Raw genomic sequence first — 225,886 nt, 5'->3', positions numbered from 1 at the left:
CCTATGTTTGCTCCCCCAATTAATGAATAACAAAATAGTTCGTTTTATATTCACTAACTAGATAATTCATTTAAAAAGGTAATAGATACCCGATACCTTCTTTCCCTCCTCCACCAAAACTTGCCAGAAAGCTCAGATTGAAGAAGCGAGTCAAAGTGTTCCATTAGATGAATATTCCTATCCTCCAGAGTCTGGCTTCTGGGTTTAGGTCCGGGATTGATTATTCTCCTGCAACTTTATAAAGTTATAGGAAGAAAAATGACAACTTGGGACATAATTCCTCTACTTCTACGGGGTTTACCTCTAAATTCTCCTTAAAATGACCAGGATCCCTCAACCCACCTAGGATTTACAATATTTCTAAAGATTTTGTCATAATTTAAACCTCCTTGTGTAATGGCCTTTGACAATTATCAGTGGCCTTTGGCTTGGTAAATACTCTTATGTTGAAAGACTAACCTAACCCACTATGACTACCCTTTAGGAATCTGTGCAGAATTCATTTGGATCTGCCAACTCATCATTCAGGATTGGGTTTAAAGAATAGTGCTAAATTGATTAAGAAAACTGATTTAAGGGTGCCTGTGTGGCTCAATCGGTTGGGAGTCCGACTTCGGCTCAGGTCCTGATCTTGTGTTCCATGAGTTTGAGCCCCGCGTTGGGCTCTGCTGACAGCTCAGAGCCTGGAGCCTCCTTCAGATTCTGTGTCTCCTTCTCTCTCTAACCCCTCCCCTGCTCGCACCCTGTCTCTCTCTCTCTCTCTCTCACACACACAAAACATAAACATTAAAAAAAAATTTTTTTAAATAAAAAAAAAAGGGGCGCGTGGGTGGCTCAGTCAGTTGAGCATCCTACTTTGGCTCAGATCATGATCTCACAGTCAGTGAGTTCCAGCCCCACATCCGGCTCTGTGCTGACAGCTCAGAGCCTGGAGCCTGCTTCGGATTCTGTGTCTCCCTCTCTCTCTGGTCCTCCCCCACTAACGCTCTTTCTCTGTGTCTCAAAGATGAATAAATGTTTAAAAAAAAAAAAAAAAAAAAATTTAAGAAAACTGATTTAAATTCTAAAGCACATTTTCTATGTGTTGCTTAATATTTATAGAAATGTACTATCAAAATTCAAGATGATATGTGATGAACTGTTTGGAAGACTGAGACATGCACATTTTATCAGATTGATTATAAATTTCAGTTTTCATACACATAGGACCTAAAAGTTGAAGGCCAAGTTTATAGAAAAAAAATGATTAATGTAAAATAATAGAAAATCAAAATGTATTTGACTTACCTTTGCAATATATGCGAATAAACACTAACTTGTACACACAAACTTGTCTGTCTCTGAGCTTAACTTTAGATCTCATTTGATGTGTTTTATTTGACACACACTAAGTTACTGCTTCCTGTAGGAAAATGTTCTAGAAATGTGTCCAGCAAAGAGTTGGAAATTCAAGTCAAACTCTCAGAAGAGTGGTCAGTTCTGGGGGTTGTGTTTTTAGAAGTCATCTTGTGAAAGTCATCTTTGAAGGAAACTCTGCAAGCAAATAAGATCTCCGAGGAAGAACATACATGGTAAAATAAAAATAATAATAATAAAATAATAAATAAATAAAAAGTGGACCAAGAATTAAATCTTAAGGAACACCTACATTTAGGCTCTGGTAAAAGAGTTAGAGAAAAAATGCAATCAAAGTTTGGATGACAGACACTCTGTAGAGAAAGGGCTTTGATTTTCCTTTAATTAAAACTAAAGGATAAACATGAGGAAATCTCAGTAAAAATGGTAGTTAAGACAAGAAATAGGAAAATATGTACTTTTGGAAGTTTTTATTTTTCCATGGTGTGTCAAACAAGGCTATATAGATCAAATAATATAATGGACATAAAAGCACATTTGTTTGTTTGTTTGTTTTAAATGTTTATTTATTTTTGAGAGAGAGAAAGAGAGAGGATCTAAAGTGGGCTCCAAGCTGATAGCAGCAAGCCCAATGAGGGGCTCAAACTGACAAACCATGAAGATCACGTGAGCTGAAGTCAGACGCTCAACCAACTGACCCACCCAGACACCCCAAAAACATGTTTAAAGGAATAAATCACTATGAATTCAAGGTTATTGCTTTGACTTCTACTACCAGATGCCATTTAGTAAATCAGTTTGTTTCCCCTGTTAAGAAAAATCTCATGTAGCTATTTCAAAAGCTATTTTTGATAACATTGGAATTTTTCTGCTGTAATACAATAAAGCAAAGTATAAAAATTTTTTTATTCTCCCACTAAAAGAAGAAAGAAATCTAATTAAGGAAACAATAAATTCTTCCAAGGTCTGGATTGAGACCTTAAAAGTATTGCGATTAGATGCTAAATACCTAAGAGATAAATCATATTGTTTTCCTTAAAATATTGGGCAAATAATACACCGCTTATAATTATGGGAAAATGCATTTTATATCACTCCTTGACGAACAGCAACATTGTTTTTCTCAAGCAGTAGCGTTCTGACCAAATTTTCAGTTTTATCTCTCTTAACAGTAGAAGAGGTCTTGATAGCTTTACTCTATGGCAAAAGTGAAAAACAACGAGGGAGAATTATGTGTGAAATCTGGTCCATTAAGCAAACAATAGAGATTTAACCACCTCTGAGCTCTGCTTCCCAGGTGTAAAAGCAGGTGCTAAAACACCAACTGTCACCCCTGGAAATCTATCCATTCTTTAAGGTGTTTTCTCCCTTATTGTTTACCTGGAAAAACTGAGGCTAAGCCTTTAAAGAAAAAGTAGTTCCCAAGAAAAACCATGAGAGGTATTACTTTGTGTTTTTATTAAGAAAAATAGAACAAACTCAGTGAATGAAACAAAAAGACCGTTGGGTCTGGCGGGGGAGGGTGGCTAATGCCTGTTTTAAGATCTGTATGTTTTATTGACAAATATATAACGTACATTTGAATTTATGAGTGTAATAATATACTCAATTAAAAAAAGGATTTGGGGGTACCTGGGTGGCTCAGTCGGTTAAGCGTCGACTTCAGCGCAGGTCCTGATCTCGCAGTTTGTGAGTTCGTAAGCATATTTGGATCAAGAGACTGCGGGGCCAACACTTTCTTCTTTTACAGAGTCTAAGAGGCATGGTCAGAATTTATCAAGACATTAAATAGGAGTGAGGGCATAGCCAAAGAAACATTTTCCAGCACCAATTAGCAGGTTTTATGATTCACTGAGTTGGCCCATCTACTGTTCACCTAATTCCCAGCTAAAATGAAATGCTGTTGGCATGGCGTGTCAGGAGGCCGATTGACACTTTCAAGTACATGTCATATAAATAAAGATTTTTTTAATTGCTTTCCACTTGGAATGACTACAGAGGACTCTTACCCTGCATCACTCAAACTAAAAAGAGAAGAGTTAATTACTTGAAAGGCAAGAGAAAACAAGGAGAGGTAAATTTTGAACCCAAAGAAATTTATATAAGATAGTCTCTGGTGCTTTAAAATTTTTCTGCTTATTGTTACATTAGCCGTAGGTAAGTGGCTGGTGTTAAGTGTTCAAGATTAAGGGATGGAAAGATGCTTATTTGATTTCACCTCCTAAAAATAGAAAACCCAGTACTAGCAGTAGAAAGAAAATGATCTTTAGGTTTCAGAGCCCCGAGGTACCACTTAACACTCCAAACAGTGGTTTTTTTACCTTAATTCTGGCTGCAAAAACCCATGATCCATGAGAAATAAGGGCTGAATATGTCTGGTGTCCATGAGAGGAGGAGAAGCAGCAACCAAGTAAATAGAAAAATGCATCTTGCCAGGGATTTCATGCTCTAAGTGGCTTTCACGGACCTCTCTAGAAGTAGCAGAGCTAGGACTAGAGCCCAAGTCTCCTGACCCCAAGTTCAGAATTCTGTCTTAGTTGCTTTCAAACTGCTCTATTGTATCTGGCTTCTTCACACTTGAATGTGCTCCTTTTTTTCCACCTCCACCCCCACCCCGTGCCTTTCTTTGACTGACTCCTACTTATCTCTGAGGTCTTACCTTAGACATCACTTCCTCCAAAGAGCCTTTCCTGACCTCCCCCAACTCCTCCATTCCTGAACCCCCTGGGTTGTGTGCTGTGTCCCACACTACCATTAGGTGTTTCCCCCATCCATTTGTTGTAATTAGTTGTCGAATTGTTTTCCCCCACCAGCCCAGAAAGCTGATCTTCGTGTTCACTATGGAATTCCCAGTACAGAGTATTAACAGCTGTTCTAGTCAGAAAATATGATTAGGATTCCATGTCCCAAGAGACACTTAACAATAAATTTGACTTCATTAAAAGTGAGGCTTAAATTCACTTTACAAACATGTTTGCTTATAAGACAGTTACAACGTTTTCTTCAGAGTAGTCTCTTCTACATGAATTGAAAGTAACTTTATTCATCAGTTCCTCAAAAATGTTGTGGAATATGTACCATAAAAGACTTAATCACAAAATGAGTCTTTACTTCTAAACAACCATTTCCTGAATTTGTATATTTACCTACATTTATTTCTGTTCTTTGACTTTAAATAAGTCAATTCCTAGTATTCTCTGAAATTATGTGCATACACACGTATTTCAATGCCTTTTGTTTACTGTGGAATCCTTTACAAAGTTTTCTGAGTATTGCCTTTTTGGCTTTGCTAATTTCTAATTTACCCCTAGTCTGTGGTACTTTTTAGCATAGCTTTATTAAAAAAAAAAAAAAGCTAGTAAATGATGAATCATGAGAATCTACCCCCAAAAAAAGAGTACACTATATATACTGTATGTTAACCAACTTAACAATAAATTATATTAAATAAATAAATAAAACTAATAGAGAGTCCATGATTTGGCCTAATGATCCCCTTCTGTAATATTTTCAGACTTTATATCCCAACGCTTCATCTACCTCAAGACTCCCCAACAAGTTCATCACAATTGTACTCTTAATCTTGAGTCCTCATATTGCTTATTTCCAGGTATCTATTATTATGTCACATATTCTTCTGCACAACTTAGAAGTCTGCCCTCTGAGGTAGAAGGGGGGGACAGCAGTGATACAGCAACTTTCTCTGTCACCATCTATGAGAGACACATTGGTTGATCTAACCCGACATCCTTTACCAACCTGATTCTCCTGTGTCCACTTTGGCTATAGACTGAAAAATTCAAATACTCACTCTTCCAGTCTAGTTCAGGTAAGAACAAGGGAGAGCTGTGAGTGGCTCTTAAAAAAAAAGGTTTTACTTCTCTATTAAAACAGAAGAAAACAAAACCATGGTTGGCCTATCCTCTTCCCTTTGTTCCTGCCTTAAACATGGACACGATTCCTGGAGCTGCGGCAACCATTCTAAACTATGAGGCAAAGAACACGAAGATAAAGGGCAAGCACCATAAGAATAGCAGAGCCAGAGGATGGAGAACTTGAATGAACTTCCCAAGCAGCTGAACCGAGTCTTGCAACTATTTATCTCCAGGCTCCTGTGTTATGTAGGCAACTAGACCTTTTTTTGAATTAAGCCCCTGTTGGGTTCTTAGACCACTACAGCAGGAAGCATTCTTTACTGAGGTACAATCCCTCCCCTCAATGGATTGTGTATATCTTACTGAAAACCAGGCAGCTCTCAACCTTCAAACCCCTGGGTAAGAGGTTGCAAAGAGTAGAGGAGAGAGTCCGAGAGAAGGGGAGAGAGCCAAAGAGCAAAGCAGAAGAGTTGGTAGGCTGTGCCTGTAACAGTAGCAGATCAAGAACTATCTCCCTTTCGTACTCGGATGGAGGGAAACGCATTCCAAGGGATCACTTGTAATTCAGCTCTAAGTTTTCTTGTCTTCTCATTCAACATGCTCTCTCTTGGCAATGTTACCTACTTGCCAGATTTAGCCACAGGAATTGTCCCTGCCCTGTGATGCTAGCATGACTTAGGCACCATTGGTAAGATCATCCTACTGTAAATACCTTATAGCAGGTCTCCAGATGAAAAAGAGAATCACACTTTTTGGCTGCTTTTGAGGTGTTGAGGGGTCCAAAGCTTAGTACCCCATCTATAGCTCTTGAGTAGAGAATCTATTCAATAAATAAGAAAAGGGATAAGAAAGATGTCCAAAATAACTCCTTTCTCACTGAGAAAGTCTGGGCCAGAGGACCTATCATAGTGTGAGAGCTGAATTAGCTTGTTACTGAACCCCAAATTTAATAGACCAAGCTGTCAGCTTAGGACCAGACTATATAATGTGTCTCCCTCCACTCTCCAGGGGGCCAGTCTTTCTCTTCCTCTTTATAAGATGGCCAAGAATAATCAAGAACAAACGGGCTGAGCAGGCAGCAAAATGCCAAGAGGAAAACAGAGAAGGGCTGAGCTGCAAAGATCCTGATCTTTTCCAAATCCCCCATTCATTTGATCTCTGCAGAGAATTGAAGCAAGAGACCAGAAGCGTCTAGGAAAAACAAGACAAAACAAAAACATCTATCTGTTTAAAAACAAGAGTAGAAGAGACATTTCCTCCTAACAGTACCATTTGCAAGTGCTGAAAATTGTCCCTTTAAATGTTATGTTTCAAATTCATACGTGTGTGTGTGTGTGTGTGTGTGTGTGTGTGTGTGTGTGTGTTTCCTGAGAAGTTTGGAAACTATTCAAATGAGTTAACCCTAAACTTAAGAATCATAACTAGATGACAGAATCTTAATGGTGTGATAAGATAGAGGACAAAATACTGCCATAACATTTCTCTAAAGGGAAGCAAGTTTTGATATTCCCCTGGGGTGTATATTGCCCAGGTGGGGAGTGGGGTGAGAATGCAAGGAAAGAAACATCATTTTACTCAGGTCTAGTTTTTGCCTAATCTTGCTTTATCATAGAACAGATGAGATAAGAGAATAATCTCTGAACATACTTTGAAATGTAAGCCATTTGTGACCAGCTTGAGAATGTGAATTTTCTTTGCCAGAGAAATATTACTTAGAATATATGCTATTTAACCATTCAAGATGCACATGAATGGGGGTGTGGGGACTAGGGGGCTGTTGCAGATAGAACTTTCTGCGTGTCCCTTCCTGAGACAATAAGATTATAGGATATAGAGAGATAATTAACTTTTTTAATGTTTATTTATTTTTTAAATCTTTTTTAACTTTTATTTATTTTTGAGAGACAGAGCATGAGTGGGGGAGGGGCAGAGAGAGAGGGAGACACAGAATCTGAAGCAGGCTCCAGGCTCTGAGCTGTAAGCACAGAGCCTGACAAGGGGCTCAAACCCACGAACCATGAGATCATGACCAGAGCCAAAGTAGGAAGCTTAACTGGCTGAGCCACCTAGGCGTCCCATTGTTTATCTGTTTTTGAGAGAGAGAGAGAGAGAGAGAGAGAGAGAGAGAGAAACAGCACAAGTGGGGAAGGGGCAGAGAGAGAGGGGGAAACAGAATCTGAAGCAGGTTCTAGGCTCTGAGCTGTCAGCACAGAGCCCAACATGGGGCTCAAACTCACGGACCCCGAGATCATGACCTGAGTCAAGGTCGGATGCTTCACTGACTCAGCCACCTAGGTGCCTGGAGATACTACTTTTACCCGCTGGTACTTTGGTGTTAGTCTTGCCTGCATAACCAGAGGCAGACCATGTCATATGTCATTTCCACCCCCAATGCCCCGACCATTGACTTTTCTTTCTTGCACTAACATTAGACTATTATCACTGGATTCCTCAGCACAGCAGCCTGTCCTTAACTCATTTCCAAATGTTTCCTTTCACTATCATTTCAACCAGACCCTTCCCCATCCCCCATGCTTAGGTTCTCATGCTCCCTTCTCACTGCATCTTAATCAGATAAGATCCTTCAACGATTACATTTCAAATGTTTCACCAGGTTGATCCTACCCTATTTCTTCTTAATAGAAAGATATTATTAAATACTTCAGCACTTATCCCCAAGTTTTCTTCGAGGTGTGTAAATGCCCTGCTTTCTGTGCATTATACTATTTATTTATTCTTTCAAGACAGTCTTAAAATCTTTCCTGTCCATGAGCACAGAGCTTCCAAAAACAGCTTTCTCATATTTTACTCTGTAATGTGGGCAGCCTAGAATCTCTAGGCATTTGGAGAAAGCCCTTAACATAGAAAAACAGGAGCGGAGGGGTGCCTGGGTGGCTCAGTTGGTTAGGCGTCCAACTTGGGCTCAGGTCATGATCTCACAGTTGGTGAGTTCGAGTGTTGGGCTCTGTGCTGACAGCTCAGAGCCTGGAGCCTGCTTCCGATTCTGTGTCTCCCTCTCTCTCTGCCCCTCCCCCGTTCATGCTCTGTCTCTCTCTCTCTCTCTCTGTCTCAAAAATAAATAAACGTTTAAAAATAAATAAATAAATAAATTAAAAAAAGTAACTTTAGTAGAAACAGAGCAATGAAATGAATTGAATAAGCTTTTTTTTAAGTTTGTTTATTTATTTTGAGAGAGAGAGGGCACGGGCACACAAGTGAGTGGGGAAGGGGCGGGGGAGAGAATCCCAAGTAGGCTCCATGCTGTCAATAGAGAATGTGGCATGGGGCTTGATCTTGAACCATGAGATCACAACCTGACCTGAAATCAAGAGTCAGTCGTCTGACTGAGCGACCCAGGCACCCCCCTCCTGTTTTTCTTTTTAAAAATCTAATTTTTAAAAATCTAACGGGGCGCCTGGGTGGCGCCGTCGGTTAAGCGTCCGACTTCAGCCAGGTCACGATCTCGCGGTCCGTGAGTTCGAGCCCCGCGTCAGGCTCTGGGCTGATGGCTCAGAGCCTGGAGCCTGTTTCCGATTCTGTGTCTCCCTCTCTCTCTGCCCCTCCCCTGTTCATGCTGTCTCTCTCTGTCCCAAAAATAAATAAAAAAAAATAATAATAAAAAAAATAAATAAATAAAAATCTAACCCTTTTTAAAAATCTAATTAATATACTCAGAGATTGACACACTCAGATGTTTCAGGATGAACAAGATGATATTAAGAAGAAACAATCAAAGAACCAGAATGAGCTCTTGTAAATGTGACTATGATTGCAAAATGTTTTTAAAAATCCATACAAGTATTGAAAAATTAAGTTAAGAAAATCATCCAGAATAATATTGAAAAAAAAACAAACTAGGAGGCCCAACATTTGACCAATAAAAGTTTCATAAATAAAGATAGAAATAGCAAAGAGGACTAAATAATCAAAAATTATATATTTAAGGGGCACCTGGGTGGCTCAGTTGGTTAGGCATCTGACTTTGGCTCAGGTCATGATCTCACAGTCAGTGAGTTCAAGCCCCGCGTTGGGCTCTGCTGAGAGCTCGGAGCCTGGAGCCTGCTTTGGATTCTGTGTCTCCCTCTCTCTCAGCACCTCCCCTGCTTGTGCTCTGTCTCTCTCTGCTCTCAAAAATGAATAAATGTAAAAAAAAATTTTTTTTTAAGTATATATTTAAGAAACTTTCTAGGGCATGAATCTCCATACTGATAGGCCGCAGCACAATGGAGAAAAACACAAACTCACCTCTAGATAGAGCCTCATGAGAGTTTAGAACATCATAGATAAAAGACAGGTCCTAAAGCTCCCAGAGAGAAGACAATCCACATACAGAGCACTGGCAATAAGAATAGCACTGAACTTCTCTGGAGCACCTGGGTGGCTCAGTCAGTTAAGGATCCAACTTCGGCTCAGGTCATGATCCTGTGGTTTGTGGGTTCAGGCCCCAAGTTGGGCTCTGTGCTGACAGCTCAAACCCTGGAGAACTGCTTTGGATTCTGTGTCTTCCTCTCTCTCTACCCCTCCCCCGCTCACACTCTGTCTCTTTCAAAAGTAAACAGTAAGGGGCGCCTTGGTGGCTCAGTCGGCTAAGCAGCCAACTTCGGCTCAGGTCATGATCTCTCGATTCGTGAGTTCGAGCCCTGCGTTGGGCTCTGTGCTGACAGCTCAGAGCCTGGAGCCTGTTTCAGATTCTGTGTCTCCCTCTCTCTGACCCTCCCCTGTTCATGCTATGTCTCTCACTGTCTCAACAATAAATAAAAGGTTAAAAAAAATTTTTTTTAAAAAGTAAACATTAAAAAAAAAAAGAATACCACTGAACTCAACAACACTAAAAGTTACAAGGAAAAACATGCCTTTAAATTTTTAAATTTTTTTTTCAACGTTTTTTATTGATTTTTGGGACAGAGAGAGACAGAGCATGAACGGGGGAGGGGCAGAGAGAGAGGGGGAGACACAGAATCGGAAACAGGCTCCAGGCTCCGAGCCATCAGCCCAGAGCCTGACGCGGGGCTCGAACTCACGGACCGCGAGATCGTGACCTGGCTGAAGTCGGACACAACCGACTGCACCACCCAGGCGCCCCTAATTTTTTTTTTCAACGTTTTTTACTTATTTTTGGGACAGAGAGAGACAGAGCATGAACGGGGGAGGGGCAGAGAGAGAGGGAGACACAGAATCAGAAACAGGCTCCAGGCTCTGAGCCATCAGCCCAGAGCCTAACGCGGAGCTCGAACTCACGGACCGCGAGATCGTGACCTGGCTGAAGTCGGACGCTTAACCGACTGCGCCACCCAGGCGCCCCTAAATTTTTAAAAAATTATTTTAAAAATAGATTTCTAAGGGCACCTGGGTGGCTCAGTCGGTTGAGCATCCGACTTCAGCTCAGGTCATGATCTCACAGTCTGTGGGTTCGAGCCCCGTGTCGGGCTCTGTGCTGACAGCTTGGAGCCTGGAGCCTGCTTTGGATTCTGTGTCTCCCTCTCTCCCTGCCCCTTCCTTGTTTGTGGTCTGTCTCTCTCTGTCTCTCAAAAATAAATAAACGTTAAAAATTAAAAAAATAAATAAATAAAATAAAATAAAAAATAAAAATAGATTTCTATACCTAGTCAAAAACCATTTTTCAGAACTGCAAGATAGGTCTCAAAACACAAATTTCCCAAGGGGTCTTTCCCAGGAAGCCACTGAAGGATGTGCTCTACAGAAACAAGGAAGAACAGCAAGATTGAGAAATATGGAGGACCCAGGGAAGGATTTCGGTAACACAGGAGAGAGGCCAAAGAAAGCCCACGATGATGGGGAAAGGAACTCCTAAGAACTGTGCCACCCAGAGAGCAATATTCCAGGTTGGCAGGAGAGGACAGGTTATATAGGAGGCACATCTCTAGGGGGGAGAAGAAGAGGATTGATTATCTATGCTGATGCCTATGCAGAAAATTATATTAAAAACCCGCTGGAGACCGTGGGGAAAAAACAGTGACAATTACACAGAACACTGAGAGAATTTTGTGCGAGATAAGCAATAACTTCAGGGGCAAAAAGAGAAAGGAAATAGAATCATGGTCATAATACTGTGATATTATGTAATACATAGTAACTTTTTTTGTTGATTTAACCAAAACTGGGGAGGTCAACCTACCCCAGAGGAAGGAGCTAACAAAAGAGAAAATTGTTGCCTCCGAAGAATGGGACTGAGGAATAGAGGTGGGGATGAAACTTCATGTTTTCTTTTTATTCTTCTCAGTATTTAATTGTTAGAACCACGTGCATGTATGATTTTGGTAAGAATATAGCCATTTTTTTTAAAGAATATAACCATTTAAAAAATAATGACGTAGCTTCTTTTCGGTACTTCACTTACAACTCCATTGATATTAAGGATAATTACTATTTTTTGTCCTGGATAATGTACCATTTTCCCCTCCACTTTGTAAATAAGGAAACTAAAGCAGTAAAAGGATAAATTATGCATCAGAGTTTATCTAACTGGTAAATCATAAATTAAAGCGTAGGCTCTTTTAGTTACACATTGTGATAAACTACAGCTTCACTTCTGTTAACATTTAATTTTAGGTTTTGCACATGGTGATTAATGATTCCCAGTAAGGGCTTTGTATAGGTGTAGGTCAGTGTTGTCTGTTATATTGTCACTCCTTAAGTTGATATGTTCAGCGTGTAGCTTACTTATCTTTGTTGGGTTCCTAGTGTATAATTTTGAATAACTCTTCATCTTGTTTCTTCGTTAGCTGATCAGTTTGAGAGATTATTCGCAGCTCTAACTCTGAGCTCAAAGAAATTTTTAGCACAGAATGATGGTCCTGAACTGTTCACACTTCACAGTATTGGTTCTCAAGTCTGATTGCTTGGTGTAGGGGGGAGGTAAGTACGAGTTGAAGAACGTGAGGTGTGTCTAGAAAATCAGAGTTCCTGGGGCACCAGGGTGGCTCAGTCAGTTAAGCAACCGGTGACGGACTCTTGATTTCAGGTCAGGTCATGATCCCATGGTTTTGTGAGTTCAAGCCCCACATCAGGCTCTGTGCTGACGGCGTGGATCCTGCCTGGGATTCTCTCTTCCCTCTCTCTCTGCCCCTCCCCCACTCATGCTGTGTCTCTCTCAAAATAAATAAATAAACATTTAAAAAAAATTTTTTTTAATGTTAAAGAAATGTTTTGTTTTGTTTTTAATGTTTATTTATTTTTGAGAAAAAGAGAGCGTGAGGGGGAGAGGGACAGAGAAAGAGGGAGACACAGGATCGGAAGCACGCTCCAGGCTCTGAGCTGTCAGCACAAAACCCAACACGGGGCTCAAACTCACGAACCATGAGATCATGACCTGAGCTGAAGTAGGACGTTCAACCGACTGAGCCACCCAGGCACCCCTTAAAGAAATGTTTTAAAAATTTGTTGGGAAATATTTTTCTTTAAAAGACATATAAACACAAATGTTTACAAACTTTTCTAAACATGTAACTTGTCTATAGTAATTATATATGAAGAAGATACTGCTGAGAATCTAGTTAACTGTAAAAAGAAGAGGGGCACCTGGGTGGCTCAGTTGGTTAAGCATCTGACTCTTGGTTTCAACTCAGGTCATGATCCCACAGTTTCATGAGTTCAAGCCCCACATTGGGCTCTGCACTGATATCACAGAGGCTGCTTGGGATTCTCTCTTTCTCTCTCTGTCCCTCCCCTGCTCACGTAGTCTCTGTCTCTCTCAAAATAAATAAATAAACTTAAAAAAATAACAATAAAAAGAAGATAGAATTATATATTGATTTTTTTTTTTAGCATCTAAACTTAGGTCAGAAGGAAATTATTTTCCAGCGGTATATTTGTTGTGGTTTACACTAAGATAATATTTGCATATCTGTGATGGATTTGCTATAAGCCACTACAACTTGTAGGATACTGTAAATAACTAAATAACTGGTCCTGCCTAATAAATAGCAGTGGAGGATGCATAAGGAAGACCATCCCAAACTAAAGTACATTTTAGAGCGAAGTGGAGAATGAATGGACACGTGAAAATATGATAAGAGAAATTTGTTCCTATTTTAGCAAATACCTGCTGCAAAATTTTCAAAGCCTATTATTATGCAAATCATGATCTATTAAAAGGAAAAAGAATTAAGCAATTAGTGAAACCACAGGAAGGAAAAATGATAAACTTTACAATTTTTTAAAGTTTATTCATTTTTTTTTGAGAGAAAGAGAGAGAGAAGAGAGAGAGAGAGAGACAGAATGAGTAGAGGAGGGGCAGAGAGAGGGAGCGAGAATTCCATGCAGGCTCCATCCTATCAGCACAGAGCCCGATGTGGGGCTCTAACTCATATACAGAGAGATCATGACCTGAGCCAAGATCAAGAGTCAGATGCTTAACTCACTGAACTACCTAATCTTTAGCCTCCCTAATCTTTACAGATTAGATGCCCTTAATCTTTACAGTTTTTAAAATAAATAGAAAAATGGTATGGTTGCCATATAGATTAGAGCCAGTTTTATTTAATATTGCATCCATTTTGGAGAAAAAACAAAATAGATTAAAACATTTTTTTAAAGTTTATTTATTTTTGAGAGAAAGAGTGAGAGAAAACAGAGCATAAGTGGGGAGGAGGGGGAGGCACAGAGAGAGAGGGAGACACAGAATCGGAAGCAGGCTCCAGGCTCTGAGCTGTGAGCACAAAGCCCAATACAGAGCTTGAATCCACAAACTGTGAGATAGATCATGACCTGAGCCAAAGCCCAATGCTTAACTGATTGAGCCACCCAGGGGCCCTAAAAATAGATATTTAAAGTCAGAACTCCATGAGAAGCACTGTAGAGATTCCTCAAATGCATAATTTCTTAAAAATCCAAGTATATAGTTTCCTGGCTGCCTTTTACTATAAAACAATCTCAAACTTCCAGAAAAATTTTAAGAACATTTTCTTCCTCACTATTTGAAAGTAAATTGCTAACATAATGTTCTTTAACCTTAAATACTTTAATGTGTAATTATTACAAACATGGACATTGGCCTTTATAACAGCCACAATGAAACCATCGAATCGAGAAATTAGCATTACTATACAACCCTGACCCTCATTCAGACCTCATTCGAGTTCTACCGGTTGTTCAACAATGTCTTCTATAGCAGAAGGATCTAGTCCTGATCATAAAACCCATTTGGTTGTTGTGTCTTTTTAGCTTCCTTCAATTGTGTAGCAATTTTCCAGTCTTCCATTGACTTTCATGACCTTGAAGTTTTTGAAGATTCCGGGTTGGTTATTTTGTAGCATGTCCTTCAATTTGGGCTCACCTACTGTTTCTTCATGATTAAATTTAGGTAATGTGCATCTTTGGCAGGAACATCACAGAAGTAACACTGTGTTCTCATTACATCCTATCGGCTGACCCAGGATTTCTTTTTGTCCCATTACTGGTGATGTTAACTTTGATCACTTGACTAAGGTGGCCCCTTCTCTGTAAAGTTACATTTTTTAACCTTTGTAATTTATACACATTTATTTATTTTTTTTTAAATTTTTTTTTCAACGTTTTTTATTTATTTTTGGGACAGAGAGAGACAGAGCATGAACGGGGGAGGGGCAGAGAGAGAGGGAGACACAGAATCAGAAACAGGCTCCAGGCTCCGAGCCATCAGCCCAGAGCCTGACGCGGGGCTCGAACTCACGGACCGCGAGATCGTGACCTGGCTGAAGTCGGACGCTTAACTGACTGCGCCACCCAGGCGCCCCTACACATTTAAATATATAAACTAAACATTTTCAAAATTTTTTTTCAACGTTTTTTATTTATTTTTGGGACAGAGAGAGACAGAGCATGAACGGGGGAGGGGCAGAGAGAGAGGGAGACACAGAATGGGAAACAGGCTCCAGGCTCCGAGCTGTCAGCACAGAGCCCGACGCGGGGCTCGAACTCACAGACCGCGAGATCATGACCTGGCCGAAGTCGGCCGCTTAACCGACTGCGCCACCCAGGCACCCCTAAACTAAACATTTTCAAATGATAAGAAAACACACTTGACTATGTTACAAATCAACTTTTAACTCATTGGAGGCCATTTCAAGTTGGTGGCTTAACTCATCTTTGCATAGAGCTTAGGATGTTGCTTACTATCTCCCTCAGGCTCTTACTATATCATTTCGAATGACTTTTCATATTGTTTTTTCTTTAGCTGATCTGAGTTTTCTGAGCTGACCTGACATTACTCTCACTATAGCTCTGAGCTTAAAGAATTTTTAACACTGAATGATAGCTCTGAAATGTTCACAGGATTTATCTGCCTGGTCATAAAGCATCTGCATTTGTTATCTATTGTGGGATAACTAATTACCACACATTTAGCATCTGAAAACAACACACTGTTTATTATCACATGGTTCCCATGGATCAAGGGTCTGGGTACAGACCCTGGGTCCTCCGCTCTTGGGAGGATTCAAGGTGTTGACTGGGGCCGGGGTCTCAATTTGAGGCTTAGGTTTTTGTCCAAACTCACATGGTTGTCAGCAGTATTCATTCCTTGTAGCTATAGAACTCATGCTGGCCTATTTCTTCAAGACTGACGGAAGAATCTCTGGCTTCCGCTTCTGATCTCTAGACCCTCTTCTAAAGGGTTCACTTGGTTAAGTCAAGCCCGTCTATTAAAATCTCCCTCTCGATTAACTCAAAGGAAACGAATTAGCAACTTACATTACATCCACAAAATCCCTTCACCTTTGCCATCTGGATCAGATACTTGAACTTCTTGCATTGTTTCACTGGCCATTGAGTTTGTCACTCAGGCTTGACTCAGCCTTTTCTTTTTTTCAGTTTTAATTTAGAATTTCACATGTCTGAACACATAAAACCGTACAAGTAAAAACACTGTTACAACATGTGTGCATCATTGTGAAATATCGACAAGGCATGGATACGTCTGTTTTGTGTGTGCTTACCACAGAAAAGAGGCTGTACAATAGCAAATAAATGCATAACACACTGAGTTGTGATACTTTCATATTAAATAATGTTAACACTTATTGTAAACTTTGGGTGCTTCTTGCCTGTCTTTGTGGGTAAGGAATGAATTCAGTGGTTAGATATTGTTAGTAATTCCACTTAGAGGCAAACGTTTATTAACATCCTTTCCAGCTTCTGGATTAGTTTAACTGAACAGTATACTCAGTTTCCAATGGGCACTGATTTAAAAAAAAAAAAAAAGTGCCATTTGCAATTGCCTAGCTGTATGATTCTGGAATTTCTGAAAACTCTATAATCCAAACAAGATAAAGAAATAGGTGCTGCAGTTGATATATGACCAACAATGATCCACAAACCTACATGGCAAACCTGTGGTTATTATTCTCTACTTACATTGCACTTATTGATAAGCATTAAAAATGTAATCTTATAAAATAAAGACAGGGTCATAAGTTTCTACTTTTATCTATGGCAGGAGCGATGATTGAGGTGGGGGTTTTGGGTGAGATTTCACTTAATTAAAGAGTCTAAAAGAAAGCCACAAAAGAGTTTGAACAAAATAGTAATGGGAAAGCTGGATCTACAGCTAGTTAATGAATTTAGGAAATTCAGAGCTTAATCAAGTAATCATTTAATTCAGTGACTCCTTTAATAGGACTTATGGAGTCCTATATAATTTGACCATTTGTTTATCCACCCATGGTAGCAGAACTGCTGATGTCACCTCCTCCAGCAAGACCCCATCACGCTGTCTTACAGAGATGTACAATAGCTCATGGTCTCCTACCACCAATATCTGACTGTATATGCATTTTATCAGACAAGGCCAGTTCTTTCAACTGTCCTCTCTAGTTTTAGTTAACTGTAGGCTGTGTAAAGTCCACGGCACAATTCTCCAAACACAGTAGATTCCTTGGTATATGCCTCCTAAGTGACTAAGATTTCCTCTCCTGGAATAGGGCTACGAAATGACCTAAATCTAAATGTCCTAAAGTGTTAGGTTTCTCAAGGTGTTTTTCCCCCTAATCTTACTGAAGGGTAATTGAGGTGTAGCAAAGCACACACATTTAGACAGTACAATTTGATCCATCTTAACGTACGCACATACCACGAGCAAGATAATGAACATTTCCATTGGCCTGAAAGGTTTCCTTTGCACCTTAGTAATCCCTCCCTGCCTTTACATCCCTCTACAGAGAACCACTGATCTGCTTTCTGTCAATATAGGTTAACATTTTCTAAAATTTTCCATATGCATTATCATTGAATTGCTCTTTTTCTGCCTGGCTTCTTTTACTCAACTGTTCATTTTAAGACTCATCCGTGGAATGCTGAACATCAATTATCCATTCCTTTTTACTGATGAATAGTTTTCCAGTGTATGGATGTATCACAGTTTATCTATTCATGACAGATGAACATTTGGGTTGTTTCCAATTTTCAACTCTTTCCAATGAACCGGATAAGAACTTTCATATACAAGTCTTTATGTGAGCATATGTTTTCATTTTCCTAAGGCAGATAGCTAACGATGGAATGACATATGGCAGTGTTATGTTTAACTCTTTAAGAAACTGCCACGTGCATCATTTTACATTCTCATGGACGATGTACGAGAGTTTCACTTGCTCTGCATCCTGATCTACCCTTGGACATAGACAGTTTTGAGAACCTGAGCTTTTCCAATGGGTGTGTAGTGGTTTTGTTACATTTTCCCAAATGACTAATGATGTTAAGCATCTTTTATGTAAAGTGTTTGTTCAAATCTTTTGCCCATTTTCTTGCTAGGTTGTCCTATGTATTTAAAAAATTTTTTTTTAATTAAAAAATTTTTAAACTGAGTTAAATTTAATTTTAATTTTAAATTTGATTTTTAAATTTTAAATTGTATTTCTTTATTTTTGAGAGAGAGACAGAGAGAGTGAGCAGGGGAGGAGCAGAGAGAGAGGGAGAGAGAATCTCAAGCGGGTTCCGCACTGTCAGCATGGAGCCCGTTGTGGGGCTGGAACTCACAAATTGTGAGAACATGACCTGAGCTGAAACCAAGAGTTGGACACTTAACCGACTAAGCCATTCAGGTGCCCCTGTATTTTTAATGACTATGTCTGGAAAAGACTTGGCCTTCAAATAACCCATTTCCAAATGTTGAACATTTTGGCTCCGGAAATGATAAGTCAACCATTTTGATATCCATCAATTTTGAGGCAACTGCTACTTTCCTCTCTTTATAACAAGAATCTGTTCTGTGCTGTTTGATCTGGTCATCTAATACATTAGATGTCTTGTACCTCCATATTTATATCTTTCATACCGTGTCGTTGACATTATTTTTGGAGACATGAGCACTAGAATTGGTACAGAAGCGATTGAAAGCCTCCTTACAGTCAATGGGAGAAGGGTTTTTCTATCTTGTTTTATGATTATCCTTCCAGGGAAAGCATGTCAACTTAAATTGAAAACGTTTCTCTAACTGTATCAATGAGCTATTACTGATAGAAATCAAAGGGCAGCCTTATAGCTACCCTTAGACTTAGCATTATCTATTCAAAACAAGAGAAGTTGATTAAGCAACAAATTAAGCTCTCTTTGCTCACTACTATCCTCAGGGTAGCTATTTTGGACTCTATAGATAGTGACTGATACCACTTTACTCTAAATATTTAATAGCTCTCTCCAAGCTAAGTTGTGTGCATAACTGGACTTTGAAATCAATATTGCCTGATAAAACAAAATATGGATAAAAGAATGGAGTCACACCCAAAATAATAGCGGTTATCTATATTTCCAACTATTGTAGGTGTTAAACATTTGCTCTTAATATTTTAGTAATGAAAAGAACCTCTGCTCTACTCCCCCAGAGGCAATGTATTTACTTTTTGTCTCGCTTTTTCTTTATTCATCCTCTCTTTGCTCTTTCCCAAGGCCAGAAGAGGTGTTTAATTAGTGAGGAGGAGTGCCTGACAGTCGTAAGGCCAGGTGGGGTTAACCTGCTGTGGTTCAACCTTTAAAATCCCTCCTGGATCGCCTCCCCTGAGGCGTTGCTGGCTCACTGCATATCCAGGTTCTAATCTGTCAACTGGCAGGTTAGTTGGGCCTCCTGCATGCCCCGACAGGCCTTCTGTGTCTCAAACTAACTTCTTACCCTGCTACTGGGTGGAAAAGTCAGGTTGGCTGTTCACATGGGGCTATTTATCTTCAATTCACTGTGGGTATAGCGATGCAAGGGATAGAGGGGAGACCTTAGGAGAAAGCTTATTCCTTCAAACCTATTTCACCACTAATAAAGTTGTGAATGAAAACATCTATCTCCTTGGTTCTATTTCTGAGTTAGTAGATTTGGAGGGGATTTGAGCTATGGGCTGTGAGTTTAAAAAGAAAGTGGGGGAGCCCGGGTGGCGCAGTTGGTTAAGTGGCTGACTTCAGCTCAGGTCATGATCTCACGGTCCGTGAGTTTGAGCCCCGCTTCGGTCTCTGTGCTGACAGCTCAGAGCCTGGAGCCTGCTTTGGATTCTGTGTCTCTCTCTCTCTCTCTCTCTGTTTCTCCCCTGCTTGTACTCTATCTCTCTGTCTCTCAAAAATAAATAAATGTTTAAAAAATTAAAAAAAAAAAAAAAAGCTTGAATTGACTTATGTAAACGTGTGGCTCTATTCTGTTCCCTTCAAGGAAGCGTTGCCCAGTTCAGAGAACACATACATAATGTGGCTCATGGTGAGCTCTATTTTTTGCCCCACCCTATCTGTCTACACATACCTTCAAGACAAGGCTCTCTTCTCTGGGGCTAATAGGAAAGTATTGAGATACTTTGTAAAAAGGGCTGGGTTAACACAAGCATTTGTTAAGACCTGCAAAAAAAAAAAAAAAAAAAAGGAAATTATAAGTAAAAGAAACATAAGCACAAGAAAAAGCAACAATAAATTTTAAGGTAGAAAGAAAGGGCTGATTCGAAAGCATTAAATAGAGTTACATCTGAGAACCTGATGTTAATGTGAGAACCTACCTTAGCAGTTTTTCCCCGAACAGTGGATAAACGTGACTCAGGGCAAGGTGACCTACTGGATCAGGTATTTCGTGCCAGCAAATCTGGTTTGTTGCTAAAGCAGATACAGTTCTACTTTATTGAGTTCAGCACATATGTAATATTTTCATGGCATGCATTTTCTCCTCACACTGTATATCCCTTGCAATGAGGATTGTAGCAATAGTTTGCCCTGGTCGAAAATCAAAGGCTTTCAAATACTCTTGTTTCTTGAAATTTGCCTCAGATATAGAAAAACAGATCAGTAGTAACCTAAAACTGACTTTATCCTTCTCAGTTTAAACTAGTGAGCCAACTAGCGGCACAGACTCAGATGAGGCCATCTGAGAACTCAATAATTTTCTTTTTTTTTTTTTTTAATTTTTTTTTTAACATTTATTTATTTTTGAGACAGAGAGAGACAGAGCATGAACGGGGTAGGGTCAGAGAAAGAGGGAGACACAGAATCCGAAACAAGCTCCAGGCTCTGAGGGTCAGCACAGAGCCCGACGCGGGGCTCGAACCCGCAAAGCACGAGATCGTAACCTGAGCCGAAGTCGGACACTCAACCGACTGAGCCACCCAGGCGCCCCAATAATTTTCATTTTTATTATAAATTTGTTATCCATAAAAATACATATAAAATCCTGGATCTAGCCATTAAAATTTCAGTGAGGACAGTGGAATAACTCTGGTGCATGAGATGACAGAAGCCCAATTCTGACAAAAGTTTGGGAGGCCTTCTCAGCTAAGACAATTGTCCTGAACTTTGGACACTGCAGTCTTTTCTCTGATTTGACACCTAGTAATACTTGCTTATTCACTTGAATATGAAGTTGAATTAAATAGGGTACAGAGTGGAGACTTGAATCAGAACAGTCCAAAGATCTTAAATATATAAACTTTGATCCTTGCCACCTTTATCTTTCTTAAATTCTACCAGTGAGATTCTGTTCAAATGGAAGAAGAATAGATCCAGCTCAATGTTCGAGAGGGTATTCTTCCAAAATTCAACACTGTAAACGATCTGTTGCCTATTTCATCCGAAAACTATGTCATTATCCTTTTCAATAATTCCAAGTCTAAATTTTTAGATCAATTTGAATTAAACTTCAGGCAGGACCATTCCACTTTTAACCTGTTGTTCTATGTTAGCATTTTTGTAATGCAATCATTTGGAAATGATCATTGACAGCTTATGTTGTCCTTTTATGGACCCCGAAGCCAGGGCTAATCTGCTTAAGCGTAACATAGATCCTAGTTGTTGATGCTTTTACAAAACCTGCACCTCAGTGGGCAAGAATCATTTCCAGACAGATATTTCAAATAATGTCAAGTAACATTCTAAGTCATCTATAATCCTTGTGCATTTATTTTTGAACGGTTTTGCTCTTCGTAAACTTCTATATTTCCATATACTCTGCAGAATTGGTGCTTTAAAAGTATTTGGCTCTTGGGATTGTGCTTTTCACAACATCAAAGCATACACTTGAGCAACCTGAGATGTACACCCTGTCTAAGAAGAGTTTGCTAAGATTAAAAAAGCAGTGGTTTAGGAACCAGGAAACCTGGTTCTGTTAAACGGCTCAATGCCTGTGAGCAAGTTTTTTATCTTTCTGGTTTTTAGTTTCCTTATCTGTAAAATGACCCAGTTGAATTGGATAATTTCTATGATCGCTCTGAATGGTTGAACTATAGAGTTTTAAAATATTTGGGTATTTCTTTTTTTTTTTTTAATTTTGTTTTTTAACGTTTATTTATTTTTGAGACAGAGAGAGACACAGCATGAACGGGGGAGGGGCAGAGAGAGAGGGAGACACAGAATCGGAAGCAAGCTCCAGGCTCTGAGCCATCAGCCCAGAGCCCGACGTGGGGCTCGAACTCACGGACCGCGAGATCGTGACCTGGCTGAAGTCGGACGCTTAACCGACTGCGCCACCCAGGCACCCCATTTGGGTATTTCTTATAGATCCCTTCCATTTTATCCTCAAAGGAATCCCTAAAGTAGACAAGGCAGGTCTTTAGAGGTTATATAGAGAAGTGTGTATGATTTTAGACGTGGTAACCAGGGTTGTGGAAGTTTGGTGATTGGTAGAGATTACCTATATGACAAATAGCAGGACTGGAATATGAACTCAAGGTCTTTTGATCCTCTCAAATTTCTGTGTAGGCCACAAAAAGACATAAGAGAGAGCATAACTGGTTGGAATCACTAATTATTGATTGAGACTAATTATTGATTGGTTAGAGATTGAGAAATTAGAGGTGTGCTCTGGGTGGGTAAGTTTGAGGCAGCAGTATGGAGCAAGGTTATCATTCAGTTATGGCCACTCCTTGCCAGAAATATAGAGATAAAGTACAGGGGGCAATTGGGGAACAAAGCCATGAGCAAAGACAAGGAATTGGGAACCCCTCACTGCTCAGCTAAGTAAAATGGGAAAAGTCTTAGAAAGTATTTGAAAAACAAAAGCATGTGAAAAACATAAAATGTGTACTGTGTTGGAAACAATTAAAATTTGGGAAGGATATGAACTCAATGGTTAGATTGCAATAAAAAAAGATTTATGAATATAAAATTATATGCCCTAATGAGTGAAAGGGTTTAGGGAATACATACTGGAATATTAATGGGGTAAAGGGCATGATGTATGGTTTACCCATCTTCAAAACAAATTTTTTTCTCCCAGAGCTACCAAACTAGCTGATCTTTAAAAAAGATTTCCATTCTGGGGGTGCCTGGGTGCTCAGTCTGTTAAGTGTCTGACTCTTGATTTCGGCTCACAGTCATATAATCCCTGAGTCGGCTCTGTGCTGGGCATCGAGCCTGCTTAAGATTCTCTCTCCCTCCCCAGCTTGTGCTCGCATGCATGCTCTACCTCTCTGTATTTAAAAAAAAAAAAAAAAAGGAATTATTTTAAATATGAATTAATGGGTTTCAATTATTTGGGGGAAGCTGTATTATATCAGAGGTTCACAAACCAGTACCCATGGGCCAAATCCAGCCTATAGATGGTTTTTGTAGGAACCAGAACAAAGAATGGTTTTTACATTTTAAGATGGTTGGGGAGAAAAAAGAATATTTTATGACTCACAAAAATATTTTTTTAATTTTTTTTAATGTTTATTTCTGAGACAGAGAGAGACAGAGGACGAGTGGGGGAGGGGCAGAAAGAGAGGGGACACAGAATCTGAAGCAGGCTCCAGGCTCCCAGCGGCCAGCGCAGAGCCCGATGCGGGGCTCGAACTCACGGACCATGAGGTCGTGACCTGAGCCGAAGTTGGATGCTCAACCAACTGAGCCACCCAGGCACCCCAATGACTCACAAAAATATTATGAAATTCAAATTTCGGAGTCCACAGATCAAGTTTGGAATATAGGTACGCCCATTTGTTATATATTGTCTGTGTCTTTGCTTACACAGGCAGAGCTGAATGGTTGTGATAGACACCAGAGAACTTAAGCCTAAAAAGTTTAGATATTTACTATCTGGTCCTTACAGGAAAAGCTTGCCAACTCCTGTGTTATATAAAAAACTGGTGTAGATTATACATTTCAGGAAAACTCAGTGACTTCTGTGCAAATATTCATTTGAAAAGGAAAGTGACATTTTAGGACAGCAGGATTAATTGGGGCAAGCCCTTTAATTCAATCAGGGGGCAACAATAGGCTGCATTGACTCATTCCTGCATTATAGGTGTAATTTTTGAAGTTGGTTGTGATTGGAGAGTTAAGTTTTGCCCCTTCCTATAAATCTTTCCTTTTCCCATTACACACACCCAAAGGAACTTCTACTGTCAACTCTGTGAGTCCCCCAAGGGATATTGGCACTGTACAAAGGGCTCTCCCAGAACCCTTTTCTGGGGTGGGAATTCCAGACACTTCCGTAGTACCGTGGAGACTTGAGAGGGTGGCAAATCCTTAGGTAGTGCTCCTTAGATCCCACCTTTTCTGTATAAAGTCGGCTTTAGCTCCACCTCTCCTTCGATTCTCCAGACAGCCAATTTCTGCACAAAGCAGAACAGAAACGTTCTGCTTTCTATTGGTATCTGACACAATTATTCCTGGCTGGGGGGAACATCCTACCCAGTTCCATAAGGATATGGGAGATCAGCAGAGCTTATAGACTGAAAGTATTTGCCGTATTCCTGGTACTTGGCCCCATTCTTGAAGGTGATATGCTAAGCTCTTGTGTGTCTCAAGGTTTCTGTGAAAATCAAAGACTTAATAAATAAGAAAGTGCTTTGTAAGGACAATGAAATAATACAAGTGAAAGCATTCCTGAGCTGTGGCAGCCAATATGACTATAATAGTTACTACAGTTATACTAGACATAATTATCATTCACCTAAAAGCAAGCCAAGGTTAGGTTGAAAAAAAAAATCATCAAACCAGTAGTCTTTTTTTTACATTACAAGCACATTACAGATAGTTTAGCTGCCTTAATCCTGATAGATACAACATCCCTTGCTGTTTTCTCTTCCCAGTGGCTCCTGAAGCATATTCATTTGTTAGGGCTGTCGCAACAAAGTATCACCAACCCAGTGGCTTAAACAACAGAAGTTTATTGCCTCATAGTTCTTGAGGCCAGAAGCCCCAAATCAAAGTGTTACCAGGGTTAGTTTTTTCTGTGGGGGAAGACTGTGTTCAGGCCTCTCTCCTTGGCTTGACAGATGGCCATCTTCCCCCCGTGTCTCTTCACTCTGTGGGTGTCTGTGTCTAAATTCCCTCTTCTTGTAAGGACATCAGTCATATTGGATTAGGATTCACCCTAGCAACCTCATTTTCACTTGACTGTCTCTGTAAAAACCCCATCTCCTATCAAGGTCACATTCTGAGGTACTAAACGTTAGCACTTCAACCTACGAATTTGGGGACTACACAATTCAACCCATAACATGAAGGATGGTTTATTTTGTGAATTTAGGTACAGAATCCTTTCCTTGAAGACCTAATTCTTTGATGACCCATTGATTTGAGTGAAAGATGTTCTCGTTTACTTTCTCAATTTCAAGGCATGTCTCATTTTTACTGCTGAATCCGTCTAACCGAAATGGCAAAGAGTAGATAAGCTTGCCCTCCACAACATTTGCAAAGGACGGTAGTGAATTCAAAGACCTACATGTGGAGTTCAGGGATACCCAACTTGGTGTTCGGTCTTTCGAGATACAGATCTTTCCCCGAGAATTTAGGAACAATATTTGAGAATGAAATCTACAACCTTCTGCAGAGCATAGAGACTAAGAGACGATTGGCTGTGGCTGGAGTCAGTCTGCCGGCTTAGGTAGAAGACGGTGTGAGCAGAAGTCTCATGGTTGGGTGCTCACCTGTGTCAAAGGGAAAATCAAGAAGACTATTTTTATAAGGAACATATATGTGATAGGATACTAACAAATACAGGATTTCAATGTGTTCTGTTAGAGAGCAAACTGGTTAAGAAACCGAAGGCATTGAAGATGACTCTTTTTTTTTTCTTTAAATTAAAAAAAAATTTTTTTTTCTAATGTTTATTTATTTTTGAGAGAGACAGAACAGAATGAGAGTGGGTTGGGGCAGAGAGAGAGAGAGGGAGACACAGAATAGGAAGCCGGCTCCAGGCTCTGAGCTGTCAGCACAGTCTGACACGGGGCCTGAACTCACAAGCTGTGAGATCATGACCTGAGCCGAAGCCGGATGCTCAACTCACTGAGCCACCAGGTGCCCCCATTAAATTTTTTTTTTAATGTTTATTTATTTTTGAAGGAGAGAGACAGGGCGTGAGTGGGGGAGGGGCAGAGAGAGTGAGACACAGAATGCAGATCAGGCTACAGGCTCTGAGCTGTCAGCACAGAGCCCGACCCAGGGCTCGAATCTATGAGCCGTGAGATCATGACCTGAGCCAAAGTCAGACACTTAACAGAGCAAGCCACCCAGGCTCCCCAAGAAGACTCTTTTTGTGGCTAGAGTATCTATAAATCTGAAAATTAGCCTATTTATTTTTAAACATTAAACTAACTTTATTTTCAGTTTTAATAAAAGCGTTCCAGCTAAAATGTTAATTGTAGCAGCTGGCCTTTTCCATTGTTCCCTGAATGCACCCCCAACGTTTAAAATATAGTCTTCATTTACATTTGTCTTGTGCTAACATGTGCCGCTACGCATCTTAATGCAGGCAATTACTGAAAATGTCTTTGATGCAGTAAGACAGGTTCTACCTAATTCTCCTCTTCTGACTCTGCAGGGTTCAATGAAAATCTGGAAGTCAAAAAAAAAAAAAAAAAAAAGAAGAAGAAGAAGAGGAAGAAGAATCCCCAAAACCTTTTTATGAAACCTTCCCCAAATTTGTATTCAAGTAGTGACCAATTTAATCATTAGCTATAGGCCTCCCCTGCCACCAACAATTGCTAAATGATAGCAAAAGCTGTGCAGGAAATTATCAGTGAGGCACATACAAGAAACTCTGAATTAATCCTCAGGAAAGGCTGTAAAATGACTGTTGTCAGCCTCATGCCAGGGACAGTGTGAGGGAGCAAAGGCCAAAATCCGCAGAGTAACCTTTTGCAGTAGCCTGCTTTGCAGCCCATGCCTTTGTTTATTTTTGGATGCCTTTCCACTGTGCAAGAGATGGAAGTGTACCTGCTGAGCTTAAATCAACAATAAGAAACGGTGACAGTCACTGGGCTCCAGCCGAACTGAATTACTGGTACAAGGATTATAATGAGAAGGAAAGAATCTAGCATTTCCTGAACACTCACTGAGTGACTAGGTCAGTGCTTCACCAACTTTAATGTGCACGTAAATCATCCAAGACATCCTCTTAACAAGCATAGTCAGATTCAGCAGGTCTGGGGCAGCGCCTGACATTCTGCATTTTTAACAAGTTCTTAGTGACTGCTAGCTGCTAATCCCCAGATCAATGACGCTGGAGCCTGAGCAAGAGCCTAGATCCTTCATATTTAATACTTTCAATAAACTTAAGAGATAGACATTGAAGGAGAAGTTAAAAAAATTCATAAATGAGGAAACCTGAAATTTGACTGACAGCAAAGTTCTACTGTTAACCAGTACTCGGATAACACCCCACAGGAGCACCGGATGCTTTATTTTATGTTTCAAAATTTGTGTCTCAAATATACCTCATCGTCTGTGACATTTGTCAAAAACTCAGATCCTCAGGCCCACTGCAATCTATTAAATTAGGAGTTCTAGAAAACATGCTTAGGAAAAGGTATTTTAATTGGCATCTGGATTATTCTTGTGATCAGGAAAGTTTGGGAAACAACGATCATTCTGGTCACACTGTAGTTTTGAAAACTCAGATAAGGAGCACTGTTGTTCTTTGTTTATTATATCCTGGGAGAGAACATTGTCAGATCAGGCAAAGAAGGACTCAGAAAGCCCTGTACTGCATTTTGATTTCACGGGTGCAGCCCATGCCTTTGTTGGGAATGAAACTTGTTGGTTTTTGTGATGTAAGGGATAGGTTTAAACCTGTATCTTGTAACACAGTACTAAACTATAGTATCTAATTATGTCCGTTTAAATGTAAGGTGAAAGAAACAAGAGGCACAAAGTTTTCCTTTCCTCTTTATCAAGTAAATGATCTTTGTCTACCAATCCAGTTAAAGGGCATCTATATTCTAGAAGAAAAGCCAACTGAATATTTCCCATTTCCAAAGTCCACAATTAAATTTTTTAGTTGGAACTCTCAGTGAGATCAGAGTGAGGTTGGTTATTTATTTTCGCTTTGAAAGAAGGGTAACTTTGTGTCGAGATTACCCTTGATAAATTTTTCACTATAGCTCTGAATGGTAAATAAACGGCCAAAGAAATAGACTTTTGAAAGTAAACATTGAGTTACTTCTTTTAGATCACTGACCTCTTTTCTGGCTCTTAAAAAACACATTATACCGCAATACTATACTTTATTAAAAGGCACTCTAGGATCTTGATATATGTACTTATGAAATAAATAATTTGTTAGTTTTATACACTCTGTTCCTCACAGAACCTAATAACTTAATAACTAGAAGACCTTGGATTTTCTCATATATTTCTACATATTGAAGAATACATAAGGCCATTTTCAAATATGACATTTCGTCTTAAAATTCACAGAATCTTTCAAATATGTCAAAGGGCTTGTATTATTGAAATCTCACTATGACACAACTTCACTAAGAGTAGAATTTATTGCAGGCTAGGTCAACCCATATAAAAGTTAGACATTTAGAGGTAGCTCAATCTGCGTTCAAAGCCTACAGTGTGCCAGTTACTTAACTTTTCTGAACCTCCATTTCCTCGTCTGTAAAATAGAGACATTTCCTTCTTGAGTTGTGTATTAGACTAGAGAGAGACAAATGGTCAAGCATGTGCTGGGTGACTACTGAATAGTAATTATAAAACAGTATTATTGCTGAACTGCAAAAAGGACTTCCTTTTAATGATTATCATGCACAAAATGATCTCCAAGAGTGAACTCCCCCAGCACTTGATTAGCAAAATTCCTAGATATTTACTTCCTCCACTGAGTCATAATGAAGCCAAATGATATCTACATTTTACTTATTCAAATTCAACCACGTGCACTTGACAAGAAAGAAAAAAAAATGGAAAGAGGAAAAAAATGTCCCCCAATTTTAAATTATCTAGGTAATTTAGTTCAATAGCCCACTCAGTGAGCCAATACTCTGGCATAAATAAAAAATGATATAGATCTTTCTCTCAGTTGGTCTTGCTTCCAATGGGTCTCTCAAAGGATGGACATTTTGTGGTGCAAAGCATAATTCTGGTATCCTGAAAGGTATGCTTCTGTACAAACTGTTCCTAAAGCAGAGGCCAACAACTGTACGTTGCCTGCTGCTCAACTACAAGAACAATGTTCTGTTTCAAAGCTGGAGGGAAAACAAGCTTTATCAGAATTATTGAGAAATAGTAGGTTTGTCTGAAGTAACGACTTCCTGAGGAATTTTCCCATGCAATTAAAAAAAAAATCCTCTTATTTTGAAATCATTTTAGACTTACAGAAGTTGCAAAAAAGTTACAAAACTAATTCAGAAAGTTGTTGCCTCCCCTTAATTTCTCTAATGTTTAATTTTTTTTAAATATTTATTTTTGAGAGAGAGAGACAGAGCATGAGCGGGGCAGGGGCAGAGAGAGAGGGAGATACAGAATCCTAAGCAGGCTCCAGGCTCTGAGCTGTCAGCACAGAGCCCGATGCAGGGGTTGAACTCACGAACTGTGGGATCATGACCTGAGCTGAAGTCAGACACTTAACTGACTGAGCAACCTAGGCGACCCAGTTTCTCTATTGTTAACAATATAATAACCATAATAAAATGATCAAAAGCAGGAGACATTGGTACAAAACTGTTAACTAAACTACATAGCTTATTCAAACTTTGCCTGTTTTTCCCCCCCACTGCCCTTTTTCTGTCCCAGGAAATGATCCAGAATCTGAACTTTCATTTATTTGTTATGTTTTCATAGTCTCTTCCAGTCTGTCATATTTCCTCATCTTTCTTAGTCTTTCATTTTGATCTGTGCCTCCATGAAGGTAAAGAAATGCGAAGTGAAGTATTTTTATAAATGTCTTAAGTAGGAACTGATTTCTTAGGTAATGATGTATAAATCCAAAACCAGGATATTTCCTACAGTGGATTATTTATTAATTTGTCACTATACAAGTGAATGTAGCAGATGCCATTAAAGGAACAAGTGCTTTTGTCCTTGGGTAGTTACTACCTTCTAGTAGGAGTCATTTTAGATGCTGACAGAAGAATGTGTTGGTAGTATACCGTTTGTCTCTCTTCAGATGAATTGCATATTCAGCAATTCTGACTTCAGCGTCTCATTACCACTGATTTCTTAACAATCTTTCTGGCTTTTATTCAAAGAAAAATAAGCTAAAACTTATATGACAAGTTAGAATCATCTCGTGTTGGAAACTCTTTTTATGGAGTGATGATTTTAACAGCAGTAATTATCTGTCGGGTGCCAGTATGTTCAAAAATATCCTTCAATTATAAAAATTAAATGGGCATTAACTGAATAGATAGCATCTTTTAAGTAATTTTAAACTATGGTAATAGAAATGGAAAATAATAGTTGAAACTTAGGAGGTTTAAATTTCTGTAGATGTAATTCAGAAGACAGTATTTATCAATTTATACACATTAACTAATAAAAAGGCAAAATGCTCATTGCACTTTTGAATATCAGCAGCAACATATAAGCTTTTCCCTCCAACTTTACTGACATATAACTGCAAATAAAAATTATGTTTAAGGTATGCAACATGATGATTTAATATAAGTACACATTGTGAAATGGTTACCACTATCAAGTTAATTAACACATCCATTGCCTCACAGAGTTACCTGTGTGTGTGTGTGTGTGTGTGTGTGTGTGTGTTGGGTCTAGAAGACTGTCTTTTTCATTTTTGTGTTCTTTTATTTGTAAAGATTTGAAAAAATATTAAGGTTTATTTAGATTCTGGTTTGTGATTCTCTATTTTTTAAAATAACCTTTTTATTTTGGTATAAATGTTTATTTTTTTTTATTTTTTTTTAAATTTTTTTTTAACGTTTATTTATTTTTGAGACAGAGAGAGACACAGCATGAACGAGGGAGGGGTAGAGAGAGAGGCAAACACAGAATCGGAAGCAGGCTCCAGGCTCTGAGCCATCAGCCCAGAGCCCGACGCGGGGCTTGAACTCACGGACGGCGAGATCGTGACCTGAGCTGAAGTCGGACGCTTAACCGACTGAGCCACCCAGGCGCCCCTATAAATGTCTGGTTAAAGAAAAGTTGCAAAAATAATAGAGAGAGCTCTCACCCCTCATCAGTTTCCCCAGCCATTCGCATCTTACATTACCATGGTACTTTGGTCAAAACTAAGAAAACAACATTGATGTATTTACACAAACTTGAGATTTTATTTGGGTTTTGCCAGTTTTCCCATAAATGTCCTCTTTCTGTTCTGGAATCTAAGCCAGGATGCCACGTTGCATTTAGTTGTCAGGTCTCCTTAGTCTCTTTTAACCCATGACAGTTCCTTTTACCTTGTCGTTCTTGACCTTGATACCTTTTATGAATACTAACCAACTGTTTTAAGTCCCTCCATTTGAGTTTGTCTGAGGTTTTCTTATGATTACATTGAGGTTCTTCTGGGCAACAATTCCACAGAAGTGATGCTGCACATCCTATCAGGGGTGTATGATACCTACATGATCATTTGGTTGAGGCAGTGACTGCCAGGTTTCTCCACTGTAAATTTACTATTCCCCCCTTTCCATCCTCTGTTCTTTGGAAGGAAGTCACTGTCTGTCCTCCAGCAAGAAGAAGAGATTAAGCTCCACCTCCTGGAGGGGGCTTATCTGCATATATTATTTGGAGTCTTCTATAAGAAAGATTTATCTATACAGGACTTTAAAAAATCTAACATTATTAAGTTAGCCAATTGATATCAAAATAATGCCATTCATTTACAGCATGAATATTTTTTGGTATTTACCAATAAAGCACAAGGCATACTAGGTCCCTGCCCTAATACAATTTACATTCTAGTAGGAGACAGAGATTAAAAACAAGTAAAGGGCAAATAAACAGTTCCATATTTGGGTGTTATAAATGATACTCAGCATGTTGTGAGAGAATGTGATTCTGGGGGAGGCCATCTGAGAGAGTGCGGTTTGGAAAAGTCAGTTAGAGGTGTCGCTATTTGAACTGAGAACTGGAAAAACAGAACAAGCCAGTTATGTGAAAACATTTTCAAATGATAGGGTGGTCTGGAGGCTGGAGATTGTCCTGTGGTTAATTTAATGTGTTAATTTGACTGGGCCATAGGGTGCCCATGTATTTGGTTAAACTTTATTCTGGTTATGTCCATGAGAATGTTTCTCGATGAGATCAACATTTAAATTGATAGAATGAGTGAAGTAGATTGCCTTCCCCAGTGAGGATAGCCTCATCCAAACTGTTGAAGGCCTGAATAGTGCCAAAAGGCTAAGTGAGGAAGAATTTGCTTTCTCTGCCTGAATGTCACAGAGCTGGGACACTGGTCTGCTGCCTTCAAAGTTGGACTCAAACTGGAATTTACACCATTGGCTCTCCTGGTTCTCCGGCCTTTAGGCTCAGACTGGAACAATATCACCAGCTCTCCTGGATCTCCAGCTTGCTGACTGCAGACCAACATATATCCCCAGAATAGAAAGGGGTTTGGTGTGGCCCAAGCGTAAGGAAAAATGATAAACTGCTATGAGAAGAAGTAGAGAAGAAAAGGTCAAGTGTGCCCCAGTGGAGCCTTGAGAAACATGGCAAGAAAGGGGTTTGAATTTTACTCTAAAGGTTGTGGGAAGCCTTTGAAAGGTTCTTAGCAGGAAAATGAAATTATAGATCATCACTGTAGGGCCCACAGTTGGTAAAAGGCAGACGTTAGGCTAAGCCAGGGATAACTGCACGTGGCCTGGACGCGGAGTGCGTTGATGCGTAAGCAGAGGAGTGGAGGGATTTGAGAGCACCTCTGGAAGTAGAACTGACAGTCCTCATTATCATGATGTGCTTTCACGGGGTGTTTTATTAATTTAACAGGATAAAGATAACATTATTACTTAACTTTGGGGCTAGATTTGTCCTAGGGAAGGGTGGGACTCCTTCGACTCCTGACACAAAGATGTATGTACAAGGATGTTTACTGCAGCAAAAAATCAGAAATAAGTGTCCATCAAAACGGAATTGTAAAACAACGCAGCCACTAAAAAGAATACAGTATATTTTTATGCATGGAAAATAAATGATGTTCAAGAGATACTAATTGAAAAGACACGGTGCAGGAAGTCTGTACAATATGAGCCCACTCATAGAACTTAAAAATGATTATCACTATGTCTATCCTATCCTTAGCATTATAAGAAAAGATCTGATCCAATATATCTATATATTGTTAATAGTGGTTAACTCTGTTGACAATGGTTATATCAAAGTGCAGTGGGGATTATGGAGGATTTTCATTTTATACCTTATGTTTTTTGTTTTACTAGAATATTTTAAACAATGGATGAGAATAAAAATGATTTTTTTTTAAATCAGAGGCACAAGCAGTACTTTCAGGATTAATAGGTACTTTAATGAAGTCTTTGAATCAACTTTAAAAATAAGTCCTAGGGGCGCCTGGGTGGCTCAGTCAGTTGAGCGCCGACTTCCGCTCAGGTAACGATCTCGCGGTCCGTGAGTTCAAGCCCCGCATCGGGCCCCTGTGCTGACAGCTCAGAGCCCGGAGCCTGTTTCGGATTCTGTGTCTCCCTCTCTCTGACCCTCCCCCAATCATGCTCTGTCTCTCTCTGTCTCAAAAATAAATAAACGTTAAAAAAAAAAATTTAATAAAAATAAGTCCTATACATATAAATGTCATTTTCCTTTTTGAGTTTATATTAAATTCAAACCAAAAACATGAAGATTATTGATTAAACTAAAATTATTAACATTTCCAAGATGATGCTGAGACCATATTTATTCATTTCCCTCAAATTAACATCAAAAACAAGTAAATGTATGAAGGTTTTTCTAGGTTATTTATTCCGGCAATGCATCTCACAACAGTTTTTGTGGTTTGGTAGAGAAATAGATGCAGAAATATATTTGTAAAATTAAAAAAAAAAACATTTTTAACTTGTGATTTATGAAAAGACTATTAAAGCATGGTTATCTCGGAGCATCCAAATTATGGATTGTTATGGGTTATTTCCATTTTCTTCTTATCTCCTTTCTATATTTTCCAAATTCTCCATAATCATGAATTACTTTTGCAATCAGAAAAAGGGTTTCTTTTTAAAAAATGATTACATTAAAGGAGGTGTCTATCGATTTAATATAGTAAACCTGATCTATTTCAGTGTGCTTGCATTTTCTATATGACATCCAGTAATTCTCTTTCCCTCAGTGGCTGAAGTTTGCAGACGTTATTTATAAACGAGGACCAAATGACTTGTATTATGATCACATTGGTCCCCTTCTCTCTCCAGAATGACAAAGCAAGGTCCACTGAGCACAACCTGGCAAGCAATGTTTTAAATGCCATTACTAAAACAACTACACAGGCTTTTCATCAGACTTCTACAGAACCACAAAGAAAGGTCAAAGCAAAGAGAAGCTGTTAGAAAAACGCCAGCCTCATATACCTTCTCATAGCCACAATCACATGGTATGAAGCAAATATTTTTAGGTTACAGAGAGAAAAATTGAAACTGCAGCTTTGGTGTGCAATGCGATGTACAGAATGAGAGAGAGAGAGAGAGAGGAAGGTTTTTTCATGACAATTAAAGTTTTCATGCAAAGGGTTTGGGATCCTGGGATGAAAGTTCAGTAAATACTGGAGGACATGCACATTGTACAACAGCGTGTCATAATTATAGTTTGCTTTCAACCATCTGAAGCCTTTATGTGTTTTCTGGTTTTAGCTTCTAAGCCTTATAAATTATTTCTGACTCATCAGCCTTTCACCCTAGGGGCAACTCACAAGCTCCATAAAAATGTAGATATTTTTCTTTTTTTTTTTAATTTTTTTTTTTTTCAACATTTTTTATTTATTTTTGGGACAGAGAGAGACAGAGCATGAACGGGGAGGGGCAGAGAGAGAGGGAGACACAGAATCAGAAACAGGCTCCAGGCTCCGAGCCATCAGCCCAGAGCTTGACGCGGGGCTCGAACTCACAGACCGCGAGATCGTGACCTGGCTGAAGTCGGACGCTTAACCGACTGCGCCACCCAGGCGCCCCTGTAGATATTTTTCTTAAATCTCTTTTCTAGCAAATGCATTTGTTTTTAGCCTCAGAACGTAAATTCCCACAGTGAAAAGCAACTAAATAATACTTGTCTCCCTCTCTTATATCCCCCTTTTTCTAGAAACGTCCATTTATAATTAAAAGCACATATCTGAAGATCAATTCTTCATTATGACTGGAAACCTGAAGCTGAGGAGAGAGCTGGGAACAGGATAGTGTAAACGCTACTAGCGGGGCCAGAGCGCCCAACCTCGGCCCAACTGACACCTTGGGCTGGCTAGTTCTTTATTGTGAAGGGGTGCCCTGTACATCGTAGGATGTTCAACAATATCCTTGGCCTCTACACACTAGACAGATGTCAGTAGTGCAGAACTCCAATTCTGCAAACATGACCACCACAATATCTCCAAGATATTGCCAAATATCCCAAGCAGACAAAATCAATCCCAATTGAGAAACACTGCACTAGGCTAAAAACCTTACAAAACCAAATTCTCTGTGCTTTTGCCAATTCAAATTGTTCTTTTGACCCTACAGTCAATTTCTACATACCTAACTCCCTACCAACATAAAATACAGACACTCACAAACACCTTCACCCTCTTTGTGTCAAAGCCCTTGAACATTGTCTAGAGTTTTGCCTTGAGCTGTATGTGGCCAATTTGGCTAGGAGGAGAGAAACAGGCAGTGGTAACTTTCCCACCCTTCACTGACATGGGCGTTCATGCTTGTCACTTTTAATGTACATAAGTTCATGGTGTCTTGACTTCTGAAGCTTGAAAATGTCCCCAGTTGTGTTTTTTTTTAAATCTGCTAGTCACACTCTATAACCCCAGGCTCCCCATGAATATTATTTCAACCACAGTTTTATTTAATTAAATATGTTTATTCTGCCTTGAAGTTCTCTCACTTTGCACTTAAATATGCAATTGTGATCTAGGCTCAATATGTTTATTTCCTGAAATAATCCTCAATTAGAACCAGCTAATTAAAATAGAGGAAGGGATTTACAGAATAAAAGAAGCACTTCCCAATTCATTCCTCAACAAAGCAACACATATTAGCTCATATAAATTGTATTTTTATGCCTCTTAATACATTTGAGGGATGTTTATTCTCCCTACTTCAAGTTATCTGATGTTTGAAGCACCAGGGAAGACAGAGGGAGTGACTTCCTCCATGGAAGAAACGTTATTAACAAATCCTTCTCTATGGAAAACTCTGACAGGTGGATTTACCATTACTAGATTCATAATCTTGAGTAAGCACCTTAGTCTCTGCTGGCCTGTTTCATTTTTGGTAAAATGAGAATGACGATGCCTACCCTCTAGGGCATGTTGAATGAGATCATCTGTTTGAAGCTCTTAGTCCTATGCCTGACATAGAGATGTTTTATTAATGTCATTTCTATGCCACTTCTCTTCTTTGTTCCTAGCACCAGCTAAATAATTTGTGAGGTACAATGCACAATAAAAATGAGTGCTCCCTTGCTCAATTATTATTAAGAATTTCAAGATGACAACAGCAGAACACTAAACCAAGCGCAGGGCCCTTCTAAGCATGGGGCTATCTCTGTATTACTGTAGAAGTTGTACACTCAAAAAGCCAGCCCTGGGGCACCTGGGTGGCTCAGTTGGTTAAACCAACTTCGACTCAGGCGATGATCTCAAGGTCTGTGAGTTGGAGCCCTGCGTAGGCTCTGTGCTGACAGCTCAGAGCTGGATTCTGTGTCTCCCTCTCTCTCGGCCCCTCCCCAACTAATGCTCTGTCTCTCTCAAAAATGAATAAACATTAAAAAAATTAAAAAGTTGGGGCGCCTGGGTGGCTCAGTTGGTTAAGCGGCTGACTTCGGCTCAGGTCGTGATCTCACGGTCCGTGAGTTCGAGCCCCGCGTCGGGCTCTGTGCTGACCGCTCAGAGCCTGGAGCCTGTTTCGGATTCTGTGTCTCCCTCTCTCTGACCTTCCCCCATTCATGCTCTGTCTCTCTCTGTCTCAAAATGAATAAACATTAAAAAAAAAATTTTTTTTTAAATTAAAAAGTAAATAAATTTTAAAAAGTTAAAAAAAAAGCACCAGCCCTGCTTGCTCCCTGAGGGTTTTTGAGGTTCCATTTATCTATTCTACTAAATTAAAAGCCCCTCTTCAGTTTGACAATTGACAGGGAAATAAATGTAACTAACCAGATAGGGCTTGATTGTGTGTGTTTTTCAATGCTGGCTCACTTTTGCTTAAGCTGTTGAGTGTTACTGAGCCTAGAGCTGTTAAAAAGGAGTTATTTTAATCTGCCATTGCATTTCAGGGGTTTGTATCATTCTCAATATGGGGGAATTAAAAAAAAAATACCTTTGTTGTCTGTAAGTAATTGGACCCCTGATGATAGCCCAAGAGGCACTTAAGGGCCGAAGAGGCACTTAATTGAAAAGCTCTTTATCTACAGTTATAAAACGGTATTCACAAAGAAAGCAGCATAGCTCTAAATATTTTAGATCCTACACTGGAGAGTTTTAGAGAACTGGTCCAGATGTCTAAGGGTAAAATACCCAGAGAGGAAGACTTGGTCTTCAAACCACTGAACCCCAGTTCTGCCCGTTATTCTTTCTTTAAGGATGCATCAGCATGTCCTTTAAAAGGTTTGCAAGGTTCACACATCCTTGACAAGTGTCAAGGTTCACTTGTAAGAGCTAAATTCTCTTTAAGAAAAAGGCAAAATGTGTTTGTAAATATATGTATAAATATGTACGTACACACATAAAAATTTCCAAATTTCCTCTTATGGAAAACACACACACACACACGCAGAGGCACACAAGCGTCTTAACAGAAAGCAAAGACGACTATCATTTATTGAGCACCCTCTGTGTGTCAGGTGTTTTACATACATTGGAATACTAAACTATATGTTTTCATTCACTTATTTAATCTCTAGACACTCAAGGCAACGGTCCCCCCCAACAGTGGAGAAACCGAAGCTCAGAGGAGTTACGCAACCTGCCCAAAGTCAGAAAATTAGCAAGTTTGGAGGCTCTGGTTTGGAAATTTTATCTGATTCCAAAACTTCATATATCACGATCCTATACCCTTTAGATGATTAAGAATTCAGGAATCCAATTTGTCAGTGTCTTTGAATCAAACAACGAACAAAATGCAACAATATTTAACATACTTGCTAATCATGTCAGTTCACACGGCCCCCTTGGTCTTACCATAATTCCCACCCTTTCTCTTACCCCCCATCACCACGAATCGTTCAGTGTCTTAAGTGTTACCAGTTTTGCTTGTAACAGTTATCGAGAGAACAGGCTGGCCCCAGTTAAGATTAAAAAAGTTAAAATTTGTGGCGTGGGACTAACTCCGAAGACCTCAAGAAAAAAAAAAAAAAGAGCTGTTTGTGACGGTAATCCCTCACTTCCGGCCTCAACCGGGCGAGAAGCAACCTCAGCACGTGGGACCAAACGATTCCCAGGCCGCGCGTTCCTCCGGGCAACTGGCTGGTCCGCTCGGGCCGCGCAGGCGCCAAGGCCGAAGCGACTAGGGGCGGTCGGCCCCTGGTTTCCCTGGAGACGGGGCGGAAGCGGCCGGAAACTGCGCTGTCGTTGGCCGCGGCAGGATGGAGAAGCTGGGGGTGGAGCCGGAGGAGGAAGCCGGCCGCGACGAGGAAGAGGACGCGGCTAAGGCCATGGACCGGGCGGAGGCGGGGGAGGCAGGCTGCTCGCGCGAAGGGCCGGTGCCTGAGGAGCCCGGCGGCGTCCCTTGGTGTAAATGAGAAGGGCGGGGCGGGCGGAGGCCAGGGGAGGCGGCGGCGGCCGTTGGGGCGCGACAGTCCCTGCCTCGCTCTGTTCCTTTCGTTTTCACGGCTTGGTAGAGAGAGCTGCCCTTCGTTACCTGCTGTTTACAGCTAAGGACGGGGTCGGCGAATCAGTTTGTTATTCCAGGGTGCATTTGTGATCCCTCAAATAGCCGAAGAGGCTCCGGGGCTGAGTAAGGTTGCAGAAGTAGAGAACCTTGTCGCCCACTTGGCGGAGGTTGGGGCTGTAGCTTGGCTCGGCACCGAAAACGAGGCACATCTGCAGTGGCCATCTCTTCGAGGACCCACTTTCGGCCTCTGGAAATATAAGGGCTCTACCTTGTACTGCCCAACCCCAGGGCCTGAGGCCAAGGCTCTTCCTTGCCCCCTTCTGCGTCCCCGTTTGACTTTTAATTTTTGGAATTAATTTTAGACTCACAGAAGTTGCAGAAGCGGCTTTCCCTACTGTTAATATCTTATGTCACTTATGTTGCTATCTAATGTACATGTGTCAAAACTGAGAAGTGAACCCTGGCATAATACTGTTAAGTACAAACGCTCTACAGGGTTTGCCAGTTTTTTCCACTTAGTTTTCTGTTCCAGTATCCAGATCAGAATACCACATTGCACTTAGCCTGCATCGTTTTTAATTGGTTAAGAGCCGCAATCTCCTCTCTTATCCCCCTCCGCACTCCATGACCTGAGCTACTTCTTCAAATTCAAGAAATATTTACTCATTCTTTTAATTTAGCGAGTATTTATTGGTAGTCTGTTATATGCCATGCCCTGTCCTAGATACTGGGGATTCAGCATTGAACTAGATAATCCTGCCCTCATATGGGTGCCAGATAAAGTCTACTGGAACCCATAGGTCTGGATTCTGCCCTTTTGTATTTAACGATTCTTTTTTTTTTTTTTTTTTTTTTTTAAGAACATGCCACTTAGGATAATTTTTAAGTTGGTTGAAATCAGCATTAATTAAATCCCTTGCGGTTTAATCTAAACTTTATTATAAATTTCCAGGTGATAGGATTACCTCTTTCATCTTCCATTATCGATTTTTCCCCCTCAAAAGTTATTTCTAGCCTGAGAAAAATACAGTGCACAAAGAAATACTAAGTACACAGGACTGAAGACCCTGCTATAGATGGAGTTTCTCTCGTGTCGGTAATTTTTAGATGCTTTGACACATAAATCTAGGAAGAAACTTAAAATCATTCTTCCTTCTTCCTTCTCAGTTACCATGTCTTAAGGGACTGCCAATTGCTCAGAGATGATAAGCAGCCTGAATATATTTTTCTGTTTCTTTGCATATTGTGCATTGGTTCATGGTCAAGTGGTGCCAGAAGGAGGTTCTTCATCCAGGGTCATAGTGCATGTGGATCTGGATTGCTTTTATGCACAAGTAGAAATGATATCAAATCCGGAACTGAAGGGTAAACCTTTAGGTAATTCTGGACATTGATAATATTTTCATTTTGTATAAGAGTATTAACTATGTTGATTATATTCTGATTTATTAACCATATTAAAGATTTTGGAAGCAGTTCTTAAGGTACTTCATAGGCAGTAAACTTGGCTTCTCTAGTAGGTGTAAAATTTATAAGCCTCATTTAATAAATGATGAAAATGATGAATTTTACACAAGTAGTGTATGTAGCCAACTGAACACATAAACAGAAAGACCATAAGCTATTAGTCTTTTTCTCAATGGTTAAAATTAAAAAATGTCTTATTACATTCTAATGACATTTTCACCTATCCAACCACCTTTTGATTTTGACTCTTGAACTGTGTAACATGACAAAATAGTTGGATTTTGAACAGAACCCTAAATACTTGAGGCATATAGAGTGTAAATTTTTCCTAAAAATGCAGGTATCTTTTTAAATAAAAGGCAAAGAGGGATTTTATGTGGAGGGTTTACTTGTGTATGTTGGCTTGTTTTAGCATTTCTATTACATGTATGTCTTAAATTGGAAAAGTCATTTAAATTTCCTAAAATTTCTTTTATGCATGTAGTAAGAATTTATCTTTTAGTATAAGCGTAAAGAACAATTCTGGTTCACCAGCTGCTAACCTCTTGTGCCTAGGTTGTGTTTGATAAATCCCAATTCAACCTAGCCTACTTGGTTTACTAAAGAAGAACAAAGGGATGACTAGTTTTTGGTGTGCCAATATCAGTCTAGGATTTTTAATCCTGAGGGATTAATCATTCATTCTTAGGGTGTCAAGGAATTAGGATTAGGGGCTGTAAAATTTTCTGCTAAAGTCATTTCTAATTAGTAGCAGTGTAACATAAGATGCTATGTAGGTAATGCTTAATAAAAAAGTATAGTATAATTAAGACACAGGGATGAATGATTATCTGGAAGTGAGAAATGTGATGCTGAAAGTTTCTGGGAGAAAGGGAAAGTAGTCTTTCAGTTATACTCAACAAATATGTGACTATTTAACTTGGGCTGGTAACATATAGTAGTAGTGAGTCCATATAATTTAATTCTGTATTAGGAGACTACTTTTTAAGTTAAGGAACTTACCAGTCTGATTTTTATATAGCTCACTGATGAATCTTAAATCACTACTTTTGACCCAGAGCTTCTATTGTGGAGTATATAATCGGATATGTCACAAATCTTTATATGAAATAACGTTTCTTTGCCTTGTTTATAATATCAAAGTTTTAGAAACAAATGTCTTACGTTGGTGGAGTGGACATAATCTTTTTTTTCTTCTACATGTTTGTGTTTTAATGAACACTACTTTTACAGTGGTAAACAAATGGTCAACTTGTGTAAAGAGAAAAGTAATTTCAGCAATCTTAAGCCACCACTAGTAAATGAGAATTTGTGTAGTCTGTAGATGGTCATAATTTAGTCATTTTTGATAAGGAGGGGTCCCATTAATGATGCCTCACTGCCTTATCTTTTCTGCAAATTACTCTGGGGAACAGTTTAGTAATTGCAACATTTATTGGGAGGAGATCATTCATGCTTGTTGTAGGTTGGCACTTATAATAGAACATTGCTTTATAGTCATCGGAAAGTTTTTCTAGCAGAAACCAGTGATTAATTGTACTCAGTTATTTTCATCTGCTTTATTTTTTGGTGAAACATAGCCTACTGGGGCGCCTGGGTGGCGCAGTCGGTTAAGCGTCCGACTTCAGCCAGGTCACGATCTCGCGGTCCGTGAGTTCGAGCCCCGCGTCAGGCTCTGGGCTGATGGCTCGGAGCCTGGAGCCTGTTTCCGATTCTGTGTCTCCCTCTCTCTCTGCCCCTCCCCCGTTCATGCTCTGTCTCTCTCTGTCCCAAAAATAAATAAAAAAAACGTTTAAAAAAAAAAAAAAAAAAAAAAAAACATAGCCTAGACCTATATAAAGAGTTAATTCAGTATAAATTAATCTGGTTTCATATTGTCTGAAAAAAAATCCCTAGGAGGATTTTGTTTCTATCTTTTTGCTGAAGACTCCAGACAATATACTGATTTACTTTTAGTTTTTAAATGTTTATTTATTTCGAGAGAGAGAGAAGAGAACAGGGTAGGTGCAGAGAGAGGGGGAGAGAGAATCCCAAGCAGGCTCTGTGCTTTTAGCACAGAGTCCAATGCGGGGCTTGATGTCACGATTCTTGAGATTATAACCTGAGCTGAAATCAAGAGTCAGATTGAGCCACCCAGGTGCCCTGAGAATATACTGATTTATGATAATTTTTGTTAATTTTATTTATAGAACCTTGGTGAATGGAGGCTATACTTAAAAAAAAATTTTTTTTTTTTAACGTTTATTTATTTTTGAGAGGTGCTGAGGTGTCAGCACAGAGCCGACGCGGGGCTCGAACTCACGGATCATGAGATCATGACCTGAGCTGACGTCGGACACTTAACCGACTGAGCCACCCAGGCGCCCCAAGGCTATACTTTTTAACTGAATAGCACTTTTTCGTTTTAATCAGAATAGATTGCGTTACAATTTAAAATTATGGAATTAGTAAATAATATATCAAGATTTTCTTTAATCCTGTTCAGTTTTCTCATAAAATATTTACTTTTTATAGGGGTTCAACAGAAATATTTGGTGGTTACCTGCAACTATGAAGCTAGGAAACTTGGAATTAAGAAACTTATGACTGTCAGAGATGCAAAAGAAAAATGTCCACAGCTGGTATTAGTTAATGGAGAAGATTTGACACGTTACAGAGAGATGTCATATAAGGTTACAGGTACAGATTATGGGCAGTACACTTTCAGCATTAATTTGTATATGGGATGCCCATTCACTACATGAATCTTTTAATACATAAAATGCCATAAATCACTTTCCTTTTTGCTAATAACTTTTATTTTGGCTCTTGCCTGCTTTAAAAAATATAGACGAGGATGACTTTTTATGTTATGAGTAATCTTGACAGAAAATGTATAGTTGTAAGAAATTTGAAGTCTGTCGTGATTGGTATTTATAAAAATGCAAGAGGGGCGCCTGGGTGGCGCAGTCGGTTAAGCGTCCGACTTCAGCCAGGTCACGATCTCGCGGTCCGTGAGTTCGAGCCCCGCGTCAGGCTCTGGGCTGATGGCTCGGAGCCTGGAGCCTGTTTCCGATTCTGTGTCTCCCTCTCTCTCTGCCCCTCCCCCGTTCATGCTCTGTCTCTCTCTGTCCCAAAAATAAATTAAAAACGTTGAAAAAAAAAATTTTTTTTAAAAAAATGCAAGAAAAAATGTAAAGCAAAATTTGGAAATGAGAAAATGGAAAGATATACCAAAGAAAATAAATTTTTTTTTTAAGTTTTAATTAAATTATTTATTTTGAGAGAGAGAGAGAGAGAGCACGCGAGCAAGTGCACAAGCAAGGGAGGGGTAGAGAGAGACGGAATCCCAAGCAGGCTCTGTACCGTCAGTGCAGAGCCTGATGCGAGGCTTGAACTCACGATCAGTGAGATCATGACCTGAGCCAAGATTAAGAGTCAGATATTTAATCGACTGAGCCACCCAGGTGCCCCTCAAATATTTTTCATTTTAAATTTAAAACCAAGTTTAAATGAATTATGCATATGCTGTACTCTAATGTGCTAATAGTTGGGAGAGGCTTCTGAATGTTTGATTATAACATAATTAAACACTGATTTGTTAAGAACTATTAGCAAAAATAATGGGTATCTTACTAATTTTTTCTTGGAATATATATATATGTATTTAAAAGTGTATAAGAACCAGCTGTTTATCTTTTCTGCTGTTGTTTTTGCTTGTTCTTAATTGTAGCAGTTTTCAGATGAATGTGTTAAGTATAATATCCAAAAGCCCTTACAAATATACAAGGAAAACATACTTCAGAAAAATGGACAAAAGATATGAATAGGCAATTGACAAAAAGAACAAACCCAATGTCCACAATTATGTGAAAAAAGAATACTCAAATTCATTAGTGGCTCAGGAAATTTGAATTAGTAAGATTATTTTATGTCCATCATACTTGCAAAAAATAAAGAATGTGAGAAAAAGTAGAAACAAAGTAGTACAGCTTTTAAAGAAGAAATACAGAAATGTTTTTTTCAAATTAAAGATACTATGTTTTTTAACCCTGTGATATTACTTCTGGCAATTTATCCAATAGAAATAAAATCATGAGAACATATGTACAAAATATGGTAGCATGGTTTGTAATTGGTAAAAATATGGAACAAAAACAAATGCTCGTCAGGATGAGAATGGCAATAGAAACTAAGACTTCTCTGTGATGGAATATTATATAGTCATTAAAAAGCATGCATTGGTGGTATACTGTTTGATTCCGAGAGATATTCCTTGTTGAGTAAAAGGTATGTGTGTCTATATATAAACAGGAAACGAGGGAAACAAGAGGATATATACTAGGTTTTTAACTTAGTTAACTTCTGGAGAGGAAGTGGCAGTGGTGAAATGGGAGAAAGGGGGAAGAAAGGATAGCTAAGCAGAAAAGACAAGACTGTACTCCGAAAATGTCACTTGTACATCTACGCAAAATTGTGTGTATATGAATATTAAGATAATTTTTAGTGTACACAGAAGAGGTTATGCATTCAGTTGTGCCTCTTCATGTAACTCTTCCTCTTTTCAATACCTGTGCAGTACTACATTGTATTTTGTTCCGTACTTACTTAACCTGTCCTTTAGGGATATGAAGACAGTATGTCCCACTTTATTCTTATTGTTCTGTTATTAATAGCACCTCCTTTCATTCAAAAAATTTCTTATTTTGGAAGATAAAGTACATGGTTTCCTGATAGTGATAGATTATTAGGCTGTTAACTAACTTTCTGCTCTTCCTAATATGTGCTTCAGGAGACATTTTCATATAGAAATTCTGTCATACTTTTATGGAGATACCCATAGCGTAAGTTCTTAGAGGTAAATTTCTAGATCAAAGGTAAGTTGTACTTAAAATTTGGAACACTGCTGAATGTTGCACTTGAGGTTTTCCTAGCACATTGCTAGTATATATGGATGTTACATATTCTCAAACTGTAAAGATTTTGCCTGATAGGTGAAAAAAATAGTCATTGTTTTGATTTGAATTTTTCTGTAAGTTTGAACATCTTTTCATATTTTGGTCATTTATACATATATTTTCTGTGAATAACCTATAGGCCTGATTTTCATTTGGATTGCTCTTTTTCTTCTAATTGGCCTATATCATTTTTTGGAAGTTAAAGAAATTAGCTCTTTGATACCCATGTATTATAAATATATTTCCAATTTGCATTTTACCTTTTAAAATTTATTTATGGTGTCAGACTTATCGGTCTTTCCCTTATTACTTTTATGCCACTGTATTTTTCATCTTTTTCATAATTAAAATGTCATACTGGAAATTTAGTTGGTAAGTCTGACTTTTTATACGGATTCTTTTTTTTTTTTTTAATTTTTTTTTTAACGTTTATTTATTTTTGAGACAGAGAGAGACAGAGCATGAACAGGGGAGGGGCAGAGAGAGAGGGAGACACAGAATCAGAAGCAGGCTCCAGGCTCTGAGCCGTCAGCCCAGAGCCCGACGCGGGGCTCGAACTCACGGACCGTGAGATCGTGACCTGAGCTGAAGTCGGACGCTTAACCGACTGAGCCACCCAGGCGCCCCATACTGATTCTTAATTTATCAAGTATCTTGAGAGAATTAGACATGCACTAACATTGGGGCACCTGGCTGGCTCGGTCAGTGGAGCATGCGACCCTTGGTCTCAGATTTGTGAGTTAAAGCCCCATGTTGGGTGTAGAGATTACTTACAAATAAGATCTTTTAAAAAAATGCATAATATAATAACAAATATTCTGGGGGCACCTGGGTGGCTCAGTTGGTTGCGCGTCCAACTCTTGATTTCAGCTCAGGTCACGATCTCATGATTCATGAGATCCATCCGCACCTCAGCTCTGTGCTGTCAGCATGGAGCCTACTTGGGATTCTGTCTCTCCTTCTCTCTGTCCCTTCCTTGTGTGTGCGCTCTCTGTCTCAAGATAAATAAACTTAAAAAAAAAAAAACTCTTAAGCATGATTTGTGCATTAATAAAATTAACTTTGTTAATTTTTCTCATAGTATTTTTTGAGTTGAAGTAGGAACATAGCTTAATAGTCCTATGCTGAATTTATCCCTGACCTACTTATAACGTATCTTATTGTTTCATATTTTTCTAAAATATGTATACGTTTTTGTCTAGATAGTTTTTTCTCTAATTACAAACTCCTGTCTTTGGCCTTACATGTTTAGTAAATGCATCTTATTTATGCAGTTGCCAGCAAAAAACTATTAACTTCAGAAATGGGATAAGTGATTTATCCCTGTGACCTAATAATAGAACCCATATAATCAATCAATTCAGTGATTCACCAGCTTTGTGCATGATCCTGTGTTTAATTTGCTTTTCTGCTTAGTATTTAAAACCTTGTCCTTTAGTTTTCTTATGTAGTATATATACTTTCGAAAAAATTGCAGAAATTGATGTATGAAATGCAAAAGAATCCTTTTATGTGATCAAAAACATTGTCAGTCTCAGGACAGATAAATAGTTTTCTCTAGGTAGAGTGGAAGTGATTTTTGGTGGTCACTGGGTCACATTATATTTATTAATTGTTTTCTCATGATATTATCAAGTCGGCATCAATAAAATAGAGGTATTTTTAGTATTTATGTAAAAAAGCGATCTGTCTGGAATGACATAGTACTTTTATTTCTGAGCTTTCATATTATAGGACTTTGAGAACCTATGCATTTAAATTTTTTTTTTAATGTGTATTTATTTTTGAGAGAGAGAGAGAGCGAGCAGGGGAGTGGCAGAGAGAGAGGGAGACACAGAATCTGAAGCAGGCTGCAGGCTCTAAGCTGTCAGCACAGAGCCCACCGAGGGGCTCAAACTCATGAACTGTGAGATCATGACCTGAGCTGAATTTAGATGCTTAACTGATTGAGCCACCCGGGTGTCCTGCTTATGCATTTTTAAATAAGAAGAGGCTGGTAATTTGTATTCTGCCATTCTACTAGTATCAGTAGAGATTCAGAGAGAAGTGAAAATTCTTCTCAGTGATTACAGAGTTATTAGTTTTAATCCTATAAAGAATTAATTGTCCTTTTGAATTTATTTCACATCTTGGTTCACTTCAGTTTAGCAAGCATTTGACTTAAGGACAGGGTATTTGCTAGGTGGTGGACATTCAAATACATGTAAGTCATGGTGCATATCTACCCTTGAGGAAAAAGCTGGGGGATGACTGGTCAAAATCTTACATTGTAGTATATTTTGAAAATTAAGTGACTTTTCTTTTTGATTCAGTAATAATTGGAAGTTTTAAATTTTGTCTTTTTAAAACTCTTGTGGAAAATATAGTGGAATATATTATTACTTGTTTCTGCTTTTCTAGGCTGACTGTAATTTACTCTTTTGACCCACTGTTTCAAGATCATAATGAACGATAAGCATTAATATTTAATGTACTACAGGTATAGAAATTTTAGGTATAGGAGATTGAGCTAAATCTAGTGCTGTGAGCATCTGCCCAGGGAATGTCATTTTGGACTTACTTTGTTGGAAAATATTGCCTTTACTCAAAATGTGGTACAGAAAAAAACTCCCAGTTAACTGAGGACTTTTTAAAAGATATTGTGGAAGGGTGAAATCTGTAACATACCTGATGTATTTTTAAGCATAAAATAGTTACATCTATTTTAGTTATGGCCTTAGTTAACATCTGTGCACCACTATTATTTCAATTTAGAGTTGTTGGAAGAATTTAGTCCAGTTGTTGAGAGACTGGGATTTGATGAAAACTTTGTGGATCTAACAGAGATGGTTGAGAAGAGACGACAGCAGCTTCAAAGTGATCAACTTTCAGCGCTGACTGTGTGCGGTCATGTATATAATGACCAATGTAAGTCAATTCTTTCTTTAGTGACTAAAAGTGCCTACATTTCTTAGTGTTCACTGAATTCACTGAGCTTAATGAATGGACTTTATCTTTCTGAAAATTTTATGTCTTTTGTTGGAGGTATAACCAAATTTCAGTGGTCTGTCTAAAATGATTAAAATTAGGTGTTCCATGTTAAGAAGGCAGAAAATGAGATTTTGGTGATCTGTAGCTCAGTGGTCCATGCACTTTTCATTTCTCTGACACAGTTTGTGTGTTACTGTTTTTAAGAGCCATACCTTTTTCAGTTATAATAACTGCCTTGATAGTATATTTTTTATTCTCCTAAAACTGTCTTTAAGCAAATTTTGAGGTAAACTAAATTTGTCTTTTTGCTTGTTCCTTCTATTCCCCCAGGCATCAAGACACTCATGTTGCTCTTTGACTTCCTGATTTAACCCCCATGGAAGCTTGTCCAGGCCTACCTGCCATCTTTTGCAAGCTCATATTCAGTCCGTTCGATAATCTTTGCCAGCTGTTAGCAAGAAAGCAGAATGGTCCATCTCCTTCACATATTAAAGTGTGAATGACTGATGGTGTTTCCAGAGATATTTACATTTGAAAATAAGCTTCAGTAAGCCCCAATGAATATTGTAACTCTGCTGGTGACTTCTGTATCATGCCACATGGAAGACACACTACTCTGCATTTGTAGATTTGCCCTGACCTTCTTGCCCCTATATCTCAGCATGTGTGTCCTCTTAGTCTAGTTCCCTGCCTCTCTGATAGTAAAGAAAAGGAGGTAGAGCTATAGTTCTCTTCTAGAAGAGAACACGAAGCTTTTCATGTGTCTTTTGTACCTGTGCTCTGTTGTCACTTATAAGGACTGAATAGAATAATTTTTAAAGTAAATTCAGTATTTGTTAGTACATATTACAGAGAGCTAGGCTTTGTATCCTAAAAAGAAAATGTAATTCTTCATGAATGCTTCCTTTCAAGATTTTGTTAAAAAATTTTTTCTAACCTACAGAAAAGTTGACAGAATAGTACTGTGAGAACACGTATTATACCATTCCTTATAGGTACACTCAGTGCTGTTTTGCTACCTTTACTTTATCTTGCTCCCCCTTTATTGATTGATGGTTGATTGATGAGCCATTTAAAAGTAAATTGCAGGTGTCGTGACACTTCATCTGTAAATACTGCTGAGAATAAGGACTGTCTCATATAATTCTAATACCATTTTCACCCCCAAGAAAATTTGTTTCTGTATAATTTCCCTACACTTTTCATAAAAGATCTCTCAAACTATGTACAGATTCAGAATTGTTTTCAGTAGCACATCTAGTTACTGTGTGTAATGTTTTGATTTAGGTCTTTAAAGCTGTAATCTTAGCTCTCTTATTAATGTAATACTTTTACTTTTATGCTTGCTTACAGTTAAAAATGAGTAAAAGTTTTACTAATATCAGTAGGAATTTTTTTTAATGTTTATTCATTTTTGAGAGAGAGAGTGCGAGCAGGGGAGGGGCAGAGAGAGAGAGGGAGACACAGAATCGGAAGCAGGCTCCAGGCTCTGAGCTGTCAGCACAGAGCCCGACACAGGGCTCGAACTCACAGACCGTGAGATCATGACCTGAGCTGAAGTCGATCGCTTAACTGACCGAGCCACCCAGGCACCCCTTAATGATTAACAGATTAAGAAACTTGATCTCTCATAGAAAATTCCTACTGATGGGGTGCCTTGGTGGCTCAGTCGGTTAAGCGTCTGACTTGGTTCAGGTCATGATCTCATGAGTTCAAGCCCTGCATCAGGCTCTCCGCTGTCAGCACAGAGCCCATTCATTTCCTCTGTCTCCCTCTCTCTCTGCCCTTTCTGCACTTTCTCTCTCTGTGTCTCAAAAATAAACAATTAAAAAAACATTTGTTAATCGTTAAGCACTTCCAAGATGCATTCACTATCGCAGTCACTTGGAATTCACTTCTGGTAGTTATTTACTTTACAGAATTCCTATGAAGAACAAAACAGATGAGTTAAATGGCCGGCAGTATGGTGGTGTTGTGGGGGAGGAGATTGGATGTAGGTTAAGCCCTGTGCCTTTTTAAAACTCATTTCTAAAGAAGAAAATTAAGATTTTTTTGTAGTGACTTGTAATGACATTGGCTGTTTTTATAGATGTAAACCTGCATGACATCTTGCACGTCAGACTCCTTGTTGGATCTCAGATTGCAGCAGAGATGCGGGAAGCCATGTATAATCAACTGGGTCTCACTGGCTGTGCTGGAGTGGCTTCTAATAAATTATTGGCAAAATTAGTTTCTGGTGTTTTTAAACCAAATCAACAAACAGTCTTACTACCTGAAAATTCTCAAGTTCTCATTCAGAGCTTGAACCATGTAAAGGAAATGCCTGGTAAGACGTATATATTTGAAAAGTATACATTAATTGCATTTCTTTAATTTTCAAAATTGTAGATACATGTAATTAATTCTTAGAGCCTGTATCCTTGGCTCTTGGAGGAAACCCAAAACCCTAATGTTCTCTGGAGGGAATCTGGATTAGGAAATCTAGGAAAGTGCTTTTCTAGTTTCACCTACTTTTATTTTAGTATAGTTTGAATATGATCATGAAAGTTATAACCTGGAAACGTGGTCCTTTATTTCCAGTCCCTGCTTCATATTCTTATACTGTACACTACATTTGGAGAGGGGCATTGGTCTTTTACTAACTCTGCTTTGGGATTATATAGAAAATATTAGGGCTACAAGGGACCTTGCAAAGCATTTAGGCCAAGTTCTTGTTTTAAAAAACTTTTTTTTTTTTTTTAACATTTATTTATTGTTGAGAGACAGCGACAGACAGAACATGAGCAGGGGAGGGGCAGAGAGAGAGGGAGACACAGAATCCGAGGCAGGATCCAGGCTCCAAGCCGTCAGCACAGAGCCTGACGCAGGGCTCGAACCCACTAACCGTGAGATCGTGACCTGAGCCGAAGTCGGACGCTCAACTGACTGAGCCACCCAGGCGCCCCTACCAAGTTCTTATTTTAAAGATGAAGAAACTAATTTTCTTGAGGCGGTTAGTGACGTATTCAGGGCATGGGGCAAATTTCTGTCTTTGAAGATCAAATACTTATGTTTTTATAGACCATTAATAAGGGATGTGTTAAACTTCATTTCTATGGCATTGCTGGGGAATAAGATGTTATAATAGAATTCTGTGGAAATGAATTTTTAGGACAACTGAACCTTCAGATGTCATAACTTCATATTTTTAATCCATGTATGTGTGATTACAAACATTTTTGTTCATATAGCTTGCAGTTTTCTGAGTCTGCAACAGTTAACTATGTCAGGTTGTAATAAATTAAGGACTATACTGATACAGTCATAAATAATGTTATTACTTGGCTTTATTTTTTGAGTTCTTGGATTTGTTTCTTTTTTTACAGACTTTCTGTTCCTTATTGCCAAATTGCCAGCCCTCTTTTATTTCAGCTGTGAACATATCTGTTACTCCACTTAAAATTTTTTTTTTAACGTTTTTATTTATTTTTGAGACAGAGAGAGACAGAGCATGAATGGGGGAGGGGCAGAGAGAGAGGGAGACACAGAATCGGAAGCAGGCTGCAGGCTCCGAGCCATCAGCCCAGAGCCCGACGCGGGGCTCGAACTCACAGACCGCGAGATCGTGACCTGAGCTGAAGTCGGACGCTTAACCGACTGCGCCACCCAGGCGCCCTCCTGTTACTCCACTTTAATAATTTCCCCTCCATACCAGTTGGCTTTGATTTACTTCTTTTACTGTGCAGGGAAATCAGAAGACTGTAGAATTAATTTTTTCTTTTTTTTAATTGAGAGAGGGGTGCTTGGATGGCTAAGTCGGTTAAGCATCTGAATTTCAGCTCAGGTCATGATCTCACAGTTTGTGGGATAGACCCTACTTTGGACTTCCAGCGGACAGCTCTCTCCCTCTCTCCTGTCTCTGCCCTTCCCCCACTTACACTCTCTCTGGCATGCTGTCCTTCCCCCCCCACCCCCAATAAATAAATAAATATTTTAAAAAAGAGAAATAAAGGGGCATTAAATTACCTGAGCATCTCAGGTAAGGTGATAAACTATGACTGAGTGTTAGTGCAACAACTTTTGCTAGGAGTTTTGCCAATGAGTAGATTTTTTTATTTATTTGCTTTATGGCTCTTGTATTTGGGCAAGTAAATATTGGCAGATACGACTTGTGGATAAATGTGTGATATATGCAGGAGTCAGATTAGCTAGTAAGCACATGCTAATTAATTTTATTTAGTGACAGTCTTTCTTTGCATAAATAATAACCATGACTCTTGAATACTTCCAAAATGTTATATAACAGGTGGTAAATACTTCATTTTATCAAGACAGCATTTCTTGGTTATCTCCATATTCATTATGTTGTACTAGGGTTGTTAGGTTTTGGAAGTGGTTCATTTAAGAGACCCTGAATAAAAGAAGGACAGCCTAGTTTTCAATAAAATTTAATCCTAGCACAATATTCATTATGGTATTGAAAGATGTGTTTGATGGTATTGAAAAATGTGTATTATATATACTTGAATTAGCTTTATTTTAAGGAGAAAAGCTACTATAACACTGTATTTCTTTTTTGCCTAGGTATTGGCTATAAAACTACCAAACGTCTTGAAGCTCTGGGTATCAGAAGTGTGCATGATCTCCAAACCTTTTCATCCAAAATACTAGAAAAGGAATTAGGAATTTCAGTTGCACAGCGTATTCAGAAGCTCAGTTTTGGAGAGGATAACTCTCCTGTGACACCCTCAGGACCACCTCAGGTATGTGATAATGATATTTATTGTAATTGTTGGCACATTATTTGAGATAAAGATTTCTGGTTTTAGTACTATGTTCTTACTATTCTAATTTGCTTACTAGGTTGAGTACATGATCACTTTCCTATGAGAAGGCTAATTTATTAGATTAGTAAATATTTTTAAATTGAATCTAAGAATTAGTATTTCAGCCTCAAGTTAGCTACCTTGATTAAATGCCACTTAATTTTTAACAGACTTTATTGTATACATTAGCTAAAATATTTCAATTTTTAAGAAATCTTGTTTTCTGAGTAGTCTAATGATTTAAGAAATATAGAGACAGGTATAATCACCCAGTTAACATTGATTGATTTTTTTTCCTATGTGACAGGCACTTTACTAAGTGCTTTACATACCTTAGCCCATTTAATCTTTACCCCAAAGCTTTGAGGTAGGTAGTACTATTATTTGTTCATACCTTTTCCCTCTCTCTCATTCTTTTTTTTATTTTTTTATTTTTTTTTAACGTTTATTTATTTTTGAGACAGAGAGAGACAGAGCATGAACGGGGGAGGGTCAGAGAGAGGGAGACACAGAATCTGAAACAAGCTCCAGGCTCTGAGCTGTCAGCACAGAGCTCGACGCAGGGCTCAAACTCACGGACCACGAGATCATGACCTGAGCTGAAGTCGGCCGCTTAACTGACTGAGCCACCCAGGCGCCCCATCTCATTCTTTTTTTAAGATGAGGATACTGGGGGCGCCTGGGTAGCTCAGTCAGTTAGGTGTTCAACTTCGGCCCAGGTCGTGATCTCACGGTTAGCGAGTTCGAGCCCTGAGTCGGACTCTGTGCTGGCAGCTCAGAGCCTGGAGCCTGCTTTGGATTTGTGTCTCCTTCCTTCTCTGCCCTTTCCCCGCTTGCACTGTCTCTCTCTGAAAAATAATTACTCAGTAAATTATTACTAAATAATTACAATTATCTCTCAAAAATAAACATTACAAAAAAATTGATAAGGATAATGTACTTTAGAAAGGTTAAGTAACATGTCCAAGGTTAAACTCAAATTCAAGTGGTAGGAGATTAAGAGCTTTACTGTAATCATAATCATAGAATAAAGGTTGGAGTTGGTACTAGAGCTTTTTGTGGTTGTTTATCATGAGAGAGAGGGAGAGAGAGCATGTATGCGTGCGCACACACACGTACACACGCATGAGCAGGGGAGGGGAGATGGAGAATTCCGAGCAGGCTCTGTGCTGTCAGTGCAGAGCCCAAATCGGCTCAAATTCATGAACCGTGAGATCATGACATGCGTCGAAATCAAGAGTCGGACGCTTAACCAAGTGAGCCTCCCAGGCGCCCCAGGTAGTAGAGCTTTATAATTTTCTTGACTTCCAGTGAGCTTTCTAGTGGAGTACAGTAGCTTGCAGATAAAAAGAGCTCATACAGAAGCGAACTAAATGGCTCAAACTGAGCACCAGAGGTAAATTAGTAAAGAATGTACTGAATATTTGGCATCCATGCTCATAACTGGACTTGCTTATTTGGGTTTATAATAATCCCTATTTGTGCTTCTTTGGTAGTCCTTTAGTGAAGAGGATTCATTTAAAAAATGTTCATCGGAAGTTGAAGCTAAAAATAAGATTGAAGAACTACTTGCCAGTCTTTTGAACAGGTGATTTTCCATTTTGCCATATCATCCTATATATTCTGTGTAAAGTATATAGAAAGTATACTTGATGTTCTTAGAATTTATAGAGTAACTAGAGACCGAACAGTATAAAGAGTGATCATTTATCATTGAATTTCTCTACATTATAAACTGTTGCAAATATAGGGACATATACTCTCAACTAAATTTAATCCGTTTACATTAGTTTTAATTTTAGTAACATTGTGATTATCCTTTGGATCTTAAGCTGCTCATGGTTATCTAAGAGGGTTTTATGGATATCTAGAATCTCTACACCTACAAATTTGTGATGATTGAGGTTAGGAAATTATTCAGACGAACAGTGATGGAGAGAGTAGAAGAACGCTTCTATCTCCTTTGCCTGAGACTGTGTGAAAGAAAATGGAGTCAGACAAAGGAATAGCTAAGGGGGGCTGTGCGTGAGCAGGGAGAGTGAGGGCGGTGTGTGTGGGGCACTGGTCTGGAAGGACATGAAAGTGTCAGCTGGGGGATTAGGAGTGTACGAATAGCATAGCATAAATGGAACAAGATGTTTAGTTTCTGATGCTCCTTTCCTATCATATATCTATTTCTCAGTATTCCATACAAGAGTATGATCTCTTTGCCTCCCATTTCTTTGATTTCTCAAAGTAAGGTGTTAGGGGTCTAGCACTTTTGGGTATCTGTGCTTCTGTAATGACTGTAACTATGACTAGAGAGAAAGGTTTTAGATGACTGTAAGTGTCAGTAAACTGATGAGGGAAGATTTCCTACAGCTTTGCTGTCACCTGCTGTGTGGTTCTCATGTCTTGAGCAGAGCCAGAGCGCATGGTTTGCTGCCTGGGCTGTGGCTGGCTGAATGACCCAGCTCCGGTGATATAACTCAGGCTGGGCCTGTGAGTATGCTGCTGAAACTGGGTCATCCACTTTGCTCCAGCTAAACGGAGGACTGCTGTGAAATGCCGGGCCATTGGCAAGAGTTCTACAGGTAGAGAAGCCACAGAAATTTTACAGCCCAGAAGAATCAGCCCAGAAATGAGACTAGATGCTTTAAACCTGTAATTACCACCTATGGGTGGCTCAGCCGATTAAATGTCTTACTTTTGATTTTGACTCTGGTTATGATCTTACCGTTGTGAGATTGAGCCCTGCATTGGGTTCAGTGTGGAGTGCAAAGCCTGCTTGGGATTCTCTCTCTCTCTCCCTGCCCCGCCCCCCCATGTTTTCTCCCTGTCTCTTTCAAAATAACATAAACCTAAAAAAAAAATCACTGTGAATTACTGAGAAACTGTGAACCGTTTCTCCTTATCTCTGCTTGCCACTCCCTCTACACCATGGCCCCTTATTTCAGTGACTGAGATATAATACCATCTATGTGACGAGCAAAAAAATAATTGTGTTTGTGTGAATGTGTTTTTTTTCTAGAAGAGTATATGATAACTAATGGTATAGCTATGTAAGAGGTGTAAAATCATAGAATTTTTTTATAACTTTTTTTAATGTTTATTTTTGAGAGAGAGAGAGAGAGAGCAAGCTCGAGCACATGCAAGTGGGGAAGGGGCAGAGAGTGAGGGAGACACAGAATCCAAAGCACGCTCCAGGCGCCGAGCTGTCAGCACACATCCCGACTTGGGACTTGAACTCACTAACCGTGGGATCATGACCTGAGCCAAAGTCAGATACTCAACCAACTCAACCACCCAGATGCCTCTAAAATCACATAATTTTTAACCCATCCTCTGGGCACTAGTTTAAGCTTGCTTAGAATATGACCTTTTCTTAATATGTCTTAATTAGTTATAGGAACCGAGTCAGACTCTTTGAATAATGACTTAGTAGAAGACACTTAACTGGAAGGTATTTAAACTAGTAATGTGTTTACAGGAACCATTTAAGATATCTTATTATTTTAGTAAGGCAACAATCAAGTCTTGCGAAAGAAAAATAAGAGAAAGAATTATTTTTTACAAAAATCCAAATTTTCTAGTTCAGAATTCAATTTGAGTATGTTTAACAATGTACAATATTTGTATTTTGTGTTTGTGATTTTTAATACATTACCATACATATAAAAAGGAAAATATTATTTTTTAATGACATTTATTCTAGTAATTAGATTTTCTGTTTAAGTGAATTTTGTATCTCATTAAAACTTTTCAACACTAAAACCAAGACCATTTGAATGAAACACTTTTTAAGATGCATGTACGTGTACTTATTTTCTTAAATGTGGCATATAATTGGTCTTTCAAGTTATTACTCTAATTTGCCATATAATGGTGGTATTACTGTCTCCTTGGATCTTTTCAGGGAGTGCTTTTTGACAAAATTATCTCATTAAAATTTTTTTCTTTTTGTAATCCTTTTTTCCTGTGTAAAAAATCTGTCATTTTTCATGTATTTGCCTCTGTCAGTGAATGATTCTCTTAGTTTCTTAAATTTCCTGCTGATTTTAATATATTGCTTTTGGTTATGTTTGGATTTGAATTATAAAAATGGCTTGTTATAATTATGTAATTGTATCTTATTTCTGTTCTTTTCTGATTGCCCTCAATTCTGAGTGAGGCCTGAGAGCCTTAACATTTAAGATTTCAGAGCTTTGGTGCATAGACTTGGTGACTATTCAGACACTTGTATTGCTTCCTGCCTAGTTATCAACTATGTTTATAATTGTTACGGTGATACCCTTAGGTTAAAAAAAAAAAAAAAACTTTAAGTAATACTTTTCTGATTCCTTGTTTCCACTTTCTCTTTACTTTTAGAGTATGCCAAGATGGAAGGAAGCCACATACAATAAGATTAATAATCCGTCGGTATTCACCTGAGAATCACTGTAGCCGTGAGAGTCGTCAGTGCCCTATTCCATCGCATGTAATTCAGAAGTTAGGGACAGGTTTGGGATATTTTTCTAATAATTTAATTGGCAGATTGAACTCTTAAAAAAACAAAAACAAAAACTTTGAATTAGCAATATGGCCCAAAGATGGAGAGTCTTCACAGGGAGTTAATAGCTTCACAGGAAGCTATTAAATACCTTCATTATATCAGGAATTTTCACAGAACGACTTTGTTGTTTGTTGTTTTTTAATAGATAATAAAAATAAAGCTGCAGTTAACAGTGTTCCCCAAGTACAGAGAAAACAAAACTATGATAATGTGTTACATGATTCAAGATAACTTCTTTATGGGCATTTAGGTCGTTTCCATTTTTTGGCTATTATGAAAAATGATGCTATGAACATTTGCATGCAATTCATTGGGCAGATATATGTTTTTGTTTATCTTGGGTAGATTACAGAGAGTGGAACTGCTGGGTTGTATGTTAAGTTGAACTTTTAGGAAACTGCCAAACAGTTTTCTGAAGTGAGTATAAACATTTGTATTCTTACCAAGAATGCATGAAGGTTCTAGGCTTTCATATTCTCTTCACACTTAGTATTGTCAGTTTCTTTTATTTTTTTCTTTCTGTTTAATTTCTTTAATGTTTCCAATACTAATATTTTTTCCAAAAAGTAGAGGAAACATCTCCAGGTATTTATCTAGCATTTATAATTTTCATACAGAAATGGTATATGGCATAGTGCCATAGTTTTAACATTAAAAAATAATTATTTTAAATTATAGTAAATTATAAAAGTATTCACATGCATAATCATTATAAGAATTCAGAGTTTTACAAACTAAAATAAGAGAAAAAAGTAATTTTTTCAATTTAAATCAAAAGTCTAATTTTTTAGGACGTTTACTTCATCATTCATTTATTTATACTAGTTGCTTTGGTATACTTTTAGGTTGGATAAGATATATCTTCTCTTTGTTATAGGGTATCTATTCCATTATTTTAGGTACACTTTCTTGAGCAGAATGTATGTATAATGATATAATGATTATGTATATATAATGATATACAAATTATAGCTTTTTGCGTGTTAATATAAGTTGGTGTATTTTACTATAGTCATTCTTGTGGCCTTGTAGTAGTATTTCATTGTGTTTTGGGTTTTTTTTTTTTTTTCTTTTATGGATAATGCTTTTGGTGGTCTATGTAAAAATTCTTTGCCTCACCCAAAAGTCACAGATATTTCCTCCTGTGTTTTCTTTTAGAAATGTATAGTTTTGGGGTGCCTAGGTGGCTCAGTCTATTAAGCATCCGACTCTTGATTTTGGGTCAGGTCATGAACTCATGGTTTGTGAGATTGAGCCCGCCTCAGGCTCTGTGCTGACAGTGCAGAACCTGCTTGGTTTTCTCTCTTCCTTTCTCTCTGCCTGCTCGTGCATGCTCTCTCTCTCAGAATAAGTAAACATTTAAAAACATTAAAAAAGAAAAAAGAAATGTATAGTTTTAGGGGCACCTGGGTGGCTCAGTCGGTTGAGTGTCTAACTCTTGATTTCAGCTCAGGTCATGATCTCACAGTTGTGAAACTGAGCCCTGCGTCAGGCTCAGCATGAAATTCAGAGCCTGCTTGGGATTCTCTCTCACTCCCTCTTTCTTTGCCACTCCCCTGCTTGTGCTCTCTCTCAAAATAAATAAATAAACTTTAAAAAAAAAGAAAAAAGGGCACCTGGGTGGCTCAGTCAGTTAAACGTCTGACTCTTGGTTTTGGCACAGGTCATGATCTCACAGTTTGTGAGTTTGAGCTCCACGTTGGGTTCTGTGGTGACAGCTGGGAGCCTGCTTGGAATTCTCTCTGCCCCTCCCTCCTTCCCTCTCTCTCTCTCTCTCTGTCTTTCTCAAATGAACATTTCAAAAAATTAAAAAAAAATTTATAGTTTTAAGCTTTACACTTAGATCCACTTTGAGTAAATATTTATGTATGGTGTAAGAATCTTAGTTCATTCTTTTGTATATGGATATCCAGTTGTTCCAACAGAATTTGTTAAATAGACTCCTCTTGGGGCGCCTGGGTGGCGCAGTCGGTTAAGCGTCCGACTTCAGCCAGGTCACGATCTCGCGGTCCGTGAGTTCGAGCCCCGCGTGAGGCTCTGGGCTGATGGCTCGGAGCCTGGAGCCTGTTTCCGATTCTGTGTCTCCCTCTCTCTGCCCCTCCCCCGTTCATGCTCTGTCTCTCTCTGTCCCAAAAATAAATAAAAAACGTTGAAAAAAAAAAAAATAGACTCCTCTTTCTCTCTTGAATTGTCATGGCACCTTTGTTAAAAACTAACTGACAACAGAAGTGTTTCTTTCTTTATATGCTTAGTCCATTGATTTATGTGGTTATCCTTCTTTTTTTCTCAACGTTTTTTTTTTTTTTTTTTTTTTTTTTTTTTTATTTATTTTTGGGACAGAGAGAGACAGAGCATGAACGGGGGAGGTGCAGAGAGAGAGAGGGAGACACAGAATCGGAAACAGGCTCCAGGCTCCGAGCCATCAGCCCAGAGCCTGACGCGGGGCTCGAACTCATGGACCGCGAGATCGTGACCTGGCTGAAGTCGGACGCTTAACCGACTGCGCCACCCAGGCGCCCCAATATATGGTTATCCTTCTACCAGTGCTACCCTGATACTTTGTTGTAAGTTTTGAAATTAAGTAGTGTAAGTTCTCCAGCTTTGTTCTTTTTTGAAATTCTTTTGGCTATACATGATCCTGAGCTTTTGTTTGTGGGAAGATTTTAAAATAGGAATTTGATTTGCGTATTTGTTTTAAATTTATTCAAATTTTGTATTTATTTTGAGTCAGTTTTAGTAATTTTTAATCTTATAGGAATGTATCCATTTCATCCAAGTTGTCTAATTTGTTGGCATGAAGTTGTCAGTATTCTTTTATTATCCTTCTAATTTTTGTAGGATCTATAGTGATGTCTCCTCTTTCATTCCTGATTTTGGTAATTCATGTATTCTCTTTTTTTCTTTATAATTCTAGCAAAGGTTTATCTGAGTGAGGCCTTATTCAGGTTTTATTTGTCTTTTCTAAGATTCAACTTTTGGTATCATTGATTTCTGTGTTGTTTTTCTACTTTCTATTTCATGTATTTTTGCCCTGTCTTTGTTATTGCCTTCTTTTTTCTTGCTTTAAGTTTAATTTGCCTTTTCCCCTCTGGTTTCTTAAGATGGAAGCTTACATTATTTATTTTATACAGCTTTATTTTCTAATAATTCAAGTTTAAAATTATACATTTCCTTTTAGTAGTGCTTTAGCTTCATTCCATAATTTTTGTTGTATTTCCTTTTCATTAAGGTCAAAATTACTTCTAATATCCTTGTGATTTCTTCTTTGACCCCAATCTTGTTTAGAAATTTGTTTAATTTCCAAGTATTTGATGGTTTCCCAAATTTCATTCTGTTGTTGATTTCTACTTTAATTTCATATTGATCAGAGAACATATTTTGAGTATTTTCAGTCTGTTCAGATTTATTGAGTCTAATTTTATTGCCTAGCATATGGTCTGTCCTGGAAAATGCACCATTTATGTTTGAAATGAAGATTTGAGCAACACTATCAAACCATTCTCCGTAACTAAAATGTATGGAAGACTCTACCAACGCAGCATTTTTGAATGACAATTTGTCCGGATATATAATTCTTGACAGTTTTTCCTTCCATACTGTGAATATACTATTCTCTTGTCTTCTGGTTTCCATTATTTATGGTGAGAAAAGAGTTTTCTATTAATAGTGTTATCAGTCTCCTTCCAATCAAGAGAGAAAAACCACACAAAAATTTGCATAGAGAATGTTCACAAAATTATTAAACTATGATGGGGAGTGACTCTAAAGGTATAAAGAGAACTCTTCTTTTGTTTGTTTTGTAATGTTTATTTATTGTAAGAAGGAGAGAGAGAGAGTGCACACATCGGGGAGGGGCAGAGAGAGAGGGAGGGAGAGAATCCCAAGCAGGCTCTGCACTGTCCTTTAAGAGGTACCCAAGGACTGAGGAAAAGTACTCAGGGAAGGACAAACTTGGAAAGGAGAGTCCCCCTACCCCTCAAGGAGAAGGTGTGGTTGCAGAACATTGGATGGCAGAGAAATCCTTTGAATTCCCTGGCCCAGAGCTGGTCCATAGTTACTGGGTGAGGAGAAAACCATCCTCTGATCTGTGGATAGCTGGTGGGCACACAGAAGGAGTTGGGATGGTGGGAGCTTGCTTACTGATGAGGCAGTGCATGAGTTGGAGTATGCAGTGTTCATGTTGGGAGGGCTTCTGTTACCAACCTTTTAGGATGCAGGCAAGCTGAGGCTAGTGGCTACTTGTGCTGAAGAAATCTGTATTCTGCTAGGGCAAAGGTGGAAGGGATGGTGCCTGCATAGGAAGAGCTGGAGGAAGCACCCACCTAAGTCAAGGCAGTTAGGTGAGTGTGCAGAATGAGTTGGGGCACTTCCTGGTAGGTATGGTGTTTGAGTTTGAGTTGGTAGTGCCATGGTACATAGTCACTAAGCTCAGACTTGGGCTCGAGGTTGCTTAGGGACTGGGCATTCCACATGTGTGTGATATGGCAAGCACTGTTAGATGTGCCCACATGTACTACCAACAAACCATGTAATGAATGGAAGCAAGAAAAATTAAATGGCAATACATCCAGGAAGAGAAGCTGCCTTTCTCCTTTAGTGGTCTTCTGGTGTTCTTTAATGACAAAACTTAGTATCATATTCAATGTAGAAAATTTTAAAGAGTCTAAGCATTATCAGAGCAGGTACTGAAGGGTGAATTTGGAGCTGAGCTGTACTGCACTATAACAACAATTGTATTGTTATTCTCCTTCATGTGATGGGTCATTTGTCTCTTTGTTTTTCAGCAGTTTGACCATGATGTGTCTAAAAGTATGGAATCTTTGTGTTTTTCTTACTTGGGATTTATTGAGCTTCTTGATTCTGTAGATTAATTTTTTAATGAAATTTGCAGAATTTTAGGCTCTTATTTCTTCAAAAACTCTTTCTTGCCCTTTTTCCCCTCTCATCTCCTCTGTGATTCTCATTGTGAATATGTTGATATGCTTGATAGTGTCCTACAGATATGTGCAATTCTGTTCATTTTTTCTTCAGTCTTTTTTCTCTCCTTTTTCAGATTGGATTTCTTTTTTTTTTTTTTTTAAGATTTTTATTTTTTGCAGTAATTTCTATACCCAATGTGGGGCTCAAACTTGCAGCCAGGCACCCCAAGATTGGATAATTTCTATTGAGTTGCCTTCAAGTTCTCTTGATTCAGCTATCCAAACCACTGTTGCCCATCTAGTGATTCTATTTGTTTTGATTACTGTAATTTTAACTCTAGATTTGCTATTCGCTTTATTTGTGTGTTTGATTCTGTTTCCTTATGAGATTCTCCTTTCTTGGCAGTCTATCATATTTTACTTTAATTCCTTAAAATGGATTTCTTTAATTCTTTGAACATGTCCATGGTAGCAGCTTTGAAGTCTGCTAAATCCAACTCAAAGTCAATTTCTATCGACTGCTTTTTCCTCCTGACTAGATCACACTCCTGTTTCTTTATGTATTGTAATATTTTGTTTGAAAAATGGACATTTCAGATAATGGGTTTTAGCAACTCTAGATTTGGATTTTTTTTTCCTGTGGGCTCCCCGCCCCCCCGCCGCCTTTTTCTTTTCTAACTTGTCTGAACTTAAGCCACAGAATCTACCTCCCCTGTGATTTGTAGCCTCTGATTTCTCTGCTTAGCTTTCTTTTTCTTTTTTTATTTAAATTAAAAAAATTTATTTTGGCTTCTAGGCTACCCCTGTGTCTACATAGTTTAGTAGTTAGCCAATGACTGGTCAAAGCTTTTGCCTGAATGCTAGAGCCTGAAAGGCTTCTACCTTCTGTCAGTAGATAAATGCATGGGTTGGAGAGCACTTTACAAAATTAAGCCATTTTCAGGGTGCCGGGGTTGCTCAGTTGTTTGAACATCTGACTTGATTTCAGCGTAGGTCGTGATCCCAGGGTCATAGGATGGAGCTCTGCGCTGAGCATGGAACCTGTTTGGGATTCTCTCTCTCTCTTTCTCTCTCTCTCTCTCTCTCCCCTCCCTCCCTCCCTCTCCTGCTGCCCCTCTCCCCAGCTTATGCCCTCTCTCTTTCTCTCTCTAAAATTAAAAGAAAAAAGAAAAAAAAAGTGAGGCCATTTTCAGCTCTGCCTTAGGGGCTTTTATTTTCTGTAGCCCACTTGCATCTTCCGTGTATGTTGGTTGCTATTCTGTTCAGTCCCGTGTGGAGAGCTTGGGCCTTCTCTGGCCTCCCCTTCATGTGCATGCAGTCTCCCAGTCGGCTGGGTTGGGAGGAGAGCTTATCCAGTCCCTCTATGGCTCTCTCATTTCCAGATCTCCTGGGTAAATTTTTGGCTGGTCCACTGATGTTTTTGCTCATTCCAGTCACAACTACAACCTCAGGCTAGAGTGCTATGCAGTTTCCCCATTTGTTTCCTACCAGGTTTATTCACTTCACTGGGCTTCTGCCTCTGCCTCAAATCAAGTCTGTCCTTTCTGGCAACAGAGCTGCTGGCTTTCACAGCCAGCCTCACCTGGCAGGATTGCTGCGTGAAGATACGAATAATCCCAGCCAGTAAGGTTGCTGTCTCGTACTTTCTTATCTAAGTTCTCAGTTCATTTGCCTTTCATTCATTTCCAGACCCTCAAAATGGCTGTTTTGGGCAGTTTTGTTCAGTTTTGTTTTTCCAGTTTTTTTAATTAGAGAGAAAAAAAGCATGGTGGGGGCGGGTGGAGAGAGAGAGAGAGACAGAGAGAGAGAGAGAGAGAGAGAGAGAGAGAGAGAGAATATCCAAAGCAGGCTCTGCATTGTCAACCTAGAGCCCGATGCTGGGCTTGAATTCACGAACCTTGAGATCATGACCAGATCCGAAGTTGGACACTCAAGTGACTCAGCCACCCAGCCACCCAATTTTGTTAAGTTTTATTACGATTTTATGGGGAGATTTTCTTACCTCATGACACTTCCATAACCAGAAGTCCTGTATTTCAAATCTTTTGAAAACTTTAACTCATTTGGCATTTTGTCTTAGTGTTTAGGTTGGCTCAGTTTAGTATATAATATCAAGGTGTTTTCAATGATATCTTTTTAAAATTTCAACTTTTTAATCGAAGCAGTATACATTAGATTAAGCTTTTAATATTGATTATGATACAGTGTGCTTAGATACTGTCTTGTCAAACATTTTATTTAGGAAATTATGATGTGATGACTCCAATGGTTGATATACTTATGAAACTTTTTCGAAATATGGTGAATGTGAAGATGCCATTTCATCTGACCCTTTTAAGTGTGTGCCTCTGCAACCTTAAAGCATTAACTACTGCTAAGAAAGGGACTATTGATTATTATTTAACACCATCATTATCGACAACTTCCCGCTCTGGCAAGCGCAGTTTTGTGAGTACACTGTTTGATTTGTGTGGTTAAGTTACAAATCTAAGTTTGTGTTCCATGGATACAATTTAGAAATTCCTGCAGATAATATTGTTCAAATGACTTACTCGTATATTGTACCCATTACATAAGCATCACTGGATAAAAGAGAAAACCACTATGGAGGTTCCTTGTTTTGGGAGTGTTAACTTCCAAAAGTTTGGAGCAACCTTTCTCCAAAAACTGCACTACAGATAGCCATACGGAACTAATAGCAACAGTCTGTCATCATGGAAGACTTAACAGAAAATCACAAGATTCTACTGATGAGAAAATTACCTTTCCTTTTGACGTTGATCTTGAAATTTTCTATGAACTACCAGAAGAGGTACAAAAAGAGGAATATGATGATTAGCTAATATGTGAAAATATTCCAGATACTGACAATAAAAAAAAATTATACATAAGCTACCAGTGTCCCCCTAATGTTTTGCTAAAGTATTTACATTTTCTTAGTTTTAAAATTATATTAAATTTTGATAGCAAGATTGATATAATACAACTACTGATTCTACAGTTGTAGAAATTAAGAGTGTGGCAGTAGAGAAGCAGAGGCCAGTCATATTTTCAGGTGACTAAAAACAAAAGCCTATATATACGGCCATTTAGCACACCTCTAGTTACTAAATATGGGATGTTTTAGAAAATAATCATATTTTACTAAATTGTTCTTGCTTGTAGTTAACTGTTAATTTAAAATGATTTTATTATTTTCTTTGTTTTAATGTTTAATTAGTATAATTTCAGTAATATTTTCATTTACATTTAAGTTTAAAATGAGAACAGAATACTGTTACAGAAATAATGAATTAGTACCCTCTTCAAATTACATTTTTCCTGTGGCCCTTTTATTCCCTTTATTAACTGAAATTTAAGGAGGTATTTATTTTTTGCTTCTTTAAAAAAATTTGTTTTTAATGTTTATTTTTCAGAGACAGAGTGTGAGTGGGGGAGGGGCAGAGAGAGAGAGAAAGCACAGAACCTGAAGAGGCTCCAGGCTCTGAGCTGTTGGCACAGGGCCTGACGTGGGGCTCGAACTCACAAGCCGTGAGATCGTGACCTGAGCTGAAGTTGGATGCTTAACCGACTGAGCCACCCAGGCACCCCTGTTTTTTACTTCTTAATCTGTAGAATCAGAATTGTAAGACTTTAATTTATAGTGGTATTAGGTAAATATAAGTGGAATACAGTAAATATAGTGTGCCAGATCTCTTCCTTTACTTTTTTGAAGTTATGGTTGTATTGATGTTTCCTGAGTTATATTTGACTGTGGATACATTTTCATGGTGCTCAAAACTGGAGGGAAAATTTAAGTGAAAAACTTTACATAGAAAAATTATACAAATTAGGGGCACCTGGGTGACTCATTGGTTATCCAACTTTGGCTCAGGTCATGATCTTGCCATTCGTGGGTTCTAGCCCTGCATTGGGCTCTGTGTTGACAGCTCAGAACCTGAAACCTGCTTTGGATTCTGTGTGTCCTTCTCTCTGCCCCTCCCCTGCTTGCACCGTCTCTCTCTCTCAAAAATAAATATTAAAAAAAAAAAACTTAAAAATTTAAAGACAAATTATGCAAATTAGAGCTGAAGATGTTTTTTGAATTTTTATGTAAATGTAAACAGTGTTAACATTTTAATACTGACATTGGATTTTTATCATAGAAAATTTTTTTTTCTTTCTGTTAAACGTTACACTTCAGAATAGGGATTGTATGAAAACCAGTCCTTGATTCATTGTTTGTTTGTTTGTTTGTTTGTTTGTTTGTTTCTTTCTTTCTTTCTTTCTTTCTTTCATTTATTTATGAATGATACCCTTAGGTGAATCATTTATTTTCTAGGCCATCATTCCTTTATCCACAGAATTGGAAATGTGAAAACACGATTGTTAAGATCCTTTCCAAGTTTCCAAACACATACCTATCTTCTGGCTCAATGCTATCTAGGAAGGAAACCTCTCCCTAGAATAGTGAATAAAAATGCACACAATAGTGTGACTAATTATGGTGGATTTATCATCTCTAGTTGTTTGGAACTGGCCAAAAGAATTGAAATTATTGAGTAGGATAGAAACATGTTGGTCAGATCATGGCTATAGTCATGCTTCAGCAGTATGAATATTTAAAAGATACCAGATATCTTAAACTACTGTGTTATCCTTGTGTTCTAGAAAATGAAAGACACTCATGTGGAAGATTTTTCCAAAGACAAAGAAACAAGTTGGGATTTTCTACCATCTGGAAGAATTGAAAGTACAAGAACTGGGGAAGCTCCCGTAGATACTACACATTTTTCTAAAGAAAAAGACACTGATGAATTCCCACTCTGGTCACTTTCTGAAGGTATTGACCAAGAAGTCTTTAAGGAACTTCCAGTAGATATTCAAGAAGAAATCCTTTCTGGAAAATCTGGAGAAAAACTTGAAGGCAAAGAAAGTTTGAGTTGTCCATTACATGCTTCTAGAGGAGTATTATCTTTCTTTTCTACAAAACAAATGAAAGATAGTCCCTTAAATCCTAAAGATCATTTATCCAGCAGCAAACAGATGTCTTCTTCCTGTGAACCAGGAACATCAGGTTTAAGTAGCAGTAGTTGCTCTTCTCCGTCTAGCCAAAAGGATTATTCACATTATTTGGACAGTAGATTAAAAGATGAACAAATGAGTCAAGGACCTAAAGAATCTCAAGGATTTCATTTTTCACATACAAACCCCGCTGTATCTATTTTCCATTCATTTCCAAATTTGCAGAGTGAGCAACTTTTCTCCACAAACCGCACTACAGATAGCCATAAGGAACCACTAGCAACAGTCTCTCATCATGAAGGACTTCCAGAAAATAGAGAGCAAGATTCTACTGATGAGAAAATTACCTTTCCTTCTGACATTGATCCTGAAGTTTTCTATGAACTACCAGAAGAGGTACAAAAAGAGCTGTTGGCACACTGGAAGAGAACAGGATCAGATTTCCACGTTGTACATAAATAAGCATGTTCAGAAAAAAGGTCTAGAAAGCAAAGGAAAGGCCATTGTTCTCAGATCTAGCAGTTTATTAAGCTCCTCTAAATTAAACACTAATAGATATTCAATAATGTAGAAATCTAAATAAGATGTTCCAGATAAAAGCAAGTGTAGTAATGGGAAGTAAATTCTGGCACAAAACATAAAAATATTTATAACAGAAATAATGTAAAATGACCTTCTTATTTCTAAAGCTATTTTATATTGCTTTTCAATAAAAAGAGTATCATGGTTAGTACATTTCCCGTAAATTAAGGGGTGGGGTGGGAGATATATGTACCTATATGTAAAAAATAGGCTAGTTAAATCATTGCTATAATATAGCAAAGAACATTTTTTTTCTGTGAAATAATGAAATGGCTCAAGAAATTTAGCCCATTAGGAAACTTCCAAATAAGAAATTCTGCTGCTATCTATTAAAAATTCAGTTATCTTTGGCTGAAGTACCATGTACTGTTTAATAAGTTGATTTTTAAAAAAAAATACCAAAGCAATGTATGTTCAGTTAATGCTTCTGTGTACGCTAGAACCTACTATATTGCCTAGCACATAGAGGGCACTCAAGAAATAATGAATGGTGTGGCAGGGGCCAGGTGGGAAGTTGGGCAGGGGAGTGTACATGTTGCAGAGAACTAGAAGGAACTCTCCATCCATTAAGGGGAGGGTGGTACATTAAGGGGAGGGTGGACCCCAAAAAGGCAGTATGATAGGTTTTTTAGAATGCTAAGTAATGGAAGAATTCATTTCCTTCTGGCTAGTCTTTCAAAAAAAAAAATTTTTTTTTTAGTGTTTATTTTTGAGACAGAGAGAGACAGCATGAGCAGGGGAGGGGCAGAGAGAGGAGACAGAATCTGAGGCAGGCCCCAGTCTCTGAGCTGTCAGCACAGAGCCCAATGTGGGGCTTGAGCTCAAGAACCGCAAGATCATGACCTGAGCAAAGTCGGACGCTTAACCAACCGACTGAGCCACCCACGCGCCCCTACTTCTGGCTAGTCTTCAGAGTTTTAAAGTAATGATTAGATGTTTTTGCATCTTCTTTTTGGAGATGAGACTATGGATGTCACACCTACAGCAGATATATGCAGGCACTAAATTGATAGGTGTCAGTTTTTCCCATTCATTGCTTTCTCCTTTTGTCTGCAAGATTAAAAATTGGGTATATAAGATTGTGGACATCCTGTAATTTGCAAGACATAAGGAAGTTTCTAGAACACACCAAAGTATACCTCAGCACTGATTTAGAAGAGGCCTGTTCTCAAGTTTATAACCTTTGCAGATATAATCTAAAGACAAAAATAAAGTACACAAATGTGAATAAAGAGTAGTGTAAAGGTGCTTTCTTCTAGGTAAGACATTTTATGTTAGTTTTAGATTCCTTGAAATTTGAGAATTTCCTTACTAAGGATTTTTAACAGGGAGTTTAGGGTTATCAAAAACAACTTGGAGCAAAAACATCAAAAGGTACTCATAAGCAAATATTTAGTACTCTGCATCAAAGACTCTGGAATTTTCTACATGTAGTATACAGGTAAGGTTGTTACATTGATAAAAAGAATATATATTTTTTTAGATAATCCATTTTTTAAAAGTTTCTAATAATCCTTGTATTAGTTCAGCCAGAAATTATTAGACAGCTAGAAAGGTTTAAAAGAAAAAAAGGCTAAGAAGAGTAAAACACTCTTGGCCAGTTTAAAAAGAACGTAAAGTAATAGTTAAAAGTACACCTTCTGAAGAGAGAGAACGCAGGGGGTAAATCACAGCGTTGCTACATATTCTGTGACCTTTAGTTAGTCTTTCAGCATCTTTGTGCCTCCATGTTCTGAGTTTTTAGGTTATCTTTTATTTCCATCTCCTTTTAATCTTTTAGCTATTCTATATTCTTTTCTTAAACTGGCCAAAACTGTTTTACGCCCCTTTGGTGTTCTCCAGATTTACTCTAATGTTTGGAGATGTGAATTTCCTTTATTAATCTCAGTATGTGCTGGCTTCCTGTGTCTTTGACATCAGTTCTATAAAATTTTTGGCCACTGACTGATTGGACAAATGATGGCCTCTCTTACTCCACCCTTCATGTTTGTTAAAATTTCATCTTGTTTATTTGTGCTGCATTTTGGTTCATTTCCTCAACTTTGTCTCTTGTTCTTTAATTTGTTTTTCAGCATTGTCTGATCTACTGTTTAAAACACTAATGATGGGGGTGCCTGGATGGCTCAATTGGTTAAGCATCTGACTCTTGATTTCAGCTCAGGTCATGATCTCACGGTTCATTCCGCACTGGCAGTGTGGAGTCTGCTTGGGATTCTTTCTCTCTCCCTCTCTCTCTGCCCCTGCCCCACTCGCTCTTGCTTTCTCTCTAAAATAAATAAATAAACTTAAAAAAAAAAACAACCACTAATGATGGCTTTAATTTTAGTAATTATATTTTTCATTTGATTCTTTTTCTCATCTTCCTATTTATTCATTATGGTCTCATATCAGTCCATTTCTAATTTTTAAAAACAAAAATACTTTATATTTTTAATCATTTCAGTATTTTAAGTCTTTTTAAGTCTAAGTTTTTGGATATTGTCATGTACCATTTTGGCCTGTTTCCTTGTGTGCGTGGCTGAGCTTAGTCTGTGGGAAGACAAAGGACCTAGATTGTGCTTGATTCCCTTCAGATTTGATTTGCATTTGCTTCCAGTGAGTCAGTATCAACCCCTTTGGCACCACAGTAGCCCCTTCAAGGTCCTTCCTGAATGTGGTTGTCTTAGTTTGTCTTATTTTCATCTCCCTGGCCTTGCTACTGTCCCAAGGTTTTGTCTTCAGAGGTGGATGGCAGGCTGCTGTCAGCATTTGCTGTCAGGGTAAACCCCACCTTTCAAATTTGCTTTTTGCCTGATGCTTCCTGATCCTTTCCTGCTTTTGTTTCAGCTCATTGTTTTCCTCCCTGTGATTGTAGGGGATTGAGGCCGGGACATTCTCCTTACATAGTTCAATGAACAATGAGTTAAAAGGTGTGTTTTCTCCAGAATCTAGCGTTTTGTATTGGGAGAACTGAAAGTATCTGTCCCACCAATAGTGCCAAAGTGCAAATCTATTTGGATTTATTTTTTCCATATTGTTTTGTGCTTTCTGTTTTTCTCTTTTCTGTGCTATGCTTTTTTCCCCATTCTTTCATCTTTTTGGATTGCTTGAATTTTTTATTATGTATTTTCCCTTGACTGATTTGAAATGTGAACATTCTAAGTACTCTTGATTACTCTTAAGAATTTAACATGCTTAACATCCCCAAATGGTAAATACATGTACCCTCTTTCCAAAAATCACAAAGTTGTTAAAATATGTTAATTCTGGTCAGATTCCTTTAGTATTTTATAGAGTTAATGTTTCGGTTTGCACACATGATTATCTTTTTTTTTTTTTTCCTGACCTTTTTTTCTTGCATATCAGAAATTCATTCCTGGGGCGCCTGGGTGGCTCAGTTCGTTGGGAGTCTGACTTTGGCTCACGTCATGATGTCACAGTTGATGGTTCAAGCCCCGCCTCGGGCTCTGTGCTGATAGCTCAGAGCCTGGAGCCTGCTTCAAGTTCTTTATCTCCCTCTCTCTCTGCCCTACCTCTGCTCGTGCTGTCTCTCTCTCTCTCAAAAATAAATAAAAATGTCAAAAAAAAAAAAATTCCTTCGAAGTAGAATTCACTTTATAAAATTATGTCTTTAGAACTGTGGATTTCAAGTTGACTTCTTTGGGCTGTTTTAAGATGTTCACTTTTATCTTTGGAAGTCTGTAGTTGTTATTATATGTCTAGCTATAGATTTCTTTTTATCATGTTTAGGATTTAGGTGCTTTCTGAATCTCAATTTATATCTTCATCAAATCTAGATTAATTTCAATATTTAAAAATATTGTGAAATCTACATACAGAAAAGTACAGAAGTAAGTTAGTGGGTAATTTTTTTTTTTAATGTTTATTTTTGAGAGAGAGACAGAGCACGAGTGAGGGAGGGGCCGAGAAAAAGGGAGACACAGAATCCGAAGCAGGCTCCAGGCACCGAGCTGTCAGCACAGAGTCCAATGTGGGGTTCGAACTCATGAACCGCAAGATCATGACCTGAGCTGAAGTTGGACAACCAACCGACTGAGCCATCCAGGTGTCCCAGTTAGTGGGTAATTATAAGCAACAACTATGTAACTAGGTCGAGAAATAAAACGTATCAAGTGATCAGAAGTCCAGAGATTTTTTTGTTTGTTTTTGGTTATGTAACTGAAATGAAGCAGTTTGCCGTAGGGGGTTCATCAAATTGAACACAACCCAAGGAAATGTTGAGAGCAAAGAACTTTTTATTGCTTGTTATAAGTGAGAAGACAGAGATAGCTCACAACTGTCTCACCATGCTGTTAGTACAGGAAGCTTTTATTCAGTGTAAGGGGTGGGAGCAAGGGAGATTGCACAGCCACTTTTGGTTCACTTGTGGATGCATATCATGTCAGGGGGCTAGTGCATACATCATATGTTCAAAAAATAGCAGAAAACTCTGCCCATAGAAGGAGATCGTAGCATTGTAATGAGCTGAATGTAATTTCAGGACAACTCAGGAGGGCTTTTGTGCTGCTCCTCAGCTCCAATCCAGCTCAAACTAGCTCAGATGAGGAGCTATCAGGTGAGACACACCTAGCAAGGGGCTATCAGGCAAAACACCTAGTCAAGCTTCTCCTTGGCTGGAACCTTTGGTTCTGCAAAACAAAACCCAGTAATCCAGGCTTTTGTCCCTTCCCACCTGCCTTCTGCTGATGGCTTTCAGCCTCCTTAGAGTGACTTTCAGTTGCATCCTAGCTAACAGTTGTTTTCTTTTTAAATTTTGATATAATTGACATATTCCAGATGTACAGTATAATTTTTCGATATTTCTATTACAAAATGATCACCACAGTAAGTCTAGCATCTGTCACCTGTTCATATATATATATATTTTTTGCCTTGTAATGAGAAATTTTAAGATCTAAGGAAGTCCAGAGTTTTTCTTGGGGTTTCATCATGTAGGGAGGGTTTGGTAAATCATTGACTCTGTGGTTAAACTCCATCTCCAGTTCCCCAGGCTTCTACCTTCCCTGGATGTCAGGATGGTGCAAAGTCTCACCATTCTAATCATGTGGTTGGTATTTCTGTTGTGGGCTACTGCCATCCTAAGTCTTCCTGTTGGCATAAACTGTCTAGGGCCCCCCATGAGCCACCTCATTAGCATGCACCATGATGAATAAGAGACACATTGTTTGGGATATTCTAAGATGTTTAGGAGCTCCATGCTGAGAACCCTGGACAACGAGCAGATAAATTCTACTGCAGACTATTTTGAAATAAGTTTTGAGATGTTTTATTGCTCCAAATGTGTCCTATCTTAGTAAATGTTCTGTGTGTACTTGAAAGGAATATGTATTTTGCTGCTGGATGGAATGTTGTATAAGTGTCAATAGTGTTCAAGTCTTCTGGATCCTTACTGATTTTTTTTTTTTTTTTTTTTGTATAGAGAGAAGAGTATTCAAATCTCCAACTATAAGTATAGATGTATCTTTTTCTCCTTGCTGTAGTATATCAATTTTTGCTTCATGTTATTTGAAGACACATTCAGGGATATTAAGTTCTGATGAATTGGGCCCTTTATTATTCTGAAATGACCTTATCTCTGATAAATTCTTTGCTCTGAAAACCAGTTTCCTGATAAGAGCCACTATGGTTTTTAAAAAAATTGTTAGACTAGTGTCTTTTCTTATCCTTTTAACCTATTTGTATGTTTATGTAAAAAAATGAGGTTTGGGGGGTTACACAACAGATAGTTGGGTCTTTTTCATTCAGTCTGATATCTTTGCCTTTTAATTGAGGTTTTTGACTTTATATTAACATGACGACTGATGCAATTTTGTGTAAATCTGCCAGTCTGCTATTTATTTTCTACTTTTCCCCATGTGTTCTTTGTTCCCTTTTCTTTCTCTTCAGACTTACTGGGATTGAGTATTTTTTTTTTTATCATTCTGTCTTTTATCTTCCTTATTGGCATATTAACTATATAACTCTTTGCTCTCTTAGTGGTTGCTTTAGGGTTGATACTATATATGTCTAACTACTACTTTATGTTTGGGGGCCTTACACCAATATACTTCTGTTTGTCCCCAACTGGCCCTTGTGCTATTGTTACTATACACTTGACTTCTCCATAACTTGTAACTCCATAACATATTTTATTGTTTTTATTTTTGCTTTATACAGTCAAGGGGAAAAAGGCTATTAAATATACCCACATTTCTGGTACTCTGCGTTTATTTGTGTAGATCTGTATTTCCATCTGGTATCTCTTATTTCTGCCTGATAGACTTTAACATATTTTTGTAGTACAAGTCTGCTGGGTATGGATTCTTTCAGCATTCTTATGGCTTATGTCAAGTTGTTTTTATGTTACCTTTATATTTTTGAAGATAGTTTTGCTAAGTATAGAATTCTAATTTGACAGGCTTTTTTCTCCTCTTCTTTAAAGATGTTTTGTTCATGCCTTTTGATTTGGTATTATTTCCAAAATGAAGTCTGCTATTTTCATTGGTTCTTCTCTAAATAATATGTGGTTTTTTGTGGGGAGGAGGAGTAAGGGTCTGGTTGACTTTAAAGTTTTCTCTTTATAACTGGTTTTAAGAAATTTTATTATGATTTTCTTTGGTACAGTTTTATTCATGTTTGTTGTGTTTGGTATTTGTCAAGCTTCTGGAATCTGTTAACTTGTAGTGTTTTATCAAATTTGGAAAAATTTCAGCCAGTGTTCCTTCAAATATTTTTATGTCTCCCACTTCTTCTTTGGGGACTTGAATAAGACATTTTCAGGGTGCTTCAAGTTGTCCCATAACTCAATGGTATTCAGTTCATTTTTTTTCAGCCTTTTTTTTCTGTCTCTCTGTTAACTCTTGAATAATTTTTATTGCTCTGTCTTCAAGTTCATGAATTATTTCTTCCATAATAATTAATCTGCTGTTATTTCTATTCAATCCAATTTTCATGTCAGATATTTTACTTCTTTGGATATCTGGTTTGGGTTGTTTAAAAAAATTTTTTTTTTAATGTTTACTCATTTTTGAGACGCAGAGACAGAGTGTGAGTGGGGGAGGGGGAGGGAGAGAGGGAGACACAAAATCTGAAGGAGGCTCCAGGCTGTGAGCTGTCAGCACAGAGCCGGAAACAGGACTCAGACTCACAGAGTGTGAGATCATAACCTGAGCTGAAGTTAGATGCTTAACTGACTGCCACTCAGGTGCCCTGATTTTGGTTTTTTTTTTTTATATATCTTCCATGTCTCTACTTAATGTACTCAATTTCTAAAATTTGTGTAGATATTTAAGCAACAAGGTTTACTATAGTAAATTAGGGGGCGCCTGGGTGGCTCAGTTGGTTAAGTGGCCGACTTCGGCTCAGGTCATGATCTCACGGTCCATGAGTTCAAGCCCCGCGTCGGGCTCTGTGCTGACAGCTCAGAGCCTGGAGCCCGTTTCAGATTCTGTGTCTCCCTCTCTCTCTGACCCTCCCCTGCTCATGCTCTGTCTCTCTCTGTCTCAAAAATAAATAAACGTTAAAAAAAAATTTTTTTTTTAAAATATAGTAAATTAGATGCCTGTAGAACCATTGAGTTGCTGAAGTAGTGGGTTCTGGGGTTGGCCTCCAGAATCACATCTGAGAACTAGGCAGAGCCAGTCTGCCAGATGAGTTGTCATTTGAAGCCATTGATGGAACTATGAATTCAAGGAGCTGGAATTAATGTGCTGTCACCACTGCCAGGGCTTGACATCTAGAAGGCTGGAGAATAGTTACCTGCAAGTGTGTCCCAGTAACCAGGGACAGGAAATCCAGAAGATACTGCTGCCTCTGTCATTGATGTACCCACCGTTTGGCACAGAAGAATCTAGCAGGTGGGTCCTTGCTGGCCAGCAGAAACAAACAAACAAACAAACCAAACAAATAGGAAAAATGGCCTCTGCCTCACTCAACTCCCAGAAGACTTCATCCAGTGGGTGTAACCTAACACATATCCAGAAGGCAGGTGTAATCAACCCTGGGGATGCATGATTTATTTTTTATTTTTTTTTAGCTTTACATCCTCTTTAGTTAGAAGCAAGGTAGAATGGAGGTGAGCAAGCCAATACACAGAATCTGTCTAATGTGTGTGTGTGTGTGTGTGTGTGTGTGTGTAATTGAATTTTTAAATTAAAAAAAATTTTTTTAAATATTTATTTATTTTAGACAGAGCATGAGTGGGGGAGGGGCAGAGAGAGAGGGAGACACAGAATCCGAAGCAGGCTCCAGGCTCTGAGCTGTCAGCACAGAGCCCGATGCAGGACTTGAACTCACAGACCGCAAGATCATGACCTGAGCCGAAGTTGGACACTCAACCAACTGAGCCAGCCAGGTGCCCCTATAATTAAATTTTTAAAAAGTGGGTTACAACAGTTTGTCTCACAGTGACAGTTTTTTTTTTATATCGTATTACAGACTTGTGATAAAATTCAGCCTGCGGTTGATTTATCTGAACTAGATTTATGTGGATGCAGATCTATGAGGTAGAAAAACTTGAGAAGTCGATAGAATACTTAATCTTCAGATTTAGCTGGATTATAGTATTCTAGTTCAGTGTCATCAACTTTTTTGATGTATCAACCTAGCAATGAAAAGAATGAGTAGTCATACATTCCCAGTATCCATATATTTAACTAGGGATGCACCAAAGTTTAGCTTTAGCCTTGGTTTTCAGCCAAGTTCAGTTATTTGGTTTTGGGGCTGTTAAATAATCAACTACTTTAACATCATTTGTGGCTTTAGGGAAATTGTGCATGAAACCACTACATGATTATATAGGTTGCCATCATATCTAATCATTGTTAATGATTCTAGTAATAAAAATAAGGCATCAGATTTATTGTTAGCATTCGAATATTCGATTTCAAGTATAAGTAGGCTTTCCAGATATAACCAAATAAAATCTCATGAGCTTCCTCCTGTAATTCCATCAAAGTATAAATTTGTAATTGTTATTGCAAAGTAAATTGTTGCAGTAATTGATGAATATGAAAACTATTGTATGTAGAAAACAGTTATTTTCAAATTATTGAATAGGGAAGGCGATTGATAGGAGGTGTGTGTGTGTGTGTGTGTGTGTGTGTGTGTACGTGTGTACCATATTTGTTAGCCAGAAAACATGAAATCTTGCCATTTGTGAGAACATGGACAGACCTACAGAGTATTATGCCAAGTGAAATAAGTCAGGCAAAGAAAGACTGATACCGTATGATTTCATTTATATATGGAATCTAAGAAACAAAACAAATAAACAGACTCCGAGAAAACAGAACAAACTGGCAGTTGCCAGAGGGGAGGAAGTTGGGGAGTGTGTGAAATAAATGAAGGAGATAAACTTCCAGTTATAAAATAAGTCACAGAGAGGAAAAGTCCAGCATAGGAAATATAGTCAATATTATTACAATAATGTTGGGGACAGATGGTGACTGCTTTTATTGTGAGCACTGAGTAATATGTAGAACAATCAAATCATTATATTCTACATCTGAAACTAATATAATGTGTGTCAACTGTACTTCAATAATACTTTAAAAAATTGAATTAATATGGATATTGAGAGTGCAATCACTAACTTTATAATGAACATCCCCTCTTTTTGAGTCAACAAAAAATGTGTGATTGTTTCGTGGCATTAATTTGGTAACAACTGCTACACAACTTGGTGCTGAAGGTGGGAGCTGTACAACAAAATTGTAAATGATATGCTCTTGGCTCTTGGAGAGTAGCAAGTTGAGCAAACCGTTAGCTGAGGCTCGAATAATAGAAAACTACATTAAGCTGTTATGAAACATTAGATAAAACGGCTGTTTGTGCTATCTTAGAAAACAGGAAATAGGGGCACCTGGATGGCTCAGTCGGTTAAGCTTCTGACTCTTGGTTTTGGCTCAGGTCATGATCTCAGAGTTTCATGAATTAGAGCCCTTGTGGGGCTCTGCGCTGGCAGCGAGGAGCCTGCTTGGGATTCTCCCTCTCTCCCTCTCTCTGCCTCTACCCTGCTTGCTCTGTGTCCGTCTCTCTCAAAATAAATAAACTTAAAAAAAAGAAAAAAGAAAAAAAATAAACCTGATGAACTTTGGCTTTGGGCAAGGAGGTCTCCAGGCAAAATGTGGAAAGTGCCACCTGGTGGCTTATGGCTGCATAGTCTAAAGTACTACTACATGAAAGAGGTGAACTTTAAAAAGAAAGAAGGAAAGGAGAAAGGAAGAAAAAAAGGGGAGAGAAAGAATAGAGAAAGGAAGGAAGGGAGAGAAAGAGAAGACAAAGAAAAAAGACAAAAGGAGCTGGTTAGGTTGCAAGCAGAATTATATAATATATAAAGCCAGAGTTACTAAATTGGAAAATAAAACTGTTGTCTTATCTCCAGCCAGCTCAGCTAGCAAAGTCTTAAAGTAAGACATGAGCACACATCAAACATCAAATCAAGATTGTGACTATCAGATATATTTTTTATTCATATATATTTTTTTAAATTTTTTTATAATGTTTGTTTTTAGTAATTTATTGTCAGGTAAGCTAACACACAATGTATACAGTGTAGTCTTGGCTTCGGAAGTAGATTCCCATGATTTATCACAACACCCAGTGTTCATCCCAACAAGTACCCTCCTCAATGCCCATCTCCATTCAGATGTTTTGATAATACAGTTCTGAGTTGAGTTTAAGGTGTTACTAAGTAGATCTCAAGTGGAAAATAGCTTAAGGGTGTGGTCCCACAGAAACCTGATCCAAAAAAGTAGCAGTGAGAAAATCTAAAGTGTATATTGATACCAGTTATAGATGTGGCTTTGGGATGTGTAAGGGACCCTAACCAGACAAGAAATCTCAAAAGTTTTAAAGTGTTACTAGCGGGGCGCCTGGGTGGCTCAGTCGGTTGAGCGTCCCAACTGCGGCTCAGGTCATGATCTCACAGTTTGTGAGTTCAAGCCCGCGTCAGGCTCTGTGCTGACAGCTCAGAGCCTGGAGCCTGCTTCAGATTCTGTGTCTCATTCTCTCTCTGCCCCTCTGCCACTCATGCTCAGTCTCTCTCTGTCTCTCAAAAATAAATGTTAAAAAAATTAAAAAATAAAATAAAGTGTTACTAGCAAAAACACCAAATGCTTGGCCTAAATGATGATCATGCTATAAAAACATCACGTGGCCTTTGACTTTCTTTGGCATGAAGCAGCTTGAGAAAGTTACTCAGCAGCTAACAAGGATCACGTCTTCAGAAAGAATAAAGGAGACTGATGGGAAAAGAAGCACGTAGGGTAACCAAAGGCTGTGGGGAACAATGAGTCAGGGAGCAGCTCCCAGAGAGCAGTTAGAGATTGGGCTCCAGTCAGGGAACATTTCCGCACTGCCAGAACAGTAGGCCCAGTAGGGTATCGAAATGGTTAGGAACCAGAGACTTTATGCTTCCCTTTCTTCCCCCTTTCCAATGGGGGGAGATTTATTTATTTATTTTTTTATTGTGGTTATTTATTTATTTATTTATTTATTGTGGTTTTTCTGTTCCTTTTGAATTATGTGTGTGTGTATGTGTGTGTTGAGGCAGGGGGCAGGTTACTTATCTTTTTACTTCATAGATCTCTGGATCAAGAAGAGGTGCATCTGGATCTGACATGTATCATGAAATCCTAGACTTGAGGGCTGATGCTGTGATTGTATGAGACTCTGGGGGTCCTGGAATGAGTGAGTGTATTTTGCATGTGGAAGGAATGTGAATATCACCACTGTGGACTGTCAAAAATCAGTTGCATTAATGGTCATATTTCCATTACCTTTTGACTTTACCATTTGACTCCTTTACCATTTGACTCTACAGTTGGAATAAAAGGCAGGTTCTAGGGGCATCTGAGTGGCTCAGTTGGTTGAGCGTCCAACTTCAGCTCAGGTCATGATCTCACAGTTAGTTCGAGTCCCGCATTGGACTTTGAGCTGACAGTGCAGAGCCTGCTTCAGATTTTGTCTCCCTCTCCCTCTGCCCCTCCCCGTGCAAAATAAACAAACATTTGGGGCGCCTGGGTGGCGCAGTCGGTTGAGCGTCCGACTTCAGCCAGGTCGCGATCTCACGGTCCGTGAGTTCGAGCCCCGTGTCAGGCTCTGGGCTGATGGCTCAGAGCCTGGAGCCTGTTTCCGATTCTGTGTCTCCCTCTCTCTCTGTCCCTCCCCCGTTCATGCTCTGACTCTCTCTGTCCCAAAAATAAATAAACGTTGAAAAAAAAATTAAAAAAAATAAACAAACATTTTTTAAAAGGCAGGTTCTATTTCTTTGCTTATTGATTACAAGTTTGGCCATGTGACATACTTTGCTAATGGGATGTTAGACTTGAACAAACACGTTGTTTCCATTTTCTTGGTTTGCCTTCATCATAAGAACATACCTGGTCTAGGCTGCTGGAGAATGAGACAAAGCACGCTCGGTGTCTCCAATTGTCCATCCTTTCTCAGATGACCCACAGCCAATTGCTGGTCATGTCAGGGAGCCCAGCTGATCCCAGTCTAAATTACCCATAGAGTTAACAGATAAAGTCAGTTGTTATATGCCCCTGAGGTTTTTTGATTATTATATATCCTTATTGTGGCAATTGGTAGTCATACAATAATTTATTATAATATACTGGATGAATCATCTTTATCACAAAGTATATGAAGAAAGTATCAGTGAAAAAAGTGGTAGTGAAAACTCATTTTCTTCTGACTCATTAAATCCTCAACAACCTTGGGGCGCCTGGGTGGCGCAGTCGGTTGAGCGTCCGACTTCAGCCAGGTCACGATCTCGCGGTCCGTGAGTTCGAGCCCCGCGTCAGGCTCTGGGCTGATGGCTCAGAGCCTGGAGCCTGTTTCCGCTTCTGTGTCTCCCTCTCTCTCTGCCCCTCCCCCGTTCATGCTCTGTCTCTCTCTGTCCCAAAAATAAATAAAAAACGTTGAAAAAAAAAAAAAATTTTAAATCCTCAACAACCTTTAAATGGAGGATAAAAAAACAATTTATTAAAATGATTATAGTAGATTGCCTCTCAAACCTGTACATTTTATTGTATCAAATATGTATAGTGTCTGCAGGTAGTCTAGTAACAATACTTTACCCTGCATTCTGTCAAACTCTAAAGCATTGACTTCTAAATTCTTTAAGCAAAATTGTAATAAATATTTTTGGATAAACTGCAGACTTATCCTATTATCATTTTATGATGATGATAATAGGACCTGGCTTTGATTTGGCCAAAAACTTATTATTTATTATTGAATAATTGACATATAATATTGTGTTAGCTTCAGCTGTAGAACAGTGATATATTTATATACATTATGAAACAGTCACCACAATAAGTCTAGTTATCATCTGTCACCATACAGTTGTTACAATATCATTGACTACATTCCTTATACGGCAATTACATCTTCATGTCTTATTTATTTTATAATTGGGAGATTGTACCTGTTAATCCCCTTATTTTGTCCCCCCCCCCACTCTGGCAGCCATCAATTTGTTCCCTGAATCTATGTGTCTGTTTCTGTGTTGTTTGTTAATTCATTTGTTTTGTTTTTTAGATTCTACACATAAGTGAAATCACGTGGCATTTGTCTTTCTCTGACTTCTTTCACTTAGCACAATAGCCCCTAGGTTCATCCATGTTGCTGCAAAAGCAGGATTTCCTGTTTTGTTTAGTTTTTTCTTTCTTTCTTTCTTTTTTTTTTTTTGGTTGAGTAATATTCCACTAAGTAATCCTCCATTGTGTGTGTATATATATGCCACATCTTCTTTATCCATTTGTCTATTGATGGACATTTAGGAGGCTTCCATACCTTGGCTATTATAAAAAAAATGCTGCAATTGAACATAGGGCTGCTCATGTCTTTTCAAATTAGTGGTTTCATTTTCTTTGGAAAAATATTTAGAAGTGGAATTGCTGGACTGAATGATAGTTTTAATTTTTTGAGGAAGATCCATACTATTTTCCATAGCGGCTGCACCAATTGGCATAAGGGTTCCCTTTTCTTCACATCCTCACCAACACTTGTTAGTGCAGAATTGTTAAGTTGCTTTTATTTTTGGATGATGATATTATCTTCAAACTTTTATATGGAATTTTTGTTATTATAGATGGTACCTTCCATAATTCCTAGCTATTTAAAGGTAACTGAGATGGTAAAACACCATAATCTATAGGGATAATGACAGGACAAGGAGAAGGAATCAAAGATATAGTACTTATTTCTTTGGTATTATTTACATTTTACCTTAAATAGGATACAAGGTCATTAAATATATTATTTTCCTGTTTGTAAAGTGGGGAAAATAGTAAATTTTTTGCTTCCTGGTTTCAAAATCATCTTTCTTAGAATATATGTACTGTATTAAAATGTGTTATTTTGAGATTTGTGTGTTTATGGCATTGGTGTATGGCTAAAAGGCTCACAGTCCTGTGAAAGTACAATCTAAATTGGAAAACAGTGAAAGTGGCATTAGGTACTCACAAAATAAGGCACAATCTGAATCATAGTATAATTGCATCTTTAATTATGTGTTTTGAAAATTTTATTAGACAAGGAAAAATACTCAGAACCCAGAGTTTTAGGGAGACCAACATCCAAGGATTTGGGGACAGAGGTCAGAGACTCCCTTTAGTTAAGCTGCTCTTCAAACTCTCAGTGGGTTTCTACATACTTCTAGCATCTTTCCCACTATGCCCTCTTGTCCCCCACCCCACCAGGTTTCTGTGCATCCTCTTAATGCACAAAGGAAGCTAGAAGGTGATTATTAGAGGAGTTAGTTACTTTACAATGAAAAATCTAATCATTCTTCATGAGAATGGTACTTCTGCATCTTCTTACACTTGAATTTTGACATAATTTTATGTGAAACATCAGAAGCTGTTCAAGCCACACTCCAAAAAGGTGTGTACCCCTTTATAGGTTTGAGATTTGGTATATAATATGTATAAACAAAAGCAGACTTTTTTGTGGGGCTAAATATCTCCTTAACAATAACTTCCATACAACCAGATTAGAAAATCGTGACTAGAGGAATTGCTTATAAAGAGTATTAAACAAGCATTTATAATGTAAATGCCTCAATTATATACTGGTAAATAATAAGATAATAGGTTATTAAAAATCAGGATTTTAAAAACAAATGCTATTGACTATGAGATAGCTTTATAGTTTATGGGGTGCCTGGGTGGCCCAGTCTGTTGAGTGTCTGACTCTTGATTTTGGCTCAGGTTGTGATCCCAGGGTGGTGGGATCAAGCCCTGCGTTGGACTCTGTGCTCAGTGTTTCTCTCTCTCTTTCTCTCCCTATGCCCCTCCCTTTCCCCTGCTTGTGCTCTCTCTCATATATATATATACGTATATATATATATATACGTATATATATATATATGTTTGTTCATATATATATGATATATATACATACATCTTATATATATATTATATATATATCTTATATATCATATATATAATTTTATGACTCATTCAATTTTAGGGACTTGGATTGGTTTTTAATTTTTTTTCTTTTGAGTTTTGAGATAATTGTGCATTTAGATGTAATTAATAAAAAATAATGCAGAGAGATGCCATATTTCCTTCACCCAGTTTCCCCCAAAGTTAATACCTTGCATAACTATAACATAATATCACAATCAGGAAATCTACATTGGTACAATCCACTGATTTTATTCAAATATCATCAGTTTTACATGCACTAATTTATGTGTGTGTGTGTTTAATTCTGTGCAATTTTGTCATATGTAAATAGATTCATATGACCACCATCATGTCAACACACAGAACAAGTTTATCACAAGGATTCCTCCTGCTACCCTTTCAGAGCTACAGCCACCTCCCTGCTTGTCCCCGCCTTCTTGATCCCAAAATTCTAGTTCTGTTTTCCATATCCATCATTTTGTCAGTTCAAGAATGTTATACAAATGGAATAATATACCATTTAACCTTTTGAGGTTGGCTTTTTTCACTCAGCGGTATTCCCTTGAGACCACCTCAATTGTATCAACAGATCTTTCCTTTGTATGGCTTAGGAGTATTCCACATATGGATCGCTATAGTTTGTTCACCCATTAAAGGATTTGTGAGTTGTTGCCTGTTTGGGGCTATTTATAACCAAACTGTTGTGAATATTTGTGTACAGGTTTTTTTTTTTTTTTTTTTTTTTTATGAACATTTGCATTTCTCTGGGATAAAGGGTACGTTTCCTGGGTTGCATAGTAAGCACGTTCCATTTTGTAAGACACTGCCATACTCTTTTCTGGAGTGGCTGTACCATTTTACACCCACAGAGTATGAGTGGTCCAGTGTCTCCACATCCTAACAGTTGATATAATCACTAATTTTTTCTAAAATTTTGGCCATTCTGACAAGCATGTACTGATAACTCAGTGTGGTTATTTGCATTTACCTAATGGCCAGTGATGTTGAATAACTTTTTGTGGACTTACTTGCCATTTACATATACTCTTTACTGAAATGTCTTTTGTCCATTTTGTAATTGGATTTTTTAATACTGTTGATTTTGGAAAGCTCTTTACATATTCTAGATACAAGTCCTTGACAGAAATGTGTTGCAAGGCTGTTGCTTGTCTTTTAATTTTCTTCACAAGTTCCTTCCCAGAACACAAATTGTTAATTTTGATTGAAGTCATTGGCTACCGTAACAAATTACCACAAATTTGGTGGTTTTAGAAAATTTTTTATTCTCTTATAGTCTGGAGACCAGAAACCCAAAATCAAAGTGTCAGCAGGGCCACACTCCCTCTGAAGGCTCTGGGGGAGAATTGTCCTCACTTCTTCCAGCTTCTGGTGGCTCTAGGTATTCATTGGCTTGTGGCTGCAAAACTCTTCTCTGTGCATCTCTTGTAAGGACACTTATGATTAGATGAGGGCTCACCTAAATAATCCAGGAGGATCTCATTTTGAGGTCTTTAATTACATCTGCAAAGATCCTTTTTCCAAATAAGGTCTCATTCAAGGTTCCAGGGATTTGACAAGAACATATCTTTTGGGGGCCACATTACAAAGGGGAAACCATTGAAATACATTGGGTTTGCATGGAGGTGCAGCATCCTGCTGGGTCTTGGTGACACTGGGGATGAGGGAAGGGCAGTGAAGTGAATAGTAACCCAACCTTCTTTGCATTAGCTGGCTAAGTCTTGTTGCTGCCAAGTTGATGTGGGATGGAATGCTCACTTTGCCACAGGACCCCACTGACATTACCCCAGGAAGGATATCAAAGGTGGTTCCAGGCTGGAGGCTTCTGCAGTGCCCTGACTGGAATATATGGAAGGCAATAAGGAGACCCCAACAATGACTATGCCATCCCTCAAGTCCTAGGTTTCTAGGTAGTTTGCCTTCTTTTCACCTATGCTTGAATCTCCCTATGCTTATGTGCAGTCTATTAGTTTTAAAGGGAAGGATTTGGGAGGAATGGATTGTTACATCTTGGCCAGAAACAGAAATTGATTCATGCATTCATTCAATTTTACATTTTAGATACCAGTCTTTATACATTCTATTGGAATTCTTTTCAATTTTTATGTACATGTCTCCAATAATTATCAATTTAAGCAGTAAGTGAAGAAAAAACAGAAAATTTTAACTGGTTATTTATTTTTGAGAGAGAGCGTGCAAGTGGGGGAGGGGCACAGAGAGAGAGACAGAATCCAAAGCAGGCTCCAGGCTCTGAGCTGTCAGCACAGAGCCCAATGTGGGGCTCGAACCCACAGACCACAAGATCATGAGCAGAAGTCGGACGGTTAACTGAGCCACCCAGGCGCCCCAAGAAAAAACAATTTAAAATATATTTTAATTTTTAATTAATGCTGACCTCTGACTGTGTATGCTTTCTTACTGATTCTTTTGCAGGGCATTTTCCAGGGGGAACAAAACAAAAGATAAAAGTACATTAAAGGACACTTGTTATTCACATCATTCTTATATGAGATTAAAAACTATATTGAATGCTGTTCTCTTGTACGACTGACTTCTTATTTTCACAAGGTGCCTTCAGTAATTTGTACAAGGATACCGTCTAGCAAAGTTTAACAGTATTTATGCACATTGACTTGGAGGTGAGTGGCAATGACTGCCACGCATGCTCTTCTGTGGCCTCATTTCTTTTTTAGGAAAGATGAGTGGCCGTTAGGATGAGATCCGTGTCCTGATGGAATTCTGTGTGCCTTTATTCCGTCCTTTGCATTGAGGATGAAGCTTATTAAGTTGGAAGGCATGGTTGCTTCAATTATTGATGGGGACAATTTTCCTTTCATTTCTGTCTGGACAAACATCACTAGTTTGGAATGTGCTGGGTTCCTATAAACAAAGGAAGCAGTAAAAATATAAAGATTTTTGGATTTACCTACTGAATTTATAATTTCATAGAAAGCAGGATCCTTATTCACCATCGATTCCCTTCGTGGTGCTTATGATAGGACAGTTACTGAAGGCGGGGAGGGAGGAAGGAAGGGCACAAAAAGGGGCAGAGTGATTTGCACTCATAAACATTTTACATAAAAATATTAAGTAGACTATATGTTACAGTCTTCAGTCAGCTTTTCCTTTTTGTCATTTTGTTAACTTTTTTAAATTACGAAATTAATATGTGCTTACAAAAATTTAAACAAAACAGAATTTTCATAATTATTCTCCTTATTGTTTCCCAGAGATAATTACTGTACTTTTGATTGGATCTTTTCAGACTATTGCCTATGTATATATAAAGATAGCTTACATATATGCATATACGTTTGCCTACCCCACATATACACACATACACATTATTGTTTTTACAAAAATGAGATGCATTTTTCTGCAACTAGTTTTATTTTCCTCTTAGTAGGACATCATGCACTTCTTTCTGTGTTGAGACATACCAGTCGGCCTAGATATTTTTCATGACTGCATACAGTATTTCATTCTCTATGTAACCAGACCTTTCTGGACTATCATTTGGGTTGTTTCTCACTTTTTGCTGCTATACAAATAAAGCAGCAATAAAACATCTTTGTAATGGATCCATTTGGATTTCTACAAATACATAGAGTTTCTAGGTCAAAGGTTTTGTGAATTTAACATTTGGAAATATTCTTTCCAAGTGACATTAGGAAGACTGTAGTACTTCATATTCTAACCCAGTGACCTTCAAACTGGAGTATGTGAGGACTTTCCAAAGGGTGTGAGAGGATAATAACATTTAAGGGAATAAATTTTCAGGTCTCTAACCTCCACATGTACCTTTTCCCTAAGCTCATCTGAGACCATCTTTGATGGAGATGTAGGCTTCTCCTTTCCCACCAGCATGTTCATATCATCCTCTGTTGCTTTACAGAACACAAGTATACCCGTCACCTTCCCTGAATAGTACTGAGTGATACTACAGTGCTTTGTTCTGGCATGTAAAAATCTCTGAGAGGGAAGCTGGGTGGCTCAGTTAGCTAAGCATCTGACTCTTGATCTCAGCTCAGGTCTTGATCTCAGGGTCATGAGTTCATGGCCCATGTTGGGTTCCACACTGGGTGTGGAGTCTACTTAAAAAAAAAAAAAAAAAATCTCTGAGATCCCAACGGAAAAATCTGATTAATTGGAAGTGAGTTGAGTAATAAATCATGTTGTCAATTCTTTGCTTTCAATAAGATTTATGGATCTAAATTATTTGTCATTAAAAATAGTTTTTGATTAAAAAATGTTTTTGATTATAGGTCTCTATGTAATTTATGGTACATAACACAAGAGAATTTCAAAGGCATTTAATGACAGTCCTGGAATTATACTCTTTTCATTTTAAACCGCTTATTCAAAAAAAATTTCTCAGTACTTACAAAGTTGGGAGTAGACGATAGTAAGTGCTATCTCATTTTATTAGTATCGCCAATACACAGATAAAAGAGTGTAACAGTTAGAAGCATGGACTCTGGAGCCAGTCTGGATTGGTTTAAAGCTGAGCTTTGCTAGTATCTATGTTTAGCCATGAGAGAATTACTTAATCTCTCGAGGCTTCCATTTTCTTTTCCACAAAATGGAGATAGTAATACTACCTACTTCATAAGGTTATTGGGAAGACCAAATGAGCCAATTTAGGTAGACTGTTTATGGAGTGCCTGGCACAGAGCAAATGCTACCTAAGTTTTGCTAATAATCAAGGCATGTTTTCAGTAACAGTTGGCTTTTATATTTAATAGCTATGCAACATTTGGTAATATATTTTTATTTTGCTCTTTTAGTAACAATTTAATACAACATATATTTTGTAACATTCATTTATTTTTATTTTTTAATGTTTATTTTTTTGGGGGGGAGGGGCAGAGAGAGACGGAGACACAGAATCCAAAGCAGGCTCCAGGCTCTGAGCTGTCAGTACAGAACCCGATGTGGGGTTCGAACTCATGAACCGTGAGATCATGACCTGAGCTGAAATTGCATGCTTAACTGACTAAGCCACTCAGGTGCCCCAAAATATATTCTATTAGGATCAAATTATATGAGGGAAAAAAATAAGAATGTGGGAATCAAGGAGAAAATGAACGATGTAAATTTCTGAGTGTTGAAGTTTGTATGTATTTTGAAATTGATAGTGATGGTAGGTTTCAACTTATTATGGTATTTAGAGTCTATTGGATGTGCTTACCAGAGTGATATAACACTTTTTTAAAAAGTATCAATACTTAAAGTGCCGTAAATTGCATCCTTTAAATTTAATCCTATGCAAAATTTCAGTATCAACTTACAAATGTGCAAGGTGGAGTACAGTTTTACAAAATTCTTTTGGGGGGTATGAAGACCACTGCTCCCACAAACTGTGTGAGTGTCCATTTTCTCATACTCTTCTCTATGCAGTTTAGACTATTTTCACAAAAGTGTCTCTGGTGGCAGGATTGAGAATATTCACGAGCCGTGGGTAAGGTCTTAAATTTCTATTTGAGTTTCCAATATTTACTAGAAAAGTGCCTTTACTACTGATAATCTTTTTTTAAGTTTATTTATTTTGAGAGAGAGAGAGAGAGAGAGAGAACGAGAGAACGAGAGAGGGAGAGGGAGAATCCCAAGCAGGCTCTACGCTGTCAGCACAGAGCCCAACGTGGGGCTTGATCTCACCAACCGTGAGATCATGACCTGAGCCGAAATCAAAGAGTCAGACTTTTAACCAACTGAGCCACCCAGGTGCCCCCTGATAATAAGTTTTGTAAGTTTACTACATGACTAGTTTACAAATGTTGGTTGTCCAAAATGTTGTGCTGCGTGGCACAGAAGAATCATTTTCTATTAGTACCTTTCTCTGAGAATATGAATGAAACCATCTTTTCTCTAACAGGATGCTAGGCAGGGCTCTTGCCTGAAATGGGACATCTAGATCACCCTCTGTTCCATGTTTTTGACAGTGGAAAGTTAACAAGATGCAAGACGGGGCCTCAGGCTGTGATGCACACATTAGAGTGTGTAGCTTCCTGACTAGAATCCCCGCCAGTGGCTGATTTACCCAGTTGATTCGGAGCACTACCCCTTCCCTTGTGTTGCTTTCTCCTGCTGTGGAGAATGCAGTCTTGACCATAGCTTCAAAAATGACAGGTGGGTAGAAAGACCATGTATCACCGTCATATCATCTGCACCAAATGATCCTGTCCATTAATGTACATAATTGTGAAATTCTTTTGGTTCTCTAATTCAGTAGAGAACACGTTAAGGAATACAGCCTAAAATGTAATTTTATTTTTACTTTCTTCACATAAGTTTTTTTCCCCCTCCTATTAAGAGGTTTATATCTGGCCAATAAAAAATTTTACAAGTTTTTATGTGCTGATATATTTTACTTATATAAAATCATTTAGCAAAAATCAAACTTAAGGAATTTGTGAAATGAGCTACCTTGAATTAATGTACATACATTTACAAAATATGTGTATTTTATGTCACCATTTACCCCTAGGCTGGTCACCTGTGGGCAGTGACTCATCTCTGATTTCTCCAGCTCTTTCCAAATTTACCTACTGTACATCTCATTCTGCAGGTATCTGTAGGTGGTCCACTGGAAAGAATTCATTTAGGATGAAGCATTCATTACTGATAATAGTGAATATATTATAATTCTTGGGAAGTGTAATTTACAAAAATTGCTTAATAACTCACAGAAGTGACTCTAATGGGGAAATCTGAAGCATCAGGTGAAAGTTAACTGGGGGTGAAGGGATGGGGGGCAGGCAATGCATGTGTATGTGTGACTCATCCCAGAGACCTCACATCATACTTTGTAGGGAATTATCCATTCTCATGATGAAAACACTTATAAAAATTGTCATTTAAATTACACTTAGGGGCAATTTTCCCCCCCTAACAGAATATACTGGTTGCTGGCATATACTTGTACCAATGAGTTAGGAATTTAGTTAAGAATTGAACTAAAAGCCGTTAAAATAAAATAAATGCAAGTAACACTTACTCTTTCAGAGGAGAACATATATAGCCACAAGCATGGTTATAACCACGTATGTAATTTGACGATGGTGGGTATGCTGGAAAATCCACACTGTTAGCTAAGTGATTTAAAAAAAAAAGAAAGAAAGAAAATGAACCCTATTCCACAAAGATGAAAAATTCTATTTGAAGTAGTGTATTTAAAAAAATGTGTAGGGGCGCCTGGGTGGCGCAGTCGGTTAAGCGTCCGACTTCAGCCAGGTCACGATCTCGCGGTCCGTGAGTTCGAGCCCCGCGTCAGGCTCTGGGCGATGGCTCGGAGCCTGGAGCCTGTTTCCGATTCTGTGTCTCCCTCTCTCTCTGCCCCTCCCCCGTTCATGCTCTGTCTCTGTCTGTCCCAAAAATAAATAAAAAACATTAAAAAAAATAAAAATAAAAAATAAAAAAATGTGTGATATAGCATTTAATTTAATTTAGTTATTGTCAGCATTGATATTAGTTTTATACCTATGTATGTATGTTTGTACATATGTATGTGCACACAGGTCAAAACTGAGAAAATGCCTGTATGAGCACTATTGTCCTCTCAAATGATCTCATTCTAGTATCTCTAAAGATGTTGTTACCTTTTACATACAAGAAAATGTGTTAAAAGTATCATTTAATTAGCTCCTGAGATTTGAAGCAAAAAAAATCACAAAGAAAAGACTATTCTATGAAGATATCAGGTTTATAAATTTTACTAACCATTTTTTATTATTTTTTTTTAGGGTTAGATCCTTTTTTTACATATTAAAAAAATTTTTTTATGTTTAATTTTGAGACTGAGAGAAACAGAGCATGAGTGGAAGAGGGGCAGAGAGGGAGACACCGAATCAGAAGCAGGCTCCAGGATCTGAGCTGTCAGCACAGAGCCCAACGTGGGGCTCAAACTCACAGACCGTGAGATCATGACCTGAGCTGAGGTCAGATGCTTAACCGACTGAGCCACCCAGGCGCCCCTATATATTTTTAAAGTTTTTATTTGAATTCCAGTTAGATAACATACAGTGGAATATTAGTTTCAGGTGTATAATATAGTGATTCAATATTTACATATAAATTGTTAATCATTTTTTAAATAAAATATTTGATGTAGTTATTTGGTCTGTCAGTAAAGATGGTTTAAATGCTCTTTTCTGCCAATTCCCTGTAGCTAAGTCAGAGGATAATTAAAAATCAGTAGAATTTGTTTTAAGAACTGTGTGGCATAGCCATACTGTATGTGAATGTAGAAGAGAGGTGATTTGATTCTAAGTTTATGATAATTATATATACCCTTTCTGAAAATATTTTTACATTGTATTTATTTATTTGTGTGTGTGTGTGTGTGTGTGTGTGTGTGTGAGAGAGAGAGAGAGAGAGAGAGAGAGAGAGAGAGAGAGAGAGAGAGAGAGCGCACTTGTGTGCTCATGCACGCGGTGGAGGGGCAGAAGGAGAGACTCCCAAGCAGGCTCCTGTGCTGACAGCGTGGGGCTCAACCTCCCAACGATGAGATCCTCCTCTGAGCCGAAATCAAGAGTCAGAGGCTTAACCAACTGAGCTACCCAGCTGCCCTAAAAGTATTTTTAAAAACATATTTGTTTTTTTCTTGGCAATCCTTCTCTTGTCAGAGATGGTGACTTCTCTTTTAGGATTTTAACACAGGCAATCAATTCTGTGGTAAATGCAATGTAAATTACTTAACGGACAAATGAGGCTGAATGCATTTTCCCTGTTCACGGGCGAGTTCATCATCTCAACAGATCCTATTGTGCTGGCTAACGGTACTGCTGGAAGTGATATTAACAGTGTTTTTCTGTTTAAAATACGGAGATTATCCTGGTCTTTCTTTAAAACTTTTTTGGTTGTATGTCACAAACAAGTATGGATCTTTTATGAGGCATATAGTTAACCCAGAGTTTGGAAAGTCAGAAGACTTGAGTTTTAGTTCTGGTTCAGCTGCTTCTTAGCTAATGTAGCTTAATTTCTGTGAACTTTAGTTTCCTCATTGGTGAAATAATGCACACAAAATATTTAGCTCAAAGCAAGCTGCATAGTAAGTTAAATAACAACAAAAGGAACGTTAAGAAGAAAACTCAGTATTCATCAAAAATTCATTTTAAGAAAATTGCTTAAAGCAAATTTAGTATTGATCACTGAATGACGGATTACTACTACTATTTGTTGATGTTAACTTCTTCCATACTTCTTTTTTACCTTCCCTCTGACCACTAAAAATGAGATTGAAATGGTCTCCTTCAAATACAGAAAATAACAGATCTATAATTCAGACATATAGTATTTTGTGCTGTAGATGGTGAATAAACTTTTATGCACTCTCATTTTAAAAGGAGACAACCCAATGACGACTGTATGGAACTACAAGGGACAGCCACATACAAGTGATGAATATCAGGCCTTATTGCTATGCTGCAACAGAGCTGTGTTTGAGCGGGCAGAACTATGTAGTAGTCTAGTATCTGAAATTTAGAGTACTACAGACATAGAATAACTGAAACTTTGTTGGAATATAATAATTACAACACTTAATTGTCCCTACTCCCAAGTAGTTTACAATAGAGAAGATTATTCAGATAGGAATGGTGAGATTAAATTGAATTCTGGAGAAAAACAGGGCTTTAGGCTACTGTCCTACCAAAATCCCTTCACCAGGAGTTACTGTATTTATCTGAGTCCAAGTATGAACTGGTATGTGTTAAGTGAATAAAGCAAGTTACGAAAAGACTACACATTTGCATTTTACAGAGTGACACATTTTTGGGAAGGCTAAGGATATACAAGAAATATAAGCACATTTATGTAAAGACTCATCTAATGAAAATTTCTTCAGGAATTTTATCAGTTACTGGATATGCCCAATCTACATAATTCATATATAACATAGCATATCCAAAGATTAACTTTGTGTCTTACTAGTTTTAAAATGTATGCTGTGAAGTTTCAGCCTGCAAGTTATCTGTCTATACTCCGTGCTGCATGGTATAAATTGCAAAAAGGCCAAGAGATGCCATAATTATTGACTGATATAAATGGCACCTCCAGAGTTGGGTAAAACTCAGGCTTGTCTATATTATACATACATTTATTGGTCTCACCAAATAAAGAGAATAACAAATTAATTGAAAGCAGTTTCTCCCAAACTGTGAGTTAAAGGAAAACAAAATTTATTAATGACTCATAGTAATTCCAAAATCTGGGCAAAATGCTTCAACTTACAACTGATAATATCCATATTCCCTTCGCAGTGCTTGAAGTATACTAAGTCGATAAAGTCTCGGGGGGAAATTGAGCCCATGGCAAAACTTTGTGTAATGGTATGACATATGAATGTGTCCTGGAACAAATCAAACCGTAAAGATTGCAACAGTTACTTCATATCTATCCTTTGTATCTCTCCCCAGAGAATTTCACTGCATAACATTAGCTACTATTTGGAAAAAGAAGGGGGCTTTGAAGTTAGAAGAACATCATCAAATCACGCATTTTCAGTGTTAGAGGAACATTAGATCTATAACCATACGCACAGGGCAACCAAAGCAAAAATAAACAAGTGGGACCACATCAAACAAAAAAGCTCTGCACAGCAATGGAAACCATAAATAAAATGAAAAGGCAATGTACAGAAATGAGAGAAAGTAATCTGGAAATCAAATATCTGGTGAGGAATTAATGTAAGTGCAGAAAATTCAGAAAGGAATTTCGTTACTATCTACTCTTTAAATTTTTAGACAAAGGAACCGAAGCCTAACAGATTAAATCACATGCAAAACTAGAGATAAGTACAGAACTAGAACCCATGTTCCTTATTCCCAGTGTATTTCTACCAGTCCACACTGGTTAGGTAATATATTCTGACAAATATATTGGTTTAGCACCCTGTGGTATAAGGCCTTAAAATTAAGGACCAGTATAATGTGCCGCCTTGACGTTTGCTGAAGTTGGGAGAGTCTTAAATGGCCTAACTGCAAGGTATTCTCCCCATTCTGTTCCTACAGGTAAGGCCCCTTTGCCAGGCAATGCCCCTCATCACAGGATCAGCCACAGTTCCTATTTGTCCCTGAGTGGTGGGTTTCAGTTCCCTGCTGGACAGCAGAATTGATCCAACCAATCACAGCCTCCTGTAGGAGTCAGGGGTCACCTCAACCTCTTGACACCACAATGCTGGTCTTGCACAACCTCTGGTTATTTACTCTGCTCCTGGGTGCAACTCCCATGTCACCCTGCATGGCGGTGTGTCCTTGGGAGTTTAGCTAAGCTACTCCATGGTATTGCTGCTTCAGTAAACTTTTTGTTTGGCCACTGAGCCTGTGGGGGCCTTAAACTGACACTAGCCACCGCCCCCCCGCCCCCCCCCCCCCCCAAGCGCATGCCTTGGTCACCACAGTCACAAGGAAACGTCAGTTCCTGATGTAACTTCCCCAACACCCCTTCCGATCAATGGTCTCCCCTGCCTCCCACAACCTTCCCCTCGTGAGCTCCTTGGACACCTCTGGGACTTGTGTTTTACAAAATGACCTGCTCTTTTTGGTTTGAATTGGCCAATCTGGCCTTAGCCCAGGAATCCCAAAGCACTCTACTCACAGACGCTCAGGTGCCTCAGGGCCTGCCTCTCTCTGCCTGCGGCCTGCCTTGACCTCCCCATGTGGCTCCTGGAGGCGTTCCGTGTACCTTTTCCAGGACTCGTGAGTAAGAAACTTCTCTATTTCAATTTCTCTTGTGGTCTTTTGTTGAACTGTGGCTCACCATCTGGCACCCTGTGCTCCACTTAACAAATGCCAATTTGACTAAGTTGTAACAGTCCTCCTCTCCTGGACTGTGACTAATGATTGATAAACTGGTGTTGATCTCATTTGTCTAGTGTCAGATGTCAGGTCTTTGATCACCCTCATAAACCCTAGAGTAGGAATCCCTCTCTCACCAATGCAGGTGAATGAGTCAATTAAAACATCCCTGGAGATGCATACTATAAACATTCATAGGAAGGTAAAAGAATTCTTGGTGCAGTGTAATGGTATTCAGAGATTCTGTAATATACTGGAAAGGACATAGAATTGGAATCAGGAGATCAAGTGTTAAGTCATGGTTCTGCCTGGTATGCGACCTTGGGCAAGTCACATAATTTCTCTGGATCAGTTAAGTTTTTTTTGATGCCAAATCTAGTTATTACAGTTGATTTGCAGCAACAGCAGGAACGTATGAAGCATAAAAGGAACTGTGCGATTAGTGTCACGCAGTCATGAAAGAGACAGTCCAAATGTGTGAATCTTCATTTGTGGTGGACTATGCTTCTCAAACTGTATGTTTAAATCCCAAGAGAGTAATAGATAGGTGTTTTTTGTGGATAGGATCTTCAGGTGCTCTCTATAAAATGAAACATTTACTTTCCTGGGCTTTTCTACAACCTCCCCCAACTCCCAGGTTTTAAAATCAATTTAATAAAAGGAGGTAAAGTTAACCTAAGTTCTGAGAAGATGATAAGGTGATGGCAGATAAGTAGGATATTTGTTTTGACGTGTGGAATATGGTTTGGAGACTCAAAGAACCAAAGACCCAGTGACCTGAAGTTTTACACGTGTAATTGTTTATGACAATCATGAAAGTTCACTTTATGACTCGATTTTTAAAAACAGCTTATTGGGGTGTAATGTACATACCATAAAGTATAGCTGTCTTAATAAATAAGAGGTCTACAGTGTGCTGCTTTTCTTGTCTCTTACATTTGGTCTTTCCTCCCACCTCTGTGACTTAAACTTTCTACTCTAATTACCTGTACTTTTTTCTCTTTGTTTTTATTCCTCCTGTTCATCTGTTTGAGACAATGTATGTGAAAGTTCCTAAAACCACAACTATATAAGTAGATATATAGGTTTATATAACCACAATATATAGATGTTATTCCATACTATAACCTTACTCTTAAAAAAACAGTTACAGTATGTGTCTGCACTGTTCCTGCTGTCTAATGCATTATGATTAAGATAAATCTACTGACTTCCCATCAAGAAGGCATGCTTCATCTTTTTTTCTACCTAATGGAGGAGGTGAATACATAAAGTTCAATCCCCTCAAGACCAAAGGCACACGTCTGCGAGAAAGCTGGATAGATTCAGAAAGTGCTAAGCCTTTACAAGAGAATAAAGCTAATTAGAATTAAACATTTGACTAATAAAGAAGGAAGTTTTAAGGCTTTTATAAAGATTTCAATTCAATTGAGTCTATAAAATATGAAGTGTCTATAATCACACAGGTTTAATATATTCAAATCACTAATAAAACTAAAAATATATTGATACAGTAGAAGTCTGATATCAAATAGCAAATTACCGAATCAATCTTGTGTACCATATTGTACACTTTCAATGATTTATCCCATGTAACTCTGTTTTCAGGTTTGTAGAGGAACTCAGATAGCTTAGTTGTTGATTCTGGAATTATTCCTTCAACACGATATCTATAGTTAACAAAATAGAGAAAATTCAAAATTTTACTGGTTTACGCTTAGCTCAAAATATAATGTACCATAGTAGGCTAATTTAGCAAATAGCAGTAAAGAACACTTGTAGGTAATATCAGCAATTCAAAACACTAGTATTCAATTGGAAGTAGCCAGGTTTATTGAAATAAGCATTGCAGTAATTAATATAAATTATTTCAAGATGCATTTTTCTACATATCTTGTTTATAATGTTGTATAGTTGTCTTATTAGAGGGGCTACTTTTTTTTAGGATTTTTCTAAAATATTTCTCATAAATATTTACCTGCCATATTTATCATAAGCCAAATGCAATTGATGAGAAGTTTGTGTGTTTATACGTACAGTATCTTTTAGCCCCAATTCTTTTTTTTTCTTTTAAAAATTTTTTTTTTTTTTTAATTTTTTTTTTCAACGTTTTTAATTTATTTTTGGGACAGAGAGAGACAAAGCATGAACGGGGGAGGGGCAGAGAGAGAGGGAGACACAGAATCGGAAACAGGCTCCAGGCTCCGAGCCATCAGCCCAGAGCCTGACGCGGGGCTCGAACTCACGGACCGCGAGATCGTGACCTGGCTGAAGTCGGAGGCTTAACCGACTGCGCCACCCAGGCGCCCCTTTAAAATTTTTTAATGTTTATTTATTTTTGAGACAGAGAGACAGAACACAAGCTGGGAGGGGCAGAGAGATAGAGGGGAGACCCAGAGTCTGAAGCAGGCTCCAGGCTCTGAGCTGTCAGCACAAAGCCTGATGAGGGGCTTGAACTCATGAACAGCAAGATCATGACCTGAGCCAAAGTCAGCTGCTTAACAGATTGAGCCACCCAGGCCCCCAGGCCCAATTCTTAATTTATGGATGTAATGTGGTCTAAAGCAGTGGTCAGCAAATTCTCTGGGAGAGGGCCAGACGGTAAATAATTCAGGCTTTGCAGGCCACATGATCTATGTTGCAACTATTCAACTTAGCTAGGGTAGCAGTAAAGCAGCCATGGACAATATATAATGAATAGGCATGTCTGTGATACAACTGAACTTTATTTATAGACACTGACTTTTGAATTTCATTTATTTTTTGCATGTCAGGATTTGGGCAAGTAACTAACCTTTGTGCTTATCCATCAGTGAAATTAGATTTGGCTATCCATCAATGAAATTAAGACAATGTGAGAAAAATGGATTAAAAGTCAGTATTTAGGAGAAGGTTGTTGAATTAAAATGAAGTCTGAACAATATTGGCTCTACTCTTCTCCCAGTTAATCATTCTTTCCAACCTGAGGGGATAGGTTTAAGTAAAATCAAAATTTTAAACCTCTAAAAAGTTATAATTTCTGGGGGGAGTGAGATAAAAACCAAACAGTATTGTTACACTAAATAGTCATATTTATGAATGATTCTTCCTCTGAAACTTTGTTTTTATGATTTGGGAAACAAATAAGGAATTCATTAGACTATTTCTTTGTATGTTAATTTCTCTTTAAAAGCTCAGTTAGTCCTTAATTTTCTCTATAAGATATCCTCAAATTTCCTTACTATGTAATGTTTCCTTCCTTCAGATCTACAAAGTTTTAAAGAGCTTATTATGAAGCTCTGTATAAGACAATGAGAAAACAACCTGAATAATTATCAGGTCCTGTGAAAAAGAAGTCAGATATGATAACAGTTAAAATTTAAGTACAAAATTATTAAGGGATATGTATATACTACCACTGATTGTTTTTTTACATAATGAGTTATCTCTCTCTCTAGTTATATTGTAAACTTGGAGTATGAAGAGTTTTTAACCTTTTGATATTTCTAACTAACATATACATATCTTCCTTGACTTTTGATGAGGTTACACTAAGATAAATAAGATTTGGTGGGGTTTACAATAAGCTCTCTCCATTGTGAGTTGAGAATATCTTAAGCCGAAAATGCACAATAATACACCTAATCTACATCACAGCTTAGGCCTCGCCTCCTGTAATTGTGCTCAGAACACTACTTTAGCCTACAGTTGGGCAAGATCACCTAACACAAAGCCTATTTCATTAGATAGAGCTGACTATCTCATGTAATTTAGGGAAGGATATCTAATATACCTATAAGTTTATCAACATTTAAGGATTTGTGACTTTTCATATCTACTGTTTAGAATAGGGATTGGCAAGCTATGGCCTATAGGTCAAGTCTAGTGTACTTCCTGCTTTTGTAATTAGTTTTGTTGAAACACAGCCATACTTACTCACCATGGGTTGTCTATGTCTACTTATGTATAATGCTTTCATGCTATAATGGCATAAAAATGTATTGTCTATTTATGTGTTGTTCTTCCATGCTATAATGGCAGAGCTAAGTAGGTGCAACAGAGACCATAGTTGCTGCAAAGCATAAAGTATTTACTTATTCTCTGTACCTCCACTGAAAAAGTATGCCAACCCCTGGTTTAGACTATCTACTCAATGGTTAATATGTTTATTTCCCAGTCATTTGTCAAGGTGAGAAAAGTATAAGCTACAGGTATTATATGACTACAAGGCAGAAATGATTTATTTTGCTTTTTGGAAGATTATAAAACACAGTTAAAGCTCTGTATTGGGCAAAGGGTAGGCTACTAGTTAAAAATGACCTTATCTTAATTCACTAATTAGAGTTATTGGCTTTAAAAAGATATGTAAATATCAAGCCTCTTTGAAAACAAAACATTAATGTGTCTTGGCATTAATCAAATCAATCAAACATTGATTGCATCCCCAAACATTAATGCATCAATCAAAACATTGATGCATTAATGCATCAGCATCTACTGTGTTCATGGCTCTTTCAGAGATAACAATTTTGTCATAGTTGGATCTAAACTATATTTTTATATCTATTGATCATTAAGATGAACAGTTCGTTAGATATTTTACTATGATCTACACTAAAGCTTTGTGCTCATTATACATGAAGTGACCTCAGGTTAAATTAAAAATATTTTAACCGTGGTGCCTGGGTGGCTCAGTTGGTTGAGTGTCCCACTCTTGCTTTTGGCTTGGATCATGATCCCAGGGTTTTGGTATCTAGTCCCTCCTGCACCGGGCTACACACTGAGCTTGGAGACCGCTTGGGATTCTCTCTCTGTCCTCCTGCCTCTCTCCCTTGCTCATGCTCTCTCTCTAAAAATTAAAGAAAAATATATTTTAACTATTTTCTCTTGTCTTTTACAGTTTTTAACCAGCTTTAGCTGCTATATGGAATAACTGATCAGTATATGTGAAGTTACACGTTATTTACAGACCATACATTTCATGAAGATTTCAGGCAGCAATGAAAACCTTTTGGTATGTGTGGATTTATATCAACATACTAATTTTAATGTCTCTAAATACTTTATGGCCTTTTATGATTTTTGTGAATGAGCACTGCCAGAAGAGTAACTAGGAGGTTGAGGAGGAAAAAAATAATATAAAGTGTTTATTTTGGCATACTAGAAACTGTAAACTTGGGGAAGCATCTGTAAGATGATAAGACACTCACGGGCTTTTAGTGATCATATTTTTCACATATCCTATGTGATATTAGAGTTGGGGGTGGGACTTCCAGAGTAGCTGTGTGAGAATTTTAGTAAATCCTCCTCCACAGTGACAACAACTGTTTCACAATAACAAACTGATGAAAATTACCTTAAAAAACAGCTATTGAAATTCTCTAGAAAATGACCAAAGGTCTTTCAGGAAATGGAGAAACATTTATTCAAGAATATGTACTAAATCTAGATAGGAAAAGTAAGAGTCTGTAGCATCTGAGCCACGATCTGCTTCTAGCCAACCCCTTTTCACACCTGGAAGACAAGGAGGGGCTCCCTCTCCCCACTAGCTCCCAGTCTAGGGCTATGGTTTTATCCTAGAGGGGTGGGTCACTGACATCACTCAGCTCATGTTGTTAAACTCTATTCCCAGTAGGCACTGATGAGAAGACTGAGGCTTCTTTACCCCACCCAGAATTTACTGATAGGAAGAGGGCTCTGTCCAGGGCACAACAGGCGTAAATATTGAGGCCTATTTCCCCTTCCTGCTACATTAAGAGGGCAAACTGAAGTCATAGCAGCATCTCTCCCCAGTGTCACCCTCACATCCCCCTTCTGCTCATGGATGGAGGCGTCACTCAGCTCCAATAGTAGTGCATAGGCTCTGCTCAGGGGCAAAAGCAAGACAAAATGAGCTGGCAGTATCTCAGCTATGCCTGAGAAGATGGATTTCATTTGGAACAAAATGTGGAGAAAATTTTGAAAAAACAAATACAGATCTTGTTAGTGAACAATTAGAGGAATTACATGGAACTAGTGCAAAAGCACAAAAGACCAGCCAGAAGTAGGGAGAGATAACAGCTAGATGAACAACAGAAGATCACACTATCCCTGGCAGGGGGGCTGTGGTGTGGAAGGTTGTGTACATGAAGTAGACTGTCCCTGATGAGAGCAAGTGGAGTGGATGTATTACGTTGCCCCTACTCAGATATAAGAATGGATGTACAAGGATACCCTGACTCAGAACAGTCAGAGTAGGTACATAGGCTGCCCGTATTCAGAGCAATCAGAGTGTATGTACTAGGCAGCTCCCACCTAGAAAAGAGGGGATGTACTAGGCTGCCCGAACTCAGAGAAATCAGAATGCATGTACTAGGCTCTCCCACCGGAACTAAGCAGATTGGATGTCTTAGGCTGCCCAGACTCAGAGCAATCAGAGTTTATGTATAAGGCTGCCCCTTCTCCAGAGCAGTAAGAAGGTCTACAGGCCTTCCCCTATTCAGAGCAATCAGGAGGATATACTGGGCTGTCTCTAGTCAAAGCAATCAGTCAAAGAAGTCAAAGCCTCTAATCAAAACAAAGCGTGTTATACCAGGTTGCCCCTACTCTGAGCAATCAGATTAGATACACTAGGTCGCAGCTATGCAGAACAAGCAGAGTGTATATACTAGGATGGTCCTACTCAAGCATTTTGATTGGGTGTACCAGGCTGCCACTACTATGGGGTAATCAGAGTGGATGTAAAAGACTGCCCACTCAGAATAATTATACTGGATGTACCAGGCTGCTCCTATTCAGAAACGATCAGAATGGATGTCCTAGGCTGCCCCTCACGGGAGCATTCAATGCAAGGTATGGGTTGGTGACTTACAAGCATTTTCCAAGCTGCATACAGATTAATCAACAAAGAATTGAAGGCTTACTGCCTTTAGAGACTTAAGTGTAACCTCTGACACATAATGTGTCCCGACTACTTTAAAATAAAATCATACTCTTTGCTGCTGTTCTGGAGGAATGTCTGTATGCCCTCGAGTGCTCCCTCTGAGGAGTGACTGGTTGCAGAACTTCCAAGTTACTTGTCTCTGGCTAAGTGCAGGAAAAAATCATAAAACTGCTGAATTGTGAAAACAGCCTGTAAACCACACACAGTTCCAACTGTAAAGGGTAAAAATCTTGCTAGTTTGGGGGTCTTAAGCACAACTTGTGATCAATAAATGGCTTCTGTTGATCCCTCCTATAGGCTAAAGGATAAAAACAAGGGAAAAAAATCAGAGCAGGGATTATCAGAGGCTGCAGAATAGACTTCCAGAATTAGTCTACACAAACCACCCAACTAATAAATATAACAACAAGCCCTGGGTGGGTGGGTGGAATCTGTATCCAGAGTTGCCACAGTACATGAATATTCAGTTAATTAAATAATTAAATATTAAATATTAAATAATTAAATATTCAGTTTTCAATAAAAAAACTATGAGGCATTCATGCAAAGAAACATGAGTGTGATGTATGCAAGGAAAAACCACAGGCTAGAAAATACTTGTAGGATCTAAGAGGAGTAAATTAAAACATTGAAAAAAATTATTAGCCTACTGCCTGACATATAGTAAAAGATTAATAAATGTTAGCTGCTGCTAACATTTTGGGGAATGTGTAGTGTTGAATTGTGTGCTGGTAATCTGTATTACATCCCTTGAGGGTGGAAAGAAAGAAATTCCCACCAAAGAATTGGCACCCTTCTCTTGCATATACCCAAGTGCTCCAAGCTAACCACAAAAGGAACTTTTTGGGTAGGAAATTATGAAATCAAGGTGTAAGTGCTAAGAAGATATCTTTGGTTTATATTTTTGTACTGCAGTTACAAGGGAAATTTAAATACTTTCTATTTGGCAACCAATATAATAGAACTAAAGTCCATAAGTTCAGTCAATACACATTTGTCGAGTGTCTAAGTGATAGACACTCTTCGGGTGCTAGGGATACTGTGACAAACAAAAGTGATTTCTTTATAATCTCGTTCCTATTCAGGTTCCTATTTCCATCAAGTTTACAGTATTTTTTTGTTTGTTTGTTTTTTTACTGTTTATTTATTTTGAGAGAAAGAGAGTGCGTGAGAGAGCATGTGAGCAGGGGAGGGGCAGAGAAAGAGGGAGAGAGAGAATCCCAAGCAGGCTCCATGTTGACAGTGCAGATCCTGACATGGGGTTCAATCCCACGAACTGTGAGATCATGACCTGAGCCAAAACCAAGAGCCGGACACTTAACCGATTGAGCCACGCAGGTGTCCCAAGTTTATATTCTAATAAGACATATACTAAATGAGAGAACAAAGGAAGAAGATAAATTTCACATAGTGATAGATGCAAATGAAGAAGGTGGCAGAGTGGTGTAGTAAACAGCAAGTGGGTGTGGCCAGGAAGGTCACTCTAAAGAGCAAGGAGGCTGAGATCTTGAGGACAAAAATGACATTAGCCTTGGAAAGATTTGGGGGAAGAACATGCCAGGCAAGTGAAGAGCAACTACAAAGGCTCTAAGGCCGGTTTAAGTTCATTGCATTCATGCAACGGTAGTAGGAGAGCAAGGGTGAAATGGTAGGAGAGGTCAGAGAGGTAGGCTAGGGTTAGATAGTGCCTTGCAGAGCTTGATAAAGGGTTTGGATTTTATTTTAGATGCAATGGGAAGGCTTTAGAAGATTTTAGGTAGGGGAGTGACATAATCTGAATTATTTCAAGCATCTACTTTGGCCATTGTGTGAAGAACAGGATACAGTTGAGTAAGAATAGATCCATGGAGTCCATTAGGAGTTACTGAGCTAATCCAGATAGAGATGGTAATGGCCTACACTGGGATGACAGCAGGGAAATAATGAAAAATAAATCACTTCTCTGTACATATCTAGTCAATTAGAGCTTCTATTAGAATCCAAATCTGAGATGAGAGATCTGTTATCCAGGCCAATATTTTACAAGCATGTCCTTGGTCAAAAACATGTGGAAATGTTAAACAGGTTTCTTTACACTAGGATTTCTCTGATCTTAAGAGTGTATTTCCAAGAAGAGAATATAGTCTGGAGTGTTTAGAAAAACTTATTTGATAATGCAACCCCTTTACCCCTAAAGGGCATTTTGAGGGATTACATTTCTCCCAAATACTAGTTTGGCAAATAGCATTAGACCATCCTATCTAGCCGAAAGTGTGCAATGTTCACACTCTGTTGCCCATTCTAAATTCATATTCATGTTTCTCACTTTGGTTATTTCCAACTCTGTAACTAAAATGTGGAGCTCTCTTTGATGTACTGGAAAAGTTGTAAGCTTCCCTAGATTTTCCCCTTGAGTTGACTGCAATTCTCACTTTCTTCTCAATCCAGGCCAGGGGAGGTCAATTTTTGACCGAGGCAGACCAACCTGACCAACATGTTCAGACAAGTTTCCTTTGTAGTAACCTAAATATCTGCCATAGCTGACACAGAATAATAGAGGTATTTTGAAAAAAAAACAAAAACAAAAACAAAAACAAAAAAACTGGTCCAGTCATACTCTCCTTCTGTACATAAACATGGCAAATTTAGAAGAATCTGTGGGTTGACCTTGAGAAAACAAGTATGCAAAACGGTTGCATTACCTTTTATCAAACTTAATTTATTTTTATTTCTTTATTTATTTTGAGAGAGAGAGAGAGAGTGAGTGAGGGGGAGAGAGGCAGAGAGAGAGGGAGAGAGAGAATCTTAAGCAGGCTCCGTGCCACCAGTGCGGAGCCCCATGCGGGGCTCGAACTCACGAACTGTGAGATGATGACCTGAGCCGAACTCAAGAGTCAGATGCTTAACTGACTGAGCCATCCAGGTGCCCCCATAACCCTCATTTTAAAGCTGTGTTTGATATTTACTGGACTCTAGCGCAACTATAAAAAAGAATTAAAAGACGGTTTTCCAAAACCCGTGTGTGATAGTCTCTAACATGGCCCCCACTCGTCTCCACTTCCTGGTACTCACACACTTGTGGACTCCCCTTCCCCTGAGTCAGGCTGGATCTAGCGATTCACTTCTGATAAACTGAATATTCCAAAAGTGATGAGAGGTCACTTCCAAGATTAGGCTGCAGAAAGGCTTTGGCTCCTGACTTACTTGCTCCTTCTCTTGCTTTCTCCTAGATTCCTCACTGTGAGGAAAGCAAACGTCATGTTGTGAATAGCCCTGTGGAGCAGTCCCTATGTCAAGGAACTGAGGAAGGCTTCCAGCCTAGAGCCAGAAAGGAACTGAGGCCCTCAGTCCAACAAGCCCAGGAAGATCCAAATTCTGCCAACAACCATGGAAGTGAGCTTGGAAGTAGAGCAGCCGCCAGATAAGACCAAAGCCCCAGGTGACAGCTTGATTGCAGCTTTCTAAGAATCCTTGAGGCAGAGGCACCAGGCTGAGCTACACCTGGAATCCTGACCATGGGATAATAGTGTTAAGACACTAAGAAATGGGGTATGATATTTTTGTGCATCAATAACTAGTACACAGTGCGTATAAATTTCACTTAAAATGTGAGTGAAAAAAGTCCCAATTTTTGTTTGGTTTTGCATGAAAGAGTAAAATGCCTCTGATCAAAAATCTCCATAAAGCTTTAAAACAGCCCATTTGGAGCTACTCCTTGAATGGCTCTAGGTGTGGTAGAGTACCTTGCACACAGATATCCAAGGAGTATTGTTGAATGAATAAATAACTCCCAAGGTTTCTTTGATGCATAGGTTGCTGTCTATACTTGTCCAGTATGTAAGACGCCAACAAGCTATAATATTTTTCTAAGAGTTTATTCCTCTAGTGTCACTGGCATTGACCTCACCTACTTCCCTCCTCGGTCTGTTTTTGAAAGCGCCTCTATTAGAATCATTACTTATTTTTTTTTGTATTAAAAAAATGTTTTTTTAATGTGTACTTATTTTTGACAGAGAGAGAGAGAGAGAGAGAGAGAGAGAGAGAGACAGAGCAGGAGCGGGGGAGGGGTAAAGAGAGAGGGAGACACAGAATCTGAAGCAGGCTCCAGGCTCCGAGCTGTCAGCACAGAGCCTGACGTGGGACTTGAACTCACAGACCGCGAGATCATGACCTGAGCCGAAGTCGGACGCTCAACCGACTGAGCCACCCAGGCGTCCCTAGAATCATTACTCATTTAGACAATGAAAGTAGGGATTATCTTCCTGATAATTATTAAAATGAGTAGGACAAGGCATACCAGTTTTGTCTTATAGTAAAAAAATTGGATTGAGACAAAAGGTAAGCAAATTTTAGTCAGATAAAAAAAGAGCAAGAAATACAAAATGAAGAAAAAGTGGACTCAAAAAAAAAAAAAGGAAAGGAATAAAATTTGATTTCGATAACATATGATGTGTTTGCATTAATGTGATATCATGAACAATGAATGAACAACTTTTAAGAATAAGGTTAAAAATGTCAGCCCACTACCCTCAGTGTAGTTATATCTGAAATAACAGGATCCTCAAAAATATCCTTAAAAGCAGCTTTCAGAAAACATTACATGTATCAGCAAGAGAAATGACTTGGGGAAAAAAACTTTATTTTATAGTGGCTTATTTAACGGAAAGGTGAAACGTTTGAAAGGCTGCAAAACACTACTGTTATCAAGGAAACACCAATCTGTTTTTATAGTAATTATTTCTTGATGTAGAAATTTCCTGTCTTGGTGAATTGTTCGCTTGGAAAGACTTTTTTTCCTGGTTGTCTTCAAGTTTGAAAATGATTAGGTGGTACATAATTGCTCTAATTTATTAATACCAAATTTAAACTAGTGACTTAATAATTTCTATTTCCTGATTACTATCAAGCAATGTTATAGCCAGTGAAGCAGCACTGAATTCTAGATATATCAATGCCATTGAATTCATAACGTCTATAAATAGGAAACTGTACTCACAGATTTCCATGGAATCTTTTAGAAGCCTTGCTGGAAACAGTTATCTTTTTCTCAAAGGGGAATAAAAATCCAGAAATAAATTAGCTGTCAGATACAGAAAAAAAAATGAAAAATAAAAACCAACAAACAAAAAGTAAAAATATATTTTTTTGGTTTGTAAAAGAAAAACATTTTAAAAAGTCTATATAATGAATTTCTTCTCATTAAAAAATAAACCCTTGAACCATATTTAACTTGTTTCCTTACTGAAGTCTTAACCACTTTCCAGCCTGAGGTATCTTGATTGTATCCTAAAATTTCTTGAGCAGTTTCTTGGGCGAGCGTCTTATAGTCCATCTACCTGCAAAGTTGTAAAAACAGATGACTGGTAAGAATATAATCATACAAAACAATTTTAAAATGCTGTATTACATTTTAATACTATTTCTACAGTGCCTGTCACATAGTAATGAAGAATCATTACTTGTTTTTTAATTAAGTTTTTATTTAATAATTGCTAAATGCATGCACGTATGAATTCCTTCTTCCTTATTCATAGTTTTTCAAATAGAAAGTGTGGTATACTATGAAGAGCAGGCTTTGGACTGAAAGAGAACTTGGTCAAATTCTGTCTCTGCCACTAATTGTGAACCACATTATTTAATATTTCCGTTTTCCCATTTTCTGGGATAATAACTAAATGTTGAATTAATGTGAGGATTGAGATAATGCACTTAACTGTCCTACTCCATGCCTGGTACATAATAAGCATTCAATAAATCATTAGTATTTCCAAAGGCTTAATCATGCTTCCTTACTCCTGTATAGCTGCATCATCTGATGATCAAGTGTTCTTGGAAATTAGTCTTTTTATTATTTATTCATGTATTTATTTAAAAAATTCTTTTTAATGTTTGTTTATTTTTGAGAGAGAGAGAGAGAGAGAGAGAGACAGAGCACAAGCAGGTAGGGGCAGAGAGACAGGGAAACACAGAATCTGAAGCAGGCTCCAGGCTCTGAGCTGTCAGCACAGAGCCCGACACAGGGCTCAAACCCATGAATCATTAAGATCATGATCTGAGCCAAAGTCAGAGGCTCAAAAGACTGAGCCACCCAGGTGCTCCGGGAATTAGTCTTTTTAAAGTGAGGGCAGTGGCATTAAATGATCTGACCCTTGGTTTCCTCTCCAAAGGCAACTCCTACCTGCTTCTCTCCCACTCAGCTTCAATCATACTGACTTGGCTGTTCCTCAGATACAACCAAGCATCTTCCTACCTCAGGGTCTTTGTACTTACTGTTCCCTCTGCTTGTAACATTCTTCCCAAATATGAATGACAGATTCCTCTTCGTTGGTGTCTTGTTTAAATTTCACCTCTTCAGACAGGATCGAGTTCAAACCAGTTCAATATAAACATATTTACTAAATCCTTTACTAGGGATTAGGTACTGTGGTAGGTGTGGCAAAAACAGGTGAGATACTGTTTCTGTTCTGAATGGGTTCAGGAAACTGGAGTCTCATTGGTCCTTTGGCCCATCATCTAGTTTTCAGTTACGGGAAGCTGGTTGGTATGGTGGGAAGAAACACACAGCTGGATTCAAATCCTAACTTTGCCTCTCACCACAAGCTACATTATTTTGAATACATTGCTTAACCCTTAATTTCAATGTTTACATCTATAGATTGGGGATAGTAATACTTATCTCATGGAGTCATTATAAGGATTAAGTGAGTTAATATATGCCAACGTGACTGAAACAGTGTGGGGCTCCTTCTTGATGATCAGAAATACTAGTTTCTTTTCTTGAAATGACACATTTAAATCTACCTTTTAAAAAACTCTCCAAAGAGCTGCCTCAATAAGCCTTCTGAAAGTTTAATGATCAGAACCATGTCTGAATTAGCTCTCACCTAAAGGTCTAGGTTGGATTATAAATCCACCTTCTCTTATTTTGTTCTCCAGCAAGGCATAACACCTAGTTGACATCTATATTTGAACAGCTTTAGTAAACCATTACAACTCCTTTTTCCTAGTAGACTTTCAGTTTCTTTACCTTTCCTAATAGATCTAGTCCAGAGTTTTAATAATTATTGGGACTCTTCTCCAAATCCTTGTGGAGATCTCCATATTTCTTAACCTGTGAAGGAACAAAGAAGAATTATTTTGATCCATGAATTAGGTCAATATATTTGATCATTTCCTTAATATTTTCTCAGTGTTCTTTATTTTCACTTTATACCCTCATTAGGACACATTTGCTATATATGCCCATGATGAAAGAAAAAAGTAGTAAGAGAAGCGTTAATAATACTGTTTATGAAAGGAAACTTTAAGAAATTATTTTAAAGAAGGACTGGTTAAAAAGACATTCTGGTGGAATGTAAATAAAGATGTCTAACTTTTTAAGCTCATGCCATTAACAGTCCTTGGCTGGTCCCTGATCTGTGCTTGCCCCAGCATATATAACACAGTTCTTTATTTCCTATCGCAACATACTTGATACTGACTGATTTAAAGAAGCACAGATTATTGGAACATAGCACTAGGGTGTAAACTCCTGCAGGGACTTTGACTTACTCATTTTCAAATCACTAGCACTTCCTGCCACAATAAACGTGTTTAATTGAACCACTCAATTGCATTTTATAGCTCGTGGACCTTTTCGTTTGCCAGGAAAAAAGGAAAGGTTACGTTTAGTGGGCTAGAGAGGGTGCAAAGAAGAAAACAAACAGCAGGACTACAGGGCCATTACCTTGTGATGTAACATCAGATGGACTGGAACATATTCCGGTGGAGTAATGGTCAAGGATATCTTCACCCACAGGGTCAGTGGAAAATAAACATAAACCAATATTGAGATGACATCTTTTTTTGGATACACCACTTGGTTGAAACTGGATTCTTCGCACCTCATATCCTGTCCCAGCCTCGTAGACAGAATCACGTATGTTGTTAGTGGTCTTTACATCTGTTTGTATATAATCTCCCTTTTTCTGGGCTGCCTGACTGGGTCCCCAATCCCTGCTGGGTCACTGACATTCTTCCCTGGGAATCAAGGTCCCCAGGGAATTTGTTAAATCCCATCCCTGACCAAACTCCCTCCTCCAATCTCGCATCTGCTCTATTGCGAGGGGCTGGCTGCAAGCCCAGAAGGACCGGGCTCAGGGATGGGATGCGGAAGGCACCGAGGAGGGAGGGAAGGAAGTGGTCCTGGGAGCTGCCCCTCCACCACCGGCGGAGATGGTGTCTCATCCTGGGAGGGGGTGCTCTGAAGGCGGGGACGCCGAGATCAAACCGGCAGCCGCCAGCGCCCCCGAGTCTCCTTCCCCACCTCGTCCCCTCACACACTCTCGGGGAGCCAGCCGAGGGAAGTTCAGCTTATCATCTGCGCAGAGTAGCCGCAAAGAGTGGTGACCGAGGAGGGGCGGGCGTGCGGGGCAGCGGGACGAAGCTCTCCGGAGTCAACCAACCACGCCCTCCGCTCCCCACCCCCCAACCCCATAAAGACGAGGACGAAGAAACTACACTTCCCGGCTGCGAGTGCGACCTTACACCCTGCCGCGCCCCCTTTCCCCTGCGGCCTCCGCCCCTCACCCAGCTGCCCCGGGCGCCGAGCGCCACGCATGCGCACCGCAAGCCAGCGCCATGTTGGATCAGTTTGAAAGCGAGCGCGGGCGTCGCGTTCCGCTGTGACGGCGGAGCTGGCTTCGAGCAAGCGGAGCCTGAGGCGGGGCGGTGTCCGGGTCGGGGATGCTGTATCGCGTCTCCCGTCCGGTAACAGGCGCAGGCTTTCGGTGGAGAGTTGTGGAAGTGTGCGGTTTTTTTTTTTTAATCTCTTGGAGACTTCGTCGGTGAGTTCGGCCCGAAAAGGGGCTGTAGTTTCGAGGGGCGCCCCATCCTTTGACGGCCCGTGGGAGAAACCAGAGAAGGAGTGGCGTGGAGGGAAGAGGAGGACGTCTCCTGAGGGCGGGCGCGAGTGGACATTCCCCGTGGGAAGAGAACGTCTTTAGCGGGAGGCTCCCGAGCGGGGGGAGAGTCGCGGAACGGGACGGAGGGGCCCTGACGTGGGCTTCGGGAGACTCGAGGCGTCTATTGAAGAGGGCGGGGCGGAAGGGGGATTAGGCCTTAGGGGCTGTCTCCTCGGAAAAACTCCGTCCGCGCCCGGTGGGGCTCACGGCTGCTGCCTAATAAATGACTTCTGGGTGGAAGTAGCTAACTGAAGTGTTTGTGACCGCCGGGGGTGCTGGAATCCTGCAGGGTGGGTGACTCCTAGGTAAAGGGCGGAAGGATTGAAGCCAGTGCGTCGAGAGGGGAAAAGATGCTCTCCCGCAGGGATGCCAGCGATCTTCGCTTTCCGGGTCCATTAATTCTTGTCGTTTAGCTGTAGAATAAACAAAATTCGGTGTCAAAACATAAACCACAGAGCTGTTTTTTTTTATTTTTTTTAATTAAAAAAAATTTTTTTTTCAACGTTTTTTATTTATTTTTGGGACAGAGAGAGACAGAGCATGAACGGGGGAGGGGCAGAGAGAGAGAGGGAGACACAGAATCGGAAACAGGCTCCAGGCTCTGAGCCATCAGCTCAGAGCCTGACGCGGGGCTCGAACTCACGGACCGCGAGATCGTGACCTGGCTGAAGTCGGACGCTTAACCGACTGCGCCACCCAGGCGCCCCCAGAGCTGTTGTTTCTAGGAGTTCTTCATTGCGCGCGAGCTGTTCCTATTGGTTATTTAACAGTGAACATTCTGTTCTTGAATCAAAGGTAGTTGAAACTTGTTGCCATTCGTGTAACATTTCATTCTTCGGAATGATGGATTTCCTTTTGGAGATAGGAACGGAAGTGTTTACGGAAGAAATGGTAAGATAATGGGATTTGCTTCCAAATAATCCTGTGGTGGAAGTGCGGAGAAGTGGGGGGATAGAAAGTTGGGGTGTGTGGGTGATTGTTTGAAGCAGGGTAATGGGTGCACGGGGGTTTATTAAAGTGTTAATTCTGGGGGCGCCTGGGTGGCTCAGTCGGTTGAGCGTCCGACTCCGGCTCAGGTCATGATCTCGCGGTCCGTGAGTTTGAGCCCCGCGTCGGGCTCTGTGCTGACAGCTCAGAGCCTGGAGCCTGTTTCAGATTCTGTGTTTCCCTCTCTCTCTCTCTGACCATCCCCCATTCATGCTCTGTCTCTCTCTGTCTCAAAAATAAATAAATGTTAAAAAAAATAAAATAAAATAAAATAAAAAAATAAATAAACGTTAAAGTGTTAATTCTACTTTTGTATACTTTGGGGAGCTCTCCCCAATGAGAATTCAATTGTGGCTTTTCTTTCTGCCCTCCTATGAACTAAAATAAATGTTGTTACCCACTTACTGAGAACTGTAATCCAACAGCTTTACCTTTTAGGGGTTCGTTTGTGTTTCTGTTTTTTATTTCAAGTTTTTATTTAAATTCTAATTGTTTAACATATGGTAAGTTGGTTTCAGGTGTAGAATTTAGTGTTTCATCACTAACATATACCCCCAGTGATCGTCACAGCAAGTACCCTCCTTAATTTTTTTTTTTTTTAATGTTTATTTTTGAGAGAGAGAGAGGGACAGACAGACAGATACAGATCACAAGCAGGGGAGGGCACAGAGAGGCAGAGACAGAATCTGAAGCAGGCTCCAGGGTCTGAGCTGTCAGCACAGAGCCCGACCCGGGGCTCGAACTCTCGAGCTGTGAGATCATGACCTGAGCTGAAGTCGGAGGCTTAACCAACTGAGCTACCCACACCCCACAAATACCCTCCTTAAGGGTATATCACCCATTTAGCCCATTCCCTTCCCACCTCCCTCCATCAAACCTGTTTGTTCTCTGTACTTAAGAGTCTCTTTTGGTTTGGTTTCCTCTCTCCTTTTTTGGTCCCTTCTCCTGTGTTCCAGTGTCATATGAGTGAAAGTGTATGGAGTTTGTCTTTCTCGGACTTATTTCGTTGGAATAAGGGAGAAAATGTTGGGTCAAGCCATATTTACTTGAGAAAATTTAAACATCATTAGTGAAAGCGGTAAAGAAAGAGCACAGCTGACTTAGTCTAGCCATTCTTTGGAGGCAAACCAACATCACAGTATTCAGGGAAATCAAAGAGGCTAATTAACCGTTATCTTATGTTCTGTGGCTGCAAAGGCAGATGCATGCTCTAAAGCTGAGGCAGGATGCTGTTTTACTCTTCTTTAAATGGAAAACTTTCAATATTTTAAAGTCAAATTTGGTAGTTATTAAGATTACATTAAAAGTTGTTCTAACTTAAACATTCCCAAAATTATAGCCCAAAGTTGAACATATTAACTTCATAACATTATAGCATGTGTTAAGTCCTAGACATTAATCTTTCCTTTTTAGTACAGAAAAAAATCCATTTCCACTGATTTAATTTTTAAGAGTATCATATCGTACTGAAGTAACACCTGTTTGTTACTTTTTAGTTTTTCAAATGATCCTATTTGAAATAGATCCTATTATTACTAGTCTAAGATGAATATGTTGTCAATTTCCAAATTATCTAAGTCTCTTTTAAAAGAGAGGTAGGTTGAATCTGTGTAACATAAGAAGTGAAAATGGTAAGTGTATTGCCAAAAATGAAGGTGAGAAAATGATTAACAATAACGATATTATCTTAGGAAAAGAGCATGTTGCTAGCTCAATAAACTTGTGGTTTATTTCTTTATAATAAATACTATTAATTACTTTATTCTCAGTTTTTTCCCCCCCCAGGAAAGGTCTGGCTAAAGTTACATATTGGCATTTACAACATTAAAAGTGGATATTCTGTTCTTGCTTCTTGTTTCTAATACCTCATTTGATGCCTTTAAAAAGTTATTGAGCACCTACTATCTGCAGTGTATAATAGTAGGCTTATGAATTGAAAAATAGTCTGTATAGGGGAGTGTTAGGTATTGTGATGTCATAGAATCTATTCCCATAAGAAAAGACTGCTCATCAGTAGTTTTTAGGACTTTGAAATAGTGAGTACTCTTCTCTTGGTACTCTTCTCAGATAATTATGTGTACACAATTCCAGGCACATAGTAGGTACTCAAAAAATGTTTTCTAAATCAATGATGAAGGAATTCACAATAATTATAATAATAGAAAATCAATGTGTATTGCCTAAAAATTATAGAAATGGATTTTATTCTTTAAAGAAGATTATAAAAAGTTTACAAATTTAGTAATTTCTCTCTATATGGCTATTATTCTCTTTAATGGAACCTTAACCTGTTGTTTTTGTATTACAGTTTTTAAGAGAAATGAATAGAAATAACCCATTTTGAGGAAGCCATGGCAAAATCAATTACAAAACACAGAGTTTGTTCTCGGGAATCTTCAGTATCTTCTCTGCTAGCAAGCTGCAGCCTGAGTGGTAGCAATTCCTCTAACTCTGATGGCTCTTTTCAATATAAGGATAAACTGTATAGTTCTGCCTCTCAGGCTCTACAGGCCTATATTGATGATTTTGATTTAAGCCAGATGTATCCTGGTGCAAACACTGGAAAGATTTACAACAATAGGTGTTCTGCTCATATGCCAGAATTCTCCAACTATATTTGTAAACCAAACAATGGTATGCTTTTATTTTGTGTGTGTGTGTGTTTTCCCCCCACTGATTTAAAGCATTTGAAAGATGTGTTGTAGCCTTGAAAAACTAGACACTTTTTTTTTTTTCCTTTGGGGTAAAAATGACTTATGTAATATGGAGGTCTGGATATTTTTCTTAAATGATTCTGTAATTCTCTGGTTCTCAAGAATTTTCAGCTAAGATCTTCTTGTGACCTTGGAGGGGAAGCTGATGAATGTGACTGATAATAGCAGGTGGTTGATCCTAAACCCTTAAGCCATTTTATTTTAGCATAATGGAAAGAGCATTGACATGGTGGTTCTAAGTTTCATTAACTAGCTTGATGACTTCAGATAAATCTCAGTCTTTCTGAATTTATACTTGATCAATCCCAGTTGACGTGATAAGACTGTCTTCTTGATCTGTATTCTATGGGACAATAATATAAGATGTTAAGAGTTTTTCCTTGATGCAGTTCCCATGAAGACAACTTTGGAAAATGCATCTATTGATAACCCAGTTAACACTTTACTGAAGATTTATGGAATAGCCCTAGTATGGAAAAAATTTTCATTCAACTCTTAGAAGTATGTGAGCAATATATATTCCAGAAGACTGTTAGGACAGCTATTCTTTTTGTGTTAATGCTGTTGCAGGCTTAATTGGCAGAAAGCAAATTATTTTTCCACATAGTTTAATAGCATATTTTTCTTCTATGTTGCAGCCAGTGTCGAGTGACCAATAATAATATGAGTGTATTAGTGCACTGGATAGGTCTAGATGAAAAAAGGTTAAACGGTAAATAAAGAACAAGGGAAAATTTAGAGGTTGGAGAAAAAAGTGTACAACTTAGTTAAATTGAAGAGATGTGAGAAAACACATTGTATTTCATCAACCTATACTATTTATACTTTTAATCAAACTTTAGTGAAGATAAAGGGAAGCAGCAAAAATGACTCTTAAATTCTTAATTCTCATTTACTGTTAAATATTATGAAGTATTGTTGTATGTGATTTAGGGAAATAAACAGAACTATGCTTTGTTTTTCAGCTTTTGAAAATGTTGATCACAAAAAAAGCTCCTTGTCCTTATCCTGTAGAAGAAAGACTGTTAATGACATAGACTCCATTAGCCTAACAACTGATGATCTATTAAAACTTCCAGCAGATGGATCATTTTCTTTTGCTTATGTTGGATCAAATCATCGAATTAGCAAGAAAAAGAAGAAATGCATTGGAAGACTGAGTTCATCAGATACTGAGAAGAATAAACATTTTCAAGAACCCTTCACTCCCATGTGCAAGGATAACTTAGTTACTCCCGTTGTATACACAAACATAAATGGAAAGCAATGTGGTAGGCTGAAAAACCCAAAACTTGTGAGTAAGACTAATAAATGCGTTTCTGAACCATCTTTACCTTTTTCCAAGAAATTGTCTTTCGAGGACAGTTCAGAACACAGTCTTGAAAAGAATTACCCAAGATGGCTCACTAGCCAGAAATCGGACCTTAATGTTTCAGGGATAACTAGTATACCTGATTTCACCTACCCAGTGTGGCTCCACCATCAAGACTTGCTACCTGATACAAATAGTCAAAGGATATATAAAATATTTAAAGAAGATCAGTGTTCCCCTAAACATAGTTACCAGGCACAAAGAACTTCTCGACTTCTGAATAAATTAGATTGTTTTGAATATTCTTTTGAACCCTCAAACATTTCAGAGTCCTTGAATGATGATAAAGGATTGATTAATGAATGTAAATGTGATTCTCAACATAGCCAGTGTCAATGTGAGAATCCAGTTCTCCCAGGACAAACCAAAAAGCCATTCAGTGGTAATTGTTTTGTTTTATTTTTAAGAACCAAAGAAAGTGCTATAAATTTGACCTAATGTCTAGGAGCTTTTATGTTACATTCTTGATGTAATGAACAGATGATAAATCTTGAACACATGATGGTCTTCATTTATGTATCATTTTGTGCCTAGAAAATGTCTCTTCTCCCCTTTTTTCCTTTGAAATGTCATTAAAAAATTTGTTACAGATGTGTGTATATTCTAAATTATCTGAATTCTTGTTTGTCGCCTTTGAGATTTTATTGTGCTCTGCATTTACTTTTTTTCTTGAATTAATTTAATCTTTTAAATTAGGTGACAAAATTGAATTGCTTATCCTGAAGGCCAAGAGAAATCTAGAGCATTGTGCTGAAGAGTTACCGAAGTCTAAGAAAAAGGATGATAGTCCTTGTTCATTAGATAAACTTGAAGCAGAAAGATCATGGGAAAATATCCCTGTTACTTTGTACGTAAGTTACAATGGAAAAAGTTTTTAGTTCTCCAAGTGAAAAATGTGTGAACAGTTAATTTATTTTATTTATTTATTTAAAAAAATTTTTTCAATGTTTATTTATTTTTGAGAGAGACAGCCAGAACAGGGGACGTGCACAGAGAGAGAGGGAGACACAGAATCTGAACCAGGCTCCAGGCTCTGAGTTGTCAGCACAGAGCCGGATGTGGGGCTTGAACTCACGAGCTGTGAAATCATGACCTGAGCTGAAGTCAGATGCTTAACTGACTGAGCCACCCAGGCGCCCCAGTTAGTTTATTTTTTACATAACTCTGTGATAATTGGCAATTATAGTGACATGTTAATTCTATAGAATGTTGCCTTTGTGTTGTTTCTTTGAACTGCATTTTTCAGTTGTTACCACAAGATGGTGTAATGTTGCATAACCTTAGGCACATTATACAACTTTTGTCTTTATGTGTTTTTTTTTTTGTTACACTGTAAAATACTGATTTTACTGGTGAAAAATCACAACCAAAAGCAACCTATTTTGCAGATGGAGGAGTGCTATGAAATTCTTGTTTTCTTTTTACTTTTAAGTTTTTTCTCCCTCTATATTCTTTCCATATATGGAGTTATGCAGTTATCCATTTTTTTCGTTTACATTTTATTTTCTCTTAGTCGTTATTTTCCTTAAACAGTGGTGGTGTTTTGGTATGGTCTATTGTAATACATTTTTGTAGTTTCTAATATTGTTTTTATTTGTGTGCTTAAGCTTGTTACAACATGGTTTCTCAGAATAATTTAAACTGTCTACATCGATGCCTATGAATGTGGTGTGGAGTAAGAATTGAGCTTAGGTAGGAAAGCTTTTTTCCTTAGTGATATTATTGTCTGAACTCATAAGAAATGCATTCTTGGTAACCCTATATCCTGCCTTACGCTCTGATAATTTATTATCTTCTGTTGTCTAAACTTTCATTCTGTCATACTCTGTTATAGACAGAGTCTGTTAATTGCTGGATCCATTTTTTGATCACTTCTCAGTTGAACATCTTATTTTTTTTTTTAATATGGACAATTACTATAATTCTGGTTTGGAATTGTAGCTCTGTTACTTTTTTTGTCTTTGCTGACACCTTATACAAGTTAAACTGCTTTGTACAAGACCTTATATAAATTCTCTACTTGGGGTTGTTGTGAGGATTCATTTGATTAGAGAATATAAGGTACTTAGGACAATTTCTGACTTATGATGAGCTGTCTTGTAAATTGTTAATAGTAGTGATAATTATCCAGAATATTTTTTTTTCCTCATTTAGCTTTATTTCTCAATTGTTGCTTCAATAGTATCTTTATTTTTTGAAACTTGGGTTAATAATTAGCTCACTTAATTCTTAAACTTTTTTTCTAATTTCTTATTTTCTTGTCAGTTGGTCTTGGTAATTGTAAAGTACCATAGTATGAATACTTTACTTTCAATTGCAACCAACAAGAATGGGTGAGCAAATAGTATCAGAGGTGTTTAAGAATAAACTTTTTGAATGCTTTTAGTGTATTATGTAATTAGATATCGTTGGTTTGGCCCAGTACCTTGCATATAGAAGTTGACTTCTGGAAGATTGAATTCATATTGTGATGGGTATGTTTGTACATAAAATGAATGATGGATTGTCAGAAGGAATAGACCTGACCTTAGTATGGTGTTGACAAATTATTGTTAATCTACCATCAAAACAAAAATTGACTAGGAAGTAGTCAAGGTAGTATACTGAAAGGTAGAACACAACCACAATAAGATAACTGCTTTTTTTTTTGTATTTGTTTAACATTTTTATAATGGAAAATTTCCAAGAAATACAAAAGTAGAAGAATAGTATAATGAATTCTTATGTATCCCACACCCATCTTCAGTAATCTGGTAAATGCTTTTTGGTGGTGGTACATGGATGTGCAAACTCCTTTGGTAAAGAATGTGAGAAATGACTACATGGGAGTAAGAAAAACCTCATAGTAAGTTACAAATCAAAGGAGTCAATAATGAAGTGCTGCTAATTATTAAGAAAAAATTAGAATTGTGACATTTATATGTTAGGGAAAGATTCTTAGATATCTGATTACTTGAGTTAGAAACACATTTTATGTTGATATATAAATGAGAAAGAATGACTTTGTTCTCTGTGACTAATAGAATTTGTTTTGGGAGAATTCTGACTTTTGCTGGGGTTGCCCTACTGTCCCTTGAAACATCAAGAAAGAAACTAATATTTATTGTGCCAGGTACATAGAGTTAATTTATGCAATACTTCTGTGAGATAAGTGGGACTACTAATGTAAAACTGAAGTTCAGGTAAATAAATTACATAAAGTCACATAGTGAGTGGGATTGAGGTTTGAACTCAGGAGTTTTAATTTCACAATTGATCTTTTTCCTACTATAATATGTCCTCTTTATTAATGCCAGTTCTGGAGGGCAGGACCTGTTGCTTTGACGTGGAAGAGCATGTAACTATCATCCCAGTAGAAACTCATATATTTGTGGGGGTTTTTATTATCATTGGGTAACTAACTGTTTATTTGGAAAAATGTACTGCTTATTTCACACAAATGAGCTTTTGGAGTGTAGCCATAGTTCAAGGCTTATTTGTTTGAGGACTAATGTTTTCACTTGATAATTTTTTCTTAAAGTTTTAAAGGAGAGGGGCACCTGGGTGGCTCAGTCGGCTAAGCCTCCGACTTCAGCTCAGGTCACAATCTCACAGTTCAGGAGTTGGAGCCCCTTGTTGGGCTCTGTCCTGGCAGCTCATACCCTGGAGCCTGCTTCGGATTCTGTGTCTCCCTCTCTCTCTGCTCCTCCCCTGCTCACACTTGTTGGTGCGCACGTGCTCTCTCTCCCTCTTTCTCTCTCTCAAAAATAAATAAGCTTAAAAAATATATATTAAAAAAAAAAAGCTCTAAAGGAGAAACAAGGAGATAGGGAGGGTGAGATTCTAATATCAGTTTAGAGAGATAGGGAATCACCAAGCAAAATCAATATGAATTGTATTCGCAATGGTTGTTTCTTGGTGATTATTTGTATTTAAATGATAACCATTCAGTTATAGACTAATTAAAAAAAAAATTTTTTTTTTAACGTTTATTTATTTTTGAGACAGAGAGAGACAGAGCATGAGTGGGGGAGGGTCAGAGAGAGGGAGACACAGAATCTGAAACAGGCTCCAGGCTCTGAGCTGTCAGCACAGTGCCCGACGTGGGGCTCGAACTCACGGACCGCGAGATCATGACCTGAGCCTAAGTCGGACGCTTAACCGACTGAGCCACCCAGGCGCCCCTAGACTAATTTTTATAAATTGGGAACTTAATTACTTTCTTGTATCCTTAAATCCTATTTAGCAAATCTCCTGTTCCTGTTAACTCTGATGATAATCCTCAACAAACTTCAAGGGCAAAGTGTACTAAAGGGTTTCTCGAAGATTTTTTAAATGATAATCAGGTGGGTGAAATTAAATTTTTTTAACTTCTTAAAAGAGGATTTTTTTAACTTATTAAAAGGATTTATGACTACTATACAGATTTTAATTTCTGGGTTGTTAAAAAACAAAACAAAAAGATTCAAATCCCCTCTTCCTCAACATAAATGCATAAAAGCATTACTCCTAGAATTATTCATAATTTTATTTTAGTATTTTAAAGTAGAGGGACCTGGGATTGAACGCTACAGAGAGCTTAAATTATGTTTTTGTTTGTTTGGTTTTGGTTTTTTTTGGACAATGTGTAAAGCATACCATTATAAAGTAAGTTATATTTTCCCATAGGATGGTTGATTATTGAGAGTTGTGTTTCTAACTAAGAAAAAATTATAGACCTCTTTAATTAAAGAAAACTTTTTTAATGTTTATTTTTGAGAAAGAGAGGGAGGAGGGAGGGAGAGAGGAGCAGAGAGGGAGACACAATTTGAAGCAGGCTCCAGGCTCTGAGCTGTCAGCACAGAGCCTGACGTGGGGTTTGAGCCCACAAACTATGAAATCATGGCCTGAGCTAAAGTCAGATGCTTTACTGACTAAGCCACCCAGGGGCCACATAAATCTCTATAATTTAAAATAGGAAAATTATTACCCAGTTTTGCAAAATCAACATATGTGCATCTTGCATGTAACCCCACAATAAAAAATAATGTGTATGTATGCACATAAGGAATTATATATAATTTGACATAGAAATACAGCCATGGCTGTTAAATATTGAAACCATACTTTTGGGATCTTAAAATCTGGAAGATTTGGGAGGTTGAACACTCAAAAATTAACTGAAAAATTTAATGAACTGAGTTCCTTCAATGAAATTTACTAGAGAAAGTAGAGACTTTCATAATATGTTTGATCTTAGAACTTTGTGTAAGATACTATAGCAGATGTTGGGTAAGTGAAGCTTAATTATTAAATATTTATTTGATAAATATTTGAGGGCCAAGCACTTCTTTAGGAACTGTCTCCCTAGTAGTGAATAAGAGGGAGGAAATCCTTGTGTCTTGGATTTTTTATTCCACTTGGAGAGACAAACTAAACAAATATATAGTATGTGACACATAAGGGAGTACTGTAAGTATTATAAAGAAACATTAGTTGGGATAGGAAAATACAGGTACAATTTTAGATAGGGTAGTCAGGAATGATCTCTCTGTTGAGGTGATACTTGAGCAAAAATCTAAAATGAGTGAATAAGCCAGACATTCCTGAGGAAATAACTTTACATGTAAAAGTAATAGTAATTGCAGAAACCCCAAGGCAGAATTGTATTTGGCATGTTTAGGAAATATCAGACTCTAGTAGTGTAGCTCAGTCAGAATGAACAAGAGAAGGATGGTAAGATGGAGAGAGAACCAGGAACCAGATCATGTAGCGTCTTACAAGTGATGAAGATTTTTATGTTTTATTTAGGTGAGATGAGAAGTCACTGGAGTGTTTTGAGTGGAAGCGTGAAATGATCAGATCTACATTCTAAAATATAAAATGGCAGCTATATGGAGCATAGACTTAAAAGGAGCTGGTGAAGGAGCAGGGAACCTAGTTAGGAGACTTTTTCAGTCTTTTGGGATAGGATTGGCTTAGGGTGGGTACATTGGACGTAGTCAGAAATGGGTAGACTTGGCATATATTTTGAAGATAGACCTAGTAGGATGGAGATAGAATTCAAACAATGAATTTCAGATGTTTGAGCCAAGCAGCTAAAAGATTGGGTGATGCCATTTACTTAGGTAAAGAGCACTAGTAGAAGAACAAATTTGTAGAAGTTCTTTTAAGTTTGAGATGAATGAATGTTAAATACTAATCAGTGGTCCCTTTTCCCCTGCCAGTACACACACAATCTCACTACCAGGGTGTTTTTGTTTTGTTTTTAATAATTTTAGATGCACCCAAAATTCCTGTCACCATTCTTTCAGCTTCCCTAATGCTATCATCTCACATACTGTAGAATAATGATCACAGACAGGGAATTAACTTAGGTATAATTTTGTTATCTAAACTATAGACCTTACTCTAATTTCACTAGTTTCTCTACCAGTGTCCTATTCCAGGATTCAACATTGCATTTAATTGCTATGATTCCTTTTAAAATAGTCTTAAAAAAATTTTTTTTTAATGTTTATTTTTGAGAGAGAGCACGAGCAGGGGAGGGGCAGAGAGAAAGACACACACAGAATCTGAAGCAGGCTCCAGGCTCTGAGCTGTCAGCACAGAGCCTGATGTGGGGCTTGAACTCACAAACCATGAGATCATGACCTGAACCAAAGTCAGATGTCTAACTGAGCCATCCAGGTGCCCCCAATTGTCAGTTTTCATTAATCTACATCAGTCTGTGGTAGTTCCTCAGTCTTCCCTTGTCTGTCATGATCTTGACACTTTTGAAGAGTACTGGTTGGTTATTTTGTTGATAGCTCCTCAGTTAGGGTTTGTCTGACGTTTTCTCATGATCAGAATGAGGTTATGCATTTTGGCAAGAATGCAATAGGAATCATTCTATGCCCTTCTCAGTGCATCATATCAGAGGGTTCATGTTATATTGATATCATTGATTTGTGTCTGATATGTGTCTTAGTTGGGCTACTTTAATAAATATGCCATAGACATGGTGGCTTAAACAACACACATTTATTTCTGTTGGCTGAGCAGTCCAAGATCAAGGTGTCTGGTGAGGTCCTGCTTCCCAGGATGCCATCTTCTCCACATAATTTCCCATGGCAGAGAACAGGGAGGAAGCAAGCCCTCTTGTGTCTCTTGGATCAGGGCACTGATCCCATTCATGAAGGCTCCACCCTTATGACCTAATTACTTCACTAAAGTCCTTTCTCCAAATACCATCACATTGGGATTAGACTTCAACATAAGAATTTTAGGGGAACACAAACATTCAGTCCATAGCAATATGTTAATAATATATTAATATACACAATTATGTTAATACTTGTGATGTTAACCTTGAACACTTGGTGTCTACTGGCTGTCTCTTTAGTAAAATTACAGTTTCCCCTTGTAATTAATAAACGTTGGAGATATTTTGAGACTGTGCACACATGCACATCTATATTTCTATATTTGTATATGTGTCATAGTTTATATGTATGTATAAAATCGTGAGTTTATACTTATACCTTTGACTCCAGTTCAGTCCTGCATGGCTTGTTTTAGCCTTTCTTGTTACTTATTTGTAACTTCTTTCTCCACTGGTAAGAATCCTATTATTATCCATAGTCTCTTAACTATTTGTTCATTCTTAGCATACATATAGTTTGACAATTGCTAATCCATATCCCTGTAAGGAACAAATTTACTAACTAGATCACATTATTTATGTATAGTTCTTTTTATCTTTAGCCTTACAATATCCAAATTACTGTTTTCCAAAGTTACCTTGGTTAATTATTTTCTTCCCAACCCTTCAGTGTGTTCATGTTGTTCAATTGTAATACTGTTAGGTTGTTAATTTTTATTGTACTTACTGGGTTTAAACCACATTCTATTTGGTTTAAATTGTTTTTTGAATATGTGAAACATTACTATAGTTCTGAGTGAGCTATACAAAAAAGATATACTCCAAGACATTCACTCAAGTTTTAATGACGAGTCTCAGGACAAATTCTATCAGACATACCAACATTTATTAAATATTCATTAGTGAATTGCACAAATAGTTTATATAATCTATTTCACAGTTTTCTTTTTGGAACTCTCATCACTAGTTTGCATGAAAAATCCACTCCAGGCTTTTGTAACCCTTATGGTTGGCATCAGGCAACTAGAAAAAAAAAATTTTTTTAATGTTTATTTTTTTAAGGCAGTGGCTGAATGCATGTAACTTAGAGATAATGCTTCAGGTCTGTCTACAAGAGTCAGGAGGATAAGGCTAATTGAATCCTTAATCCTTGTTTATTTTTCTTTATTTTTTATCACTTTTTAAAATATTTGTTTATTTTTGAGAGAGAGCGCATGAGCAGGTGTGAACATGAATGAGGGAGGGGCCAAGGAGGGGGAACAGAGGATCTGAAGCAGGCTCCAGGCTCTACACTGATAGCAGAGAGCCTGATGCGGGGGGCTCTCAAACTTATGAACTGTGAGATCTTGACCTGAGCCAAAGATGGAAGCTTAACCAACTGAGCCACCCAGGCATCCCTATTTTTCTTTATTTTTTAAATTTTGGTGAAATATGTGTAACATAACATTTACTATTTTAACCATTTTTAAGTGTACAGTTCTATGCAGTAAGTGCCTTCACATTGTTGTGCAGCCATCACCACTGTCCATGTGTAGAACTTCTTCATCTTCCCCAACTGAAACTATACTCATTAAATACTAAATCCCCGTTCCTCTTTTGCCCCGCCTCTGGCTAGCACCATTCTGCTTTCTGTTTCTATGAATTTGACTACTCTAGGAACCTTACATGTTTTATTAGTCGGCTGTGGTAACAAAATACTTTAGGCTGGGTGGCTTAAACAGTAGAAATTTATTTCTCACAGTTCTGCAGTTTGGGGAATCTAAGATCAAGGTTCTAGCTGGATCTAAGATCAAAGTGCTAGCTGATTCTGTTCATGGTGAAGGCTCTCTTCCTTGCTTGTAGGCAGCTGCTATCTCACAGTGTCCTTCCATGGCCTTTCCTTGAGCTGTCAGGTGTCTTTTATTAGAAGGACACTAATCCTGTGGTATGTGGGCCGTACCCATATGACCTCATTTAACCTTAATTACTTCCTTATGGCCCTATCTCCAAATATAGCTGCATTTGAGGTTAGGGCTTCAACATGAATTTTTGTTGGGAGGGGTACAGTTCAGTCCATGGCATCATGTAAGAACCATACAGTATCTGTCTTTTGGTGACTGGCTTATTTCCCTTAACCTAATGTCTTCAAGGTTCGTCCATGTTGTATCATATGTCAAAATTTCCTTCCTTTCTTAGACTGAATAATACTTCATTGTATGCACCATGTTTTGTTTACCCATTCATCTGTGATGGATACTTGGGTTGTTTCTACTTTTTGGCTATTGTGAATAATGCTGCTATAAATATGGGTGTATAAATAATCTGTTTTGAGTCTGTACTTTTATTTCTTCTACCTATATAGGCAGAAGGGGATCATAGGGTAATTCTGTGTTTAATTTTTTGAAGAATTGCCATACTGTTTTCCACAGCAGCTGCATCATTTTACATTTCTATATCCCATTTCTTATACTCTATTCATGTAATTGTGGAGAGCGTGCTTAACTTTGAACCTCTTCACTAATGAGATTCTATTTCTAATATTCTTGTGCTTGTCAACAACTTCCTCTAGACTTGAAGTTTAAATAGTATGTCAGTTATATTGTCTATACTGAAATATATTATTATGTGGCCATTATGTGGTAGCTACCAGAACACAGCAACTCATTTGAAAGATATAAAAATAATAGGTTGGTAAGAAGACTTGAAAAAAAGTTTTAAAAAATATCCCTTATGGATTCTCTTAAAAGAATCCTGATCATGTTATTTAGTGCTGTTGCCTTCTTTGGATGCAGGTAAGATCAGTTGATAATTGAGGTTTGAGTGTTTTTTTACATAGCAAGGAATGTGTGACCAATGAGTAAGTGAAAAACTAGCATTCTCTGTGTGAAAACATTTAAAAGTGTTTAGAGAATGCTGTATTTGAAATTCTGGTTCTTGTTCAGCTAATAACTAGCTTTATTTACATACCCGAGAAAGAGCATGTTGGCCTACCTGAGCTCTGAGGACCTTCCATTTCTAAAAATCTGTGATTTTAAATGTATAAATGAAAGCATTGCAAATGTAAACATGTACTGTTCATTTGAAAAGAGCAGGGACTAGAAAGGATGTGTCAAACTTCATGGTTGTCTCTAAATAACTTGCAATTGGGTAAGGGGAGGTGTTGAGTTACAATAATGACTTTTCAAAACACATTATTGATTTGAATTTTTGCATTTTATATTGTGGGGAAATACAAAATAAAACTTTTTCCTCCATGAATTTGCTTGGTTAATCATTCATCTGTTTTATGTCAGAGCTGTACCCTTTCTGGAGGGAAACATCATGGTCCTGTTGAAGCCCTGAAACAAATGTTATTTAATCTTCAAGCAGTACAAGAAAGTTTTAATCAGAATAAAACTGTAGATCTGAAAGAAGAAATTAAGCAAGTAAGCACAAACTTGATTTATGAATTGAGATCTGTGAATGTGAATTAAGATCTGTGGAGATATACGATACCTTCCCAGATCTTTTTCAGTTTGACCTCTAGTTTTATGTCAATAAACATGCCACATAACTCATGTTCTAGAGTTGTAATACTGTTATTTTTTGTAAAAATTAACTCAAATTTAATACTGTTACATTTCTGTAGCTGTGTACCCCTGAATAGATTATCCTCTTTTGTTCATGGTTATAAATACAGCATCTTGTTTAGATATGACAGTGTTACAATTATAGTTATGGAAGGATTGTAGGAATTGTTTTTTAATGCACTGCAACATTATTGGTATAACCCAGCTTTTTGTATTTATATTTGAGGAGGCCTGGAAATCCTTTTCAACTTTGGACTTCTCTACATAACCTATGTCTGCTGAAATTTTATTGTTACCATGTGTTTGACTTTTCTTATAGTTAATGTAAAATTTTATTTCAAAACCATTGTGTTTTTATGTATTGCCTAGGAATTTTGAAATCTCTTGGTTCTTTGGACTGCTATTCTCTAGGGGTAGAGTTTTCTTCACAATAGTACAGTATTTATATTCTCACAAGTCTGATTGTAAATTCTAATTCTGCCACTTAACTAGCAAGTGCAGTATTTGTACAAATCTCTTAACCTCTTTAGTTTTAGTTTCTTCTTCTGTAAAATGTGGTTGTTGAAAAGGTAAATTGAGACAGACTATGTGAAGTACTTATATAGTGCTTGGCTCCTGATAAAAACTTAATAGCTGGTAAATACTTAATAAATATTTTTATTGTCATTGCTTTGTTATTCTTATTCAGTGGAGCTTTATGAAATTCAGTTTAAATTACAAATGAATGGATCAGCTCTTGGAAACTGTCAAGCCTGAATTGTATTTTAATTTTTCTATACATTTTAATGATTATTACAGTAACGTATAGCGTGTAATCTATCCCTTTTTCCCCTCCTGTTAGACATCATTGAGACATAACTTTGTTCATTATAGTCTTAATTTGAAGCCAAGGTTTTATTTTTATTGGACATATAATTTAGAAGCATACTTGAAAGATGAATAAGTAGTTTTATTTTTAGAATAAAGAAAATATTTAATGCTTTACTGAAAATTATTTGCTAGAATTATTTCCTTGGAAATGTAGACTGTTTTTTAATGTTCTCATTTTTCACATACTAAGTAGCACTTAAGTTTATAGTTATATAATATTTTCAATATTTTGTTATATTTGGTGTTTTTAATAGGTTTCAGAAGACAATTTCTCTCAATTACAGTTGAAGGAAAGTATGGTTCCTATTACTAGATCACTTCAAAAGTAAGTATTCTCTACTAATTTCTTAAGATGTTATGGATACAAATCCATTTTAGTCATCTCTTTGAAATCAGAAGATTCCAGGAGAAATTAAGTAGTTCTAAGAATAGATAGACTTGATATTTTTAAAAATGCTAATTTTTAATTTATATTCAAGTTAACATATGTATTACAATGATGATCTCAGGAGTAGAATCCAGTGATTTATCCCCTATATATAACACACAGTGCTCATCCTAACAATTGTCTTCCCTAATGCCCATCACCCATTTAGCCCATCCCCCCTTCCACAGCCTCTCCAGCGGCTCTCAGTTCTCTATATTTGTCTCTTATGTTTTGTCCCCCTCCTTGTTTTTATATTATTTTTGCTTCCCTTCACTTATGTTCATCTGTTTTGTATCTTAAATTCCACATATGAGTGAAGTCACATGATATTTGTCTTTCTCTGACTAATTTTGCTTCGCATAATACACTCTAGTTCCATCCATGTTGTTGCAGATGGCAAGATTTCATTCTTTTTCATTGGTGGGTAATACTTCATTGTATATATATACTACATCTTTATCCATTCATCTGTCGATGGACAATTTGGGCTTTTTCCATACTTTGGTTATTGTCGGTAGTGCTACTATAAACATTGGGGTGCATGTGCCCCTTTGAAACAGCACACCTGTATCCTTTGGATAAATAGCCAGTAGTGCAATTGCTGGGTCGTCAGGTAGTTCTCTATTTTAAATTTTTTGAGGAACCTCCATACTGTTTTCCAGAGTGGCTGCACCAGTTTGCATTCTCACCAGCAGTGCAAAAGGGTTCCTATTTCTCTGCATCCTCGCCAACATCTGTCGTTGCCTGAGTTGTCAATTTTTAGCTATTCTGATGGGTGTGATATGGTATCTCATTGTGGTTTTAATTAGTATTTCCCTGATGATGAGTGATGTTGAGCATTTTTCCATGTCTATTCATGTCTTTTGCTCATTTCTTCACTGGATTATTTGTTTTTTGGGTGTTTGATACGTTCTTTATAGATTTTGGATACTAACCCTTTATCTGATATGTCATTTGCATATATCTTCTCCCATTCTGTCAGTTGCCTTTTAGTTTTGCTGATTGTTTCCTTTGCTGTGCAGAAGCTTTTTATCTTGATGAGGTCCCAGTAGTACATTTTTGCTTTTGTTTCCCTTGCCTCCTGAGACATGTTGAGTTAGAAGTTACTGCATCCAAGGTCAAAGAGGTTTTTGTCTGCATTCTCGAGGATTTTGATGGCTTCCTGTCTTATGTTTGGGTCTTCCATCCATTTTGAGTTTAGTTTTGTGTATGATGTAAGTAAGTGGTTCAGGTTCAGTCTTTTGAATGTTGCTGTACAGTTTTCCCAACAGCATTTGCTGAAGAGACTGTCTTTATTCCATCGGATATTCTTTCCTGCTTTGTCAAAGATTAGTTGGCCGTACGTTTGTGGGTCCATTTCTGGGTTCTCTATTCTGTTCCATCGATCTAAGTTCTGTTTTTGGTCAGTACCATACTGTCTTGATGATTACAGCTTTGTAGTACATCTTGAAGTCCAGAATTGTGATGCCTCCAGCTTTGGTTTTCTTTTTCAAGATTGCTTTTTCTATTTGGGGTCTTTTCTGGTTCCAGACAAATTTTAGGATTGTTCTAGCTCTGTGAAGAATGCCGGTGTTATTTTGATAGGGATTGCATTGAATATGTAGATTGCTTTGGGTAGTATCAGTATTTTAACAATATTTGTTCTCCCAATCCATGAGTATGGAATATTTTTCCTTTTACTATGTGTCTTCTTCAATTTCTCTCATAAGCTTTCTATAGTTTTCAGTGTATAGATTTTTCATCTCTTTGGTTAGGTTTATTCCTAGGTATTTTATGGTTTTTGGTGCAATTATATATAAATGGGATTGAGTCCTTGATTTCTCTTTCTGCTGCTTCATTATTGGTGTATAGAAATCCAACTGATTTCTGTGCATTGATTTTATATCCTCTGATTTTGCTGAGTTCATGCATCGGTTCTAGCAGTGTTTTGGTGGAATCTTTTGGGTTTTCTGTACAGAGTATCATGTCGTCTGCAAAGAGTGAAAATTTGACTTCCTCCTTGCCGATTTGGATGCCTTTTATTTCTTTGTGTTGTCTTGATTGCTGAGGCAAGGACTTCCAATACTATGATGAATAACAGTGGCGAGAGTGGACATCCCTGTCGTGTTCCTGACCTTAGGGGGAAAGCTCTCAGTTTTTCTCCATTGAGGATGATATTAGCGATGAGTCTTTTGAATATGGCTTTTATGATCTTGAGGTATGATCTTTCTATCCCTACTTTCTTGAGGATTTTTATCAAGAAAGGATGCTGAATTTTGTCAAATGCTCTCTCTGCATCTATTGAGAGGATCATGTGGTTCTTGTCCTTCCTTTTATTAATGTGATGTATCACATTGATTGATTTGCAGATATTGAACCAGTTCTTCATCCCAGCTATAAATCCCACTTGGTCATGATGAATAATTCTTTTAATGTATTGTTGGATCCAGTTGGCTCATATCTTGTTGAGAATTTTTGCATCCTGTACTTGGTATTTTTAAGCTTCATGGAACATATTGTTTAATCCTCAACTTTTCTCTTAAACTTGTGCTATTTCCTTTAATGTATTCTTAAGACCTAATGAGATAACCTTAGATGCCTAAATATAATGGATATGAGTGGCTTAGAGAGATTCTCTTTTCATTTGTGTAACAGCAACAATTTGACCTAGTATTGTTATGGATATCATGGAAGAACAACTTGTTTATGAAATGTGTTTTTATGTATTCCCTCTAGAATACATATAATAATGATAAATCTGTCATTATTTGACATCTCTCTACAGAAACCTAAAGTGGGCATAATGTCCTGGATATAAAGATAGATCTAAATGCCTTGAGTGGGTTAATCCGTCTGTTTTCTTAGTTACGTTATCTTAAGCAAAAAATGTGGAGATGAATGCAAATCTTTCCTATAGTCATGGTATTTGCAGAGGGCATGGTATTTATTTATTTTTATTCTTTTTTTCTTTCATAATTGAGTTTTTATTTGTTGTTCCGAGGATCAGTACAGACAATTCAATTTGTACATAATTCTTAACGTACGTACCGAAAACCTAAAAAAACCATGTAGCTGTGATTCTTCTCTCCGAAAGTTATTCCAGTGACCTTCCAGCTTAAAATTTGGAGGCAAATTTCCCTTAACAGTATATCAAGTACCAGTATCTTCAAATGTTGATATGCTGTTACATATCACATTAATTCACAATTTAATGTCATATACGCTACATACTCAAATTTTCAATCTTGCACAGCACATTAACAAAGTTACTAGGAAACTGGACTACCACGAGGAATGGTATTTATTTATGGGTTTGGTTGTGTGAATGTTAAGTGCCCTCAGAAGATGGAATACTGAGCTTTAGGAAATGCTAAGATTGAAAGTTTTTACTTTAGTAACTCCATTTCACTTGGCTAGAAGTGGGGCTAAACAAATCTTGTCTACCTTTTGTCCTTCAGAATGTGTTTAGAATTCTGTTATCTAAGGAAGTGGTGGAAAAGTGAAACACTAGACATGTGAACTTTTGACTCTAATTGCCGTGATATTTATGTGTATGTACGTGCATGCACACACACTTTTTTTTTTTAACTTCCATAGTTTAAAAATATATGCATGTATGATTTTTTCCCTGTGACTTTATAATTTATAATTTTCTGGGTAGAAATAATGCCTTACTTTACAGTTTGCCATAGTATTTTGGTATAGTATTCCTATCTGGTAGGAGTCCGTAAATAATGATAATAACATTTTTTTGAACACTTAACCAAGTGTCAGTGTTCGTAGTGCTTTTGAGTAATTCATGTGATCTTTACAACCCTATGAGGTTGTATTATTATTTTCATAATTCAGATCAGGTAATAAAATTCAAGTAATTAACTTGCCCATGGTTATATAACTAGTAAGAGGTAGCACTGGGTTTCAAATCAGATGGTCTGATTCTACAGCCTATGTTGTTAACACTCCTTTTATTAATGATAGCGGTACATTATCCATTTGGACTGGTGCAGGGCCTCAATTGATTATCTAGTATAAAGACCTCATTCTGCCTTAAAATTTAAAATAAGATGACTTCAAGCTTTCCATGTTTCTTAAAAGTATTTATATTGAACTTGTGTCATAGACTTAAATATGTTTTCTAAGTACATAGCCTGGAAGATGTTTTTGTTGGTGAAAATGAACACTGGGCCATAAGTAATTAAATGAACACAAAAATTGGTACTGATTATAGGGGCACTTTTACCATTAGCTGAAAGTTTTTTTTGGTAGTAGTAACTTTTTTTTCTGGCTTAGACAATCAATAATCTTGACTAGATATAAAATGCCGTTTTCAGAGTAAGATTCATGTTTGCAGATGGCTGTTAGCTGTTGATTCTGTTAGATTAGCTGGGGCAATCTTGATTTGGCTTTTACTTTATTTACATTTCAAAATTATTATCAGTAAAGTACTGATATGAAGTAAGTTTAAACTTTTAAAAGTATGTTAGTACATGTTTTCTTTATTTTTAGTGTGTAGATTATTTTAAGGACAATTTGAAATTCAGATTTTTCTGGTTAGGTTTATGGCCATCTTTTCATATTTTAAAATAAATAGACTCAGCTTTTTCAAAAGTTGCAGATTATACCTTGGATGCTTTAATGACCTTTCCTAGGATGAAAATCCTATTATGTCTCTCTCTATCCCTCAAATAAAAGTTCTTGTTTTTAACAGTTTGACTGCTAACCAGTTTTAAAATGTCTTTCATTAGGCTCAGGAAACACTAAGCTCTTAGTATGGGTTCTGTTTACTCTGTTGGACACTCAGTTTTCTTATGTTCTTTCATTAGAAATAATTGCTCTCTAGGAAGATTCATTGGACCAGAAGTATAAAAGACTGAGTAGCCTAAGATGTTGTTTTTTTCCAGAGGGATTTTGCTTTGAATAGGAATCTAAATTGTAATTGTTTTGTATCTTTATAATTCTTAGCTTTGTCTTATGCATTTACATATTAGGAACTTGATAAAAACGTATTAACTGAAACCTCGAAGAGAGAAATTTGCCATCTTTAAGCAAATGAAAAAATTGTAGTTTTTGAACACGGGCCTTTTCTAAAACTTTTAGGTCATGTAAGCCACCAGCTACTCTGTCTAGGCTGGTTGTGAAGAATGAGCGATAATTGTATTGCTCATACACTATAAAGGTGAGCAGTAGGAGACGATTGCAAAATCATCAGTCATCCAAAAATAATTTGTACTGGCTTTGGAGTATATTGCTTTATATATAATTTGGAAATGAATGTGTAAGATTTTATGGTTTTCAGCAAGTTAAAGGCCTTGCTGTAAAGATTTAATGATAGCTAGAAAGTTGTCCTGTTTCTCACTTCTCTTTTCCCCGCTGTTTTCTGGTCTTCATTCTATACCAGAGATAGATAGAATTAACCTCTCAGATTTGTAAAACATGATCCTAGAGCAAAAATTTTTCTTTATACTAATGTTCTCTGCTAAGATCTAGGGAGTGGTAGGCATTTTGTTTAGTTGTTGCTGGATGCGAGCCTGAATATAAGCCAGTAAACATAATACTTAAGAACAGCCAGTATAGCAGTACTAATAGAAAACCAGAGGAAAGGTATCAATGAGTAAATTAAAATACAGTTTGATTGCTTTCATATAATCAGTCTGTTATTAAGTTTCTATGGGCTCATTGATTGATACATTCTCATAATAAGACATGCATCTTTTAAATTTCAGTTTTTAAGGTGAATGACTATTCAGTGTTGTAACATAACTCTTAAATTTATATTTTTCCCATTAGCTTGCTTTTTCACTTTTTTAAAGAAGAAACTCGAGTAATTTCCTTATATAATTTTACCCCATGCTTCTCCCTACACATACCTTTGAAATAACAAATCACTTTTGGTGGCCTCTTCTCTAAGTAGATTGATTGATTGATTGTCTTGTTCTAAGCAGGGCAGATAGAGGTTAAATGAAAGGAAATGAAAGCTGTTGTGTGTAGCTGAGGTAGGGGGACTGAAGAGTTCACATTACTGCTTAGCTTTTTCATTCATTCCCATCATACCACACCCCTCCCTTCCCTTCCCATCCTTCTTTTTTCTCCCTAATACTGTTTTTTAAAGACATAAAATAGGACGAGGAAGGAAACCAGTTATATTGCATTATAGTTATGAAAATATTAAAATAATTTCTAATTGCTAATTTCTAAAATAAATTTCTAATTTCTAAATTTCACATGCTTCTTACTGCATTTAAATAAGACATTTAAAATACAGGTAAGTTAAAATTCATTTAGTAAAATGGCCTTTTGCGTAACTTAAATAAAAGCATTAAACCATGATGTGGTCTTTTACTTAACGTTCACATGTTGATCAGCAAACAGAGAAAGGGAATATTGGAAAGCACCAGTGGGTTACCACTGAGACTTCACTGTTTGCTGGATGAACAACAAGGCTCAAAGTTGTCTAATAGTTGGCCAGTTATGTCATATGAACTTTTGGATTGTAGACAGAAGGACTGAGATTACATGTGTAGTACATGTGTTTGGTAATTAATGTAATTTTGTAGCTATTATATAACTATTGTAATTTTGAAGTCATGGTGACTATAAAAGAAATTTTGAGGTACCTGCAATGACTATAATGTAATAGAAAAGATCTCTGATTTTTCTGGCATATGAGGTCACAGATTTGGGTCTGTTGTTTGCATTCATAATGGAAGGAAGTGCTAATTTACAGGTAGCATTTAGTGAAAATAAAGATGAGAATATTTTCCCGCATTAAATTTTGTAGATTCCATAAATGCAAGGGATCTGTGGCCCTCAGAGTTGTAAATAGATAAGATTCTAGCCACTTGTCCCTCCCTCCCTCCATCCCTTCCTCTCTTTCTATTCTTCTCCCTCCCTTCCTTCTTCCCTTCCTATTTTACTTTTAGCAATCACCGCACCCAGTGTGGGGCTTGAACTCACAATCCCGAGATCAGGAGTCATAGGTTCCACTGACAGAGTCAGCCAGGTGCCCCTCTTTCTTTTGAATCATAGGTTGTTAAGTAATAAGCCTGAAAAAAAGGTAGATCTAAGTCCAAAGTATATTCACAGATTATCTTCTGTCTCATAAATGTGTGTCTCTAGGAAGAAAATAATTCTTTAGGTAAAGAGATTTTACTATAGGATGTAGAAATGTTAGAGTCTAGTTAATTTTACCTCTGATTGCTTAGTAACTTTGGGTGAGTTATTGTCGTTTAGTTGATAAAGATATAAATCTCAAAAATTAACTGAAGTTGCCAAAACGGTGGTAAAATCCAGATTCCTAATGTTTTTGAGTAAAAGTGTCCAAGAAGTAGAGTACAGGGAAAAAGATATAATGTAGTAGTAAGTAACAGTACTGGTTTCTTCCATCCCCTTGTCCTGGGTAAAGTGAAAGATGTATTTTATGTAATACATACTTACCGAACCCCGAACCTGTGCTAGAGACTGTAGAACAGGCCATTGTAGTCACCACCTTTCAGGTCACCTTCGAAATAGTAATTTCTGTTAGTAAACAGGTTAGTGCACATCATAATTGCTACATTACTTGCTTTTCTTGGTCCCTTATTAATAAGAGGTCTGAAATATTGTTGATTAACTGATGTTTTCTGAGTGGTCCTTGAGGTTCTGAATGAGTAATAGGGAGGACAAACTGGAAGAATATTTTTAGAGGAAAGTTAAGGGCTTCTTTTTTCTTAGTTTGTTTGAGGGATGATTACATTTTGTCCAGAGACCTGACCTAGAATTTTAGCTTTGTTTTAGAGAAAACAGATTGTTGATATAATACCACGTAATTGTCATTTGTTTCCCCCCATGCTCAATAAAAATGAGTTTTCCTCAACTGTGACTGATATTTCAGTGCTATTTTTAAAATTTTAGCTATCTTAAATGTACATCTTAATGAATATACTTTCTTTCTTAAATAATATACACTGTATTCCAAAAGAAAGGGTGTAATTTCACAGTTATTGTGAAAATTACATGAAGAATGTATCTTGTTAAGTGTGATACAAATAAACCTATTATTAAAGTTCTTGGCAAACTTTCAAAAAAAAACCCCTTGAATGTCAAAAAATATATATTTTTAAAGTAAGTGTTTATAGAATTTAAATGAATTATTTTAGCCTTCAGTTACTCAGATCTCAAGGTTTTATAAAGAAAAATTCCAAATGTTTGATACTTATTTACAAATCATTTCTCATACTAATTTTGAAGTTAATAAACAATGTAATCACCATTTGTTGCTGTCTGCATTGTCTGCTCAGTCTTTAATATTGGTTTATAATGTGTTTTGTACTTTTCAATGAAGGGCTTTGCACCATTTATCTCGCCTGAGAGACCTGGTTGATGATACCAGTGGGAAACAGTCACCGAAAACATGAAGAGGAAAATAAAACATTCCAACCAATAAATAGTCACCACAGAACAAAAATGTATATTTTTCCTATTCCTTAAACTGACAAAGAAATTATAACTCATACATTATTCTGTGATTGGTTCAAATATTATATGTTTTTTTTAAAAACCAAGCTTGAAAATGTGCATAGATTTTGTGACCTATTCTCATTTTATGCCAAAATGCTAGAATGTGAACTTGAAGGACCCACACTGTGTCCTACAGTCTGATTTTGGTTTTCAGGCCAGCATATGTCCTATATTCAAAGGTGGGTGATTTCCGTTCTTGAAGCTTACATGGATTTAATCTTCTTGAACATCCTCATCATTTTATCATCTGTTTCTGGATTATTAACAAACTCTTCTTGGTTTCTATCCAAAATCTCTTAAGTAGACTTTTTGATACAATTAACATCTACTTTTAAGTAGCTTAAAGGAATATCAAAGTTGTTATGGTGTATCTTATCCATATAGAGTATGTTACTTTTAATTTTCCTAAGTATTTAAGATATGTTGTATTTGCAGATAACATTAATTTAATAACGGGGTGACGCACTGCTAAAGGAACGTTGTTTTATATTGTGAAATCCAAGAGAAAACCTCATTTAATTGATATTTTGATTTTGATTCTGTGTAAGATAATCTTGGTCTTGATAGCTTACAAAGCATTTCAGGGGTGTATATTTGAGAATTTAATATTTTGATACTGATTATTTCCCAGACTTTAGTTTTGGGGTTAGCTCAAACTAATAAAAGCTATGAGATCAGTGACCAATCACTTCATGCAATTTGATAAATAAAATGAATATGGAAAATCCAAAAGCAACTCTGTATTATGAAGCTATTTTGTAAGAACTGAACTTTCTTTAAAACAATCTGTAGTCTAAAGTCTGTCTCTAGCTGGAACTGAACTGAGCTCTGTAATTTTGCATTTTCTACCAAGTAAACTTCTAATAAGCAAGAAAGCATCTTTACCAACAACACTAGGAATTAAGTCATAAAGCATATTTTAAAAGCCTGATGAAATGAAAGAATATCTGTGTGTTTATACAAATAGTACATTTTAACATGTCCAAATTGTAGCATCTTTGTTAGGTAGTTTTACTGTCAGATAGGAATTTCTAAGTACATTGTGTTGAAGAATTTTTTCCCCCCAATTTAAATATAGACCTTTGCTGTAGAACTTACACATCAAAGACTATAGAGGGAACGTTGTCATTTTTTTTTTTTTTTTTTGACCAAGGAGTCACCACCATGAAGTTGTTTTTTTCCAGTTTGAGAGTCACTTGTCATTAAGTTTGTTTTGTTTAGTCTGTGGAGGTATTTCTGACATCAACATTCTATTTTCTGATTATGATCTTCTGCTTTAAAACAAATAGTTTGCATACACTCAAACAAGGCATTACTTTGATGATGAAAGTACAATGGATGTTAAAAATGCGGATTTTAAGTAGGTGAACATGAAGTCAATTTGGGTTGATCATGTTCCAGTTTAGCTAAATCTTGTTAGACAAATTCCAATGGAGGCAGAAGAGATGAATATATCATCAGGTAATAAACTTCTAATCGCATATATGTTGATCAGACCTAGTATTTAGTATTTGCCTATAAAGCATTTCCAAAGAGATTCTGCTATAATGACTGAATCGCACTGATTTGATTAGTGCTGCCATTTGCAAGAAAATAGCTTCAATGCGAAGTAAAATAAGCCTTCTAAATTTTTATAACTAGTTTTTTAAGAAACGGTTGATTCTACTCGATTATACTTACGAAAGGAGTATTTTTCCTTTGTGTTAAATATGGAAGCTTAGTCATTTTAACCTAAAATGTAAATTAACTTTACTAAAGTGATTCCAACTTAAAAATGTATAGGAGAGTCAACTAAGAAAAATCTAAATGATAAATGTTCATGAAATTCGCTACAGAATTGATTAAATTACATGTTAAACATTTCAGTATTTTTTGAGTTTTCCAGGAGTGAGAGGAAGGCAACAGTATTAAGACTGCTGAATTGGAAATTTAAAGAAGATAATGTGCACAATTATAGGTTTTAAAAGTTGCAGTGTGAATATAAATTTTCATCAACCCCTTTCTTTTAGGTATATTTAAAAGTGTTAGGTAGAAGAAGAATTTTAATAAGACATTTCAGATTTTTAGGTGAGTGTGAAAAAAATTTAACCTAATTCCAATTTTTTGAGATCAAGGGATAAAAGTGCAATGAGTATATGAAGACTCAAAACTCAACTGTATTTTCTTTAATACCAGTAGGAGCTTTACTTTCACTGTTCTCTGTGTTAGCACATTTCTGTGTCATGGAGATTTCTGACCAAATTGAGGAACACTGTCTTGGGTTTGTTTGGATTATATGTCTTTCTATGTTATTTCTTGTTGAAATTTTTTTTTTTTTTTTTTTTTTTTTTTTTTTTTTTTTTTTTTTTTGGGTATCTAAAGTTTAAGCTAACATCTTGTTAACTTATATATAGTTATACCAAAATGTTTTTTGAAGATAAATCATGACAAGATTCTCCCTTGCCCCATGTTTTGAATACATGGAATCACTCATAGGTTTGAATTTTTTCCTTTTCCAACGTGTACTGTGTGTCTCAAAACCTATTTGGTGGAAGTGCTATGAAGAAGTAAACTTGCCAAAATGATGCAAGTACTGTGAAAAGAGACAAAAGAAGCAAAAGGCCAATAAAATTGATGATTCGTGAACAATTGAAGTTTCTTGAAATGTGAAAGAGTGTGTATCATTCTGTTCCATGTACCAGTTGGATGTTTTATACATGGTTATATATCGTGTTAGTTTGTAATGCCGATCATACAATGATTGGTGCAAACCTGGGTCTGAATATGTGAACGAACACATATTCAGGTTATATTGTTAGATTTTTTTCCCATGACATTTGAAATTATTCCTTTTCTGTTTCCCTATTTTCTTTCTTCTTTATATTCATCTGTGGCTAAGATTGTTTTCCTTTTTTGAACAAAAATACCTTTTTGCCCTCCCAGTTTGTTTTAGACCAGACTTCTGTAACCACTTTTCTCACAATGTAGCAACTTTTCTAACGATGTAACAGATGTATCTGTCCATTCTTCATTATCTTAACTAAGAGGAGTCCATTTGTCTAATACCTATTTATTTTTTAAATGTTTATTAATTTTTTGAGAGAGGGAGAGCACAAGCGGGGTAGGGGCAGAAAGAGAGAGGCCAAATCTGAAGCAAACTCCAGGCTCTGAGCTGTCAGCCCAGAGCCTGATGTAGGGCGCGAATGCCTGAACCAGGAGATCATGACCTGAGTCAAAGTTGGATACTTAATCGGATTGAGCCACCCAGGCACCCCTGCCTAATACCTATTTCAACCTTTAACATTCCTTCCCTCACTTTCAGCCCTTACATTGAAGAGTGGCTGACCGGTCTGCAAGACACTGTTGTAACACCAACACTATAACATTACTAATCTACTTCAGAAATTTGCTGTAAATTGCCTTACTCATTCTCCCAACTTTCTACATATATTCTCACCTTTGTGGATGTTATTTCCCATACTTGAAATACTTAGTTTTCTTTCATTCTGGTTATGTAAAGCTTACTCCAGAATTTCTTTAAAGCTCTAACTGAATGTTGTATTTTCTTTTCCAAATATTCTAACGTTCTTTCAAACTGGGTAGGTTGGCTTTCCTTTTTCCTCTCCCATCATTCATTTAGCTATTATATTTCTTGCTTTTGTTATGAATAATGTCTCTCTACCACATTGTGTCCCTAGGGGAGAGAATGTCTCAAGAGTTGGAGGATTGATTTTTATCTCCTTGATAAGATAGTACCTCTTAACAATTACATTGTATAACCAGGAACGTGTAAACTTAGAGTTGTGATTGATAATTTTAAGCGTAGTTCTCCCTATAAGTGTAGGCTCAAGAAAGGACAGATCATACTGTTTTATGTGATGTTCTGCAAATCCTTAAAATGAAGTAAATTAAGCCTATTTTTAGATGTTGCTGGTGCTCTTTATCAAATAGGATCAACATTTGTGTACTTTGGATGATGTCTGTAAGCCTTCTAACCTCTTGAGCTCTCAAAGCTAAGATTTTTTAGTTTTTATATATTTTGTATTTCATCATATATACACATTATTTTACAGATCTAGGGCTATGTCTAGGAAAGCTTTCAGCAGCTGGTTTTCATTGTGTTCTTTTGAGCTTGGCTTGATGGGAAACTAGCATTCTGGGTCCAATCTAGAAACAGAATGACATAGTGATTATAACAAGGGAAATTTAACATGAAAAAGTTTTAAACTGTGACAAAAGAAATATGAGAATTCTATATGGTACCCCAGAACTGAGGGGGAGTACCCATGGAAAAGGTACCCCTGGGTACCTATTGGAAGTAAGGGGCTTAAGATTTGGATTCAGATCTCACTGAAGAAGGGGTAGCTGTAGCCTACTGGATGGCAGAGAAGTTTACTGGTTTGGCCAGCCCAGCGTTGGTCTTCAGTCACTAGGCAAATAGGAAGTCACCCTCCAAGGTTCAGGAAGGCTGTAGCTAGTTACTGGGTGTGTAGGCACACAGAGGCAGGAAGGGGTCTCAGTGTTGGCAGGACACCTGAAACATGAAGTGTTTGTGTTGGGAGGGTTGCAGGAAGGTGATTACCAGCCTGGCCCAGATCTGTGAGTGCCAAGAAGACCCATAACATTCTGGGATTGTGACTGGGGGAAGAGATCAGATGTCTTCATACCCACGTGGTTTGCTGATGGTGCAGCTGCCAGAAAGCAGTGGGAGAGCCCCTTCAGGGTGAATTTGGAACTGACAGACTGTAAATTGATTTCGAAAGGTTTTGGTGGGAGAGAACACATATGAAAAATACAAAATGCCTCACCTATCTCTGCCCTCTGTTTTGCAACATCTTATATAGCCTATTCAAACCAAGAACTAGGCATAAAGGTAAGGTAGCAAGAATGTCAGGTCATTTAGAAAACAGGTAAAATGAGAGAACATGGGCCAGTGTTTAAAAAATCTAATGATCGGTGCCTGGGTGGCTCAGTTGGTAAAGTGTCCAACTTTGGCTCAGGTCATGATCTCATGGTTTGTGAGTTCCAGCCCTGCATGGGGCTGTGTGTGCTGACAGCTCAGAGCCTGGAGCCTGCTTCGGATTCTGTGTCTTCCTCTTTCTCTGCCCCTCCCCCGCTCACACTCTGTCTCTAAAAATGAATAAAATGTAAAATACCTAAATAAATAATGAATTTGGTAACGTTACAAAATAGTTCTGAACTAGAGATCTGGGACTATGTAAGTATTCTGGAATTAAATGAATTATCCTCTTAATCAGAATATCAGACAGGAATACAGTATATTGCTTTCATTATTTTTCATCAAGGTAGCCACATAGCTTTAAATGAATGTTTCTGGAAATGAAGTTCCCTGAAATTGGAATGCTTTGTTTTATAGTATATTTTTGTTTTAATTAAACAACTTTTTGCTTTTCTGTGTCTTCCCCGTATTGCTCTTAATTTTTCCCCTCAAGATCATCTCACATGCGTATTCAGTCTTCCAAGTATTGAAACCAACAAGAGTAATGCTCTTTCCGTCTGTCAGGCTAAGTATATCTAGTTTCTAAAGTATTTCTTTAGACAAAGTTTTCATTATTGTCTCACTTTGTGGTTGTTCCCTAGCTTTCAATATTTTGTTGTTTAAGAGCCTGGCTTAATAGCAAGACTAGAGTATATCCTTTTTTTTTTTTTTAAATTGAGTTATAACTAAAAGTTTGATGTGTACAGCACGATGATTCGATATTTATGTATGTTGTGAAGTGTTCACAATAAGTCTAGTTAACATCCTTCCACTTTTTTAAAAGAATTTAATTCTAGTATAGTTAATATGCAGTGTTAGTTTCAGGTGTTCAATATAGTAATTCAATTCCATCACCCAGTGCTCATCATCAGTGCACTCCTTAATCCCCATCACCTATTTCATCCATCCCCACCCACCCACCTTCCCTCTGGTAACCATCAGTTTGTTCTCTGTAGTTAAGAGTCTGTTTCTTGGTTTGTCTCTTTTTTTCACTTTGTTTTTCTTATTGCCACCTGTAGCTAGCTTTTTTTTCTTTGCTGAGGTATATAACTGATAAATAAAATTGTAAGATATTTAGAGTGTGAATTGTGATGATGTGATATACATTATGAAGAGTGCCCCCATCTAGTTACTGCACCCACCATCTCATTTATCTATTTTTTTCCTTTTTGGTGAATTATTTTTTTCCAATGTGGCACCAATATGCAACATGCAAAGAGTAGAATGGAACCCTACATTCGATTCTTTATTACTCCATCCAGCTAGCATTTATTTGGCTCCTGGCTCTGTGCTAGATGTGGATGGAGGAGAGGGGAGTGCAGGGGTGGGAGAGGCAATGAATAAGAAGGCATGACTGTCATGAGGAACTCATGGTGGAAAGATGTAAACGGACACGATTGCACTACAACCGGTAAGGGTTGTTTCAGAGGACTGAACAGCTGCTGTAAAGGCACAGGAGGTGGAACACCTAAGTGGTCTGGGGAGATCAGGAATTCTTTCACTCAGGAGGGAAAGCTGATCTGGAAAAATGAAGTTTGCCATCAGAGAAATTGGGTGGAAGGCATTTCAGACATGGGTGTAATGTGCAAAGACTTGAGCGCTAAAATGGTCTGATACAGGATTCATCGACTCAGAAGGGAATGTTGTATGTTTTAGTGGGAGACACTTGTGCTTTAGTATCAGGCTTCTGATTCTGCCGTTTATTAGCTCTTTGTTGTGAACAAGGTACTTGACCTTGCCCTTGTCTTTTGTTTTCCTTCCCATTTGTAACAGCTACTTTATAGCTTTGAGCATTAAATGGTGTAAGTTATGCCTGGCATATATGACATGGTGAATACTAGCTACTTATGTGGTAATGCATCCCGTTGAGGGAGGCACTAGGAGTAAGACGCAAGGCTGCTTCTGTCCTCATGCCTCCCGTTCTAGTCTCCATACTGTTGCAAGACTTGTCCTTTAAAAACATGTCTGAGATGTACCTCTTCCCAGAATTCCCAGTGGCTTCCCATCTCAAAAGTAAATGTGAAGTTTCGACTATAGCCTAAGAAGTCCTGTGTGGTGTGCCAACACCTCTTCCCTCAGTCCCCCAAACCGGAACATTTCCTACCACTGGATTTGCTCTCTGATTCAGTCACAATGGTCTTGTTCTCAGGTAACTACAAATATGCTTCTGTCTCCAGGCTGTTGGCACTGTATCCTACATCTGTGTGGTCTTTCCTCAAATACCCCATGATTCTCTCCCTCAGATGTCTGCTGAAATATTTTATCACAGAGGCCTACCCTAACCCCCGCCACTCCCTATGCCGTTATTATTTATTTTGCCTCTTTACTCCTTTTTTTTCTTAAAGTTGAGGGCAGAGACTTTGTTTTAATTCACTGTTTTCTTCCCAACAATCAGAATTGTGCCTAGGATTAAAGTGATACATAAATATTGCTCTGTGAATGAATGAGGCGAATGAATGAGGGGTCCCATCTAAGACCCTTGGAATACTCAGCTAAGAATTTTTTCCAGATACTAAAATATTTTCCTTCTTTCCAGTAGTTAGTCCATATGACCTGATAACATCTTAGCGATTATTTTTATTTTTTATTTATTTATTTTTAATTTTTTTTCCAATATATGAAGTTTATTGTCAACTTGGTTTCCATACAACACCCAGTGCTCATCCCAAAAGGTGCCCTCCTCAATACCCATCACCCACCCTCCCCTCCCTCCCGCCCCCCATCAACCCTCAGTTTGTTCTCAGTTTTTAACAGTCTCTTATGCTTTGGCTCTCTCCCACTCTAACCTCTTTTTTTTTTTTTTTTCCTTCCCCTCCGCCATGGGTTTCTGTTACGTTTCTCAGGATCCACATAAGAGCGAAACCATATGATATCTGTCTTTCTCTGTATGGCTTATTTCACTTAGCATAACACTCTCCAGTTTTTAGTTGTTTTTTTTTAAACATTTTTTAAAAAGTTTATCTTAGAGCCCAAGCTCTAAGGGGAGGGGCAGAGAGAGGGAGAGACAGAGAGCTCAAACTAACAAACCATGAAATCATGGCCTAAGGCAAAACCAAGAGTCCAACCCTTAATGGACTGAGCCACCCAGGAGCCCCTAACTTGTTCAGAGGTATACAACTACTTTTACTGAGGCTCCTATGATATTTTAGTGTAAAATAAGTTCTCAGAATATAGGTTTTATTTTTTTTATAATAATGCTTAGAGGGCTATTGATTTATTTGTATTAGGTTGCAATAGTAGATGCTGTTTGATTTACTGAATAATTGGGTTTTTGGATGAGACTGTAAGACAACAACAGAAATGAGCACAAAGAAGTCTCTTGGAAGGGGATTCAGAAGCTCTGATGACCATTATTGTGCGTAACTTGGCTCATCCAGGGTTAAAAGGAACATGATCATGCCCCTGACAAACTAATAATTTAGCACCCCTTCAAATAATTTAAATTTTGAAAAATTTGGGAGAGACTTAGGGGAAATATGAACAATTTTATTCATAGAGTTACTGGGGGTATAGCTCAGTGGTAGAGCGTTTGCATAAACAGAGTGACTTATTTCATCGTTGCGAATTAAAGCATAATTGATATGCTATTAAAAAGGAGCGAAGAGTAGCAACTGTTTCCCAAATTTCTGCTGTAGTTCTTGGTTGTATGTGTGTGAGCATGTAGTTTTGAGTCAGATTTCTTAGGACAGTTTAAAATTTAAAGGTCATAAACCCTCCCTCCCGTACTTTGTTAGCTGTGGTGCCTTGGGCAAGTTGCAGCTTTAAATGAGGTAAAACTTGTAAAATGCTTACTTATTAGCACAGTGCCTCACACATAGTAGGTGCCCAGTGTTAGAAGCTATTGGTAAATACAATTTTTTCAGAATTTCAGCTGATCATAATGGTTGTCATGTAGCTGCCTGTGTGTGGATATTTTGTGGAAATAGATATGGGTCCGTGTTAGTAAGGACTGCTTAAAAATTTTCTCCCACTAGAGGGCACTGTCTTCTTTGGCAATAACAAGATTAAGAAACTGGCCTACTGCCCCTAATCTGGTTTTGAGCTCCAACCGTGGCTCAAAGTTCTCCATTTATAACTCTTAAAGATTGTGCTAGAATATGTTAAGAAATGATCTTTCTTATCTTCCCTTTCCTTCCCACTTAAAGATACGTGTCTTATTTATTTATTTATTTATTTATTTATTTATTTATTTATTTTTGAGGCAGGAGAAACATCTTTCTCCATTCTGTAGACTGGATATATTCTTTAGACTTAAGACATTATGATTCTGGGGTGCCTGGGTGGCTCAGTCGGTTGGGTGGCCTCTTATCCTTGATTTCAGACCAGGTCATGATCTCATAGTTTGTGAGTTTGAGACTCACATCAGTGCAAAGCTTGCTCGGAATTTATTCTCTCTCTCTTTCTTCCTCTCTCTCATGCATTCATGTATGTGCTCTCTCAAAATAAATGAACTTAAAAAAAGATATTATGATTCAGACCCTGACTCCTCTCTGCAGCATACTTCAGTCCCAGGATTCTTGTTAGACCGCTAATAGACTTGCATTGTACAAGGTCTCTCCCTTGTCACCCTCCTCCAAATTGCATAATGGAGGAGTATTTGGGCCTTGGCACATGCTTATGTCATTGTAAAGGGTTGGCTCTTGAAAGAAAAAATTGGCTTTGGGTCTTGAAGACACAGGCTTGACATCATGAACTGGGAGTAGAGGTTCAAGGGAAGTACTCTGGTTACTTATCATCCTTGAAGCCTCTTCCTTATACATATGGTTAAAGCAAACTTAGCTAGTAGACTAAACCAGTGGCCATAGCTTCCCCAACATCTCTTCATTTCAAGTCAGGGAGAAAAGAGAAGAGGTGAGGTGGTGAAGGAGAAAAAAAGGTGGAAAAGGGGCAAAGAAAGGTGAAGTACAAAGTTTGAAAACCTCACTATTTTGAACTAACACCCTGCTTAGGTTAATCTTTTCATGGATTAGTAGAAGTTTCTGTTTCCTACCTTGTAACTGTGCCTACAGAGTAACTTTGCGAAGGATGATATAACATCCATATCCTAGTCTGTATGTGACTTACCGTTTTCTCCCTTGGTTCAATCTGTATGCAGTGGTATGTCAATGTGAGGGGCCCAGGGACTATGTCAGGCCTCCACTTAGTGATGGCCACAAAAGGGAGTCCCCAAACATGAAAAGGTGAGCAAGGTATAGAGATAAGGGACTAGGAGGAGAGTGGACAATCTGCCAGGATGACTGGGTTGCTAAGAATTCTCTAAGGCCCAGTGGGAATAGCCGGGGTGGGGCTGGTGAGGAGGGCTCCCGTTTGAGTTATCTTTGTATGGTCCTGAGTTGTAAAATCCTCTTAGGAGCTGGAGCACCCGTAGCTCAGTTTTAGGTTCTAGAAATATCTAGATCTCACAGCATATTTTTTCATAGCATTCTCTCTGACCCATAGTCTCAGATTCAAATGAAAAAGACCAAATTTAGCATTAACTGCATAGCAGGGGTTTCTCTGACCTCACTTGTCAAGAATCCCCCAAACCAGGACTTTGGTTCAATAATTTGAACAATATCTCATCCAAGGACTACACATTCTGACGTCAAATGAAAAGGGCAAAGTAGGAATACTTTTAATATTGACAGAGTTGAAATAATGGCTAAAATCAGAGACAACTAAGGAGTTTCCTGAAAGCTGACCAGTTGTTCAACACTGGTTCTGTAGGAACTAGCTTATACACAATCTAGTAGAAATAATCATCCTTCTAATGAAGCAGGATCTACTCTTCCTGGAGGAGTAACTAATAAATGGTGATTAACTGATTCTTAACACATACCTTTCTAATGATGGGGAGAATTTATATCTGTGTTCTAGACTGTGACTCACAGGTCAAATGTAGTGTGCTGCTGGCTTTGGTACAGTCCACAGCTAAGAATTTTTTTTTTTTTTTTTTTACATTTTTAAATGATTGAATAGAATTTAAAAGATGAATATTTTATGACACATAGAAATAAAAAAATACAATATACATCAACATTACTAGCCTAAGTACTCATCACAATATTTCCAATTCATAGGAAAGCAACAAATTAAAAAAAAAATTGTAATAATCACAACAGAATTTCTTCACAAAAATAAAAAAATGAAAATGAGGCTGAAGCCGCGGTGTTTTCAGTGCCTTACTTGTTAGCCAAGTAAGCTAAACTGTTTGCTGATAGTGAGTTAAATTGTCATTCATTACAGCAACTGAAGCAATGTGTTCACAGAAAACAAACTTGTTTAAGACTATTAGCTTTTTGGGAAGAATAGCTGATCAAAGTGCTGATGGCATTGGGAGCAGTATCAATAGTCAATTAAAAATCAGGGCAAACAATTTCAATGGCTTTTCTTGGTTCTTGATGAGTCTAAAAGATGTTATGATACCAAGTTGCTTTATTTATTTATTTATTTTAAATTTTTTTTTTCAACGTTTTTTATTTATTTTTGGGACAGAGAGAGACAGAGCATGAACAGGGGAAGGGCAGAGAGAGAGGGAGACACAGAATCGGAAGCAGGCTCCAGGCTCTGAGCCATCAGCCCAGAGCCCGACACGAGCCTCGAACTCACGGACTGTGAGATCGTGACCTGAGCTGAAGTCGGACGCTTAACCGACTGAGCCACCCAGGCACCCCATACCAAGTTGCTTTTATTCCAGAAGTTAATGCTGAGCTTGAAGTGACAAAAGAATTAGCCTCTATGAATGGTCTGTTTTTAATTTTTTAAAATGTTTTATTATTTATTTATTTTGGAGAGAGAAACAGAGCTCGAGCAAGGGAGAAGCAGAGAGAGAGGGAGACACAGAATCCAAAAGCTCCAGGTTCTGAGCTGTCAGCATAGAGCCCAACGCAGGGTTTGAACCCATGAACTGCAAGATCATGACCCAAGCCGAAGTCGGACACTTAACCGACTGAGCCATTCAGGTGCTCCTGAAATTTTTCTTAATAAGAACAAGCCTCAAACATAATGGAACACTGAGTGACTTTGGAAGTTAGGTATTGAGGCAGACCTCATAATGTGTCTTAATGAATTCAGGCTAAAATTGCAAGGTGGAACATCAGGTATATGCCAGTCTTAGACCTTGGTAAAGTTGTTTTGATGACAACTAATGTTTGAATCTTAAGTCATGTCAAACGCTTCTCGTGCTTTCAAATGTTAAAACAAGAAGCAAGATCTCCACTCCTACACACGTTTGCAGGGGATGTATTTTTGAAGCTCAAGCTAGTTTCAGCAACAAGTTTTGGACCTCCCTGTGACTACAAAGGGGATTTCCATATTAAAAAAAAATCCAGTTAGTTGTACAATTGAAGAGATTTCACCTTACTTTCAGTTGAAGGTGATTAATGTGAGGACACACTAAAAAAGGAAAATATCAAGTGAAGAAACTCATAAAATTCTGTAAATGCTTCCCAAATGATAAATATGCTCAACTAAAATAATTTGCTTCTAGAGCAGTATCAGTGTGTGTCACTAACTGTGTGAAAAGATGTTTTAAAAAATGAAGTATGTAAAATCTCATATGGGTCAGCATTAATAGATGAACATTTGCAATTGGTTTTGATGATAAGGAGCATTAACTTTGAATCCCAATGAAGCAAAATGTTATTTCCCTCCAAAGAATTCAATTTTCTTCATTAATAGACTTGGTTATAAAAATTATATGTATTATTATATTTTAATTTTATCAAAACATTGTTTGAAGTTTATTTTCTTTCTTGGTATGTAAGTACTTATATAATATCTTTGATTTTACCTCTGCTTCTTGGACCATAAAGACTAAAATATTTACTATCTGGCCCATTATAGGAATTTTTTGTTGACCTCTGCACTAGAGTTATGTTTCTGCAATATTGGATTGAGGAGTAACTCTCTAAGTATATATTGAATCCCTACAGCCTTCAGTGGTAGCCTAAGGCCACAGTGCCTGAGCCACTGTCCTGTTATATTTATTGCTGTGGTGTGTTGGCATTTTAAAAAATGTATTCATTCCTTCAAGGATTTTATCATAGTTGGTAGGGCCATCTAGAAGTTTTTGTTTGTTTGTTTTTTTCTCCTGTGAGATGAGCATTGGTTCTGTAATTATACCTTCTCTTTAGAAATTTATCTAATTTAGCCCTTTGGAATCCACAGGTGAGCCCTTCTTTTACTTGGTAATTGTGTGTAAGCACATGTACTGATTAACTGTTGAGCCCCTCTTTCTTCTAGTTCTATATGTGACCATTGATGCTCTCAATCCTTCTTCGTTTGGGTATAGTATCTGCTTGCTCTAGGATTACTCAGTTCACTCACTGTTCCCTTCCCTGTGTTTAGTGTGGTGTCTACAGAGAAGTAAGTATATATCTATAATTAATCAATTAATTAAAAAGTTTATTTATTTTGAGAGAGAGAGGCAGAGAGAGAGGGAAAGAGAGAACCCCAAGCAGTCTGCACTGACAGTGCGGAGCCTGACGCAGGGCTCAATCTCACGAACTGGTGAGATCATGACCTGAACCAAAATCAAGGGTTGGACACTGAACCCACTGAGCCACCCAGGCACCCCAGTATATATGTATAATTTATAAACATATTATTAGTAGAATAAACAGATCCCTATGTATTACTACTCTTCTACTTATAAAAATATAGAATACATTCTATTTATCCTTTTATATTACTTTTTATCCTTTGAGTATCATTGTAAACTTAGAGTATCATTAAACATTTCACAGGTTCCATATATTTCAATTAACCACAACAGAACTTATTTGAAGCTGAAATTATCACAGTCTGGCTCGTGAAGGCTCTTGAAATCTTCCTTTGTGTTGACATTCTCGAAAACATGATTGCTTTCTAGAAACAGAAGGATGTTCCAGACCCTTCTTATTTTTTCCTGCCATATGATCTAGTCATAACCTCTTTTCAAGGAATCAGGAGTTCTTGTTCCTCATGGCAGAGAAGTGTATTAGGGACCAAAATCTGGACACTAGGGAAGAACACGAGAGTGGATGGAGGGCAAAAGTACAGATACTACAGATGTCATTGGACTGTTAGTAGCGATGGAGCTGGAAATGCATACATGAGTTTACACTCATGTTTCTTATTTAGCTCATCACATTGCTGTACCATACCTGTTTTCTCATGCTTGGTTTTTTTAATACTGTTCTGTATATGATTTAATTGACTGCTTAGATTTCCCCCGATTTAACATTCTAGAAGGGTAAGATAGGGGGAGACTGATGAAGGCTGGGTGCATTGGTCACTAGTAGGTAATGGTTTCGGGGAAGAGATAGGATTGTATGGAATGTAAAGATCATGTAAGAATAAATTCATTCATTTAAGCCTACTAAATGCCCCAAGTATTATGCTAAGCTTTGATGACAGTGTCTCTGCTCTGTGTAGTCTATAATCTGGCAGTGGAGGCATTCAAGTAACAAATCATTTTACCATGAACTGAGATGAGAACTTCATATGAAGCATAGAGGGTGTTCTGAGAATGTATTATAGGAGCACTTACCTAGTTCTGGGGTGTTAGAGTAGATAGAAGGGACAAGGAAGTGGCACTTGGCAGGTGAATGGGGAAGAACAGTGAACCATGTTCAGAAGGAGCTTGCTGTTCAGAGACATTCAGGGCTCCCACAGGAGATGAAATTGTAGCTATTGAAGGCTTGTTTTTTAAGAAATAATTTAAACTTTTTTTTCCTTTGTGAATTAAAAGAAAAAAAAGGGGGGCCATAGGATCAAAGTTTATGGACTACATAAGTTCAGACTGTTAAAAAAGAAAACCACAGGTCCAAAATGGTATCCCTGGGGCGCCTGGGTGGCGCAGTCGGTTAAGCGTCCGACTTCAGCCAGGTCACGATCTCGCTGTCCGTGAGTTCGAGCCCCGCGTCAGGCTCTGGGCTGATGGCTCGGAGCCTGGAGCCTGTTTCCGATTCTGTGTCTCCCTCTCTCTCTGCCCCTCCCCCGTTCATGCTCTGTCTCTCTCTGTCCCAAAAATAAATAAAAAATGTTGAAAAAAAAAATTAAAAAAAAAAAAAACGTTGAAAAAAAAAAATTACAAAATGGTATCCCTTAGGTTAAGGCCCCAAGTCAGTAAATCAAAACTTAATATCTAACCTGACTGTAGTTTCAACCCCTCAGGAATGTAACCTTTATGCAATCAACATGGAATTTCCTGGCCAAGACTAGGAAATATACTTATGGACACCTTTGGTTCCCCTTAGGAACCTTACCTAAAGGATGGAGTCCTTGTGAATAAATTTCTTCTTTTTTAAAAGATTTCTTTTAATATTTATTTATTTTTGAAAAAGAGAGAGAGACAGAGGGTGAGCAGGGTAGAGGCAGAGAGATGGAGGCACAGAATCCAAAGCAGGCTACGCTCCAGGCTGTGAGCTGTCATCACAGAGCCCAACGTGGGGCTCGAACTCATGAGCCATGAGATCATGACCTGAGCTGAAGTCGGACCCTTAACCAACTGAGCCCCCAAGTGCCCCAATTCCTTCATTTTTTAAATGCCCTTTCTGCCTGTAAAAAACCTTTCTTTTGTTTTTCTCAGTGGAGCTCCCCTCTATTTGTCAGATGGGATGTTGCCTATTTAGGAGTCATTTAATAAAGCCAATTAGATCTTCAAATTTACTCTGTTGAATTTTTTTTCCCCTTACCAACACCCACATACCCTAAGAGTAAGAAAGACACAATTTCTATTCTTTTCCTATGGGCACATAGCTTGGCACCAATAAAGCTGAGCCTCCCTTTTCTAGGAAATTTTGATCACCTTCTTAAAATTGCTCCCTCCGAAGCCACACACTTCTGCCTTTCCCTGCTTATTTTTTCCCCATAACACTTACCATTTTCTAATGTAGAATGTGAATTACCACTTTTTGTTCATCTATTTGTTTGTTCTGATCCTCTTCTAGAATGTAACCCACATGTGGGCCGGGCATTTTGTCATTTTTATTTACTGGTATATCCCAGGCAACTAGAATGACACCTGGCACATATGGGGCATTTAGTTAATATTTGTTAATTGAATGGATTTGAGCTGTGTTGGGAGAAAAAACATTTCCTCTGCCTTTCAAGTTTATTCTGGCTGGTCTAAGAATTAAATTAACATGAGACAGAAATTAAAAAGAGAAAAATCAAGCAAAAGTTTGTAATAACACGTATACCTCCAGCATGTATGGGAGAGACTCAGGAAAAGTAAGTAACTCCCATAATGGCCAAAACCATCATCTTAAATACCATTGTCAGCTAAAAATAAAAGAAGATGCTGGGATAGGGAGTCATTTATGGGAAGTTACCAGGACAAACCCAGTAAATAAGAGTAAGATTGTTATGCAGATTTAAGCCCAAGCCTTCTTGATAGGAGTTTCTTTCTTTCTTTTTTTTTTTTTTTTGATAGGAGTTTCTTGAGATTGAGTCATCTCCTCTCTTTCTGACATAAGGTGGGAGAAACACCCTAACTAATGATATTTCCCTTAGGGGAACTTCTACTTTGTTTTCAGAGTTTCTCTCATTTCTGCTGTTTCTTAAAAATAACCAGCTTAAAATAATCAATAAGCCAAAGAATATATCTTGGGGTGGCAAAATTTGCTCCCCTTCAGCTGTAATGGTTTCTGGAGTTGGACTCAGCTAGTTTTTTGTTCATATAATCACTCAGTGGCCTTCCTGGAGTTATCTTTCTCTGTTAATATGTTTTTAGATTGGCACTATAAATTATATATGAAGCAACTTAATTTGGGGAAAAATAACTGCAATGTTGAATATCCTGAATCATTATGTCCAAGAAATCTTGAAAAAATGGGAGTGTCGGGAAGCTAGCAGTCTAATGCTTTTTCTCAAAATAATTATATCCTCAATTCAAGTGTGTAGAGCTAGACTGTCTTAAGTCCATTTAGTCTAGCCTTAATTTTATACATATGAGGAAACTGACTTAACAAGGTTAAGGAAATAGTCCAAGATCAGCTTGTCATGTAGAATTGAATGAATAGAATATTTTCATTTTTATTTCCTCCCTTCCTCCCTTCCTCCCTCTTTAGAGAGAGTGAGCACAAGTGGTAGCTGGAGTGATAGGAGAGAGAATATTAAGCGGGCTCCAGGCCCAGCGCAGACCTGGAGCTCAGTTGAGTGGAGCTCAATCCCATAATCCTGAGATCATGACCTGAACCAAAGTCAAGAGTCAGACTGGCTTAACTGACTGAGCCACCCATGGGTCCTGAATATTTTCATTTTCTTAATTTCACAAGTTCAGAAATCATTCCCAATGGTCTCTGACAATTATTTTAGAAGCTCATACCCACATAATTCCTGTAATATTAGAGTTCTTCTTGAGAACCTGTTGGAATGGATAATGGTGGAGTATGGGAGCAGGGGGAGTATGTATTGAGCCTTTTTCCATTAAGATCTTGAATTTAAATGGATGGCATTGATTTTGAGGATATAAAATATTTAAAATAATTGCTTAAGTTTTCTCTGTGGGGCCAGTAAGGTGATTTCCTCATCTCGTTGACAGGGTACCATAAAACTTTATGTTTTTCCTGTTTGATTTTCCTTGTGCATTTGTTAGCTGGAATGAATCATTATATTGTAGAGTCTTTGAGGCAAGGGCCTATGTCATCTATGACTTTTGTGATCTCTGCAGTGTCAGGTTTATAGTACATCCTCATGTATCTGTGGTAGCCAGTGGTCATCTGAAAGTTGAACACCAGATAAGAAACATTTACATAATGAAGGCATTGATCATTCTTGTTACTGGTAGAGATTTCAAAGGAAGTAATCAGAAAGAATTCCTCAACATTGTCTTATCAATCTACACCACATGAACAATTATAAAAGGCAGATAACCTGGAGATGGAGGAAGTTGGGGAAACGTTCTTATTGGAACCTAGAACTTCCCTGCTAGTCATGTCAGCTCTAGTTGGCCCAGTTTAAGTAAAATAGTATTCTTTTATGATTGGATGTGTTCCAGGAAAATAAATTCAAGTCACTTAATGAAGAGTTATATCTTAATATATATTCAGTTTATCTTTTTGATAGATATTGCAATCAGCAGCTCTTAACACTTGCCAAATTTATTATTTGTATGCTCCTAGCCCTTGGAATGGAGATAAACATTTAAAAAATAAACCTGGCAGCAAACCTTAGTGAGAATAATGGCTGGAGATGGTATAAATATGTTTGTTTTAGTTTGTGGTAACAAATAGACTGCCCAGATGTATACTGGTGAAATAGAACAGAACTTTATTATTTGCTTATGCAAGAATTTGAAATGAGAGTTCTTGGTTGGTAAGTGGGTTTTGTCTACACAGTGAACTGTGGGCTTAGGCTCCTTCCCTCTCGTGGCTTTGCCATCCCCAGGCTATCTCTGCATCCAGCTGGTGAAAGGCAGAGGGGGCATGGTGGGGGCTTACTCTCTTTTGTTTTTTTTGTCTTAGCTTGGAATAGAATTTCTGCTCATATGTCATTGACTAAAACTCAGTTACATGGCCACATCTAACTGCTAAGGATGTTGGGAAATATAAACTAGTCTGGGCCCAGGAAAAGAGGTAATGGTTATTTTTCAGGATTTTCTTTCTCTCCCTCTCCCTTCTTGCTTTCCCTCCCTCCTCCTGCCCTCCCTCCCTCCTTCCTTCCTTCCTTCTTTTTTCCTTTTTATTTTAAGATAGTCATACACTTCAGACCTTGGCATTGCAGATATTCGCTGAATGGCTAACATCTACATAACCATAGAACAGCTTTCAAAAGTTGGCACAATACTATTAGCTGAACTTATAGACCTTATTCAGATTTCACTAGTATTTCCCCATAATGTCATTTTTCTGTTCCAGCATCCAGTCCGTTTAGTTGTCATGTTTCCTTAGTCTCTTGCCTTTTATGACCTTGCCACTTTTGAAGAGTCAGTAATTACTGTCAGTAATTATGTAAAATGTCACTCTGGGTTTGTTTTATGTTTTCTTGTGATTAGACTGAGGGTAATGCATTTCCAGGATGGCTACCATAGACCAGAGATAATCTGCCCTTTTGGTGCATCATATCTAAGGGTATATGATGTCAGCATGTATCACAGATGATGCTAACCTTATTCACTTGGCCAGGATGGTGCATCCCAGGATTCTCCACGCTGAACTCACAATCTGCCCTTTTGTGTAATTATCGAGTATTTAGGAGAGATACTTTAGGAATATACAAATATTCTGTTTTCAGCTTAACCTTTCAACCAGTAATTTTAGCACCCATTGAGGGATCTTGCCTGCAGCAATTATTACTTTGATATTTTAATGGTGATTTTCTATTTCCTACATTAAAAAATGGATTTTTGTGGGGCGCCTGCGTGGCTCAGTCGGTTAAGCGTCCGACTGCGGCTCAGGTCATGATCTCGCCTTCAGAGTTTGAGCCTCACATCAGGCTCTGTGCTGACAGCTCAGAACCTGGAGCCCGTTTCAGATTCTGTGTCTCCCTCTCTCTCTCTGCCCCTCCCCTGTCATGCTCTGTCTCTCTCTCTCTCTCTCAAAAACAAATAAACATTAAAAACATTTTTTTAAAGTAAAAAAAAATAGATTTTTGTTAGATATCTGATGGTTACTGATAGATATTAAAGATTCCTGCCTTCTTCCCAGCACTGCCCAGTTTGGAAATTAAAGTGATCATGGTTTAAATAATATTAAGTAGATTAGAAGAAGATGAAGGGGTTAAAAGAGAATATAAATATAAAAGAGAATATAAAAGAGTATAAAAGATTATATTGCTTCTGCTTTGTAGTACTTAGATATGGTCCCAATAGGAAGCTCCTTGGAATGTCAGTAAGAAAACCTGGGTTTTAGTTAAAATTCTACTAGCTTAATGTAAGCAGGTCTTTTTACTCTAATTTTAAAAATAAGGACAATTTACATATTGTTCAGGGTAACAGGTGAGAATGTAGTAATTTGAATTATTATGAGGGGTCATAGATGGTTTATGAGCTCAAGTGTCCTTATGCTATGGTAAAGTATAGGTATTACAGTGAGTCTACTTGTACTTCTTAAAAGGAACCAGATGAACATTAATTGGGTATGTACTGTATGCAGGCACTGTGCTAAGTGCTTTATGTATATTAACTCGTTTAATCCTTTCACGCTTTTACGAAGGCAACATTACTAACCCCAATGAATGATTGAAGAACTTGAGGCACAGCAAGTTTAAATGGCTTGCCCCAGGTCACACAGCTAATAAGTGCAGAGTTAGGATCCAAACCTTGGTGGTCTGGCTCCGGAATGTGCACTCTTCACCATTCCTCTATAAACTCGTGCTCTGGTTGTAACTATGGGCAGGGCCGATGTTCACCTAGCACGCATTCATCTAGTGATCATGGCAACTAACGACTCCTGTTGTGCCCTCGAGATGGTTAAATATTTTGGGTACAAACCTGGCCACTGATGAATAAAAATGTTTGCATTTCCTAGTCATGTTTGAATTGGGCAAGTATTCTAGTTGACAGCATAAGTGAGCCTTAGGAGACATTTGCAGGTGTTTATGTTTGGAGGCACACTAGCTTCATCATTTTGAAGTCAAAACAAAAGTATGGGGCATGTCTTTGTTAATTGTTATTTCCAATTTTGAGGTATTGACCCATGTTTGTCTTTGGCCACCACATATAAGTAGTATGGCACTTGTTTAAAAGTGATTATTACATGTGGGATTGGGTGTATTAGAAAAAAATGGGCTGTTGGAAAAGTGGGGTCACTAATGTTCTTCTCTTTGTGGAACTGCTTGGTGATTTGGCTGCTATTTGCAGACTCTGGTTCAGTTTGCAGTTCTGCCTACTTTCTTCCTAGGCTGCCAAGCATTTCTGGTCTGGCAGAAATGACCCCACTTCTGTGGGTGGTGTGAATGGCTAGCATACCCACTACTGAGGGGTCTCTGGGCTGCACCACCCAGTTAACATTCACATGTCTTGGCGTGATTTTGATACTATTCCTGCTTTCCACTGTTTTGCTTCAATTCACCTTGAACTATGTGTACATGTATCAAAGGCATGATGTTCCCTTGCAGCAAATAGAAATAGGAAAATCTCCGGCTGAAAGTGGGAGAGCTGGGCATTTGTTTTGGCTCTGCCAGTGACTTACTGTGTTACTTTGGGAAAAATACTTAGCCTCTCTGGCCCCCTGTTTTCTTATCTGCAAAGATCAAAAGGACCCCATCCGGCCACAGCATTTCTGGTTTAGTGCTGAAGTGAGTTTTCATATAGCCTGGTGTATGATTTACTTGTCTTGCCATTTAAATAAATGCTAAGTGTAGCTCCCAGAGGTGACAGAGGACTGTGTTTTCATACTTCCAAGAAAGAAAAACAGAAAAATATAAAATCGTGTAAAACCTGCTTTGAAGATCCATGTAGTATACTATTTGTCGATAAGACCAAGGAAAGTGGCAAACTTTCACTGAGTCTTAGAGAGCACTCATTGCAAGACACAACCCATTTTCAGAGATGTTAAGGTGTGGAATGGATTCTAGCTAACAAATGCACAGGGAAAATCCAACAGGAAAACATTGTGTTTTATGGTACCCTGAAAACAAGATGGCATCACCTTACTGGCCCCACAGTTAAAACAATTGTTTTAAATAATTTATGGCTTCAAAATCAGTGCCAGTTTCCATGTCTTGGCTGGAAAAGGCTAAATTAGTATGACGCAGGGCTGCATCTTACATTTGATGAGCTATGATAGGAAGGCCATAGGGTCAACTCACCATCACTTGAGCGTAATGACAACCCTCATCCGTGTTGGATCCTGAGCTGCCTGGCCCAGAGAGGGTTTACATTTTTACGATATGGAATGTTGCAGAGCTGCCTATAGACAAGCTAGAAATATGGAATAGAATGTAATTAACTGTGCCTTTCTGCTGAAGCCGTGTTGGGACTCCAAGGCTCAGCTCAGAATTATGACTTCAGAGAAGTTCCATATCAGACACAATCACTATCTTCTCTCTCCTTTCAGGAGAGTCTTGTACATACTTCTAGCATAACACAGCACAGTCTTTGGTAATGGTTTGCTTTCCATTTCTCCTGCTAGATTATGAGCTGTTCCAAGGCCTCGTGCCATTATACAGGAGTGGCAGACAGTCTGGAATATAGTAGGCATTCAGTCATGTTTATTGAAAGAATACAGATAGGAAGATAGGAAAGAAGGATGGACTACTTTGTGGATTATAGGAGTGGTTTTTTGCATTATTCAGGCTACCACTCATCACCAGGAAGTATGATGCAAATGAATTTCAAATGAAGATTTAACTGTAACAAAATTCTTCAAGAAACCACATGGAAAAATCAGTCCCATTATTTAGAGGCAGGACTGATTTGGGTGAAATAGATTGCACTAGACTAACCACCCACCATGAAACTGCCAAAAACCAGTGTCATGAAAAATCTTCAAGGGTGCTTTGCTCTGACATTAAAATTAGCTGCATGATTTTGGGCAGTTACTGCACTCACTCTCCATGCCTCAGTTTCCTCATCCACAAAATGGGAAGACTCATGGTACCTGATAGAATTGCTATAAGAACTAAATCACAGAATGTATGTATGCAGAACTTAGGACAGTGCCTGGCACATAGCAAGAGAAGGAAATAAATGTCATTTATCATTATCTGTGTATGTGTCATCAGTGGGCAAAGAGTTGAGGACCAATGGAAGTGTTTTATTGGACTCTAATTTGGCAATTCTCTCTAGGGTTTTTTTTTTTTTTTTAACCAAGATTATAGTTTAAGAGACAGCTTCCTTATTTCGTTTCCTTTCAGCTGTATATAAGGACTCCCTTACTTAAGAATTACCATTCTTCACCTCTCAGGGATCTCCCCATTTGCTAGAGCTACATTCTTCCCCTTTTTCTTTTTCAGTGAATTGGTTGCTTGTTTCTGGGAATGGACAACTCAGCATTTGAAATGCATGAAGATGCCATGCAGAATACTTTGCCTGCGGGGAAGATGAACACCATCTTCAGAATGGTAAAGTGAAGATTTGTATCCTGAGATTAGCTCACCGCCAACCTTTATGCGGACCTTAGGAAAGAATCCCTCTTTAGACCAGCTTTCCTCAAGTAACCCTCTTTGGAAAGGTTACATTTCCTGCTCTGAGCATTTCTTGATTTGCTTTCTCTCATAAACTCTTAGCTCACAGCTGCATTAGCTCTATAACGGTCCAGGCCTCCGTAAAGAGTTGTTTATGGTGCAGTATAATGTCGTGATACAATGTTAAACTGGATATGTTGATACATGGTTATGCTATGTAAAGTGTATCATTTAAGCATGTTGATGTACTCACATCTATGTCAGAGTTGCTAGTAATCAAAGATATGCCTGCTCAGAGAAGAAGGAATTCAGAGAACAGTGGACAGGAGACCATCAGTACCTACGAATGCCATTGTAGTGGTCAGAGGAGTGAGGGCAAATTGATCCAAATGTTAGGGTGTGTGTTCTCTTCACAGCTTTCAGTAATGTGGATTTTAACTCACAGAAATGATACTGTTGGCTTTAGCATGTATTTGTGATGTGAAACCAGGAAGTAGTAACATGGAAATGCATGGAAATATTGTGCTCAGACTTGGTAGATGGGTTAGTAACTCATATCGGCAATACACTGAAGGAAGGGGTTTCATGAAGCTATTTAAATGAAGGAGGGAGGGACAAAGAGGCTGAGACTTCTCAGACCTGTTTACTAGTATGTTACTTTTCTCATGCTTATTACCTGTACATGTAAATGCATATGTACATTCTGGAACTAAAAAGTTCACAGAAAATAGTCTTTATAACATCTTTAATTTTCAGGTGAAGAACCTGGTAAATAGGAACTAATTGGCTGTGCTGGAATACATTTGATATACAAACTTAACTGGCTACTTACTTTCCTAGGAATTTATTCTGTGCCTCAGGTTTTCATATGTTTAGTTTTTTTCTTGTTTATTTGGTGTCAGCAAGGTATATGGGATGTGTGTGTGTGTGTGTGTGTGTGTGTGTGTGTGTGTGTGTGTTTATTTATAACATGTATTTTTTACTGAGTATATTTATTCCACACATGCATTTTTTTTAAATAAAAGGAAAAAAAAACCAAATTAAGAAAGGAGGCAATATTTTTAATGCATCAAGAGTAGAGAATAATGGCTTCATAATTTCTCTTAGGAAAAGAAGAGGCAGTGGTCATTGATGAACATTTTCCTGGTATGTCTCTTGGCCTGTACCATCACCACCGCAGTAGGAGTACTGATACTTTCCTTGGTTTATACTCAGAACTCTCAGCCACATTCAGAAGTTCATTTAGGACTCGAAGCCCGGCCTCTGCAAACAACTCCTATAGTGCAAAAGGCTGTGGATCCCAAATTCCAGTTTCTTAACCATTTACCTAAGTCCAAGGTATGAATCATACATTTAGGAAAAAGAATCCTCTATTGTAAAGGGGATTTCAAAACAGAGTTTCCTAAGCTTTGTGCCTGTTTCCTAAGCTTTGTGCCCTCCTCATTGGAAGGAACCAGTGGGGGGCCGTCTAGCTGAGGGGAGGTGGGCAGCAAGAAGCATAGGAGTTGGGTTGATGGGCTCGAGGCAGAGATTTTCTGTGGTAGATACAGCTCTATGTCGGGCGGGAGGGGAGAACTGCAGACAGACACATGCGAAGCTTCGATTCTCTTGTCAAGACAGGTGTTCTTTTCATGTCTCACAGGGACTAGACTGACAGCCCTGGAAGCCACTGCTGTCATCCCCCAAGTCTTGCAGACCCGTTCTTCCTCATCCCTTCTGGGGCTCCAGTATTTGCCTCACCACCACTGCCTTTTCTGTTTTGCCTCCCTCTTACTCTGTACACCACAGAGGCCTCGTGTTCCTTGGGAGATGGCCTCCGTGTTGATGGCTGTTTGCTCGTGCCTTTTCAGGTGTTTGAATTCCCCGGTGGTGCAATCCAGTGGGCCCGGTATAGGAACGATGTCAAAGACTATCTCAGCATCGAAGAAGAGGCTTTTGGCAGCAGCTTGAACAGTCAGAGATCACACATGACTCTGGGGACCCTGAGGATAAAAAGCAATGGCCTCCGGGCCCCTCACTGGCACTTCAATGCTAACGAACACGGCTATCTTGCACAGGTACAACCAGCTTGCCCGGCATGCTGCACCCGAGTATTTAAGCTGTGTGTCCTCAAGCTATTATTTTCGTTGTTGCAGAGCCTTCTTAACTCCGTGACAGACGGCATCCAGGCTTTGGCTGTGTGTTCAGTTAGATCAGTTAGCAGTGCCTTCAAGCATTAACCTGTTTGTCGTAATTATTCTTGGCATCACTTTGAACTTTTCTTCAGTATCCAATCATTTTTCATCTGCTGTTGTTAAAATAAGATCACTGTTCCATCCTTTGAGCCAAAGCTAAAACTGGTAGCTCTGATCTAATGATCAAAGAGACGGCAGCTTTCTTCTAAAGAAAAAAGCGGATTGCTGATTTTCAGCCTGGAGTCCCTAAGATCAGGCCAATTGGATGTCCTTTTGTGGTTCACACTTTGTAGAATTGTCTGGAAGTCAAGTGAAATAGAGCTGGAGGTAAAATGTGTGTTCTCCCTCGAATTTCAAATAATTCATGAATTCTGAAACGTGTGTATTGTTGCATTCTGTATTCCAAACACAGGGGAAACTGTAGTGACTCATGGCACTTTCAGAGTTTGGTCCTGCCCTGCTGATCTTCTTAATAGATCAGACAGTCTTACGGGACACATTTCTCTTGTTCATAAAACTCCTTTTTTATACTTGATAATTCATTCAGTTTTAGAATTTATAACAGAAAGAGAGATTAGAGTTGCATCTGAGACCAAACACTTCTTTTAAAAAGAAAAAAAAAAATTAATGTTTATTTATTTTTGAGAAAGAGAAAGTGTCAGTGGCAGAGGGGCAGAGAGAGGGAGACACAGAATCTGAAGCAGGCTCCAGGTTCCAAACTCTCAGCACAGAGCCTGACGTGGGGCTCGAACCCACGAACTGCAAGATTATGACCTGAGACGAAGTTGGACGCTTAACCGACTGAGTCACCCAGGTGCCCCTGAGATCAAACACTTCTTACTTCTTTTTTTTTTTTTTTAATTTTTTTTTTCAACGTTTTTTTAAATTTATTTTTGGGACAGAGAGAGACAGAGCATGAACGGGGGAGAGGCAGAGAGAGAGGGAGACACAGAATCGGAAACAGGCTCCAGGCTCCGAGCCATCAGCCCAGAGCCTGACGCGGGGCTCGAACTCACAGACCGCGAGATCGTGACCTGGCTGAAGTCGGACGCTTAACCGACTGCGCCACCCAGGCGCCCCAAACACTTCTTACTTCTTATGAGAGAACAGAGGCTCAGATAGATTAAGTTTTCTGAAGATAAACTGTAGTTGTTGGCTGGCCTGGGACAAAATCCATGTGTTCTGACTTCTTGTCTTTTTTCCACACATACCAAATATGTAAAAGAGAACAGTCTCCAAAAGGCTGGTTTCCATGGCTTTGGCTGAGTAGTGGCAGAGTGGTAGGAGGAAGGAGAGGCAGATAGATGCAAGGGGACCCTTAAAAACAAACCCCAAGCTAGGGAGATTAATGTGGAACATGTTCTGGTGGATAACAGGCCTGGACTCCAGCTCAGTCTGGGGCTGCTGTTCTGGAAGCCCAGAGAAAGTTTATAATCTGAGCTTCTAACTGTGGGCTAGAAGGTGGCCAAAAGGTACAAACTTCCAGTTATAAAATTAGTAAATCACGGGATGTAATATATAGTATGGTGACTGTAGTTAATAACACTGTATTGTAAATTTGGCAGTTGCTTAGAGAGTAGATCTTAAAAGTTCCCATCATAAGATGAAAGTCTAATGAGGGTGATGGATGTTACAACTAGGCTCGTGGTGATCATTTCACAATATCTATAAGTATCAAATCTTTATGTTGTATACCTGAAACTAATAAAATGTAAGTCAATTATATCTTAATTACAAAAATACAAAAAGAATTCAACTCCATAGGAAATAAGTTTGGGCTAGAATATTGTTTAGGTCCCAGGAAAATGGTAGGACCAATCACTCACATGGTAAGGAACCAATCAGTAGGATGTGAAGAAGTCCCTCTACTGTGTAGCCACCCATGGAAGTTGCTTTTGTTTCTGAGTGTTTTCACAAAAACCTTAGGAGGAGTGGCCCTGAGAGGAGCTGTGCAGCGGGGTGGCCAGTGTGCATGGCCCTGCAGTGTGTGTCCCATCAGCCACTGTGCTGTCTCTGCGCCTGGAGTAGTTGGTTCCGTGATGTGACTAGATACACGCTTCTGCTATTCTCCACCTGTAGACCTGGAGAGAGCTCTTTAGAGGTTCACCTTTCCCCCACATCTTTAATACCCGTCTGGAACATGTTGTACATGTCTGTGCAGACACAGTAAAGACTGCTTGTGGATGCTTCCCTAATGACCAGGAGTTTCTGGTAAAACTCTGGAAGAAATAATGTTACCTTCTCTACTTACTTGGCAACATAATGCTGGGGAAATGATTAGAGAATGAGAAAAAGGATTTTGTATAAGTGGAATCGAAGTATGGTGTCATATGGATTAAGAGTGTAGACTTCTGCCCCCACCCCCAGCCTCTGGCAACTATCACTCTAGTCTCTTCTTCTAGATATCTTGGCTAGATAATTAAGTTTTAGGGATCTTCTTTACAACATTGTGCCTGTCAGTAACAGTACTGTATTGAGCACTTAAAAACTTAAGAAGGTAGGTCTCACGTTAAGTGTTCTTACCACAATTTAAAGAAGTGTAGACTTTGGAGCTGGACTGCTTACGTCTTAATCCCAGCTTTGCCATTGACTGGCTGAGGAACCTTGGGAAAATTGTACATTCTGTCCAGATTCAGTTTCTCATCTATAAAGTGAGAATAATAATGGTATTTGCTTTATAGGGTTGATACAAGGAACAATGGAGGTAAGCCAGATAAAGTGCTGAGAAGAATATCCGGACACACAGTAAAAGCACTGTGTTATTGCTATCAGTATTATTGTTAAAATTGTATATAGACCTTTTATCTAGAAAATTCACTTGCATCCATATGCATAATGTACATGCATGTCACTGTGACCACTTGTGAACATCCATGTGCTTGGAAGTCTTTCCAAACTCTGAAGCATGAACTTAGAACTCCCAATTCTCAATGGGGGGCGATATTACCCCCAAGGGGGCAAAAGCTGGTCCTTGGAAGGTAAAAAAACCTTACTCTTTTTATGTACAAAGCACGAATATGTGTATACCACATACACAGTATGTACGTACAGTTTACAGATTTACTGCATCTGTAGTGTTAAAATTTCATGGGGTCATAGGGTGGTAATTGATTAGTAAAAGAAGACTATAATGTGATCTGATAAGAGAGGTAATGAAAAAAGTTTGAGAGACTTTCCTCTAAAGTGATGTTGCATGTACTTTCTGTTTATGTTTCAGGGGACGGCATGGATTGGGGTGGTTGACGATGGTGGTGTAGTTACCACGTACAATGTTACAGCTGGCCAAGTGATCTTCTTCCCTCAGAATACTCTGCACTGGATAAAGAATGTGGGGGATGAAGACTGCTTTTTCTTGCTCTTCTTTTCCACACATGATGAACTTCAGACCCTGGATGTTGATGATGTGTTTTTTTCGATGCCTGAAGACATTGCTTCCAGGTCACTTAAGGTCTGTACCACTGCTGGAAACAAATCCCTGCACGAGGGTATGCCTTACATAGGCACAAAGAAAGCAGGAGTACTTGTGTTTCTAGGGTGGCAGTCAGTAGGGTAGGAGTTGGCTAATAGACTCAAGAGCATAACTGGAGTTCGTGCTAAAGACATAAAACGTGTTGAAGTTGAGTTACCTTTTACTTTCCTTTATGAAGGACTTCTGTAGGAAACTATACTGAATTGGCCAAATAGTTTTGATAGCATTAATAAAAATTACTATAATTTACATCCCTGAAAAGCTATAAGCTCCTCCAGGGAAAAGTTGGCTACGGATGATGTAATTGTGTTTTCCTAACCTAATGCAGAGAAGCCCATAGTTTTCCTGAAGGGAAGCTACTTTTGGTCTCTCTAAATAGTTACATTATCATGGAGGGACTGTGCATACTGCTGGGTGTAGAGGGAGAGGGCCAGATGTAGATGCTGACAATATAAATGGGTGATCAGAAGAACTGGCGATGGCCTATGAGTGGCAACTGGAAGGGGTTCTGTGGTAAATTTAGAAGTCTATCTAGTGAGGGTTTGAGATTTATCTCACAGCAGATCCTGGATCTGATGTTATAGGGAGAAGTGGAAAAAAATGAGTTATTAGGAGAGTATTGGTAAGTATGAGGACCAGAGTATATTTTTGTAGGAGTTTTAAGGATTATAAAACACCAACACACACACAAAACAAAACAAAACAAAACAAAACAAAACAAAAAACACCAACACATTTAAAGCCAAGTGCCTTGAAAACTCAGAAGATTTTCATAAATATCACAATCCTTAGGTGAATTGAGGTCACGGGCCACTGAAAACCACACTTGTGCTGATGCTCCCTATCCTTGGCTACCCACCCTTCTATTACTAAAATTTGTAGAATGTTTCACCAATATCTTACATGATTTTTTATGTGTTTCAGCCTGAAGGTGGAATTAATTTCATTAGAACATTCCATAAGCAAAAAGAGGATCAGGGGGTCAACCTTCCTCCCAACTTGGCAGAACTGGTTATAAATCCTAGTTATGTCCAGTCTCCAGATAGTCTTGTGTGGAGATATTTTTATGACCTTAAAGGTATAGTATGTTATTTTGTGAAGCCTTTTCAGTTAACGGTTTATATATGTGATTATATAGGTGTATTGGATATGGCATGCTTTTATTTTACACTTGGTCACAGTCAAGAGGAGTTTGAAAAAACACATTTCTCTACAGAGTAGGAAATGAGAGAAAAGGATTGGAAGCAAAAGAATGTCATACAAGATTTCGAAGTGTGAGGGGTGTATGTTGGGGCTGGAGTTGTCTCCGGATAAGAGGCTGACAAGAGAGGAAGGGGTCTAACAATGCAGGTTTTAGAAACCACAACAATGAGTCTATACTTTATCTTGGTGGAAAAGAGGAGGAATTAGAGATTTTAAATAGGAGAGTGACACAATTAGGTTTTGTATTTATTTTTTATTTTTATTTCATTGAGATCAAAACTCGGATGCTCAACTGACTGAGCCACCCCAGGCAACCCTTGTATTTAGTTTTTAAAATTATTTTGTTGGGGCGCCTGGGTGGCGCAGTCGGTTAAGCGTCCGACTTCAGCCAGGTCACAATCTCACGGTCCGTGAGTTCGAGCCCCGCGTCAGGCTCTGGGCTGATGGCTCGGAGCCTGGAGCATGTTTCCGATTCTGTGTCTCCCTCTCTCTCTGCCCCTCCCCCGTTCATGCTCTGTCTCTCTCTGTCCCAAAAATAAATAAAAAAAAAAACGTTGAAAAAAAAAAATTAAAAAAAAAATAAATAAAATTATTTTGTTTATTTCATTGAAGTTAATTGACATAAAACATGATATTAGTTTCAGGTTTTCCACATAATGATTCGGTATCATTGAGAAATGATCACTGCATGAATCTAGTTAACCTCAGTCACCATACATAGTTACAGAATTCTTTTTATTGCAATGAGAACTTTTAAGATCTTAGCAACTTTCAAATATATAAACTAGTATTATTAATTATAGTTGCCATACTGTATATAACATCCTCATGACTTATTTATTTTATGATTAGAAGTTTGTACCTTTTGACTCCTTTCACCCATTTTGCAGGCGCCCTTAGTTCCTGCCTCTGGCAACCACCAATCTGTTCTCTTTATCTATGAGCTTGTTTTTCGTTTTTAGAGTCCACCTATAAATGAGATCATATGGTATTTGTCTTTCTCTGTCTGACTTATTTTCCTTGACATGATGGCCTCAGGGTTCATCCATGTTGTCCCAAATGGCAAGATCTCATTCTTTTTTATGGCTAAATAACATACCATTGTATATATGTACCACATCTTCTTTTATCCATTCATCCATTGATGGACTCTTAGGTTGTTTCCATATCTTGGCTATTGTAAATAATACTGTGGTGAATATGGGGATACAGGTATCTTTTTGAGTTAGTGTTGGCTTTTTGAAGTGATGGTCAGTCTAGCTGAATTGTGGAGAATAGATTGGAAGGGACCAGATAAGAGGCAGGGAGATGAGTCAGGAGGCTCTTGATGTCCCTCAGGTGAGGGAAGATGGTGGCCCACACTGTGACAGTTTTGAGGAGATAATTGTTATGAAGCAAGAGAATTTAAAGAGGTAGGGCTGATGGGACCTAGAGGGCGAGACAGAAATTGATATGTAGGATGACTGTCAAGTTCTTTAGCAAGGTCCCCTGAGTTGAACAGTCTTCAAAATTTCAGGAGAGCTTGGAAGGTAGGATAGTATCTGATGTATTAGGTATGTATCAGATCAATATCTTAGGGGCACATGGGGTCTGATGGTAACAATTCTACCATGTTTTCTGTGACTGTAGAAGAGCTTAAGTACCTTAGTGGGAGTACATTTGACTCTCCTTTTGTAGTACCATTTTGAAGTATTTTATCTTTGTTTTTTCAACTTCATCTGACTCAGGCTCAAAAGAATATAGATTTCCAGGAGGAATAATACAACTGGCACAATACTGGAAAAATGCAAGTGAACTAAGCAGCCATGAACAAATTTTTAGTGAATTCCTGAATCAGGTAATTGAGAAAGAAATTTTTTAAATGTTTATTTATTTTTGAGAGAGAGAGAGAGAGAGAGAGAGAGAGAGAGAAAGAAAGAACACGAGAGAACAAGAATATACAAGCCAGGGGAAGGACAGAGAGAAAGAGAGAGAGAGAATACCAAGCAGACCCTGTGCTCTCAGTGAGCCCCAACACGAGGCTCAATGCCATGAACAGTGAGATCATGACCTGAGCACAAATCAAGAATCAGACACTTAACATACTGAGCCACCCAGGGCCCCTGAGAAAAAAATTTTTTGATGATGGATTAAATATGAAATTTAGATTGGATTCAGCCTTCTCTTGGAAAAAAGGAAGAAGAAACATCTAGTCAAACATTGATTTGATTAATGGAAACTATTAATTGAGGCCTCAATGTGGATTTGGGAGCTTAACTTCTCAGCATGGATGGTTACATTAATCAAAGGACTGGATGCTTGTGAGATTTCTCTTTGATTTGTTTTTAAATGCTCAACCCACTGCCTTGCATAGTGACCCACAAGTTCCCTGATTCTAATCCAGTCCCACCACTGCTGACCCTAAGTAAATCACAGCTAATCTACATTTCACTTTTGTCTCCTGCAAAAAAGGTGGGGGATAATACTGCCAACCTTATGAGATTGTGACATAGTAAATGTAAAGGACATAAAAAATCCCGTGTTCAGAGTGAGGGCTGCATTTAGGATTAGTTATGATTATGTGAATGGTTAAGTTGCTGAATAGGATATTTGCTAAATAACTGGATTTAATTCTTTTTTTCTTTTTCAAGCATCAAAATGCCCTCACTTTGAGTACACTCAGAATTTATAACAATGGATTACGACAGCCACATTTTCATTTTAATGCAAATGAAATGGGATACGTAATAAGTGGATGTGCTAAGGTAATTTCACTGCGAACACTTTTTTGAACTTTCCTTTTTAGTTCAGAAAGAAGGAAACACGAGGTTTTTCTTTGGTTCAGTTGTTGGTAACATTGAAAGACTTGGTGCTAGCGGCTTTCTGGGCACAGTTTCCTCAGAAGATACCATGCAGGTCCTACTAGCTAGCTTCCAACTTTGACGTTGGCGTGAGAAGAGGCTAAGAACATTCAGAAGTGATACAGAGGTTATTACTTATGGTGAAGGGTCTGGAACATTTTACATTCTCAGAGTTTTGCATTTTTAGGTAATGCAAGGTTTAATGTGCTGCCCTTTGGGGAATACAAAAGAGCTGTTTGCCTCTCAGTGTAATGTGAGTGGTGATGGCTGGGGAGGTGTGTGGAGCATCACTAGGGCGGCCATGTAACCTTGTTTATGCAAGATCCTTCTGATGTACACTTATCTTGGTGAGACTGCTGACTCTTCAGAGAGTCTTGGTTTGGATGATCAATCACATGGTTACCATAAGGGAAGTCACAGTGAGTAGCGTGTTACAGTAGGGACTTAATGGCAGGGCTTCTATGCCAGCTTACGCGAGTCAGGCGGGCTTCTGGCTTGTACCTGTCTTAATCCTGACAGAAAGAACCAAACCAGACTGATTATTACACACTTATTATTTCATCCATAGCAAAAGTTTTATGTTTTTAGAGGTGAAGGCTTTAATAAACTGGAAATGGGCGTTGTAATCTCTCACAAATTCTATTTCAAGGATCAGATTTTATTTTTGGTGTTGTTATACGCTCACAGGTGTGCATTTGTGTGCTCCTTTAAATCAAATCTTTTTTTTTAAATTTATTTATTTATTTATTTATTTATTTATTTATTTATTTATTTATTTTTGATGTTTTATTTATTTTTGAGACAGAGAGAGACAGAGCATGAACGGGGGAGGGGCAGAGAGAGAGGGAGACACAGACTCTGAAGCAGGCTCCAGGCTCTGAGCTGTCAGCACAGAGCTCGATGTGGGGCTCAAACTCATGGACCTTGAGATCATGACCTGAGCCGAAGTCAGACGCTTAACCAGCTGGGCCACCCAGGCACCCCTGTGTGCTCCTTTAGTGTCTCTTTTAAGGAAGACTGTTAGGCTGCTGCTCTCCCAGAAGGATGAGTTTTCCCAACCAGGGAGGAAGGAAGGCATGAGGGGGGCAGTAGAACCCTGAAATGTAAATCCTCTGCCTAATTAGGGAAAGTAATTTATAACCTTTGATTAGAACATAGTGACCGGTGCTCTTTTTGCATGATGTTCCACAGTATTGAACTCAATAATGCATGTTGAGGAACATTTACTACAATAGAGTATCTTTTGACTTCTGTGGGACTGTCTCAGATTTTATGTGAGAGATGGCCTCCATTTTCTGCCATTTACCCTCACTAAGAAGTGTTTTTATTCATCTGTTCTTCATTATTAATACTTCTCCTTTATGAATATTTGATTTTATTTGCTTGACTTCAACCCCGTTTTTTCCCTTCTCTTTAGGTTGGCGTTATTAACACTCAGGGTATCACAGAGTTTAATGTTCACATTGGAGATGTGGTATTTTTCCCCATGGGAACTCAGCATTACATTAAGAGCGCATGTGATGAGGATTTGCTTCTTATTCTTGCCTTCAGCACTGGAGACCAGGTGAGCTTAAGGCAGTTTAAGAGAGATTGGTGAGTGCCAATGATGTGCAGAATATCCTGCCTTAACACAGTGTCTGGACCACAGGGGAGCCTCAGTAGATGTGAGCTGAATGAATGAATGAATGAACTGGTAGAATCTGTGTGTCAAGAGAAGGAGAATCGAATAATGTCATTTGGTTATAAAGGGATCTAGTATTTCTAATAATTCTACAATTCTAGAATTTTCTCCCAGTTCCCATGTTCTGAACCATCTTAGAAAAAACCACACATAGATACAGAGACAGAAACACACAGTGAGACAAATATAGAGGAACAAATCAAGAGAGGCTGACTGAGAAAGAGAGGTAGTGAAAGAGAGGAAAGAGAGTGAAAGAGGGAACAAGGACAGGTCGTCAGACCCAGCTGACTGGACAGCCAGGCCAGATAGGCAGAGATTATCAATCCAGTGGAGAGAGCCTGTGTCTGGCTGTAGAGCACGAGGACCACTTATTAGGCAGCAAAGTTTGCCTCTGTCATGTGCTGCTGGAGCTCTGAGAAGCCCCTCTGTTACCAGTCCTTGCTCACAGGAAGACAAGGTCTTCCCTCATCAAAGGGAACTACCTTTTAGTAGGACAGACAGCCCTTCCAAAGGGGATGCCTCAGCACCTCCACCATCAGTCACACTTTCCTTTTTCTCAGAATTGAAAAGGTGAGCTCCCCATGCCAAGGGAAGACAGGCATACAGATGACCATTCGCAGGAATTCATAGCTGTGGAAAGTTACAAAGCCAAGTACCCTGCTGTCTTGCAAGTGCCTTGATGGCTGTAAGATGTTTGTAGGAATCTTAGTACTTTGGCGCTGATGCATCTCGTTTTGGTTTCCACTGCCAGTTGCAAACCCTTGACATGGACGATTATCTCCAGGCCACAGCAGACCACATCCTGGCCCAGCTTTTTTTCAAGAAGCAAAGTGAGTTTAAGAAGATCCCCAAATTTGAGGAGGACCAGGCAATCAACCTGCCTTAGATTTGCTGATGAGTTCATATCTATCCTTCCTTCTTCATTTGTTATTGTTTTTAAAGGACCACTTTGCTAATGAACCTAGAGCTCTGTACAGAGTAGAAATGGGAAAGCAGGTGCAAAACAGCCCTGTGGGCTCATTTAGCTTAGTGATTATAGGCTGTGTATGCTAAGGGTGCATTTCAGTATACTCTGCATAGATTGGCAGATCTATGGAGAAGATCCTAAATTAAATTATATTTTTTTATGGATTTTTGTATGTGTGTATATATTTATTTATTTTCCTTGTGTTACTTAAATTTTATTACTCTAAATGAAAATCCATTTTTTTATGCCTATCAGTAAATCTTACTACACTGCATGTATTTTTGTCATTCATCACTGTGAAAGGAAGTCAGCCTGTGTATGTATATATTGAGGTGCTGGAACCCAGGTACCTCAAACTTTGTCTGGAGAGTTCTGTATAGAGCCCAACACTGGTGATTCCTAACCCTTCTGTTGGTTTGAAAATACTTTTTATAATGGCAAAATTTTTAAGGGCTCACTCATTTGGTTGTATACTTACTGAATATTAGCCAAGAAAATATTCAGTGATAAAGTAATACTGAGTTCAGTACCTTCTTTGAATATATTGGATTTCATTAATCACATCATCAACTATTTACATCTGAGGAGTAGTCATCCCTATATTTGAGAAGCATGTGGTTTATTTAGTCCATCGGCAATGCTGGCTATGTGTGTGGATTCAAGAACCATTTGTCATCACTTGGAAGCTGGTGGTCTCTAAGTTGGGGGTCATTGTCTTAAGTGGAAAAGAATTTGTTCAGATCTAACCTGTGCTGGTTTTTGTTTACAATTTATTTTAGCAGGTATTTAGTCCCCTGCATTGTGCTTGGGTACAGCCATTAGTTCTGGGCTACCCTATATAAAATTCTCAAGTCAATATAGCTGATTTTTAATGCTTTCGACCATCACCCACCTTCAAATATTCCCTTGATACCTAATGGGATTTTTAGATGTTTTAAGATATTTGTTCCCAGACTAAAAAGAATATATATGTTCCTTTCTCTCTTTGTCTCTGTTTCTATTTCTCTATCTTTCTGTCTGTCTGGATTGCTAGTTCTGTTGACTACAAGTACAGAATTCAGTGAGAATCAGAAATGGCTCACTTTTAAATTTTTTTTTTCAACGTTTTTTATTTATTATTTTTGGGACAGAGAGACAGAGCATGAACGGGGGAGGGGCAGAGAGAGAGGGAGACACAGAATCGGAAACAGGCTCCAGGCTCCGAGCCATCAGCCCAGAGCCCGACGTGGGGCTCGAACTCACGGACCGCGAGATCGTGACCTGGCTGAAGTCGGACGCTTAACCAACTGCGCCACCCAGGCGCCCCAGAAATGGCTCACTTTTAGCATGAGGAAGTAGCCATCTACATAAAGTACCTAATCAGATAACAAAAGGCCTTTTATCGCTTAGAACTACTATGTATTACCTTATTGCGCTTTACTGGGTGATCCAGCCAAGATCAAAGCGTGATAACAATGGGAGGTTTGTGATGGCGATGTTGTCTTGAAAAGACTTTATAGAGAATGGGTCTCCAGCCAGGTGGAGGAACATGGTTGAGAAGATTCAGGGAACAGCACCAGGCATTAGGTATATGGAAGAAGGATGTCCAGATAGAGAGGAAATAGAAAGGTAAACAGCAATGTGTGTAGACAGATTTTATCTGCAAATTTTGTTTTACTTTAGGAACTTTTTTTATATACTATAAACCAGTTCATAATCCATTTTCCTATGTCAGGAAGTATTATTTAATAAAGATTTTATGCGTCTTTGTGTATTCTTTTGTCATTGTAATTTTGAATGAAATCTGTTCTTTATGGATTTATGTATTTGAAGCATTTTTGGATTCCCTGTATGCATCCTTGAAATATGACTTAGGAATCTAGTCCACTATGTATTTAAAAAAGAAAAATCTTAAAAATAAAGATAATGTAATGAGACAATTCAGTTGGAATATTGTTGGTACGTTATTTTATGGGGGGATGTGTTCTTCTATTTTGTTGCTCTCATTTCAGTCCTTCATCCCTCCTTGGGATGCTGATTTCTAGTTATACCATTTTATTCTCTAGGGTAACTTAATCCATTTACACTCAAGTGCTTTTAGGCTTTTTGGTATATCAACTTTATTATCAAATCAGTAGATTAAAGAGTGAATTGCTAGATCAGACTGATTATTTGGCATCATTCAGGCAAACCCCAGACCTTTGAATACTTCTTTTAAAACCAAACTCACCTTTAACCATTTTATATATATAGTCTATTATAGACACAGTAGGTTCATTTGAAATGGTATGAATTGTTCTTAGCTGTTTTAAAAAATCTTTCAAAAGAACTTTCTTTTTAACAGCACTTTGAATAACTGAATAGAATGAATTATTTTGAATAGAGGAACTACAGGTTAGGTAAACAACCCCAAATGTTCCTTATTGCTTCTAAATAGTGAAAGGTAGTTATAAAAAGTTTCTTTGTTCATACTCTCACCCCTTCCCTATTGAAAAGCAATCAGGCTGCTTTTTATCACCCAACTGATTAAGGAAAAGGAAAATGGTTAAATGTTACTATACAACTTGATTCCCAATGAGTCTATTTTCTCAATGGTTGAAAATGATTCGGCAGTATAATATCATTGCTTTAAAAAACTATAAAAGGGGCACCTGAGTGGCTCATTTGGTTAAGCGTCTGACTCTTGATTTCGGCTCACGTCTTGATCTCACTCCTGGAGGGACTCTACCAGCTCTGCACTGACAGCACAGCACCTGCTTGGGATTCCATTTCTCCTTTCTCTCTACCCCTCCTCTGCTCACATGCACACACGTGCACTCTCACTCTCAAAACAAATAATTAAATTTAAAAAAAAAAGTAGAAAACTAAAAGAGATCTTTACACAGTTTGGATACTAACCCTTTATCGAATAGGTCATTTGCAAATACCTTCTCCCATTCAGTAGGTTGCCTTTTAGTTCTGGTGATTGTTTCCTTCTCTGTGCAGAAGATTTTTATTTTGATGTAGTCCCAATAGCTTGTCTTTGCTTTTATTTCCCTTGCCTCCAGAGGGAAAACGTTGCTATGGCTGATGTCAGAAACATTACTGCTTGAGCTCTCTTCTAGGATTTGTATGGTTTCAGGTCTCACATTTAGGTCTTTAGTCTATTTTGAATTTATTTTGTGTATGATGTAAAAAAGTAAATAGGTGATGGGGATGAAGGAGGGCACTTGTGACGAGCACTGGGTGATGGAATTGTTGAATCACAATACTGTACACGCAACACTAATATAACACTGTAGGTAACTATACTGGAATTAAAAAAAACTAAAAAAGAAAGCCTCAGAATAAAAGCCACGGTGATTTTGTGCTATAATTAGAAGTTACAAGTGGTATCTCCTACATAGTCTGCACTCATGATAGTTTTATGAAACTGGTATGTTCATTTTGGATCACTCTTCCTTTGAAAAGAAGAGGAAGACCCTTGAAAGTTCAGAAAAGAACAGGGATGGCTAAGGAGTTGGGCACCTGTATTCTTTATTGTATTTATGTTGGAACTGTTTGGGGAAAAGAAATCATAAAGCTGGTAGAAGCCATGTATCATTTGGTCTCATTAGTTTGCAGAGATGGAAACTAAGTCCTGAGAAGGGTACTTCACCCACACTGCAACGAAGTCCAGAACTTTTGAGCCCCCCTACCCTTCATCCTGTGTAGTGTTTTTTTATTTTTTATGTTTTGGTTACTATCCTCAAATGTATGAAGGATTCCTCGACATGAAGCAGAACTCTATAGTAGAAAATATTACACCATCTACAAGCGGGAGAGGCGGCTTCTATTATCCACATATAGGCAGCCCCTGATGCCAGAACTCCACCTATGTGGGCCTCCCTCCCACCCACCAGATGCCCAGCTTCCAGCTACTTCCATCAAGGAGGTGGTCAGAGCCTCCTGAGATCACAGGTCACTATCCTTATCTAGCCAAATGCTCACTGCTTGTGTTCTATTTTAAATTTTTATTAAAAAATTTTAAAATTGTGATAGAATATACAAAAGGTAAAATTTACCATTTAGCCATTTTTAAATGGAAAATTCAATGGCATTAAGTACATTCACATTGTTACGCACCCATTATTACCATCTCCAGAACTTCGTCATCATCCCAAACAGCAACTGTCCCCATTAAATACTAACTCGGGGCGCCTGGGTGGCTCAGTCGGTTAGGCGTCTAACTTCAGCTTATGATTTCGTGGTTGGTGAGCCTGAGCCCTGCGTCGGGGCTCTGTGCTGACAGTGTGGAATCTGCTTGAGATTCTCTGATTCCTTGCTCTCTGCCCCTCCCCTGCTCACACTCTGTCTCTCTCTCTCTCTCTCAAATAAAAAAACATTTTAAAAACTTAAAAAATACTAACTCCTCCTTCCTCTCTCCCTCCAGCTCCAGTAACCTCTATTATTAGTCTATAAGAATTTGTCTATTCTAGGTGCCTCCTGTAGGTGGAATAATAAAATATTACTTAATGCTCATTTTTATGAGATTCTTGCTTACTTAAAAAAAAACTGTGCCTTTACTATGTGCTTAGCACTGTGGTAAGATATTGAAAATTAGTAATTTATGTGTTTCTTATTCAGTTATGTACTTCTCTTCCTTTCTGAGCCCTTCCCTGGATGAAGTCAGCCCTTATCATGAAGATTCAAAGAATGTTTATTCATTCAGATTATATTCAGAAGTCTATAGTAACAGATATGAAAAAAGTTAGAGAAGCAAATCTATCTTAGTTCTGTTATTTCCAGAGAAGGCAAAATACAACCCCCTTGGTGATTCCCATTCCAGGATCTTAACCTTAGTCATTTGTTCTCAGATTTTTCAAGACTCTCATAAAATTTCTTTGCACCTGCTTTTGGGGGGTGGGGTGTGAGGCTTCATTCTAGTCTTTGAAGTTTAAACATCCAGATAAGACTATTTTGATCTGTTTTTTTTTTTTTGATAATATTAACAAGAAACCCAAAATGGCCTCGACAGGTGTCTTTCAGATCTCTTGGTTCAGTAATGCCCAACTTCATCCTGCTGCAATAAATCCATCATTATTATTTTAGCCTGATGTATTCAGACTTTTCCTTGGTTCAGAGGGCGGAGTAGCTCCAACTGAAAAGAAGTGAACTGTGGTGTGCAGGCTAGATGGTATTGTACCAGACTGGGTACAGTACCAGACTGGCAGTAGTGAGGGGGCCCTGGACTCACACAATGTCAGACAGGGAATTAGCACACATCCAAAAGCCCACTTTGGATGTCAGGACAATGACAAGATTTAAAAAATCTAAATGATCACCCCCCCAAAAATAGAAAGCGATTAGTAACCACCGCTGTTTTATTTTGTTTTTGTCCCTCTTTTTGGAAAACTGAACAGCTAAGAGGCAGAGTTTTAAATTTGTTTTTGTTTTGGTATTAAGGATGCGGAGTGTTGTAGGTGTTAGTACCATAAGGAATAAATTAAATGAAAAATAGAATTGCGGAGTTTTAGCACTGTTCAGATGATATTATCCTTGTAGACTATTTGTCTCTGCGCATAAGGAGTTATAGACAGTAAAAGCTGAGACGAAAAAATTACTGTTAGCCAGGATGAGCTGTTCTTCTATCTTATAAAATAAACAATTGGAGATGGGCTTACAGGTTTATAGTATAGATCTCCCACCTGGCCTGGGTGAGGGAAAAAATTCTTAACATACAGACAGCCACAGGACAGAGAGAAGCAGGAACACACAAAAGGGAAAAGTATGAGTCTAGTGTTTGTTTTAAAACTTCCTGACTTGGGGCATGTGGGTGGCTCAGTCGGCTAAGCATCGGACTTCAGCTCAGGTCATGATCTCATGGTGCCTGAATTTGAGCCCCATTTTGGGCTCACTGCTGTCAGCATGGAGCCCGTTTCAGATCTTCTGTCTCCCTTTGCCTGCCCCTCTCCTCCTCTCTCTCTCAGAAATAAGTGAACATTTAAAAAAAATTTAAATTTCCTGACTTGATCAAGGGCTGGAGCAGAGGTCTTTCTTCCGATGAGATACCTTGAATGTGCTCCATAAAGTATTTGCCTTTGGATGGGATAGTTTTCTAATCAGCCGTGGTCTACTTCAGCCTATATTTTTTTCTACCACCCCTTAGGTTTTTAACTTTTAACTTCCTGAAATGTAGCATACATGGAGAAAACTGTACACATCCTAAGTTTACAGCTTGATGGATTTCTGCAAACTGGACATGCCCATCCAACAGCAGCTCAGTCAAGTGCTCTAGTGACGGCAACTTCAGTCACTGCCCCCAATATGATAGATATTTGTGCCTATTTTTGAACTTTACGTAAATGGAATCATACTATATGTGCCTTTTTGTACCTGACTTCTTTTGCTCAGCTTTATATTTTGTGAAACTCATTCGTATTGTGGCTCCTTTCCTTAATTTTTATGCTTAATTTTTTCTTTCATTTCTCTTCAGATTAGCCATTGGCTTTTATGTATCACCTCCTTGATTCGGTGTGGACAGCCATGACATGTACATAGAGGGACTCTCGTGGTGGCCTTTGATGGCTGAGGTTGTCCCTGCTTTTTCAGCTCTACATAGTTATCTGGATGTAACTGTGTTCCAAGCAGCCTAAGGGCTGAATATCTCTAACTCATTAACCTGTGCCTGTTAGCTTATAGTTTCTACTACTTGTAGCCTCTTTGAGGTTTCAACCGAACACTGATCCTGGGGAAGCAAGGAACCAGGTGTTCCCAGAAGATCAGATGTGACTGCACTAGAAAATAGCCATCCCTGATATCAGTAAGTGTGCTTGAGATCAAATGCTTACCCTGTACATTGACCTTCACCACTTCCCCGTGCCTCCCCCTTAAAAAGTTCCTGCTTGGTCTGGGACTTTGGAGATGGTCTTCAGACATTAGTCGGCCATCTTCCCAGGTTGCCAGCTTCCTGAATAAAGCAACATTTCCTTTCTAACCAATACTTGTTTCTGTTGGTTTTCTAGTGAAGAGCAGCTGAGCTTGGGTTTCAATAACAGGAAGAACTGAAAGCTAAGAAGAGAGGAGGTCAGGGTCAGTGCACTCTGCCCCTGCAGTATCTTTTCTTTTAACACTCTCTTCCTGTCTCCAAACCATTCCAGCCCAGTCCCCCAGTTAGCAGGAGAGTAGTAGGTTCCCATTACACCAGCTGGGGTAGATTCCACAGCAATGCTTTTCCAAACAGGACTCACTTTCCTCTCCAATTCGGGAGGGAGCAGTGGAGGGACATGGTATGGGAACAGGAGTATCAGCTTTGATAAAGGGATGGTTTGGTTGGCTGGTAATTTGTTCACGATTTTTTCCCCTCTTCTAGTGAGCTTGTCCATGAGAAGTGAAATAATACTTTATAAAATAGGTAAATGACTTTTTTTGAGGGAGATTTAAACTGCATTAGAACATAGCTTAGATGAAACAACACAGAGGTTTTGATCCATTCAAGTTTGGGCAATTGATTTTATAAAGAATTTTTCCAGGTCCCTTTGCAGCATAAAATTTATAATAGTAGCTCTGTAATTCTGTAGATCATCTTTTTACTAACTACTAGTCAAATTCACTCATCTTCATGTGCTATACAAAGTCAATGGCTGTCTGAATTTGTCAACTTCAAATGCTCATGAAGTATCAAGAAAATCAATAGGATGTATCACCACTCTTGCAACTTATTCTTTTGGCCTCAAAGGCAGGGAATATTCCTTGGAAAGAAGTCAACTCAGATTTTGAAGTTACAGCTCAGGTGGTCCTTTAGACCCTCCCTCTCCAACTCTAGGCTCTAATATGCAACTGTCCACTTGACATTTCCACTTGCTTGTCTAATAAACATCGACCAAAAGTGAATTCCTGATGGTCTCTCCTAAATCAACTCCACCTGAGCCCTTTTCATCTTGGTTAATGGCCAACCCTAACCGTCTGATTACTCAGGCCAAGACCCTCAGGGTCACCCTTGCCTCCTCTCTGTCTCACACCCTCCATCCCCTCTGTCAGCAAATCCGGGATCTGACCAGTTCTCACCACCTCCACTGCTACCACCTTGGTCTGAGCCACTATCATTTTTCTCCTGTCTTGCTTCAGGAGCTTCTTAACTTGGCTTTCTTTCCCATTTCAGTCTATTCTTAACAAAGTAGTCAGAGGGATCCTTTTTTAAGTAAGATCGTGTCATTCTTTCCTCAGACACTCCGGTGGCTCCCCATTTCACCCACAGGGGGAACGTTCTGTCTCCTCCAGCACACCCCTCAAAGTGGCACACCCCAGACACACCCTTCCAATCCACACCCTGTCAGCCATGCCCCCTTCGCCTCCATGCGCCTCCTCTTCCATGGTCACCCCCTCCACGCATCACCCTCCTCACTCCTGGTCACCCCACTGCAGCCACACCAGCCTCTGGGCTGAGCCTCAAACTCTCTTGTCTTTACTTCTGCATTCGGGCATTCGACGGGGGGTTCCCTCTGCATGGATCACTCCAGCCAGATTTCCAACTTCTTTACACCTTGCCCAAAGGTCACTTTCTCAATAATCATCCTAGCTAACAGGGGAAAACACTTGCCACCCTACACATATCTCACCCCAGCCGGTCTTGCATATGGATATGCACAGGAATGTTTTTAGGTGGGAAGAAGCTGGGGGAAGCTCTCAGAACTCTCGCGAGAGCTGACAACACGCTGGCTCCTTTCTCCCCCGACGCGGGCGTGTAGGCCGCGTGGTGCTTGCGGTTAGTGTCCGGAAGGGAACAGGCAGCGGGAGTCCGCAGAGCTCTCTGGCTGCCTTCCTCAAAGAGTCCAGGAAGCCGAAAGCCCCTGAGCGGGTCGACACCGTGGAGCCAGGCCGGGCGTAAAGCGCGGCTCCCTGCCGTGAGAACTGCTTCTGCGCGTGAGCTGCGTGCCCAGCGCGGCACCTGTTCCTCCGGGGGGGGGGGGGGGGGGGGGGGGCGCTGGCGTCGGCTCGGTGACCGGGGCCTGGGGGGGGGGGGAGGACGACAGCGACAGGGCGTCATGCCCAGCCACGTCAGCCCAGGGTCAAGCCCTGGAGGGGCTGGACGTGGCAGAAAAGGAACACACCACCATGGGGGCCGCAGACTGACAGCTGAGGGACAGAGAGGGCCGGACGGGATCGCCAGACAGGTAAGGGGTGCCTTAGAACACGTGATGCCCGGTTAGTAGATTGCCTCGTGGGGAGGCGGGGAGAGAACAGCTGGGATGGAGTAGACACAAATTTTTGCCTGCTATGGCCACACCTGCCATCCAGAAGGATTCTGCCAATTCACATTGTCACCACCAGTGTGTTAATTCTTGACTCCAAACCCTTGAAAAAACACTTGGCGTTATCATCAAAAAAATTCGGCGCCAGTCCCATAGGCAAAGGCTTATATATTACTGTTTGAGTTTGTATGTCTTTAATTACTATTGAGGATGAACATCTTTTTACATCTTTATTGATCATTTGGGATTTTTACTTCTACGAATTATCCTTTACCTATTTTTTGTTGTCCGATTATAAAAGGTCTTTTTGAATTAACCGTTTCTTAGTCTTAAACATTGCACCCGGTTTACTTTTTATCTTTTTTTTTTTTTTTTTTTTTTGTGGTGTTTTCGCTGGTCAGGAAAGCTTTAAGTGCTTAGATAGTCCACTGTGTCAGCCTTTTCTTTTATGGGATATATATTTTGTTGTCTGGCTCAGCCCTCCTCATATGAATGCTTATCCATAGTTTCTTCTAAGTTTTCTGTGATCTTATCATCACACTGAAATGTTTCCGAAATCGGGAGAGTATTCAGGCTTAATATGGGTGGTGGCTTGCAAAACTGGCTACGGTCCCCCACCCTTCCCAGTAGGCTCCCCTCTCTGCCCTGTGGTATTGCAGTTCTGCCCAGGAGGCGGTGGTCTCCACCTAGTCGGTCTGGGCTGGCCTGGTGACTCTCTTTGACCAACAGAATGGAGTGGAGGTGACCACGTGTCTGTTCCAAGACTAGACGTCGTAAGGGACCTTTCGTGCTTCTTATCTTGCTCTGTCAGCCGCCCTGTGAATAAGCTTACTGGGCGAGGAGACGCATGAGGCCTTTTGCTTTTCCATCACTCAAGCTGACAGCAAGCCAACTTGAGAGGTGCGAACGAGGTTATCTTAGACCAGCTGGTCCCTACCTAAGGTATCGGCTGATCGGTAGCTGACAGCCGCAGACGCATGAACGAGCCCAGCCAAGGCCAGAAGAAGAGCTGCTCCTCTGAGCCACCCACAGAAAAGTGAACTAGTTACATGATTGTTTTAATTAATCTTTTAATGGTTTTTATTTATTTTTGAGAGAGAGAGACAGAGACAGAGAGTGAGCAGGGGAGGGGCAGAGAGAGAGAGGGAGACACAGAATCCGAAGCAGGCTCCAGGCTCTGAGCTGTCAGCACAGAACCCGATGTGGGGCTCAAACTCACGAACAGTGAGATCATGACCTGAGCCGAAGTCGGACAACCGACTGAGCCACCCAGGCGCCCCATATGTTTTTAATTTTATGTTAAAAAAGCTACTTTGTTCATATTTTATAGTTGATTATTTTTGACATTTAGGAAAATTATTTACCCTGATGTTTTAATTTTGTAACTGACTACTTTGCTGAACTCCAGTTATACTAAGAAAAATGTTTAAAGTTGGATTTTTCAGCCATATGAATCATGTTGCAAATAATGATTTTTTTTTTCCTCCTCTCCAATATTTTTTCTCTGTTTTGTTTTTTTAACCTTGTCTGGTTAGCCCTCACGGAATAATGTTAAAGAATAGTGGTGACAGAGTCTCCCTCTCCTGAATCTTGCTTGTGTTGTTTTCTTTAAATAAGACAGTAACTCTGAGAGCACAGTCCACGTTTGGTTGTTTTATTCTTTTTCTCTTGATCCTTGGCGCAGAGCCTTGCTTATATTTGACATTAAACACGGATTAGTAATGCAAGGTCAGACACTTATTGCTGACCTTTCCTGTTTCAGACATTGTATTGGGAAAGGGGTGTGTGTGTGTGTGTGTGTGAAGATTGTGGTTCTGCTGCTTCAGGCCTCCATTCATCCATTTATATTGTATGGGCTTTGGTGTTAGTTAGAACCAGAGCCAGACCCTGGCTTTGTGCCTTATCAGTTGTGGGACTTCAGAAAATTTATTTTCCTTTTTTTTATTTAAAAAATTTTTACGTTTATTTATTTATTTTGAGAGAGAGAGAGGGAGAGGGAGAGCGCAAACCAGGGAGGGGCAGAGAGAGAGGGAGAGAGAGAATACCAAGCAGGCTCTGCACTGTCAGCATGAGGCCCCACGCAGGACTGGAACTCACCAACTGTGAGGTCATGACCTGAGCCGAGATCAAGAGTTGGATGCTTAACTGACTGAACCACCCAGGTGCCCCTATGGCACCTTTCTCAATTTCAGTTTTATCCCTCTGAAAATCTGGAAGTTAACCATAATGCTGTCATGAGTTTGTTGGGAAGGGTGAACTAATGTGTAGAAAAGCACATTGAAGGAGTTCTAAGTAAATGAACGGATAGGAAATACAGGAAGAGCAGCCACGGTGGGTGAGGGGAAGTGTGGGCACAGATTTGGACATGCTAAGTGGAAAGTACCTGTGGAACTCTAAATGGACTTATATGTCAGGCAGCTGAACATACAGATCTGGAACTCGGAGAGATTTAAATTCATGAATGTGCTACTTAGGTCCTTAATGTGTCAAGGCCAAGAAAATCACTCTTGCCGTTACAAAAAGGGCAGTTTTGGGAGGCGTGTATGGGAGGCCATGCATATGAAGCTAAACTGAAGATGGAAAGCTGACACAATGGAGGCAGCTCAAAGGTGAGGGAGTTATCAGGGGGAGGTAAGTGCCGTGGAGTGGTCCAGGGAGCTGTGGATGACAAATGCATGGATGTCAGCATTTGGAAGGTCACTGGTGCCCTCTAAGGAGCAGCTCCACGGAGGGGTGGAGTGGAAGCCTGATTGCAGAGCAGGTGGGAGGTGAAACAGGAGAGAAGAGCTCTGCAGGGAGGATAGAAGGAGGTACAGGGCTGTCCACGGGCTTGGGGCTGGTTCATATTCATTGTTGGGGCTCAGATGTGTGTCTTCTGGGAAAGTCTCCTGTGGGTGGCTACAGCAGAAGCCGGTTTCTGTTAGGGCTTGAGCACCCCTTCGGCAGGCAGCGAACAGGGTGTAGCTGCCAGTGAGAGAGCGGATCTCCCCACTTCATGATGGAATGCAAGGGCACCGAGGATTCCAGGGAGTGCAGAGCATCTAGAACGTCAGCACGGTGGGCCAGGTGTTGGTCAGCAGCATATGTTGCAGTGCCTGGCAAACAGGATAGCACCCAGCAGCAGAATCACTCTTTCTGGGCATACCCGTGACCAGTGACGGCAGCCGTGGTGGGAAGGAATGACAGGCGCTTTCCAGAGGAGGCAGTTCCCAGTGGGTATGGTGGTGCCTTATGACACAAGAGGAGATGCTGGCTTTGTCTCCACATGATAGCTGATTGGGCTCACCTATTAGTACATTTGAGGCAGTCCTGGGGGGGTCTCAGGAAATACATAAGGACGGTTTGAGGGGCTTGAGAGTCCTATGTGGCAGGTAAGTGTAGGAGCCTGTAAAATATGGGTGACGGGTAGTCCTGTGTTCCTTTGTGTACCCATGAGCTGGAGTGTTCCCAAGGCAGCGTGGGGTGCCAGGTGAAGGAACTGTTCTTAAATAGGCCATAGGAGCCCTAGCAGAACAAGACAGTTTACTCCTGTTTCTGGGATTATCCGTGCATTCCATTTTAGTGAACACACACATACATTTCTGGAGTGAAATAATCTGGGAAACAGTGGGTTAAGTAATATTGAACGGGTGTTCATTTTATTTTATTATTTTTTTTAATTGTGAAATTTATTGTCAGACTGGTTTCCATACAACACCCAGTGCTCATTCCAACAGTTGCCCTTCTCAATACCCATCACCCACCCCCATCAACCCTCAGTTTGTTCTCAGTTTTTTTTAAGTATATGAAATTTATTGTCAAATTGGTTTCCATACAACACCCAGTGCTCATCCCAGCAGGTGCCCCCCTCAATGCCCATCACACAACCTCCCCTCCCCTCCCTCCCACCCCCCATCAGCCCTCAGTTTCTTCTCAGTTTTTAACAGTCTCTTATGCTTTGGCTCTCTCCCACTCTAACCTCTTTTTTTTTTTTTTTTCCTTCCCCTCCCCCATCGGTTCCTGTTAAGTTTCTCAGGATCCACCTAAGAGTGAACACATATGGTATCTGTCTTTCTCTGTATGGCTTATTTCACTTAGCATCACACTCTCCAGTTCCATTCATGTTGCTACAAAGGGCCAGATTTCATTCTTTCCCATTGCCACGTAGTACTCCATTGTGTATATAAACCACAATTTCTTTATCCACTCATCAGTTGATGGACATTTAGCCTCTTTCCATAATTTGGCTATTGTTGAGAGTGCTGCTATAAACATTGGGGTACAAGTGCCCCTGTGCATCAGCACTCCTGTATCCCTTGGGTAAATTCCTAGCAGTGCTATTGCTGGGTCATAGGGTAGGTCTATTTTTAATTTTCTGAGGAACCTCCACACTGTTTTCCAGAGCGGCTGCACCAGTTTGCATTCCCACCAAGAGTGCAAGAGGGTTCCCGTTTCTCCACATCCTCGCCAGCATCTATAGTCTCCTGATTTGTTCATTTTGGCCACTCTGACTGGCGTGAGGTGATATCTGAGTGTGGTTTTGATTTGTATTTCCCTGATGAGGAGCGACGTTGAGCATCTTTTCATGTGCCTGTTGGCCATCCGGATGTCTTCTTTAGAGAAGTGTCTATTCATGTTTTCTGCCCATTTCTTCACTGGATTATTTGTTTTTCGGGTGTGGAGTTTGGTGAGCTCTTTATAGATTTTGGATACTAGCCCTTTGTCTGATATGTCATTTGCAAATACCTTTTCCCATTCCGTTGGTTGCCTTTTAGTTTTGTTGATTGTTTCCTTTGCTGTGCAGAAGCTTTTTATCTTCATGAGGTCCCAATAGTTCATTTTTGCTTTTAATTCCCTTGCCTTTGGGGATGTGTCAAGTATGAAATTGCTACGGCTGAGGTCAGAGAAGTCTTTTCCTGCTTTCTCCTCTAAGGTTTTGATGGTTTCCTGTCTCACATTCAGGTCCTTTATACATTTTGAGTTTATTTTTGTGAATGGTGTAAGAAAGTGGTCTAGTTTCATCCTTCTGCATGTTGCTGTCCAGTTCTCCCAGCACCATTTGTTAAATAGACTGTCTTTTTTCCATCGGATGTTCTTTCCTGCTTTGTCAAAGACTAGTTGGCTGTACTTTTGTGGGTCTAGTTATGGAGTTTCCTTTCTATTCCATTGGTCTATGTGTCTGTTTTTGTGCCAATACCAGCTTTTGATGATTACAGCTTTGTAGTAGAGGCTAAAGTCTGGGATTGTGATGCCTCCCGCTTTGGTCGTCTTCTTCAAAATTACTTTGGCTATTCGGGGCCTTTTGTGGTTCCATATGAATTTTAGGATTGCTTGTTCTAGCTTCGAGAAGAATGCTGGTGCAATTTTGATTGGGATTACATTGAATGTGTAGATAGCTTTGGGTAATATTGGCATTTTGACAATATTTATTCTTCCAACCCATGAGCACGGAATGTTTTTCCATTTCTTTTTTTTTTTTTTTTTAATTTTTTTTAATGTTTATTTATTTTGGGGGCAGAGAGAGACAGAGCACGAACAGGGGAGGGGCAGAGAGAGAGGGAGACACAGAATCGGAAGCAGGCTCCAGGCTCTGAGCCATCAGCCCAGAGCCCGACGCAGGGCTCGAACTCACGAACCGTGAGATCGTGACCTGAGCTGAAGTTGGACACTTAATCAACTGAGCCACCCAGGCGCCCCTCCATTTCTTTATATCTTCTTCAATTTCCTTCATAAGCGTTCTATAGTTTTCAGCATACAGATCTTTTACATCTTTGGTTAGATTTATTCCTAGGTATTTTATGCTTCTTGGTGCAATTGTGAATGGGATCAGTTTCTTTATTTGTCTTTCTATTGCTTCATTATTAGTGTATAAGAATGCAACTGATTTCTGTACATTGATTTTGTATCCTGCGACTTTGCTGAATTCATGTATCAGTTCTAGCAGACTTTTGGTGGAGTCTATCGGATTTTCCATGTATAATATCATGTCACCTGCAAAAAGTGTGTTCTCAGTTTTTAAGAGTATCTTATGCTTTGGCTCTCTCCCCCTCTAACCTCTTTTTTTTTTTCTTCCCCTCCCCCATGGACTTCTGTTAAGTTTCTCAGGATCCACATAAGAGTGAAAACATAGGTATCTTCCTAGCAGTGCTATTTCTGGGTCATAGGGTAGGTCTATTTTTAATTTTTTGACGAACCTCCACACTGTTTGCCAGAGTGGCTGCACCAGTTTGCATTCCCACCAACAGTGCAAGAGGGTTCCCATTTCTCCACATCCTCTCCAGCATCTATAGTCTCCTGATTTGTTCATTTTGGCCACTCTGACTGGCGTGAGGTGATATCTGAGTTGAACGGGTGTTCTTTTTTTTTTTTTATTTTTTTTTTTATTTTTTAAAAAAAAAATTTTTTTTTCAACGTTTTTTATTTATTTTTGGGACAGAGAGAGACAGAGCATGAACGGGGGAGGGGCAGAGAGAGAGGGAGACACAGAATCGGAAGCAGGCTCCAGGCTCTGAGCCATCAGCCCAGAGCCTGACGCGGGGCTCGAACTCACAGACCGCGAGATCGTGACCTGGCTGAAGTCGGACGCTTAACCGACTGCGCCACCCAGGCGCCCCGAACGGGTGTTCTTAATAGATTCTTTCATTCTGGGTCTCCAGTGTCCTGATCTATTCAATTCATATTCGCTGAGCACCTATCAGGTGGACGAGGTATGCTGGTGAATACCACAGACATGGTCCCAGCAGGATAGAAGGGGAGACAATGCCAATATAGATTGTGAATCTCTAGGAGGAAGCGTATTCAGCATTCCCCGTATTTACACCATGAATCTCTTCTAGAGGAACACCGATTACTAACTAGCTTTTGTGTTCTGTGGAATGCAGTTTGGGTGCACTGTGCTATATCAAAGGAAAAGAAATGGGGAGGAAAGCTGGACGGGTATGGTATGGCTATCTGGTCTCTAATAAAGGACATTAGATTAATAAATGAGAGACAAAGAAACAATATATACTGTAGAAAGTGTTTATAAAGGAACAACAGATCTCAAATTGGGGTTAAATGACAGGAAGGAGACTCTGAATTGCCCCCATCCTCCAGAGCCCTGAGAAGGACCTCTGTACAAGAGCTGGGTTATTCACATGTGGTTAAGGACTGAGGGCCCTATAATGCACAAAAGTCACACAGGTGGAGGGTCTGGGTTCAAGGACTGAAAAATGACAACCAGGACTTGACTTAGGTGACTTTTACTTTGGTTTATAGCACAGTACTTCTCTCTCTTTGTTTTTTGTTTTGTTTCTGTTTTTGTTTTTGCTTGCATTACCTCTAAGTCATTTGGAAACTTTTATTGCCCCTCTTGCATTTCTCCTTGATGTTTAAAAATTTTTTGATTATAATTTTAAATAGTCATAAATGATGCAGTTACCAGATTATTGCATATTATATATGTGCTTCAAATACATATTTTTTGAAACTGCAGATTTAAGTTAGCTATTCATAAAATATGCCCACCATGTAATTAATTGAAAAAAAAAATTCCTCGTCAATTCAAATAGCCAAATCAGACCTTCTTTCTGGCAAAGGCTTTCTTTTTAAACTTTTTCAATTCCATTTAAATACATGCCTGTGACAGCCATCCCAGTTCTGAATTCTCATCCTAAAGTAGAGGGAAAAGAGCAAGAAGAGAATACAAAGGCTGGAGACTGCCTTCAGCATGACCCTGGATGAGTAAGGCTTTGCCTCCACTGTTTCCTACCTAACTCGCTTTGCTTTGTCCTCACATGGTTCTGTTTCAGGGGAGATGCTTTCTCAAACTGTCTCTGGTTTCAGTGACCTGGAAGTGTTTCCAGTTTGGGACAGTGCTTCAGGATATGATTGGGGAAGGCTGTGTCTTTCCTTTGTGAGGAGGGAAAGGGGGGTTGTGAAAGAGGTAGTGACAGGAGGCCCTGTCCACATCAGAGAGCTGCTTAGTGTTGTCACTTTTAGGAAAAGACATGGAAATTGGGGATCTAGTGTCCATGCCTGTGTGTCCCCCAAAAGCCTTTCTGTGCCCCAGCTGACTCGTACCATTTAAAAGACTTGTACCAGTTAAAAGATCACTACTGGGAGCTCAGTTGGTTAAGTGTCTGATTCCTGGTTTTGGCTCAGGTCGTGATCTCACGATTTTTGAATCCGAGCCCCGTATCCAGCTTTGCACTGACAATGCAGATTCTTTTTCTCTTCCTCTCTCTGCCCCTCTCCTGCGAATGCTCCCCTCCCCCGGTCTCAAAATAAATAAATAACACTTAAAAAAATAATAAACAGAAGACCACTACTGTACCAGTGGTCTCTCATCAGAAAGCAGTGGAAAGAAGGTGCTCCGATTAAGCTCACAGTCAGTGCAAAGGTTGGGAGCCTCTGTTCCTCCTTAGGGAGGCACCCCTGAATCCAGATGTCTAGTTCACTGTCTTCCAGTCCACTTGGTGGGGGAGGATAAAGCTGCAGCTGGAACCCATAGGTATTTGAGTCACTTATGGCTTGGATTAGGAGAGAGGGGGCCCCCCATTGGCCCCTGGGGATTATCCTGTCACAAATGGGGGACGTTTTTGTTGTGCCTGAGTTACATTTTCTCCTCCCCATTCTCTGTGTTATTGGGTCCCTCCTACTTCCCTCCGCTCCCAGGTTTCAGTGTATCAGACCCGTCTTCACGTACATGGTCCTCTCCTTGCTGAGCCCACCGGTCTCAAGGAGAGAAATGCTGGACCTCTGTCCCCAGTCAGGGCAGTGGTTGCCACAAGCGATCTAGTGCCCACATTGATAAAACCTCCGTGATCCTTTCAGCTGTAAAAGAGTGGACCTCTATCTAGATATTTTTCTAGCTTCCGGCAATCCCTCTTGGAATACTTGCAGTGTTGACTTTTCTCCCCCAAGTTGTCGAGATTTTTTTTATCTCCACTGCCAGAGTGGAAACTCCTTGAGAGCAGAGGTTTTTTTTTTTTTTTCCTCCATATTCATTTTTGTTTCTTCTGCAGTACCAAGAATGGTGTATCACACACAGTAGGTGCTCAACAAATACTAGTTGAGTGAATGAAATTGGAGGTGACATAAAAGAAATAGATGAACTATGCCTCCATAAGACTCAGGCCGCAGCTATAAAATAAAATTAGCGTAGAGAAAAAATATGGACATCAGATTTACAACTGAGGTTTTTTAACAGTTATAATGGATATTATTGGCTTATGCATTATTAATAGAGAAATTCATAGAACCTGAGCAGGTGGCTCTGTGTTTTTTAATTAAGTTTTTTGTTTTAATTCCAATATAGTTAACATGCAGTGTTATATTAGTTTCAGGTGTACAATACAGTGATTCAACAGTTTTGATGGCATTTTGTGGTTAGAATGTCAAGTCTGAAACCACAGGTCTGATGTTGGAGCCAGCCTGCCTCTGGACACCAGATGGCGCCCACACACCACCAGCGAAGGTTTTGCAGCTGGCATCAGTCTGGGGTTGGCGTTTACTGAGGGAGATCGCTGGCTCTACAGGAAATTCTGCAACAAATTGATTTCCTGAAGACTTCCAGGCCATTGCTCTAGTTTCCAAAGGAGGGTTTCATATACATGCATGCAAACCTGATTGTGAAGCACCCAGCTCAGCCTGTATTGAAGGCCAAATCCTATTTCTGTGAATGCAGACATTGTCTTTTCCCGGGTGGTCTTTGTACCTTTTAAACAGCTTCCTTACAGAGAAAGAAAAGACCAAAGGAAAAAGCGGAGAAAGCCAGAGAGAGAGGGTATTCTCAGGAAACACTGCTGACCTACAGAGAAACCCAGGACAGAAGTACTTTGGCAAATCACTTGCCCTGAGTAAGCAAGCCTGGGTTTCTTCATACATGGAACGAGGACACTACCTCAGAGCTTTCAGATCTCTGGGGAGGCGAGTTTTCACTGTCTTGTCACCTGTCATCTCCTTACTCTGCAAAACTATTGTGCCGTAATCTCTCTCTCTCAGCTGTTTTCTCTCCTCTATTATTCCAGGGGCTTCAATTATCAGAGTGCAGGGATGAAGTGGTAAAAACAAACAAACAAACAAACAAAACCAGGCTCTGTCACTTTCCACCTGAGCTAGTGTCCTCTTTGAGCCTCAGTTTACTCATCTGTAAAATGAGGTTAACAACACATACTTGAAAAAAGGTGGGGTTTTTTTGGTAAGAATCGAATAAAATAGTAAATATATGGCCAATTATGTACTTTCTTATACCTCTGAATAAAAAACAAATGTAGACTAACACTAAGAATTTGAATCTAAAATCTTCATTGATTCATTTTCAGTCTTATTACTTCTAAGCCATCATGTTTGTTTCTCTTCAGTTGGGCTGGTTCTTTATGACATGATTGTTTTTCCATCATTCTTTTATGGGACAAATATTTATTGAGCACCCAGTATGCTCCAGGCATTGTACTAGGTACTGCTGAGAATATGACACAAGAACAAAATCCCTGGGGCACCTGGGTGGCTCAGTTGTGTGCGCAACTGACTCTTGATTTCTGCTCAGGTCATGATCTCACAGTTCGTGAGTTCAAGCCCTGCCATCAGGGCTGCTTGGGATTCTCTTTCTCCCTCTCCGTCTCTGCCCCTCCCCTGCTTGTGCTCCCTCTCTCTCTTTCTCTCTCTTAAGATAAATAAATAAACTTAAAAAAAGGACAAAATCTCTGACCTCATGGAATGTATGTTTAGTGGCAGAAATAACGAACAAGTAAACATATGTAATTGCAAATATTTACCATGAAGGAAACAAACAAGTGCCATTGTTTAAACAAAATAACAGTGAGGGGAAGGATATCTTAGTTAGGATGGTCAGAGAAAGCCTTCTTGGGGAGGCAAAATCCAAAGACAAAGGAAATGGAGATGAAGGGGAATACTTTCCTGTGGAGTAGGCTAGGAAACAAGAAACAAGAAAACAGGAAACAAGAAAAATCTGCTGAGAGATTTTTTTTTTATTGTTTATTTTTAAAAAATGTTTATTTATTTTTAGAGAGCAAGAGAGAGCCAGAGTACAAGCAGGAAGGGGCAGAGAGAGAGGGAGAGAGAGAGAGAATCCCAAGCAGGCTCTCTGCTGCCAGTGCAGAGCCCAATGTGGGTCTCTCTCTCTCTCTTCCCACCCCTTTCCCCCCCTCTCCCCCCCTTCCCCTGCCCTCTCTCTCCCCCCCGTCCCCCCCCCCCCGCCCCGGGGCTCAAACTCATGAACCGTGAGATCATGACCCAAAGCCAAGATCAAGAGTCAAACGTTTAACTTGACTGAGCCACCTCGGCATCCTGAGATTTTTATTTTTATTATCCTTAAATAATAAATGCAACTATGCTTATGATAATGTAATAATACCATCTGTTCTGTAACAAATAGTAACATATTTCTTTGGGAGATTGTATCGGGCGAATCAGGGGCATCGTTCTACCCTAGTGCTTTACTGCCAGCCTCACCTACTGCAGGTGCCTGCTGAATGCTTGTGGAATGAATACGTGGTTACCATGGTCCCCCAGCATAGGCAAGGCAGGTTATCATTACTCCATTGCAGGAATGTTTAATGACTTCTTCCTGGCCTTATGGGTCACAAGGGAGTCACAAGGACTAGGATCCTAATATCTATTTTTTGTCTTTTACTCCAGTGTTCTTCTCAGTATTTCACTCTTTGGAATTAAAGTTTCATCCATGGGGCTTCTGGGTGGCTCAGTCGGTTGAGCGTCCAGCTTTGGCTCAGGTCATGATCTCACGGCTTATGGGTTTGAGCCCCGCATTGGGCTCTGTGCTGATAGCTCAGAGCCTGGAGCCTGCTTCGGATTCTGTCTCCCTCTCTCTGCCCCTCCCTGACTCGCACTCTGTCTTTCTCTCTTTCAAAATAAATAAACACAATAAAAATAAATAAATAAAAAGTTTCATCCTTAGGTTTGTGGAGGTTTTCTCCAATAAACAAGAATGCTTAGGTGAGATACAGTTTGTATGTTTGACTAAAACCTGTATAATCTTGTAGGGAATACGTTGTTTCTAGGTAATGCTGGTGTTAATCCCAGTGGAATTATCCACAACACCTACACTCCACCCATAAAATTCTGGACAGGTTTACACCTGCCAATTGCTGATTCTTGAGTGTGTTTCACAAACCAGTGATTAGCTCCAAAATTCTAATGCTTCTGTGAGTTCTCATTAAAGAATGATTCCAGGGGCGCCTGGGTGGCTCAGTCGGTTGAGCGTCCGACTTCGGCCCAGGTCATGATCTCATGGTTTCTGGGTTCAATCCTCGCATCGGGCTCTGTGCTGACCACTCAGAGCCTGGAGCCTGCTTTGAATTCTGCGTCTCCCTCTCTCTCTGCCCCTTCCCTACTCATACTCTGCCTCTCTCTGTCTCTCAAAAATAAATAAACAAACAAATAAAAGAATGAGTTCAAAACTTCACGAAAGATGAGGTGACAGCATTGGGTACATTGTAGAAAATCAATCAGTGTTTTAGGAGTGGGAGATGAATTTTTTCATATTCCCTTCTATATTCACCCCTCCTTTATAGGAGGTAAAATACATGTGTATCTCATGTGTTGATAGATTATGCAGGTAGTTGAAGACCTGCCTGAATAGAATGATTTGAGGATAAAATCTCTGGTCAGAAATCTCTCATGAAGATCTGGAGTGTCACACTTTGCTTCTTCATTTCAGGTAAAATCTTTGCCTTGTAGCCTTTCTTTAACTACAAATTTATTAATCCATCATGCTAGGTTAGGTTCTGGGAGGAGTGCAAAGGACACCACCCCCACTGCCGCCATCATTCATTCATTCATTCATTCATTCATCATTCTGCAGCTATTTCCTGAGCACACTTTATATGCCAGATGCTGTGCTAGGCTCTGGGAGGAATCAAATAGCTAACATATTTTGAATGCTCACTATAAACAGACAGTGACCGTCCAACGTGCTTTTTATGTGTTAACTCATAGGCTTCTAGTCCCTGTTGATAAACCAGAAAGTGATGTCCAGAGAAGTTAGGCGAATTAGGTGAGATCGTCCCTCTAGGGAATGGTAGTGACAGGATTCAAACTTGGGCAGTTTGGCTCTAGAACCTGAGCCCTGCCAGGGTCCCTGCCCTTGAGGAGCTCACTGCCTAGTTGTGGGGACAGAAATGTAGAGAGACAAACTACAGTCCAACAGGGCTGGGATCGAGGGGTAACCAAGAAGGACTTCTGTAACTGGTTGCTGGAGGAGCCGGGAAGCCATCACCAGACAGGACACACTGACCCTGGAGCCATAGCTTCGTCACAAACATGAACGTGATACGGCACCTCTTTCCTTCCTCACTGACTTCTTTGCTTTGCTCTTTAGGTGTACCATGCCTCTGAGCTAACTTCAGTAATGCAATTTTAAACTATTTCTGAAGTAATATAAATGAGTAAATTACCGATGGAAACAATGAACAACATTTGGGTTTGTAAGATCTGGCAGGTGTGCCATACGTAAAGAATTTCACTGTATGTTCTTGCTTTTCTCTCTCCACTCCTTTTGTTCTCTGGGTCGGGTGGGGCCACGGCGAGAGTGGAGATTTCAAGACACTGGTAGCAATTCTATTTTGCTTAAGAGGACCGTGTAGATCTCATTACAGCCACTAGAAACAACCTCAAGGGGAAAGTGGATGATAAATTTAGCCACACCATGAGATTTATCCATGAATCCTCTACTTGCTTATTGTTCCTCAAAATCTGTGTCTTTTGTCTCCTTTCCGTGAAGTTCAGTATCATTGCTTTTCCTGACTAAAGGGCACAGCTCATAGCCTGCCTCTTGAAGGAAGCTTTCCCAGGACCTCGCCACTGATTCCCCTCATGCCAGAGTCCTGTGGTGCTTAGGGAATACCATCCATCTTACTATTAAGTAGGCGTGGCTTTGAATAGGTGATATTTTTCTGTTATGACTTCATATTTCATCTCTTTCCCTCAGATAGAAGCTTCTAGTTAGCTTTGTCTAGGGTAGGGCTTCCTTTTAAAGGGAGGAAATCTCGAATGTGCACCTGTTAAGTTTCTCTCCTTTTAAGATTGTAAGCAAATCAATTCTCCCAATTCTATTTTGCTTAAAAATTAGTTCATCTTGGGATTGCCTGCTTAACACTTTTGTATAAGCTTCATTTACATTGAGGTTATAAAAATTTATAAGTATCATCATGGTTGTTGCGCCCTTTGAGAATATTTGCATCGTTTTGTTTCGATTTTTAAATTTTTAGTTTAAAAACTTTTTTAAAATCACAAAAATACAGGGGCGCCTGGGTGGCGCAGTCGGTTAAGCGTCCGACTTCAGCCAGGTCACGATCTCGCGGTCCGTGAGTTCGAGCCCCGCGTCAGGCTCTGGGCTGATGGCTCAGAGCCTGGAGCCTGCTTCCGATTCTGTGTCTCCCTCTCTCTCTGCCCCTCCCCCGTTCATGCTCTGTCTCTCTCTGTCCCAAAAATAAATAAAAAACGTTGAAAAAAAAAATTAAAAAAAAAATCACAAAAATACATGTAACATGCAATTTACCATGTTGACCATTTGTATAACCTTTTAAAATCTCCAAGCTTTTGAGTAAATAATTTGAATGCATTTCTTTATTTTTATAAGTCTAACATTTATAAATGTATAGGGCTCAGTGTGTCATTCATCAAATGTGTCCTGTTGGCACATATTTTGCTCAAATGGTAATCAACATTTTTGCTGTTTTACAGTGAAAACACATGATGATACATTAGGACTATATTTACACAATACTTTCACTACACTTTAGTCTTTGTAATCCTGATTAACTCTGGATCATGAAAGGCTAAGTTCCCAGTTACGTACACTCATCACATTGTGCTTTTTACTTCCACCCTTCCCTAGGTTTCACGTTTATTGATATTCAGAACTAGGAGTGAATTGTTCCTGACATTACATTGAACACTGTGATTTAAAAATCTAATACTAATAATATGAATACTCTTACTGCTAGTAGCTAACATGTGTTAAGTAAGTGCTTAACTATATTACCAGGAGCTATTCTAAGTGATTTACATAGGTTGACTTATACGCGCAAAACATTAATTCTAGTCAATTCTATGGAGAGTAACCATCAGTAACGTCCCATGAGGTTAGACCTACAGATGTTTCTTGTCCTCCCCTGAGTTTGTTCTTGGGATAATCAGGCACAAATATTAAAGCTCACCTAGACGTAGGTGAATAGAAAACTACACTAGATTGGAAGTCTCTTGAATTATTTATATCTGATGCCCCAAGTGTTACTTAGCACATAAATGTTTGAGAAATAAATTAATGAATATTATTAGCTATGAGCCCCAAAAATGTAGCGCTATGATGGGCTTTGAAATGGCAGGGAAAACAGCTGTGCAGGGAGCTGAGTTTGCAGCTAGAACTTACCTGCTGTTGGGGAAGGAACTATTCCTGTCAAGGAAAAAATTTAAAGTACATAGTGTTGGCTTCGTTCATGATTGCAAATGTCAAAATTCCATTAATTTGATTTTTAAAGTTTAAGGTATTCTGCCATTTGGTTACTCAGTATATGAATAGAATGACATTTATTCTACTTGGCTCTCTGTAAGCTACACATGCACATTTGTTTGAAGGGTATCAGTTATTCCTTTAATGAGAGTTTTGGGAGCACACCACGTTGGGCTAAATAGGATATGTGATCTGAAGGAAAAGAAGATACTCTATAAAGTTTAGAATCTAATGGAAGATGGATCTAATATACGTGAAAGTCTTAAGTTATAATGAAAAACTGTGGGATTAGTGGCAATGAGTGATATAGACAAGACAATACATGTGTAGAGTTTGGAGAAGGGAGAGAATGAGCTGCGAAGGTCTTACGAGGATGGTAAGATCCTGTTCAGACCTAGACTGCAGAAAGGGGAAGATAGAGGGTCCTTTAGGAGTAGGGGTATATTGTGACTTGGAGCAGGAATAAATAAGGACTGATTTTGGAGGAAAGGTAATGATTTTTTTTCCTGGCTGGAGTGGGGCGTTTTGTTTGTTTGTTTGTTTTTGTTTTTCAATAAGGTTATTTATTGAGCATTTACATGCCAGGCATTGTGCCAAATATTAAGGTACATCATTAACTTAATGCATAATATAGCCCTATGAAGTAGCTATCACTAACTTCATTTCCAGATGAGGAAATCAGGCTAAGGGAGGCCAAGTCACTTGTCTCAGGTCATATAGCTCATCAGCAATGGAGAAGACACTTCATCTCAAGTCTCTCTCTCACAAAAGTTCGCGCATTAACCCGTCTGCTCTCATCCCAATTTGTCCAAGCCTAGATAGAATGTATGTGCCAATCTCTTTCTCTAAGTCTTACCTCCCTTTAGTATATTTAGGGAGCGGTGGGTTTATGTCATATTTCCTCTGAGTTATTTCTCTTCAGCACAAGTTCTTGTTCATTTCTCTCAGCTTGGCCCCGGGGTTCTGCCTGTTTCATGGGCAGTCAGTAGCCTGGTCACTACAACTGTAGTCCTTGTGATCTGATGCTGGCTTCAGCAGAATGGTGATACGGAGAAGGACACAGTGTTTTTTGCTGATCCGCTATTTGATTTTGTACCATGTCAGCAACATAAAAAATTACTGAAGGAATAAACTGGAGGTTATCTTAGTTTGGATATAGGTTTAGCTGTGGAAGCAGGGACCCAACGTTAACAATGGTTTAACTGTGATGGGAGTTTGTTTCTCTGCCGTATAAAAGTCTGAGCTGCTACATGGCTCTCCTTTATCACAGGGACAGGGGCCCAGACTTCCACCTTATTGTTCTGCCATTACAAGGCAGCTTCATGTAAGGTCTAGGGTGGTACACCAGCATGTCTATGTTTTAGTTGAGTCTTTTAAAAGAAAGCCTTGAAGTTGCACACATCACTTTTACAGTCATCCTATTGGGCAAAGCGTAGTCATATGGTCCTAGGTAGCTATAAGGGAGGCTGAGGAATCTTGTCTGTGTTCTGGGTGACCAGGTAGCCGGCTTAAACTCAAAGGTTCTATTACTATGAGAAGAGAAGAATGAATATTGAGGGGTAATTATCAATCTCTGCCTCAGAATTATAAAAAAGGATAAAACTATAAGACTTGGATGGTGAATATGGCTGTACCAAGAGTCTATTAGAAAAGACTTAAACTATGAAATCTCTTTGGGAGGGATTCTTTGCCTAATAGACATTGTCTAGTTATCATCTTTGCTTTCCTGTTGAAGGTGTGCTTTCTTTTTTCAGAGAGAGAAAGAGAGAGAGAGAGAAAGAGAGAGCGCGTGTGAGAGAGGGAGAGAGAGAGATCCTCATGTACCTCTCCATTCTTTTAAAGGCAACTATGAACTCCTTTCCACAGAAATAGTTCCCCCTCTCACACCCTCTTCAGGCACTATTGGTAGACACAATAACCTGTAGCCACACCTTTGCCAAATTCTGAGTTGTTCTGTTTAGAGTTACAAGTGCATGAGCAGAAAACCCCAGCATTGGCTTTTGTTGAGGTGAAGTTACGCCTCCTCATTCTCCAGCAGACTACGCGGGTAATTAATGGGGTATGTGTGTGTATTCATGTACACAGACATGCACCCATATCCCACTTATAGGGACAAAAATGATTCTCAGATTCGATGCAGTCTAAATCTAAATTAACAAAGAGAAATGCTGTTGAAGGGTCCCCATCTGCATAGACACTGCAGCCCACAGCGTTGAGTGAGCCACATGCTTTATGTGGAGTAATGTTTCTCCTCATTCATGGCAGAATCAGTCCTCTTTTCAAACATCAGGGCTATCTATTCCCTAATGACTACTGTTAAGCTATTTTAAGAAGGTTTGGAATTACACCTTTTCTGCTTTGGGTCAGATAAAAATTTTATTCAACACGTACTCCTGTCTCCCCAAACTAGTCCAAGGTCATGATAAAACAAAATGTAAAAATATGTATTTGCTTATTTTCAGAGTAAACCATAGTGTCTGTGTGGGTGTGGTAGTTAGATTTGTATTTCCAATTACATTTGGTAAAAACGTTCTCTTATAATTTGAGAATTCTCTGAGCTCCTGTATCCTCTGGTGATAGTGGTTTTTCTGGCTTGATGCGGTTTTCTTTGATGAGTCCTTGGACTGCTTCTATCTGCCTTGCCACCTTTTAGCCCCAGCTCTGCTCTGTTGAGGATACATCGCATCCTTCCTGCCAGCTGCTAAATAGTTACTTTTAATCAAAACCCCCACTTGCCTTTCCCCAGCGGCTCTGTTGTTCAAGAGTTCCCCTCCAGAATCAAAGCATGAATATCTAAAACAAATATTATATAGAAATATAGAACTTCTAAGCGGCAACCATGAAGGTTAATAGCTGTGTTTTCTCTTCTCTCCTTGCATCTTCTTTTCTAAGCAAAGGAGACATTTAACTACAGTGGAGTTTAAAGAACTTGTGGATAATTTGGGTCTAAAAGATTATGTTATTAAAATTACAAGTGGTACAGACATAATAGAAGAGTGTTACAAATGCAGTCAGAGTGGTTTTTGGTTTGTGTCGTCAGCTTTTTCCTTCTCGGAAGTGAAGTAGAAATGAACATTCACCCCGAGTGTCCCCTGGCAGCTGGTTCTCAGGCTCCTCACAGTTTTCAGACTCAGCGGTCCGTTGGAGTCCCCAGGGAAACGTTTAAAATATCAGTGACTGAGTCTCCGTCCCAGCGCTTCTGCAGTACTTGGTCTTGAACGTGGCCCAAGGCCTCAGTCTCAAAGATTGAAGAGGTGATTTTAGAGCACAGCCAGGGCTGGGCTCTGCTTCTCAGCCTTTAGAGGTAAAATTTTGACCGTAAAGATTTAGATTTACTGTGTGCTTTGGATAAGTGCACAGGAAAGAAGGAATCCCAAGCCCAGGAGTAGAATTAAACTTGTCTTCTCTCAAGCATCCCTTTCAGAGCTGCTTGGGTGGCCCTGTGTGCAATGAGGGGCTCGGATAAAGCAGGTTGGACCCGCCCTGCCTCTCCCCTATGCCATCTTCTCTTCGAGCTTCCCCACTGGAAGACCACGGATGGTTCCTGATCAAGCCTACACACATTTAGATTTGCCCTGGACCTTTAAATCTTTCTAAACCACTGTTTGCAGCTTGCCTCTTTATTCAATTAATCTCTGTAATCGAGGCGTTTTAAAGAGAGCTTTAAAAAATGACAGTCAGAAGTGGAGGAAAATGAGAGAAAATTCAAATTTTCACATTTGAAAATTTGGAGACACGGGGCCAGCTGGTGATGCCTTGGTGAACAGTATTAGTATTGCTTCAGTTTACTCCTCAAAGATTTTTTTTTTGCTCTTTGTAGGCATTTATTTGGTGTTTTTCTGCATCTGCTTAGTGTTTGATAATTAGTAAGAACTGATGTGGGTCCAGATAGAATAATGTTAAATGATTATGTTTGACTCATGTTACATTTCTGTCTTACAATAGGCCCTTTTAACAGACCATTCATTTTTCATTTAAGTGCAATAACAACATTGATTTGGTCTTTCCTCATTTTTTTCTGGCAACCACCGGAGGCAATGGTTTGTAAAATTCATACTTGCTTTGGAACCCTGTAGTTTAAAAAATTACTGAAGCTATCTGAGCCTCAGTTTCTCTTTTGTAAAATGGGGATAATAATCTTTATAGGGTTGTCATTTTTATTGCTGTTTTAAAATTCTTAGTATTTGGTTTTTAAAAACCCCATTTTACAACACTACAACAATTTGGTCAACAAAATAAATAAGGTAATATTGAATTATAATCCAAACTCCAACACATTTTTCAATCCCAGGTCAAAATAAAGTGTCTAATGGTAAATAAAACAAATTAATTTCAGAAAAAACCCAGGCTATGGGGCGCCTGGGTGGCTCAGTCGGTTGAGCGTCTGACTTCGGCTCAGGTCATGATCTCATGGTTGGTGAGTTCGAGCCCCGTGTCAGGCTCTGTGCTGACAGCTCAGAGCCTGGAGCCTGCTTCAGATTCTGTGTCTCCCTCTCTCTGTGTCCCTCCCCAGCTCATGCTCTGTCTCTGTGTGTCTCTCAACAGTAAATAAGTGTAAAAAGAACAAAAAAAACCCACCCAGGCCATACTGAATTTGTAACACCTAATGATAATGAGCTAAACGTTGGAAAGTTTAGGGATGTCAGAGGGAGATAATTCTTTGAAAAGCTTTAAAATTATGTTAATAACTTTCTGTCGGTGGAAAGGGGAGCCCTTGAAGTTTTCTACCTTTGTTTTAAATGATTTTTAAGCTTGTAATCCTGTAATACAGTTTTTTTGCTGATTCCTTTGGGTCCTTTTGTTTTTCCTCTCACTTAGAAAAATGAGGCTGGAATAGTTAGTTCTATTTTGCTGATGTGTAGGAGAGTAGACTTTGGTAATATCATTCCTTCTCTTTCTCTCCATCCTTATCCACCGTGCCCCTAACTATTATTTTATAGGTATTCCAAAACTGTTCCTTTAGCTAAAGGTCAGATATTTTTGGAAAAGTGAAAAATACATGTTTCTTTTCCAAAGTCTGTTTCTATGTCCCTTTTGGTGATCCCAGGAAAAGATGGATACATTTGAAGGCATGAAAAGGATCAGGAGAGGCTCAGGGAGAAAGAATGCATGAATATGTCAGGGATTTCTGCTCTTGTTAAGCAAGGCCTCAGCCATCATCATCTTTCTCCTGCTCTCCTCCCGTAACAGAGATCACGTTTATCTGGCAGCTTTGCACTGTATCCACAGGGCCTGTTGAAAGTGTATATTTGCATAATACTTCTTAATGTGTGCTTTCTATTGTGCTCACCTTTGTATTTTGCGGATCCAGTCTTGGTAAATCTTGTTTTATATGAAGTCTCTTAGCATCAGTGCCTTACTTATTTCCAAGACCTAGGAGCAAAAGCAGTATGGCAGGATCAATCAGCTGGCTGTTTTCTTCTATTATTTCCCCTCCTTCTCTATTTGAGGAGTATTTCCTGGTCTAATTTTTTTCTTGCTCAGAGATTGTTGTAGGATGGAAAGGTGAAGCAGCCCTTCCTTCCTTCCTTCCTTCCTTCCTTCCTTCCTTCCTTCCTTCCTTCCTTCCTTCCTTCCCTCCCTCCCTCCCTCCCTCCCTCCCTCCCTCCCTCCCTCCCTCCCTCTGTCCCTTAAGAACTAGTGGGGATGTCCTACCAGGAGAAGGGAAATAGATAAGGCCTTTGAGGTCCTGGAGAAATTAGGGTGGAAGATTCTTCCCAAACTGATGAGAAAGTTTTGAGGTCTCGAGGAAGTAGGAATGAATGCCCTGCTCAGGCAATGGCACCTAAGAGAAGGGAGACATTTGGCCTGAGGACTGCCAGTCCAGGACAAGATCCCTACTGGCCCATTCATGGCAAGGAGACCAGGGCCCCTGCCCTAGCAGGATGATACTGGGTTTGGAGAATGAGGAAGTTCACCCAAGTTTTTTCCTGCCTTGTCTGCAGTTCACATGACCCCATTGATGCTGGTGTAACCAGCATGGAATGGAAGGGGTGCTTGTATGATGGATGAAAATGCAGGCTTGGTGCCATATTAAGTTGATTAAAAAGCAATAAAACAGCAATATTTCTAGAACACCTGAGCTTGTGGACTGAGATTCATATCGGCTACACTAGAATTAATTTGTGGCTAATTGATTTGAGGGGAAAATATTGATCTTTCACACCACAGAAGTCATTGACTTTACTTCCAGCTGTCCTCTTCCTTCCATATCCAACTCACACACTGTCTCATTTGTGGAAAGAGCACAGGGCTGGGAATCAGGACTTGGATTCCAAACCTTGGCCTTGGATAAGCCATTTAACTCCTGCATACGTAAACCCATGATGTGCCTGAGAGTCCCCCACTGGTGGAGGTTGAGGATGGGAGCAGATCGTGGGGAATGTGTAGTGTGAAGAATACTGGGCTGGCTCTGAGGACTGGTACTCACAGTTTGAGTTTTAATACTAATTTGTATGGCTTTTGGCAAATTATTTAATTTTTCCTTGCCCCTTTCCTAAACTGGAAAATGTTGATAATTAAAAAAAAATTTTTTTTCAACGTTTTTTATTTATTTTTGGGACAGAGAGAGACAGAGCATGAACGGGGGAGGGGCAGAGAGAGAGGGAGACACAGAATCGGAAACAGGCTCCAGGCTCCAAGCCATCAGCCCAGAGCCCGACGCGGGGCTCGAACTCACGGACCGCGAGATCGTGACCTGGCTGAAGTCGGACACTTAACCGACTGCACCACCCAGGCGCCCCGATAATTTTTTAATAAGGGCAAAAGGCAATGGTTACGTGGGTGTGCTTTGTAAATTATAAAGTACTACACAAATTTAAGGGCTTATCATCAATTAGTAAACAAAGATTTTGAGAACTGAAGTATGGTGCTTGGGTCTGCCAGAAAAATGGAGAGGAGCCCATCATGACTTCACATCTCAGTGAACTTGCAGATGTATTCATACGAGAGCAAGTGTAATATATGTGAAACAATGAGAGGATGCTTAGCCAAAGGGAACTTTTTAAAAAGATTTATTGGGGCAGGATAAAGAGCTAGGGTCAGATTTTTGTATGTTATTAAAGTAAATAAAAATTAAAAGTAAAATTAAAAAAAAACTAAAGTAAATAAAACAATTATTTACCAAGTCTTTGAACGTCTACCAAAATAAATCCAGATATATCTTCCCATATATATTTTTTTATTTCTGTTTTTTTTTTCCTGGAACTTTAAATATATTAGCAGCAGACAATTTCCATTGTAGTCAGAGAATTCAGATTCTCTCCCTGGGTGAGAGAAATCTTCATGTCGGTTAAATCCCAGGTCACTAAAGATTCTTCTTCTTAATTTTTAATTTCATGGAAGTGGCTTGTCTACCAGCCGTGTGTTTTAGGAAGAAATGATAGTAAGTGCCAGGTGGTCATCATGCTTTACATAAATTAACCTATTTATTCCTCACAATAGTCTTGTGAGTTAGGTGCCATTATTGTCACCAGTACTGTCACCTGTTTTATAGAGAGGAAACTGAAGCAGAGAGAAGTCAAGAACATCTGGGCCTGAAGCTGAAGCCGTGTAGCCTGACCCCAGGGCCTTGCACTTAACCAGTATTCTGTGTTGCTACCAAACACAGAGTCATCTTGGGTTCTTAACCTTTGCTAACAATGACATTTTTACCGAGAGTTCTTAGGGACAGTTTTTGGGGAAACATTGTTTTATTTCATTTCAAGTGAGAGTATCTATGACAATCTGTTCATCGTTGGAGTCGTCAGTGAAGACCACATCCCAGGAATGCTAGTACCTGCCTTTGTGCTAAGGATTCTCTAGCATGGTAAAACTGGAATCTTGAGGCCTAAGCTCATATATAAATGACAGTTTGAGATGGAAAAAAAAAAAAAGGAAAAGGAAACAAAGAAGGAAACAACAGAATGAAGTCTTGGAAAGACAGACTAGAAAAACAACATATGCCAGATTTATTTTAATACATCTCACTTGAATTCAGTGCATACTGTGAACAGTTTTTTAGTGAGGTATTTGAATTCCCAGAGGTTTTTTTCTATTAGCATAACCTTTCATTTTTGAAAATTTTATGTCAGGTATTCGCATGACTACATACTTACCTTTAAGGCAAAAATAGCTACCTATGTACTTAAAAATAAATCACTTGTATAGCAAACATGTTGAATAAAAAATATTAGGTCTTGGGCAGAGGATTCTATTCATGATTAATTTCTATTTGTTAAACAAACCCATGTGCAACTATATATCATTTTGAAAAAAAACATGGAGAGCTGTAGTTAAGGTATTACACAAGCAACAATAATAACATTTTACAGTTGTGATGATTGGGTGTCTTATCTCCCCATTACACCCTATACACCTTCGGACACTTTGAAGAATGAGGAAGAAATTATACCTAATGGTAATTATATTAAATTGCCAACACCTATTTGTGATACTGAAAAAAACATCGTCATATTAGATGGCAAGTTTAGATGAAGAAACAGGACTTTGCTTAAGGAGAATTAGACCTTCAGAAAACTTGAGAAGTCTGGCAGTAAAAATTTCCAGTGTGTAATTACTTCCTAAACACACACATGAAAAACCAATTTTACTGCCATAACATTCTGCTTCCTCCCTCCCTCCCTCCCTCCCTCCCTCCCTTCCTTCCTTTCTTTCTTCCTTCCTTCTTTCCTTCCATTTCCTTGTGCTTCTCTTCCTTTTCCCCTCTGTTTCTTCCTTTAGCACATATGTATTGTCTACTATAATTCCAATCATTGTTTCAGGCACCCAGAGTGCAACAAGACAGGTGGGTTTCAGGTTCGGATTTCTAATACATACGTAAAAATGACTCAGTCCTCAAAGTGATGATCCTCCGTGGGTAACAGCGAGATACTGTTTGTCTAGAGCACCTTTCAGTATTTCAGATTCTGCTCTGCTCTGCTCAGGGTGTCCATATTTGGGCTATTGTTACTTCTACTAAGTTATGCTAATAATTTTTGCACGTCTGAAGTAGAACTCACAGTGTTCCCTGTCTAACTTCTCCCTCTTCGTCATTGTGCTTCCCACAATGGTAAATGACACTGCCAAGCACCTGGTTGCTGAGTCCAGAGACCCTGGAGTCATCCTTGACTTCTTTCTTTCTCCGTGGCCCCAGGGAGTTCCTAAATAAAGCCCAGAGGTTCTAATTTCAAAATGCTTTCCTACCCAACCCTATTTTTCTTTCTCTGGTCCAAAGCATCATCTCCTCTGGCCTGGGTTCCCACAACAGCCTCCTAGCTTGGTGCCTTGATTCTACTCTTGCCTCCTACAGCCTGTTCCCACATGGCAGTCAGAATTAATCTTATGAAACGTTAAATTACATTAAAAACCTGAGTCCCCTGCTTCCCCAGTGACTTCTCATCCCTTAGAAGCGATGCAAATGCCTTACAGAGGCCCTCCATGACCTGGCTCCTGGACATGTCTTTAGTCTAGTTTTCTACCCCTCTCACCTCTTGCTCATGGCCTTCCAGCTGCACTGGCCTTCTTATGGTTCTTCTGACTCACTGTGCATGCTGTCTCCTAAGGGACTTAAATTCCTTAAGCTTCAGTTCCCTTTGTACAAAGGGAATATTTGTATAGTTGAGAGTTTCTGTCTCATGATGCTTAGAGAGATTACAGTGGATTAGGCTTGTAAAGTGTGAGACACTGTGTTAGCATATGATACTTTCTCAATACATTTTTACCATTGTCCCTCTTTCAGCACTAGCTTCAATTTTCCAGCTGTCCTAGATGTCCCTCTGGCAAATCAAATTCAGTATTCCAATCTGAACTCATGAGCACTCCCCACAAACCAGTTCTTTTTCTTGGCATTCCTGTGTAGGTTAAGGCCATCACCATTTTTCTGGATCCCTGTTCTCAAACGTCTGTCCTCACTTACTCCCCCTCTCACTCTTGCCCAGTTCCCACCTGTAACCAGTCACCAAGTTCTGTCTAAAAATTTCCATCCACCCCTCTCTTTTCTTTCTTAGTGCTACCAGCCTAAACACTCATAGTAACTTCCTAACTGACCATTCTGCCTCTGGTCTCTCCTTTCTACTCTCCTGTTAGTTGTGGAGTTTGTTCTGTCAGTCTTCAGGTTGATTTCTGGGATATTGAGAATGATCTGATAGTTACCTAGTTGTGTTCCTGGGACGAGAGGAGCCTGGGGTCCTCCTACTCCTCTGGCATATTCTCTCTGGTCTCTTCTTTCTAACTGATCCTGTACTCCATTCTGACATTCCTAGGGCTTGGCTTAGCCCTGGCCATGCCATTCCTGGGCTCAGAAATCTTCAGAGTCTTCCTTCCCCTACAGAAGGAAAGTTCTGTGATGTAGCCTGTTATTTAAGCCCTCTGTATTTGTGAGGGTTCTCCCGAGAAACCAAACCAGTAGGGTGTGTGTGTGTGTGTGTGTGTGTGTGTGTGTGTGTGTGTGTAAGTGTATTATATGGAATTGGCCCACATCATAATGGAGGCTGCTAAGTCTGAAATCTGAGGCTGCTGATGCTGCAGCTGTAGTTGGAAGGCTGGCAGGGTGGAGACCCAGGAGAGCTGATGTTCCAGTTTAAGTGCAAAGGCATTCTGCTGTAGAACTAGGAAAAGTCAATGTTGCCAATGCAGTCTGAACGCAGTGTACCAGTGGATTCTCTATTGCTCAGGAGAGGCTGTTTTTGTTGTTGTTGCCTTCGTTGTTGTTGTTCAACTTGGGCCTTCAATTGTTTGGATGAGACCCACCCACATTATGGAGGACAGTCTGTTTTACTCAAAGTCCACCAGTTTAAATGTCAGTCTCATTCTGTGGGGCTCCTGGGTGGCTCAGTTTGTTAAGCATCTGACTCTTGATTTTGGCTTAGGTCATGGCCTCACAGTGAGTGAGTTCGAGCTTTGCATCAGGCTCTGTGCTGAGTGCCAAGCCTGCTTGAGATTCTCTCCCCTGCCTCTCTCTGCCCCTACCCTGCTCATGCTCTCTCTCTCAAAATAGATAAATAACCTTCAAAAAAATTAAATGTTAATCTCATTATAAAATACCCTGACTGAAGCACCCACAATAATGTTTGGCCAAATATCTGGGTACCCCATAGATCAGCCAAGTTGACACATAAAATTAAAAGTCCATATCTTACCAAGCCCCCTTTGTATAGGCCAGCACATGCTCTTTACTTATGACTCCTATTTATTTATTTATTTAAAATATATGAAATTTATTGTCAAATTGGTTTCCATACAACACCCAGTGCTCATCCCAAAAGATGCCCTCTTCAATGCCCATCACCCACCCTTCCCTCCCTCCCATCCCCCATCAGCCCTCAGTTCTCATTTTTTAAGAGTCTCTTATGCTTTGGCTCTCTCCCACTCTAACCTCTTTTTTTTTTTTTCCTTCCCCTCCCCCATGGGTTCCTGTTAAGTTTCTCAGGATCCACATAAGAGTGAACACATATGGTATCTGTCTTTCTCTGTATGGCTTATTTCACTTAGCATCACACTCTCCAGTTCCATCCACGTTGCTACAAAGGGCCATATTTCGTTCTTTCTCATTGCCACGTAGTACTCCATTGTGTATATAAACCACAATTTCCTTATCCATTCATCAGTTGATGGCCATTTAGGCTCTTTCCATAATTTGGCTATTGTTGAAAGTGCTGCTATAAACAGTGGGGTACAAGTGCCCCTATGCATCAGTACTCCTGTATCCCTTGGGTAAATTCCTAGCAGTGCTACTGCTGGGTCATAGGGTAGGTCTATTTTTAATTTTTTGAGGAACCTCCACACTGTTTTCCAGAGGGCTGCACCAGTTTGCATTCCCACCAACAGTGCAAGAGGGTTCCTGTTTCTTTTTTTTTTTTTTTAATTTTTTTTTTTTAACGTTTATTTATTTTTGAGACAGAGAGAGACAGAGCATGAACGGGGGAGGGTCAGAGAGAGGGAGACACAGAATCTGAAACAGGCTCCAGGCTCCGAGCTGTCAGCACAGAGCCCGATGCGGGGCTTGAACTCACAGACCGCGAGATCATGACCTGAGCCGAAGTCGGCCGCTTAACCGACTGAGCCACCCAGGCGCCCTGAGGGTTCCTGTTTCTCCACATCCTCGCCAGCATCTATAGTCTCCTGATTTGTTCATTTTGGCCACTCTTACTGGCGTGAGGTGATAGCTGAGTGTGGTTTTGATTTGTATTTCCCTGATGAGGAGCGACATTGAGCATCTTTTCATGTGCCTGTTGGCCATCCGGATGTCTTCTTTAGAGAAGTGTTATGACTCCTTTTTAGTTCATTTGGAAGTTTAAATCAGCAATCACCTGTTTTTTTTTTTTTTTAAATAGCAAAATATTATTAAAATTATGACTTTTGGCCTCTGTCCTTTTCATTTCTGTTCCCATGCAGCAGAGGCTGCTGGGTATGAACTCCTCCCCATAGTTACCAGAAAACTCCCTGAAACCCCCAAACCAATAGGAATCCAGCAAATGAAAAAAGAATCTACCATATATCAGGCTGAACATGAACTATGTACTACACCAAATAGCCCTGAATGATGGTTCTTGTTCTTCCCATTTTTTAGCTGACAACACCAAGGCTCAGAGAAACTGAGAGGGTTTAACTAATTCTCCTGAAGATACATTTTAAATGGCTAAACTGGGATTCATCCTGGGAAATTTAAAAATAAAAACACACAAACAAAAAAATGAAAAACAAAAACCCAAAACCCAAACTGCTAACACCTAGATCTATCCCCATCCCTGGGAGATTCTGATTTAAGAAGTAGGGCCCGGAGAATCTCCCCAGAGATTTTGATGTGTAGACCATTCTTTGAGAAACACCGACCAACAGGAGTGAGCTTGTGAACATGAATGAGCTCACAGACACAGCTCTGCTGTGGGTTGGTGTTCAGTTCTCTCAACCTGGCCATTTACTATTTCAGATAAATTGAAAAGAGGAAAATAAAATTTAGTCAGTGGGGCTCACAAAATTGTAGTCTAGTGCAACACAAGGAGCACACTTCTCACGTGGGGAGACATGAGACAGCTCACAGTAGGAGGGTTTGAAATAAACATAAAGAAATGCTCTGAGCCGAAGGCCAGTTGAGGAGTGGACTTAATAGGGTGACCTAGACATGTTAGGATTCCATGTTTTTGCAAATAGATAATCCAGTGTCAGCCCAGACCCCCTGGAAGAGACCTGGTAGAAACTCCTGCCTCTGTTGACAGATGAAAATGCAGCACATAGAACCAGGACTCGTTGTTTTCAGTTTAAGGAGAAAATAGCCCCCGTTGGTCCTGAATAAGTGGTAGGAGATATTTGAGTGTGATTTCTGGGGGATGTAAGATGTCAGAAAAATAAATTACAAACAGTGACCCAAAACGAGTTTTGAGGAAATTCAGAAAGAAGAGCTAAGGGTTTTCTGCCTGTTGTAACAGGGTCAGAACACTGAAGTGCAGATCTGAGCCACACAGAGCCCAGAAAAGGAGTCCAGAGGAGTCTGGAATGCCCAGGAGCAAAGATGCTGTTTTGGTTATTCCTCATCAGTAACTAAACACTGAATCATATTCGTTGTGTGTTTGTGTACAAAACATATATATATATATATATATATATATATATATATATGTATTATAACTGCATTATAAAAGTGTACATATATATATATTATTTTAGGGTAGTGTATTTTTCAATTACAGTAAAACCTTGGGTTGTGAGCATAATTCATTCTGGAAACATGCTTGTAATCCAAAGCACTTATATATCAAAGTGAATTGTCCCATAAAAAATAATGGAAACCCAGATGATTCATTGCACAACCCAAAAATATTCCTATGAAAATGATTACAATACAGTAATATAATACAAAATAAAAAGTACAAAATATAAAGAAAAATACACAAATTAACCTGTACTTACCTTTGAAAACCTTCATGGCTAGTGTGAAAGAGACAAGAGAGAGAGGAGGGTTATTGTGTAGGACGACTTTGACTATCGCTAACGAATCACTACTAGCCATTGGCTCAGTGGAATATTCTTTTGCATGGGGGCCATGGTATACGCTCACACGGATGTTGACTACAGTACAGTATTGATAAACTCTTTTGTCATATACTGCATTTAATGTAACTGGCAATAAGGCAGCAGAGGAAAGAATCTGTATCTGTAGGCAGCCTGACCTAGAGGAAAGCAAAGCATTCCTAAGCTTCCTCTTGTATGGAAAAGCAAAGGACTGTCCATAGGTGCTTTGAAGTGACAGAAAATCCACCAGTGTCAGGGTGGGTACCTTCCAACTTTCTGAAAAAGCGCTGATTTCTGCCAACCACTGTGGCCTGAGACTGAGCATCTGAGCACGGGAGACGACCACCCACAATCCTGTAGCAAGAGAGAGAGAAGAACCATTGACTCACTTGTGATCATGTGACGTTTGGTGTCCCATTAGCTACTTGTATTGCAGGACATCGCTCGTTTATCAAGTTAAACTGTATTAGAAATGTTTGCCTGTCTTGTGGGACATTCACAGAACAAGTTACCCACAATCCGAGGTCTTACTGTATTTCCATATAATCCATTTGTGGTCTTCATGAAACCCTGAGTTCAAGTCCCTGCCAAGTGTTGTGACTGGATTGAATGGGTCTGAACATTAAAAATGTCACAGTACAAAAAATATAAAAATTGAAAATGCCTTATTAGTAATTCTTTCATTTCATTTAAAAAAGTACAAAGAGATAAAGAATTGCAGAGAGGAGGCATTGCTTATCTCCAACAATGTAAACAGAAAACCTGGAAGGGGACTATAAAACACAAAAGCAAATTTCAAAGTTTACCTACAGCAGTGATATAGATTGTACCCTAAACAATCATATTTCCCATTTTAAAAACAGTATATATTTGCAAGTTCTAAAGTGAATGTTACCTATTCCAAGTTACAAAATTTGTGTTCAGTTTATTTAAAACAAAGGCAGGATGACAGATTCTACACATGAGAATTTTTAGCAATACCATAGAATTCTAACACTGCTTTTTGCATATCAGGGATTTTTTTTTTTTTTTTTTGGCAACAGAGAGCCCCGTGAAACAGGAACATATTAAGGAATTCATCTATGAACTGAATGCAGTTTTGCAAATGCCAGATGCTTACTTAAGGTATTTGATATTTCACAGAGCTGGTGAGAGGACTTGCTTGCTTTCTTTCTGTAGTTTCTTGCATTCTATTCCTGCACTCAGCCAGCTTCTCAGAATTCAAAAGTTGCCAGACCACAGCACCTTTTATTTGTCTTAATTTTCAGAAATGGTCTTCCTGCACTAATAGCTAATGCTATGAAGTATTTTTTAAATAGAAGGCAGATAAATAAAATTCATCTGACAAATCAGAGTAATTACAAAACTGTAGTCAGAGATATTTTATTCCACGAGCCTATCAAAAGAATCGAAATGATGTTTCTTCTTCAATATATGTATAATACATGTATCCTTTCAAGCCCAGGGCCTAGCATAAAGTGGACACTCACTAAATGGTGGTAATTTTTAAAAATCCCTTTTATGATTTATTGGCAGAAAAAAAATTTGACTCTTCTAAGAAAACATGCATTTTAAATAAAATGAACAATGAGAATTATATACTCTCCCTTGTTTACCTATGTTATAGAACTGATAGAGATACAAAGCTAAATTTAGTGCTTACCTTCGGTGATTCTCTTATTCTAATACCTAACACATTTATTTACAGTTATCTGACAATTTGTAAAAAAAATTACCTGTCTCCTGTCATGTGTGTTTTAACATCCTGACCAGCTTCAGTTGTGTTTTTGGAAGGAGATGAGAAAAATGAAAGGAAAACCGTCACAAGTTAGAATACTGCAAAACCTCCAACTACTGAGAACTTTCATGGACATTAGGATACATCTGAACAAATACACAATATTTATGCCTTAAAAATAAAATCAGCTTAGATGCCAACAACATTTATATATATATATTTTTTAATTTTCGTGTCGAATATTTAAAATATTTCTGTTGACCTCCTTCCCTTGGCGGTGGCGGGGCCGGGGGCAGGTTTGCGCAGGCGGATGGTGGAGAAAGGGCCAAACTAACTTAGCTCCACGCCTTGGCCCCAGGGAGGAGGAGCTCCTAAAACACCTGCAACCTTGAAGGTGCTGTCCCAGCGGTCGTGGCCAAATGACAGGCGGCGGGGCTTCCGGGCTCTCCAGAATCCAAGTTGTTCGCACATCCATCGCCCGTGTTCTCACTGCCCTCCACCAGACTCAGAAATAGAAACTCAGGAAATTCTGCAAGGGTTTGAAGGGCGAGCCCCTGGATGTGCGGCCCAAGAAGGCAGGCGCGCTGTGCGCCCGCTGGCCAAGCACGAGGAGAACGTGAAGGCAGAGAAGCGGACGCGGAAGGAGTGGCCACAACCGCCCCGCGTCAAGGTACGGTTCAGGCACGGTCAAGGCCTGAGCATCGGCATCGATGAAACAAACAAACCGGAGAGAAAAATAAAATATTTCAAAGACCACAGGAAAATAGTCTGGATGACGCATTTGTGCCCCACGTAAATAAAGCAACAACAACAACAACAACAAAAAAAACCCCCAAGGTTTTACAAAATTAAGAGCTTTTTAAGGAGATCGCTGAAAGAAGCAAAAATATTAATTAATGCCATATTTTAACACTTCAAAGGGTCATGCTGTATACATGGCGATATGGACTGAGTCTGACACACCTGCGTTCTCTGATCACTTTGCTCAGTGATCGTTGGAGTTAACCCCTCTGTGCTTCCTTCCTTATCCGTAAAATTAAAAAAAACCCACAACTATCATTCATAGTTGTAAGGATTTACAATAGTTTATGCAGCTAGCCTAAGACAAAGCCTGATATACATTAAATATTCCATAATTGGTGGCTCTTGCATTAATACTGAAACCAACAATAGATACAGCCTTGGTTAGCCTAAGAAGCGTGCAGAAAGAACATGAGCCCCCAAAGGACCTCCGATAGACTGAGTTGAGGAAGCAAAGTAATATTGGTGGCAAAGCAAGCAGGTTCTTCTAAGGTGACTCTGGCTGGACTGGTATTCTCCCTGCTTGAGGAAGCTGGGTGTGGAAATGGAGACTTGACGTTATTTTTTACAGCAAGTTATTACATACTGGTTTTTGCTTATATCAAATATCAAAAGTAACTTAACACTTGGAAAGTAACATCGTGTTATTTACATAGCTACACTTCACTTTTTTTTGGAAGGGAGAAAAATAATTACTTATAATAATCAGGATAGACATGTTTTTCAGGCTGTAGGGTTGTTTCCTGTAACACCCTGGGATAATTATTTACTTTTGTCCAAAATCCGTCCTTGGTTCATTGCATAAAATTTCTGTTGATTGCCTTAGAGGTGTGCTAAGATTCCAAAAGGCTGAATTTTGCTCCTGACATAGTATGCAATTTGAATCTGGAAATTGTACCTGTTGGAGAATACACACTGACTCAGAAGGTGGACTCTAGTCTGACTGTACATGGAAAGATGCTTTCTCATCTGTTAACATTCCTGGTGTCATCATTGTCATTTTTTTTTTTTTTTTTTTTTTTTTGCTTTGGAGGAAGATGATAATATGAGTCTCAAAAAGTCAAGGCTGTGTATAGATCTACTAAAGTAACAATTTTACTTTGGTCTGCAACATTTTTGTGACTTCTTGCATTGGTAAAAATGAATTAAGCAGAGAGCATCCTGAGTTGAATGTGTATCAATTTTGACCTCTTACTTTTACCTTTGGTGGAAAAATACAAAAACAAACAACTTTACCTATGAGTTGGTCTTCAATTATGAAAACAAAAATAAAGGAACAAAACCTATCATATGTCCTACATAGATTCATACTACCCAGAAGAGCATGCCTTTTATAACAGTGTAGCTATAAAGTCTAGGAACACATCACATTTAACTCTGTCAGTACACCAAATAATGACTGCACTTGACTTGCTGGGGGAGGGGTGCCCTGGAGTGGTTAAGGGACTGGTGGGGTGAGGTCTGCTCAAACTGCTTTGGACTGTGTGGCTGCACGGAGTGGGATGCATGCTTCCCAGATATGAAGGCCATGGTTATTTCTTCCAGTGTGTAGGCTGGAAGGTTTATTTATTTTTTTTTATAGGTTTATTTAACGAGTACCAAAGGTACAAATCACCTGAGACAGTGCCCTGCAGATGTGTATGTGTATATGTATGCAAGGATTGATGGCAATGCTGGGTTAATGCACTTCATTCATTACTATTTTGTACATTGCAGTGAAATAGGCATTGCTAATGAGGGGATATTCTTTGAATTTCTGTGTATTTCATTGAGCACCAAATATCCAGTATCACCAAATCTGTATATTTGCCTATGTTTGCAAAATGTATAGTTACTCTGTAGCTCCCCAATCCCTGAGTAGCACAGTGACTCAAGTGCCCAACTGTCCTCATCCGCCTGGGCCTGAGGAATTTCTTAGGACATACAGTTTTAAAATTAGGAAGGTTCCTGAAAATAGCCGTACGGTGGATCGCCATAACAGTGACATACCAAAATGTGAAAAAGTTGGTCAATATGTGGCTCCTTTAATACCAGTATAGGAAGTGTGAAATCAACCAGATGTTAATTTCTAATGATAATTTACACAACAGAGTAGTAGCCGTGTTCTCCACATGCAGTTGCTCTGGGTCTCAGGAGTATTTTCATCATTATCTCCTGCATGGTGTTTGTAACATACGGCGGTGAACAATAACTACCGACCAGGAATTCACAGACCAGCTCAGCTACCCACACCAAGCCTCAGCATGGAGCCAGCCAGAGATTTTGTTCAGAGATGAACAAAATCAGAAGTAATCAATTCTGCAAGGATTTGTAAACCGTTTCCTCAGCCTTAGAGGGACCTTTGTAGGAAATATTAAACTGGATGAGCTGGAAGAAAGGGAGGTATAATCCACTGCAAAGAATCTTCCTGATTTTGTGACTACCTCCTGTCTCTTTCATGCAGTTATGTTAATGAGCTCTGGAGAAACAAGGAAAAGAATGTAGAACTCTGGAGTCAGGCAGGAAAGGAATCCTGTCTTTACAACTTCTTGGCTCTTTAGCCTTGATCAATTTACTTAACCTTTCTGAACTTCTGTGACCTCATCTCTGAAATGAGATGAAATGATCCTTAGTCTGGATCAGCTTCCTTTGTTCTATACTCTCAGAGCATTATATTCCTTTTTACTAGAGCACAAAGCTTAGTATTGAATGTTTGCTCAGTGTCAATCTCCCTGTGAACTCTGTGAGAGGAGGGACCATCACCCTTTTCACAGTAACTGTATTGCCACAGTGGGCACTCAAATGTAGGGGTTGTTGTTGTTGTTGTTGTTGTTGTTGTTGTTTTTGAATGGAGGAATGGCAGTTTTTTGTGAGGATTGCAAGAGATAACTTACATATAAGCTTCCTGGGACCTCCTTTTCTTCCTATCTCCCCAGAAAATCCCACCCAAATACCTAATGTTCCAGTGTTCCTTCCATATCTGTAGAAAATGTTCTAATGAATAGATATTTTGTAAATATGTGGTGAAACTGAAACCCCAAGATCAGAAGGCATATCTGCATGTTCATCAAATCTGCATATTTGGGCAAAATGCCAATTTCTCTGCACGTATTTTGGGGTAATATACATTCAAACTTAGGTTCCAGCCAAGGAATTGTGACACGGAGAACTGGCGGTTTATTTCCCTGTGACTAGCGGTCTCTCTCTGTGATGAGGATGGACTGACTACCAGCGATTTAGCTGAATCGCAGACATTTTCAGATTATTTGTTTGTGCCAATTTTGAGCCCAGTTATTACATCCTAGACAAGAATTGTGTCTGAGCAGGCAGTGAAGAGTGAGGACTGGTGGGAAGTTTGTTTCATTTTACCCAATCAACTCAGTATTTCAGCTGTATGTGATTTTCTGTCCAAACGCTATAGTTGATTGCTTCAATTTTTTACTTCCTTCTGCACGTCTAGACACATCATTAGAACTGACAAAGAAGGTAGAGAATTTCAGTGGTGTGCCCATCTCCAGAGCGCTGGGCCTAATGAGAAGGATAATCCCAGGGATTTATTCCTTTCTAAAACGATTCGTATACAACAGGCTATACTGTTTATTTGTATAAGGAACTGTTCAGTTCACCAAAAAGTTAATTTGGGGCAGATATGCCAAATACAGGTCTATCCTGAATGGATAAATGGCCATTGCCATTTTCTTGCCTCCCCATGGGCTCTGCTTTTCCTGAATATATTGCTCTCAGCTATGCTTTCTTAAAGGTGGGAAGTAATGATGAAATTAAAAACATACAAATCAACCAGCAAAACCTTGCGAATATTTTATGCATAAACCTAGTAAGAATACAAAATACAGGTTGTCGCTGACATTAAAACGCCATTTTAGTTTTTACGTGGTTGATTCTAAGGGAAGGGAGATCTTTTGCTCTACCCATTTCGGGTTCTCTAGCTGGGGCCCCGTAGATCAGACTGGCGAAAGAATTAACAAGAGAAAAACAAATAGAGGTCTGTTAACATATGCATCATGCATGTATCACACGGGAGTACTAGAGATCAATAACTCAAAGGTTTGGTTAGCATTTGAGAGGAGTAACCGATTTTTAGAGAAGTGGCGGGACACGAGGAAAAGAACCTTGAGTCTCTAAGGGCAGCAAATTGAGGAAAGGCCAAGATATGGAAACTAATGGAAGATAGGGGCTTGTTGGTAAAGTTTGTTTTGTAGGTTTCTCTGGTGCCCTCTCGTGCTGATAGGGCTCTAAAGGTGTCTCAGGTGATGAACTTTTGTCCTTCCTGGTAGAGAAGAAGGAGGGACACCTTTATCCGTTTATGCCTGTTGTAGGCAAATAGGGGGAAAGTAGGGAACTTTTCTCCTATCTGCTTTTCCTCAGGTGCCTTCAGCTCAGAATAATTTGCATGTCAAAGTGCTACATTTTGGAATAGTGTATTTTTCTGCCCCACAATGTCATTGACCTATTCTTTTGCAGCTTTTTTGCATGTGTGTTTGTTTTCTTTTTAAACTGTAAGATGAAATTGACAGAATTAAGGGCATATATGATAATAATCTGTATATAGCACTTGTTGGCATATTCATGGTTCAAATGAAATGTGTTTACTTTGTAGAGAACAATTATATGATAAGATGTGAAAAGTAACTGCACATGACTTTTTAAAATAGAAAATCATACCAAGATCACCTTTTTTATTCACTGTATCAATTCATTCTTAGAGTCTAGGACTAAATTTAGAAATAGTTTGGCAAATAAAATTTCTAGAATAAAAAGCCTGGGAACATTCAACTCTCCCAAGTCCAACATTTTATGGACTACATGGAAACACATATTATGGCATATTTGCCCAGTGTTTTCCAAGAGAGTTCATTCTTTCATCCCAAAATGTTTACTGAGTACCTCCTATTTCTCAGGTACTAGTGCTGAGCTGCCGGATTTAGGAAGTGAGCAAGACCTCGCCCTAGCCCCTGGGGAACTTACCTTGAGTCACTCTTACGTGATGTGATGACTGCTTTGATAAAGACAAGCCCAGAGTTGCCTACTAGTCCCCCTTAGAGGTAGATTCTTTGTCAGAGTAACTAGTGAGACAAGTTAAGCTATGACCTTTGAGGTTAATCGTGGCAGTGGGCTAAGTGGGATCATGAAGAGTGTGATAGTCAGGATGTAGTTGGGAAGCCACAGCCTTCCTCACCTGAAATCTTCTAAGAGGACACTTTCCTGAGTTCTGGGAGGTACTTAGAGCCATGATGGAGACGAGTTATCATGAAGTGGACTTTCTGAAAAATCAAAACACATTTCTGGGTCCCCTGCCAAGTCTCTTGGTGCTCCTTTATTGCTCTGCCCTACACTTACCCACGATGTTCTCCCGTGCACCAGAATTCTCTTGTATTGCAGCGCTTAGAAGATTTATGTGAAAACAAAGTAATGAAAGCTACTTGCATCAGGAGTTGCAACCCCACATGTGTTGTTAAGTGTTTGACATCTCATCTTCCTTTCGTTCTTCGTCCATCTTTTTAAGCATGTGGATAGCTTTATCACGTGAGAGTTTTTGATGAACTCTGAAGTCCTTATAGCCCTCTTGTCAGATATATTGGTTCAAAAATTTTGAGTTTGTCAAATTTGGGTCATCTAATGAAATCAGGTGATTTTCTTCCTCTAATTCCCTTGTTAATTTTTTTGGTAATGTCTCCAAATATGTGTATTTAAACTAATTTTGGGGGAGAGAGAAAAAAATTAGAAAACTGAAATGTCAGTGAGACTGGAAAGGTTGAAATCTGATGAAGAAAATATCTCTCTTCACAAAAGCTATAGCACTGTTTGAGGAATAATGATTTTTTACTCTCTCCTTCATGAGAAGAAATATATAAATTTTATAGGAGGAAGAAGATAGGTAAAAGTTCTTGGAGAATAACTTCCTCTAGGATGTTTCAAGACAGAAGAATTGGTCAATGCAGAAATTTCTATAATTTCCTTTTTGACTTTTCAAATTAATGTTGATACTCATCTGACTGGGTTGATGTATTGGTGTTCTTGTCCAAAAGTCAGGATGGCTTCTTTTTTTTAAATTGTGTTTTGAAGTTTATTCATCTTGGAGAGAGAGAGAGACAGAGAGACAGAGAGAGAGAGAGAGAGAGAACAGGGGTGAGGCAGAGAGAGAGGGAGACAGAATCTGACCGAAGCAGGCTCCAGGCTCTGAGCTATCAGCACAGAGCCCGATGCGGGGCTCGAACTTGTGAACCACGAGATCATGACCTGAGCTGAAGTCGGACACTTAACTGACTGGGCCACCCAGGTGCCCCCAGACAGGATGGCTTCTTAGTGGAAATTTATTTTGTGTGTTTTGTGACGTGAAATATGGATCAGCTCCTCTAAACTTCTGTTTCTTCTTAAGCAAAATGAAGATAATAATAGCTCCTACCTTACAAGTCATGGTGAGGACTAAATAGGACAATGCCTGTAAGGCTCTAACTTAACAAACACTCTGGCAGATGGTAAGCAATCCACAAATATGAATTATTTTTATAATTACTATTAATAAAGGAGACACTCCTTTCCTCGCCAGCAGCAGGACATGCATCTTTAATTTTTTTTCACATTAGCCACGACTTGTGTTTGTTGTACTCCTTTGGAATATTGACAGACGTTTATTTGTGTTTGATTAGGGTAAATGGGCATGTTCTGGTGGGAAAAGATACCAACAGGCACTTCTTTTTTTTTTTTTTTTTAATATATGAAATTTATTGTCAAATTGGTTTCCATACAACACCCAGTGCTCATCCCAAAAGGTGCCTCCTCAATACCCATCACCCACCCTGCCCTCCCTCCCACCCCCCATCAGCCCTCAGTTTGTTTTCAGTTTTTAACAGTCTCTTATGCTTTGGCTCTCTCCCACTCTAACCTCTTTTTTTTTTTTTCCTTCCCCTCCCCCATGGGTTTCTGTTACGTTTCTCAGGATCCACATAAGAGTGAAACCATATGGTATCTGTCTTTCTCTGTATGGCTTATTTCACTTAGCATCACACTCTCCAGTTCCATCCACGTTGCTACAAAGGACCATATTTCATTCTTTCTCATTGCCACGTAGTATTCCATTGTGTATATAAACCACAATTTCTTTATCCACTCATCAGTTGATGGCCATTTAGGCTCTTTCCATAATTTGGCTATTGTTGAGAGTACTGCTATAAACATTGGGGTACAAGTGCCCCTATGCATCAGCACTCCTGTATCCCTTGGGTAAATTCCTGGCAGTGCTATTGCTGGGTCATAGGGTAGGTCTATTTTTAATTTTCTGAGGAACCTCCACACTGCTTTCCAGAGCGGCTGCACCAATTTGCATTCCCGCCAACAGTGCAAGAGGGTTCCCGTTTCTCCACATCCTTTCCAGCATCTATAGTCTCCTGATTTGTTCATTTTGGCCACTCTGACTGGCGTGAGGTGATATGTGAGTGTGGTTTTGATTTGTATTTCAACAGGCACTTCTTAAAGACATATGCTGTTGCCCTGGCAAAACTCAGACAATAGCATTGTTGTTTTGGGCAGAGGGTATCTTTATGTGGGGCCCAGGGAACTAGCAGCAGGTGCCCCTCTCCATAGAAACAACGTTCATATTTTTATGTGCAGACCTATTTGGTATAAAGATGACTGTATGAGAGGTTTTGTTCTCTCTTTTTCTATTCCTACCCTACCAAATGTTAAGGCGATATTTTATGGTGGTTCAAACATTTTTTTTCCTTCAGATTTTAAAGTTTGAATGTGTACAGTCTCTTGTCAAGAGAAGCCAGGCAAGTCAGGCTGCTACTCCTGGCAGTGTCACGTAGATGGGTGTAGGTTAGAGAACAGGGACTTGGGAGCATTTTGAATGTTAGTCATCCACAAGATGATGGAACCAAAAGGCAAGGACAAAACCATACCTGAAGAAGTCATCAGGATCAAAACTAGTTATGGTAAATTGGTCATCAGTAAGGGGAAGGACGGTGGTAGGGGCACGTATGGGGGATTTCCCAGAATTCTGTAGCTACAAGAAAAATCGTAAAACAGAAATGAAATGAGAGCAGCCAAGACATTGGTCATAAATAGGGATGGGTTGCCGGGAACTTTCTTTCATTAGGTGTTGATCGCATGATGTATATGTGCGTCACTTGGGTCAGAGGCACAGGGTTTAAGGACCTCAACAGTAGATTTAAAGCATGTATTCAATTTTATACCCTTTGAGTAATTAAAGTTATTCAGCCTAATCTAGAGATGAAGTCACTGCCTTCTCTCTTTCCTGCTTTTGAAAGTTTGCCACACAGGATGTGATTTCTTCTTTTCTTTAAAAAGGAAATCCTCTCTTAAATATTCAATTCCATTTATCAGAATAGAAGGAACAGACTGGAAATAGGAAAGAACAAGAAGAAAAGGAGGCATATAAATTAATATTATTTTAAATATGTGCATTATGAAATATGTCATAGAAATGTAAAATCTGTATTGCAAGAATATCACCCAGATAGCTAAGTCATTAGAATATCTTACATTTATCTGGGGCTAACAGGATGAGACTTACACACCTACTTCTTTAGTCAGGAGAAAGAGCTTAAAAGAATTCAGGACCTTTCAGCATCTGTAGAATTTTGAAATTTAAAAGTGATAAAGATTAAAAAGAGTTTCTTCCCCAATTAGTTTTGACTTTAGTTCAGTAGTCATGAATGGAACACTTATAGTTTCACATGCTGTAGCATCCTGGGCTTTGTTTTCTGCTCTGGTGCAAAAGAACAAAGATGATGTCATACAAAAATCTCAGCTCTTGTACCATATGCAGTCAAACTGTTGCTAAAGAAACTTGTCAACATGAAGCATGTCTATGTTATGGCTAAGGGTTATTCTTGAGCAGTGTGTTAATACATATTAATTACTGGGTCAAAGATTATGCACATTTAAAAAAGACTTCCAGAAAATTTGTACCAGTTTATATTCACACCAATACCTTCTATGTGTCAGTCCTTACACTCAAGGAAACCCCATTTTAACTCTTTATACCTTAGGATATAAATCCTTTGTCTGCCTTATGCCTTTGGAACTATTTTTCTAGTGTTTTAACTTCTGTAGCTCTATGACTGGACTGGGTAAATCCTTGCTGTTTACTTAAATTTTATAGTGTACCTCATGATTTTAAAAGAGATTAAAATTGTCTTCTCACTTTGATCAAAAATAAGAAGGAGGCTATGCTGTTGTTAGTACTTACAAATAGGGCTACTTATTTCTAGATACTCAAGTTCCATCTGGTTGGTTGGGTGGACATTCATTCATTCATTCATTCATTTTATCCAGCATTTATTGAGTATCCTAGAGGCTTTCTACTTGTTAGATATGTACCCTTAGGTCAAACATGATTCTAATTCAGGAAGCTGATAGTCTAGTAGAGAAGATAGACAAATGTATAATTATAGTTGAATATACAGTGTGGTAAGTGTTATGATATCAGAATGCACAGAATAGTTTGATAACATAGGGTAGGTAGTCTCTACTGAGATACAATACTCAGGGAAAGTACTTGAGTGATTTTGAAAATTGGGTAGGAATTTGGTGGAATGGGCATGGAAGGGCATTCTCTGTAGAAGGAACAGTATGAGTAAAGGTACAGAGACATTGAAATATTTGGGAACTATGCAGTGTTTTTGTTTGTCTGGATCAAAGTTGGAGAGTGGTAGAAGGGAAGCTAGAGATGAAGTTGGGGCCAGGATAAAGTGGGCCTTTTGTGGACTAAATTAAGAATGTTGAATTTTGCCTTGTAAATTTTGGAGGGAAAGAGGGAGAGGAATAGAATTTTAGATTTATTTAGATTTATCTAAAATAGATAAAATTAGATTTATCTAATTTTAGATTTAGAGTAGAATTGCAAAAAGAAGAGTTCTCACAGGCCTTTTAACTACCTTTTCTTGTGTTAACACCTAACCATAGAACATTTATCTAAACTAAGAAATTAAGCTTGGTACAATCCTGTTGGTTAAAGAACAGAACCTTGTATGATTTCACCAGTGTTTCTACTAATGTTCCTTGTCTGTTCCAGAATCCAATCTGGGATTTTCCACTGTCTTCGGTTATTATGTTGCCTTAGTCTGTGATAGTTCCTTAGCCTTTACTTGTCTCTCATGACCTTGATATTGTGGAGGAATACTGGCCAATTATTTTGTAGAATGTTCCTCAGTTTGAATTTGTCTGTTGTTTTCTCATGATCAGATTGAGTTTACGCATTATGAGGAAGGTCAACTCAGAAAAGATGTTTTCAGTGTATCATATCCGGTTGTACATTTTTTAACTGGTATCTGGTGATGTTAACCTTGATCAGTTGGCTAAAGCAGTGCCTGCCAGGATTCTCTACCATAACTTAATATTTTTGCCTTTGTAATTACGATGTATTTTGGCAGCATCAACCAAAAATCTGGAAGAAAACCTTCTTGGAGATGTGGGCACATCTCAGAAATGATATTATTATTATTATTATTATTATTATTGTTATTATTAATATTATTATGAGACTGTGCTTTCTGGGCTGGTAGTCTCTATCTCATTAAAGCTCTAAGCTTTCTTGACAAACAGATCAGTAGCAATTCAGACATTATTGCTCGTTGAAGACTAACCCAGCCTCATCTTGTGACAGATATTATGACTAGCCCATGCACTTACTGTACCCAAAGTTGCCTAGATCTTTAATCCCCAGCCCAGTGTCCCCCTCTTTTTTCTCTCTTTCTTCCATGTCTCTTCCCTTCTCTTTGACCCTCACTCAAAACATTTTCTCAAATCGTTTCCACATTAAATAGAGTTATAAACAAAAACCTCTCAAAAACCTCCTTTGACCCTCTGTCTTCCTGGCAAGCGCCTTTTTACACCTACTTCCTTCACAGTAAAGCTTTCAAAATCTGTCATATATATTCTGTGTCCACTTTCTGTAATTAGCCCAGCCAATGCAATTCTGGCTTTGCTCCACCAAATAATTAACATTCCTTTTTTTAGAGTCATCACAACCTTTCATTTGATACTTTTCAGTAATCATCTTACTTTACTTCCTTTGACATTTGACATCATTGACTATGTCCTCATTCCTGAAATGCTTTTGTCTTTCTTGGCTACATGGACAATATTCTTCTTTGGGTTTTCTCGTGGACATCTGTCTGTGGACAACTGTCTTTGGACAATTACTGTTTAGAATGTAGCTACTATTGCAATTATCTTGGAATTCAGAGTTTTTTGTGAGGGTAATAGCATCTTGGTATTTGATTTGATTTGATTTTGAAGAATTCAAAGGTTTTTGTTTTTCACAGATTTATTTTTTTATTCATATACCTTAGAATATTCATATTTTATTTGATAATGTACATTAGAATTTCATAAAATATGCAGTTAAAATTATTTAAGCTACTTAAGTAATGGTATTGAAAAGTAAACTTGACTTTGTATTATTGAGGTCAGCAGATATGCTTTTCTACCTTTACTTCAGATTAATTGAATCAGCCTAGACTTTATGTTACGCCATTTAGGTATGAGAATTACAAGGATATTAGCAACAAAAAGATAACAAAAGCATACATATCATTAATAATTAAGAAATTTTTTGAAGTAATTTTTCAGGTACCTTGTTTAACTTGTTATGAAGGTAAATTAAGTTGGATGCAATGAGTTATGGGGGCTTCATATCTCAGAACACTTCATATTATTATTTTACCAAATATTCTAGTTAATTATCTGAGTTTATCTTAGGTAAAGAAAATCCATGTAAATTGAAGTCCATTAAATAAAAGAGCCACAGAAAAACACAGCACTCAAGTGAGTGTAAAATTAACATGTGAATCAATATAATTTTCCAAGATTTAAAAATGACTAGTGAAATATTAATTAGTGCCCAAGTGGACAGGGGCAAACACTTCCATGTTTTGAACTACCTGAAATTCAGAAAGAATGAAAATTATTTCAGGTTTAATACAGTTAAATCTTGGCACAGTTCTTTGCCTGGATAAAATGAGAGCTATTAATAAACATACAATCAGAGAACAATTATTTCAACCACCGTTGAGTGAGCCGTAGTTATTTTATTTAATAGGAAACTTTTTGTCTCCTTCTTTTTATCTCTTGCTGAAGGAGTGCCAGAAACCATTCAGGAGTGGTCAGTGAAGTAAAATGAAAAATAAACAAAAAGGCATAAACAGAGAAATAAGGAAACATGTCTGCTCTTCAAAGCACAAATCTATTGGGAAAAACCGTATTTTTCCTTTTGCCAAGCATTTTTTCAGGTTCAAATAAGTAGCAGAGTAAAAGTCATGCCTTGGGAAGAAGTGGCACTTGCCTTGGGAAAATTAAAAAATGTTGAGGTCCCATTATGCACTTTCACCCACAGTGCATTGTTTTAATTTAAAAACTTCGAAATTTTATAAAATAGAAATTATACATATTTAAGTATACAGTCTAATTTTTTCATATACATACACCGATTACTGTAGTCAAACTAATTAACATATCCATTTCCTCAACTTAGTTACCATTTTTTTTCTGTGTGATGAGAGTGCCTAAGATACATTCTCTTAGCAAGTTTCCAGTGTACAATATATTATTATTAATTATAGTCACCATGCTGTACGTTAGATCTTTAGAACTTATTCATCCTACATTACTGCACCTTTGTACCCTTTGACAAACATCTCTCCATTTCCCCTATCTCCCTCCTCCTGGTAACCACCATTCTACTCTCTGCTTCGGTGAATTTGACTTTTTTAGTTTCTACGTATAAGTGAGATCGTACAGTATTTTTTTTTTTTTTCTGTGTCTGGCTTATTTCACTTAGCATAA

The 225,886-nt window shown here is 38.8% G+C and overlaps 3 protein-coding genes and 2 long non-coding RNA genes across 18 annotated transcripts; 3 read left to right on the top strand and 2 right to left on the bottom strand.

Annotated features, from left to right (window-relative positions):
• Positions 1-5,390: 5,390 nt before the first annotated feature.
• On the top strand, positions 5,391-6,550 carry LOC131489768 (uncharacterized). Its single transcript, XR_009250727.1, has 2 exons — positions 5,391-5,477; positions 6,240-6,550. It is a non-coding gene; the product is annotated as an uncharacterized LOC131489768 (long non-coding RNA).
• A 31,912-nt stretch (positions 6,551-38,462) lies between these two features.
• Positions 38,463-85,935, top strand: POLI (DNA polymerase iota). 5 transcript variants are annotated; one of them, XM_058692041.1, is made up of 10 exons: positions 38,470-38,718; positions 40,085-40,195; positions 42,800-42,964; positions 47,977-48,129; positions 50,282-50,518; positions 52,756-52,934; positions 54,494-54,585; positions 57,345-57,475; positions 64,690-64,895; positions 67,098-72,149. In XM_058692041.1, exons 1-10 carry the CDS (start codon positions 38,571-38,573, stop codon positions 67,911-67,913), a joined length of 2,238 nt encoding a protein of 745 aa, XP_058548024.1. In that variant the 5' UTR covers positions 38,470-38,570; the 3' UTR covers positions 67,914-72,149. The 5 variants fall into 5 exon arrangements, with proteins under 5 accessions (XP_058548027.1, XP_058548028.1, XP_058548025.1 ...); XM_058692044.1 differs by lacking the exon at positions 64,690-64,895 and having other exon boundaries at positions 38,463-38,718; positions 67,098-67,392; XM_058692045.1 differs by lacking the exons at positions 64,690-64,895; positions 67,098-72,149 and adding an exon at positions 85,892-85,935 and having other exon boundaries at positions 38,464-38,718.
• LOC131490055 (uncharacterized) lies at positions 80,600-81,431 on the bottom strand. Its single transcript, XR_009250926.1, has 2 exons — positions 80,974-81,431; positions 80,600-80,732 (listed from the first exon to the last, which is right to left on the bottom strand). It is a non-coding gene; the product is annotated as an uncharacterized LOC131490055 (long non-coding RNA).
• On the bottom strand, positions 85,826-110,796 carry STARD6 (StAR related lipid transfer domain containing 6). 6 transcript variants are annotated; one of them, XM_058692054.1, is made up of 9 exons: positions 110,739-110,796; positions 109,860-109,919; positions 109,161-109,244; positions 107,376-107,469; positions 107,130-107,179; positions 96,797-96,923; positions 93,689-93,806; positions 90,456-90,549; positions 85,826-86,338 (listed from the first exon to the last, which is right to left on the bottom strand). In XM_058692054.1, the coding sequence occupies exons 4-9, from the start codon at positions 107,463-107,465 to the stop codon at positions 86,137-86,139; spliced, it is 681 nt and encodes a 226-aa protein (XP_058548037.1). In that variant the 5' UTR covers positions 107,466-107,469; positions 109,161-109,244; positions 109,860-109,919; positions 110,739-110,796; the 3' UTR covers positions 85,826-86,136. The 6 variants fall into 6 exon arrangements, with proteins under 6 accessions (XP_058548037.1, XP_058548038.1, XP_058548035.1 ...); XM_058692055.1 differs by having other exon boundaries at positions 110,702-110,787; XM_058692052.1 differs by lacking the exon at positions 110,739-110,796 and adding an exon at positions 110,702-110,718 and having other exon boundaries at positions 109,860-110,152.
• A 17-nt stretch (positions 110,797-110,813) lies between these two features.
• C11H18orf54 (chromosome 11 C18orf54 homolog) lies at positions 110,814-172,996 on the top strand. 5 transcript variants are annotated; one of them, XM_058692050.1, is made up of 11 exons: positions 126,611-126,654; positions 127,923-127,993; positions 159,411-159,518; positions 160,689-160,919; positions 161,432-161,638; positions 164,973-165,203; positions 166,149-166,302; positions 168,155-168,264; positions 169,058-169,171; positions 170,685-170,831; positions 171,700-172,996. In XM_058692050.1, exons 3-11 carry the CDS (start codon positions 159,435-159,437, stop codon positions 171,832-171,834), a joined length of 1,413 nt encoding a protein of 470 aa, XP_058548033.1. In that variant the 5' UTR covers positions 126,611-126,654; positions 127,923-127,993; positions 159,411-159,434; the 3' UTR covers positions 171,835-172,996. The 5 variants fall into 5 exon arrangements, with proteins under 5 accessions (XP_058548030.1, XP_058548029.1, XP_058548032.1 ...); XM_058692047.1 differs by lacking the exons at positions 161,432-161,638; positions 164,973-165,203; positions 166,149-166,302; ... (2 more) ...; positions 170,685-170,831; positions 171,700-172,996 and adding exons at positions 110,814-110,919; positions 111,871-111,966; positions 114,371-114,696; ... (1 more) ...; positions 116,845-116,995; positions 120,374-120,473 and having other exon boundaries at positions 126,523-126,654; positions 160,689-160,801; XM_058692046.1 differs by lacking the exons at positions 161,432-161,638; positions 164,973-165,203; positions 166,149-166,302; ... (2 more) ...; positions 170,685-170,831; positions 171,700-172,996 and adding exons at positions 110,849-110,958; positions 111,871-111,966; positions 114,371-114,696; ... (1 more) ...; positions 116,845-116,995; positions 120,374-120,473 and having other exon boundaries at positions 126,523-126,654; positions 160,689-160,801.
• Positions 172,997-225,886: the final 52,890 nt, after the last annotated feature.

Source organism: Neofelis nebulosa, chromosome 11 (assembly GCF_028018385.1).
Source record: "Neofelis nebulosa isolate mNeoNeb1 chromosome 11, mNeoNeb1.pri, whole genome shotgun sequence".
Lineage (NCBI taxonomy): Eukaryota > Metazoa > Chordata > Mammalia > Carnivora > Felidae > Neofelis > Neofelis nebulosa.
The sequence above is the reverse complement of the archived record's forward strand: the minus strand, read 5'-3'. Positions and strand labels throughout refer to the sequence as shown.

Bases quoted from the DNA above. Each gene is read 5' to 3' on its own strand.
- STARD6 (XM_058692054.1), bottom strand. From the start codon at position 107,465: ATGGACTATAAGACGCTCGCCCAAGAAACTGCTCAAGAAATTTTAGGA. The intron at 96,924-107,129 runs GTGAGTACAGTT...TGTTAACTATAG, and splicing joins AAAAGATTCCATGGAAATCT to ATATCGTGTTGAAGGAATAA. The intron at 90,550-93,688 runs GTAAGTTGAAGC...TAAATCACTTAG, and splicing joins GAATATGGATATTATCAGTT to CTAACAGTGTGGATTTTCCA.
- C11H18orf54 (XM_058692047.1), top strand. From the start codon at position 114,414: ATGGCAAAATCAATTACAAAACACAGAGTTTGTTCTCGGGAATCTTCA. The intron at 120,474-126,522 runs GTGGGTGAAATT...GTTTTATGTCAG, and splicing joins ATTTTTTAAATGATAATCAG to AGCTGTACCCTTTCTGGAGG. The intron at 127,994-159,410 runs GTAAGTATTCTC...TTTCTTTTTCAG, and splicing joins ATTACTAGATCACTTCAAAA to TGAATTGGTTGCTTGTTTCT.
- POLI (XM_058692041.1), top strand. From the start codon at position 38,571: ATGGAGAAGCTGGGGGTGGAGCCGGAGGAGGAAGCCGGCCGCGACGAG. The intron at 38,719-40,084 runs GTAAATGAGAAG...TTCATGGTCAAG, and splicing joins GCCCGGCGGCGTCCCTTGGT to TGGTGCCAGAAGGAGGTTCT. The intron at 42,965-47,976 runs GTACAGATTATG...ATTTCAATTTAG, and splicing joins GATGTCATATAAGGTTACAG to AGTTGTTGGAAGAATTTAGT.